The following is a 287187-nucleotide window of genomic DNA, read 5'->3' on the forward strand; positions in this document are numbered from 1 at the left end:
ATGTAATTTAATATACATCAGAATAACTTCAGAAGCAATTTCTACATTTGAAAGAACAAACATTATTTAAAACATGTATAAAAACCCATCAGAATTATTTCATGGAATAAATTAGGAAACATCTGCTATAATTTACACATTTTATTCTCCATAATTTTCATAGCCAGATGTGCAAGAGTGCTTACATCAGAAAACAAAGCAAACAGAAAAATCCTGAGATTTTCGGACAATTAGATAAAATTACAAACTGTTCATATTCTTTAACTTTTACATTCTTTACATACAATCACAAGTGATTTTTTTTTTCTGAAATGGATGCAAGGAAGATTGCTGAAGTGTTGTAAATGGGGACAATCTGTAATACAGATCAATAAGCAGCCCAGTTTTAATTAAAATGGCCAGCTGGTCCACTAGTCACTTATTACAGTCTCATTTTTTTTACAGTACTTGAAAACCTTTAAATCTCTTTTACTGCAGTCCTCTGGCATCTGTAATCTTCTTTTAAACTTACCCAAACCCAGCTGGAATATTAATTGACTCCTTTAAAATAATACATTTTAATGTATATACATTTTAATGTACAATGTGGGTGTATTTGATTCAATTGAATATATTTTGAGTTCCATTTTTCCCTTTTACAAAGTTATCATTCAGATATTTTTCATTCTCCCCAGCTCCACAAGAACACATTGTTTATATATCATTGGGTACAGCCTCTCATAGCAAAGCTATCTTGAAGTGCTATATAAATTAACAAACTAGTAATACTTAGCATTTATATTTATATAACACTTTATGAGCATTAATTAATCCTCACCACTCCCCTTTGAGGTAAGTAATTTTGCAGATGATGAAAAGAAGGCAAGGAGAAATTCAGGTGTCAGTTTTCAAGTGTCCACTAATTTTTGGGTCCCCAACTTGGGATCTGTTAGAGCTTGATTTTCAGAGCTGCTGCAGAGATTTAAGTCAACTGGAGTGTGGGTACTCAGCACCTTTGAAAATCACCCTGCGGGTGTTTCCAGTTGGGCATCCAAAGGCTGAGGGGCCTAAAATTTGTGGACCCTTCTGAAAATTTAGGCTTAAGGGACTTGTGCAGGTCACATGGAGTCAGTATCAGAGATGAGAACAGAACTCAGGTATTCCTATTTCCCAAGCCCATACTCTGTCCATTGGATCATCCACACTGCTGCTACAAAATTATAGCAGTGTAGCAGCTGTACACGTAAAGACGGCAGCATCTGTTCATCCAGTTGTAACTCACCCACAATCTTATACATCTTGAATATGGTTATTGAGAGAGGGACTCTTAGCTAGGACAGTGAGGTTATCCTACCCTTCCGGAAAGCACCTTAGTTCTATAATTTCCACCAGGAAGGTCACCAGAGGGGAGCAAAGGGACTGTATTTTAGCTTCTTACCTCTTCTAGTACAGCATCCTCCTACCACTGAGCTGCAGAGTTAGCAGTAGGTATCAGGTGAAGTCCTGGTGTGGGACTTGAACTCTCAATCCCCTAGCTCAGAAACCAAAGTAGCCAGATGGCCATATTGTCACATTTACACAGGGAAACAAAAGATAAGTCACATTTTGGGGCTTCTGACCCATGACATATTTCCCATTGAAACAGAGATACAACAAAAACAAAATGTGCTGTAACAGGCAAATCTTGCTTTTCCCAGGCAGGCACAGAGGACTCCAGAAGCAATAGAACTAGTGCAGTTCTGCTGCACAGGGACTAGATTTAAGGGCCAACATGTGTAGGACCTTTTTATATGTCCAGGACACGAGTAGTTCAGGGAAGGAGCAGCCGCAGGGCCAACACATCTGCTACTACAACGATCCATCAGCCACTGCCTCTTGTGGAATTGGGGGGGGGGTATAAGTGGGAAGGTCTAGAAAGGGCCATAATAGTGTTTTCCATTTGACTACCTGTCTTAACGCCCGGTGCAGAGGATTAATTTCCCTTCAGCAGCTGCAGAATCTCTTTGCACCAAGCCTACCTAGAAGGGGGAGAATATTAGCCCAAAATGCATTAAAAAGTATAGCATGGTGGTTTGACAGTAGGTATGATAAACTGATATTTCAGTATCACAAGACCAGATATCCATCTGGCAGCCTAATTAAAAAGGAATGGAGTGTAACAGTTTGCAAATGACATGTGGTGCAAAAAGCTGTGTTTGGAACTCCTAGGAGTGAAGGAATTTTTAAAATAAAGCTTTTGCTTAAAAACCCACCCAGTTGAAGTAGTTTGGGGACAGAGTTTCCAAATCGCTTGTGATAAAATTAATAGATGCTCTCTATAAAAATAGTCTGATGACATTATCATCTTCTGGGGTTACTTTGCTAAAGCTCAGTTAGGTGCAGATTTCGATGATTGCCTTTGCTGAGTTTATCAAGAAATGTAAGTGTGAAGAGGATGATTATTTATAGCTCAGTATTACAGTGCTCTCGGCAAGCCCAGAATTCAAGGAGGGACAGTTACTGTCACCATGACCCACCCATGCAAAATGTCCCCTTTACTTTATAAAGTCAAGGTTGTGAAATGGGCGGGGAAGTGGGTAAAAACAGGAAGTGAAAGGGAGTTCTGTGGAAAGTAGATGAGTGAGGTGGCATGAGATTCCGGCCAACTGTTTGTCGTATTGACAACCATATGACTGTATGGTAAGAACAAGGGTCTGAGAGGCAAGACACTTAAGTTCTAATTCTTGGCCCTGTCACTGTGTGACCTTGAGATAATCACTCAAATTCTACTTCATTTTGCCCATGAGTAATATGGAGGTAATATCTGTCTACCTCAAAGGAGTGAGTGAAGCTTTAATTAATGTTTCCAAACCTCCGATGAAAGGTTCTCTGTAAGTGAAAATATTAATTATCATCTATGTTATTGCCTACAGTTTCTACAGAGTTCTTAACTCTACTTTGTTTTAGTCTAGTCATGATAGTAGCAGAAACTCTCTGTAAATCAGAGGTGAGATTCTGTGCTGTACATAGGGGTACACCACAGAACTCATAGCCCATGGACCGGTGGGGGAAAGCCACCTTTGTGCCTTGCTATTCCAGATTGTTCCAGGGGTCAGAGTGATCTCTATTGTAACGCAGACAGCCTTGGGGGCTGGGCTGCCTATAGTACCTATGGACAGCACAGCCACCCAGAACCATAGCAACTGTGAAAAAACTGGGCAGGGGGTGGGGGGTTATAGGCGCTGTGTGGTGGAGCGGTGCCCCACCCCAGGCCAGAGTGACTTCACGGACAGCCAGCTAATCAGATAGGGCCTGCGGGGAGCCAATCAGGGCTGAGCAAGAGGCAGCCAAGCAGGGCCAGGCTAGGCCCTATATAAAGGCTGCCCAGGCAAGCAGCAGGTAGTCTCTACTAGGTCTTTAGAGGGTGAAGGTGCCTCTTTTGTGTGAGGAGACTAGCACCTGGGGAGAGTAGATGGGAACTCCAACCTGTTAGTTGCCAGGCTGCAGGCCCTGAGCAAAGGGCTTAGCTGGTGCAAAGGGGCTGCAGGGGGAATGGCCCAAGGAGAGAGATGGACAAAGGGAGAGAAGGAGGGTAGGCAGGAAGGCTGCTGCCAAAGGATCCCTGGTTTGGGACCCAGAGAAGCGGGTGGACCTAGGTTCCCCCCCTTGCACTTACACCTGGCTGTTAGGAGGTGCTGTTACAGACTGCACCAGACCCCTGCCAAAAGGGGTTAGATTTTGGGGTGTGGTTGGCCATTGTGGCTGGGGTGAAGGGGAAGAACTACTGATAACACCCCCCCTTCCCCCCCCCCCCCTGGAAAGGGGTGAGTGTGGACTAGGGGGCACTGCTGCAGAGCAGTGTCCTGAAGAGGACCCTGTGAGAAGGGAGCAATGCAGGTCCAGATGCTAACAGAGGGCAAGAGATGGATGGGACACCACCAGTGGATGATGCTCTACATGGACTGAGCTAATTCCAAGAATCCACAACAGGAGGTGCTGTGGTGGTGAGTCCCAACCCCATCACATGCCTATATAAGAAAAAGTCCCAAAAAACAGGACTGTACCTTTAAAAATAGGACATCTGGTCACCCCAGCTATGTGCTGCGGCCCAACCCTCATATACCTCTCCTATCCCCAGCACAGTCACCTACCACAGGCCTTTGTGGAGGGGGAGGGGAAGAGAGCCAGGGTTGGAAAACAGCCTGCTATTGTATTGATTAGTTTCTGTGCCAGGGGAATTTTCTCCAATTGGATCCAGGGCTTTCAGAATCCACTTTTTTGCTGCTCTGGGCATTTTACCCAGTGTACTTGTATCAGAGCAGCCGCTCTCACCCCGTGTCTTTAGTTAGCTTCTATTTTAAAGGAAAAATCCTTGTTTGTGTTTCTCCTGTAAATAATGTTCTAGTGGAAGCGTCTCTGTTATTTACAACTTGTGAGTCTGCACAGCTGTTTAAAGGAAAGAGGCTACTCCTGGCTGAAAAGATCTCCTTCCTTACCAATTGACTTAACATGCCTTGGGGGCAGAACAGAAGAGGTTGAGGGGCCTGTGGTTTGTTCCAGTAGAGGCACTGGCAGCAGCAAGCTGTGCCAAGAGCATTTGTCAGAATCAGACTCATCCTTGCAGAATGAGTCTGAGAATCGGAAAGCCCTTGAATATTCCCTCTGCTCTCCTCAACTCTGCAACTGAAAGGTTGTAATTGAACTAGCCTTCAAATAGTAGTATTATATGGGGATTTTAATTAAAATCTTGATGGAAGATTTAAATGGGATTGTCATTTGTAATAGTGGTGAATGATAGTTCCGTGCAAGCTAGAAATTGCAGAGGTAGAACTGAGCCAAATCTAATTTTTTTTTAGGAGCTAAAATACCACCCGAACAAGGAAAATTAGCAGGTGTAAAGACGCTTGCAGCTGTCAGTCCTCTAAGCAGGTTTGCAAAGACACCATGTAAAAATACTTTGTACATAACTTTCTTCCAACAAAGGCAACTACAATAGATGTTAGAATGAGTGAAAAGCCTTTTTGCCTTTCACCTTTGGTCCCATCCAGGCTTCAAACTCTGTTAACAGAGTTCATGATGCTCAGCTGATCCAATTACAAGAAACATGGCCAAGTTGTGTTCAAACACAGCAGCCTTTTTTTTCAAAAGGCAACTACCAGTCAAATGGATGCCTCTGGGCACACCTATTCTGCTGCTTGTGTTTGTGTGTGTTTCTGGAAAATCTGGGCAGCTATGGCATAATGCCTCAGCAGGGGATAAAGTGTTTTGAGGACATGAAAGCAGAGCAGCACCAGAAGCATGTGGGGTAACGCACTCTGGGAGGAAGGACTGGCCAAACTGGTTATACAGGGATGCAGTGGGGGTCCTACCATGTGGCAATTATAACCTTACAACTTGCTTTCAGAGGAAACCATGTGCCACCCAAACCATCTGACAAGGGTCAAATACACTTAGGTCCAGATTTTTAAAGGTATGCAGCTGCTGTGCTCAGCATTGCAATGCCTAAATCTCATTTTCAGAAGGGATTTAGGCACTTAGAAGCCAAAATTCCATTGACAGTAGATGGGAGTTAGATTAAGTGTCTAAATTACTGTTAAAAATGAGATTTAGGCTACTAATCAATTAGGCGTTGCAATGCTGAGTGAAGCAACATTTAAATTACTTTTAAAATCTGGGCCTTAGCTACCACAATTTATTAACTATGTTGTACATGGGCAGCAGCCGTACCTAGGGTCAACCAGATTACAAGGTTGGTGAAGAGATGTGGTGTAGACATAGCCTTTACAAGTCAGCTAAGCCCAAGTGCTCGCAGGTATTTAGTCACCTATCGCCCTTTTTTAAATCACTGGGAGTTAAGTGCCTAAATGTCTTTGAGGATCTGGGCCCTACAGCTTGATCCAAAGTCTAGCTACACAATAGCCTTTGGGTGGGTAGTTAACTGAAAAACGGTAGACTCCAGTAGAAAGTCACCACTCATACTTGACACTGGTCACTTGAATTTGGCAATGGAACTTGCTCAGAAAAAGTCTAAGGCTCATATTGAGTCAGAACTCAAACTTGCCCTTGAGGTGATTACATTCTAAGTCACAAAGACAATACATGGGACAAAAGGTGCAAAGACTTCATTGGTAAGGACAGCAATGAAGTAAGCTTTGCTGAGGAAGTGGGTTTTAAATCATGGTTGAAGGAGAGGGCTCCTGGTGTATGGGGAACAAGGGGCTGCTCCAAGGACTGAGGGGCAGTATGAAGGACAAGGCCTTAAACTATGAAAAATGGCATAATTCTACTAGAGTAAAAAGGACAAGAACTCTTAAGAAGCCTAGAGAATGAGGGAGGAAACACTAATAAATACATATTGTAAGTGGGGTGGAGCTGTGCTTGGAAGACAAGGATAAAGACATGAAAGATGCTACTGCTGAGAAGAGGGAAGCCAATGCAGCGGTCTGAGGAGGGGAAGTAATGTGGTAGTATGGAGAGAATGCTGTATTTGTGGGTAGTGACAACTTCTTCTGTCCCTCCACGCATGCCTATTGTAACAGCCCTTTTCTGTTCCAGCAATCTGGGACCAGCCAGCCCTGTTTTAGTATCAAAACCCAGCTGGGAAAGGGTCAGGTACAAAGGGCTGAGAGCACAGTACCATGCAGGAGGGAGATGGGCTCCTGCAGCAGACTCCAAAGGAGGGGGATTGATGGGAAGGGTATATCTTCCTATTAGTCCTAAGAGAGGCAAGAGGGAAAAGCCTCTGGGAGATGTAGCCCAGGATGGGCAGAGGAACTGCTTCGTTTTAATGTCTTGCCTGTTTTGTACTGGCGTTAATAAACGGTGCCCTGTGGGGAGGACCTGAAAGACTTGGATGTGGCACTGAGTTTTTCCCCTGAGCTGGTGATGCAGGCCACTGGCCTGCAAATCTTTAAGGGGCATGGAGTCTATCTTGAGTTATCTCCAGGATCCCTAGCATTTGAGTTCTACTGCTCTGTATTCTGCACATAAACATGTACCGTTAATCTGGCTTTCACATAATGTTAGGCAGGTATTTTAATTAAACAATTTTTTAACATAAGCCACAATGTAAATCCTGTCTGTTATATTGATGAATTCTAGTCAGATCCTGTCTCACATAGTAGAACACTCTTATAAAGAGACCATCATGTTGTTCTGATCCTTTCATAAGTAGACTCCAGAATAAACTAAAGCAAGTTGGGAAGTTTGCGTCTTGGATTAGCTGAAGCATGGCCATATTGGCCCTGGCAAACGGAAGCTGGATTGTGTCTCATGCTTAAGCATCCTTAAATTAGCAGGAGCCTGGCAAACATTTCAATATGAAGAAAGGTGCTGCTCTTTTCAATAGTATGGATATACTTATTTAACATCCTGGAAATGTGGAAGGACTAGGGTTCCCCAATCATCTCCTAATTGCAGAATAAGAACAGGGATCCTGGAGACCTTGATGGGACAGTGTACTTGTTTAGGGAAGGAGGCATCCCAAGACAAAGAGGTGACTGAAAAGATACAAGGATTCCCCACTTGGACTAAATCACACTGCTCTATGGTACCCTACCCAGGGATGGAGATGGCCCCTGCACATCACTTGAGTGCTCCATGCTTGGAGGCCCAGAGCTCCCTGCTGCAAAAGTAGTGAAGAAAGCCTGAAAGGAATTGTGCTTTCTGGGCACTGGGGGGATCACAGTGCAGGATGAATCTTGACACGCTTTCAAAAAGCTATACAAAGTACTCTTCCTGGCACGCAGGGGACATAGCCTGACCTAGAAATGGTGCCTCTGGGATCAGTCTGCACTGCAGGTTGTATTAGCCTCCCATCCTCCCTTGTTGATCAGAGCATGGAGGAACAGATTATGCCTGCCTGCTGTGCAGATGCACTGTGAACATATGAACGGCCACACTGGGTCAGATCAATGGTCCATCTAGCCCAGTATCCTGTCTTCCGATAGTGGCCGTACTGGATACTTCAGAGGGAATGAGCAGAACAGGGCAATTATTGAGTGAGCCATCTGCTGTCATCCAGTCCCAGCTTCTGGCAGTTGGAGGTTTAGAGACATCGAGAGTATGGGGCTGCATCCCTGCCCATTCTGGCTTAGAGCCACTGATGGACCTATCCTCCATGAACTTATCTAATTTTTTGAACCCAGTTATTCTTCTTGCCTTCACAACATCCCTTGGCAATGAATTCCACAGGATGACTGTGTTGTGTGACACAATACTTCCTTTTGTTTGGGTTTTTTTTTAAACCTGCTGCCTGTTAACTTCATTGGGTGACTCCGGTTCATCTTGCGTGAAAGGGAAACACTTCCCTATTAATTTTTTCTCCACACCATTCATAACTTCATAGGTCTCTCTCATATCCCTGCTTAACTGTCTTTTTTAGAAGCTGAAGAGTCCCAGCCTTTTTTATCTCTCCTCCGATGGAAGCTGTTCCAGACCCCAAATCACTTTTGTTACCCTCCTCCAATTCCAACATATCTTTTCTGAGATGTGGGTGACCAGAACTGCACACAGTATTCCAGGTGTGGGTGGACCATGGATTTATATAGCAGCATTGTGATATTTTTGGTCTTATTATCTATCCCTTTCCTAATGGTTCCTAACATTCTATTAACTTTTTAAACTGCAGCTGCACGATAAGCGGCTGTGGCTGTTATCCGAGAACTAACAACAATGACTGTTGGATCCTTTCTCTCTTCTAGTTCACCTGTGAAGAGCAGGCATCATTAGCCCCTAGACTACTTGGAACAAAGGGTCTCGATATTAGAAGGGTCAGTTGAACTGTTTGTCTTTCCAAGCTAGATAAATTGAATAGCAAGAAGTTTATTGTATAGGGGTCTTTCCTATGAGACTTTAAAAACCAAGTCCAGTCTATTTTCTATGGACATTAAAGATTTCATGGACACTTCCACAGAAAGCATTTTCCCTGGTGTCCTTGGACATAATTGCTCATCCTCTTTGCACTTCTGCCTGTCAGTTTCCACCCAAAAGAAGATGGTATTTCAGTAGTGAAGAATGCCATTACTGTATTCGGCATGAAAGGGCTAAATTCAGACTTGGTATAAGCGGGGGTAACTCCACAGAAGTCTGTGAAATTGCACCTATTTATCCCAGGTCAGAATTTGGCCCAAATATTCTATATAAATGTAAAATATTACAGTTGGATTGTTAATGACTTCACACATGATGGGAAGGTGAGCACTGATGTAGAAGTTATTTTATGGGAGAGATTTGAACTTTATTAATGTACATTCATTTGCCTTCTGCAGTAAAATAAACCTGAAAATGAAAATAAAAAATGGCTTGGACTACTTACAAGCAAAGGCAGTGATCTGATTCATAATAGAGTTCAGTTTTCACTCATAGATTAAAACTGAAATCACCTAAACAAATGACATGGCAAATAAGCAACATGGAATGTGAAAAACCTCTACTTGTCCTGTTGGTAAAGATGTCAGATCATCTGCAGCACAATAAAAACTAAGTGGTTTTTCTCCCCCTACCCTACCTTTTTTTTTTTTTTTTTGGCGGGGGGAATCAGGTGTGATTCAGTGCATATTCAGTCAGCCATTATGGAACTAACTTAGGCTAACAAGCTCTTTTACAGCACCCTGAGGTTGCCCTTTCATTCTTCATCATTTGTTGGTGTGGTTACTCGGTTCATAAGCAGCAGGGTGTGTTAAGTGGTAATATGACACACAAGAACAAGTAAAGTCCAGCAGACATTACATCATGATACTGTAAAGCTTTTCTGTTAACAGGTCTTGTTCTCTGTATCAGTTGCACCTATACCTGATACTTAGGGCTAATTTTTCTCTCATTCTGTTTTTACACCAATGTACCTCCATCAATGGAATTATTCCTGATTTACACTGGTTTGAGATCTGAATCAGTGACTACATCTCTGACTGTCCCATTTTGATAGTCATCATCAAGCTGTTTATCCTGTTAAAATCATTAAATTGGCAGCCTTGATGGGAGTATGGAGCTTCCCAATTCAAATTCATTCATACTGTAGCCATATTAATACTTCTCACAATTCCTCTCATGGGGAATCTGCACTGTTCTGTGATTTGCACAAGGTATACCGTGAGTTAGTGGCAGTGCAAAGAACAGAACCCACAAGTCCTGGCTTTCAGTCCTTTGTGCTAGCAATGGTATCACATTTCTGGCAGGAGCCAAGCAGTTTTGTACTGTGTTAGGCCCCAGTCTTGCAACTAGATCACTAGCATAGAGCCCCTGTTAATATAGTCACTTCCTAGAAAATATGAATCTCCTGTGTGGGTTTCTTCCACCTGGTGTACAGTGGCTTTCCAAATGACAACCTACAAGTAGCTGCACTTTAGCATTCTTTAGGCCCTAAAGGCTGAAAAGAAGAACAAATGCTCTTAGTAATCACATGAAATGCAGGTGTTCTGAGTTTCAGTTGAATATGACGCCCAATGAGAAGGTGCTTCATGCTGAAGAAGTAAGGCCGGCCAGGAGAGACTGAGACAGCTGACCAGGAAATGGACCCTGGCATCTCCATCAGAAGAAGTGGTTCTCCTGCAGCTTCCGTCCACAAACTTAGAGCCTTAAAGGGAAATCAGATGACTTCATTTCTTTCCTGAAGTATTCTGATGTCGCAGAAGAGGGGTCGCCCCCATGGAGGTCTCTGCTTCTCCAAAGCCCAAGCCACTTCTCCGATAGCTTGCTTATTATTGCACCTGCCTTGAAATGAACTGAATTTAAAATGTATCTAGTTTGGGTGGCTAGGTTCTTTGCTGAAGTGTTTTACAATTTCTTATTACCGTGTTCCTCTGTGTATGAGATACAACAGCCCTATGCCTCCAACATCCTCAATTCACTTGAGATTGGGGGCCCTGTTTTCTGAGCAGTAAAGGAATACCATTGCACAAAGACAAGCTATAGTGGAAGCTGGCATTTTTAACACAGATATCAATAACACCTGCAGTTTTAAAACAGACTTACAAGGATTATTCTGATTCTAAATTTTCCTCACTTGTCTCAGTCATTAGTTTGAATCCTTACGGACTACGCTGAGATGTAGCTATCTGGTAAGTTACACAAAGGATGTCTTAAGTAGAGCCCTACGGGGGTTTGGTTTTCCCTTTAAAATGCAAATAGCTGGTAGTTAATTCCCCATTTGGGATCTAACAGCTGAATTTAAAATATATTTCAGAAAGCCCTGTAGTGTGGATGAAGAAACATGGTTACATGAGTACAGATACTTCTAGTTAGTTATCTTTATTCAGCTGGATTTTAAGCACCTTCACCAACAGGTGGCAGTATATTGAAACACAGTTACTCATAACTCATTGCTTTAGTCCAAATTCTGCCCCAACATCCACCTTGGTGAAACCTCACCGACATGTAGACATACGCATGACGTCTGTATGAAGGTGAAATTTGACCCTGTTGTCTACTCTGTAAAAATTATACATCAGCACATTTAAATATATTAGTGCAATAATCTCCCTCTCACTAAAGACAGGTTTCAGAGTAACAGCCGTGTTAGTCTGTATTCGCAAAAAGAAAAGGAGTACTTGTGGCACCTTAGAGACTAACCAATTTATTTGAGCATAAGCTTTCGTGAGCTACAGCTCAAATAAATTGGTTAGTCTCTAAGGTGCCACAAGTATTCCTCTCATTAAAAGAAGTCATACTTAAATATTCTGCTTTTTTTGAGAACTTAAAAATTCAGCATGTATATCCTGAAAATAAGACCAGCTAACAGAGTTGTTTGCCTCCTTTACCTACTATACACACACTCAATCTCAGCTTCAAAGATGACAGGCTCTCCAAAACAGGTAACTATCCAACAATGAAGTGACAGTGAGATTTCCTTAATTTTTTCTGAAGGGAAATTTGCCATCTTATTCTTCCATTTCACTTTCAGTAATTGCCAGCTTTTCAAGTATAAAACATAAGAGAACTCAATAATAATAAGCCAGAAAACACTTATGCCCTTGAACCAGATTATGTTTAAAAAAAAATCTGCACCCTTGTAAAGACAATTTGGGTCCAGTTCTCTGCGTGCTAAATGACACTGTCTTCTACTGAAGTCATTGGGCCTTCAGAATGTTCACAGGATCGGTCTCTAAGTAGTTAAACTAGAGTCCTTGTATCTGCTATTTGTTCCATCTCCTGGAAAATATATTTGATTCTCACATTTTAATATAACCCCTTCCAAAAAGATACATTTGTACACATACAACAGTTTTAATCCCATTCATGCCTCCAAAAATGGATTTATTTGGCATAAGGTGAATGAAATTTTTTTCTAAAAAGGTATGACAAAGCTAAATGTCCATTGCAGTCTAATATTAACAAGCAATATCAAGTTACAAAAATATACAGTATTTGGATAGCCCCAAGATGGTACTTTATAGACAGGGCACAGAGCCTGAGCTGTGGCTGGAGAACATTTGCACAGCTCAGGAAGGACATCAGGCTGCTCTGTAGCATAAACCAGAGGAGTCTATAGGCTATTTTAATCATGGTGGCTGCTGCCAATGGGCCACTGTGGCAGCTGGGGGTTGCCAGGATGCCCTTGCCATGTCTCCTTTTCTGGCTATCCCCACACTGGCATCTTTGAGTGGTGGGTGGTAGTATAAGAGCTGCTGCAGTAACACTCCACCCAAGGATTCCACTGGACTGGAGGGTAGCAAGGGAAGCCAGTTTTAAGACTAACTTGTATAAGACACTGACTCAAAAACACCCTAAAGCAGGGCAGGATCTGGGCCAAAGTTGCCGCTCGTATCTAAGGCCCTCATCTGGCAATGGGTTCGGCGAGCATGGACCCTTGTGCACATGCAGGGCGCCGTTCACTTCAATGGACAAAAAGTTAAATCCCATAACAGATCCCTTGGCAGAGTCACAGACTAAATAATACCTGCAATCCCAAAACCTGAACAATTAGTTAATAGTGAAAGTATTCCCCAAAGAGGTACTTACATTCTATTTGTTTAGTATCTAAGCTATTGAGGTTCTCTTCTCTCTTTAGTGCTAGAGACTAGCTTGAATCAAAGCATTAAATCTTAAAAAAGCCCCAAATCTGAGGTATTTGAAATCCACACTTGGATCTAAAATTTATAGTTTGAGTGCATCTCTAGTTTCTATGTGTTTAACTCCCACTGACAATGAGCTGCAAGATCTTGCTCTCTTCCAGCCAATCCCCTCGTATCTGATTTTTGCAGTGAAGCCTGAAGTAGGTTTGTCTAATGCATCGAGCATCCCCTGTTCCCAGTCAGATTATTCCTGCCAGGAGTGGGAATAATTGACATGGAACACAGGCTGAATGGGTCTGAGTCAGGGCATACACATGCTAAGATCTGTGCATCCTGCCCTCCTAATTCTTGCTGAGGGCCTCCCAGAGCATCCTCTCTGCAGGTTTCTGGGGTTCCAGAACCAGGACATGACACTTGCACCTCTTCTGGCTGTGGCTTTTCAAGCATATGCTTACAGAGAAGGTTTCAGCTCATAATGGTGAATTTGAGAAGTCATAATAAGTAAGTAAATCCATTTATCCATTGGCTGAATATCAGTGACCTCAAAGCAGAATTTTTGGAAGCCTTCTTGATCCATCGCTAACTTCGAGCACTCAGTAGCTGCCTTCCCAGTGATCTGCCACAAACCATCCATCCATCTCCTCACAGGTTGTCCCTTGGCTATGTCTACACTAGCACTTTTGTCGGCATAACTTATATCGTTCAGGGGTGTGGAGAAAAAACCCACCCCCGAGGGAATAAGTTACACCGACAGAAGCGCTGGTGTGGACAACACTATGTCGGCAGGAGACAATCTCTTGCCAACACAGCTACCGCCACTTGTTGTGGGTGGTTTAATAATGTCGTCGTCTGCAAAGAATGGCTACGTGGGAGATCTTACAGCGGCGCAGCTGCATCACTACAGCTGTGCTGCTCTAAGCTCACTAGTGTAGACATGGCATAATGACCAAGTTAGTTTATTTTTTGTATAAACGGTTTCTCTTTCATTCAAGTTTGTTCCAGTCTGAAATTTCTTCTTTTAATACAGATGAAGAAATCAGACATGCACACTAAATTGTCCTATTTACTGTGTCTCAAATATTTGCCTATGGGTTTTCAATAATTATATGATTCACTGGTTGGTAATGCATAGTCACAGCACCTCACCTTCTGTGTGGTAGAGGGTTCTTTTATTGCAGATCAATCAAGCAGCCAGATGTTGAAAAATCTGATAAAAGAGCACGAAACTATAATAATTTCAAGGTGAATAAAGCCATTTAGTGTATGTTAAAGGAGTGCTGTAAAGTTGTTTAGGCCTAAATTATGCTGTTGATATGCTTTTACCATGGTGGAGTTTTTTTATTTCAATGAAAAGAGGATTTTGTTGAGGTATTAAATTTCCCTGCAGTGTATGCAAGCTAGACATGGTAGCACAAAGTGCCAGAGAATCGGAAAATTAACTAGAAACAAAACTCATGCTTATTTTTATTTTTCAAAGCTAAGTAAAATGTAAACATCAAAGAAAAACCCCAAAGGGTGAAAAGTAAATCAAATTCTTAAAAAAAATTTTTTTTTCAGTTTTAATAATCATGAATTATTAGTAACAATGGTAAAAGCATTTTAAATATATATATATATAGCCGAGTGAAAGTGGAACCTGGGCTCTAACCCACCCACCCCTGCCATGCCAGCTAGCCTGGATTGAAGGCACCACCAAACTCAAGTGAGAGGTTTGCGTATATAGATGGGAGGGATGCTTATGGGCAACATCCTGGCTAAGTTTGCATTGAAGACACATTCTCTGTGATATTTTCCAATATGATCCAATACAATGTGACCATCAGGCCCAATTTTAATTCTTGTGTAGGACGGAAGCTCAACATTTCTTGTTTAAATGGAATTAGAACCTAAAGAGTGCACTGCTTGCCATGTTACACAGTATATATAGGACTACAGGAAAATAGAAATTGTTTTTCAAAATCTGGCTAGGTAATACAGCTATTAAGACTATATTTTGTCTCCGCCTTTCAGATATATAACACTGTAGGTTGACAAACCAATAAGCCAAACAAACAAAAACACAGGGCCAGTTTGCCATGTTCCCTTCTCAGGAACAATTGTATACATCAAGCAAAGAATAAGAATTACCAAAACATTCTCTAGTTCAGGATTTCTACCCTAGACCTGCAGTCTTGGGTTCAAAGCCCATTTGCTCCTGGAGCAGCTTCTTTTATGGCACTATCCACAGAGCACCTGTCTTAGAATAATCTGTTACTAAATCCTCATTTGCCCCTAAACCCTGCCATAAGCTTTTTATTTTACAAGCTTTCCAAAGCAATGAATTGTATAGCTGCAGTGCAGAGACGATGCAGACAAATGAATCAGTCAGGGCCTTTTAAAAAGTAGATATCAGAATATTTTATGACTACTTATAATGCATTTCTTTTATTATTAGTTATGAAATATTTACCTTCCACCTGACAAGTCAGTGGCACAGAGAAATAAAAAAAAATCAATCAGCAAAATTGCAGACAGGCAGAGAAATGGCTTTTGTTTAGAATCTCCAGATTGCCTCATCCTTATTCCCAACCCAGGGACTGAACTGACATTACTAAATATAACATAATTCACTTCCCAAAAATTTCTTTAAGAGTTAATGGTGTGTGCCTCCTGTCCTTCCAAAACATTGAATACACCAATACTTAAACCACTGGAAACCAGGAAATACAGAGTCACGGTACACAACCCTAACTCTGTCCCTGCAGCTGGCGAGATCCACTGAGGGTATGTTTCAGTCAGGGCTGCCCTACAATAGGCAGAGACAAGTAAGTGTGCCATTTTATATGGAGTGTTGTGTCCCACAGAACTGTACTTTCTCATTCATCTGCATGCACCCCAAACTCTTGACCACAGGACTCCAAATGTCCAAAAAAACCCAGTCCTGCACCTGTTGTGGCATACCAATATTCAAGATAAATTCATTATACACATCAGATAGATTTTAAACACTTAAAAGAGCACATAGTATCAGGGGATGAATATTGGGAAGCGAAAGATCAAGTGACCCCAAATTTGCACCCCAAACTCAACACCAGCACCTGTTGCAACACACCAGTTTTCAAGATAACGTCCCAATGCATGTGGATTATAGAGCACTTTGAAATGCCAGATATTAAACCAGCAGCTTTGGGTTCAGGGCAAAACTTCCAGGAGCCATGCTGAATACAGGCAGAGAGCACCTAATCTGCCTGACACATATTCTCAGAAGCTACCTAGGAAAGGACTCAAGTTCATAGTATATAGGTGCTGCTTAGGTTCAATGGACACAGTATATCCCATACAGACACTCACTTACTCTGACATCAGGCTGCCTGCAAACCCTCTGACTTGCAAGAAAACCAGTAGGAGAACACTTCAATCTCTCTGGTCACTCAATAACAGACCTACAAGTGGCAATTCTTCAACAAAAAAACTTCAAAACCAGACTCCAACGTGAAGCTGCAGAACTGGAATTAATTTGCAAACTGGATACCATCAGATTAGGCCTGAATAGAGACTGGGAGTGGTTGGGTCATTACAAAACCTAAACTTAATTTCCCCAATACTAATTTCTCCCTACTGTTACTCACACCTTCTTGTCAACTGTCTGTAAGGGGCCATTCTCTTACCATTTCAAAAGTTATTTTTCCTCCCTTGCTATCCTGCTGTTAACTGATTTATCTTGTTAGACTGACCTCACACTTGGTAAAGCAACCCCCATCCTTTCATGTATTTATACCTGTGCCTGTATTTTCACTCCATACATCTGATGAAGTGGGTTCTAGCCCATGAAAGCTTGTGCCCAAATAAATTTGTTAGTCTCAAAGGTGCCACAAGGATTCCTCGTTGTTTTTGCTGATACAGACTAACACGGTTACCACTCTGAAACTTCTCTGGCCTGTTAACTTGACTCAAGACCCATAGTAGATCCAACTTTTAACCTGAATATTTTTTTTAATATTGGGTTCCAGATATTAGCTGAAATCCATCCCAAACAGGTGGCATAAGTTTGGGGAGGGTTAGAGCCATAGTTTAAGCTTCAGATGTGCACAAAAGAAGTTATAAGAACCATAAAATGTTGATGTCATATGATTTTAGGGGGAGTGCTATCTCTCAAGAACCCCTTGCTCAAATTACCTCAAATTAAGACCACTAACCCTACCCCAGATCTGCGTGAGGAACAGCAATTTTTAAAACAATCTGACTAGGCATGTGGATTTTAGAGCACTTAGAAAAACTGGTTGTTAAACAGTAAGTGACTCTTAACCTTGAATTCAGTGTTGCTATTGCCCAACTATACGTAAGAAAAGTCTAAGCAATACAGTATTAGGAATGTAATTAGGAACTTATTGGAGGATTAATTGTTATGCATGATCCAAAGTGTAAAGCATCTGGATTCATTTGACAGAAACTATAAAATGGGTTAGGGTGATGGTTCCTTCCAGTATGCCCAAAAATGTGAATCACCCTGTTACTCCCCCTGCTTCAGCGAGAGAGGACACTTTTTCTGGTGTGGGTGTCAAGCTCCCCGCCACCACCAGTCTATCTGTCAGCCACCCAGACAATCTTCTCGGATCTCTGCCAGCCCTTAGTTTACTTTACAGGGTAATAATAGGTGCAACCCAATCCCTGAGCCCCTCTGAAAGCTCCTGTAATTACCAGGTTTACTGTTCCTAAGAGAACAGTGTACACACAGCTTGACTGGTACAATTCAGAATCAGGTCCTTTATAACATAACAGCATAGAGATATATTTACAGTGAAACAATAATAAGTTTATGATCAAAGATTCAGCTATAAGAGATACTAAGGATAATGGAAACAGAAATGTCTACATAGAAAACAAAAAGTATAACATGCTCCTTAGAGTTTAAACTTAACTGTAACAGGCTACAATCCTTGTCTAAAGTAGTTTCTCACCTAAAACAATCTCCCAGTGTCCTCAATCTACATGCCCAGGAACTACCGTTCATGGATGCATAAAGTGCTGTCCTTTTTCCTCCCTCAGTGTTGGACAACAGGGTGCTTTCCCAATTCCCTGTCCTCCAGTTATAGTCTAATAAACCTCTGAAGTGCACCTCTAGACAAAGCTCTTTTCTTCACCCCTGCTGCTGTTCTCTTCCTGTTGACTTCCCATCTCCATGCATGTAAATGGGGTTCCAATGCTTAATCTACATATGAACCTAGGCAGATGTGAATCTACTTCCCTTTGTCTGGCAAAACCTGTTTGTCGACCCAGCTTTCAGTACATATACACAACTCCTTAAATTTCATCCATACATATATCTTGCAATGATTATGAGGCTCAATCTGACATAAGCTTTGATTAGATACCTTATGTGATTTTCTTTATGGATAGATACTATGAAAATGGTGTGGTAGATGTAGTGACTTTGTCAGGACTGTTAGGAGTTGCTGACATAGAGCAGTGAACCCTTTGCCAACTGGCACCAATAGGCCTTTGTGTTGTAGTTAGAGATAGGGCCAATCAGCTCCATTGAGATGTCAAAAATATTCATAAAATCCATGATGTATTCCATATTCCGTGCTGCAGGATACACAAGCACTTTCAGCTGGAACTGCAGCACATTGTTGGTTGTAAATTTGAACATCCGTGAACTACAAACTCAGGCTTGTATAAGCAAATCCTAATAAGAACAGCCATACTGGGTCAGACCAGTGGTCCAGCTAGCACAGTATCCTGTCTTCCGACAGTGGCCGGTGCGAGATGCTTTAGAGGGAATAAACAGAACAGGGCAATTATTGAGTGATCCATCCCCTGTCATCCAGTCCCAGCTTCTGGCAGTGAGAGGCTTACGGACACCCAGAGCATGGGATTGCGTTCCTGACCGTCTTGGCTAACAGCCATTGATGGACCTATCCTCCATGCACTTATGTAATAAATCCTGAATTGTTCCAGTGATTGCAAACTGGGATTACAAAAGTTCAAAACAACAATTTACAATTCCATAATTGTGGAGAAATGCTGAGCTCTAGCACACTTGAGGTTGCAAGAAGGGATAATTACTTGCATTCTAAATCTGCGTCCTTGAAGACAACATCTGACCTTAGGGTCTCCAGCCTCCAGTGCAAGACTGGCCTGAAAGATGGGCATGCGTACATCATATAGCGCTTGGATGCATCTGAGTGACATGAAATGAACTCTGATGACAACAGAATGTCCACATTTTCTAAAAATATAATTATTGATAAACTAATCCAAAAAGCAAAGAAAAACAGGGAAGGATGAGATCAGGAACCAGATTAACACATTTTAATCTTTAGTATAATTAGCTGCTAGGGTCTGAATTTGAAACGTTCCTCTGCCATCAAACATTGCTTCGAACAAGGGTCCACCAGCCCTGTCTATCCTGGGCTGCTCTTTGCATCTCCTCTGTGTTAAATCCCATACATTCTTCCTCTCCAAGTAGTGTTCGAAGGAGGGAGTCTTTCAGTCAGACACTTCTGCATGTTCTTCTGGTTGCACACCTGTCATGGCAGACACTTTTACTTCATTCTTAACACATGCCCCAAATATTCCCATCTTCTTTCCTGGACATCTTCAGAGACACGGGGTTGCTGAACTCAGATGGATCTTGGCATTTGTTATAAATTCATTCCATTTAATACCTACTATTTTTTTAAGGCATTTGCTTTTGAACACATTTCGGTGTCTGTCTGTACATAGGGTGGAATATATTCATTTCCCAGACTCAGTTTTGTTGCAAAATATCTCATTCCCTTAAACTACTCACCAAGATCAGATTCTCTTCTACTAAGACAAGTATCTTTTAGAGGATATATCCAAACACATTTAAGTGCAAAGAATAAATCAGTAAAAGTGTTTTGACAATAATCCATAAGGCGGCCTAAATCAGTAGGGCTCTGTGCGGATGCAGGTGTTTGCCGCTGTTGAGTTCATTGCAGGATCAGTTAATTCACACAGGAAGCTGCAGTCTGGATACTGTGAGATGTAGATGACATATGCAGTGCTGCCAACTTTTGCAATAATTAGTTTGTTTTCTTAAAACCCCAGCACCTAGGTTGAGAATCTCAGCTTTCATTTAAAAATAATACATTTCGAGCCCTCATCAATGTGGAGAAAATCATGAAAACTTGATCCCTAAAGCCTCAGAAGCCAAAAGGTAAATAAAGGGAACCCCATTTTTATTTTTTGTCTCATGATCTTTAAATCAACCTCATGATTTTTAGGGGCCTGACTCATGATGTTTGAATGCTTGGTGATGGCAGTAACACCCGTGGTCAAATTCTGAGATCTTTTACACGGACAATATCTTTTTTTGTTCAATATCTTCATAAATGATCTGGAGGATGGTGTGGATTGCACTCTTAGCAAATTTGTGGATGATACTAAACTGGGAGGAGTGGTAGATACGTTGGAGGGCAGAGATAGGATACAGAGGGACCTAGACAAATTGGAGGATTGGGCCAAAAGAAACCTGATGAGGTTCAATAAGGATAAGTGCAGGGTCCTGCACTTAGGACGGAAGAACCCAATGCACAGCTACAGACTAGGGACCGAATGGCTAGGCAGCAGTTCTGCGGAAAAGGACCTAGGGGTTACAGTGGACGAGAAGCTGGATATGAGTTAGCAGTGTGCCCTTGTTGTCAAGAAGGCCAATGGCATTTTGGGATGTATAAGCAGGGGCAAAGCGAGCAGATCGAGGGACGTGATCGTTCCCCTCTATTCGACATTGGTGAGGCCTCATCTGGAGTACTGTGTCCAGTTTTGGGCCCCACACTACAAGAAGGAGGTGGATAAATTGGAGAGAGTCCAGCGAAGGGCAACAAAAATGATTAGGGGTCTGGAACACATGACTTATGAGGAGAGGCTGAGGGAACTGGGATTGTTTAGTCTGCAGAAGAGAAGAATGAGGGGGGATTTGATAGCTGCTTTCAACTACCTGAGAGGTGGTTCCAAAGAGGATGGTTCTAGACTATTCTCAGTGGTAGAAGATGACAGGACAAGGAGTAATGGTCTCAAGTTGCAGTGGGGGAGGTTTAGGTTGGATATTAGGAAAAACTTTTTCACTAGGAGTGTGGTGAAACACTGGAATGCGTTACCTAGGGAGGTGGTAGAATCTTGAATTTGAGCAGGGGGTTGGACTAGATGACCTCCTGAGGTCCCTTCCAACCCTGATATTCTATGATTCTATGACAACCATTGCCTCAAAATGGGACTTTTGTGTGAATAAAGCCTTGTCTACAGTGTTTTTTTAGCCATCAATGTAGCTACTCTGGTTTACACTGGTCTGAAGCTGGGATATGTTGCAGCAGTACAAATTATATCTATACTAGGGGTTTGCACCAGTGCAAACGCACTGATACAACTATATTAAGGTCTGACCTGGTGAGGTGCCAAGCACCTGCAGCTCCCACTCAAGTTAATGGCCATTAAAGGTGCTATGCTTCTCAGAGGATCAGCTCCTTGGTGGCTAAAAACTAGAGCTGGCCAAAAAATTTCCACGGGAAATCATCAATTCTTGAAAAGAAGAGGAAAAGGAAAAAAAATTCTGAAGCACCACTCCAAAACAAAACATTTCACTTTGAATCAACATTTCAGTTTCCAATATAAAAATATTACATTTCAATTGAGAAATGTCATATTTTTCATTTCTGAATTGAAATTTTTCAGAACTTATCATTCTGCAAATTTTTTCAATATTTCTACTTGTTTGATTCAGGATGAAAACAAATGTCAAAATGTGGGAGTTTCCCCTACTGTTATTCTGGGAAGAACTTAAAAATTGACATTTCTCATTGACAAGACTGTTCACAATCATGGAAATATCAAAATAGTCAGAGGGACTTCTAAAAAGTTGGCAGAAAATTAATTTAACAGATATTCTTATAGAATAAATCTAAATACTACAATGATGGACACACTAAAAGTACTTCAATATAGTAAATATTTAACTAAGGTAGTATAATACTAAGGTTTTCCTTGTTAATTCAACTTGTTTATTTGTAACGTATTCAGAAACTTCAAAATGTTTCATTGCTGAGGTTTTGATTCACCCAGCCCTGTCTTTCTAATGGAGCTGAAAGTAACATGACTTTTATTTCCTTCGTCGTTTGTACACAACTGCTCTCACTGGGAACAATATTAATCTACTGCTTCTGCAGAACCAAGATCACAACAGATTTTTGTGGCTCCTACAAAGATAGCCGCTATCAACATTGAAGGAACGTAATCAGATCTGCTGATATAAAAATCGGCCAACAGGGTTCCAAACATTTTAAATAGAAGAGTTTCCTAGGCAAGGGACAACTATGCTCTAAACTGATAAATAATCCCAGACAAAAGAATTTAGTTAAATTGGAATTAAAGCTGAATTGTTCACTGTAGTTTTCTGGAAAAAGCTCCAGTTATTAAAAAATCTTGAAATACAAACGCCAATACTTGACTACTCTTTTATTCACCCTACCCTGTGTGCCCTCCATGTAATGTATTATTATTTAAATTGGGGTAGCACCCAGGAACCCCAATCATGGACTAGGACCCACTGTATTGGGCGCTGTACAGACTCTAAACAAAAAAATGGTCCCTGCCATGCAAGAGCTTACAATTTAAGATGGGCTCTATCAGAAGTATCAAAGCAAGATAACACACAAAACCCACTTGGCAATTTTGTCTGGTCCTGAGCCCCTGGCAGACTTTGTAAATGCCACCTTAGGCAGCAGGCTTTATAATTTTATATTGGAGCCACAGAAATATTGGCAGGCTAGTGGCAAGGCATTTTCCATGAGGGGATGCTTGACTGAACACATTCCTCCAGTTGGTGCACCAGAGCTTGGCTTTGTTAATGCAGACCTTTAGGGGAAACTGTAAAACTCACCTTTTTCCCTACACCTTTGATATATTGTTTATTAAGCATGCAATGGAGATTTTTGAAAGGATCATGTAGCCAGATCTGCAGTAGGCGTAAATCAGCATAGCTCCACTGAAGTGATTTACATGAGCTGAAGATCTGGCCCATTGCCTTAGAGTGTATTAATTTATGTCAGAGTTCTATACATTCTCATAGGGTGATGTGCTTGACTGGAATATTTTTTGTGAATGATCTGTCTGATGTTCTGAAGTGTGCTGATTATATGATGGTGTCTATAAGCGTGGAGTCTCCAAGCTTGTATTAGTTTGACACTGTCTAGAAATTAACATGCATTTTTTGCGTAAGTAATGTTGCAACTTTTGTACTGAAAATGGATCCCTTGAATGGGAACTGGACTTTCTTGCTCATTTCTTATTTTGACCTTTGCACACATTTTTGCAAATACTAGAGGGCAAAATTATGGCTTGTGTGGAGTACACCAGGTGAAGTGGCCATCAGCAGTAATAAAGATGGGAGTGGGGAACTGGCTTGCTCATCTGAAAACTGTCTAGATGTGCAGGTTTTTTTAAAAAAAGGTACAGGTCTTCTGTAAAACAAAGTGTAGAAGTTTTGTGGGCGTTAAGTGGACACTATTATATCACACATCTGCATAACTCTAAGTTTTCTATTAGAGAATGACAAATATGACTAACTTGGTTTGTGACGATGAGAGATTGAACTGGTTTGGAAAAAACGAAGAACCAATAAAGGAGAAAAGCTTTGTTTATTTGTATGGTCTTTTGATGCGATGATCCCCTTAATCTAAATTTATGATGGCTTCTTTCTAAATTATTAATCTTATACCAACACCTCCACTATATCTAGTATTCTACCCTTACGGTATAAAACAGTGCAGTGTATTCAAACAGTTCAGAGGTGGTCAGTCATATGTAAATAATTCAGATAGAGTTGAAATTTTCCAATCTTCCAATTATTTAGGTTATAGACAGACACAGAGGGGCAGCAGGGGAGTGACAAACTAGTGATGGAATATACAATCCGATTTATGGTTCAATTTGCAAACCCTGACTCATGTAAGTAATCATCATGCATATGAGTAGTCCCAGTGACGTCAATGAGGCTACTAATGTAAAGACTACTTACGTAACAAATCGCAAGGATTTACAAGATTAGATCAATGTTCTCCATACAGATTATATAATCTGTAACCCACAATACTTTACAGAATTAGACAGTATCACAAAAAAGAATCAAATACATAATAGCAAAGAAGGGAATTCAGAGATATAGGCAGGGGAGAATAGAGGTATCTTTAGCTTAGATTTGAAATGAGGTGAAGAGTTGATGAGCTGGAGGCATTAGGAAAAGGCTGCTCCAGATGGCTGGAGTTGCAGAGGAGAAGGTTCTTGTACTGACAGCGGCTTTGTGTGAGCGGTATGCCAAGAAGCAAGCGGGGTTCGGCCACACAAGTTTTGTGAAGTAGGCTGATACACGGCAATGGGCCAAAAAGAAGCCACAAGATCACTTTCTAACTGGATTTTGAAATGAAAAAGAAGAAAACAGAATTGCTAGGAGGATGTGGGTGTATTGTACATCTGAGAAGGCAGAGAGCACCACTCTCCAGGCATCTGAGAGACTTGCAGAGGCCACAGGGAAGGGAATTGCAATAGATCAGACAGGAGAAGATGAAGGAATGGATAAGAAATTCAGCTGAAGTACTATTGAGGCAGCAGTATACCAAGGTGATAATGCAGAGATGTGGGGAAAAGTTCAGGATCAAGGATTACACCAATATTCCACACAGTTAAGGAAAATGGGGAATTAATTAATGTAGTTTATTCTGGGTGCCTAGAAAAATACACTGGTTTGACAATGAAGGCCTTTCTTTCTGGGATCTGTGTGTGAACATGAGGACACTAGATAAATGGGCTCTCCATCAAAACACCAGAAACAAAAAGGATTAAAAGAAGGAAATGTAGGCTTTACCTCTGATTTCAAACACAAGAGTTGATGACTCATGGTTTTCTGCATTTGGCAGCCCATTATATCATATGATGTACTGTATGCTTAGGCCCAATAGTTCTCTTCCGCTAAAAAGGGAAGCAAATACCCATAAATAACCTTTGGATTGTGGCCAGTGCAGGAGGAAGGGAAAGAATGGAGCCAATGCTGCATATTCTTATGTGCCAAGTTATAACCCAAGACATGTCTGCATGAAAATATAACACAGTAGCATATGTGTATTTAAGTAACAACTTTCCTATTCTCCAGTTCAGAACACTAAAAAGGCACTATCAGGAACCATAGGCCTAAAATGCAGATTTGCTTAAAATATTTGTTTTCTTTACAAAACTAGTATGATTAAAATGTTTTCATGAAGTTAAAATAAAATGAAAAATGAACCTGTTTTTCTTTGTTCTTAAACATTCCCTTCCTGTGTTTGCCACTCAAACATTTCAGCATCATGTCAGTGTGAAAGTATGAAACTGACTATAATAATAATAATAATAATAATAAAGGAAAAAAAGATGACCTTTTTAATTGTCTAAGCAAGCACACAGTATAAGTGGAGAAAAGCAAAACAGACCAAATCTTGCTCCCTTTACTCATGCAAGTAATCCTACTGTCTTTAATTTTTAAAACTACTTTAGTTTGAATAATCTCAGGTGAAATTATTGACACAGGGTAGGCAATGTGCATATATGATTTTTAAATTGACAGTGTCCCTGTTGGTTTTAACTTTAAATAATCTAGTGAACATTCAACATTTGAGGAGACTACTTCAGTATATACCCATTAGCCCTTCCCGCATAGAAAAACTGAGTATCATACATCTTAAAAATAGAGGTTCTGGACTAGATCCACACCTGAAAATCAGTTCTATTGAGTCAATAATGCTACATCAATTTATGTCTGATGAGGATCCAGTCCTCTCTGTGCTCTCCTAAGATATTGCGTTTCTGTGGCACTTTTTGTAAGAGTAATGCTTTGCCTTTGCATCCTTAATCAAAATTTCCCCTTCCCCCACTGCCCTGCTCTGTCAGTTGGCTGCCATACTCCACTGAGGATATAACTGCTCACAAGGCGGCTGCATTTCAGTGGCGCTGTAAATATATCATTTGTAAAGCAATTTGGAAGATTATGAGAATGAAAGCTGCTAGGAAGTATTCTTTTTAAAAAAAGAACTTGCCAAATAAAAAACTTTCTGGGTGTGTGGTAAATAAACACTAAGATAATTAGCAAAAAGAGTATTTTTCTGTCCCATAACCAATACAAAGTCTTTTCCCCCCCTTAGAAAGAACAGTGGTAACCCCAAAAGAAACTGGAATATCAAATGGGTAGGTCAAGTTTCTGAACGATGTCAATTATTATCCTTGATTTCTTTTAGATGACATTTAAAACTCAAATTTCTTATATAACACATGAACAGAAAGTAGCAGTAAATGAGACAGACAATGCAGGAGTTTCCAGAGTATATCAGGGCATTATCTAATAGTCAGGTAGGATCACCCCCAATTGAATATGCATTTCCTTGTGTACTGAAGTTACCCCAATAACATTTTATAGTTTTCACTTTAGAATACCTATTCTAAGTGAGTCTATGAAGAAACAAACCAAACATTGCTGTTTCTTTTATAATTTGCAAATATCCTTTCCCAAAGACTCTTGAGAGAGTGCAGATAGTGGTAATGTTTTAAAAAACCCACCTTTTTCAGTCAGGCTAGACAAAACTCAGAGTAAAATGTGCATTAGATTAATAATTTTGTATTTAAATGTTTTTTTATAAACACCTGTGAAGCATTTTGTGTTTACATCTGTGCTAAAGATGCTATACAAAAATATAAAGTGTCAATGGACTAGGATCAATGTCCTTATTATACAACAGAAGCCAACTGACCAACCCCACAAAAAACAACAACAAAAAGAAAACCAACATTCTCAAACAAAAAGTGAGTTTAGGTTAGATTTTAAATTTATTTTTTCCCCTACAGAATAATACAGTGAAGATTAAAGGATCAATTACGTCATCTAGTTCCTCCCTCCATAAAGCATCCCTACAGCATGTGCACCAGTGCTTTATTATGTCTATAATATAATAATTCCTTACATTTATACAGCACCCTTCATCTCAAAGAGTCTAACAACCCATTACATATGATGCAGGCACAAGAATGCCTTTGACTCAAAAGTGCAGCCACCTCTCAATGGCAGGGGGCTGCACCCCAGTGCGCAGTGGGGAGGGTGGGGAAATGTAGACCAAGAGTACCAGGCAGAAGCCCCCTCTTACAAGAAATGTCCCATGGGCAGAGCAGATGGAGACACAGGATGGAAGGTCCCATCCCTGAAACGCGCGGACGCACACACAGCAAGTGATGCTGAACTCAGTTTACCTGGAGGATGAAGGGCTGGCTGAGTCCTGGAGTGGGGTGCCTAGAGAAGAGAGAATAGGCTGAGGGGCTGGGTGTCAGGACTCCTGGGTTCCATGCCCTGCTCTGTCACTGCCGAGCTAGCCAGCCCAACTCTCCCTCTACTCATCTATTTGCTCCCCTTACCCCTTGGGTCATTCCCCCCACCAGCAGGGGGCGCTGCTGGGCTTCGCTTCTCCCCATCTAGCCAACAGGGGGCACTGCTCTACTCCCCTCACCTCCTCCCACAGCAAGAGGGCGGAGCACCACGCTGAGAGGAACACTGTGATTGGCGAGCAGGCCCCCGGCGGAGCTGCGGTTGGATGAGAGCGGCGCTGTGATTGGTGGGTGGTGCTGGGGTGGGGTGGAAGCCCTGGCAAGGGTTCCCCCTTTCCTGTGGACTGGGGGGAGGGGGGGGGCTTTGCTTCACCTTCCCCCTGGGGACCCGGCCGCTTTGTGCTTTTTTGGGAGGGGGGTGCGTTTGCCCGGTCTCCCCGGGCTAGGGATTCCTGGCCAATCAGCATGCGGCACTGATAGCTGTTGCCAGGCAGATTATGGTAATGAGGTCCGGGCGGCCGCCCCCCCTCCTGGTCTGCAGCTACCATTGTGAGGTGAGGACAGGTGGGGGGGTTTGGGGCAGCGGCGGCGCCTGCGGCGGCGGCCGGGGCGCGGCATCCGCATGGGACCCCTTCAGGTAACGCGATGGGACGGTCCGGGAGGGGAGTCCGGCCCAGGGGCACTGCGGAGACATGCCAGGGATTTGGGCTTGTTGTTTTAGTCGCACCCAAGATGGCGCCGGAGCCGGCGGCTCCTTAGCGCTGGGGCTGGGACAAACCGTTCGCTCCCGCGGGTGGGGGGGAGTAGGGCGCTGTCATTTCCCCCCCACTTGCAGGAGAGGTACAGTCCGCTTCTTCCCCCCCTCCCCGATCGGGATCCCCCACCCGCCCCGGACAGGGGGGTAAGGGGCTGCCCCCACCCGACTTCCCCCCCTCCCGGATGGTACAGTCCGGACCCGGGCACCTCATTAACGGGGGGGGGTGGGTGTCGGAGCCATTTTACCCCCCCCCCCAACACGCTGGGCATTTTGCCCCTGTGTGGCCCGTTCATCTTCCCCTGCCCCCGTGGTTGGATCATTCCCCCTCCCCTCGGCTTCGGTCTTCTTCCTCTCCCAGCCCATGCGGCGCAACCTCTCTGCCTCTTCCCCCCTCCCAGTCCCAGAGTGGTTGGGGCTGAGTGACCGTTGGGTGCCAGGCCAGCCCTGGGGGCTGTTGCGCCTCACGCTTTGTCGAGGGGAGAGGAGTCTGTGCGGTGGAGAGGTCCTTGTTCTGATTGGCCAGAGGCTTCGCACCTCTGTCTCCCTTGGACCCTGGGGGGGAGGGGGGTCGCGCCCCCTCCTCTGATTGGCTGGTGCCGGGGGTGTCTTTGTGTGTATGTTGGGGAGACCGTTAGGCTCTAGGGCGGGGGAGAGGTTCTGCCCCCGACTCTGATTGGCTGGGGTGTGTCTTGTCCCCCTTCTCCGATTGGGGAGGGGAGGAGTGGGGGAGACCATGGGGCTGCAAGAGCCCAGTTCTATTGGTGGGGCTGTTTTTCTGCCCAGGCCGCCCCCCCCCCCCCCCGATTGGCTGTCAAGGGCGGGCTTGGCTGGTGCCCGCTCCTGGTGTGCTGGGGACTGAGGCCCACTGGGTTCCTCCCCACGCCCAGCAGGAGCCTGGAGGGTTGCCCGGCATGCAGGTTGAGGAAAGGAGCCGGGGCGTGGCAGGTATCTTGAGGGTGCTTGGGAGGTGCCAGTGCAGCACGCGGGGCCTCTCCCGATCGAAATGCGAATGAGCTGCCATGCAGCAACCTGTGCGGGACCCACATTTGACTTCGGGGGACAGGAACGTTTCAGGATTTTTCCATTTAAGCAATCGCTGTCCTCGAAATACTATGGCAGGGCTACCTTACCGTGACTACCGAGCCCAGCATTTTTGGCACTGTGCGTTTTTTTGTTGGGGGTGATCCTTCCTCCCTAGCTCATGGGACACGACTGTGGCCTTAAATCACCAGGGGGGCTGTTGAAATGGGACTGTATTGAGATACGCTGACAATTTGGGATCTCTGTCATAGAGCCAGCTTTTGTCTTCCAAATCTTTTGAGAAGTTTAAAACGGCATGATACTTTAATCTAGAGATTAAGCAAAAAGATAGAAACACTAGTAGAGGAAAGGAGAAAGAAATACAGAATTGGAGCAATTAGGAGATAAAACTTTGGGATGAGTGTGGTGAGCAAGAGGAGGAATACAACAAAATGACAGATGTAGGCTGGGGCGAACCCAAGTAGTATTGTAGTGTTGATACGTTTCTGTCACCTCCCTTTATGGAAATCTAAGAACGCTCTGTACCTGGATGTTCTGTACATGTCAGCGTGTGGCACATGTACTTTGATAAAGCCCCTTATTTTGCTTTTATCTTTTTCAGTTTCTGAGGCCTCTGGATTTTTTTTTTCATTAGGTAGCTTTATTTTACTACTGCACATATTGCTTACATAACACTGTAAGGGTATGTTGTAGTTTCCTGAACAATTTAACAGGCAAGGGCCCTGACTCAAATTGCTTGGAATCTAATAGGCTATGTCTACACTACAGCTTATGTCGGCAGAAGTTAAGTCACCGAGGGGTGTGAACCCCCTGAGCGATGTAAGTTACACCTACGTAAGCGCCAGTGTGGATAGCGCTGTGTTGTCAGGAGTGCTTCTCCTGCCCACGTGGCTTCTGCTGCTTGCTGAGGTGATTTAATTATGCCACCAGGAAAGCTCCTTTCTGTCGGCATAGAGCGTGTTCACCAGACGCACTGTTGAAGCACTGTACAGGTAGACATGCCCTAAGTCTAAGTAGTTTGATGTGTGGGAGATCAGTCTTAGTACCAGAAGGCAAAGCAGTATCTTAATAAGATTAGAGCAAGAAATCTTTGTGAAAGAAGGAAGTTTGAAGGAGACTGTACCAAATTTAGTGGGCAGCATAAAGACTAGAAGGCCAAGAATGGGAGAAAGACAAAGGGAGTAGTTAGAGGAGCTGATGTGTAGCAGCTAAGTTGACAAGAGGAGGTGGAGGATGAAATGAGGACACAGATTTAGGTAGGAGTTTGATGAAGTCATTGTAGTCCAGTCAAAAAGACTAGGACTGTTTCTTTGATAGACAGATCTGGGTGCAAATTACAGTCGGGAGTTTGTAAAAGGAATCATATTTCTCTTAGTAGAAGATTCCTGTTATAATTTGCAGCCCACGGTCAGTTGGTATGATTGCGTTCTGAGAAAATTCAAGCATCAGAATGTTACGCTGTCCTGGGATTCATTCAGAATGGTTGATTCCCTGTTATACTCCATGGTTAAAATAAATAGATTTTTAGCAGCTAAATCTAATAAACTGTGGGAAACGATTTAGGAACATCATAATGAGATTTTAGATCAGATAATATGATGATGGATGTGATATAAGAACCTAGATAGATCCATTCCACACAATTTGAGTAAAGATTTGTTTGTGTTTGGCCAAATTATTCTCTCTATTATATGGTTAAATAAATTGCAACCATTACTCCTGTCCTGGAAATAAATAGACTTTTGTGTCCTAGCTGTAAGTGTGATTTCCATCTCTATTCCACCAGTGAAATATAAATCTTGTGGTCCTACTTTACCTGATTACTAACATCCAACCAGAATGCACTAGAGCCAGAGTTCCTTGAAATAAATACGTTTTTGATGAATGAAAATTCAGAAAAAAGACAGCAGTCATGACTCAGTAGTCAGTGAGGTTAAACATATTGCACCTTCCAGCCTTCTTGCTGCCATGAGAGCAAATTCTTCCAAAGGTTCTCAGAAAATTTACTGACTTACCTCCCATGTGTGCTGGGATAATTAAGTTAAGTGTAGGATACAGCTTGTTACAGACACATGGGTTCCTACTTTTGAGCATAATAAACCATTTTGATATTAAAAGCTGGATGACAATTCACAGCATAATTTAGTATAAAACCCACCTTGCATGATGATCTTGCTGTCCTTGTATATGATTGATTAGTGGTGAAAGAGAGTATTCAATGCTCAGCACCAATAGCATTCAGCTAATAGCCGTTCCTGTTTTTGCTGTAAGGAACCTCAGCATGCAAACCTCTTCTGTAGCCTTGAGTAAATCAAAGCAACCCTTTTATGCAGCCAATATTGTAAACGGATTCTCATTTGAGATATTGCCATGGTTTTGTGATTCTCTGAGCTGAGAGGTGGACCATTACACTTGCATAGCTCCAGTCTTCTTCCATCTTTATCCTATCAGATCAGGGGCAACAAAGAATGTTTGGAAACCCCTTGATGTTGGTTTCTCTGTGGGATCTCCCTAGCTGGGTTCAGCGGGGGCACTGCTTTAACTCCAAGGGTCCTGCTGCAGAATCTGTCCTCTCCATTTATCAGAGTCTTCTGCATATTCTCACCATTGAGGAAAGGTGCCCTTTCCCCAACAGCAGGAATATAAAAGGGCAACACCCTTGAAATACATTATACTGTTAAGTATTTTGTATGTGTGTCCACTTCAGGAACCCCCATATCAAAAATCCCTATGGAAGAAGAACCAAAATATATTGAGCCCAGCTATTCCCAGGAGAAAAATGCTACCTCCAGCCACGGTTTCCAGCTGAGCGACTCTGATCTGAGAATGTCTACACTACAGCTTATGTTGGTATAACTTATGTCATTCAGGGGGGTAAATAAATCACCCCCCAAGCAACATAAGTTACACCAACATAAGCGCCAGTGTGGACAACACTGTCAGTGGGAGACCTGTGGGAGACCTTCTCCCACCGACATAGCTTCTGTTGCTCACGGGGGCTGGAGTAATTAAGTCGACAGGGGAGCTTAGTGTGGCGACAGAGAGCTTACAGGGGTGCTGCGCCACTGTAAATTCTCTAGTGTAGCCATGCCCTGAGTCTCCTCATAAGGAGATGAAAGAAATCACTCTCCTTCTTTGCTTCCCTGAAAAAAAGGTGGAGAAAGAATTACTGTGGTGGCCAGAAGATATTGGTATGGTGGAAGCTGTTAATGGATGCCATCAGGCAGGTCTTTGATCTATAGACCAGGGGTTCTGAACCTTTTTCTTGCAGAGGCCCCGCTCCCCCCAATATGCTATAAAAATGCCAGGGCCTGGCAGAGGGTGGGGGGGAGAGCGTGAGCCTCTGGGCCAGGGAGACCCTTGGGCATAGTTTTACTTCTATGCGGGGGGGCAAGGGCTGGCGAGGCTTGAGCCAAGTCCACACAGCAGGGTGTAGGGAGGGAGCGCCACCTCCATCCCTTGACTCACTCAGGAGACCACCCAGCCTATCTGGGCTGTACGGGGACGCAACCAAAAATATAACTCTGGGGGGGTGTCAGTTCAAAAAGTTTGAAAATAGCTCAGGGTGCAGGCAGAGGGTAGCTAGGGGCTGTGTGAAGTGAGGGGACTAGCTCAGGGTGCAGGGAGGGGGATAGCTAGGGGCTGTGTGCGGGCGGGGGGTAGCTCAGGGGGCAGCTTGGGCCTGTGTACGGGTCGGGGGGGCTCCCAGTGCGGCTCCCAGCTTCAGCGGGGAGGGGGCGCTGGGGTTCCCTGCTTCAGCCATCCACTGTTCCTGGCTTGGGGGGGGGCATCAGTTTCAGCCCTGCACCACTCCTGGGCTGGGAGGGGGAGGGGGTGCAGGCTTCAGCCCTGCGCCTCTCCTAGCTTCAGTGCTGGGGCTCGGGAAAATTGGGTTTCAGTAATGAGGCTCCACAGCCCCCCCTGAAAGGGCTCACAGACCACCAGTTGAGAACCGCTGCTATAGACAATCACAGACCTGGTTAAAGTCATGGGTGTGCTAAACATCCTTCTTTCTGGCTGGCTGGAAGGAGCAATTAAATGTTCCTTTATGAAGCGAGATAACTGAAAACTATAGAAGCTTCTGGCCAAGGCAGTGGGCTACATGACAAGGCTTGAGAAAAAACTAACCCTGGGAGAGTAAGAGGGTTTCCCTGGTACTGGTTGTAAATGCAGGGGCTAGAAGATTGTTTTGACAGGCTCTTTGTGAGAGGCAGAGAGCCAGCAGACAACCAGCAAAGCAGTCATGAGCATGACCCAGAAAAGGATCAGAGTGACAGCTCCTTGAGCACAGAACTGACTGGAGGAGCAGACTTGGAAATAGTGAGCAAGGAAACTGCCTGCTGTTTTTTTGTTTCTACTGTATTCAGGGATGCAAGACTTTGTGTATATTCTTTGTAAATAAATAGGATTGAACCAAAGAATGTAGCTGAGTGTTTCATCAGTTTCTCTGCCTAATGGAAACAACACTGCAAGGCCCTATGTATTGGCTAACCATCCAGACCAAACAAGCAACACTATCTGTGCCCCAAAAAATGTGAAGCGAATGTCCTGTGCTCAAACACCATAGCAATTATTGTAATGTAAGAACCTAAATAGAAGAGAAAAGAAATGGAATCATATGAGAGGAGGAGAGCCTCTCAAGAAAGCAGTTATATAGGCAGTGGACAAGGAGCAGATGTCTTTTCCCTCTAAGCAGATGGAAATATATATATCATTTCATAGAAATAAGCCCTACTTGTGGGGCTTCTCTGCCTCCATATTCATTGGACCAGAAAACAGGTACTTACCATAAGATGACCTCGGAACTGACTCAGAATCAACTTATTTCAGAGCACTTTGCTGTAACATGACCTCAGCATGATTCACCACCTTGCCTGCCTAAAGATCTGTGTCCCATGGGGAAGACTCCTCAACTTTGCAACTCTTGGGGCTTCTGCTTTGAACAGGTAGTAAGGAGTATGCAACAGAATCTCTTAGCACCCTCCCTCCCTTCAACCTCTTCATAATCAATTCTTCCTTCTTCTCAGTTTGTCCATTTTCCCCAAGAACTCCAGATTCAGGAAGTTAGTTCAGACTGGAGTAATAGAAGTTGTTCTAAGGAAAGAGAGGTACCAGGAAGTCAACTCTTCCTTCTTGGTTTTCAAACACTTTGGTGGAGATGGGAATTCTGGATTTATATTTCTTTCTCCAGAATTTCTGAGTCATCCCCAGTTCAATATCACTGTTCCCCAATCAATAATCTGCTTAGTTTACTGGACTGAGAAGCACAGGGTCAAAGCAGTTCATCCTAAATCGAATTGACCAGATCCACATCAGTGGATACCAGTCTTTTCAGCTGGGGAGACCATTCAAACAATCAGTTAATGCAGGGGCCAACTCTTGCAGCATCAGCTTTCCAGAACTAAGGTATGTCATTAGCTCTCATAAGGTAAAATTATCAGCATGTCTTCATTATAGCCAATACTATGACCATGGCCTACGCTTGCCAGCTAGGGGACACCAAACCTCATTCTTTGTACAAGAAAGTGATGTACTTTCTCAGGTATTCAGAGATAAATATAGCCTCTCTGAAAGTCTTTGATACTGAAAGGGAGCTCTTTGCCACTGTCTTCTAGCTCAGTCGGAAGTGAGTGGATTCATCATAATGGAGTTTTCAAACCTTCCTTCTCAAAAAGTTAGGAAACCCCAGTAATAACATCATGCAGGGAAAACCAGTGCTTTGGCTAGACCCGTAGTTCATGTATTTTCTGAGGCTGCCAGCAAGAATGCAAGCTGCAGTTTTGGTGATACGGATACTTGTCCACCGGAACTTGAACTGAGAATCCCATTAAAGCCAATAGCAAAACTCACATTGACTTTGGTGGGGCTGGATTTCACCTCCCATCCGCAACTCACTTCACAGTGATCTGATGATACAGGGGCTGATGTAGACTTCTGATTCAATGAGTACTGGAGGGTGGGGAACTGGGGGGGTAAGAGAGGGCTCAGGCCTTTGGGGTTGCTGTCTTCCCTGTGGAGATGGGGGGCTCTGCCCTGCGTGCAGCTGGGGGTCTGCTTCCAGTTCTATCTCTCCCTGAGCTCCAGACCCACTGCTGATGGGAGCGGTATCCCCGAATCTGCGCCTGCCGCCGAGCTCTTGCCCTGGCAGGTTGACTTGGGCCCAGCATGATGATGCCAGTGGTGGTGATAGTGGGATCTGGGACAAGCAAGTTGCTCCCTGCACTACCTATGGCAGGTGCCAAACCTGATTGGTGCTGAAACTGCATACGCCAGTTTGCAACTCCGTTCACTCAAATTTGGCCTGGTTGTCCCTCCATCAGACCAGGACAAACCGACCCTTCGTTGGAGGGGTGGCCAGGCTGAATTTGAGTGAATGGCATTGCAACCTGGCACAAGGGGTCACAGTGCCACTCTCTCAAATTTGGCCTGGCAGCGCCTGCATCGTGATGGGGGGACAGCTAGGCGAAGCTTGAGATGGGGGTCCTGTGCAAATGCACTGAGTGCATATTGGTTGGTCTGGGCCTGATTTCTGTGAGTGCAGTTGCACCCGTGGACTTCAACTAGAGCTGCCCTGAGGTGCTAATAAGTTAGTCGCTACTGTTGTAAACTGGATTCAAACTGGTGGTCTAGAAATGAAGAACATTGTTCTCTTCTGTCCGCATCTGAAGCCTTCCAAGTGTTTAAAAAGGTTTGTGTGTGTGTTTGTTTTTTAATTATTAATTTGGTTAAAGACATTTTGTGTTATGGAAGATATTTACCAAATAGAAACATCAGTTTTCATATAAATGACAGACATTGCTGCTGGAATTCACTCTGAGGTGGTTACACTGGTGTACAAAAGTAGAGGGTATTTATTATTCTGTATTTGTTATAAAGGTGCCACTGTCCCTGTGCAAATGACTTTCTTAGCTGAACGGTTATTTTCTGCAAGTAAAAGGTTAGACCCCTGTTATTCAGAGAATAAATTGAGACAAATTAAGAATTTTACGTTTGTAAAATTTAGTAACCAGTATACGAAACAGCTCCTGGCCCTGACACTGCAGTAACAGAAATACCAAGTGACAGATTATTTGTCATTCTCTAATTCAAAATCCATCATATCAGTAAATGGTTGAGCAGCTTTATTTTCTAGTGAACATTTCTCAGACTAAGGGCATGACTGAATCAATGTAAGTGCAGCTGCTTGTGCATCAGGAGCTCCTTAAAACTGTCTGCTTAGCGCAGGGTCTGTACAGGAGATACTGCCTGCTTTACTCTTTCTGTATTTTCTACACAGTGGACGCTGAGGGATCTTTGTTTATTGTATCAAAAAAAGGAACACTTTTTGGTTTCATTGTGATCCAGGATTTTCCGTCCAACCACTAAAAGTTCCCTTCATGCTAATATTTTTAGTCTTTCAAATGTGCTATCCTAAAATTCTTCCTTCTCTGCCTTTTACAATGTAAAGTAATATCAAATAAACAATTTAAGCCAGCAAATCTCAACCTTTTACCACTTGGAACCCAGAAACTAGCCATGGCATCTTGCTGTGACCAATCCAAGTGGGTTTTAGCCCACAAAATCTTATGCCCAAATAAATTTGTTAGTCTCTAAGGTGCCACAAGCATTCCTCCTTCTTTTTGTTGATACAGACTAACACAGCTACCACTCTGAAACCAAATCCTACAGTTTTTTGTGTACCTGTCCTTGGGTTCATGGCAAGAAACTATGACTGGTATATGGGTCCTGATGCAGGTGGGCTATTGCTGGGTAGTATGCAGTGGAACAAGTGCTTTATGATGAGGGTATTAATCGATGGGAACTGGGATTGTTTAGTCTGCAGAAGAGAAGAATGAGGGGGGATTTGATAGCTACTTTCAACTACTTGAGAGGTGGTTCCAGAGAGGATGGTTCTAGACTATTCTCAGTGGTAGAAGAGGACAGGACAAGGAGTAATGGTCTCAAGTTGCAGTGGGGGAGGTTTAGGTTGGATATTAGGAAAAACTTTTTCACCAAGAGGGTGGTGAAACACTGGAATGTGTTACCTAGGGAGGTGGTAGAATCTCCTTCCTTAGAAGTTTTTAAGGTCAGGCTTGACAAAGCCCTGGCTGGGATGATTTAATTGGGGATTGGTCCTGCTTTGAGCAGGGGGTTGGACTAGATGACCTCCTGAGGTCCCTTCCAACCCTGATATTCTATGATTCTGTGGTGTTGGGTGGTGGTATGGGTTGGGATGAGATTGAGGGTGTTTGGATGGGGAACTGACTAAGAAGTCTGGGTGAGGGTAGCTCATATGTTGGGGATAGCAGGGCCCATGACGGGGTTGATGTTGGGTGCAGAGTTGTGAATGAGGTGCGTCTGTCTATGCCCAGTGCTTAGCTCTGGGCCATGCCACTTCTGTTTCCCCCAGAGCTGCATGCTGTGAATGTGAGAGCTGAATACAAATTGGTTAGGGGATGGGGCAGAACGGGGAGGAGGTGGGGGCAGCCACAGAAGGTGAGGGGAGGAGGAAGGGGGAGGGAATTGCTCCTTCCCTTCCTTGTCCTTGCCCCTGCTAAGTCCAGTTAGCCCTAGTTTCTTTTTTCCATGTAATTGGTGAGTTTTAACCACCCTGTGGTGTGGGTCAAGCCCCTTCACTTGAGAATTCCTGAATTAAGCTCATTATTTTGTACATTTCCAGTTTTCCAAGTTGCTGCTGAGGTGCACACCTGCATTTTGTCTTGCCCCAATCTTCCCTCCAATTTTGGGGAATCTCAATGGAATAATATATTATTTTGTGTATGATTGTTTCAAAGAAGTTGAAGAATTAATAATAGCGTTGCAGTTACGGACAATATATGACAAGGGGAAGAAGTGAGACATGAGAAGGTATCAAAGGAATAAAGGCAGGTTTACACATGAGGCTTGGAAAGAGATGGAGAATTGTAGAGGCAGGAGACTGGAGCAACATTGAGATTTTGGAAAGGTCAAAGAGGAAGCAAGTGCTGGAAGAGAAGAGGGACAGAGTCTGTGAGGTTTGCAGGTGTCCCCAGAGGATTTTAACAAAAGTAGGGCAATTTTAAACTGTATCCTGAAATGAATGAGGAGCCAGTGGAATCGTCTGAGGAGTTTGCTGATGGGGTTGCACTTTATAGATTTGAGAAGACAGGCAGCTGCATTCTACATGTGCTGGCATCTGGAGGGCGGGACCTAATAAAGGGAAATGTGTGGGTTTCACCTCACACCATATCCTGCTGTGTTGTTTATGCTGCATTCTATTGGTATCCTGTTTCTTTCACACTCAAGCATGATGATATGATGTATTTCTACCCATTAGCATTGCAGCCCTTGTGACATCACCTGATTCCATACTGAGTGAGGCATGGCTGCTATTTTGAGGAGGAAAATGCTCTCTTCAGGGGTGCTGTAAATGGTTTAGCATATTGCACATTGGCATACTGCTTAACATGCTGCTTATGCTCTATATAGGTCTCAGGGATGCTATAGAAATGCAAGTAATTGAGTTACATCAGGTTCACACTGCATCTGCATGCATCCCTTCTGACTCAGCAAAATCTCCCATTGGCATATTTGCACGGATATTCCTGTATTCCTAAGGTGTCAAACTTCTACACGTGGTGTGGAAAAGCCCCCAAAATATTTGGAAAGAGAAATGTATACATGTAGAGAATGATCCATAGACAGGTAGCATGGATAGAAGAGAGTATTCCCTCATTATGCCAGATGTTTGGGTATCCCAGGCAAAGGACAAGGCCCATGCAAGTCACCTTCTAAAATATGCAGAAGCCCAAGAAAAGATCTTTCATCTATAATTTAATGGAGGCACCAGTCAGAATGATGGACTAACACAGATTCGACAAACTTTCCATATAATTAAAATTAATTGCGATCTTGTGCATAGGCTATATTTGAAGAAACGAGGTTGTAATTAAGCTAAATATTAATGAGAATTGTGTCTTGTTTTTATGGTTTTATAGCAGGGGTGGCCAAACTTATTGGCCCTCTGAGCCACATATGACAATCTTCAGAAGTTCGAGAGCCAGGGCACACCTGCCAGGAGCCGGGGGTTGGAGCTTTAGCCCCGCTCCTGCTGAAGCCCTGAGCCCTGGCAGGAGCGCCCCTCAGGGCTGAAGCCCCAAGACCCCCCTCCTCGCTGGGCAGAAGCCCCTACCACACCATGCTGCTGCAAGGCAGAGGTCCTGAGCTTCCCCCACCCAAGTCTGGTAGGTGGAGAATGGGGGGGGGGGCGGGATGGGGTGGGACTGGGGTGCTCTGTGTGCCACACTTTAATGGTAAAAGAGCCGCATGTGGCCCGCGAGCCACAGTTTGGCCACCCCTGTTATATAGGCTACAGACAGTAAAGTAAACAGTTCATGTAACCCTTAAGTTGGGCCATTGTGAAGTCACTGTCAACTCACTCAGTTACCACCCTTTCTCAACAGCTAATCTAAACGCAACATTTCTGTTGGGTGTAATGAGTCAGAGGGAGACTGGACACATGTCAAGAATTTTCCTTGGTAGATGACTTGACCCAACTGTCACTGCCTTTTAAAAGTTCCATAGCCACATGCCAGCTTGGGTATCTGTTACTCCACTGTGCACTGAGCCAGTACTGCTGGGAGAACTGAGAAAAGATCATAGGGGAGCCCTGAGGTGCAGAGACGTTAGCACTTATTTCTTATAGGTCAGAAAGCTGGAGTGGATCTTGAGGATGCATTTGGAGGGAAGAATAGCAACCTCCCAGATTAATTCAAGGAGAGTCACCTATGCATAAGGATCAGCAAGGAAACTTCTTTCAGCCTGTCCCCTTAGCGTCCTTCTATGAGCTCAGTTATAAAACTTATTCAGGTCTGGTCTGCACCTCAAACTTAAGTTGACCAAGGTACATTGCTCAGGGCTGTGAAAACTTGCATGCCCATGCAATTGCAATCTATAGTTAGGTTGACCTCACTCCCAGTGTAGACACAGCTAGGCTGACAGAAGGATTCTTCTGTTTACCTAGCTACCACCTCTCAGAAAGGTGGATTACCTACATCAATGGAAAAACCCCTTTTGTTGATGTAGGAAGTGTCTACACCATGGCGCTATAATGGCAAAGCTACAGCGCCGTAGCTGTGCTGCTGTAGTGTAGACACCCTCAGGTATTTACATTTCCTGGCATTCTCGCCTTCAATGTCTCAGGGTGGAAAGTGACTTCTAACTAAACCATTTTCAAACTTTCTGAAGTCGTGGACTCTTTTTCAAAGGCCTTGTCTCCACTAGAAGTCTTTTGCTCCAATTTAGCAGCACTGGCGCAAATGCACTGCAGTGGTTACAAAGAGACTTGCAAATTCACTTGTGCCTTGTTCCAGGGAAAAGTGTTTTGCTATATATTCTGATTATTACAATGGAAGGATAAAAAGACTGATGAAGAACCAATTTTTGATAGCCATGTATTGCAGCTATATAGCCATTCAAATCGAACAATAACTTACCAGATTTCTTTTTACACTAATTGAATCAAAGGCACGAACAAGTTCTGCAGATTCTCAAAAGAAGGTGGTTTTCAGAACCAACATGGTCTAGTAGTTACAACAAGTGACTGGGATCGAGTATTCCTGGATTCTATATGTGGCCTTGGACAAATCACTTACTTCTCTGCCTCAGTTCAGCTATGGTGTAAGCAAAATTTCTTCATCTGTAAGCAGTGAAATCTTCACTGTTCTCTGAACAGAATCTAAATACATCAGGCCAGATCTTCAGCCACCGTATAACAGCATAGCTCCATTGAACTGGAGCTATAATGGAACTATGCCAGTCGATAGAAGCTGAGTCTTTCACCCACTGAATGTAGAACAAACTTCCTCTCTTCCTGAGATTTGGTTTTATCAGTAACTCAGAGCCACAGCAAAAATTTAAACTACACTCTATGCTTTCTCCCTAAGCTTGGTTGTTCCTGGTGTTTTCCTGCTGTGATTATATTGTAAAGTTCAGTTTGGGGCCAAAGACTCATCCCAACCTCCCTTATATTCAACATAGAAGAGCTATTCCTACCGCCATGAGCCAGCAGGAATGAATCAGCATCTGCCTTCAAGATTCCAACACCTGTTTAAAGGGGGAATCAGTCAAAAAACTCTGCCACCCTGTTACACCATCTGTTAATTGGTTATATTCATGCCTTCCACTTAATTCAATGCTTGGTTTACTTGATCAGATTCTTAGTAACCAAATCTCTCTCTGTCTCTGTCTCTCTCGTGTATGGGTGTAAATAGAATAAATAAACCAAACAATAAAACTTCAGCATTTATTTTGATCCATTTTGATTGTTTTAGGCAGGTAGTTATTGGATAATTGATTAAAATACTGGGTATGCAATTAATTAATTCAGTTAATACTGATGGCCAAAAACTTAGAATAAATTGATAGAAAAGGAGCGCAAGAAAGATTGTTATGATATTAAGATAAATTCAGCTAAACGCTGTCTTGTTCAGACTTTGTTATTAATATTATGAACACTGTCATGCGCTACACAATCCATTATATACACCCTGGTGATCATAGGGCTAAGAAAATCAGTGAATTATTTCAGTTAAAGGAAGGATTTGATAAGAATAAGAAGAAAGTCTTATAATACTTACCTACATTACAAAGCACTTTGAGGTGTTTGGATGAAAGATGCTATAGAAGGTCAAAATACTATGTATTATTATTTATTATAGTAAACTCTTTCTTTAACACCTTATAATGTAGCCTCTTGGACAGCAGTGTTAGATGATTCTCAGCACTGACCATTGTTCAATGCAGCTAATAGTGTTTTTTTCTTACTAGTAAGATCCCTGGCTAAAGCGTCACTCATTGATTTGGCATTGCATTTTTTCTTACCTCTTCAGCTCTTTGCCCAGATTTTAGGGTTATATTTTAGGATATATATACCATCACTCATGAATGTAACATTTCTGTTTTCTTTTCCCCAGAGTCTAACGGCATGAGTGTTTATGAAGTCAGATGACATATCCTACTTTCTTCCGTCACCCCTTGGGTTGAGCAAAACATGCATGCGATGTGTTTCTTAGCATGAGGGAGTCAGTGGGAGGCTGTTACCAGTGATGATAGCATGACATACTGTCTAATAAAGCACAAAAGCTTCTTTCCTCCGTTTGTTGTTTTTCAGTGTGGCGATGGTGTTAATGTTTCCATCACTCCATGGAGTGACATTATAGTAAAGCTTTCCTGAATTATTGCTTTGTGCATTGTAGGGAAGGCCTGTGTAAGATGTATGTGCTCAGGTCCTGCAAGGCTCCTTCATTGTTTGTGAGATTAACAGAAGGCAGAAAATGCCTGCTTTTTTTTCCCTTTTCTTTTTCTAGCTTGTCTGTGACAAACCGAATGTCAGAATTTATGGGAATGAATTATGACTATAATAATTTGCCTTTAAAATGTAAATCAAGGATAGCATCAGTGAGGGACTGTCAAGGTTCCTTCTCCACTCTGAACTCTAGGGTACAGATGTGGGGACCTGCATGAAAGACCCCCTAAGCTTATTCTTACCAGCTTAGGTTAAAAACTTCCCCAAGGTACAAACTTTGCCTCGTCCTTGAACCGTATGCTGCCACCACAAAGTGTTTTAAACAAAGAACAGGGAAAGAGCCCACTTGGAGATGTCTTCCCCCAAAATATCCCCCCAAGCCCTACACCCTGGGGAAGGCTTGTTAAGAATCCTCACCAATTTGTACAGGTGAACACAGACCCAAGCCCTTGGATCTTAAGAACAATGAAAAATCAATCGGGTTCTTAAAAGAAGAATTTTAATTAAAGAAAAGGTAAAAGAATCACCTCTGTAAAATCAGGATGGTAAATACAGGGTAATCAGATTCAAAACACAAAGAATCCCTCTAGGCAAAACCTTAAGTTACAAAAAGACACAAAAACAGGAATATACATTCCATCCAGCACAGCTTATTTTACCAGCCATTAAACAAAAGGAAATCTAACGCATTTCTAGCTGGATTACTTACTAACTTAACAGGAGTTGTAAGTCTGCATTCCTGATCTGTTCCCACAAAAGCATCACACAGACAGACCAACCCTTTATTCCCCCCCCCCACCCTCCAGATTTGAAAGGATCTTGTCCTCTCATTGGTCATTTTGGGTCAGGTGCCAGCTAGGTTACCTTAGCTTCTTAACCCTTTTCCGTTGAAAGGATTTTGCCTCTGGCCAGGAGGGATTTTATAGCACTGTATACAGAAAGGTGGTTACCCTTCCCTTTATATTTATGACAGGGACCTTCTGCTTTCTTCCTGTTGCACAGGCAGGTGCTGGCATCAGATCAACCCAACTAGACAGCCAGTATAAAATAAAGTTAATTGGACTTGCTGAAAAATCAAATGGGCTCAGCCTCATGCTAATTCCTCAGTCTATGATTTAATATGACATTGGAGACGAAGGACTGGGAAGGTGCTAAAGGACTGACTAAACCAATCAGCAGAGCTGTAAATTACACTTCTGAGATTCCCAATGGCAGCTTGAGAGGCTCCGATAAAATCGCAAGGGGTGAATAAAACCGAGCATGGAAGCAATTTGTCAGGATTTCCAGGCTTACATCGATTAGAATTTAAGCTTCATTGTTCTTCTCTTTCTCTGTTTAAAAAAAATGTCTAGTTTAATAGTATGTGAAATGCCAGCTGGGATTGCAGACCTGTGCACGTGGAGAGTTGCCTCTAAACGCAGGATCGGTTGCACTAAAAATTAAACAAATACATTGAGAAAACAGTGGCTGCCTCTGAACATAATGATTATTTTTGTGAAGGACTGAGGTTCAATTCCCAGCACTGTCTCTTGATCCGTAGGCCATTAGAGGCTGCGAAAGTTGTAGACGGAACACCTTGTTGCCAGGAAGAAACAAACCCCTTCTGACCAGTGCAGGAGCAGTAGTGATGGGATTCAAAGGGAATCCAGTCTAACCCTAAGCTGATGGATGGTCTCTGTAATGTGATGACCTTGAGGGAAGGGAAATGGATCTTTTTTAAACTCCTCTCTCTGCTCTGCAATGATTATCACATTCAGTGCTGCGGGATGGGAGGGTTGCTCCATAAATATCTGTTTCTCCCAGGCCTCCTCAGAAGCTCTGCTGTGTGCAGTTGTTGGCCTGTTTCCTCATCTACTGTAGATAGAAAATACTGTGCAGCAGGATTTGGGAAAGAGAACTGAGAAAAAATATGTTCATAAAATTAAGACTTCTTCTGTCATAGAAGCACATCCCTGCATGTGGTAGATAGTAACACCTTTCAGCTGCCTTTCTGTTACAGTTGAAATTGATTGCAATGTACTCGGCTGTTTAATATCTTGAGTCTCTTTTTTCTCGTTATAGCCATGTTACAGAAGATCACCTTGTCTTGTGTGAGTAGAGACATAGCGAACAGATGAATCTATTCAGCCAAACACTGCTCCTGTAATTAGCTGTCACCATGGAGCACCACAGCAGGGACGAGATGGACTCAAAAGAGGAAAGTCCACAGGTGTGGTCTGAATCTACTGAGCAGGAACAGAATACTGCTCAGGTGACTAGTGGCTCCTAGAAATTTCTCTAATTATTTCTTAGAGTGAGGGATTGAGTTGGGCTTGCTTGCAGCAGGTCAACAAGCTCGTACGTTTTTTCCGGAGCCTGCCATCTTGTGCTCCAGAAGCTAAGCTTGAAAAGAAATTGAAGCCTAGCCCCTATGTTTGCAAAGTAAAGCTTTAGCAATTGAACTGAGTGTAAGCCAATGCTGTGAAGTCTGTCTGAGTTTGCAGACAGCCTGAAACAATAGCTCTGAGAGATATTAACTATCTCTATTCATTTTGAGGGGTGTGATCTCTGGAGCCTACCAATGGTCATTTAAATGTCAACATTGTTCACAATTTCACTGCTAGTATAAGCACACAGGGCAGGGGGACGACAATCATAAGAAGCTTTGCGCAATCTGCTGGTAGAGGCATCAGAAGTGGACATAGCTGGGCTTGGAAGCATGGGTGGAAGCTTGGAAAAGAACCACAATTTCTTTCTTTCTAATTGGACCTCTGGTTAAAGTTTTGTGGTAGTGCAGGAGGGGGTGATGCCAAAAGGAAATATGTAATTTCCAGTGACCGCTACAGCCAAATCCTTCTTTTATGTGTAAGGATTCATTAAATTAGTCCAACTGATGTCAGTAGGATTAGTCACATGACTAAGACAAGACCATAATACATATGTAGTAGATTCCTACTGCCATTTTTTCGTTGTAAGCATAACAGAAAGTCACATCACACATCCTCTTTTCTTTAATTTTCTAGCACCAATGTGGATCAGTTCAAAGCATCACTGTCAAGAGTAATATCGTATATACAGATTTTTTTTAAACCATGGTTATTATTGGGCCTTAGATTTATAAAAATCTCATTTACTTTACATTGCTTCTGTTTCACTCTTTGCATTCCACTCAGTTTGGACAGCAAAACTGAGATTGATTAGTTTCACATTAGTTTCAAATCAGTTTCATGTTTACTTCTCAAATATTAGTAAGATACTATTGCTCAGAGCCTCAGCAGCGCAAAGGAATGCTTTAAAATATACATTAAAAACAATTATTCAATTTTTGTTGAGCTAAATTTGCACAGGATTGTGAGTAAGGCCTTGGAATCCTGGCTGTCCCAATAACTTGCTCTCTGGACTTCGCAAGAAACTGCATTTCTCTGTACCTCAGCTCCTCCAGCTGTAAAATAGAAATAACAATACTTACTACCTCTGGCTACTGCAAAGGGGTGTTGTGAGGGTTCATTAGTATTTTCACAGCATCCTGGAAATGAAAGGCTCTGTATGCATACTATGTATTAGTCTCATCATTGTTATTAGTTTTGAAATGGCATTTTATTTTACAAGATCTACAGTAGTGCCTAAACTAAGATGCTTATGTTTTTTCTTAGAAAAAATATCCCAAAAGATCAAGCAAAATCAATTATTTTATAACAAGTTTTATTAAAATAAGATGAATTTTATTTCAAACTCTGTGAAAGTGCAGTACCTGCGTATACTCTGGCTAAGATACTTTGGAAATGGAGACCTAAAGTTAGGTTCCTCACTCCATGTTCAGGTATCTAAATAAATGGCCCAGTTTTCAAAAATGCTGAGCACTTCAGCTCAAAGTTGTCAAGAAGAGAACACTTGCCTACTGGCAACAAGAATGAGAACAGCTCATTTCAGACAGGCCACCGTGGACAACAATTTCCAGTCACTAACTGGGTAGATATGAACTGCTGGCCTGGAGGTGCAGTCTCTATATCCCATTAGCAGCTTTAGGAGCTATCAAATAGTTTTTTGCGATTATATTTTTTTCCCATTCAAATAGCTTTATGCATGTACATCTTACAGGGAAACAGTCCCACATATCACATTCCAATATCACAGATATAGTAGTATCATTTGCAGCAGCATTAGTAAGTTAATGAACTATTTTAGCTGTTCAAATAAGAACTAAATAATTACCATCCAAATACAAAACTGAGTGAATGAAATAATATAAATCCACAAGATTGTATTAAAATAAATTGAAAAAGTATATAAACAATTAAGAAGGCTTGTCCTGTATCATATCTACTTCTTTTTGCAAAAAGCAGAAGGGAGAAGAATGATCCAAGAACTAAGTGTTAGGGATGGCTGTGTATAAATATTTATGTCTCTAGTTAAAATGCAGAGTAAAAAGGAAAAGTTGTAGTGACTTTTATGTCCAGGTTTCTACCTCACTGGCATTTAGATTAGGCTTCTCAGTTCAAATTATACAATGATTTTTGTGTTATGTCCATAACAATTGGCTATGTAGAATGGACTCAGGAGGCCTTTACATGATGAATTTGGCTATTCTGAGTGTGTTTGTGGACACTTTCACAGAGACATTTATTTAAGGATATCATCTTCATTTCTTCTCCAGGTGCACTTTGTCCCTGAAGGTGGAACAGTGGCACAAATTGTGTACAGTGATGATCAGGACCGTCCCCCGCAGCAGGTGGTCTACACAGCAGATGGCACCTCTTACACCTCAGTGGACACCTCGGAGCACACGTTGGTTTACATCCATCCTGTGGAGGCTTCGCAGGCACGTGTAGTTCCACATCCGTCCCCTTTCTGCCCCCTGTGGGCTGTACAGAGTAATAATTTAATTCAGGATTAAAGCCAGCTACCTGCAAAGTTATGTGGTTTGTATTAATGGCCATCAGCTGTGCATAGCCACCTCTCTCTAACCATTGGTGAAGAGGGAGTATGTACTGTTCATTCCAGTCAACTCTGCATATGTGGTAATCAAGGGATGTCGGGGCTATTAACCACAACGTACTGGCTATTGCACTTCAGTTAGACTGGACTGTAATTAAATCAAAGGTGTTTTTAATCGCTGTAGAAATTCTGCCTGCACTATATATGTATAAAATGCTAAAAGCTGTAGGCTGTGAATACTTAGGAGAGGGAAGAGGTGCTGCTTAATCCATGCTTTTCTTGGAAACAGTCTCCTTATTTTGCACAGCACAGTTCTGGTAATTAATAATAATAGAGTCTGCACTTGCACAGCACTTCTTGTCATAGGATCTGAAAGCATTGGCTCTAACCCAGTAATACTTATTTAGGCAAAAGAATTGATTTCAGAGGCCTGATTTTTGTCCTGCATAATTATTAGATTAAATAAATATCTAATAACTGCTGTTCCTGATAGTATATATTTTATGTGATATATATATATGTATGTATCTAAATCTCCATGTGTATATATAATATATTTAAAGGGAGAGAGTCCTTGTCAAGAGCATTTAATCCCTTTGCTGCTATGGCAGCATTCATATTAGCATTGTAAAGGAACTGTATTTGGTATATGGGGCAACACCAGAGTTGCCTTTTTCCCCATTTTCCACCTATGTCATACAGCTCTGAGCTAGTATATACAGAGTTTCTCATACTATGGTGCATATGCTGCCAGCAGTCTTCAAGTCCCATCCAGTTTGAGAACAAAGTAGTGAGGGACTGAGGTGTTGAGAGGAGATGGCTCACGAGTGGAAATTGCCTAGAAAGATACTAATCATGGACCTCAAAAGGCCCTCAGACTTAGATGCTGTAGTTTGTAAATAAGTCAGTAACTTAAATTTGAGCACAGTGCATTATAAAGCACGGGTTGAGTTTTTACAGTATTGTGTTTATTCAACCTGCAGCCAGGCCCCTTCAAGCTGTGATATTTTTAAATCTCAGAAGCCAAGCAGAGTTGACCTTGGTCAGTACTTAGTTTTCCTAGGGTTTTCTCTTCCCAGATGCTGTGAGAAGCAGTGATCGTGGTTCACTAGGTAACACTCCTTCTAGTTATCAAAACAATGCTGGAGGTGTCATTTCTCACATGAGACTAAAACCCAACTTCCTGACCACTTGTCGCCATTAAAGATTGTTTAAATATAGGAGCTATTTGATACATCTTCTCCCACACTTGCGGAATGATGGAATTAGTAGTCTCCAACTTCTTTGATCCTGGCTCAATTCCATTTTACCTCTCTAAATCCCCCTGTAATTTCAGTTGAATCCAATATGTCTAAATTCTTGCCCTAAATTGTTCTGTAGTGTTGCTGTGTACTGTTAAACAGCTGTTGTATTTCATCCTAGAGGTTGTTACCCTTTAGCAATGGAGAAAAATATTATTCCATATATACGATCAGTAAAGTCTGTAAACACCTGTTGGGTATCTGAATGAAAGGTGCTATATTAATGTAAAATTATTATCCTTTTATGGAGCTGCCACTAGTCTATATGGAGGCCACTAGTTTCAGTTTAATTTCTACATACATAGGGTTACTGGTATAAATTGAATACAGCTGCCACAGTAATATGCACTTTAGAACTTCAATAAAATAAATAATTCTTACATAGGTTGCATCTTAACAGGACAGTAATTCTCCTTGTGTGATTTGGTAGTAAATTGAGGCCTGATAGATAAGCCTTTTTTGCTTTGTTTAGACTCTGTTTACAGACCCGTCCCAAGTGGCTTATGTCCAGCAGGATGCCACAACACAGCAGGTGAGAAGCACTTTTTTCTATTGGATCCTGAATACTACAGTTTGGGAATTCTCAGGGAATACAAAGGGGCACTGTGTATTCTACTGTGGATTGTCTATTAGACTGTGGTACTTTGAGTTATGTCCAAAACAAATCGTGTTCTCTTTCAGTCATTCAGTACCAGCTTCTTGGTGATCACGAGCAACCAACCTTACAATAACAAGCCAGTGCTATCTTGACCAATGTGTGTGTAAATGAGTAGAAAAATTGTAGCAGAATTCAATTTTAAGCTTTAAAGGAGTTATATTACTACTACTCTGATTTGTTTCTCCTTAATATTATGAAAAATCCCTCGACAGTGTCCCTTTAAATGGGAGAATCGATCTGTGTGATTTTTTTTGTTTTGTTTTGTTACTTCTTTTGGTTTTTAGTTTAGTCACAGGTAGCCAGGGCTTCTAAGTTTCCTCATACAGGGTCTGATCCAAAGACCATTGAAGTCAATGGAGTCTTTCTACTGATGTCAGTGGACTATGGATCCAGTTCTTAATTTGCCAAACATTTCTCAGGTATTTCTTAGGAAAATAATTGTAAGGGCTAAATAGTTAAATTACTTGGTCCATGTCTGATATGTGTATTCCAGGCTTTCTGCTTGATGTGCTCACCAGTTTGAAATTGACTGGGAGCAGCATGAAATTGAGAACTGTGATTGTGAAGGCTGGATGATGTAAGATTTTTTTTCTGGGTGGGTGGGGGGGGATTGTTTTTCATTGTACCTAATATGTATCTAGGGACTGGATAGTTCAAGGAAATGGTAATAAGATATGGATACTTTCACTTCTAAGTTATTGGTTCAAAGTCAGCCCTAGTCATTACTGATTTAAAAATCATTACCATTTGATAGCTGTTTCGTGACCTATATGAAGTGAAATGGTAGATCTCAATCAGTTCCACAGTATAAAAGCTACCACTACAATTGATTCTATCCTGCAACCTTGTTGACAGTCTCAGCAGAGACTCGAAGGAATGAACGGAGACAGAGAACAAGGTCCTTTCTCACTGCTAGAAGGAGACCCTCCAAATCAGGGTTGAGGCACATTGGTAGAATGTGAAGAAAGCTTTCAGTGCTGTTGTCTGTGCTCTACCTATTCTGTGAATAGAGGATTGCAGTCCATAGTTGCCAGTCTGGCATTTTTTATTAGATTGGATTCACATTTAAAAATAACAAACAACTCCCACCCTTATTATTGTCTGTTTAATCTGTGTTTTTTCAGCAGGCTTTTAGCTGTAAATGTATGATCAAACTTAAAATCAGAAACCTTATGTACACAATGCAAGTTATACACTTAAAACACAGCAAAGATACTGGCTCCCATCCCCACACATACGGTATCTCCTGATAATGACAGGATATGCCACGTGAGTACTAAGCACTTTATCTCTATATCCCCAACCCTCCCACCAAGTTCCCGCCCCTACACCAACATCTTTTAATATCATAATTTTCCCAGGATAGGACTTCCATGTTTTTTGTGAACCATTATCATATCATTAGAGCAGCTGCTGCTTCTGCGAGTGTTATACATACACATTTCCTGTGCGAAATCTGAACTAATCATAGCAGTTAAAATGATAGTGAAGGCTCCTCCTGTCTTTCAAAAGAACTTGGTATGAAAGGGCCATTCCAAGGTTTTTTTTTAAAAGTAATGTTGATTCCTTACAATGCGTGTAATGGAGATGAGAGTAACAATGTGTTTGAAGTGTGATATATATGGAGGTGCTAATATGATATATGCACAGACACAAGCTTTGTGTGAATGCCTCATTGCTGGCAGGTCTGGAGGCATGTCACTGAATAATGATGCCTATTGCATTGCCATTTGGCATCAGGAAATGTCAATACCCGACAGTTAATTTCAGCTGTCTTCTTGGCTGAATCCTGGTCATTTTCACACTGTTCTCTGCAGCCCTAATTTGAAAGCAATTTTATAAATTCGACCAATTAAAACAACAACAAACTCAAAGGAACTAGGAACTTGAGTATCCATGTATTTTGCGGGGGGGGGGGGGTTGTTTTTTTTTTTGTCTGTTCCCTGAGAGAATACTTTTTAGCCTTTTGGGGAATTGCACTAATTTACAGCTCTCTAAAGCTGGTCTACACTAAGTGGGGGGAGATCGATCTAAGTTATGCAACTTCAGCTACGTGAATAACGTAGCTGAAGTCGACGAACTTGGACCTACTCACCGCAGTGTCTTCACTGCGTTGAGTTGACAGCTGATGCTCCCCGTCAACTCTGCCTGCACCTCTCGCTCCGGTGAAGTACCGGAGTTGACGGGAGAGTGCACAGCGGTTGATTTATTCCATCTAGACTAGATGCGATAAATCGACCCAGCTGGATCGATCGCTGCCTGTCGATCCTGCGTGTAATGTAGACAAGCCCTAATATACTAGCCAATGCATCCATTCTGTTGTGCCCACTCTAGCCCATAGGGAAGCCTGGGCTGTTCTAATATTATCTCTTTTAGAGCAGAACTAGAATTAGAAAACATATACCACCTCCATGTATATATCTATAAGAGGGACTTTCTCCCTCTCTGCTCTTGACTGCACACCTTTAGTCTGGTTTTTGATCATCATTTAGTTCTCTCAAGGCCTCTCTATAGATGGACAAGGGTTTGTGTCTCAGTTGAAAGACTGCTTATATAATTATATACAACACTAGCTCCAGTGCAGTGTTAATGGTTAAGAATCGTGAAAGTTCAGACAGAACAGTGATGAAGATCATGTAAAATACCTGCACAGATAAGTAGAAAGCAGCACTCAGAAGTCAGGAAAGGTCATTCCTGTAATGTTAATTCAACAGTTTTACACAGCTAAATTGTTCTATGGGAGAGGAAAATTAATACACTCAATAATACTGTAAATTAAGATGTGCGTTACTATAACAAGGAAAAAAGAATAGAAAAATACTATACTATACTATAAAAATACGTGCCATGTGGCCAACTAAGGGGGGCAGTAGATAATGCTAACTTCTGGAATCCCGAGTTTTGAGGGCTTCATCTCTCAACTTAATCTCATTATTACTAGTTTCTTTAACGTATCGTCCCTTGGCTTGTTAAAGGAAAAGAAACAGAATAGAAATTAGGGAGCTATCGTCTTTGTTCCAAGGGAAAGGAAAAGGGAGGGAAAAGTGTGTATATGGGAAGAACAAAAGAAAAAATAAAGTCCCTGGTGCACTAGTTCTAGCAGGAACCAGCTAGCTAAAGGGCATTTAAGCACTCTTGCAGCTAGCGTGGTTTTAATCCCAGACTGGAAAGGACCTTACATTAAAGCTGAAAGCTGGAGATGGACTATTCCGAAGCTGCAAAATTCAGATCTGGATTCAAAACCCTTTCCCTCAAATTCAGGAATGCTTGGGTCCAGGTGCTTTGTTCAGGCCCATCATCGCCACCAAAACCACCTTTAGAACTCTGCATTTTTTTCATCTTGTGAAGAGCTCCAAGAAGCTTTGTACGCAGGGCACTGCCCATATGTAAGTGACTGATGGAAATGCTGCAGTGCTAAAATGAGTGCCTATGATTTTAGGTAACTGTGCTCTTGCCTGCTGCTGCTCAGAGCATGAATTCCACCAACCTCTCCGTGCTCGGCAACGTTGCCGAATCCCCGCAGCAAATGGCTCTGGAGCAGGGTCCACAAGCAGACAGAGTAAGTTGCCAGGACCCCATTTCTTTTAAATGTAAAGGTACTCTGATTTCACTGCTCCATGGAAACAGATGATTAAATATGTCCTGATGCAGGAAGCGATGCAAAAAGAGTTTTAGTGAAGGCTTCTACAGCATTCCACTGTCTTGTCATGCAATGTGGGACTTTTTTGAAGGGGTGGGGGATATTTGTTTAATGTATAGTGAAACATGTTCTAGGGACTGTTCTATCTGAAGCAATCACTTTAAAGCAGTGGTTCTCAAACTGTGGGTCGGGACCCCAAAGTGGGTCTGGACCCCCTTTGAATGGGGTCACCAGGGCTGGGTTAAACTTTGGCTGAAGCCCAAGCCCCACTGCTCAGGGTTGAAGCCAAAGCCTGAGGGCTTCAGCCCTGGGCGGCAGGACTCAGACTGCAGGCCCCCTGCCTGGGACTGAAGCCCTTGAGCTTCAGCTTCGGCCCCCCTGCCCGGAGCGGTGGGACTCGGGCAGGCTTAGGCTTCAGTCCCACTTCCTGGGGTCAGGAAGTAATTTTTGTTGTCAGAAGTGGGTTGCGTTGCAATAAAGTTTGAGAACCCCTGCTTTAAAGTATTCTCCAAAGGCTTTGAGGAAACGAACAGGTGAAGAATAGATTGTCAATAATCTTGTTTTCTTGCCTTTGTGATAGAGGTGATGATCTAATTGTGAGCTTTGATCCCCTCTGGATAGGAGAGCCATCTAACTCTGTGTTGTGAATTCTTTCCTCAGGCATCATTACCAGTGCATAACCAGGTATTACCTCCTATGGAGGCAGTGGATAGTTCTAATCCTTTAGCACCTCTCCAGAACCCAATGGGGAGGATGGAAACGAAAGAGGAAGATGATGACGATGACGAGGATGATGAAGATGAAGACGAAGACGGGGAAGACACTGACTTGGATGAATGGGACCCAGATCCACCTCGACCCTTTGACCCCCATGATCTGTGTAAGCGTAAAAGGAAGCATTTAGTTTATTGCCCTCTTCCCCCAAAGGTAGTTGGTTCTTTTCTCTTTCCTCCTTCTCTGTGGCTGTTGTTTTAAAAAGAGGCAGCTAACTTTATAACCCATTATAGTGGTTCCAATCCTTCTGGCAAAAATTCAAATAGGAATCTTACCTTTCTCAACCATTTCGTAAGTGGAGTCGAAAACCATGCAGGGCTTTAGAGGTCATAGCCAACACCTCAGATTGCACCTAGAAGCATATATACTCACACCAGCCTATCTGACTTTGATGGTGGGCAGCTGCATTCTCCATGAGCTGGGGCCTCTGAGAAGCTTTCAAGGAGTGAGTGCACTGTTTGCTTATAAGTAAAACGGGAGGCTTCTCTTCTATGTTTCACTTTAAGATGACAACCTTCTTAAAGCATAAAGAGACCATTGGCCTGAGTGCTGTGGTACCTGCATCAGTTTCTGGCAAATATTCAGGTCAGAGGCGGTTAAAGGGAGATCATATCTTATGTGTAAGGGCCTTTCTTTATGCCAGTGCATGGGAATTCATGTCAGTTATTGATTTCCTCTCTGACTGTGTTGCAGGGTGTGAAGAGTGTAATAACTCACATCCCTCGGTGTGTCCGAAACATGGACCCTTGCACCCAATCCCAAACCGGCCAGTGCTGACCAGAGCAAGAGCCAGCCTCCCCCTGGTGCTCTATATAGACAGGTTCCTGGGGGGAGTGTTCTCCAAAAGACGCATTCCCAAACGCACACAGTTTGGCCCCGTGGAGGGACCTCTGGTCAGACAAACTGAACTGAAAGACTGCTACATCCATTTAAAGGTAACACTCTGAGTGTGTGTGTGTGTGTGTGTGAGAGAGAGAGAGAGAAAGAGAGAGAGAGAGACCTTACACCTACTTGTTTTTCGTGCCCTAGAATCTGTTGTTCTGACTTTATCAGAGGTGTTCTCCTGACACCTTCAGCTTACTGCAATGCAACTGTTCCCAACCATGTGCAGCCAGAGAGCTACGTAGTCATCCAAGGTAGTTGCAGGGAGCCACAAAATAGTCAAGGTCCACATCCTGATTCTATTGTGCTGTGACACACATGATTCACTGTTAGTAGACTGAAAGAAGAGTGTCAACACAAATGTTGCAACTCCGTCTCAGGACATTTTGCAGCCATTGCTTTGTGGCATGCTGTGACTTCAGTTGGCAAAATTTCTTCTTTCTGCCTCTTCCTCCTCTGACTTCTAGACAGAAGGGGGATTTTCTCCCTTTTTCAAGTCTGTTTGGATAAAAGAGGAGGGATTTGAATGGCTCTGATCTATTTGCTCACTGATTTGGATGCAGGGAGTACTCCTGTATTCAGTGGAGGTGAGGCCACAAAGAGCTTTGAGACTCTGTAGAGGCACCGACTGACGACCACTAGTCCATATAACCTAATACATTAGGTCTTTACCATCTCCAGCTTCCATGGCCCATTTGCAGAGGTACATCAGGTATAGATGAATGAATATACTTCTTTCACTCACCATCTGAGGAAGGGACCACTGTCTTTGCATGTCCCTTATAATCATGGATCCCATCTGTGTCTATTTTTAAGCCCCTTCCTAAGTTCCATCTGTTGCCGGAGTCCTGTAGGAAAAGTGAAAATCTCAGCTCTGGCTGCATTACCTTCCTCATGGAGAAGCTGTTGTTGTCAGAACAGATTTTTAAAGGCTCAGGTTCCTTTGTTTTATGTGACCACTGTGGAATGTCGACTACTCTGTGTATTTTGGTTTTTGCCTTAGGTGTCTCTTGAGAAAGGTGACAGAAAAGACAGGGATTTACAAGAGGATCTGTGGTTTGAGCTGTCCAGTGAGGCGCTTTGTAATTGGATGATGTTTGTGCGTCCAGCCCAGAACCACCTGGAGCAGAACCTGGTGGCATACCAGTATGGCCACCATATTTATTATACAACAATTAAGAATGTGGAGCCCAAACAGGAACTGAAGGTAAGAGACTTCAGTGCTCACCCATCATGATTCCCCTTCATAGTGGGAAAGAATGTAAACTGAATTGTAGAAAATAACCCAAATACCCAATGCAGTTAAAATCCCACCTATGCTACAAATTGAAACCCTGTTATCCCTGGACTTGGTTGTTACTTTAGTGTAGACAAAGCCTTAAGCATGAGCATTTATTGCTCACGAGAGCTTATGCTCAAATAAATTTGTTAGTCTCTAAGGTGCCACAAGTACTCCTTTTCTTTTTGTGAAGTCAGGAGAAAGACTGTCATTAATTTCAATGGGTTTTGGATCAGACCCTAAGTGAGGAAGCTTAAAATAAAAGTATACAAATGATCTCTCTCTCTCATAGTGTACTCCTAGCAGCCATCTTGACTTGTACTCCTCTGATTATAACCTAACTAGTACTGCAGCAGCTTTATGCTCTGTTTTCCTCTTCCCCTTCGTCCCACCCGCACATGAACATCATTGGCTGCTGGTGTACTAGTGCTCTGTAAACTAATGAGGTCTCTTACTTCACTCAACTTTCCTGTGACTTTTTAAACTTACACTCCGCACATGGAATCTAATTTTTAGGTTTCTGGTTAAGAACATGTTGAAGTTACTTTTTGTCCCAGACTGAAAACATTTTAATTCAATTGAGCTTAGTGCGGGATGGTTGGGAGAGGCTGCTTTAATTTCAGACATCTATTCTGAGAACTAATTAGAAGGCTGATTGCTGCTGTCAGGAATTTTCTTGCTTTTGTCTGTGTCCTTCTCCCCCCCGCACCCCCCAATCGCCTGCCTTGTCTACACACAGAAGTTTCAATAGTTTAACATAAATCTGTTTTAAAACCAAGTACTGAAATCAGTGCAAAACCCTGTGTAGAGACACTTTTATTTTGATGTAAGAGTGACATTTTTTGTTTTAAATCTGTTCCAAATCATTTTAAGCTGAATCAATATAAGCCTGGTTTATATCAGTTTAAGAGTGTCAATGTGGCCTTTTGTTCCCGTTTAACTGAGGCTACCTCTACACTAGAAACTTCATAGCGCTGCCGCGGGAGCGCTTTGAAGTATGAGTGTGGTCACACGCAAGTGCTGGGAGAGAGCTCTCCCAGTGCTCCTGGTAATCCACCGTCACCAGGGGAATAGCTCCGAGCACTGGGATTTTTCACACCCCTGAGCCAGCAAGTGAGAGCACTATAAAATGTAAGTGTAGACAAGCCCCAAATCAATGTGAAATCACACTGTGGATAAACCAGTGCAGATCTGCGTGTTGACAAGCCCTTAATTGTGTTTCATGGTTTAGTTGTGCCATTTGGGGGTAAAAATCAGGCTGATAACAGAGAGTTAAAACATCTCCATAGTATATTTTCCTTTCCCCAATTAGGCATTCATGAAACAGTAAGTTGGGTGTAAGAATGGAGCCAGGAGGGTCGTTAAAACTGTTAGTTTCCCTTTTCCAGAAATATTTGTCCTCTCAGTGAGGTGCCTGGGAAATAACAAATACCTGCTCATGACTCCAACAAGAGCGTCATTTAGGCTTGGCTTCTGCTATAGAAATGTACTCGGTCCTCCCAGAAGTGAAATACACAAACGTGTCCCAAGTCTTTCACTCTAAAGGCTTTGTCTACACTACAGCTTATGTTGCAGAACTTATGTCACTGAGGGGTGTGAATAACCACCCCCACCCCCTGCCCGAGAGACATAAGTTACACCGACATAAGCACCAGTATGGACAGCGCTATGTCGGCGGGAGAGCTTCTCCCACCAACATAGCTACCGCCGCTCATTGGGGGTGGATTAATTATGTCGATGGGAGAGCTCTCTCCCGTCAGCATAGAGCGGCTACACCAGAGATCTTACAGTGGCGCAGCTGCATCGGTACAGCTGCGCTGCTGTAAGCTCTCTAGTGTAGACATAGCCTAAAATCCTGTTTATGGCTCATCTAAACAAGCCATTTGTAAATTCAGTCTTTTTAATGAGATGAGTTGGTAACCTCTGAATCCTGACCTTGACCCTGCCTCTACTGAAATCCTTATCCAAGCTGTAGTAATTTTCTGTCTTTCTTAGGGCTCTTCCCTCTTCATTAGGCTTCCTAAATCCCTATTCTCTAAATTACAGGGAGTCCACGTTTTTCTTTAGGAAGCAGGAGCATGATGCTCCAATCCATTATTACCTTAGACACATTTTAAATGAATCTCTGCATGCCATGCTGCATATTGTCTGTAAAGAGAAAAGCGACCATCTCTTCTGGAAGAATCCCTGCTAAATATTTATTCCATCTTTTAAGTTTAAGATTAACTTCATTTCCTTTCCAAGTAGTGGTTACCATGTGTGAGATGAAGATTCGTATTAGGAAACGGTACCTGAAAATTAAATGGATACACTTTGTGAGCAATGCTGTTTTATTCCTCAGCGGGGGCACAATGAACTCAGCAGGCTTTATCGAGGGTGAGAGGAGAAATACAAGTTATTGGGTCAGATGAGAGGACTAAATGCAGTGCTTAAGAAAGCCTCCAATGATTTCCCCTCACTTCGGGGTTCATCTAAGAAAATGCCTTTTTGCCTTGTGTGTCTGCTCCAGGTGTGGTATGCAGCCTCCTATGCAGAGTTTGTGAACCAGAAGATCCATGACATATCCGAGGAGGAAAGGAAAGGTAGTTGGTTCTTTTCTCTTTCCTCCTTCTCTGTGGCCTTTGTTTTAAAAAGAGGCAGCTAACTTTATAACCCATTATAGTGGTCCCAATCCTTCAGGCAAAAATTCAAATAGGAATCTTACCTATGCCAGAGCTCCAGTATGGGGCCCTCTGTTTGCTGTTATACATGCTGAAATCAGGATAATTCAGCCTCATGCTTAAGGGCTTCAGATTATTACCAGAGGGTGGGCAAGGAATTTCCCCCCATGTATATGGGTATATTACTGGGGGTTGCTTTTCTCTGAAATGTCAGGTCACTGATGGCGGTGGAGTCCTGTACTCGAAGTACCAATGGTATGATATATCTGTGTTGCAGTTGTTTTTCTGGGAAGTTTTGTTGGACAGTGTAAAATACAACAAAACCTAACCTAAACTAAGGAGAACATCCTCAGTAGGCAACCTCCTGTCTTAAATAACTGCTTCAGAGTCTCAAGGAGGTTTAACCACATCTCCAAAGGAATTGATTTTTGCTGGTCCAATAAGCCAAGCTTAAGTTTCTGGGTATGTTGGACTGTATTTTTGTAATTATTTATTTGAAAGACTTATCTGTTATTTAGAAATGCAACTTAATATAGGGAGTTTGTTAGGAGAGCAGTGTAAATATTTAATCTGTCTCTGGCCTTCAATATAAATGTTCCTCAATCCCATTCACTACCCTCTGCATTTTTCTGCAATCAGCTGATGTCAGCCTGTAGATCAGGGGTGCTGAGAGAGAAGCTTGCAAGCCACATAGAGCTATATGGTAGAGTGATTGCAAGACACAATCTTCAGTATGGAAATGTGTCCCACAGAGACTACTGGGGACAAAAGGGCTTGGAGAAAACTTGGGACATTTAACTGTTGATGAGTGAGATGCTGTCATTGATATTTCCAACTTAATATAGTTCTCCGAGACCAAGAGAAGAACTGGCCATGTTATGAATGCAATCGTCGCTTCATGAGCTCAGAACAGCTCCAACAGCACCTCAACTCCCATGATGAGAAGCTGGACTTCTTTAGCAGGTATTTGATTTTGCAGAAACTGAGTTTCCCAACTCCCAGCACTTTACGTCCTGTATATTGATAGCACTAATGATAGGTCAATCTCAAAAGATCTGGCTTTATTATCAATTATATAGCACTGTAGATATACGAGGTGTTTTACAGAACTGGTAAAAGAAAGGGCCTCTGACGCCCAGGAATTTACAGTCCCACGCAGACAAACATGGGACAATGGTTCAGGCAAAAGAATATAGGGAGATATCACTGGGGAAGTGATTGGCATAGGTGGCTTTGTATAAGAAGTGATGTGAAGGAAGGGAAGGGCACTTATTATGTGGGAAGTAGGGGTACAATCCTGTCCTATTGAAGTCAGTGCAAGTTTTGCCGTTAACCTCAACAGGGCCAGGATTTCAGCCGTTTGGATGCTTATTGAAATTACCCTGACCTCTTGAGTCTACAGAATTGGGCTAGAAATCTCAAGAGAACCAACTTTCTAATGATATTTCTGGTGCATCAGCTCCCTGTTGGGTCAGAAATCGAAAGTACAGAAATGTCCAAAAATTACAAGTGAGAAAGATATCCACAAACATTTTAAACCTCGAAAGGTTTGAATCTAGAAATGGATGGCAGGTCAGCAGGAGAGAGGGAAAATATCTCTTATTTTTTCCGAACCTGATTGCCTGTCTCTCATTAGCAAGTGGGTGCTAAAACATCCATGTAAAAAATGGACCCCCTCCGATTGCTGTCTGATATCAGTAGAGCAGCGTCTTTCTTGGGACAGATGTTATGCTTTCAGGTTTTAATGTTTTCCACGATGCCTAGAGGGCTGCTACTGGCTGTCACTGTAGAGGACTTGATAAGAGCTAGTAGCTCCGCTGCTTGTCCCTACAGTCCCACATCAAGTGACATATGTTTGTTTGGCATGGGGTTTTATTTCCGTTAGAGGGGTGGTAGAAATATGCACCAACCAGAGACCCAGTTTTTGCTCCCAAGGTTTCTTCACATTTTATAATATACTGGAGGCCATTATTACTGAACCGTCTGGGTAGTTCAGGGGCGATTGCTTAGAAAAGGTGCAGGAAAAGAGTGGAATCCAAATCCATGTCCTCTTTCTCTAACTCGGAGCGCTGTGTGTTCTGCAGAGCAAGAGGCAGAGGTCGCGGGCGAGGAAAGCGGAGGTTTGGGCCAGGCAGACGGCCAGGGCGCCCGCCGAAATTCATGCGCTTGGAAGTAACCAGTGAAAATGGGGAAAAGTGTGAAGAAGGAACACAGGTATATTTGGGGGAGCGGGGGAGAAAAATGTCATCTACGATGTAATCTCTTGATTTATGCCTGTGTTACTGAGGGCAGAATTCAGCCACTAGTTTTTATTGTTCTTGCAGTGGCACCTCAGCCTGGGGAAAGCACAGTAATTTATTTCTAACTTGCATTTCTACAGCACTTTTTATCCCAAAGCAATTCACCCCTTACTGGAAAACAGCTATGGGATGGAACCTGGCAGCTGTTTAACAATACAACAGTAGTGACAGCATTACACAGCTGTGTAGGGTGGACAGTGGAAAAGGTCAGCTCCAGTTGAAACTGCAGGGGGAATTTAGGTCAGCAGTGGCATTTGTCTGGGACACTAGGGCCAGGTCTACACGAGAAACTTGCTATATAATAATGTTGGTTAGGGGTGTGATTCTTTACAATATTTTTGTACCAGCCAAAAGCCTTAGATCCAGTTATACCAGCATAAAAGGTCCTTTTTCTGGTACAGGTTATTTCATTTGGGGAACTGATATAAGCTATCCCTGCAAAAAACCCTCTCTTTTGCCAGGAAAAGGTGCACCTCATCTGGGAGGTGGGGAGTGTTGCTGGTATAGCTATGCCAGCAAACTCTTTCTAGTGCACATCAGGCCTAGAGTTAATGCCCTTTCTTTTACGAAAAGTGTCAAAAGTGATCAATGGTTCAGTTTTCTGTCTCAGATGAAAACCGACATCTGGAGCAATGATCTGCCCTTTGGCGTGATGCTGGGGCATTGGTTCAGTACTGACTCAGAGGGAAGATTGCATACATTGCATACAAATGACTCTATTGCATCTTTTAAAGCCACACTTAGGAAGAGGCAGGTCTACCTAATTGGGGACTCCCTAACTACGAAGAACAGATAGGCATGTCACCAGAGCTGATCTGGAGAACAGAAGGGAGCTAAGACATGGGATGTGAACCTGAGGCTGAAGAGGATCCTAATGAAAGCAGGAAAGAATCCACTGATTGTCATTCATGTGGGAACAAATGATACTGCTAGATTCTCACTGGGATGTGTTAAGGAAGACTATGCCAGGCTGGAGAAGATGCTTAAAGAAATGGAGGCTCAGGTGATCTTTAGTGGGATTCTACCTATCCCTAGAGGAGGAGAGCAAAGGCTCGACAAGATTAAGATGACCAACAGATGGCTCAGGCAATGGTGCTATAAAGGGGGCTTTGGGATGTTCGTCCACTGGGAGGCATTCTCAAACAGAGGACTGTTCTCATGGGATGAACTCTATCTGAAGAAAACAAGGAAGAAAGAAGTGGACAGCTGAGCATTGAGGATAGGGTAGAGACTAAAGATAATCTAGGCATGGGCCCACACCTAAATGGATACTTTGCCTCAGTTTTTAATAAGGGTAATGAGGAGCTTGTGGGTAGTGGCAGGGTGGCTAGTGGGAGCAAGGATATGGAAGTCGAAACGACCACATCAGAAATGGAAGCCACACTCAAGAATTTAGTGGGACCAAATCCGGGTCCCAGATAATCTCCATCCAAGAACATTTAAGGAACTGGCATACGAAATGGCAAACCCAATAGTAAGGATTTTTAATGAATCCATAATCTCAGGGGTTGTACTCTATGGCTGGAGAACTGCAAATAAAGTATCTATATTTACGAAAGGAAAAAAAAAGTGATCTGGGAAACTACAGGCCTGTTTGTTTGAGCCCCGTGGCATGCCAGATGTTAGAACATATTGTGAAAGATAGAGTCATTAAAGGTAGCAGTAAATGGCAATTGGGATAAAGTACATCTTCGCTTTTAAAAAGGTAGATTGTGCTAGACCAACCTGATCTTTTTCTCTGAGAAGAGAACTGATTTTCTAGACAAAGGAAATGCAGATCCAATCTGCCTGGATTTCAGTAAAGCATTTAGTACAGTTCCACAGTGGAAACTATTAGTTAAATTGGAGAAGATGGGGATTAATATGAGAATGGAAAGGTTAGTAAGGAACTGGTTAAAGGGGAGTCTACAATGGGTCATACTGAAAGATGAACTGTCAGCCTGGATGGAGGTTATTAGTGGAGTTCCTCAGGGATCGGTTTTGGGACCAATCTTATTTAATGTTTTCATTAGTGACCTTGGCACAGAAAGCAGGAGTCTGCTTATAAAATTTGTGGATGACACAAAGTAGGGAGGTATTGCCAATGCGGAGGAGGACCGGAATATCATACAAGAAGATTTGGATGACCTTGAAAAATGGAATAATAGACATGGGATGAAATTTAATAAGTCAAAGTGAAAGGTCATGAGTTTATGGAATAACAACAAGAATTTTTGCTATAAGCTGGGAATTTACCAGTTGGAAGCGGCAGAGGAGAAAAAAGATCAGGGTATATTAGTCAATCACAAGACGACTATGAGCTGTCAAAGTGCTGTAGCCATGAAAAAGGCTAATGCAATCCTAGGATGCATGAGGCGAGGTATTTCCATTAGAGACAGGAAAGTGTTATTACCATTATACAAGGCACTGTTGAGACTGGAATACTGTGTGCAGTTCTGGTCTCCCGTATTTAAGAAAGATGAATTCAAATTGGAACAGGTACAGAGAAGGGCTACTGGAAGATGATCAGAAAAATGGAGAACCTGCCTTACAGGAGAAGACGTAAGGAGCTTGGCTTGTTTAGCCTAACGAAGTGAAGGCTGAGGGGAGAGATGACTGCTCTCTATAAATACATCAGAGGGATAAACACCAGGGAGGGAAAGTAGTTATTTAAGTTAAAGGTCAGCGTTGGCACAAGAACAAATGGGTATAAACTGGCCATCAGCAAGTTTAGGTTTGAAATTAAGCAAAGGTTTCTGACCCTCAGCGGAATGAAATTTTGGAAGAGCCTTCAAAGGGGAGAGGCAAAAAACTTAACTTTTGTCAGACCGAGTGTGATAAATTCATGGAGGGAATGGTACGATGAGGTTGCCTACAATGGCGTATGGCCAATCCACGGGCGCTATTAGCTATTAGAGTAGAACCCTCTTTGTCCGACCCTCCATTATCCAGCTCTCCGTATTAACCGAACAACCAGCGCACACAGGTCCAGAAGCGGGCGATCTCTCCTGTGGCCACAAGATGGCACTGCAGCCTTGCAGTTTCCCTTTATCCAGATTATCTGAATTTTTGATTATCCGATCTGGCCCTAGTTCCAGTTAGATCGGATAAACGGGATTCTGTTGTATCTCCAACAGCTGGACATGGGACACTAGAAAAGGAGGGCTCTGAGTTACTACAGAGAATTCTTCCCCAGGTGTCTGGCTGGTGGGTCTTGCCCACATGCTCTAGGTCTAACTGATCACAGTATTTGGGGTTGGAAAGAAATTTTCCCCTCGGTCAGATTGGCAGAGACCCTGGGGGCTTTTTGCTTTCCTCTGCAGCATGAGGCACGGGTCACTTGCTGTTTTGCAGTAGAATACATGGTGGACGCTCTGTAACCTGAAGTCTTTAAATCATGATTTGAGGACTTCAGTAGCTCAGCTAGAGGTTATGGGCCTATTGCAGGAGTCACTGGGTGAGGTTCTGTCGCCTGCGATACTCAGGAGGGAAAATTAGATGATCATGATGGTCCCTTCTCGCCTTAAAGTAAATGAGTCTAAGTCTCCCATCCAAGTACTGATCTGGCACAACCCTGCTTGTCGTAGCAGACAAGGCTCAAGGTGGTATGGCCACAGATAAATATCAGTAAGTAGGTCCAAAGGGTAGAAATGCTACTACACTCTACAACTGGCACCCTGTGAACACTGCGCCATGTCAACTCTGAGTGCCATAGGAGCCTGCTGTGTACAGCACTGCTAGGGAGGAGAGGTGGACGTGGTGTAGTACAGCATCTTATATAGGAGGCTCTCAAACTCTGCAGCCACTATAGCTGTGGTAGAGTTGGAGAGTTGCCATGACACTGAGGAGTACAGTGAAAGAGACCTGATGCCCTCCTGACTCACATTGACTCAGCTCAGTGCTGCGTGTTATCCATTGCTTAAACGAATTGTCTTGCCCAGCCTTTCATAGATTTTAAAGTCAGAAAGGACAATCGTCATCATCTAGTCTGACCTCCTGCGCAGAACTTCAACCAGGAATTCCTCATCAAGTTCAGCAATTTGTGGGAATATATCAACCAAACCAGGATTTGAATCTTGGATCCTCAGATTAAAAGTCTCCCCTGACTGAGCATTCAGGGCTTGTAACTGGATGCATACCTCCTTGCAGTGCTCTCTTTCTCCTCCCCCTACTGCTGAGCTTTGCGAGGACACCTCTTGAGCTTAGATGCCCTTGGCTCCCCATTTCATGGCTTTCATCTTACTCAAATTTCTTTAGTTGTTTTGTAAGCAGTTAGTATAACAATTAATTATTTTTCTAAAGCTATTGGAATCTTCCATCCCAGAATATTTATTGAAATTTGTCAGGGAAGAGAATGTGGGGTTTAGGGCATTCTGCTTCTCATTCCCAACATCCCCTCCTCTTCTGAACTGGTTCTGAGAAACAGAAAAGCAGCTCTGCTGTGTAACAAATGTAAACTCAACACACAGTTTGGTTTTGCTGCTGCCTGGAGAGGTGGAGACTGAGAGTCAGAGATGAAAATAAACAGGACACAATTTTATGTCCTAGTGTCTTACGCCTAGCTTCACCACTCCTATTCGTTTGCTGGATAGGGCAAACTGTGCACATGACAACATGATAATATTTCAATTCACTTGACAATTAACTTGCACAAGAGAGAGACCTTCTGTATTTCCCCTGAGGCCTCATCTACACTAGGACTTTTCCTTAAAATTTCCCACTATGGCTAACAGGTTCATCTCCCTTGGTGATAGGAATGGTAGGGCACTAATGTAGCTAGGCCCCCTTTGGTTTAACCCCTGTGTCATGAGCAGGCTTGGATAACATGATGGTTAGAACACGGGCTTCCACCAGCAGCACCAGCTACACCACTGCTCCCAATGTTGCTACCACTGGTGGAGCTAAGCTGCTGTTAGCAATGGGAAATTTTAGCGGAAAAAGGCTCGTACAGACCAGTGTAATGAGTGTGATCATTTTACAATATGCAGAAATCCAACCACCTGTCAATTGAGTATTATTAGAGCCTTTCTCGCTGGGTGAGGGAAATAATCACTGGCTGTGATTTGCAATTTCAGGACTTGCTGGATTTTTCCAGCAAGGGGCAGTTTGATGAGGCTGGACAGGCTACACTGAATGGGCTGGAACAGCAGGAGCAGACCCCAGTGCCACCAGAGACGCAGTCGGCACTGGGTCAGCAGCCAGAAGGCCATCCACTGCAACTCCAGCAGCAGCATGATGAGAGCCCAGTGCCTACGCAGAGCACCATGACAGCAGATGATATGCGGCGAGCAAAGCGTATTCGGGTAAGTGAAGATGATGGTGGCTCATGCCCCCTTCCGCCCTCTGACTTTGTTTTAGCCAGTGGAAGGCTTGGTTAGCCAGTTAGGCAACAGCTGGTCTTTTTCTCCAGTGTGGTGTCCGTCTTCAAATCCCAAACACAGCGTCTCAAGCTCAGAAAACTCCCTCACTCAGAAAGTAAGACAAACCTAATACAAAGAGTTAGTGTGTCATGAGATGCTAGTGAGATTTGGTCACCAGTTGGAGCTGGTTCAATTCCAGCACAGTAATTCTTTCATAGAAACATAGTCCATCCAAGTTGGCAGGCAGGAGCGCTCTGAACAGCCGGCCGAATCATAGTGGTGTGGCATGGACTAATGGCCTGTTCAGAGCACCATCTGCGTGTCTCGCAGATGTGTTGGCTTTAGAAGTCATTGCCAAAGAAGCATTGTGTCCATTCATTCCTATGATGATGAAGATGAAGATTTTTAATTATAAAATTATTTCTTGGAGTAGGAAACCTCCTCCTTTTATGAGGGTAAAAGCTATGCTGAGAACTTTACATACCAACCGCAAACACTTTGAACCTGTGCTTTGTGGCAGCTGAGAGAGCTGCTTTTTCCACCATGTGTGGGAGGGAAATGATTCAGGCAAATAATCCTCCAAGCAATGTAATTGTGAGATTGGTTTATGTAGCTTAAAATCTTTTTTTCCCCTCCTCCTCCATGTGTAAAATTTTGATTACAGAAGGAAACAGCTGCAAACAAGTTGAGACTTCATTTTTAGGGGATGAGCGAAATAGAGAGAGAGGATTAAAAAAGGAGACAATGCATGATTCTTATAGGGGGACACTGAGCCAGATTTTACTCTCTGTACACCAATGTATATGTGACTGCATTGATGGTGTTACTTAACAGATACAGTGACTTAACTAAGAGTAGAATTTGGCCGAGTCACACTAAAAATGCATGTGTGTGAAACTTATAAAATGCTTGGCATCTAGGAGTCACTGTTCTGTGAAGTGGTCTTTCTTTCGATCTTCCTCTCTGTTGAAAACACTAGACTTGAAATGATGTGTTTATGTAAGGCACCAGACAGCTGTAACCCAAGAACACTGGGAACATGGCTGGTAGGAGCAGACAGTGGTGGTCAAACTATTATAGAGTAAGGAGCCAGCTGCTGAAGCTCTGACAATAAATAGGATTGGACCAGTTCCCAAGTGGGTCTTGATTCATTTTGCATAAGATACAGTAGTACAACTTCTGTCCTAAAAGGTACAGCTGTGGGTGTGATGGGGAGAGGTGGTTTCATTGGATTTCTTTAATTACTGGATTTAACGAGGTCTGAAGGTCTCACTCTTGGTTTGGAGGTAACGGGGAAGAGATGGAGTTGGTTTGTCTCATGCATTAGCCTGTTTCCTGGAAACTTGAGTTTGGGTCACAAGTGAGATGAGTGTGGTGGTTATTTATTCCTCAGTGACATGTTTGTATCACAGATCTCCTCCCTCAGCTCCCCTTTCAGATTGGCACATTTGGCAACCCTTGATTAGCAGAGCCCTAGAGATGTATGGTTCCTAAAAGCAGAGGTTCTTCAACTCAAAGGGCATTGGAAGGGATGTGGGCATTGCATGTGGGATGGTTGCATAGAGGCTGCCTAGGTTATGTTAGACTGTGAGCAGTTCTGTCATTCAACCTTGGATTTTAACCATGAAAATTCACACCATACTGTGACAGTTTGTCAGAACTTACTCTTCCAATGTGTGCGTGCAATTCACTGCACCCTGTTATCACAGCGTGTGGCTAGGAAATGTCATAAACCAGCAAAGGGAAGCCAAAGTTATGGTTTCAAATATGTAAAATGTCATTTATTTTTAAAGAACGGGTACAAAATTTGTGGCTACCCACTGGGACCTGGACCTAGGTAGCTGTAAGTCACGCTGATTACTTAGATAGTATTTCTTACTCAACAGCAATAACTTGGCGCTTGTCTTGACCTGACAGTTGAGAAACTGTATAAGAGACATGAAAGTAATTTTATTTTTATAAATCAAGCTTTGCGAACCTCTTCTACCTTTCTAAGAAAGGAATAAAGCATGAGGTGATGGTAGGACTGCCCCTCTTCAGGCAAACAATTCCAGTCAAAGATTTAAAAGAAATAATTATCATGAAGAGGCCTTGTGTGATTTTTTCCAAGCCTTTATTAGGCACAAAACTCAGTTTTACTATGTCTCCTTCTGTTGCACTCTGAAATTAAACATAAAACAGTATCCTGGAGCATGAGTAATATTAAAAAAATAATAAAGCTTTTACATATGTTGAGACATTTGCATCCTAGATGTAATTGAAGGCGCCTTGTTCAGTGAATTGACATTCTTTAGAAATGACACACGATTCTTTTATATCTGCAACAAAGGGGAGCAATATTCTTGTATTTTAAATAACAAAAAATGACTTCTGCATTACAATACACAGTAATAATAAACTAGCTCTTAATGGATATTCACACTTGTACCATTGCATTAGCGTTTATATCATCCTGTAGGATGCAGTCTCTTGAGAAAAACATAGTAACATAAACCTATGCATCTGCAAGGCTGGCAATGGGTCCAGAAGAGAGCACTATGCATGTAGGGCTTGATCCAGCCCCCACATTAGTCAATGGAAAGATTTCCATTGGCTTCAATGGTTGCTGGATCAGGTCCACACTGAAGGAAGTACATAGATTTGTCTGTCTGTCCTCTCTTGGATTTCTTATTTACAGCTCTGGCATTGATTTGCCTTTGCAATTCTAGAACCTGTTGCCTGAAGTAGACATGTGGAAGGACATCACCTTTTTGAATGTATTCCATGAAGTAAATAATTCTCTTGAGACATTTTCTGTTTCATTTACTTGTGCAACATCACATGGCAAAGATACAAAGCTGTCATAACACAGTGTTACAACAATCAATATAAATATAAGGCTTGCATTTGGAAAGCACCTGTCAAAATCAGGACCATCCTGCATGTTTTGGGAAGGTACAAATCTACTTACCAAGAAGGCTACAATTTTTAGGCTATAAGTCAGAGGGAATGGCTTAATGGTTTAAATTTCTAGTTTGAAACACTGAGATTCACTGGAACTGTAGGTTCAAATCCTGGTAGGGTCAACACATGCCTTCTTCTGTAGAGTTCATGGAGTTTACTCTGTGGGAGACTTGAGATCAGAGCTTAAACACTGAGGTCCTGCCTTGTTTTGTGTGGACACTAAAGATCCTGTGGGACACTTTTTGTAAGAGTAGGGTGTGACAGCCTGACAATATCCTGGACAAACCTTATAGAATTAAGATAAACTTTATTGAATGAATTTAAACCTTATTGAATTAGGTTTAATACCTTTGGGGTCCATTGTATTAAAAATGTGTTACTGTGGAATCACATATAACTCCTCGAGGAGGAAGGGGATGCAAATGTAATTCCTCCGCTTATCAGCTCTTTGAAGCTCCCCCCTGGAAAGGTTCAGATATACTAGTTCAAATTGGATTCTTCAGGGACCAACAGACAAAGAAACAACTTTTGGATAATTAGCCTGGTTTTACACAGGCCCAGGGCTTTCTTCCTGATACCATAACTAGACAGGACCCCTGGCCCATGGCGGGTCCCAATCCTCAGGGAAGGGCTGGAAGAACTGGACCTAATGAGACGCCATAACACTGGGTGCTTGTTCTGAGATGAAGCTGTGATGAACTTGAAACCTTGGTGGGGTGCTGAAGGACTGCTCCTGCCGGAGCCCATTTTAGAGTTGGGGTGATCTCTGATAGCCTGTTAGCATGTGCATAGGTTCTTTTATTGTTTGTAATGTGTTTTGTCTGTAGTGCTAGTACCTAAAGAATAAAAGAGGCTTGCATAAAAAGAGCTTTGTGGTAACTATACCTGTGGGCAGTCACACTGTTAGCCATCTCTGAAGAGAAAGCCAGCAGGCCAGCTTGAGCAGCCTGTCTCTGCTGGGAATAACATGGTGAAGGCAGGGAACTGTTCAGCCTGGAAATAGCCCTCTCAGAAGGACATGAGATGCACATCTCCCTTCAAGAGAGGTGATGCCCAGGGGAGCCAGTGGGTGCTCTTGCTGAAACATAGGGGGAGAATACAGGTGCAGTTGCCCTGAACTGTGACATGGGGGATTACATCATTGTCCTTGGCCAAAATAAATGTTTCCTGCCCACTGTTGTGCACCATCCAATGTGTTCGTTAGTTGCCACTCTCTGGATGCATTTCAGAAATGGCTGTACTTACCGAGGCTTGGTCCTGAAAGTTGCTCCGTGTGGATGATGCCCTGCACTCATGCAGAACAGCTTGCAGGACAGAGGTGCAGTTTGTAAAGCACAATGGGATCCTTCAGGCGGAAAGGCACAATAGAAATGTAAGACATTATTAAATTCTGACGAGTATCGACCAGTAGGACAGCACTTAAATAAATCACTACCCGTTACTTCCCAGCAATCTGATCCTGGCATCCATAACCTCTTTATCTTCCCATAGCTACCACCTCTTGCCAGGCACATTTCATTCTCACTGAGACTCTGCAGGGTTCATTAATTTATATAATTTATATAAATTATAAATTTAATTTTAATTTAATTTATAAATTATAAATTTAATTTATAAATTTATAATTTATATTCATATAATTTTTAATAAACACAATATCTGACAAAACATGAAAGGCAGAAAGACACTGTGTCTTAAAGGTTATCTGTGATTTTCATCTTCACCCTTTAACTCCTTCTAGGCAGTTATTAACGGAAGGGCAAATCCTGAACTCCCTGCCTAGTCCTTACTGAGGCAAAACTCTCATTGGGAGTTTTGCCTGAGTGAAGACTGAGCTAGGACTTCCAGATCTGTCCCTGACTGATAATGACCCACAGGAGACTGCCGAAGTCAAGTCTTCTGTTTTACGGTCCATTTCGTAACATAAATATTTTTCTCTCCCCCAATGCTGCCTGCTCAGTTGGAGCTGCAGGTAGGTTTGGTTTTTATCCTGTGTCTAACCTAATGGAACGAAACAAAATTGCCTTCCATGTCGTTTTGTGCAACCTCTGCTTAATGTCTCCAGATGGAATCTGCGTTGTTGATGGTCTTGTGTTTGTTCTTTTGTATACAGATCATGCACAAAACTGGGTATCATCCCAATAACTATTGTTTGCATAGTTTCTCTTAGTCCCCTTCAGACTGATCCACTGCAAGGACTTAATAATAATTAGCTCTTTAAAAGATGTTTAAATGGATCATCCAAAACTTTAAGCTGGGTATTTAATGGGCTGTTCCTTTGTGGCCTCAGAACCTGATTCAAGTCTGTCTGGTGCACCTCTGTGTACCTGATTTTGGTAGTTTATGTTAGTCTTCGGTGGCTTTAGTAGTCTGGCAGAGTGTGCACCATAACAATATATTTTAAACCTTTCTGTCTAGTGCTTTTAACAGTTCCCACTTAGGAAATACCTAATATGGAGTTGCATGCAATTTGAAAGAAACATTTTCAAGTACCTTGGGTCCCAAATTTTACCCGCCTTAAAACTTCCTTAAATTTGGTGTTCAGTCATATAGATTCATCTAAATATCTAGTTTTCTAGTGATTTAGCATTTCTTGTAATGACTATTAACAGGTATTGTGGTGATAAGCTCCATAGTAATGCCTCTAAATAAATAGCTTTTAAAAAGGCATCACTTGGTTGTTGATAAATATATTTCAACAACTACTCCCAAACCTTCATTGTTGAAACTTTTGGGGGTAAAATCCTGGACCTATTCAAGTCAAATGGGAGTTTTCTCATTGATTTCAATAGAGCCAAGATTTCACCCTGGGTTCTTTAGCAATAGTTAAAGAGACACAGGTCAACATAAAACTAATTTATAAAAAAAAAATCCCTTATCTATGTTACTAATAACAACTACAGATATTACAACCTTGAGAATTTAAAAAATCAGGTATACTTTTACTGTTTGCTGTTTACTTACTTTGAATGTAAATGCAAAATATTATGTATTTATTTATATTTTAAAATATGCTTATCAAATATCTTTAAGCATACTTATAGAAATAACACATTCATTAAATAACAAAATAACATACAAAAATTGTGCACATCACTCAGTTTTGGCTGAGACTAGTCTGGTCAATATTACTTAAGTTTCCAGTCAGTTTCACTTTCTGGTTCTCATGGCACTAGCACCTTAGGGAAGTGTTTGTGTTTATAACATAGTGAAAGGGGAAAGTTTAAATTCAAAACTAAATGGAAAACAAACAAGCAGTCCCCTCTCCACCCCCAATGAACCACAAAACCACCACCACCAACTAGAGAAACATATGTACTGATAATAGGTTTTGTAAATCCCCTTACCTTTTTCAAAACCTAAAGTGTGGGTTTTTAACTAGTTGACAATAGTTCTTTAATTAACAAACTATCTCCAGAGCAGATCTGGCATCGTCATGATATAATTGTACATACAGAGTAGTATACAGGAAGTGCCATGCAGGATCAGTCCCAGGGTCCAGCCTGTCCAATATTCTGTCTCAAATACAATATGAGTACCAGAAGTAGGTGTAAAAATCCCACAGATGTGTGGCAATCTGCTCCCCCCACATTAGGTCTCATCCTGATTTCTAATAATTAAAGATTGGCTTACACCCAGCTCCATTAAACCATACGAAAAGGAAACGGGATGGATCATGGAATTGGTAGCTGGGAATCAGAACCTTTCCCCCTTCTTGGTCATCTATTCCAAATCTGATGACCTTCTTGGTCATCAAACCTGATCAGAAGAAACTGGAGAAGGGACTTGTTGCCATCTTATACATGTTTTTTGGCCTGCATGAAATGGGTCTCGGTCCAGTTCCCAGTGAACAGGTGTTTACATCATTATTGGCCCACATTGATCGCCTCTGCTAGGACATTCATGAATATAAGGGCAGCAAAATCTGAATCAAGATGCAGTGGGCTGCTCTGAGAGTGGAATTTTGCTCTGAAATTAAAGCCAAGCCTGACTGCTTTTCTAAAAGACTTTGTTCATTTCAGTTCTCAGTCACATCTTACATATTACCCCATCAAGGAAGAGCCTCATTGGCAGTGGGTGAGGAATCTGAATGATGTAGCTATCTATAAAATAAAATCCAACAAAATACGTTACTTCCCCCACCTTGTAGCTGTCTATGGTTTTCTTTAACTGAGGGTAGATCTTTTGTAACACTTGCGTACAACCATGTAGAGTGTGACTTCATTGTTTCAAATTCTGCAGTTCATTACACTTAGAGGTGAAAAAGGGAAAGGACAGAAGTGATAAGAAAAGAAATACGATTTTTAAACTTCTAAGAGATAAACAGAGGAGAGTATAAAAGTATGCAAAAGCCTGTTTATAGAGCCTCCTCTGGGGTAATGAGCATAGAGTCTTTGACATCAATGGAGCTTTGGCAGTTTATTCTGGATGAGGATCTGGCCTCTGTTTTGCCATTCTGATAAAGTATTTGGGTTAAATACATTAAGAAACAGTATTGGAGGAGATAGAAATTTGAATTGCATCTGTCTAGACTATTTGACTTCCTGGTAAATCCCTGTAACTAGCAGAAAATTATGCATTTTTTATTTCAAAGCACAAGTAAATTGTTATACAAACAATAGAAACATGTAAACCCAAGATTATGGGACAAATTGAATCACTGTGTAAGTGCACATAGGGAGTTACACCGGCTTACTCTAGGACTGAATTTGGCCCAGTGTTTCTTAAGAGAAATGGTTTTAGTTGTTAGAAGTGGGGACGGTGAGTCAGCACTTCTGGGTTCTGTTTCTGCCTCTGTGTGACTTTGGGCAAATCACCTCACTTTCCTTTCCCTCGGTTCCTCCATCTGTAAAGGGGAGATAACAACACCTCCCAGGGACACTGTGAGGTGTAATTTCTCATATTTGCAAAGTGCCTTGAGATCCTTGGCTAAAAAGGGGAACAAAGAAGACCCGGGGAATTACAGACCAGTCAGTTTAACTTTGATACCTGGAAAGATACTGGAACAAATTAGTAAACAATCAGTGTCTAACCACCTGGAAGTTAAGAGGATTATAAGGAAGAGCCGGCTTGGATTTGTCAAGATCAAATTCCAAACCAACCTAAGTTCCTTCTTTGACAGGGTTACTGGCCAAGTGGAAGCAGTGATATATCTTGATTTTAGTAAGGCTTTTGACACAGTTGCACAGAACGTTCTCATAAGCAAACGAGGGAAATGTGGTCTATATGAAATTACTAGAAGGTGGGTGCACAAGTGGTTGAAAGATCATACTCAAAGAGTAGTTATCAACGGTTCGCTGACAAACTGAGAGGGTGTGTCCAATTTGGTCCCTCAGAGGTCAGTCCTGGGTCTGGTACTGTTTAATATTTTCAGGAATGACTTGGATAAAGGAGTTGAGAGTGTCTTATAAAATTTGCGTATGACACCAAGCTGGGAGGGGTTACAAGCACTTTGGAGGACAGGATCAGAATTCAAAATGACCTTGACAAATTGCAGAATTGATCAACGAGATGAAATTCAGTAAAAACAAGTGCAAAGTACTTCACTTAGAAAGGAAAAATCAAATGCATAATGACAAAATGGGGGGAAACTGGCTAGGTGGTTGTACTGCTGCATCTGGGGGTTATGGTGGGTCACCAATTGAATATGAATTAACAATGTGATGCAGTTGCGAAAAAGGCTATTATCATTCTGGGGTGTGTTTTTTATGAGTGTTGCATGTAAGGCACTGAAGGTAATTGCCCTGCTGTACTCAGCACTGGTGAGGCCTCCCCTGGGAGTATTGTGTCCAGCTCTGGGTGCAACACTAGGAAAGATGTGGACAAATTGGAGAGAGTCCAGAGGAGAGCAACAAAAATGATAAAAAGCTTTAGAAAACCTGACCTCTGAGGAAAGTTAAAAAAAAAAGGGGGCGTGTTTAGTCTTGAGAAAAGAAGACTGAGGGGGGACCTTGTAACAGTCTTCAAATATGTTAAGGGCTGTTATAAAGAGAACGGTGATCACTTGTTCTCCATGCCCACTGAAGGTAGGACAAGAGGTAATGGGCTTAATCTGCAGCGAGGAAGATTTAGGTTAGATATTAGGAAAAACTTTCAAACTAGAAGGGTAGTTAAGCTCTGGAATAGGCTTCCAAAGGAGGTTGTGGAATCCCTATCACTGGAGGATTTTAAGGACAGTTTGGACAAACAGCTGTCAGAGATGGTCTAGGTTTACTTGGTCCTGCCTCAGTGTAGGGGGCTGGACTTGATGACTTCTTGAGGTCCCTTCCAGCCCCCTATGTCAATGATTCTATGAAAAGTGCTATAGGAATTTGAGGTATTATTGTGTCTTAAAATAAAGACCAACCACTCTAAAATTTGACTCAGTAACAGAGCAACATGCCTCCAGTATAAGAGTGACTCCCAACTCCAGTGAAGTCCATTATAAGGCACTCAGGATTTCAGCTAAATTAATCACTGGTGTCGCTGAACATTCCAAATCATCTGATTGTGACTAGAAATTTTCCTTATGCCATGGGATGGTGTCTGAGATTACCTGGGAAAAGGGAAATGTGTGTGTGTGTATGTATGTATATATATATATATATAGTGTTTTTTAGTTTTCTATAAACAGTTGCTCTTATGTTTCTCTTTTACTGGAAAGAGTGCATGGTTTCCTCCTTTTACAGTTTAGACAGTGGAGAGAACCATTCAGATTCTCTTCATGTGTTTGTAGCCCAGTACTCCAGAATAACTGCCGAGGTGTCTTCTAATTCTGACAGAGCAGCTTTGAACCCTGCTTCATCAGTATCTGCTTTTGACACTGACTCAAGAGTAGCAGCGCATGCCAGCCAAGAAGTCCCATAAAGAAAGGAGAGTGGAGATGGTTTTAACCAGGGAATTTTGTTCTTTAAGACTCTGTTTACTTTAAAGCATGCTAATAACAACAAGCATGTTCAAACACAGTAACTAGCAGCATTCTAGCCGTGTTTCCCTGACTAGCATGGATGTGGATTAAAAAAAAAAATTAGAGAAGCTGAGTGGAAAGGAGACAACAGTAAACACTGGACGGGAGATCCTGTCTTGAAGGAGTGTAAAAATTCCTTAGATGTCAATAGCACAGCGAGAGAAATGGCAGAATCACCAGGCCATTTCAGTCTTCTGCACTGTAATATGAGATTTCATATTTGTCAGTGTAGTCTGCTTCCATATGCACTGCCAGCCAGCATAAAAAGTTCCTGGCCACTACTGAAATGCAGGCCCACTGGGCAACCAACTATTTCCACAGGTTGCAAGTCCGGCTGTGACTGCTCCTACAGCAGCCAGAGCAGAGATCAGGAGCTGAGCAGGGCTTTGCTGGATTTGTCTAATCTAGCAGGCAGGAGAAGGAAAGAAACAGCAGTTGTTAAATGTTATAGGAAAACTAGATCAAAGGAAAACAGACACTGAAAGAGGGGGCGAGAGAAAGAGAAGAAAAGATATACGATAGAAAGAGAGAATGAAAGAAAGAAAAATGGAATGAAGGAAAAGGGAAAGAGAAGGAAGAACAATAGCAGGAGATACGTTAGAAAGTTAATTTAAAAATATGTATTTAATGGAGTTTAATGTCTAAACATTGTAATGAATAAAAATGCAATTAATGCTTGATTAGATATAATCAAATACCTTTGATTGGCCCACAAAATTCTACCAGAACTCTGTATGTGTTTCTCTGTGAGTGTGTTCACTTCTCTACTTCACTCACAAACACACACACACAGTGTGCGTTTAAGGGTAGAATTGTGTGGGTTCCTCACAAGATATTACGTGTTGCTCTTGAAGCTGCCTATCTGGCCCTGCTGTAATGTTTTTGAAACTCCCATTCCTCTTTGTTAATAATACTGAGCAGGTTTAGGTTAGCACAGAGATCCACTTGATCCAGCATTATTAGTTTGGGGCCATGCTAAACCACTGCTGCAGATCTCTCTGATGCTCCGTGGTACAGAAACTGACCCCCCCCAAAAGGCTGCAGATTCCCAGAGGCTCTGCTAACGGACAATGCGTATGAGTAATTGGGAGATGCCTCGATGTGGTGGCTCATCTACAAATATAAATACACAGAGCCTCGTCCTGAGAGATCAGTTGCAGGTGCCCAACACCTCTCAGGCTCAAGCCCACCCTGGAGAGGAAAGAGTAAGTTTATGTTACAGAAAAATTGTGTGTCAAAATGTGTTTAGAGCAGGGCATGGGGACTCAGGACTCCTGAGTTCTGTTCCTGGCTCTGCTACTGTCTCACTGTGTGACCTTAGGCAAGTCTCGGAATCACTCTCTGCCTCAGTTTCTCCATCTGTAGAATGGAGATAATACATTTCTACCTCAAAAGGGGTCTTTTGAGATTTAACTGCTCAACATCTTGGCTCACTTAAATTTGACAATACTTGTATGTAAAGTCTGTATGTGATAATAAACACTGATGTTCTTTCTTGGGTGTGTCTTTCAGAATGCAGCTCTTCAGCATCTATTCATCCGAAAGTCGTTCCGTCCCTTCAAATGCCTGCAGTGTGGGAAGGCGTTCCGGGAGAAGGACAAGCTGGATCAGCACCTGCGATTTCATGGGCGGGAGGGGAACTGCCCTCTGACCTGCGACATTTGCAATAAGGGTTTTATCAACAGCAGCGCTCTGGAGAGTCACATGAAGTTCCACTTGGACCAGAAAACATATTCCTGTATTTTCTGTCCTGAATCTTTTGACCGCTTGGACCTGCTTAAAGATCACGTGGCAATCCATGTCAATGATGGCTATTTCACCTGCCCTACCTGTAAAAAGCGCTTTCCCGATTTTATCCAGGTGAGTGCCATGCTGACCACAAGCAATGGCTTCCAGACCTTGGGCACGTGTAATGCTTCTCAGTACTGATTCCATTCAGGCCAGCTTATGCTGTAAGTCTGTATGCTCTTACAAGCTAAGCAGGATCAGTTTGTGGATGGGAAAACTGACAGCATTGCAGGAAGTGGTAACGTTCATTTTGTAGATGGCACTTTTCCCTCTCAGTCAGTAGTGACCCAATACCCCAGCATGGTGTAGTGGTGTTGGTGCAGTCTTTTGGACAACGTGAAACAGAATTCTTGATCGCACATGGTTGTTTGAGATGCATGGCACAACAGGTTCTTCCCTCTTGCTGGATGCAGCAGACATCAGAATGTACACTTGTCCCTGTCAAGGTTCCTTCCCCACTCTGAACGCTAGGGTACAGATGTGGGGACCTGCATGAAAACCTCCTAAGCTTACTTTTACCAGCTTAGGTTAAAACTTCCCCAAGGTACAAACTATTTTGCCCTTTGCCCTTGGACTTTCGCTGCCACCACCAAACGTCTAACACCGGTTACTGGGAAAGAGTTCGTTTGGAAACGTCTTTCCCCCCAAAATCCTCCCAAACCTTACCCTCCTTTTTCTGCGGAAGGTTTGATAAAAATCCTCACCAATTTGTATAGGTGACCACAGACCCAAACCCTTGGATCTTAAGAACAATGAAAAAGCATTCAGTTTCTTAAAAGAAGAATTTTAATAGAAGAAAAGTAAACAGAATCAGGTCTGTAAAATCAGGATGGTAAATACCTTACAGGGTAATTAGATTCAAAACATAGAGAATCCCTCTAGGCAAAACCTTAAGTTACAAAAAGACACAAAAACAGGAATATCCATTCCATTCAGCACATCTTATTTTCTCAGCCATTTAAAGAAATCATAATCTAACACATATCTAGCTAGATTACTTACTAAGTTCTAAGACTCCATTCCTGTTCTGTCCCCGGCAAAAAGCATCCCCCAGACAGACCCAGACCCTTTGTTTCTCCCCCCCTCCAGCTTTGAAAGTATCTTGTCTCCTCATTGGTCATTGTGGTCAGGTGCCAGTGAGGTTATCCTAGCTTCTTAACCCTTTACAGGTGAAAGGGTTTTTCCTCTGGCCAGGAGGGATTTTAAAGGTGTTTACCCTTCCCTTTATATTTATGACAGTCCCTAACTGCTGAACTTGTATATTAAAATGCATTATACGTTTAAAATCCCATGGCCTTTTTTGCAAGAGTAATGCTGTTGAGTCCGGGGCAGTAATTCCAGAGCATTTCAGTATGTTCTGCTTCCCTAACTTCCTCCTGTCGGTTCAGTTGAGTATATTCCTCTTCAATTCCACGTTCCATGCAAGAAGTAGCTGCGTTTGAGTGGTGGGTGATGTAACCCCTTTGTGCAATTTGTGGAGTCCTTCAAGATGAAAGACATTATAGAAATTTTAAAGTACTGTTTTCTTGCTTGGTGAGAAAAACGTAAACCTACCTTACATACATTCATTACACTTAACATGAATAAAGAAGATGACATATATCTCACAAAGGTACCATGACCTGAGACTAAACACGGAAATCCAGTTTCAAGTCAAGTGATAAATCCAGGAACTGATAGGCATTATCCAAAAGTTCAAAGAAGAAAAGATGGTGTGGGGGGGTTATTATTACAACCCTCCATCCCCAAAATAATCCAGCCTCTGTTAACATGGAGCAGAAAGAAAATAACAAACTAGTTACCTAAGCTATGACCATCTCCCCCATCAATTTTCCAGTTAAACTGATCTAGTAAGAGAAAGGTTACCAAATTCTTTCCACTTTTTCACATGCTGTTGTATGAATAATTAAGTCCAGTCACTCTGGGAATTAATAATCAGAAATCATGGTCTACTTCCCTGAGTAATTATTGTTGAGCAGATATAGAGACCAAGTGGCTCCATGGTGCAGGAGGAAAATAAGGATTGCATCAAAGATCCTGTTTTCTTCATGCTGGGATTTGGAATTCCAAGCCTTACTAGCTGTTTTATTACAGATCTTGCTGTGCACCTGACCAGGCAAAGGACATTCCTAAAACATGCAAAGGAAACTGCACGCCGGAAGGTGTTCAAAATGAATTGCTCCCTATGTCCCATGCGTACTGTAACCGCCACCTAATTCTTTCTGATCAAAAGGAATTAATCTGTGCTCTCAGATTTCCTTCAAATGAAAGAAATAGAGGGAATGAGCATCAGCTGACTGTGTAACTCGAAGATGTTGGTCTGGTAAAAGTTGCCACTACGTCAGCCATCCTTTTTTATCGTCTTTAGAATACCCAGTCATGCAGTTGCAGGTGCCTTCGAGAATCATTCCTCGGGAGATCAGAGTGTCCATGCAGATCTGTAACAAAGATTATGAGGATTCATTCATTATGCTGTTAGCATCTGTTAAGCTAATATCAGGACCCCAAGTATTCTGGTAAACCACTGAAGAATTGAGGTTTCCCTAGGACAGACTAGAGAACTCTTAAACACTCTTTTGGCCCATCTCTACATCTCCCAGGTGTGCAAGAGAATAGGATTCCAAAGCACCACTAGGGAACTGCTTTGTCTAACGTTTTCTTGGAAACTGTTATTCAAGGCTGTTCAGTTTCTTGTGCTGATGGATTCTATCCAAAGAACAGAGCTTCAGCAGTAACCAAGTCTCCCCCTTGCGTTGCTAAGAGCTGCTGCGACGGTTCCGTGGTCTGTTTGCTCCACATCTTGAGTGCCCTGAGTTTTCTCTGTGGTCTTCACTGCCAGGTGAAGAAGCACGTGCGCAGCTTCCATTCGGAGAAGATTTACCAGTGTACGGAATGCGACAAGGCTTTCTGCCGCCCCGACAAGCTGCGGCTCCACATGCTGCGACACTCGGACCGCAAGGACTTCCTGTGCTCCACCTGTGGCAAGCAGTTCAAGGTAACGTATCTACTAGGCTGTGGTGTTCCCAAAGCGATACCGGGACAGCTTTTTCTCCCTCCTTTGTCAGCAAGATTGTCTTCCCAGAAACGGAAGCAATCAGCACCTGTAGACATGCTAGGTTTGCATGCAGATTGCATGCGCCAATCTATGCAGTGTACGTGCTGCAGCATACATTTTTGAATTACTCTCTCTGGCCTGAGCAAACTATTGAGCTCTTGCTTGTAATCAGCTTGTTAACACCAACGGGCAGGTCCATCCTCCTTCCATCCACTTGTAGAGTCACTTTGTTGCACAGCGTTGGTGCAAAATGCCACCAACATTGTGCTTCCCATTACTTGGTTTCGGAAATCTTTTTTATTGGAAATCCATTTACACCAATGGACTAATATTCCACACAAGCCACAAGAAATAAGTTATAATAAGTGGCAATGGATATCTGATCTTAAAATTAGAACTCTAAGTATAGAACAGATGGAATTAAACTGATGGAGAGATTTTTAAAGGGACAGTATGAAACTGAACTGGACCAAAGGGGAGCAGAAATCTAATAAACACGTGTGAGAGTTTTCTGGTAAGATCCAAACTACAATAATGTTGTGAGTTTGGTCACCACTGCATAAAACTATAAGTTGCTTCAGCCTCTGAAAGGTTAAGAAGTGTAGCAAAATGTGATCATAGCATCAAACTAGAAGGACAAATAAAACAATGGCATTCATGCTGCCTAGGGAAAGGGTTATTTTAGAGGAAAAGTGACGGAAATGCTCTGTTTATGAGAGGAAGTATTGTGTAATGGGCTGTGCCCAAGAGTCGAGACTCCAGGCTTCCATTACCAACTGTGATCTTGGTTTATTGTGTGGCTTTGGGCAGGTCACTTTAATCTCTCTAGGCCTCAGTTTCCCCATCTGTAAAATGGGTGTAATAGTATAGAGCCTATGATACCTCAGAAGCATAACAATGCCTGTAAAGCATTTTGAGATGACAGCTGCTGCAAAAGTGCAAAATATTACAACATTGTTATTATTATAAAGCCTTTCACAGCATGGATAACATCAGCCCTAGTAGCTATTGTTACCATTATGCAGAGTGCAGGACAGAGGTGCATAAATGGAAAGGGTTGGGTGGAAAAAATGTACAACAACAGTGGGCCACCTAGTGAGATCATTTTTAAGTAGGACTCCCACTGAAGTCAGGAAGATAACTAGAAATGGATACATGTGCATCTTTGCATTGAACAGAGCAAACTGCAGCTGCCCTCTGTATTTTCCCCTTATGTTTTGCATGTGTTTGTGAAAAGTCCCATAATTCAGCCCTGAGACCTCTACCCAGATATAGCCAGTGGAGGTACAAGCCTCGTCTCTGCCTTTGAGGAGCTATTTCTAGGGGGGGGAGGGGGGAACTTGGCCTCTACAGCTTAGTCAGCAGTTGGGCTCTGTCATCAAGGGTTACATTTCGTGCCAACTTGTAGTCATGGGAACCCTTTGCCACTGGGAACTGGACTGAGACCCACCAGCTCATCTCTCAGAGACCAGTGAATTAGCGTTAGCCAGGTAACAGCTTTCAGTGCCTGCCAACCATAAACTTAGAAATGAAAGGTTCTGTAGCTTCTTATTGATCCAGTTCTCCAGTCAGCTTCTTTCATAATGAAGTGCAGCCCACAGAAGCAAAAGTTCCCAGCATGCCATGCTCCATCCATATCTTAGCTGCCTGCTCCATTATTGGAGATGACAGTTCCAAGAATGGACCTCTCTGTGGTATGCATTTTGTCCACCCCTTTAACAAACAAATGCTGTAAAATTGATTTTTCTTCCTCTCTGACTGTTGTCCTAAACAGAGGAAAGACAAGCTCCGAGAGCACATGCAAAGGATGCATAATCCAGAAAGAGAAGCTAAGAAAGCTGATCGAATCAGCCGCTCCAAAACCTTCAAGCCTCGGATAGCTTCCACTGACTACGAGAGCTTCATGTTCAAGTGCCGACTGTGCATGATGGGCTTCCGGAGGAGAGGCATGTTGGTTAGTGTCCTGATGCTCTTGAGATCTCTGCCAGTGAACTTTTGTTGATTAAGCATGATTTACTACATAAGATAGCTTTTGTATTTAGCTTTAGTGAATAGTAAACAAATGCCTGCAAATTTCAGGTGATTAGAACAGAGGAATGTTGAGAAAGAACTGCAGGAATTGTAGTTCTTCCAAAGGGTCCTCTTTTTGTTTCTTTCCTTTTTTCTTTTTCTTTTTTTTTTTTTGGCCTGTCCCCATGGTGTATAAGCATTGTGATGTATAATACATCCATCATCCTGCTGTCTGGGCACCAAGTTTGAGATCAGTAATACAATTGCATGGTCCAGATGGGACAGGGAGGCTCCACCGCTCAGTTTCCAGATGTTCCTTTATTATTTACTAGGAAGTTTGTTTTGTTCCTCTGTCCCCATTACTATTTCTCTCTCTTTTCTCTTTTTTATCTCCTTCCTGTGTGGGACCTCACCAGCCTTTGTCACTGAGGGAAAGCTTGTGCAAACACATCTGTATTGTACGCCACATTGGCTCAGGGTGGTTGCGATCTCTGCTAATAAAGAGTTACATAGCCAGGGGGCTTCTGGTGATAAAACCTTGCTCCCAGCCCTGGAGAGTTTGACCCTCTTTTCCTCTTATGTGGATCAGGCATGCACATTCTAGTATCTGCCCCACAAGAAATAAAATGCCTCTTCGGGAAACCGTCCCTGTGAGATTAGTGGGGAAGGATGCTCAGTGCATTGGGAACCTTGTTACACACACAAACTGTACTGCTGCCTGGAGCCAGCAAATTCTGGAGCAATGCGAAAAATCAGTCTGAATCAGACACCTCCCACCCCCCTGGATTTTCCATGGCACTGGCTCAAACAAAATTAAACTAGCGTGTATCAGGAACGTTCACCAAAGGAAATTCATGTGAGTACATTTTTGCTTTTTCCAACAGCAAGTCTTTCAGCTCAACAAACTGGAAGTGGGATGCAGGGTGACTAGGTTCACCTTCAGCAACTGACCACAAATGGACGTGAAGCCCAATGCCCTCAGGTGGGCATGGCGTGGCTGGTTAGCAATGTTTTGGTGGGGCAGTGCGCTGGGGAATCCATACTCCCCGTGACCAAGAGAAGAGTCCATTGTTTAGCTTCCAGCTGTAACGTATTTTCTTCTTCTGATTTGCTTCTTTCTCTCAGGTGAATCATTTATCAAAGAGACATCCAGACATGAAAATAGAGGAGGTGCCAGAGCTAACATTGCCCATCATCAAACCCAACAGAGATTACTTCTGCCAGTACTGTGATAAGGTATGTGAGGAAGTCACCAATGAGAGCACAACCCTCTACCTTCTTGCAACCAATTTGTGTGTATGAACACGTGGCAGGACTTGTGATTTTCTTGAGATAATACCTGGCTGAGCTGGCCAGCAGCATTCGTACCAGCTCTGTCCATGCAGAAATGCATTGAAGCTAGGGCAACTAAATGCAAACCAGATATTTCAGTTCAGTTTTTCTCCACTTTGTTTTGGAGCCTGTTCTAAGGACTCCGTGTCTGATCTCGGTGTTGAAGATTGCCAGTCCAATTAGGGGGTTGCGAACTTCGTAGCGTCTGTAGGCTCAGCTTTTTTGCACACACCACGAGCTCCTTGCAGTGTCGGAGCCCATGTGGCTAAAGGTCTGGTTTTCAGAGGTGCCGCGAACCCCCCGTTGCTTTTGACTTCAGCGGGAGCTGTGGGTGCTCAGCACTTGTAAAAGGGAGTTAGGCACCTATTTATCTTGAAGGATCTGGCCTTTTATTGTGAGCTATCCACTTCTCAGCCACATTCCAGTGATTCCCAGTGTTCTGTAGCCTGCAGCTTCTTCTCCTTTGCCTTTGGTGGGCGCCTCTGCTTTCCCTGAGTACGACCTGCTCATTGGCCTCTCTCCCTGACACGGACTTTTATTTATTCTGGAAAAGTTGCCTTCATAATGTGGTTCACTGATGCCTCCTATCTGTGGTTGAGAAGAGCATCCCGCTCCTTGCTGACGGTTTCTTTAGTTTTGTTTAGCTTGCTTCTTTTTTTAACATTAGTATACAGGGTTACTTTGCTGTTTTTCTCTAACTGGAGCTCCTAAGATGTGTCTAAAGAAACTAGACTTAAAACAGACTTGCTGATCTCTTGTAGTTATTAAAGACCCAGTGATGCTTGAGCAAGAGTAGAGATGTTAATCCTAGTAGCCTAGGCAAATTCCAGTTCAGGTGATTACATTCTGCCTCCCATTGTCAGTTGAATAGGGTTTTCCTTCTCAATTCCTGACCTAAGTAGTTGTGTAGCGCTGGGTTTCTGTGCAGCGTCGAGCAGTTATTACATTCCATCTTGGAGATACTTGTCTCACCGGCTGGTAAAGTGATACGTGTGTGTGTGAGACAGAGAGAAACAACGATTATATAAAATTGTTCTACAAATCCCTCTTAAAAGAGGCATGTGAATTTTCTGGGTGGAGACACACAAACTCTATCTGTTTTGGGCACTGCCATTGGTGTTATGCTGCTCTCATTCCAAATTTTTGACCCACAGGTGTACAAGAGTGCCAGCAAACGCAAAGCCCATATTCTGAAGAACCATCCCGGTGCTGAGCTACCTCCGAGTATCCGGAAACTGCGCCCAGCAGGACCGGGAGAGCCAGACCCCATGCTGAGTACTCACACCCAGCTCACGGGCACTATAGCCACTCCCCCAGTCTGTTGTCCTCACTGTTCCAAACAGTACAGCAGTAAGGTACTGTGAGTGTCTCCTTGCCTCAGAACAGAGCCCCTCCCTTGTGACGTTGTTCCACCACAGATCTTGCATTGGTCAATCCAGGGGTTCAGCCCTTTCATCATGAATCAGACAGCTGATTTCAAGCTAACTGAGTGCTAACAATGTGAACACTGTTTATTTGATTTACAAAGAAAGGAAGTGTGAAGTGGTTAGATTAGGGAACTGGTTGTCAGGATTCCTAGGTTCTATTCCAAGCTCTGCCATTGATTTGCTGTGTGATGTTGGATAAATTGCTTTATCTGCCTGGGTGTCAGGGCTTGTCTATATGTGGAAATTGACCAGAATAGCTATTGTGGAATAAGCTCTTAACAGAATACCTTCCCATGTAGACACTTCTATTACAGAATAAAATTGTTTACACAGAGTGTTATTCCAGATAGCTATAGCACTTTACATTCAGACCCTACCATATTCCGGAAAAACATCCCTTAGCCAAAGGAGATAATATTTACGCCCCTCCTGGGTACATGAGTTTAAAAGAGTGTTTTTTTTTCCTTTTCCAGGGTTGAGTCCTGATGAATTCCTGGTTTTCTAGGAGTGGGCCTCGCATGGTACACGCAGAGCTTTCGCTCACAGTATTTCCTGCTTTTTAAACACTGGCAGCCAGGTTTTCCAAAGTGGCCTCTCATTTTGCACGCCTCCATTTTGGGATGGTCACTTGCGACATCTTGGGCCTGACTTTCAGAGGTGCTGAGCATTCACAGCTCCACTTGAAGACAACGGTTGTTGCAGGTGCTCAGCACCTGTTAAAATCAGGCACAGCGTGTCCCAGGTTGAACACCCAAACTCTGAGGCACCCAGAATCAGGGCCACTTTTGCGAACGTTGTTTGTGGGTTTTTCAAAACTGTCCCCTTAGGTTTCTTTTGATGGGTCTTTTTTTATGAGATGGGTAGTACAGAGAGGAAGGAAGGAGTCAGAGACAGAAGAGACTTTCTGCTCTCTTCTGAACAAGTACTCAAAACATTGACGGTGTGGGGGAGATTGGGGCCATGGAGTTTGAGAGGCAAAAGCTCATCATCAGGCAAGTCTAATTCATATGAACTCCATGGTCTTTGTGTTTTCTCACTGGTGACCAGAGCATCGCATGGTCTGAGGAATCTCGCTGGCCATCTCCCTAACCCTCTTCTCTGCACCCCTCCACAGACCAAGATGGTACAACACATTCGCAAGAAGCACCCTGAGTTTGCTCAGCTCCCTAACACGATACACACGCCCTTGGCAGCAGCCGTCATCAGTTCCACCCCTGCCGTTTTAACCACTGACAGCACTACTGGAGAGACCGTTGTGGTAAGAATGCAAAGGATGGTAAATCAGGCCAGCTGAGTGAAACAGTCAGATATCCTAGATTATAATGATTATTAGCATTTGCTTGGCTCCCATCACTTTGGTATTACAAGGCTTATGTTGAGACATTCCCATAGATCACTTCTGTATATGAATCTATGCAATTTACTGTTGTTCCTCCCTGTTTAAAGATCTAAAGATTTGCCCACTAGCCTTACCCCACCCTCTCCTGTCCTCACTACTCATATGTTATGGACTCCAGATGGTATTTTCAAAAACACCTAAGTGATTTAGGGCACAAGTTCCAGTAATAGTCGATGGAACTTGTGCTCCTAAATCACTTTAGCGCTTTGGAAAATCTCCTGTTCCATCCTAATGGCCGAGGACTGGACTATACTCCCTTTAGAGCTAATCAAAGCCACCCCTTAATCATTTGGGTGGGGTGTTATTTGAGTGATCTCAGCTCCCTCCATCACCACTGGTGAAGCATGCTGCCTTCACAACACTCCCAGCAGCCAAGTCAGCGAATGGCAGAGACCAGAAAATTGTTCTGGTCTCCCCTGAATGGCAAAGGACCAACCACCTGCAAAATTTAAAAAAAATGTCATCCACACTTTAAACTTTATTTCAAGACTGTTCACTGAAACTGTAAATAACAGTGACCAGTGTGTGCTTGAGAGAGGGCAAACTCGTCCATAATTACTATTATTATTTATATTACCATAGCACCAGTGGCAGACCAGAACCCTATTGTGCTCGGCACTGTACTAGCAGAAAATGTTCCTGATGCTTCTGGCTTGGTACATCAGATTAGCCAAGTGTTAATTGTTTCTTCAGGTTTAGTAAATACAATAGCACAGAGCAGCACTGCTTCACTTAGGTAGGTAGGATAGCTGGAATATATTTGCAGAAATGATTAGTCAACCTGGAAACACAGACCAGGCTCCTGGAAGGACAACATTTCTGCTTCTATAAAGAATAATTCAGAGCTTGTGGATCCAATTTTTTGTTTATTATTTGTTCATTCTATTATGATGACACCTAAGAATACCAAACAGGATCTGGGCCTGTTCTGCTTAATGGCTGTATAAACACAGAGCAAAGAGCAGGTTTCAGCTTCATTACAATATCACATTCTAGTGTCTGGGCACTTAAATCTGCATTAAGATGTGTAAATTGTGCATTTATGTGCCTAACTGCCACTTTAAGTGCCCTTATGCTAGAATAGGACTTTCTCGATCGGGCTTTTGATGCATGCGTTTGCTCCAATACTTGAATAAAAATGCTACAATTGCAAGGAGCAGAACTTCCTCTTTATTTTTGTGTAACCTTAAAATACTATTGTAGAAATCATTTTCTGGTTGACAGGGCTGGTGCAAGCAGAGAAAAACAAACAGCCACTTTGCATCCTGCTCTTTGGGGAAATATGAATCTCAGGCAAGATCTGTAACTCATAAAGCTGCCTTATCTGCTTCTTCAGCAGCTGGAACAGATGGGGAATAAACTCATCTCTGGCTGCCTAGGACCCTCTCTTGCTTCGCAGTCCTGTAGATCATAAGGATGGCACTTACCATTCAGTTCAGTTATACCAACAGGAAGGTTTTCAGAATGTTCCAAAGACGAACGGTTACATTTCCCAGCTGCGAATCCAGATCTCTTTTGGCTTGTGAATGAAGATAGTAACAGTGTGATGTTGGCATGTGGGGTTTCTCTGCACATGGCTGAGTGAGGCTAAGGCTGAATTAAGCGGGGCGCTGAGGATCACCAACATAGGTTCTGTAGCTGGGAACGGATGGAACTAAGTTTGGAACCCACTAGCATAGGTAGCAAGAGTCAGTGTATAGTAACTCCTCACTTAATGTTGTAGTTATGTTATATATATATATACACACACACAGTATAAGTTTTAAACAAACAATTTAATACCGGTACACAGTGATGATGGTTGTGAAGCTTGGTTGAGGTGGTGAAGTCAGAGGGTGGGATGTTTCCCAGGGAATGCCTTACTGCTAAATGATGAACTAGCACTCGGCTGAGCCCTCAAGGGTTAACCCATTGTTGTTACTGTAGCCTCACACTCTACAAGGCAGCATGAGTGGAGGCAGGGGAGACAGCACGGCAGAGAGAGACCAAGACACACACCCTGTGTGTGAGAGAATTGCTCCTTTAAGTAAGCTTACCCCACTCTTAAATACACTGCCTTAATCAGCAAGCTGAGACAGCAGCTGCTGCCAGGAAGCTCCCTCCATCCTGAGCCCCGTCGTGTGTCCCACCTGCTCTATGGAAGATGGGGTAAGCGGGGTGCAGGAACAGGGGGGAGGGGGACAGCTGAGGCCCCCCCCCACACACACACACACATACACACAGCAAGCAGGAGGCTCTGGAGAGATGCTCCAAGGCAGAGGGCAGGAGCAGCACATGGCAGTGGGGGGAGGGACAGCTGAACTGCCGGCAATCGTAGCCTGCTGGGCGGCTGCTGCACAGGGAGCTTAGGGGGGCAGGGAGCTGATACGGGGGCTGCCGGTCCACCCTGGTTCCAAGCCCCCACAACCATAAGGGACCACTGGGATCATCTAGTCTGACCTCTGACGGGAGGTCTGGATTCGCAGCTGGGAAATGTAACCGTTCGTCTTTGGAACATTCAGTGGTCCCTTATGGCCTTAGACTCTACAAACGTATGAACTGTTCTCTCACAATTATTTGCCAGCATGACACACCCATTGCAGCCCCATTACAAGATGTGATTATTTTGTGGTTGTCTGAAATGTCAGTCTTTGGGAAGGTGGCCCACAGCAATTAAAAGCTGAGTACAGCTGTATTGAGTAACAGGAGAGTAAATCTTAACCTGGGAGAGTGTGATGTTCCTTCCTGTATGCCTTGTCCCCTGCCAGTGATAAGGAAAGAGAGTGAGCATGAAAATATGGGTCCCCCACGATGTAGAACAGAGCACTCCCACTGGCCTGATTGCTGACAGAATCTCATTAAGCGGAGCTCCATACACAGTAAGCTCTTCTAAATTACTGACCAGGCTTCAGTGGTTTAGGCTAGGTTAAGTACAAACGTGCAAAGTGTTCAGCCCAAGAGATAACATTGCACGATGCACTGTGCCTCTCTTCCTCAGACAACAGATCTGCTGACGCAAGCAATGACAGAACTGTCCCAGACCCTGACGACAGACTATCGAACCCCACAGGGAGATTATCAGCGAATCCAGTACATCCCTGTGTCACAATCCACAGCTGGCCTGCAGCAGCCCCAGCACATACAGCTGCAGGTTGTGCAAGTGGCCCAGGTAGGTAATCGACTGAGGATGTATCTTAGATCTCTCCCCGAGCCTGAGTGACGCCACGGTTTTGAAGACTTTAAACAAAATGTTATGATGGTGAAAGGTTTTGGGGAGGTCTCACCTAGAGACTGAAGCTCAAGCTAAATTTCCGGTGCTGCTCCAGGGGCTGCCCCTCGGGAATTGACAAAGTGAGTCAGAGGGTGACCCACTTCTGCACTTGGGAGGAGCAGTTTGAACTTCTTCTTTCTCCCGGAGACCTGGAGCCAAAATCTGAAAGCTTGGCAAGTGTTTGCTTTCTCCATGTATTAACTCTTAGGGTGTTCGGAATCCTCTGTGACATTCAGTAACCCCCGTAAAAATAAATAGAGAGGGTAACTGGATTAATGAAGCTGGGGAAATGGATTTCAGGCAGCTTTGCACAACCAGATCAGCTCCTTTACATCCTTCAGCCTCTGATTGCTTGGGTGGATCTGAAAGTGTCAAACAGCTTATATTTGAGCCTGAAATGGGGAGCTGTTTCCTGTCCTTTTGTTGCTCATTTTTAGCAATGCTGCACCCCTTGTTAACGATGGCCTAAATACTGGCACCGTTTGACATGAATTTATGAAGTTTTAATGATTTAGCTGCTGAGATTCTGGTGCCTGCAGCTTTGCATTGATTTTAACAAGGTGTGATGTCTCTAATTAAATTACTATAATTAAGTAGAAGTTGGTGCCTCTAAGGGTCTTTAATAGGTAAGACACTGGAAATTTCACTTTTCTTTCCCCTAACATAGATCTGTATCTAATCAGAGCATGGATATGCAGTTCTGGAATGTATGAACACATACATTTACAGAGAGGAAGGATGGTCCAGTAGTTAGGGCACTAGTCTAGGACTTGGGAGTTCAAGTCCCTGATCTGCCACGGATTCCTGTGTAATTTTGGGCAGATCACTTACTCCTGGTCTACACTACAGAGCTAGGTCGACGTAAGGCAGCTTATGTCGACCTAACTCTGTAAGCATCTACCCTAAAACGTAGCTCCCACCAATGTAACTCGCGCACTACACCGCCCGGATGGGTAACTCCACCTCCGCGAGAGGTTTCACGCTTAGGTTGATGTAGTTAGATCGACACAGTGTCAGTGTAGACACGGCATTGCTTACACTGTCTGGCGCTGCCTGTCAGAAGCCGTCCCACAATGCCCACACTGACAGCTAGATCTGTGCAAGTGCTCCTGGTGAGGGTGTGCACCGCCAGCATAAGGAGCGTAGTGTAGACATGCAAAAGCGATTGAATTACTGTGGTGGCTGTCCGTCGACCTAACTTGGGGCGACTTAATTTTGAAATATTGACTTGCCCTTAGTCTGTCTGTGCCTGGGATCCCCATCTGTACAGTGGATTCTCTACCTCACAGGGGTGCTGTGAGAATAAATACATTAAAGATCGTGAGGCACTCAGATGCTATGGTAATTGGCACCATATAACTGGATAGATTTAATAATTGGAGAACTGTCTCTTTGCGCCACTAAATTTATCATTTACCTTCCATTATGACTCAAATTTTTAGCCCTGTTTACAAGTTAGCAACAACCCTGTTGTAACGCAGGCTACTGATCAATCCAAGTGTTGCTTATTGTTTAATATTTGTATTATGATAGTGCCCAACATTAGGATCATGGCCCCATTGCTCTGGGTACTATGCAAACAGAAAGGTGGACACAGTCCCTGCCCCAGAGAGTTTACAGTCCACAACTCTGCTTTGATTTTCCCAGGCTACCTCACCTCACCAGTCCCAGCATTCCACGGTGGACGTTGGACAGCTGCATGACCCCCAGACGTACACCCAGCACGCCATCCAGGTGCAGCATATCCAGGTCACAGAGCCAGCCCCAGCAACGCAGTCGTCATCACAGGTATCCCACGCTCTCCATGCAAAGAGCATTCTTCGTGCCAGGATGCTCAAGCTGGAGTTTTATACAGCCCTATGCACCTGATGCTCTGTCCGTAGGACTCCCCTTGAAATCCTTAAGAGTACTGCACATGGAGCCATTGCAACATTAGGATCTTGATATTATTTAATAGTTCCCAGATATTCCCATTTATCGCAGCATATGCAAGGTAGGGGTGTAAAGACACTTAGGTGGACATATTTATGACTCCATATGGTTAAAGGGATGAAAGAAGTTCACAGATCTGCGAATACTGGCCATCCTCAAGGGAGCTCAGGGGAAGATGTGCATTTTAGAGAGACGTTATGGACTCGGCATGAAGCTAGCAAATCCTGAGTTCTAATCCTGGTCTGCCATTAACCAGCTCTCTGTGCCTCAGTTTTCCCATCCGTATAATAGGGCTAATGATACTTAGAGTGCATATTTGAAAATATAAAGTGCCCACGTACAATGGTGGTGGGTATTTTAGAAATGCAGAGATAGCTTATGAGAGATATGGATAATGATTTATTAATTTATTTAGATTGTTTAAATGGACAGTTTCTTTTTAAAAATGCAAGTCTCTTCCTGTATGTACAAGATTAACACAGTATTTAAACAAAAGCATTTACACGCTGGCTTGGTGCCAATAAAGGATTCTCAGGAGTCTCCCAGTCATCTGTCCTAAAACCCTATTTGACTTCATCTCTCCCTCGGAAAAGCTTGAGGTAAAATATAGGCCTTGCAGTCATCAAATCAGGCTGTGGCAGACACAGGAGTGAGGTAAACTCCAAGGCCCTTCACTGAAAATGCTCTGCCAGCAGCCCTCTCTTATGTAAGCCAGGGGATCATGTAGAGAAACAGCCTTGAAGGTAGGTACAGCCCCCACATTACTCTCTGGCTACTTGTTTTAAAGCAGTGATGACTAATGGCAGAGGTATTCCCAGGCAGTTAATTCCCAGGCTCTGAGACCAATAATGAATTATTTCTGTTACACACTGAAACTATCTGAAGAAGGATTAAAGCCCTTTTCCTAAGCATCAGAAAGTTCAAAATTCAACTCTTGTTGCCCCAGAGAGTGTTCAGTTTGTAGTACTGGTCTTTTCTGAGCAGTTAAAAGACTTGTACTGTTTCTGGTTCTGATCCCGGCTCCCTGCCCCAGACTTGCTGCGTGACGTTGGGCAAATCACATCTCTCTACCTCCGTTTACCTATCTCGGAACTGGGTCTAATAGTACTGACTGAGCACACAAAGAGGTTGTGAGGCTCTTTGAGTGGAAGGTGCTATAGAAGATCAAAGCACTGTTATTATTACAGTATCAGAGGGGTCGCCGTGTTAGTCTGGATCTGTAAAAGCGGCAAAGAGTCCTGTGGCACCTTACAGACTAACAGATGTATTGGAGCATGAGCTTTCGTGGGTGACTCTTTGCCTATTATTATTACAGTGACCAGTGGTAGAGCAGGACTTAATTGTAAACATGCAACGAAGTTTATAGTTGTCCACAGAACAGGTGCAGCGTGGGTGGCAGCAGCGGAAGATGTTCCCATACTGTTCTGCCACCCTTGCCCTGGTATGAAAGAGACCTGAGGATGAGAAAGGAGTTCATGCTCCACGCGCATTCATTCAGAGTTCGGCCTCTTCTGAGATTGCCGGTTGTGGGAGTGGTTGTGATACGGACATTTTTTCAACTAGGAATGACTCAGGGAACCCACTGATTCCTGTGCCAAAAGACAGCTGCAAATGTGCAATAACTATTGATCGCTGCTGACCTGGGCTGAGGCTTGCATTGTCAACTAAAGGATTAGTCCGATAGTATCCTAATACTAAGAGGAATATACCTCCAGCAGTACAAATGCGTGTAAGCCTTACCGTGCTGGCAGATAAATAATTATGTCTGTTTTCATGGTGTTGTTCTAGGTGGGAGCTCAGCCATTGAGTCCCTCATCACAACAGTCTCAGCAGGAACTCAGCCCCTCCCAAATGCAAACAACCACATCAGCACCAAGCCAAACTCTCCAGCAACAGCAAGGATCCTCGGTCCAGCACACGTATCTACCCAGCACATGGAACTCGTTTCGTAGCTACCGTAAGTATCAGAAATGCGAGGAGGTCAGCAATCACACTAACTCCTTTTGGGACTGGATTCAAGTCTCTTAGGCCCTTTTCCTCCATTTCCCCAGATGTAAAATGGGAAGTGTAATACTTCCCTACTTCACAGGGGATTGGGAGGATTCATTAGTTAATGTTCATTAAACTCTTTGAAGAGGAACAGGGCTATATAAATACAAACTATTATTATTGGACTTTCCCCTTTCCAGGCTGGAGTCACACCCTTATGCTTTAAGTGGTCTGTTTTAGCAGGCTGGCTTCTCTTTTCCAAGGGGAGTGCATTTGGCACGAATAAGTCTGACTTGGAGAATGGATTGTTTAAATTCAGAGGAAAGCCCGAACGCATTCCGAAAAGGCTCATTTAGGAGAGGGTGACACAAAATGGACTTTTCACACCTGATGTCAAGTACCTTCCTGTGCAACTCTGGCCAGCAACCCCCTATGAATCCTGGAACAACACATCCTTGAGGAATACTTCCATATGTGGCAACGATGGGATATGATGGCTATGAACTAAAGGCCAGATCCCGAGATGATGTCAGTTGGTGTAGCTCCACTGAAGTCAATAGGGCTATGCAGATTTTCACCACCTGAGGATCCGGCCCTAAGTGTCTGATTCTTTCTTCCACGGGAGCTCAAATTTTGCCCAGATGAAGGCTGTGTTGAGAACTCACCAGAAGCCCAACACTTAAATTGCATGATCCGGCATCAGTTGCTGCCTAATCTTGCAGCCCTTGGAGACTGGGTGCCAGCATGAAACTTCCATCTTGATTTAAGCAGCCGCACTGCACTTCATGCTGAAACTTGTACTCTTGGCCAGTCAGCCTTACCTCTGCGTTAAAATGGGGATAGTCTCAGGCCCTATTGTAGCACTCCCAGGCTTTATTTGACCCTCAGGCCACCCTTATTATTGTCTTCCATACTAACCTCTGAGAGTGTTTTAAGTATAATTCTTCATTCTCTTTTCTAGCATCTGAAATTCAGATGATGGCCATCCCACAGGGTCAGTATGTGATCGCAGAGACCTCTGTAGGCACTCCTGTCACCACAGTGAACACAGGGCAAGTAAAAGCAGTCACCCAGGTAAGCAGAAGGATGGCAGTCTTTGTTCTGGGAGGATGAATTAGACATAAAGCGCTCGGTCTGAACACATTAAAGAAACACCAAAAGAAATGTCAGGGGGGCCCAAAGTAGGAAACATGGTGGTGTCATACCAAGGGTACATGTAAAGGTGTTTTCTGAAGTTAGGAGCTAATGTGCCTTACAACTGATAAAAACTGAATGTGTGTGTGTGTGTGTGTGTGTGTGTGTGTGTAAGTGACAGAGAGATAGAATTGTATAATCTAAAAGGTCACAGGCCTTCTGCAACACTTGTACCAAGTACCATATTGGGGCAGTGTCCGTAGCTACGCTTGCAACCCTTAGTTACCTTACATGCTGGGACTCAGGAGGCCCAAAGCTGAGGAGCAGTGTGGCATTGTTCTTTAGGATCCAGGAGGCAAGAAATGATCTATTTGGTGGGAAAGTGTCAGTCATCTACTTCAAGGGAAACATAGTTAATTATTTATGTCGTACCACAATCCCTATGAGGTGGGGTGGCAAGGTGATCTGCCCCTTTAAGGGGTTGCAGAGCTAGGGAGCAGCAAGCCCTGGCCTAAGGAGAAGCCCAGCAGGTAGGAGCTGGGAATCAAAGCCAATCATTAGCTGCTGCTTAGTTGGATATGCTGATCACCCTGCTACACACAAGTGAAAATGAAGAACCCTGTACCAATGCATTTACAGTCTGATGCCACCGTGTGGCAGACATTTACTCGTATGAGTGGCTTTACATGAGCAAATAGTTTCATTTAGCTCATCAAACTGAGTCCAGGACTATTCCCTTGCATTAATGATTGCAGGATCAGGGCCCAAATTAGTAGTATTGATTAGTTAAAATACTTCAGATAAGTAAATATTTATTAAAGCTGGCTACAGATAGAAATGAATTTTCAAAACAGTTTTAGAAACTTTTAAACTCTTTGCATAACTGAATGGTATGAATGGACTCAGTGAAAGCTGCCATGATACTCATATTGTCTAGCAGGAGATCCAACATACTGATATAGAATACAGAAAATACAGCTCCCACTGGAATGTATGGCAAAATAGGAGACTTTCAGAGTTATTGTAAAGTGAGTTAGTTATTTAAATTTTTTGCATGGGTGGGTTAACTATACAGTTGGTTTTAGCCAATGTTAAATTAACCCCTTTTTTTATAGTAGTTAAATGAGCCGTACAACTTTGAAAGTATCCTGTTTGTGTTTTTTTTCTGTCAACGTTTAAATGCAATACAGTTTAGTTTTATAATCGCCCATTCATATAGAAAATATCCCCCAGTGCTGAGACAGAAAAGTTGTAATAAGAAGGTGTGAGAGAAAGATGGCTATTCAGCGGGTCTGAAACACAACCATAACTTGTGCTTCTACTCTCTGTGCAGACCCATTATGTGATATCTGAAGGTCAACCCGATCTGGATGTAAAACAGAACTCTTCACTCTCCAGTGGGGTGCAGGTGGGTGTGTCTCAGCCATCAGCACACTGTGACCCCTTGGAATCACAACCAACCAATCAACAGCAAACCACGCAGTACATCATCACTACAACCACCGACGGGAATGGGGGCAGTGAAGTGCACATCACTAAACCAAGAACTTTCTCCGCAGAGCACGAATGAAGAAATCCCATTGTGTCACCTGACTTTAAGGACAATCTCTCCCCCATAACATCTGGGTGTCCTGGAGCTCATTATGTTTTAAAGTATTCATTCACATAACTTCAGCTAGAATCTTGGCGCTCTTGTTGATGCTTTATAAGGGGGTTTAAGTCACAGCAACAACTAAAAAATACCCTCAAAACCCTTTGGGAATATGCAAATCTTTAAGGAAAAGGAAAAAGTGAGAAGCGGAAACTGCTTGCCCAGAACTTTGCTTTTTGGCATGTCTGAGGACCCTTATTTTCCCTTTGTGGAAGTATCATAGTATACAACATTTATTATAAAGATGGGAGAAAATACTTGCCAAACAATTAGCTAACGGCAGATTATGCCCCATGTACATTTCTACCATCTACAGGTAAACAAAAAGACATCATATAAACTGCCTGTGGTATTCGCTGTATGTCAGAACTGCTCTCTGTGTCTTTATTTTTAAATGGCCAAGGAAGAAGGGAACATACCAGCTAGATAAAGAGCAGACCGCCTGGAAAGAAGCAGCAAATCGGTGACTCCTTGTGTGTGCGTGAGTGTGAGAGAGACAGATGTAACAATGAAGCTGTGAAACTGTGCACAAGCAGTCAATTAAATTATTATTTTAGCAACCTTTTAGAACTGTTTACATGTTCTCTGCGCTGCCCTGCCAAGAAGTTCTGGGGAGAATGAAAGATGCAGTCTTGAAACCTCAATGTTTGGAATTGAAATCCTAATAGCACATGACGGTAACACGGAGCCTATACTGTGTTTCCCCTGCACTCACAGGGAACTCTTCTTTTCCCTTGTAAACCAATAAAAGGCTCAGTAATGCTTAAACCTGAATAGTAGCTCTGTGCTGTGACCCCTAATGAGAATGGGGGGAGGGAGTTTAAAGAAATTGATTTTTTTTAAAAAAAAACCTTTTCTTTGGTAGTTTTAAAGTAAAAAGGCACTCCGAACTCTGTGCCTTACAATTGCTGTTTGAAACTCACTTTAACCTGCAATGTCAAAAGAGAACCTTTGTAACCTACTCCCTGTGTACACACTTTTTGCAAATGTGGTATACTTATCTCTAGGGCTGCCTCAAAATTTAATTTCTTTTCCCCATGAAGGTTGAATGGAAAGTTGGTTGCGCTGATTTTCCACGTACCTTGTGCTGCAATTCGTATGGACTGTTTCATAAAATGACCAGCCTTGGACTCAGGAAACATAAAAAAAGAATGCTAGTGGACCACTATTATAGGACAATGAAAGCCATCTCAAAGGATTGCTTGATCCGGCAGACCTGGTCTTTTATAGAGCTTGTGTTATGGTTTGGGACCAGGAGAAAGGGAAGCTGTGTCTTTAAAGCAGTTTATTTTTTCTTACATTGCTCCCCTTTAAGGGTCTGTTTGTTTGTTTTTAAACTAAGGGGAAGGGGTAATTTTTACTCTGGTACTGAGGAGAATATCACCACAGCTCCACTGATTCTTGATGGGAGATACTAAATATGCCTAAATCTCTAGTGACTCTACTTGAAAAGCTACCCCAAAGTGTCAGTGTCTAATAGGATACATTGTAAACTTTGGTCTTAATGGCCTTTTGTGACATAATAATTAACAGATGAGATCTCTATTTTGAATAACTTTTCTTTCGTGCTGCACTGAAGATCCCTGGCTTATACACGTGTCCCCATTGGTTTTGGTGGGGCTACTTGTGAGTGAGTAGGAGTTGCAGTAGCAGGCCCGATGATGCCAAACCTTAAACTGAAATCACAATTTAAAACCGTAACTGGACAACTACTTGATGGCGAAGCCTGGTGACACATATTGCTGTGATAAATAACATATCCGTTCATATGGAGTGGAAATAATGACCGTGCACGATGAGGTAAACCCTGTTTAAATATTGGCCAGCTCAGCATTGTTTTAGGGTAGTTTTGAAGTGATTGGCCAAAGTGTAGACTAAATTTGTACCTGGGATCTTCCTGCTTTGACTGTTCCGAAATGCTGGGGCATTAACAAGTGAGGGGCTTGGGTCCTGATCCAAAGCCCATTGAAGTGAATGAGCATCTTTCCATTGACTTCATTGGGCTTTGGATCAGGCCCTTTCTTTGCAGAGGTGCTGAACAACGGTCATCCTTATTGATTTCAACTGGAGTTGTACGTGCTGAGCACTTCTGAAAATCAGGCCTTTGGTATGTTGTTTGTGTCGGAGAAAAGAAGGAACCTAACTGCCCTGACTTTGCCTCACAGCTTCTTATTCAAAAAAGGGGGGCTTTTCTTAGATTGCCAGACGATCTACTGACTAAAAATGAAGGTATACACATTCCTCTACACAATTCTACAAATTTAAAATCAGATATGTGGTACTACAGATAATGAGAAGTAGGAGATCTGAAAATGTCACATGGTAAATAGTTACCGTTTTACAGGAGTCTTTTAAAGTCTTTCAAGGTCCAGTTTCCAGATATGAAGAATAAGCCTTTAAAGCATTGCAAATGTAGGCTTTAAAAAGTAATGTTTTCTTCAACTCTGTTTAGAAAACATTGCTAAATGGGGACACTTGTTCTTGTACCAGTTATTTCAAGTTGAAAACAAGCCAGTTGTTATGGAATGCAGTTTGAAAATGGCCTTTTTGAACTTGTATCTTGTTTATCAAGGATTTTTGTCCTGTGTCTCACAGAGGCACCACGTACAAAACCACCAGCCAGAAACCAAAGTGGTGGTTCACTTTGTGTCCCAAATTAATGGATGGATGAGAATACATTACAGTATATACAAAGAGAGACATAATCTTCCCTGGGAATTAAGCATCATGCATATTCATTCCAAGGTAATGAATTATAATGATTACACAGATTTGGGGAGAGAACAGAAATTTGGTAGTGAAAAATAGTCCTACAGTTGGGTCTGTAGTGCAGGGCCCCTCTTAAAAAAGAAAATCTGTTTCTATGGCTGTGTGCAGACAACATATGAATTTCTTTTCTTTTGCTGGAGCCAGCCCAAAGATCTCTGTCTCCTAAATAATGTCCCATCAGAGCTTAATTCTGGAGTACCCTTCATTGTCACTGAGAGCTAAAGGCTGCCCTAAGAATTACATGCTGGGTGCTCCCTTTGGCTTCCATTGGGGCCCCCTGCTCATGCTGCATCTGAGCGCAGAAGTTGGCCCTGACTCTGTACTCTCCAAAAGAATCTTACTTGCTTCTTTCCAAGAACTATTAAAAAACCTGGAACTAAATCTGGATGTTTCGTGGGACACTGAAGCTGACATACTAGTTGCATCATTCTGACCCTGTTCTGTTATTTAAATGTGTCTGTTTATTGTACATTCAGTGACCGTTATAGTGTTAATAGGATTGTGATTTCTGGCAGGTGTAAAAACAAAATTAATAAATTTTTCTTCTTTTTTAAATACTGAACATGATTTGTGCATTCATGATGATTGCAGCAGCAGCTGTTGTAGTCAAATATGATTCAGCTTACACCAGTAAGTTACTTGTCTTAAGCTTCCAGGTCCCCTAACTTCCAAGGTGCTGCATAATTTTACCCCTCCATACTTCTGCCCTTGGGACTTTTTGTATTACCCTCCACTTTGCCATATACTGATCATATAATTCTCCAATAAACACCTTCTCATCTTCTTCCATGCTGCCTGCTCTGCATGGAATGTCTACCCTAAGTTCACATGCAAGGCCACTGTCTTTGCCTTGATCAAATCCTTCCTCAGGACCCAATTTACCATCATGCTAGCAGCGTAATTTGGGATTCTTTATTCTATAGATAGTCACTGTGTCATTACATTTTTGGCCGCATCCTGATCATACACCTAGACCATGCCTACACTACAGACGTTATATAGCGGCGCAGCTGCACCGCTGTAAGATCTCCCGTGTAGCCGCTCTATGCGGATGGGAGAGAGCTCTCCCATTGATGTAATTAAACCACCCCCAACAAGCAGTAATAGCCATAGCATAGTGTGGTGGCTACCGGAAATCAGTAGAGGAGCCGTTCAAATCCATCCTATGTCGCTAGTGGCTGATGCCATGTGATGATTGTTTGGTGGCCTCTGTGAATATGGGTGTCAGTCCAGTTCTTCATGACAGATGTCTCCAACACATGGGGGAAAAAACATATCCAACCCTCGTTGGCAGTCTCAGCAGTATGAATGGAATGGGCCATGGAGACACCGACCCACTCCTCCTCAGATCCCTCTAAGTTAGGGTTCAAGCACATTGACCACACAGTGTGGAAAAGCTTGTACAGCTGCTACCTAAGTTGCATCTGTGCTGTGGAGAATCTGAAGACATGAGGTTCCTGCACTGTCAATCTGGCACCTTTTCACCAAAACTAAATTAAGTGATAGGAAAGAAAATAAGTTACTTTGTTTTTTCTTGCTCCACAGCCTGGCAGGGGCTGTGAGCACTACATACTCCTCATCAGCAGCCCTGCCAGCAAGGATGGGGCAGATTCTGAAGGTACAATTGGGCCTTTGGGACTGGAGAGATGGTAGCTATGATACAGGGTATGATGAGTGGGGATGGGGACCGGGAAAGAGGTCCTCATGGTTCTGTAAGAGATGCTGGAGATGGGAATACTAGCCTCTTGATATCTTTTCTGCAGAAGGATGTACAGATCCAATGATGAAATTGTTAATGTAGTCCTTCAGAAATATAATAGAAAGGACTTCATATCTGAAAAATCAGAGGGGCTTTCATCCCATCACTGCTGTGAATGTATGAACTGGCCATGCAAACAGTGGTTAATTCTAAGGAGAGAGAAGTGTTACTTAGTGATTTAGCATCACATCAGCACCACATGACTTACCTCCATGTATTCTTGATGCAGTTCCATTTTGACATTTTAGGCAATGATCTTTCAGAACAGTATTTGAGGAACAGAGCTGGCTGCATGAGAAATGCAGACCCAGGGTCGAGGAGGACAAGAGGAGCAGGGGAGAAGAAGGGTCTTGGGGGACTCAGAGGACTGAGCAGTGAGGAAGGGAAATAAAATGAAAACTTGCGCACTGTAAAAAGTGGTCTGATTGTGTGTTTTAATGATGGGAGCTAGTAAAGAACTTCCCCTAAGGTCATGCTATTGCATAATTGTCTACTATAGAGACAATTCCTTCCTCCAAAGCACTTGGCAACAGACATTGTAAGTAAGGCTACACATCTGTCATGGATTCTGTGATTTTATGAAACCTCTGTGATTTCTTGAAAATTCCAGTGATTCAGCCCTGGGTGGCAGGGATCGGGCTTCGGCTTCAATAAATCCATGATTTACTGTTTATTGTCGGCATCCCGTCTCTGACGTTTGATAATAATACCAGTGCCAAAATCATAGCCTTAATTATAAAAGAAAGGATACTGGATTAAATGGATCTGAGCTAGTGTGGCAACTCCTCTGTTCTTAAAGGGTGTAAGTGGGAACTAAGGTGGGGAAAAGGGAATGAAATGGATTCCAGAAGAGAAGATTGAGGGACCACCTACATAACTGTTTTCTATTTGCATTTGCAGCCAAACTGATTCCCCACAAAGACCTGCGCTCATTAAAGAGCCTCATATGTGGTTTTAAAGCCAGGTTTAACCTGGTCTGGCAGCTGTCCAGACAGCTCAACCACAGCATGTGATAAACCAGTTTGGGCTGCAGAAACGCATCAAGCATGTTTAGAGACCTTGGAACTAGCAGGTGCAAAGTCACCCCTACAAGGAGAATACTGAGAAAAGCTCAGAAGCTATCAGACCCCCACATACACATATCTATCCGCCCCCCTCCACACCCATGCCCCTCCCCTCACACGTCTATCCGCCCCCCTCCACACCAGTGCCCCTCCCCTCACACGTCTATCCGCCCCCCTCCACACCAGTGCCCCTCCCCCCACGTCTATCCACCACACACACACCAGTGCCCCTCCCCCAACGTCTATCCACCACACACACACCAGTGCCCCTCCCCCCCACGTCTATCCGCCCCCCTCCACACCAGTGCCCCTCCCCCCGTGTATCCGCCCCCTCCACACCAGTGCCCCTCCCCCATGTATCCGCCCCCTCCACACCAGTGCCCCGCCCCGCGTCTATCCGCCCCCTCCACACCAGTGCCCCTCCCCCGTGTATCCGCCCCCTCCACACCAGTGTCCCGCCCCCATCTATCCGCCCCCTCCACACCAGTGCCCCTCCCCCATCTATCCGCCCCCTCCACACCAGTGCCCCTCCCCCCGTGTATCTGCCCCTCCACACCAGTGCCCCTCCCCCCCACGTCTATCCGCCCCCCCACACCAGTGCCCCTCCCCCCACGTCTATCCGCCCCCCCCACACCAGTGCCCCTCCCCCCCACGTCTATCCGCCCCCCCACACCAGTGCCCCTCCCCCCACGTCTATCCGCCCCCCCCACCAGTGCCCCTCCCCCCACGTCTATCCGCCCCCCCCACCAGTGCCCCGCCCCCCGTGTATCCGCCCCCCCACGTCGATCTGCCCCTCCACACCAGTGCCCCTCCCCCTCACCTTGGCACCCGCAGCTGCACCCCCCTGGGCACCCACTTCCTCACAACAAACCTTGCTCCCTATTTTTTCCGGTACCGCCCCCCGCGCTGCGCTAACCCCACCCACCCAGAGCCACGCCCACTACGTGACATCACGCCTGCGTGAGAGGCTGCCGTGCAGACTTTCGACGCTGAGGCCGCCGGGAAGGGCAGGTGCGCATGCGTAAGAAGGGTCCGCCAGGCTGAGCTGGGGGCTCCGCCTTCTGGGCACCGTGCTCGCGCTCTGGGGAGAGGGCGCGCGCGCCTCTGCCCCTCCCCCCCCCCCGTGACCCCGCGAACTCCCTGGCTGCTGCGCCCGCCCCTCCCTCCCTCCCGAAATCTGGGAGCTGGGTGAGCCGCGTGCGGCCTGGAGCCGGCTGCGCGGGACAGGTGAGGGGGGCTCCTGGGGGCAAGGGCCTTCGGGGGCCTCCTGGGGGTGGGGTACGGGGGGACAGGGGCCTGCGGGGTGGTGGTGAAGGGGGGACAGGAGACGGCGGGGGGAGCTGGGTGGCCCATGGGGCTCCTGGGGGGTGGGGGAGCTGGGTGGCCCATGGGGCTCCTGGGGGGTGGGGGAGCTGGGTGGCCCATGGGGCTCCTGGGGGGTGGGGGAGCTGGGTGGCCCATGGAGCTCCTGGGGGGTGGGGGAGCTGGGTGGCCCATGGGGCGGGGTGGTTGGGTTCCCAGGGATGAGCTACTAGCATGTTGTGAGGGTTCCTGGGGGGCAGGGTGATCTGTGGAGAGAGTGGGGCTTTTTGTTGGGGGTGCTTGGCAACGTCCTCCAAGCCACTGTTTGTGACCCGGGTAACCGTATTCCTTTCTAGCGGCTTCTGATCCCTTGAGTGGACGTGTGTTCTCAGCCAGGCTAGTTTTTCCTCCATCCTGTGCACTTACTGTTTGTTTGTTTGTAGTGTTGCTGCTGACTTTGGTTATCAATATTTGTTGTTAGCAGAAAAAGCATTGAATTATTTTGGGGGATGAGCACTCCCTGAAGAAATACCTAGCCATTGCAATCAGATCTATCTATGTCCATCCTTCTTTCCCAGGGCTCTTTGGAAGGGATGGTTAGAGGGTGATGATGAGTGCCATTTGAGGAGTTTGTTTTGTTATGTGATATGTTAGCACGGGGGTGGGCAAACTTTTTGGCCCAAAGGCCACATCTGGGAATAGAAATTGTATAGCAGGCCATGAAGGCTCAAAAATTGGCGTTGGGGTGCAGGAGGGGGTGAGGGCTCTGGTGTGGGGCCAAAAATGAGGAGTTTAGGGTGCGGGAGGGGGAGTGGGATGTGGGGTGGGGCTTGGGATGAGGGGCTTGGGGTGCAGGAGGGTGCTCCGGGCTGGGATCAAGGGGTTTGGAGGATGGGAGGGGGATCAGGGAAGGGGGTTGAGGCTTGGGGCAAGGCTCAGGGGTGCAGGCTCCGGGCGGCGCTTATCTCAAGTGGCTCCCGGAAGCAGCAGCATGTCGCTTCTCTGGCTCCTATTGGGAGGCGCAGCCAGGTGGCTCTGCATGCTGCCCTGTCCGCAGGCGCTGCCCCTGCAGCTCCCATTGGAGCGCCGGAGGGGACCATTGGAGCGTGTAGGAGCCGGAGTGGGGCCATGCTGCAGCTTCCGGGAGCTGCGTGGATCGGCCCCCAACCCTGCTCTCCTGCTGAAGCACCAGAGCCAGGCCATGCCACGGCTCCCGTGTGGAGTGGCTCCAGACCCTTCGCCCTGGCTGGAGCGCCGGAGCAAGGCAAGCCCCAGACCCCACTCCCCAGCGGGAGCTCGAGGGCCGGCTTAAAATGGCTAGCAGGCCGTAGATTGCCCACCCCTGTTAGTGGGTGTATGTTGTTATAGCCTCTGTGGTTTGCGTTTGAGCATTTGTCTTGTTTTCATTTTATCAATGGTTGGTGTTATATTTTGTAAGTGCTTTGAGCCTGATATAGGCCGCAAGATCTAAATAAATTTGGAAAGCCCTTTTAAAAATAAATGAGGGTGATCTGGAAGAATTAGGTAACTCTGTGTCTTATAGTAGCTGGTGTAGAGTATCATGATTGTAATATTTTTAATAGGGAATGGTAGGTCAGGCATTGAATTTGCTGTGTAAATGGTCTTTTGGGCAGTGGGAGCAAGGACTGCTGAGACTTATTCCTGACTGCCACTGGCTCTTAAGAAAGTCCCTTAATCTCTGTGCCTCAGTTTCTCCCTGTATAGTAGAACTAGTATGACTTCCCATACCTCACAAAGCTTATAGAGTATATTTTGTAAGCCCCATTGAAATGCTAGTTGACCATGTTGGATTATAATTGTCTTTATTGGCAGTGTAGTTGTCTGTTGCTCCAATTTATGATGAATTCACATGGTTTAACCAGATTATTTATGAAGCTAAAAGTCCTAGAACTTGCGTTTTAATTTTAAAAAAGTAAACGTATTCCCATTTTTCTACTCTTATTGATTAAAGTTCAATCTCTTGTTTATTCACAGATCAGGTACATTTGAGATGACTTCAGTTCACATACTTTAATCCGGCTTCTCTAATGTTCTTAATCCTTGGCTAGAGTGTCCACACTTTCTGCAGGCAAGAGGTAATTCCTCCTCTGAGCCAATTTAGTTCTGAAAAGGAACTCATCCCCTGTGATATATTGAATCAAACTGCACTATGGCTTGGAATAGAAATGAGATTTCAAAATTAATTACGTTCAGTGTTCCAGTGGCTGAACATGAATCGGGATTCACATGTAGGGCAAACAAATGAATGGCTTAATGTTTGCTGTTTGGACAAGCCTGATGCTGCTGAGTAGTTGGCCCTTTGTAGATGGTGTATTGAAGTCACAACCACAGAAGCAAAGTCTGGAATTCTTTCATGTCTACATCATCTTATTGTGGCATATTTTGCATGGTGGCAGAGAGCTCAAGAGTGGAGGCATGAGAGTAATGTTTAACTCACTTGTAAGAAAGCTTCAGGCTGCTATGGAAAATAAAGGGAAAATATTTACAGATCTCGCATCTGGTCAGAGCCTTGAAGTATCTTTGCAGACCTGTAGCCTGAGGTCTGGTTTGCTCAGCAGGCAACACCCTCTAATTCCAGTAGCTCTTACTTCATCATTCTTTTTACACTTGTCATCTATCCCCATGTCTTGGCTTTTTCTATTTCTTGTAGTTTGCATTACTCTACTTATAGGTTTCACCCTCTTCAGAATCTTGGGTTGTGAGGCTTCTGAGCATAACCATAAACCATGTTGTAAGAGAGAATTTAATGTAAAAGTGATTTAAATTTAGGCCTCCAAATTAGTTTGTATATAAAAACACTTTTTTTATGTGGATTTAAACATTCCTCAACAGTGTTTCATCCCAAATATTGCAGCAATGATGTAGTGCATAAGACTCAAAGTGAAGCTGACCAGGCCAGTCTTTATTATTAAAGTTCAGTGACAGGCAAAATATAAATTGCATATATAGTGAAAAGTAAATTATTAGTGTTGTAAGTGGAACCGGTAAGAAAAATGTAAAACTATGGCTATTAATCAGCTAATGTCCATTTCTGTTTCCCTAGTGGTGTTTATATATACTCTGTGTATGTTTGTGTGCTGGCATGTCACCTGAAAGAGTGATAGTCCCGAGTACGTCTATCAGATCTGCATTGTCTATTTCACTATTTAGTAAATTCACATGGCAGTTACACAATTCTGTGGAACTTGAATGGATTCTGTTAAAATAATTTCTTCATCAAACCTTCTAAAAAACTGACCCCTTCAGTTGTATCTGAGAATTTTGGACTTTGTTGTTGGCAAGTTTATGCCAGTAGATGATAGTTTCTTTTGTTCAGGGACTGAGAGTACAGTGCAGAATGGATTCTCTGGACCACATGCTGACAGACCCATTGGAGCTGGGACCATGCGGGGAGGGAAATGGCACACGGATCATGGAGGACTGCATGCTGGGAACAACAAGAGTTAGCCTGCCAGAGGACCTCTTAGAGGATGTAAGTAATAATAAGAGCACTTTCCATTTCCAGAGTGTTTGTCAAACCTAACTACTTACTCACCTCGCAAGGAGGTTGTGGATATTATTCTCACTGTTTCACAGAGGAAAGTCAGAGCAGTTGTGAGGTGGGGGAAAAGAGGGGTAACATCCCCAGGTGTCCCAGGCCCTGCTGAAAAAAGGTGGGTTTTGAAATCAACTTGACTCAGTCTGGTTAGTTTAACACAATTGGAACTCCCCCTTCCCCTGACACCTGTATAGAGACATTTTAACAGCTCGTGGTTGACAGCTTGTTGTCTTGTAGCCTGGGCTCCTTCCTAGATTACAACATAGCTAGCTAAACATGATTTTAAAGGTGCTGAGTGGTGTTTCAAGTCATGTTAGCCAAATCTATTTTAAAAGCCCCCTTTTTTCCTAGTCTGTTCTTTATCTAGTAAACGTAGTGACTCTCACTGTCTTCTCAGATCTAATATTAAAACATCTTTCTGTTACTTTTATACCTCCTGATCTCTCTCTCCATCTGTTATGGGTCCTCATGACTGGAATCCTTTAATACGTTTGCCTTTCAGTGTTTTACACTACCGCTTTCCACAGTCTGCACCAGACAGTGTCTTGTGACTTATATTTAACTCTGGAAACCCTTGAGGGATAAAGATTTGTTAAAGATGCTGAAAGGTATTTTGCTTCGTTCTTGTCTTTGTCTCCTTTCAGCCTGAGATCTTTTTTGAAGTTGTCAGCCTGTCTACGTGGCAGGAGGTGCTGACAGACTCACAGCGAGACCACCTAAAAAAGTTCTTGCCCCATTTCCCGGAAAACAACACTGAGCACCAGAACAAGCTCATCCCAGCGCTGTTTAGCGGAGAGAACTTCCGCTTTGGAAACCCACTGCACATTGCCCAGAAACTCTTCCGAGGTCAGTGTCAGCTCATTCTGCTTTTAATTTTTTTTTATTGAATGTATATCTGGTGAAAGGTGCCAGGTTGATCGAGAAGGAGACTGGAGCTCTGTTTATTCATGGGCTTGGTACAACACAGACCTGTTTGCTGAGACTGTCAACAAGGCATCAACTAGTGCCTTTTTTGTGATGTGTACACTGTCTGCTGAGACCTCCAGACTTATTTCTCAGAGGCCACTGTAATGTGACAAGAACTCTTGGTCATCTGACCTAGAACAGCAAAGCTCCAGATCTTGTCACACCTCTGAGAAATGTAATCTCTTTGATATTATACTTGATTTTTCAACAGGTCGTGGCTGGTGTAGCAGCTGGATTATTTATGTAGAGAAAATAAACTGAAAACTTTTAAAAAAGGTTTCCTTTCAGCTTGTAGCTAAGGGAAGTCAAAACAGTTTTTATTCTTTTCTACAGATGGGCACTTTAATCCTGAAGTTGTGAAATACCGACAGCTCTGTTTCAAGTCCCAATACAAACGCTACCTGAACTCCCAGCAGCAGTACTTCTACCGACTGCTCAAGCAGATCCTTGCTTCCCGCAACGTAAGTTCTTGCAAGGTGCAGTGAGTTACCTGATGCATTACATGAAAAACATGGTTTAAGTTTGTCTGTTGAAGGATTTGGTGGTGGTCATGTAGCCACTATTCCCTGCTGGAATGTTTTATTAAATACTGCAGTTGTTTTGATTTGAGGCTTGGTTGGTCCTTAAATGTAAAGTTGCTGAAAGGATTCTGGATGCTCACGCAGATATTTGACAAGTATCTATCTTACCCTGAACCTGCACAGATGCCGTACTCTTCTATGCAGCACCCCCCCCCTTTTTTTCCTTCCCCCATGAGAACCTCATTGTTTTATAAATGTATAGATTCCACGGTCAGAAGGGACCATAGTGATCATCTAGTCTGATCTCCTATAAAACACAGGCCATAGAACTATCCCCAAAATAATACCTAGGGCAGAACTTTTGGAAAACATCCAGTCTTGATTTTAAAATTGCCGGTGATGCAGCATGACCCTTGGTAGATTCTTCAAGAAGTATGTCAGGGTTCCTTCCCCACTCTGAACTCTAGGGTACAGATGTGGGGACCCTCATGAAAGATCCCCTAGGCTTATTCTTGTCAGCTTAGGTTAAAAACTTCCCCAAGGTACAAACTTTGCCTTGTCCTTCAACTGTATGCTGCCACCACCAAGCGTTTTAAACGAAACAGGGAAAGAGACCACTTGGAGATGTCTTCCCCCAAAATATCCCCCCAAGCCCTACACACCCCCTTTCCTCGGGAGGCTTGAGAATAATATCCTAACCAATTGGTTACAAAATCATCAAAGACCCAAACCCCTGGATCTTGGAACAATGGAAAAATCAGTCAGATTCTTAAAAGAAGGATTTTATTTAAAAAAAAAAGAGAGAGAGAGAAAGGGGAAAAAAAGGTAAAAATCATCTCTGTAAAATCAGGATGGAAAATACTTTACAGGGTATTCAGATTCAAAACACAGAGGATCCCCATCCGGGCAAAACCTTAAGTTTACAGAAAACAGGAATAAACCTCCCTCTTAACACAGGGAAAATTCACATAAAACGAAATATAAACTAATCCGTCTTGCCTGTCTTACCTATACTGGTTGCAATATTGGAGACTTGGATTAGGATGGGTTGGAGAAGATGGATTTCTGTCTGGCCTCTCTCAGTCCCAAGAGAGAACAACCAAGTAAACAAAGAGCACAAACAAAAGCGTTTCCCCACCCAAGATTTGAAAGTATCTTGTCCCCTTATTGGTCCTTTGGGTCAGGTGCCAGCCTGGTTAGCTGAGCTTCTTAACCCTTTACAGGTAACAGGATGTTGCCTCTGGCCAGGAGGGATTTTATAGCACTGTATACAGAAAGGTAGTTACCCTTCCCTTTATACTTATGAGAAGATAGTTACCCACAGGTATACATTTTCAGCTTATTTCCAGTCTGAACTGGTTTAGGTTCAACCTCCAGCCAGTTATACCTTCTCTGTTAGACTGAAGAGCCCATTGTTAAATATTTGTTCCCCATGCAGATATGTATAGAGTGTAATCAAGTCACCCTTTAACCTTCCCTTTGTTAAACTGAACAGATTGAGCTTTGAGTCTGTCACTAGAGAGAGGTTTTCTAATCCTTTAATTGTTCTCTTGAGTCTTCTCTGAACCTTCTCCAATTTATCAACCTCCTTCTTGGATTATGGGCCCCAGAACTGGACCTAGTATTCCAGCAGCAGTTGCACCAAGGCCAAATATAGAGACCAATTATATTTAGCTCTCAGCCTTTCTCCCTCACCCCCTTCCATCCCAGCAAAATAAATACTGTCATTTTATGGGCTGGCAAAGTGAGGGTCAAGTGACTTCCCCCAACATCATGTTGTTCAGTGTCAACGTTGGGAATAGAACCAGAAAGTTCGACTCCCTGGGCTAGTCCATTCCCAATGCTGTCTTCTTGTCACCTGTGATAGCAAACCGCAAGTACTGACTCCAACTTTTTTCTCTAACCATTAGTCTGCATTCCATTTTCGTTAGGGCATTGGTATCTTGGCTTCTAAATGTATCTGACTGGGAGTGCAGTCAAGTATTGTTTGAGGTTATTTTTTAATATGACAGTGTTTTCATTAAGTTGTTAATAGTCATGAAAAAATACTACTGTATTAAACATTAGATACAGTTTCTCTTCAGATTGTATAAATCTTTCGCCTTGTATTAAAGCTGGTTGCATGTGTTGTTTGAAGGCTAATTGGACAGTTTTTCTCCTGCTGAGATTGAGTTCAGTGTCCAGTTTCTTTTGTAAGTGGTCACAAAAACCTAAGCTTATCCACTTGGATGTTACTGATGCCATACCCTTTAGCAGGGGAAACCCAGAACCCGAACTTGAGTCTCTTGGTAGATAAGGAAAGAGGAACTATCTTCCAAATAAACCATTTATTTGTACCAACATCGCCACTTCTGCTGTCAGTCAGTAGTCTCACCTTTCTTAGGCAGTCCTTAATTAAGTACATGACTCCTGGATCTTTAATCTGAGGATCTCAAAGCATTTTACAGACACCAATTAAACTTCACTATCTCTTGAAGAAGCAGTCCTTGGAAGCTGCAGTTTGAGTGAAACTAGACAGTGCAGTGGAGGTACTGAAGTAAGGAGTAGGGAGAGTTTCTGGCTGCTGGTAGGTAGAGCAGGTCTGGACTCATGGAAGGGCCACTCCTACCCCCCTCTACTGGGAAGATCGCTCAGTCTGTGCTCCTGAAGCATCTTGCCTGTCCCTCAGGCCAGGAATCAGAGAGAAGAGATGTCACAACAGCAATGTAGGCTGGAGGCATATGATTACTGGGCTCCATGCCATGATGGTGGCTTCTGGCTAAGGTTAGATAGTCAGGGGGACTGAATTGTTCTACCTGTTGAGTGGGACGGGAGCTCTTACACTGGGGATGGGAATGAGAGCTGGGAGGTGGGGTTTGCATGTGGATCAAATATCTCTTCTTTGTTATCCTAAGGGTTAAACTACTTTTTTCTTTTGAAGTGCTAAACTTCATGGGGTGCAAACCTCTTCAAGTGCTCTTCCGAACAATGAAAAGCCTGTACTTGACAAAATGGATCATATAGAATGAGAATAAGGGATAATGAGAATGGAAAGTGATGCAGGAATACCATCAGTTATTAGACTTCCCCTTTATTAAGTACTGGCATACTTTCTGGGATTCCCTACATACTAAATACTAGAATGCTGTTAGTTAGCTTATAAAGAACTGGGTAGGTAATACCAGCAACCGTGTAATGATGGTATATGTTATAATTTTTTTAACTAATTAAATTGACCTGTAGGTGGGTATAAGTTACTCATTCCCCTCAAAGCTGGACTCTGCATCCCAGAGTCTTCCCTCTGTTGTAGATGTCTGTCTCTTTACTACAGCACCTGCTGGATCTGGCTAGGAAAGGTGGCCCTGATCTGACCCTTAAGAAAAAATATCCATCCCCTCCATGTGGCCCAGAAGAACGGGATAGACGGACACATCAGCGCTACCTGAAGGTTCTGAGGGAGGTGAAGGAGGAATGTGGAGACACCACTTTATCCTCTGATGAAGAAGGTAATGTAGCCAGTGTGTTCCAGGAATAGCATGAGAGAGAGAGGGGTGTGGGCTGCTCTGAAAAGCTCTCTGCAGATACTGGCACAGTTGAAAGCCTTCTTTGGCCTTGATGCCAGAACTGGACATTGGAAAAGTCACTATTTCCTAGGAATTTTACTTTTTATTGGAGAATAATAAATCCTTCCTCAACACGTTTCTGACATAAACTTGCCTTACACGGGGCAATGGATGGCTCAGGGAACTGATGGATAACTGATAATACAGACTTCCAACTCTGGGTTCCTGGTTCCAGGGGTGCCCAAGGTGGTAGTAATGAATGGTGTACCACCTTCTGACAGACTTTATGCTTAGGTGGGGGTTGAGAGTCAGGTTCCTAGTGGATAGGCGTGCACATCACGGAAACAATCACCTTTATTTACTTTTAAAGTTCATATGTTTTCTTTCCCTGACAGTCTTCTGTGTTTGTGCAGGTTGGGAAACGGGTGGACCATGGTTCTCCTGCTTGTACTGGGGTGCATACTCAGACTGTTTGTTTTCTGGGGGAATCAATAACACCTTATTTTTTTTCAGAGTTTTACAAAATTTTAGTAGTAATGCCTCGCAATATTGCTGTTAAAGAGATAAGAAAGGGAAATTGAAATATTCATGCAAAGATGAAGTGACTTGGCCAAAACCATGCACCGCATCCGTGTCGGTGTTGGGATTAGCCCGGAGACTCAACTACCAGACTATTAAAACACTGTTCCTCTAATTCAGGTCTGCTTTTAATGGCTGTTTAAATAACCAGTCCAGTTGGTGAAAGGGAAGCTGCCAGGGAAGTGAGGGGATGTGGAGAGTGTCTCTTTGACAGGAAGGTAGCTGTTGGATTCATGTTTCATTGGCTTGGCTCCTTTGAACCCTGGGGATAGAGTTAATTGGCTATTTGGGCAGCATTCCCTGTCAGGGGAAAAAATTAACTTTACAGCTTTTTGTTTTCTCAGATCTAAGTTCCTGGCTTCCAAATTCTCCAGCACATTGCCCGAGTCCAGCTCTTCCCCTGAGAGTGATTCCCACATTGTCAACTCTGGATATGAAAACAGCAGGTGAGAATTGAGCGAAGGCACAAGTGAAGTAGTCAGAAGGTGCTTGGAACTACTTAGGCCATGTCTACTCTACCATGTGTGTAGGCAAAACTTATGTCGCTCAAGGGTGTGAAACATGCTCCCCTCCACGCCTTCCCCCGAGTGACACACACTCTCCCGTCGTCATAAAGCGGCGACACTAGATCTTACAGCGGTGCAGCTTCATCGGTACAGCTGTGCTGTTGTATGCTCTCTAGTATAGACATAGCTTTATTCAGAAAGTGTGATTCCGTCAAGTACTGAAAGTTAATGACATCATGGACATGATCTTTTGTAATGCTTCACTTTATTCTTGATCCGTGAGGTCTCTAGATATACTCCTTCCGGTTTGTTTCAAGGCTGAATTTCTGTTGAGGCAAGCTAGTATTTTAACACACAGCCTTGCTTCCTCTCTGTTGCTGTGATGTGTATGTTCATCATTGTTCACTCTCTAATGGATAAAGCAGCACCCCATAATGCAAGTTGAATGGTATTGTATATCAAGGGAGCTAATCCTAGGGCTGTCTAGTCAAATCTGCACACTATTCTTACACACTACTCCCAAGAAAACCACCAAGAAAAGCTGGATAAGAAAGTGTTGTGGTGGCTTTTCATGACCTGCTCTAGTTGGGTCACAGGCTGAATTTCAAGCTGTCAAGTTGCACTTAGCTATTAAAACTTGAAGATTGTTGAAGGCGGGGATGGATAAGGAAAAGGTATGTTAAATTACTGTAATAACAGACTGACAAGGAATTCTGGTAATAGTTTTTCTTGGATTTATTTCATTACAGATAAACTTGATTTTGGGGAGAATGACCTGAAGATGATGCTGAAGAAGCATCATGAGAAACGGAAACGTCAGCCTGTAAGACACCTAGGAGACACGGGGCTGGGAATTACCTCTGTTTGTTTTTTAGCTTGTCTGTCAGCTGTAAGGTATAGTGCAGTTACGGCTGGTAAATTTATTGTAATTTCTTATGGGCCCTTCTCATACAGCCCCTCTACTTTCCATCTGTCATATGTCTTCCTCCCCCGCCCCCCACAATGAGAAGTTTTTATCTCTTTCAGCCCTTCAAAGTCAAAACGGCTATGGGAGACCCAAGTTGGCTTCTATTCTTCCTCATGCATCCTCAGCAAAATTGTCAGCTAGGTTGTGGCTTTGGAATCTTTGAGGATGGAAGAGGTAGAATTCATCTTGGTTTCCAAATCCCAGAATGTTGGGGAGTTATGGCTTTGCAGGCATGGTCCCTGGAAGTGCCAGCATTGAGATGCCAGGAGTTAAATGTTTGAGTTTTAAACTGCAGTTTAATTTGGGATCCCTGGGAGAGAATACATCTGGACTCATGAGGGCTTTGTCACTTGTCAAAGCATAACCAGTTTAACCTTTATCATGCTCTACAGTTAAGTCTACATAGATATGTACCTTTTGTCTTTTATTCTGACATCTACAGAGGTCTCCTAGAACTCACCAGTGATGTGTTATGGGGAGATTAAATGTTTGTGGACTGTATGCCATGCTTTGTATGAACTATATCATAATTATATGTCGGGGTGAATGTGGAGGTTCCAGGGGGATGCTCTGAGGTACAGAGTGCCACAAGGGCTAAGTAGTTTCCTAGGTTCACCTTCAGTAAGTTGAGTTTCTGTAGGCAATCCACAGATACATTCTAGGTCTTTGCCATGGCCTCTTCGTTATTTTAACACACTGCCCTTTTTCTCCTGTGCCTCTTTCCCCTATCCCTCTTTGTCCTGTGTAGGACCACCCTGACCTAGTGACAGGGGACCTGACTCTTGATGACATCATGACCCGTGTGAATGCTGGCCGGAAGGGCTCCTTGGCAGGTCAGTGTTGTCATGGCAATGTGCCCCTTTGGCTTTCTGTTGCTGCAGCTCTCCAGAGGGAAGTAGAGTGGTTGTCCATCAACTTACAGTACAGTTTGTCTGTTAGCAATAAACAGCTCAAAATATTAACAAAAAGAAACATAGCTATAGATTTGGGTCTGGAAAAAATTTCCTTCATGAAAATAACCCTAATTTAATGATTACTTGGTAGGCTAGTGGATATAAATGTAGACGCAGGAGATTATGTGCACAAGAAAAGCTGAGGATAAATGCAATCTGTGGCATGTTAGATATCTAGGTAAATATGCCAGTCCTCCCAATCTCTGATGTCACCTATTTTTTTAAACACCCCTTTCCCCCAGCTAAAGAGTTTCTCTAGTCAAGACCAGTACATTGAGGAAGAGGAGGGGATTTCCCGCAGAATCTCCCTACAAATAATGCAGAAGATTGAATAAGTGCCCTGTGGCACTAACTGCTTATTTTGCAGCAGTTTTGGGCGAGTTGCTGTTGTATGGGGATATGTGTAATGTTATACAAACACCTATAAAGATATAAAAATAGTCACTCCAAAAAGTTAATCCATATTCCAGTGGAATAATTTGGTGGTAGCATACATTTCCAAATACATAATTGAGTATCTAGTTCATTTCTGATCCCTACTGTTATAAACTGAAGTGTTTCACTGAGATTTGTTCTGTCTCCTCTTATCCAAAGCCTTGTTTGACCTTGCCATCCTGAAGAAGAAGGTGAAAGAAAAGGAAGAAAAGAAGAAAAAAAAGTTGAAGGTGATTAAATCTGAGGTGGAAGATTTGGCCGACTCGTTTAGCAATGCTGATGGAATCCCACCAATACCACAGGACCCATCCCCCATTGCTCTGTCAGCTGTTAAAGAAGAGTAAGTGGCTTCCAAAAAGTGAATAGAGGGGTGAGTGTGATAGAGAGAGAGTGAGAGACAGGCTATAGCTATACTATAAGCGAAGGACATGATTCCCAGCTCACAAACACACACTCACATTATCTCGCTGAGAGCTAGCGTGGGTATCAATAGTAGTGTAGCCACGATGGCAAGAGCAGTGGAAGCAGTGGCATGGCTAAGCCGTGTTGAGTATGCTGGTAAAATGTTTTTAAACCCAAATTATTTAATATTTTGTGTTTTTGTGTTTTTTGTTTTTTCTTCATTCAAAGACCTCTTGAAGAGATCAAGCCATGTCTTGGAGTAAATGAAATCTCTTCCAGCTTCTTCTCTCTTCTTCTGGAGATCCTCCTTCTAGAAGGACCTGCTAGTCTCTCTGTGGTAAGGATCTACTAATTTATAGGTCTTGTAGAAGTCTTTGTATACTCAGCAAAATTGTGGAATTTTGTGCTAGTTAAACATGTCAGTGATTCTGCTGAATCAAGTGAACAAGCCTTTAGATACCCTTCTTGGTTTTAAACGTGTGTTTCATAAACGCTGGGAAAGTGAACTTTTGCACCATTCATAATAAATTTGAAGCCATCTGACTGTAGAACTTGTCTCTCCCTTTCTTCCTGTTCATATATTAACGGTAGATGAGGGGGGAGCAACTTGTTTTTCACATGTGCAGCCTTCATTCACATTGGTGCAAGAGCTTTCTCCTCTGCAGCTTCTTTTGTCTGACATATCCTTTTCCTATGTGTGTCTCTTCACAATTTAGCTGGTGTCAAGGTTCCTTCCCCACTCTGAACCCTAGGGTACAGATGTGGGGACCTGCATGAAAACCTCCTAAGCTTACTTTTACCAGCTTAGGTTAAAACTTCCCCAAGGTACAAACTATTTTACCCTTGGACTTCCACTGCCACCACCAAACTTTTATCTGGATTCCTGAAAAAACATAGTTTGGACATGTCTTTCCCCCCAAAATCCTCCCAACCCTTGCACCCCACTTCCTGGGGAAGGTTTGGTAAAAATCCTCACCAATTTGCATAGGTGACCACAGACCCAAACCCTTGGATCTTAGAAAAATGAAAAAGCATTCAGTTTTCTTACAAGAAGACTTTTAATAATAGTAAAAAGGAATCGCCTCTGTAAAATCAGGATGGTAGATACCTTACAGGGTAATTAGATTCAAAACATAGACTCTCCCTCTAGGCAAAACCTTAAGTTACAAAAAAGACACACAGACAGGAATATTCATTCTATTCAGCACAGCTATTTTCTCAGCCATTTAAAGAAATCATAATCTAACACATACCTAGCTAGATTACTTACTAAGTTCTAAGACTCCATTCCTGTTCTGTCCCCAGCAAAAGCATCACACAGACAGACACAGAGCCTTTGTTTTTCTCCCTCCTCCCAGCTTTTGAAAGTATCTTGTTTCCTCACTGGTCATTTTGGTCAGGTGCCAGCGAGGTTACCTTTAGCTTCTTAATCCTTTACAGGTGAGAGGATTTTTCCTCTGGCCAGGAGGGATTTTAAAGGGGTTTACCCTTCCCTTTATATTTATGACAGGTGGTCACATCTTTTTCTTTTTTGATTGCCCTTTCTTTCTCTCTGCTGTATATTCTATTATCTTACATATTAAACCTTTAGCGCTTGTATGAAAGACACTATAAATGCATCTTGTTTTCTTTTTCAGCTTGAGGATAAAGTTCTGGATTGGCAGTCTTCCCCTGCGAGCACTCTGAATAGCTGGTTCTCCTTTGCCCCTAACTGGTCAGAACTGGTTTTGCCTGCTCTGCAATATCTGACAGGTGACAGCAGAGGTAAAAATCTCATACTCAAATGCCAGTACAAACAACATTACTATTTTGAATCTGTGCTGGTCTGTATTTTAACCCCAGTCAGCAATTAATTCACAAAAGCACTGAGTCATTGCCAGTGTTGCTTGCACATCTGATAGGGGTTCTGCAGCATGGTTGAGTGGTGTTGCAGTTGTTTTGTATCCTGTTACCACAGTGCCTGGGGTCCAGCTTGGTTCCTGATCTCTGTATAAACTTTGTATGTTGAGCTGAGTGCTGGTGAAAGGTGCCTGAAAGAGCCCAGGGAACTGAAGTTCTCTGATTATCCACAGAACAGGTACGACCTGGGTAGTGGCGGTGCAGGCTTCTTCCATTAAGACTCCAACGCTCGGGGCACAAAGAGAGTTCAGTCTCCATCGCCCATTTGGACCCTGGCTCCTTAGCTGAGGCTTCCAAAAGGGGAGCAGGTATCATCATTTGTGAGAATAGTCTTTGCAATGTGGATTCTTCACTGGGAACTGGACTGATGTTTCCCAAATTCATTTCATGTTGGCCAAAAAGCAGCCATCATATGGTCACTTCTGGTCTCTTTCATTCTGAACAGGATTCAAACTGGCAACCTATAAGTGAAAGGCTCGGTATTCTGTTCTGATCTATTGAGGTTTCCACTGCCATTCTGACCTGCTAAAATACCCTTCATCAACTCCATATTTAGAGATGTAGTGACTTAATCTGTTAGAGTGCTTTATTTTTCATCATGAGACTAACTGCAGCGTGAAAGACAGTAGTAAAAGTTTGCGTGTGCGCCTTTGTAAGACATCCGTGGAACATGGGCATGAAACGCCTTTGTCTTTTCCATTGCAGATGTTCCTTCCAGCTTTTCTCCCTTTGTTGAATTCAAGGAAAAAACTCAGCAGTGGAAATTGCTTGGTAGGTAACTTGTTTCATACCATGTTTTCTAAATAGTTAAGATCAGATGTTTTCTCCAGGTGTTTCCTTCCCAGTTTGCTGCAGCTTGGAGAAATGAGAAGAGCAGCTATTTCAGTAGTCGGCTACTCTCTCTACTGTTAGCTATGGCAAGGTATCTCTACCCTGCAAGACTTACAAGAGGGAAGTCTTGTTTGTGCCATCAGTAAAGTCTCAATGATACACACGGGACAGCTATGTAGAGTAAGTGGCCAGAGGGGATGGAGCATCTTTCTTTGTGTTGCTGACCTTCACTTCCATCCTTCAAGCGTGACCAAAACATTTTTCATGTTTGCACTTCTATAGTGCCTTCCTCCCAAAGATCTCAACGTATTCTGTAGACGTTAATTATGCTCCGCAGACCTCTGTGAGGCAGGTCTGTGTTCTTACAGATGGGGGAACTGAGGCATAGCTTGATAGATGCTTACCCAGGGTGTCAATAAGTAAATGGCAGAGCCAGGAAGAGGGTCCAGATCTCTCGACTTCTAGTTCTGTGCTCTAGCTACCAGGCAAAACTTCCTGTCCTTAACCACAGTGATTCTTGCTCATATTCACAGGCTTAAACCGATTGTGAGCTTTGGACTCAGGAAGGTACTCCTGCACTCACTTGAGAATTTTGGCATGGGAATTTTCTGTTCAGGGATTGGGGTACTGGGGTTCACTTTTCTGGAGTTCACTTGGAGCACTGAGTGAGGATCATCTGTCAGTATCAGATGCACTTATCCCACACAATCTTTCCTGCCATTGCTGAAGTTTGGGGAGTTGGAGCTTGACTGTTGTCTTCCTTCCCTATACTGCTGTACCCACCTATGGGATACCTAGGGCTTCCTGAACAGTCTGTGTGTATTTAACTCTGGCATTATCATGGTATGTATGGAGAGTGACTTATCTGTAAGTGGAAGTTGCTCTGGAGCTGAATGAATGCAGAGTGGGGGGAGGTGGTGGGAACCGATCAGGATGTACAGGTAGGAGTGTGCTGGCTCCATAAAGAATAAAGAACTTCTCTGAACCATTTTTTTCTTCTTGGACTTCTTGTACCAGGCTCTTCCCAAGACCACGAGAAGGAACTGGTAGCACTCTTCCAGCTCTGGCTGGAGACCAAAGACCAGACTTTTTTCAAGGTGAGGCAGTCTCTCCTTTCGTAGCACGGTTACCTGCAGCATTGTAGCACAGGTACGAGCAGATACCACAGGCTGACATTTCTCTTTGTTTCTTGACAGGAAAATGAAGACAGCTCAGACGCCACCACACCGATTCCCCGGGTGTAAGTATTGGGCAATGAGAGAGCCTGAAAGTCCAGGCCTGTGATGCCTACTAAAGCTGTGGGGTTCAGTCACCAGGCCTCTGGGCCTGAACCCCTGCTTCTGGAGCAGCCATCACCACATGCTATCCTTTCTCTTGGTAAAGCTTCTGTAAGGGCCACTTACTCAAAATCTTTGCTGATGACTCTAATAATGACGTAAACAAACCTTTATCAGTAAGTCTTGCAGAGCCAGTACAGCACCAGGAGCATGAGCTGGATTCTGTGCTCCTTTGTGCATTTCTGACCATAGAATCTTCACTATGGACCACAGCTCGGTTTCCAGATCTCAGGTGTAGTTTGTTGTCCTGGCCAAATTCCTACTCTGGCAATTTAGTCTCTTCCTCCTTAAATTGCCCCTACCATTTAAGTTAGATGGGGAATTCTGCTTTGCTTCCTGTCGTAGATTCTGTCTCGTCTGACTGTGCTTTGTTAGACAGACGCTACATTCCGTTCTAGCCGTAGCAGCGTTTTGATGGTCCCTGTATTACAGACCATGTGCATTTCCGTAGCACCTTTTCCCTCTTTGTCTCGGAGCTCTTTGTATTTTAAGAAATCTACCTCGCAGGGAGGTTGTGAGCCATGTACAAATACTGTCGCGTAAATGGGGGTGCAGAGAGGTGAAGTGACCTTTCCCTCAGTCCAGATAGGATTTCACTGGCAGAGCTGGGGATAGGACCCAAGTCTCCTGGCTCCCAGAATCCTGCTCTAGCCTTTAAATGATGCTGCTTTTCCATGGATACAATCTGGAGAATGCTTTGAGATCCTTAAAGATGAAAGGCTCTGTATTAATGTAGATTGATTCAGAATCTATTCCTCCTGTCCGAGACACATTTGCAGGTAGGCTGTGTGTGGCTAGTCCTGCTTGATATCCTTTGGACCTGCAGTTTGACTGCAGTCACTGAGGGCTGACACTAATCTTTGTTTCAGAAGGACTGACTACGTGGTCCGTCCCAGCACGGGGGAGGAGAAGCGCGTTTTCCAGGAGCAGGTAAGGGGAGAATCCATTTTTTGTTTCAACATGCATGTGCTTAAAAGTCAGCTGGCAAGTAGGATAATTTAGAACAGGAGTCAAATATCTTCTGCAAACCACTTACAGTGAAAACGAGAACCATTGTAATAAATCTGTGCTGCCTTCACGCCTGCTGGCTTAAAGCATGTTTCATTGAGAGTAGAGCCCAGCACTTTCAGTTCTACATACACTAGTGCTTCCCACGTGGGATAAAGGAGAGAATCTATTCAAATCAGTAATATTAAGGCTTGCATCCATGTTGCAGCTTCCTGCCTCTTGAGCATTACCTAATCAATACTCTTGAACAGGTGTGATTCTGTCCACCTGCAGGGCATGGATCATGGTTGCCCACACCAGGAAGTATTCAGTGTAGAAGATGTTGTTGGTTTCAATGTATCTTACAGGCTGGCAGTCCATGTAAGGGCCTGTGAACGAGGAGAATTTCTCTTCACCTCTTCCATATGTACGCTTCATATTTATTTTGCGTTCAGCAGTGTGACCTGTATGCAGCAGGTCTATGAAAGGGGTGGACTGAGTCCTTTGCTTTCCACTTATGGTATGGTGGGGTATACATTTGCATGAGAATCCTCGCCACCTGGATGTACTATGGTTTCTGTCACCTGTACTGACTCCATTCACTAAACAGGAAATAAACTGGTGGAATTCACCTTTCATGTTTGGAATCTCTCTAAATGATTTGACACTTGTGATAGTTGCTTAATTTCTGCCACACTTCACATTCCTCTTCTTCTCTCCCCCCCCCCCCCCCGCCCCCTTGACTCTAACGGGTGGTTAGATTAGCCAATTCAAACACAATACATTTCATTTGTATTAAAAATAATCCTTTGTATAAGAGATGTTATATTAAATTAGAACCCAAGGGCACCAGTTGGCAGATGCTTCAGGGAGAGGCTTCAAACCCACTATTGCACTTCATAGTGCATGGTATTGAATCACGGGAGCTATTCCTTTGTGACCTGACTGGTACTGCCTCACACCCTGAAGCATGATAGTCATTTCACTCAAGTTATAGTGCAGATGCTCTGCTCTCTAGATACACGGCTAATCATCAAATGTGCTAAGACCTTTTCCTTCACCATATACCTCCTGCTGAGCTGTGTTCTCTCCCATCTCCCCACATCCAGGAGCGCTACCGTTACAGCCAGCCCCACAGGGCCTTCACCTTCCGCATGCATGGCTTTGAGTCAGTGGTTGGTCCCGTGAAGGGGGTGTTTGACAAGGAGACCTCGCTGAACAAAGCTCGGGAGCATTCTCTCCTGCGATCCGACAGGCCGGCATATGTCACCATCTTGTCTCTTGGTAAGGTGGCAGTGTCCTCTGCAATACAAGCTTTTTTTAAATCTTTCCTACCAACTTGCCTCACTCGGGGCTTTATACAGCGAAATCTTAGCAGGAGGAGGGGGGAATTGGGTGACCTATGCAACGGTAAAAAAAAAAACATTTCAAATGAGGAGCTGATAAGGAGCTGGAGAGATTCAGGGAGGCTGTTCCAGATGTCAGGAACAGCAGAAGAGAAGATTTTTTTTTTTTTTCATTTGAGAGAGACAGAGGAAATGGGGAGGAAAGCAGAGAAGGAGAGATGAGGTCCTTGAGGCTGGTTGGAGCAAACCATGGACAGTTTGGAAATCGGGAGAGGTATTTTGGGCTGGATCCTGATATAAAGGGACCCCAGGGGAATTGTTGGGCGGTGTGGAGTGAGAAGGTGGGTCTCGGCATTCTGCACATGCTGGACTCAGGCATTACAGAAGGGGGGCTGCAGTAGCCGAAGTGAGAGAAGTTGATGGAAAGATGTAGAGTGGGGGTGAATCGAGCTTCGTTCTAGAAAGCTGGCTCTTGTCTTACGCTCCCATGGATAACATTTTTGACAGTGTTTCTGTTCTGCATGTTTATGCCTCACGAAGAAAGGGATATGGATCTGTTACAGATCAGCCCTTAGTTTTGGAAAGAGCCTCTTAGGAACTACTAGCCATGGGGATTTAACTCATGCCTGAATGCGCTATGGTACTGCCTCTTCACGACGCGGAGTGTTAAGTCTTCTGGCAGAAGGCCCGAAGGCTTAGTCCACAGTACAGGCAGAGATAGCCATGACTCAGAGCTGCCCCTTCCCTGTAACTACAGTTTGAAGACAGTCTTTAGCAGTTGCAGGTTTCTATTGCTGAAACAACCTCTGCTGATTTACGAGGGAAGTTTCAACCAGGCGCAAATGTTAGTGCAGAAGGTATTTTGCTTTAAACCATTATAGAAGAGTACATGCAGATTAGGTACAGCCCTTGGGCTCTGACCTAGTTGCCAGATTGGTCCTCTGTATTGCAAAGTTTGGATGCTGAAGTTGAGTGGCAGAGCCAGAATTTGCACCCCTGAGTTAGTCCCTCCAGCGCACAGACCCCCAGGGGTTGAAGATGCTGTATATTGCACTGGAGCTGCCCTTTGCCATCTATGCCAGTCTCAGTATAGTGGATTCTGGGAAGGTATCCGTGGGAGGCTCTCCTCAGTCAAAGGAAAGAGCCCATGATGGGGAGCCTGTGAATGAGATAGAGAAACAAAACAGGAAAATATAAATAGAAGGGCTTGAAGACAGCTGCCTAGATTTGCAGCTGGAGCCCTGACTAAGCCTTGTTTTCCTGTCATCTCAGTTCGCGATGCTGCGGCCCGCCTTCCGAATGGAGAGGGTACACGTGCTGAAATCTGTGAGCTGCTTAAAGATTCCCAGTTCCTGGCTCCTGATGTCACCAGTGCCCAAGTAAGTTGGATGACAAAAGCCCATATAGGGATAGTTGCCATTTCTAAGCCCCAGAAACCACCATCCCCTCCTAAAAAATACATTGAGGAAGATAGGCACTATTTGGTGACTGACGTAAGGCCCAGTACCTTGTGGCTCATGGAGGTGGAAATGGGAGCTGTATACATTTTATTGGGCTACTACAGCACCCACGCACCCTCTGAGCTTTTGATGGCTAAAAGACAGCTAGCATGTCAAATGTGGCCCACAGAGTTCATACTGCTCTCATCTTTGCTACAGAGCTGAAGGTCTCTTGATCTGGGTAGACAAACAGCAGCATAGGCTGGAACCCGTATTCTCCAAAGGCTGCACCTCCTTGCTCAAATGAGGTTCGCTAATAGTCGCTTCCATTTTTATGCCAAATAGGTTCAGCCTTTAAATTCCTGGCCATTTGCGAACATGACCATTGGTTGGGTAAAGTTTGGGCACATTTAGTTTACTGAGAGTTCTGTTTTTCAGGTTAATACAGTTGTGAGCGGTGCCCTGGACCGGCTACACTATGAGAAAGATCCCTGTGTGAAATACGATATCGGACGCAAACTGTGGATATACCTGCACCGGGACAGGAGTGAAGAGGAGTTTGGTAGGTGCTTGCTGTAGGGAGCCATATAGCATTTGGAGTGGACTTGTTTGTGATACTTTAAAATCTCCAGATGAATAATTGCAAGGGTTGGTGTGAGGTTAAAGATGTCCTGGCTTATTAATACAGCAGTAGAGAAGCAGTGGCTCTGAAAATGATTTGTGGGTTGTGGTGGATAATCAGCTGAACATGAGCTTCCCAGTGTCATGTCCCAGCCAAAAGAGCTAATGGGATCCTGGGGTGCATAAACAGGGGAATCGCAAGTAGGAGCAGAGAGGTTATTTTACCTCTGTATTGGTCACTGGTGTGACCGCTTCTGGAATACTGTGGCCAGTTCTGGTATCTGCAATTCAAAAAGGATGTTGATGATTTGGAGAGGGTTCAAAGGAGAGCCATGAGAATGATTTAAAGGGTTAGAAAATATGTCTGATGAGAAGTCTCAAGAAGCTCAATCTGTTTAACTTAACAAAGCAAAGGAATAAAAATTTAATAATAGGCTCTTCTATCTAGCAAAGAAAGGTATAAGGCAAACCAACGGCTGATAGTTGAAGCTCGACAAATTCAGACTGGAAATATGGCACAGATTTTTAACAATGGAATAATTAGAACATTTTACCCAGGGTCGTGGTGGATTCTCCATCCCTGACAATTTTTAAATCAAAGATCAGATGTTTTTCTAAAAGATCGGCTCCAGGTATTATTTTGGGACCGTTCTATGGCCTGTGTTATACAAGAGGTCAGACTAGTTGATCACCGTGATCCCTTCTGGCCTTGGAATCTGTGAAATACCTCTTCTATTATTAGAAATTAGAAAATGCTAAAAATCTTATTTTCATCTTTCCTGCTGTTGCTCATCTTGTGTAACGAAATGAGTATAGTCTGTTTCACTTCCCTTTCTAGTCACTTTCTGGTCTTTGACACCACTCCATTTGCTGTTGAGCACTGATCAACAGAATAATATATTAAGTTGTAAGACTTGAATGTTTGTCCAGAAAAGGGATGATCCATGTGCAAGAAAAGTGTACAGGTGTACATACAGCTGTGGTAGATGCATGTGCAATTGTCTGTGTGTTTGTGCACATTTTTTTCACATGGATTTCCATCATCTTGGCCAAACTTCCAGGTCATTAGTCCGATTTATTTTTTGTTGATTGGCAACTGACAGCTTTTGATGTGGTGTCTCTCAAGACGAATCTAAAGTTGGTGAATAGCCATTCAAGTATGCTATTTCAGCTTTTCTTTATCCGGGGATTGTCCCCCAATTGTTCCTGTCTGCAGAACGGATTCACCAAGCTCAAGCTGCTGCAGCAAAGGCCAAGAAAGCCCTCCAGCAGAAACCGAAACCTCCAGCCAAGACAGTAAGTTGCTTTGTGCAAGTGTGTGGCACGAAGAATACAAGGGATAGGATGGCTTTGTGACACCGAACTTTTCAGCTTGAGGCTATTGGTTCAAGTTCAGTTCTTGTTCATGGGGCTTCAAATCATTACCATCTGTTTGGAGTTACATTCACACAGACACAGAATGAATTGGTGAGTCTCAGTCCAGTTCCCAGTGGACAATTGTCCATGCTACAAAATCCACACCACAGTTGGCACTAATAGTCATCGGTGGTGGTGGTGGGCTCAGCAGAGAGGCCAATGAAATGGAATTATGCATCCTTCCCTAGGTTGAGGCTCATTGGCAGGATGGTGTGTGTGTGTAACGCTTGTCCTGCCATTACCCATGCTGTACTTAAGCTATGGTTAAATAGAGGACGTCGTTCTCTAGGGCTGTCACTCCAGCATTTATTTATTAGCACTAAATTAATTTTTGAGCAAAATAATTTCTAGTTAGCAAACTAGCCAGTTGGCAGCAGGAGATATGAGATTTTCAGGTCTGTCTGACATAGTGGAAATAGAAGACCTAAGAAATCTACATACATCCACCACTACTGAAATGCAGTCATCCCTGAAAGCACCAGCAGCCAAACATCTGCAGTCACCCTGTGCCACATTGGGAAGGGAGGAGAATCATTAGCCTCTAACCTCAAGGTTCTGCTTTTATGGAAGGTGCTTTAAGGGCTCATTTACGTCTGCACAAAGAAGCGTACCTCCATTTTTAAGGGCTCACCCACAATATCCCTGCGCAATGAACTACTGCGCTTGTTTCCACAGGGACCCTCACTCCAGTTGTACTTTTGTTGCAGAAGTCTAGTAGCAAGGAGAGTTCAGTGAAAGTGTTCCCCAGCAGCACTTCAGAGCCAAGCCAGCTGAGCCTCAGTGACTCCAGCATGCCACCAACCCCTGTGACTCCAGTGACGCCCACCACACCGGCATTGCCAGCGACACCCATTTCACCTCCTCCAGTTTCTGTGGTTAGCAAGACTGTTCCAAGTGTTGGACCGGAGCCAGCTAAGCCAAGCCAAAGGTAATGCTTCCCTTGCGCTCCTTTGTGTTCCAGTGTTAGCAGAGAACAAGTTCAATGCATGAACTGTGGGCACTGTTGTTCTCTCTTGTCTTTCTTTATAGCTTCATTAACCCACTGACTTTCCATTTCTCCATAGCGTTCTCTTGGTGTCATCTCCTCCCATGCCCCAGCTTGGGACGCTGCTCTCCACAGGTCAGAGTGCACAGACGCAGGCTGGGCCACAGCCGCCTCCAACCAGGGTGGTAAGCCATACCGCCGCCTCCTCAGGACTCCCGCAGGTCCGTGTGGTCACTGCGCAGTCCAGCCTCCCACCTGTGTCTCAGCAAACCCCAGTGGTAACACAGCAGCAGCAACCTGCGTCAGTGCCTCAGATCCGTGCGACAGCCACACAAACAAAAGTACCACCTCAGGTGAGAATAGCCATGTAGAAATGGTGAGCCAGCTCTCGAATACTTTTCACTCTGATAGATCCCATAGCACTCTGGAGATGATACATACGAATCACTCACGGGCTGGTAACATATGGGTCAGGGCAGGGAGAAGGGTCCCAGGTCTCTTGGACAGTGTGCCGGCAAGTGGCAGAAGGGCACAATGGGGAAGTGAATATCTTGCCCGTGACCATGCGTCTTTTGCTTTCACTTTTTACGTTAGGCTGTTATGACCGTACCAGTGAAAGCCCAAACCAGCCCAGTGCAGGTGCAACGGCCAGGTGCATCTGTGACAGGGCAGGCAGGTATCGCTGTGACAGCACTCTCTGCGGCATCCAGCCCCACTGCAAAGCCAGCAACCAGCTCTCCAGGCAGCTCTGCACCAACCTCCTCCTCTTCCGCTACTGTCATCCAGAACGTAGCTGGCCAGAATATCCTTAAGCAGGTGAGAGGCACAAATGGGGAGCTGGACTGTGACTCACTCTTCTGTTCCTTTTAGCTAAACAGAGGGCTTAGGTATCCAGATGTAAAAGGCTAGTGGAAAACTACAGCAAGTCCATTACCGCTGGAAGGTTTTGTTGCCTGTGCAGGTTCAAGCAGTTGAAGGCTTGCTGTGTTTGGACCATGTTTTCAAATTCCAGTGTATGCACTTGGTCACACTGCAAGTGTAGATGTGGGGTATGCGTGTGTGGAACATGCAGACGCCAAATGGACGTTTTTGACCCCTTTGGTAACCAGACGGATAGGCTTGGATGTTTCTTCCTGAGCTTGACTGAAAGGGAACTAGTATCTATCGTCTCTCAATCTCTTGTATGGCATGTGAGGGGAGGAAAGAGGTGCCAGCTAATGAGTCTTCGACACCATTTCCAGCAGCACAGTGCTCTCTAGAACCTTTGTTGGAGAATTGGTTCAATTCTGATGGGGGAAGAGGGAAAACAAGCAGCATCTGCTGAGTAATATCCGCCTGTTGGGAAGTTTTGTTTGTGTCCGGCTGCGTCTCGGGCCATTTCTTCACTGGATATAACAGGATTGTACCTCTTTTTGGTTTTCCAGGTGGCTATTACAGGGCAACTTGGCATGAAGACCCAGGCTGGAAGTGGTATCCCACTCACAGCTGCTAACTTCCGGATCCAAGGCAAGGACGTGCTGCGCCTGCCTCCCTCTTCCATCACCACGGATGCCAAGGGACAGACTGTGCTGCGCATCACCCCAGACATGATGGCCACCCTTGCCAAGTCCCAAGTCACCACAGTCAAATTGACTCAGGACCTCTTCACAGCAGCCGCCGGAAGCAGCACTAGTGGGAAGGGCATCTCTGCAACGTTGCATGTGACATCCAATCCTGTCCAGTCTGCTGATTCCCCAGCCAAGACTAGCACAGCCACTTCTGCTTCTCCCAGCCCTGCTGGCACCACAGTGGTTAAAGTGACACCTGACTTAAAGACTGCGGAGTCGACCAGTTCAGCGTTCAGACTGATGCCCGCTCTGGGCATGACTATGGCAGATCAGAAGGGCAAAGCCATTACTACAGTGGCATCCACTGAGGCTAAGCCAGCTGCCACCATAAGAATTGTGCAAGGACTGGGGGTTATGCCACCGAAAGCAGGGCAGACTATTACTATGGCCACTCATACCAAGCAAGTGCCCTCTTCCTCTTCAGTGAGCATACCTGGCACAGTTCATACCTCAGCTGTTTCTTTACCAACCATGAGTGCTGCGGTGTCCAAGGCAGTTGCTGTGGCCTCCGGGGCAGCTGGCACTCCAATAACCATAGGAACAGGAGCCACTGCTGTGCGGCAGGTACCAGTGAGCACCACAGTCGTATCCACATCCCAGGCAGTAAGTAGCTCATGCTGTCCCTTGTGGTTGGGGTGAGAGGGGATAGTCTCATTCCCTCTTTCTGCTGAAACATCCCAGATCCCTCTTAATTAGGGCACTAGCTGAACTTAAAGCATAGAGCATTTAAGGACTAACCAGCTCATAAGAGTTACACAGTGACTGCTAAGAAGCATTGTGCCAGGAAGTGGGATGGCTTCTGGCCACTAGGTGGCAGGTTCAGTTAGGTCATTTGCCCCTGCTGCTGGTTCCCAACTCTCCCCTCAGGCCAGGAGCCTGCAGGTTAGAATTGGGTGAGAAGCAGGAAGGCGCCGCCTTTTGGTAAGTGTGTGGGTTAGGAGTAAGATTTAGAGGGGTGGGAGGGGTCTTACCCATCCCAGTCCCATACCAGTGGTCAGAAGGTTGGCAGAGCTCCTGTGTCAAGGAGAGTGGCGAAGGGGAGGGAGATGGGAGCTGAATTTACTTTCCTCCTCCCATTTCAACAAAGAACTGATTTAAAGATAGGGTCTCACAGGTCTACCCTACCTGGGAGCTCAACTGTAGAAAAGTGGATACAAGTTTATAAAGCGTGCCAGTCATCAGTAACCAATGTTGATGGGAAAAGGTACAAAAGGGAGTTAAGAGATTAAGGATGAATCTGCTAAACTAGTTCTAATGATAACCCATCTCTGGCTGCAGTTTATAGTCGCTTTTTTTCCCACCCCACCCTGTCCCAGATAGGCCTCCTTAGTCTGGACAAAATCCAGAGCCAAGGTGGGCTGCAGGGAGAAGACTTGATGCTGATTTTTCCAAACTGTCAGCACGTTATTCCAACTTGATTCTCAGCCCCAGCAAAATATCCTCACCAAGATGGCAAGCAAGGCCCCATGTACTCTGCAAGCTGGGTGGAAATTATGTGGCAAGATCCCTGGATTCTGCAGTCCACCAGGGCAGCAGGCTGGAGATGCTGTGTCAGCTTTGGATAAACTGAAAAATTTGAAGTTTTCACTGAAATCAATACGAAAAGGAATAATCCAGTCACTGCAGTTTTCCATCCTGTTTAATTTAATATTCAATTCAGTATTATTTTATGCTGCCCAACAAAGTTGATTTTTTAATATGCTAAAGAATTTTATATAAAAGTTTGAAAACTATTATTGAAGCTGTTGCAGAAGCTGAAGGTTGGGAAGCTGGGTAAGGTAGGGTACGGATGGGGTTGTGGGCATCAGAGGCAGTATGAGAGGCAGTTGGTGTGACAGTCCCTGTTACCTGGATGTTAAAATGATCAGCAGTGAAATAATAAGTAGATTTGACAATAACATTTCCACCTTTAAATTCAACATCAATACTTTACTGAGGTGAATGGGGGCAGTTTGGAGCTCTCAGATCCCATTGCTCAGGCTCTCAGCAGACTCCGGCAGACGTAACTCCATTGGTGTATTCTTGGTTCATGTTTGGAAAGCTTTCTTTGCAACCATGAAGGCTAGAAACCTTTTTTGTTGCGAAGCATCAGAGGGGTCGCCGTGTTAGTCTGGATCTGTAAAAGCGGCAGAGTCCTGTGGCACCCTTATAGACTAACAGACCTATTGGAGCATGAGCTTTTGTGGGTGAATCCCCACTTCGTCAGATGCATTTTTTGTTGTTGTTTGTTTTTTAATGGAGGCTTATAGTATAAAATGTGATTGTGCAGCTAATACTATGGCTGCAGAACCTTGAAATATGCTTGGTCTTGGCTAAAAGCTGCCTTCAAAACGCTGTTGGAGAGGGTCTTCCTTCTCATGTTACGGTAAGTTTTCTTTGTGACAAGTTTGTCCCTACTGCAATAGTGGCCTAAAATCCTCTATCTTGTCACTTAGCCACACAAGCCTCTTTTGCGCCTAATAACGTTCTCTGGAACATGTACCTGCTGGAATGGCATCCGCTTTGGAATTTCTTGAGATGCTGCCTGTGTGGAGCTGGGAGTTCAGGAAAAGTTGACGCCAGCCCTTTTTGAGTTGTAATGCCCAAAGATAAGCACCTGAAACAATATCTCTGTAAAGGCAGCTAAATAAGTGGTCTGATGACAACTTCAGGCTCCCAAATGTTAACCAAACAACCCTTCCCTGAGAAATGCTGCTGTGGAGACATAAGGGTGAGCAAGCTGTGAGGTGGGGTGGGTAGGGTGCATTTTAAAGAGCCAGAAACGAGAGACAGATTTCATGATCAAAGCTGAGAACTGCTGTTACTTTCTACACCAGGACTGCAAGTGGCACCTGTATGTTGCCAGGCTCTTCACTGAACTCCCAATATTGTCTAATATTCTTCCACTTCCCTAGGGTAAACTGCCAGCTCGAATCACGGTGCCGCTGTCAGTGATCAGCCAGCCGGTGAAAGGCAAGAATGTGGTGACAGCCCCCATCATCAAAGGCAACCTCGGGGCCAAGTGAGTAATGTGCAACCTTCAGTGAGCAGCATCTCCGTTTGTTGGATCTCTCCTTCTCGCATAGAGAGCAGTTGGGTTCATGGAGATCTAGAAATAGAGGCTGGACATGCCACAATCATAGGAAATTTGAGGGGATATGCCCATCTTGCATGATCTGAACATGATTCCTGCTCAGTGCTTCAGAGGAAGGCACTTCCAGATAATTCCTCCAAGGCCATGGTGGGCAACCTGCGGCCCAGGAGGGTAATCTGATTGTGGGCTGCAAGACATTTTGTTGACCTTGACCGTCTGCAGGCACCGCCCCGCAAAGCTCTCTGGCCACGGTTCGCCATTCCCGGACAATGGGATCTGCGGAAAGCAGCAGGCTGCAGAGACATGCTGGTCGCCACTTCCCGCAGCTCCCGTTGGCCAGGAACAGCGAACCGCAGCCACTGGGAGCTGTGTGGGGCCCTGCCTGTGGACGGACAACGTCAGTAAAATGTCTCATGGCCTGCAATCCGAATACCCTGATGGGCCGCAGGTTGCCCACCACAGCTCCAAGGTCTTTGTCCTGGAGGAGAATTTGTTCCCTATTCTGAACTTAGCTATCAGCTCAGCTCTGCGCACATGAGCGAGAATCACCCTGATGAAGTATCTAATCCTATTCATAATCTGAGGCCCAGTCAACATGAGAGAAACTAGGTCACAAGTGTAACTGCATCAACATAGATCCCATCAGCATGCAAGTAATGGTCCATTTTCATTTCTAGATTCCTTGTCACGTTACTCTAGCCAGCACATGCAGGGCAGGAAATTCCACATGCTGATTGCATTCTGCATTATCTAGGAGGGTGTTTCATTACCCACCATCTGGTTAGACTAACCCACGGACAAGAAGCAGGGGTGACCCTCAGAGCTGCTGGTGTTGCAGTCAGATGACTAGCATGCCGTTCCTTCTGCCATGCAGCATGGTCAATGTTAGCATAGCTGATTTGTTCTAACCTCTGTCAATACAGTCAAATGACAAACTTAAAACCAGTGCTAAATGAGTCCGTGGCTTTCATCTCTTCGCAGCTGAAGAGCAGTTTAGTCACAGAAACACATATACTTTCTTACAAAATCAGCAGTTACTGCGTTTAGCTAAGTACAGGTACGCTACAACAGAACCATATTATCATTTGCATTTCCGGCTACTTTTGAAAATAACCAGAATTTGGTAGTTACTCTTAAATGCCAGGGTGGTCCCACTGTCTCGCTCAGAGCTAAGTCGGGAGCTGCATGCAGGGCTATATGGGGAGTCCTAGGTTGTGTCACTGAGTCCACTTGATTCAGCCCTCTGCATCACTATTGACTTCACAATTGGTTTCTGTCTTTAGCATCAGTGGACTGGGTCGGAATATCATCCTGACTACCATGCCAGCTGGGACAAAACTGATTGCTGGGAATAAACCAGTGAGCTTCCTGACAGCTCAACAGCTACAACAGTTGCAGCAACAAGGCCAGGCCACGCAGGTAAGAACTGTAGGTCTGCCCTTCCGGTCTTCACTGCAGTAACATCTCCCTAAAGGTCTTGCCCTTGAAGAGACAAGGTTCCATGGACGTTGGTACCCAATCTGCAAATGTATGTCGTTGGTGTTTGCATTGAGCATATTTAGTTCATCGCCCCACTTCTATTTATATAGCATCTGGATTTATGTTTTAAATTTTAACGAAATGGGCTGCTGGATAGTAAGGATGAAGAAAAAGAACGATATTAATGTCAGCCAGCTTTTCTCCCTCTGCGGTGGCTTAGGGCTAAAAAGATTGTATCTTACACTTTTGCTCTTCTCTAGCACCTTCCAGCCAGAGATCTGCAGCTTGAACTCCCTCTGTCTCCTAGGGCAAATCACATCAGTCTTTGTGCATCAGTTTCCCATCCATAAATTCAGTATGATGATACTGACTGGGAAGTGGCAGGGTACTTCGAGAGCCTATGATATGCGGCCTGTAGAAGTCCCAAGTATCCAACAGATCAAATGTCTTTGTTCTGAAAATCTGAAAGCTGCTGAGATTTGGGATTTTATTCAAACTGGTGATGAATCCTTTTTCGCTAGAATCTCTCTTACCCTGCCACCCGTCCCTTCTCCACTGCACCGTCCCAGACCACCGCTGGATGCTTTGAACTTGCTGATGACAAACTGTGCAGTCAGTGGCTTTCAGTATTGTTCGTATGGGTGACTTTTGGACTAACTTTAATGCTGGCTGAGACTGAATCAGGTGAAGTCTTTGCCCTGAATTAATGCTGGCCCACTGGGATTGATGCTGTGCATGCAGTGTGATATCCTATTGTGCTCTGGTGTGAATTAAATGCTCTTTCATTTCAAACAGGTGCGAATTCAAACAGTATCGGCCTCCCATCTCCAGCAGGGAACAGTGTCGGGCTCTACCAAAGCAGTCTCTACTGTTGTTGTGACAACAGCACCATCTCCGAAACAGACACAGGATCAACAGTGACCATCAGCTGTGAAAAGGAATCACTTTCCAAGAGCTTCCCTGGCCGCCTTATCCTCCCCCTATCCATCACCAGTAAGGGCTTCTTAGGTGCCAACACAGACCATCCAGAGATTGGACTGGAGCCCCACCTGTGCCAAAAGCAAAACATGGCTTGCCTGGAAGCAGAATTGTGGTATCCACTGGAAACCTCAGTACAGCAACACAAGACTCTGTACTTAAGAATCTAAACATCTCAGTCCAGAGTTGTAAAATCCAGCTCTAAGCAGTGACTAATTGGAGATTTTACTATGCGTCTTTATTCCCTTCTCATTCTAATTGCCCCTTTTGCAAATGGCAGTGTCCTTTGCTGTCATTGCATTATGTTCTGGGTTAGCTTCAGGCAGTCAGCCTGGGTTCTTCCTTTACCAGTGAAACTTGCTGCTAGGGGAAGAGGGATTCGGTGACTCTCTGAAGTCATGGACAAGCTTCATTCTTGGTCTTGAAGTCCAGCTGTCAGTTCCCTTTATATTCTGTAGAGGTGGCTGTAGTTGGTGGCTGATTTTATTGTTGCGCCTTAACCTGTATGTAATACAAATTCTATATATTTATTTATTTTATAACTTTTTAAGACCTCTGCTTTCACTTCCCAACTACCACCACCATCTCGGATTTCTGGAGAAACTTTCCCTTTGTTATCCTTGCAAAGGCCAGATAGAAGAGTCCTGTCCCATAGCATGCCTGATGAAGAAAACCTCTGCTGTAAAATAGCTAATAACTATTGGTGGGAGGAAATCTGCATGTCTGAGAGTCTGGCTGTGAATGAGCTCAGAGCAAGGACACAGGAAGAAAAGACTGCCAGGGAATTTCCCTTTTTACATTTCCCAGTGACTGAATCATCAGCCAGAGAAGACGACGGCCTGTTTAAAAGGAAAAGAGAACAAGCCTTCAGTTTTGTCCACGCCGCATTCACTCTGACTCAAGCAGGAGAAGTGTTTTACTTTTAACCTACGTTGATGCTGGCCTGGCCTTATTTGGTTTTTATCTGTCTCCGAGTTTTCTTGATATACAATTTGTTGGGATTGTGCATGTTACAGATCAGGAGATGAACTGACTTCTGCTCCGAACTCTGACATCACTGGAATGCTTTCTCTGAATGAGTCTAGAAGAAGTGTCCGGGTACGAAAAAAATCACAATGCAGAAAGCAGTTTTATTTACAACCCATGCTCCAGAGATCTAACTACCCTCCCACTTAAATCCAACCTGCCATCTCCCTTCAATTCTAGACAGACCATTTCATTTTGGCAAGGAAAGAGTTCTGTCCTACTGTTGTGAAATGCAGTGTGATCATCTGATCTGTTAAGGGCTAATAGACACTGTTCGTCTACATTTATAAGAAGGTTTCTTTAACGTTGTTCCTCTTGTTTTTTTAATACACTGTTTTTGCCTTTCATTGATACCATCATTGAAGTAGTCTATTTAAAAAGGAAAGCCCTGCTATTCACCATCTTCCAATGTTTAGCTGAATTGTTGAGGCTCAATTCTGCTTGAAAGCCTCAGTTGTAGCTAGCCGTTGCTGGCTCAGGTACTGTTGTTCCAGGCACCATGAGGCTTTTGATCAAATTTAGATTGAGACCTTGTATGTCATGCACTCTTTTTTAAAAACGATAGCCAACCCACTTGGGAAAATCAGATAAAAAAAATATATCAGGAGGCAGATGGCAGCTGCATTTGAGCAGAGCTAGGTACCTAAATGCAGCATTTGAAAATATTCTCTTGAATCATTGTTTTCTTGCAATTAACAAGATCCGGAAAGATAAAGCTGCCTTTCCGCCCCCTTCCCCATATCAGTCACTTCCTGCATCTTTGTCCCTTTTCCTTCAAGATGGAGAACAGGAAGTCTTCTGGTTTTGAAGCTGAAATCTTTAACCCGAGTTGAGCTCAGTCAGGTAACCGAAGCTAGTCAAATATAGAGCTCAACTGAAGTGCTATCCACAATACACCTGAATTGTTTTATATAAAAATCCTATCCCAAATCAGGGTAATCCCCATTTGCTAGTCATATTTAACAGTTATGTCTCAGGCCTTGGAGACGTGCAGAATGTCTTTTTTACAGTGTACAGCCCTGCGGCTTTCGTGTAGCCTGTTACTGGTAATTAGATGTGGTTTGTAACTCTGGAACTCATGGCATTACACAGGGGGGAAAAAGCTGTACCCTAGCATCAAACCAGATGCATTATTGTGGTGGGAGATACCCTCCGTTGTGCAGAAGGTGGGGTTTATTCAGCGCCAGCCAGGTTCTATTAAACTCCACCCTCTGGAACCCATTATTTTTGATGGTTTTGAGCTTGTTTTCCTTTGACCAGCTGGTGCCACAGATAAGTTATTTATCATCTGTGTTGTGGTAGCACCTAGAACCTACATGTGAAGGATCGGGGCCCTGTTGCTTTGGGCACTGTGTACACACAGTGGAAAGATGTCCCCTCCCCCAAAGAGTTTACAGTCAGTTTAAAACTGAGTCCTCCACTCAAGAGACTTGGGGTATCCATGCAGCATTCATCGGCTCTACCCGCCCAGGGAGAGTTTGAAAGCCATTTTCACCAAACCAAGTTCTCCAACAATTTTTTTTGTTTTTTCGCCAAACCATTCTAGCAGTTTAGACAAATGTTCTGTTTTCCTCTGCTATTTCTAGGTTTAGCACAATTCACTTTTTAAAAAATAATTTCAATGGATAATTCAACCTTTATCTTTAAGCATTTTTTTCGATTTTTATCATTTTAAATTTTCATAGTTATGGGAAATCTTGGGGGGATTGGACAATATTTTAATGACCGTAGATGTTGATATTCAAAAGTTCAACGCTTTATAACCAATAGAACACCAATTGTCAATATGTCAAAATGTACAAAGTAAATAACCTTAAATCAAACTTCAATACGTTCTCAAGCAGCACTTTTCTTTCTTTTCTGTCTGCTTTGGTTCTTATCAGTGGAAATTTTTTTTTTGTCGTGTGTGTGTATGTACCGTGAAGTTAGAGAGACAAGATGGGTGAGATTTGGACCGACTTCTGTTGATGAGAGAGACCATCTTTCGTGCTTACATAGAACTCTTGTTCAGGTCTGGGAAACGAACTCCGTGTTACAAGGCGGAATAGAATAGATTGCATAGCATAGGTAGTTAACTCCTATTTCAAGGGACTATTCAAGGTGAAGTGGCCTGTTAACATTTTTTCCAGTCATAGAAGGGAGGTGGAGGGGCGGGGCAGGAGAGAGAGAGATGGGTTACAGATTGTTGTAATAAGCCATAAATCCAGTGTCTCTGTTCAGTCCATGTTTTTTAGTTTCGAGCAAAGTTATTAATTTAAGCTCCCAGGCTCATCTTTTGTAGGAGCTGTGCCAGGTTTCCTTTGAGGATGAGGACTGAGAGGTCAAATATAAAGCCATTGCTTTGTGAAAAGTGTTCACCCACAGATGATGTGGTGTTTGTCTTTTATCCTTCTTCGGTGTGAGCTCTTTGAGAGCGTAGTGACAGTCTCGTTTCACCCACATAGTTGTTGTTGGGGCATTTCGTGTACTGGATGAGGTACACCACATGTGATAGGCGGATGTAGAACCCATGGATCTTGAAAGTTGTGTTTTGGGGGGTGTTGATTATCATAGTAGTGGAGATACATCTATAGGTTTTGCACCTGTTGTTCTGGCAGGGTCTGGTGCCGCTTTGAATTGGGGTGTCCTGGTCTGTGGGGAGCTTGCTTCTGATGATGAGCTTGAGGGGTTGTTTGAAGGCCTGAAGAGGGGATTCAGAAAAGACTTCTTTCAGAATGTGGTCCCCATCGAAGGTGGGTTGTAATTGTTTGATGATTTCCAGTGTGGGGTGGTAGGTGACAATTAGGAGTGTGCGTCAAAGGGGGTTTTATTTCTGTATTGAAGCAGATTCTCCTGGGGTATTTGGGTGGCCTGTTCCATGATACAGTGTACTTCTCTGGTGGAGTGTCCTTGATTGGTGAAGGCATTTTTAAGTGTGTTATGGTACATATCTCAGACTTCCTTGTTGGAGTATATTCTTTGGTAGCTGAGTGCCTGGTTTCTTGGTGTTTTTGGGGTGCTTACTGGATCTGTGAAGGTAGATGTGGTGATCCATAGTTTTCTTGCTTATAGTTGTTTGTGGGGTTCCATTGCTGAAGCTGATTGTGGTTTCCAGGAAGTTGATACTCATGTGGGATTGTGGGTTTATGGTTTGTTCCGACAATCCTTCCACTTAAACCCCTCACCTCTATTCTTTTGTTTTGTTTTCTTCCTTTCCTCCCTGTGACTGGAGAGGTGTTAACAGGCCACTTCACCTTGAATGGTCCCTTGAATTATGACTGTCTTTTCCACCTTCTATTTAGCTGTGACACTGAGTACCTTTCCCAGATCTGAGGACGAGTTCTGTGTAGCTTGAAAGCTTGTCTCTCTCACCAACAGAAGTTGATCCAAACAAAGCTATTACCTCCCTCACCTTGTCTTGCTACCGTCCTGGACCGGCATGGCTACAACACTGAAAACAGTGAAATTGATATTTACTAACCATCTACTCCTTTCAAGCCTACCCTATTTCCTGCACTGAGGATAAGAGAGGGGATACCCCTTCCCAGAGAGCTTTTGTAGAAGTCTGATGCTTTACTCTTAGGTTTGCTCTGAAGAGGTCTTTCCTACCAGGCAATGTTCCATGTTTTTTCACTGTTTGCTGGAAATGCTGGGGTCATCTATAGCATTTGGTTAAAACTGGACCTTTGTACTTCGCTCTAGCTGAGGCACTTTTGTTTCTCTGCAGTTAAGAACTTGGGTCTCTAATTCACTTGCACCTTGTCACAGATACAGTCAGGCTCTCCCTGCTAGCAGCCCAGCAGATTGCTGTGAAGGGAATCCCTGGGCGCCGACTATGTCTGCTACCCCTTCACGGAAATGGCGCCCCTCCGCCCACCTGCTGTAGGCCCCTAGGACCAGTACTGATCCCTGGAATACCCCAGTAGATTAAACGCACCCTCTCTGTGTTCTACCTGACAAGGCGAGCCTTCTGGTTTACCTTTCCAATGGGTCCAGGGGAGTTGTGACACACAACACATACCAACTTTGCATAGTACTCAAACACTGTGGTGCTCTTTAATAGTCTGAGAAATACACAGAGTACAGCTCATATAGAAAGCAACAAACATGCTGAATGCAAGCCACTCGCTAGCTCACCTTTGCGCGGTGTCCATCTATGTTAAGGAAAGTAGGCAGGGACCCCTGCTTCATCAGGCTCTCCATGCTGGGTTGCTTCTCCCTCCTCTTTCGCTGGAGGAAAAAGTCCCCCAGAGTAGAGCAGCTCCTGCCCTTTTATAACTTTCAGCCCCCCCTTTGTCAACCTAGCCATATCACGCAGGGCCGTGAAACATCCACACCCCCAGTGCAGACAGTATTAGGTTGATGAAAGAATTCTTCCATCGACCTGGTCCCGCTAGGATTACCTGTCTCTTGGCGTAGGTAGCGTCTACAGTGAAGCACAGTTGCAGTGTACCACTGTAGCGTTTCAAGTGTAGACCAGCCCTCAGGTGATCGGATCCCTGCCAGTGACTTCATTGCCCATGTGACCATCTCCCTGAGTTCAGATTAAAGAAACTAGTTTGCTCTGGGCAGCAGCCATCTCCGTATCATTTAGATGGAGGATTGTCAATGTTTAATGACTCTTATCAGGCCTTTGCCACTACACGTTGGAATTTCAGAACAACAGGAAGGCAAGGGCACAACAGAGAAGACAACGACTAGCCCCACATTCGAAATGGAGTTTGCAGCTTGGTAAAGATACAGAGTTCGTAATCTGACAATGGATTCATAAAGTGTACAGGCAAATCCCCCCCAAATCCTCACACACCTCTAGCTCTAAATGTTATGTGCCATTTAGGGACAAATTCCTCTGAAATTTTTGAAGAAGCGAAGTACAGTGCAATATTAAAATGATTAAATTAGCTTATACCAGCCAAGAAACTGCTCTTGGCCCTTCTTAGTGCAAAGCCAGTGCTAAACTAGTGTTCAATCGCTAACTCCACCCCCAACCCCCACCAAAAGGGGTAGAACTTTGAGATCCCTGCTCCTTATGGGCTCGTTAAATGGCAAGAGTTCTTCATTCTTCCACTGTTGCTGCTGAGCTGTTGGCTGAACATGAGCAGCCCTCCCGGGGTTACTGTTGCTCTGAAGCTCCTTCTGCTAGAATTTGAGGTTTTTGGCCTGAGGTGCAGGAGGTGCATAGACCCTTTGTCTGGAAAAGCTACACCTGGAGTTAAAAAGAAGGAATGTATTATACGAGTGCCTTAATTCCTCTTCCCTCCACCAATGGGATAGACCCATTTCTCATCAAGAGAGTAACTTCTAGCCACCACTCACAAAGGACTAAGGGCCCTGGTCTCTGATACAGAGTTGGGTTGATGCAAGACAGCTTGCATCGACGTAACTAGGGAAGCAGCTACACTTAAATTTTGCTCCTGCCTGTGTAACTGCCCAGCTCCGCCAATTTATTAACTCCACCTCCGTGAGCGGTGTAAAGTCGGTGCAGTTTGGTCGACACAGAGTCAACGTAGATGCTGCGTTGCGTTTGTCGACTGTTACTGGCCTTCAGGAGCCTTCCTGTGATACCCCCCTGCTGACAGTACAATCAATATAAGCACTCCTTGTGAGGAAGCACACCGCTGACACAAGGAGCAAAGTGTAGACATGTACAAGCGATGTAGTTGCTGCGGGGGCTGTATGCCGACATAAGTTAGGTCAACTTAATTTTGTAGTGTAGACATGGCCTTAGTACACTTCCCCTACCCCCCCCCACACATCCATAAAATATTAACAGCTGTAAGGAGAAGCAAAGTCTGTCTCTTTTTTTAACAACTGGTGGGTGGGTGTATACTTAAAAATAAAAAAATTTAAAAAAATGAAGCCAGTCTGTTCTGTAACTGTACAGGGTACCCTGACAGCTAGAAACTCGCCCTGGAGATACTCCTAGGGGCGTTCTTAATTAAAATGACTTTCCAGACCATGATTTAAATGTTAGGAGCCACTTTTTCATCTTCAGCATGCTTTACAATAATTTGACTCCTTTTTAAAAAGAGGGAAACTGAGGCACGTAGCTGCGACATGGCCAAAGTAGCGGAAAGTGTCCATGGCAGATCCAGACTTAGTACTTGTGACTCCAGTCCTGTACCTGGTGCCTATTTTCAATACTTAGACATCTTTCTGTCAAGTATTATTTACATAGCTCTAGAACTGAATGCCTGCGCTCCTGCCTTAAATACCTTAAAGGCACAAATGATACACTCCAGAGCACCAGGCATCGTTATGTGGGAAGGGAGAATGTGCTGCTGTTTCTGTTTAATGGAAAGGGTGTCTCTCTTAGCAGGGGGGTGTTTTTATACTTGTGGTTCAATTCTAATACATACATACTAAAAAGAAGCAGAGGGTAGGAATGGAATGATGATGATGAGCAAAATTCTCAAAGTGCTTAAGACCCCCCACTGAAAGTCACTGTGCCTAAGTCCCTTTATATTCTGCTGAAAGAGAAGTGAATAACAGCTAGAGTATGTTCATTTGCATTTAGAGTAGTGGCTAGAGTATAGCTGGATGAATAATTCATTTTTCAGTTCACTTGGCTGTTCTGATGGGGGGGAAGGGAGGGCCTGATTGAACTGAATTTGAAGACGGGAGAAAATGTTGCTGAACTGAAAAAATCTGTTTGGGGGTGAATGAAGCATGTTGTTAACAAATGTTTTTGTGCCTTCTTAAATGACCATGTTCACAAAACAACCAGAAGAGGAAGAGGTGGTGATGCCTTTCCTCCGTTTTGTGAATGGCATCTAAGCCGGGGGTGGGAAGACGGGGATCTTGTGAATTTGGGTCAGTCGGTATTGCACTTTTTTTTCCAGCAAATAAAGTGTGTGAAATTTTTTGGCCCAGCTGTAATTTAGAGCACCTGACCAACATCACATCCCCTTTGTGCTAGGTGCTGTATATACATAACAAGAGACAGTCCCTGCCCTGGAGAGCTTACAATCTGAATAGACAGTGGTGGAAAGGAAATATTGTTATCCTCATTTTTACAGCTGATTAACCGAGGCACAAGAAAGGTTAAGAGACTTGTCTAGAATCACAGAGCAATGTTTGGGAGGAGCTAGGACCCAGATCGCCGAATTCCCTGTCCATTTTTCCTCTCATTAGTTTGTCATGGTGGGGCGGGGGGAGTCGGATATTGTTTGGTTTTTTTCTCCATTGGTCCATGATGTTTCTGGGAGGCCTCGGGATAGGAGCCCTCCTGCAGGGTGAGTGTGGGATGGGCTCACTCTCCAACCTTCCTCAGGGTCTCCCAGCCTTCGGGGGTAGACCCAGTCCTCCCCCAAGGGCCTTCCATCCCCAAGGGGCAAGACCCAACACCACCACTCTGACATGCCCCCCTGGTGACTTTAACATTTCTTCCTAAACCTGTGACTTTTAATAAATGTAGCGCTCTGTGATTTTTGTTAAAAAACACCGTGACAAATCTGCAGCCCATGTTGTTTGGGGGGCAGGAAAATCCTCCTGGCTTCTAGGAAGGAAGAGACTCTAGCGTGGAGTCAACATTTTCCATGTTATCCGTTTGCAGTAGGAGGGGAGTATAGGAACTCATGTCGAACGTCGAACTCCCAATTTTTCCCTGTCTGCCATATTTCTTCCGTCTCTCAATGCAACTGTAACAGATTAATATTGATACAGGCATAGTTAACAAGCTATGAGACAGCCTCCCACCTTCAGGAAATGAATCAAGTGAGAGAACTAAGATTTATATGACTTTTGCATAATTTTTAATCTTCAGGGTTAAATTTTAACGAGGTCCTGTTGCATGATGAGAGGCAACCCTTCACAAACAGGTCCTAAATTGACGATCCAAATCATGAGCCATTCGTTTAACCCCAGCAGTGCTGAGTATACCACGTATTGGATAGCCAAGTAGCCATGTTTTCTTCAGGGTACCCTAGGCTCATCTTGCCTGTCTGCAACATGTAACTCAATAGACTGGATATTCCATACCAAACTGTATCTGGAGTGAATTTACATTTTGGCAGCAGTGAAGCAGTTAAATGTCCCCTCTGGTTGCTGCTCTAGCGTTTAAATAAGTTCAGAAGGGGAGAATGTTCAGTGTGTTCTATTTTGGATTGAGCATCTAAAGTTGCTACGTTAGGGGCTTGTTTGCCCAGGGAGTAAGTCCACATAACCACCATTGACATCAATGGCTAGGCAGTGCTGGAACTGCTGCTTATTACACCAGTCAGAATCCTCTCACTCTCCCATCTGTTGTCTCTCATCAGATACGAAGATGATAAACTCTGTGGGGCGGAGGTCATCTTTTTGTTAGGAATGTGCACAAGGGGGAACCCTGATCCCTCACTGGGGGCCTCTTGGTGCTACCACAGTACAAATAACGGGAGTTCTTTGCCCACTGTATATAAGCAGATCTGTTATCTGTTGTGTGTCACTGACACAAACCAGGGCTCATGACGGTCATATCTGCACAGACCATTCTCCCACTGCCCGGCCCCACTACGTACCAGTACACGATCAAGTAGTTGATGATAAAGAGGAGGAGAGCACCTAGATAGTGCCAGCTGAAGCACATGGTGAGGAACATGATGTTTCCATGATCAGTCTGGTCCCAGCCTGGCCCGCCCCATGGTGGGTACAGCACAAACCCGATCTAGTTAGAATAAGTGGTGATATGATGAGCAGGCCAGCTCCTCCAACACCCCATCCTCTCCTTTATTACACGGCTTCAGTATCGAATATGGATGCACTGAGCAAAGGCTCCCCATTGCGCTCTAGTGTCTGCCTAGGAGATTGCACTCCTTTTATACCAGTGCCTTCCTGCAGCTTTGCACACCAGTTTGACCTGCTGATTATGCTGTTCTAACATGCTGTCTTGGGACTGCCATAGGAGACCATCCAGACACTTCAAGGAATGCAGAATTTGCTTAGTGACCAACTACAATGAGCGTATTGCACTGGGTCCTTGTGTGCATCCAGATGAAATTTCCAGTGTGTTTTTAATCTGCAAAGCCTGATATGCTTTGGGTCCTGGCTATGGAGACAGCTCATCTATCTGGGGTACTAACATTAGTATAGTAATGGGGAAACTATCCAGTTTTTCTTTATCTTCATAACACCCCTGTGAGATAGGGAGGTATTAATATCCCCATTTTACAGATGGGGAGTTGAGGCACAGAGACACTAAGTGATTTGCCCAAGGTCACGCAGGCAGTCTGTGGCAGAGCAGGAGATTGAGTCCAGGTCTCCCAAATCCAAGGCTAGCACTTTAACCACTAGCCTATCCTATTTTCCTGATGCACCATCCTGTCAGCTGAGATCATCTGAGGTGCTTGTCCTGATTGTCCTTACCTTTGAGTTTAGTCAGAAGGGGGCAGGACTTAGGTCCTACCCTCTGGAATTTGCTCTCCCTGCTTGTCTGACAGAGCCCAAGGCTGCTGACCTCGAGGGCACAGTGCAAGACTTGCCTGGCTTCTAGATGAGTCCTGATTCTATTACATTGTGAATGCTATAATGTGCAACAAAATGACCAACATTCCCAGACTGAGCCGCTCTTACAAATGTTGTGTGTTTGTTTTTTTCTACAAAATCAGAGGTAAAGTTTTCAGAACCAGTGTGTACAGTTATAACCTGGAGGGAGAACTGGTGTAACCCGGAGAGGAGCTGTAGCTGTGCTGGTCCCAGGATATTGGAGAGGCAAGGCGGGTGAGGTAATATGTTTTTATTGGACCACCTTCTAAGCTGGTGACAGAGACGAGCTTTTGAGCTTACACGTCAGATCTTGATCTGAAGAAGAGTTCTGTGTCAACTGAGGAACTTGTCTCTCACTAACCGAAGCTGATCCAATAAAACACATTACCTCATCTCTCTAATAACCTGGAGAGAGAACTTAGTAAATAACACATCATGGCTAAAATGAATTTAAGTCCAAGTCTGACAGTTGTTGATCATGATGGTCCCTTTTGAGTCTGAGTGTTTTACCCCTTTTTTGCTCTCTACTATAGAGTCAGTCAGGCTGAAAGTACAGGATAACAATTACTAACCTGCAAGAACCAGGATCCTTGGAGAAGGAACATGGTCGTCCTTAAGAGCTCCAGGACTGGGTTATCTCGCATGAACACTTCCAGAAGGGAGCAGAAGGCACCACCAAATATGGCAACGAGCATCAGTGAGTGGATGTGCTGATCCAGCGCGAGGCGGTGATGGGCATGAAAATAAAAGAGAAAACCTGCCAAAATTCAAACCAAATTGTGCTAATACTGCTTAAATGGTTAGTGAAGAACTGGATGCCAAGAGCCAACCAGTGACCCTGGAGCCTAGGTTGCGGTTGATGAGACAGATATTTTCCCTACCTTGTGCACATGTAACTGCTATGTATTTGGATAGGATAGTGCAGTTCACAGGGAGGACCTATTGTTCTGAATGGAGATGTTGCCACTTAAAAACTCGAGGCAAGCAAGTAAAGAGAAAATGTCTGGGAAAAGCCAGGTCCTATTGTCCAAATGACTACGAGGCAAACAGTCTGTCCCCAGTTGTCTAGGCAAGTCACTGATAAGTGACTGTTGGTAAGTCAGGTTTTTGAAGTACCCTTCTTCCTCTAAATAACTGATGGTTCTGAATCCCATTGTTTTGGAACAGAGCTTTGTGTCTTTTTCTTCCAGTGCTGATGCCTGAGTTTCTGCCCATTCTTTGAAAATATGTTTTCTTTCTTTTTCTTTTGACAATGAAACTCCGCCCATGTGCCCAGATGTTTTCCAAGTTTCTCTCTTAGCCATTGATTTGAAATGAGCCAAGAGCCTCTACTGAAATGAAAGTCTCAAGTGAATAATTTACAGATGACAAGGATTTTTATAATTGTTTAAGCCACATAGGCCTGGTCTACACTTAACATTTAGATCGACCGAGCTATATCGCTCAGGGATGTGAAAAAATTCACACCCCTGAGCACCATAGTTAAGCCAATCTAATCCCCAGTGTAGATGTGGCTAGGTCGATGAAAGAATTCTTCCATCGACCTAGCTGCTGCTACGCGGGGGGTGGATTACCAACATAGACAGAAAAACCCCTTCTGTCGATGTAAGGAGCATCTATGCTACAGCAGCATAGCTGCAATCGTGCCCCTATAGTGCTTGTAGTGTAGACATAGCCATAGTGTTGCCGATGGATCTGAAGAGTTAACAGGATTTTTGAAACCTATAAGACAGAGATCCCCAAACTGTGGGTCGCACGCTCCTGAGGGAGGCACAGAGGAACGTTTGGAGGGCGCGGCGGGGCCTGAGCCAGCCCCCACAGGGGGTGGGGAGGGAGCACCGCCCTGTTCCGCTCCCAGCTCTGCTCCAGCCCTGGCTGCTGCTCTGCACCTGGCCCTGGTCCCAACCCCCGGCTGCGGCCCTGGCCTTGGCCCCCTTACTCCTGTCTGCGTCCACTCCAGGCCCTGACTTGGCGGGTGGGGGAGGGGGCACAGACGGGTAAGAGGGGGCATGACCCTAAAAAGTTTGGGGACCACTGCTATTAGAGCTTCTGACTCATCTGTTTCCTAGGCTGCTGTAGCCTTTTGTCAGTAGTACTGTTGCTACTAACCTTCAACACACAGCGCCTGGGAGAGCATGAAGCGATCCAGCCCTGGGGGCAGCCCAAGCGGGAGGGGGATGAGAATATCCACTAGGCCAGCGAGGCCATAAGTGAAGTACATGGTTCCATGTGTCCAAGTCAGCAGGTCCACCCACTTGTGATCCTGGGTGTAGAGATGCAAATGGGGGCCCTCAGGAATAAACTGTCCAGCAAGAATCCCTATCCAACAGGAAAAGGGCCAGTGTGAAGGGAGAACAGGATCCAAGTCACTGAGAAAGCTATTAGCATTTAGCCACCTTTCTACTCTAGGTTTGGCACATAGGCGAGTAAAGGATCAGAATCCAGGCATTGTGCAAGGATCCCCTTGCCCCAGCCTTCCAGCTCTGCCTGTTCCACCCCTTGCCCCGTCATAGTACAGGGAGGCAGGTGCAGCTGCGACAGAGGTAAGTATTCAACCTAGACGTGACATGGAGTCAGCACTACTGCCAGGCATAGTGAGACCTCTTGTCTTAAGTCTGCAAATGATTTACAGTGCATCTGCCTTCTTTTAGCTTCAGAAAGATCTATTACTATTCAAAAACCCAACATGGCCTAACTATGAACTTTAACTGGAAGACAGGGCAGGCTATTGGAGCCTGCTGAGCAGATCCTGCCTGCTTTCCCATTGTCTATAGGTAGGGCCCTACCAAATTCACGGTCCATTTTGGTCAGTTCTGAAGTAAGGGTGGCAATACTGTGACCCCCCTAAAATACCCTTGCAACCCCCCTGCAACTCCCTTTTGGGTCAGGGCCCTCAATTTGAGAAATGCTGGTCTCCCCCCGTGAAATCTGTATAGTATAGGGTAAGAGCATACAAAAGGCCAGATTTCACAGGGGAGACTAAATTTCATGGTCAGTGACGCGGTTTTCATGGCTGTGAATTTATTCGGGCGCTATCTATAGGAGGAAACTTATTTGGTGCTCATTATTCTGATCGACAAGTGTGGGCGCTGACACGTCAGGCAGCTGGGGGAACGATGCACTGCTACTAGCTGAAAGGAAGGTAATGAGCTCCAGTCCTTACCCACTAGAGCAATGATAACTTTGCCCAGCCCTTCCAGGAGCTCCAGATACTGGTACCACTTATTTTTGCTGATGTTTTCATTCTTCCTCTGCATGAGATACTTGATGGGGTGTTTCACAGACCACAGGACCCCAACGGTCAGGAAGTAACACCCCGGCAGGGCATGACCTTCAAAGTTTTTCATCCCTGAGAGCCATGAAAAGAGAAAGCAATCAGTGTTCATGCTGGAAAGCAAATGAGGTGTTTTTTGATGCTCTTAATTACACAGATAACTGTGATTTGTATTGTATTACAATTATAAATTGCTCATTTGTAACTGGCCAGCAAAATGAGCAATTCTTCCCAGCCTATTCATAAAGGGGTGATTGTTTTTCAAAAGTCCTGAGCACCTACAAGTCCTATTGATTACTTCTACCCACCCAGGTTTGAAAATTTGACCTGAATAATCAGGATTTTTTGTGTAGGGGTAAGACTAATTCCCACCTCAATGTTTTCCTCTTTTTCTGAGATCCTAGCCAGGTGCCAGCCAACACAATCCTAGAGAGTAAAACGTCATTGGCTTTAGAAAAGATTATGTTTAAAATAGTTTTATGGGGACTTTGGCTCTGAAGCCAGAATGGGTTATGGCTTTGCAGGTGGCAATTATTTCATGAGAAAGAGGCTGTTATGATGGCTTTTTTCCATGCATGTTTCCAGGACTGATGTTTTTCTAATGACGTGGAAGAGCCGGTGAATAATGAGGTGACAACTTGTATTATTATTATTTAAATATTCTAGCCAGTGTAGGTGGGACTGTGTACGGTTAAGGTTGGTCGAACACTTCCTATTTATAAGACCCTGTTTTCAGTTGCTTATAACTTTGCCAGTCTTTAATAGTTTGAGCTGAAATTTGCCATGCTAGGTGTCTACCTCAGGCTGAATTTTTGGGGGAAATTTCAGGTAAAACAGCTGGGTCATTTTTGAGAACGAGATTAGGAAGAAACGCATTTTGCCCATTTAAAAAAAAAAATCTTACCACTGTTTTGTTGAGAAGCTGTAGTTCCCCTGTGATTTGGAGCAAGGACTTGAAATTTAGTGGGGGGAGCTGTGGGTGGTGGCTGTGGTGCCAGGGATATGCCTTTGGGCAAACCTGTGAAAATGCATCCAAATTAGCTCAAGTTAGAAGTCTCTGGAAAATCTCTGTTCACACACATGCAGCAGAGACTTGTTAGAGTCTAGCAACTAAACTCTCCAAAGGTTTTGTCTACACAGAGCGCACACCATCCTGTCACAGCTCATAGTGCTGAGTAGACTACGTGCCATCCCCAAAGAGCCACTGAGCAAGCGTTGTCCTTGGGGCAGCCAGCTCTGGGCTGGACTTTCCCTGCAACTGCTCTTCTGTCTCCAGGGGCTGCTGTGGTACCAGGTACCAGAACTGAGAGCTTGGTGTCTTTTTAGCTAGGTGAGGAGGAGGAGGAGGGAAAATTTGGCGATATTGTAAATCAGGAGTTTCTTGCCTAGGCAAGAAGAACAATAGACTTATCTGACCATCTTAGTTTCTGTTCTTGGAGAACTGAACCTCTCACTCATCTGTAGTTCCTCAGACAAAGCATCCTACACAATGTCAATTGTTTTCTAGGATATGTCTACATATTTCCCCACAGCAGAGAGTCTTAGAGCCCATATCTACAGGCTTGGGCTTGAGCTATGGCACTAAAAATAGCCGTGTAGACATTTGTGTTCGGGCTCTGAAGCCTGGGACAGAGGGTGGGTTTCAGATCCCCAGTTCCAGCCCAAATCTGAACATCTACATTGCTTTTTATAGTGCCATAGCATGAGCCCTTGTAGACCTGGCCTCAGAGACTCGATGCTGCAGGGGTTTTTTTATCATATAGACATATCCTTGTTGTAGTCTTCCTAGGTGACATTCAGGACTAGGTCGGTGGACCGTATTTTGGAGTAAACAGATGAGGATAGTTTCTCTGATTTTTTGAGGCCAGGAAGAATTAATTATTATTAACCATTGCAGGCCTATTTGTCACCTGTACCTCTCCCATTCCATTGGGAGGAAACCAATGAAGAGTTTACCAAGTATTTTTACAAAGCAAAACCCAGACAGAGAGCGAGCGCATGCAAGTCACCCTGGAACAGCCAAAGTCTGCTGGCTACAGCACTCACCTGGCATGGTGGAAACTCTGGTGCAAGTCTCTGGTCTGCATCAGGCAGCACAGAGACTTGAAGCTGCGTCTCCCACAGCTCGGGTGAGTGTCCACCCCTGCAAGCTATTGATGGGTGCGCATGTCCTAGCTCAAGGAATTGGTGTTTTCCATTGAAAAACCACGATCGAAAAATGCCCGATCCACTCTAATAATAATACCTCGGAGCAGTAAAAAAAAAAACCAAACCCAAAAGCTTTTCTGAACGCATTAGTTTTCCAACTAGCAGTTGTGAGCCTTATAATCATTTCAAAACAACCCAGTCATGACGGTTTAGCCTTGCTCTTGTGATAACCACCTTAAACTCGGACGATTACTGTTTTGCAATGATGCGTATTATTTAGCAGAGATGATTATAGCAGCTTTCCTGAAGTCTGTAAGATCAGAACCAAAGTGCCCATATCAGAAGGAAAGTGGGACCTGTGATGCTTCAGAGATTGTTCTTGTCTGATGTAATGAACCTGCACCAGATCTTTAAAGGCTGGGTCCTTGTTTGTAATTTATTAAGTGCAGTGTTTAAAAATATAAAAATCCCTCTCTCATGGGTTCTTCATCTGCTCACTCCTGTGATCTCTGCACTGGTATTCCTGTGGCTAACCTCCTTGGTCTCTGACTCAGAATTTAACCCATTAAAAAGCTTTTGTATTGCAAGGGCTTTGTACAGTATTCTACCTATTCACCTCCCCACCCCCAGCTCTTTCCTAGGGTTTCATTCAACGAGGTGGAAGTGTCAGATTCTTTTAACTAACTTTATAACTTCAGTGATATTTCTCTTTCCTTTATTTACTGCTTGTAAACCTGATGCAGAAGGAGGCTTAAAGTCATTTTTCCTGGAGATGGGGGAGTTTGATGGATCCAAAATATTGGTCATACTCTCCGTGTCTTCCGCCACCACATAGATGAACTCTCTATTCCCATCCTCAACACTATACATTTTGCTTAGGGGCTTGAGGGAGAACCCCCCCTCCCCCAAGAGACTTTGGGGAGGTGAGGAGAAGGCATGTAACTGCAGGAATTGCCATGCCCTCGGACTCACTCCCAGGGCCTTTTCCCTCCCCAAGGACCTGCACTCCACTTCCTACCAGTGAAGTCTGGATAATGGACCGCCCAAAGCTCTGTGGTGTCCCCACTGTGACCATCTCTTTGGCATCCAGATGATGCTGCCCCCTCTGATCCATCCTCAGTTTCCAGTCTGAGTGGCCCAGCCCCACATAAGTACCTCAGTTGATAGTTACAGTCCCCATTGTGGGATGAGGAGGAGGAATTTACCTGTGCTGCCCACGCCGCTCTGCTCACGGTCTGTCCCCCTGGCTGCAGAGAGCAGGGTGCATCTGCCCTCCTTGATCTCAGGATGCTGTATGAGCTACGGCAGGCTCGGGGTTGTTCCCCTGGTGATAGGGTGGAGAATAGACAGGAGCAGCCATGTGGATGAACATTCCAAAGATCAAAATCTCTGGGTGTTCCCTTCTTTTGCAACATTTAATCCATATAATTGCTGAATCTTCTATAATCTCTTTCCCCACATTCATGGCCTTTGTATTACTGAGATTTCCCAACGTTGCTTTCTCTCTCTAATTTAAATGTCATTTGAATGTTATAATTTTTTTAATTAACCTCTTGCCCTAATTTTTCTTTGCGGCATAAAGGAAAAGTGGGGGAACACGTACGGCTTCTTGTTGTTTTTTAACCTTAGAAATACCAGGAATGGCTTTGGTGGAGAATCTCTGGAAGGTTTCGGGTGTTTGTTTGATTGAGTGGGCAGGGGGACTGAATCTTTAACAAATGTTAATAACTGAAATTTAAAGAAGGGATGACCACTTATTTTTGGTGACTCTTTTTCTTGCAAGGATCAAGGTGAGGAGAGAGTTTAAACAGAAACTGCTTGGGTAATGGGCAAATGTTGTAAGAAAGCATAGAAGAGAATGTGAGGGTTGAGTATAATGTATTGCCTAGTTTGAAAGAGTTTTTAAAGCAAGACCTTTAAAGCAAAGACATAACTATCCATGTGTTGGAAACCAGCAATCAAAAGCTAAGTTCTTTGATCAGCCCCATGATGTGGCATCCATGCTAGCCCTGTACAAAGTGTCCTCATTTTATGGTGGACTGGGGCAAGATGTCCCCTTTGCTGGCCCTAGTTAGTGTTCCTGGCCCCTCATCCTGACCCTCCTGTCCCCTACCCGAGCATGCTGCTCCACTACCCAAGCAGCTCACATCTCTCAGTCGCTGCTTGGATTATCACTCTGCTGATCAACAGTCGGAGAGACAACGAGGAGTCTGGTGGCACCTTAAAACTAACAGATTTATTTGGGCATAAGCTTTCGTGGGTGTAAAACCCTACTTCTTCTTCAGATGCATTTTTTTACCCACAAAAGCTTATGCACAAATAAATCTGTTAATCTTTAAGGTGCCATTGGACTCCTCGTTGTTTTTGTGGATACAGACTAATATGGCTACCCCTCTGATACCAGTCATAGAGAGCAGACATCCTTCATGGATTGCAAATTCTATTGTCTGGATTACCCAGTTATTTTTTCATAGAAGTTGAAAGGACTTATGAAGAGTCCCTCACTGAGGGACGTATGTTTGGGCATGTCTTCACTGAACCGTTAACCTGAGTTCTTTCCCAGGTTTTAGCCCAACCCCCCCTTTACCATCCACACAGAAAAACCACCCACCCAAGTTTGGAGGTGCTTTAAACACAGGCTAGTTTACTTGGCTGGGGATACTGAATGAGGGAGGCAACCTAGTGACAGAGGATGTGGAAAAAGCTAATGTACTCAATGCTTTTTTTGCCTCTGTCTTCACGAACAAGGTCAGCTCCCAGACTACTGCACTAGGCAGCACAGCATGGGGAGGAGGTGACCAGCCCTCTGTGGAGAAAGAAGTGGTTTGGGACTATTCAGAAAAGCTGGTCGAGCACAAATCCATGGGGCCGGATGCGCTGCATCCAAGAGTGCTAAAGGAGTTGGCGGATGTGATTGCAGAGCCATTGGCCATTATCTTTGAAAACTCATGGCGATTGGGGGAAGTCCCGGACGACTGGAAAAAGGCTAATGTAGTGCCCATCTTTAAAAAAGGGAAGAAGGAGGATCCTGGGAACTACAGGCCAGTCAGCCTCGCCTCAGTCCCTGGAAAAATCATGGAGCAGGTCCTCAAGGAATCAATTCTGAAGCACTTAGACGAGAGGAAAGTGATCAGGAACAGTCAGCATGGATTCACCAAGGGTAAGTCATGCCTAACTAATGTAATTGCCTTCTATGACGAGATAACTGGCTCTGTGGATGAGGGGAAAGCAGTGGACGTGTTGTTCCTTGACTTTAGCAAAGCTTTTGACACAGTCTCCCACAGTATTCTTGCCAGCAAGTTAAAGTAGTATGGGCTGGATGAATGAACTATAAGGTGGATAGAAAGTTGGCTAGATTGTCGGGCTCAACGGGTAGTGATCAATGGCTCCATGTCTAGTTGGCAGCCGGTATCAAGTGGAGTGCCCCAAGGGTCGGTCCTCGGGCCGGTTTTGTTCAATATCTTCATAAATGATCTGGAGGATGGTGTGGATTGCACCCTCAGCAAGTTTGCAGATGAGACTAAACTGGGAGGAGAGGTAGATATGCTGGAGGGTAGGGATAGGATACAGAGGGCCCTAGACAAATGAGAGGATTGGGCCAAAAGAAATCTGATGATGTTCAAGTGCAGAGTCCTGCACTTAGGACGGAAGAATCCCATGCATCGCTACAGACTAGGGACCGAATGGTTCGGCAGCAGTTCTGCAGAAAAGGACCAAGGGGTTACAGTGGACGAGAAGCTGGATATGAGTCAAGTGTGCCCTTGTTGCCAAGAAGGCCAATGGCATTTTGGGATGTATAAGTAGGGGCACTGCCAGCAGATCGAGGGACGTGATCGTTCCCCTCTATTCAACATTGGTGAGGCCTTGTCTGGAGTACTGTGTCCAGTTTTGGGCCCCACACTACAAGAAGGATGTGGAAAAATTGGAAAGAGTCCAGCGGAGGGCAACAAAAATGATTAGGTGACTGGAATACATGACTTATGAGGAGAGGCTGAGGGAACTGGGATTGTTCAGTCTGCAGAAGAGAAGAATGAGGGGGGATTTGATAGCTGCTTTCATCTACCTGAAAGGGGGTTCCAAAGAGGATGGATCTAGACTGTTCTCAGTGGTAGCTGATGACAGAACAAGGAGTAATGGTCTCAAGTTGCAGTGGGGGAGGTTTAGGTTGGATATTAGGAAAAACTTTTTCACTAGGAGGGTAGTGAAACACTGAAATGCATTACATAGAGAGGTGGTGGAATCTCCTTCCTTAGATATTTTTAAGGTCAGGCTTGACAAAGCCATGGCTGGGATGATTTAGTTGGGGATTGGCCCTGCTTTGAGCAGGGGGTTGGACTGGATGACCTCCTGAGGTCCCTTCCAACCCTGATATTCTATGATTCAGGTTAGAACCTGGGGGGTCCCACTTCCCTGCAGGCTGGAACCTGCCCACTTTGCAGTGAGGACCCAAGCAAAATCACGCACGTGCTAATAGTTCTCAGTGCCCCTCCCAGAAGGCAGACACGGTTTCCTATGACTGACACACATGATGTGGCAAAAATTGTAGAGCGTCTCAGCACAAAGAACAATGGGCTACACCCCCACCCACACACGGGCAAGTGCAGACACAGTAACAGGGGTAGGGCTTTGCTGTGTAACCTTCATACCCAGGCTAGTCTAACTTGGGTACTGCAAATCACCCAGGTTAACTGTGCAGTGAAGACATACCCTCTGCACATATGAAGGCCTATCATTCCACTTTCCATCCAGGAAGGCTGTAGTGTCCAGGAGGAGACAAGAAATACAGCCTGAGGAGATCCTGAGACATGGGAAAATGAAGCCGTCTTAGTGGCTTAGAGGGAGGCACAAGGAGTTCCCATCCTTACCCACGAATTCACAGAGCAATTTGACCACACCTTTGTGGAGGTAATGGAAGCTAGAACAGGTTTGTGCGATGGCAGGACCTCGGCATCTGCAAGAGTTATTTTCAGGAGTGCTTCAGAGATCACCTGAACCCAGCCGAGAGGAAAAGACTGCCCAGAAGGGCAAAGTCTCCAGATATAGACACCAGCGTGGACCCAATTCACCAGAGCACCTAAAAAAGACACAAGGCGTCAATGATCCTTAACCAAATGCACATTCACTGTGCAGAACCCTGGCCAACTCTGGCTTGGTAAGCACAGTTCCTATGGCTTGGTTTGACTTGTGCTATTTACCTATCAGGTAAGTAGCCAGTGAGCTGTTACTCTGCGTGATGTCCAGCTTCTGCCACCCAGAAACCTGCACAGGTTAGAAATAGAGAGATGAGCACATGGGATGAGGTTTAATCCTACCCTTGCCCAATAGATGTTTGTGGGGGGAGCCACATCTCTGGCTGCACGCAGTAACTGGAGGTGCTGCAGCAGGTTGGTGAGAACAGTCAGCCAGCATGACATAACTACGGCGTCGTTCTCCCCTGCATGCTCCGAGGCCAACTCTTATTACATGCATTTGGCAAAGTCTCAACACAATATTATGACTAAGGAAGAGTGTGGGTTTAGACTCTCTTGTGCCTGGTGGCACAAGAGGTAAGCTAGTTTTCTCACTGCTGTCTACCCAGAGCAACAGTTTGACTCCATTGTAAATTGTCTCCATGAGGGCAACGTCCTTTTAGATCATCCTGTGATAGGTCAATCTTTGTCCTCCATGCTGTCTTTCTCTCTAGGTGGGATCCAATTTAAGATTGACTTTGTGCTTCTTCCATGGGATAGCCCATAGTTAAACCACTACACCTGTCTCTGTCTGATGCAATCTGCTCACCTGCGTGACGCAACAATTCCACACTGTTTGACCAATCTCCCCAATTAAATCCCAAGATAATTTGTACGCAGTGCTGGTGGACTGCATTCAATCTTCTGTTGTGCACTTACACCATCTGCCACATAACTGAGGTGTACAATAGCACTGGGAGAAGAACAGTGCTAAACAATCTCACTTTAGTGTGCAGGTGTATCTTCTTACTCTTCCAAATGTTTGAAACATGGAAGAAAGATCCACTGACTTTGGCCATTCTTGCCTTCAGTTCTTTAGCGATCTGGCCATTTGAAGATACTGTGCTTCCAACGTAGATGAAGTCATCAACTCTTCTGTACTCTTCTCCATCAATCCCACATGCAACCGTATTGACAGCATTCTCTCTCTGACACACAGTCCATTTTGGCCTCTTCTGTTTTTATGCTCCTGAAGAGTCTTTTCATTCCATCCAAGTTGGTATCCAATATGACCCTCTCATCTGCAAACTCTAAATCTCGCAGCTTATTTCTTGCCCAGACGTGGCCAGTGTCCTCGGCAGCAACCATCGCTCTTCGCAGCACAAAGTCTGTGAAAATGCAGCAAAGCAGTGGAGATTACATGCACCCTTACCTTAAGTCAGTAACAACCTTAAACCATTCCGTGTCTCCCCTCTCTATCCTGATGCACATGCAGACTCGCCAAACAAAGCTTTTTATTAAATTAATAACCTTTGCTGGAATTCCATAGTGTCTCAGAATCTTCCAGAGGGTTTATCAGTAAACTCTAAAAAATGCTGATAAAAACCATCATCTGCTGGTATTCTAAGCCTTTCTCATTAAGTCTTGGTAAAGGTGAAAGTCTGGTCTGAACATGACCTGCCAGGTTGAAATCCAGCCTGTTCTTCTCTGAGTACTTTGTCAAAAGCTGTTTTCATCCTATTCAAAATTATCAGGCAAAACACTTTTCCGGGTACAGATAAGAGTGTCACCCCTCTGTAGTTATCACAAGCAAGCTGGTCCCCTTTTTAGAGGTTTTGCGGATAACATCTCTTCAAGCTTTAGGACAGACCTCCTTTTGCCCATTCTGTACAGCTTGCATATGTAATTCACAATCCCTTCCTCCTCAGCTTCAAACCTTTCAGCATCTGTCCCAGGGGTGGGCAAACTTTTTGGCCCAAGGGCCACATCTGGGTATGGAAATTGTATGGCAGGCCATGAATGCTCACAAAATTGGGGGTTGGGGTAGAGGAGGGGGTGAGGGCTCGGGCTGGGGGTGTGGGCTCTGGGGTGGGTCCAGAAATGAGGAGTTCAGGATGCGGGAGGGTGCTCTGGGCTGGGGCATGGGGTTCGGGTGCAGGGGGGAGGGATCTGGTTGGGGGTGCAGGCTCTCGGGTAGGGCTGAGGATGAGGGGTTGGGGGTGCAGGAGGATGCTTCGGGTTGGGATGGAGAGTGGGAGAGGGATCAGGGTTGTTGCAGGGGGTTGGGGCACAGAAGCGGGTGAGAGGTGCAGGCTCTGGGGGGCACTTACCTCAAGCAGCTCCCAGAAGCAGTGGCATGTCCCCCCTCCAGCTCCTATGTGGAGGCACAGCCAGGCGGTTCTGCGTGCCGCCCTGTCCACAGGCGCCACCCCTGCAGCTCCCATTGGCCGTGGTTCCTGCTCAATGGGAGCTGTGGGGGCGGTGGCAGCTTGCGGAGCCCTGTGGCTGCCCCAATGCTTAGGAGCAGGAGAGGGGACATGCTGCTGCTTTTGGAAGCTGCCTGGAGCGGGACAAGCCCCCAACCCTGCTCCCTGGCGGGAGCTCGAGAGCTGGATTAAAATGTCTGGAAGGCCGGGTGCGGCCCCCGGGCTGTAGTTTCCCCACCTCTGATCTATCCTATCACAGCCTCGTGCTTTACCACTCTGTAGCTGGTTTATACCCTTAGTTACGTCTTCAAAGTTGATTACTTCTAGTGATGTAGGTAAATCCACTGTTTCTTCACATCTCTCAATGTGTGTTAGTGGTTCTGGCTGGTTCATAGCCTGGAAATGTTCCACCCAATGGGCTCTCTAACCACAGAGGAAGGACAAGGTTGTACCATTTCCAGGCTTTCACAGCAGTGTGAGAATTGTGAGGTCAGTTATTTAGGACTACAAAAGGATTTTTAGAATCCTGTCTGGTACACCACCTCAGCTTCTTTTGCTTTATTTTTCAATGCTTTCTTTTCTGTCTGATCCTTGTCTCTGTTCACGTATGGTTGCCACAGAATAGCTCTTTTTCTGCTGTCTTATTCCTGTTGAATTCTCTTCTTCTTTAATTTTTTTCTCTCTTTAACAAGCCCCCATGTGTTTGGCTGGAGCCATTTTTCTTTCTTACGCCAGGTCTACGCTACAAACTTATATTGGTATAACTCTGTCACTCGGGATATGAAAAATCCACACCTGTGAGCGATGGAGATATACCGACCTTACCCCCAGTGTAGACAGCATTATGTCAATGGGAGAGCTTCTCCTGTCAACGTAACTACCAGCACTCAAGGAAGTGAATTAACTACGCTGATGGAGAAGCTCTCCCATCGGTGTAGTAACGTCTTCACTAAAGCGCTACGGTGGGGCAGCTGCAGTGCAGTATGTGAAGACAAGCCCATAGGGCATGGCTACACTTGCAAATGTAGAGCACTGGGAGTTAAACCAGCCTTCAGAGACAGCAGCAGGGAAAACGCTGCCGTGTGTTTACACGGTCAGCTTCAAGCACACTGGCATGGCCACATTAGCAGCTCTTGCAACGCCACAAAGAGCAGTGCATTGTGGTAGCTATCCCAGTGTGCAAGTGGTTGCAATGCGCTTTTCAAAGGCGGGATGGAGGTGGAATGTGACAGGGAGTGTGTTGTGTGTATGTGGGGGGAGAGAGGGGAGGTTTTGGGGGGGGCTGAAAGCGTGTCAGCATGCTGTCTTGTAAGTTCAGACAGCAGCAGAACACCCCCCCCACACACACACACACACTCACAACAGCAGCATTCCACACTAATGGCTTGCTTTGTCCCAGAGCAGATAAGCATGCCGGCTGTCAGAAATGGAGCTTTGAAAGGGGATATCCACATTCCTGTAGCAGAGTTCAAAACAATGAGAAGAGTGGCCACTTGATTGCAGGGGATTATGGGACGTTCCGGAGGCCAATCACAGCGCAGTAATGCAACACCTCATTCACACTGATGCCCGGGCATTTCAGCCAAGGTGCAGCAAGCTTTATGCTTCTCGTGGAGGTGGATTACGAGGAGCACTCCAGCTGCAGAGTCCAGACACTCGACGTGCCTTGCCGACGTGCCTTGCCAGTGCAGACACATCGGAGTTAGGGAGTTTCCCGCAGCAGCGACCCTCCTAGCACTGGAGGATTCTCCCCTCACCCAGCTGTGGTTTGGCCTGGTGGAAATGGATCCCTGACTGGTTGATGTGACTCCAGGCAATGGGCGATTGCTCGCGCAACCCGGCGCCTGGCACGGCTTTTCAGGAAGAGCCCTCTCTGGAAAGGGCTAACAGAGAAAAGTCTCCCAAGGTAAGCTGGGAGTCTGGCTAGTTTTTTTCTGCCAGAGCTGGATTCATGGCCAGGGCTCGTTGGGAACAGGTTGAGCCTGTTGCAGGGAGCCTGCTGCAGGGAACCTTGCTCCCACTGCTGTTCTTGTTGGCACACAGCGCACACTGGTTATACCTCTCCTGTTAGTCCACAGCAATGAAATTATGGTTCCCTCCTGAACAGGGGCACTAAGAGGGGCTAAGACCCGCTGCACGCTCTCTCCCTGTAGCGCATGTATGCACAGCAGCCATAAATTACCCTTTACTGTTTGTAAATCCCTGTGAGCGACTCGGATCCAGGGATGGTTTTATTGGCTATGGTGCAATGAACTTTGGTTCAGAAACTGCTGATGGGTTTATAGAGATATGTAAATCCCACTGCCCATGCACAGACAAGTAACAGACAGGAGCTGGGAGCGACTGAGAGCAGGCAAGACTCAAACATACAACAGTAAAACAAGTCTGTACGCAAGAAAAGGCTCGAGGAAGAGGGATCAGGTGGCTTCACGGGGATTTTCAGATCACATCTTCGCAGTATATTTGCATTCCACTATCCCAGCAACTGGAGGCTGCTGCTAGTTTTCCAAGCATCCAGCCAGCTGCTGCTCCCTGGGGCGGTTTTGTCTTTGCATCTCTCGCTATGGCAGAGTTACTCTTCACATCTCAAAGATATGGCTTGTAACAAGAAGGATTTCTACAGGTATGTTAGCAACAAGAAGAAGGTCAGGGAAAGTGTGGGACCCTTAATGAAGGGGGGAGGCAACCTAGTGACAGATGATGTGGGAAAAAGCTGAAGTACTCGATGCTTTTTTTTGCCTCGGTCTTCACAGACAAGGTCAGCTCCCAGACTGCTGCACTGGGCAGCACAATATGGAGAGGAGGTGAGCAGCGCTCCGTGGTGAAAGAACAGGTTAAGGACTATTTAGAAAAGCTGGACATGCACAAGTCCCTGGGTCCAGATCTAAGGCATCCGAGGGTGCTGAGGGAGTTGACTGATGTGATTGCAGAGCCATTGGCCATTATCTTTGAAAATGCGCGGCGATCGGGGGAGGTCCCGGACGATTGGAAAAAGGCAAATACAGTGCCCGTATTTTAAAAAGGGAAGAAAGAGAACCCAGGGAACTACAGACCCGTCAGCCTCCCCTCAGTCCCTGGAAAAATCATGGAGCAGGTCCCCAAGGAATCAATTCTGAAGCACTTGAAGGAGAGGAAGGTGATCAGGAACAGTCAACATGGATTCACCAAGGGCAAGTCATGCCTGACCAATCTGATTGCCTTCTATGATGAGATAACTAGCTCTGTGGATATGGGGAAATCAGTGGACATGATATATCTTGACTTTAGCAAAGCTTTTGATACAGTCTCCCACAATATCCTTGCCAGCAAGTTAAAAAAGTATGGATTGGATGAATGGACTGTAAGGTAGATAGAAAGCTGGCTAGATTGTCGGGCTCAACAGGTAGTTATCAACGGCTCGATGTGTAGTTGGCAGCCGGTATCAAGCGGAGTGCCCAAGGGGTCGATCCTTGGGTCGGTTTTGTTCAACATCTTTACTAACGATCTCGATGATGGGCTGGATTGCACCCTCAGCAAGCTCGCATGTCCCACTTTTCCAGTTCCTTGTGTCTGCTGCAGGGCTGTCCTCACTGAATTAAATCCTGGTTTAATTACTAAACCATTCAACAAACCAGAAGGAAAGACTGGCTGCTTCCCCCATGTCCCCTCTGCTGCTGAACAATCTTATCTCTAGCTTTATGGGCCAAGAGAAATCTCTCTCGCTCGCTCTTAGGCTCCCCTTTCTAGCCCTGTCACTGACATTTCTTCCTTTAACTCCATTTTCCTTTCCTTTCCCCTTCATGGACCTAAGCCAGAATCCCAGATCCAGATCCCTCCAAGCATAGAGTGACCGTACGTCTCATTTTGGCCAGGACCGTACCCTTTTTAAGCCTTGTCCTGGCTGTCCCAACTTTTTTGGCAAAAACGGGCATTTGTCCCGTTGGCTCTTGATCAGTTGATAAGAGCAAATGGGAGAAATGCCTACTTTTTTTTTTTTAAGAAAAGTGGGGTGCGAAGGAACATGGGGCGGGGTGAGCGGCGATGCCAGCCCCAGCCTTTGGAAAATATGGTCACTCTATCTCATATTTGCATCACTGCTTGCCCAAGCCCTGCCTGCCCACCCCACGCCCCTGCGGGGATGGGGGCTAGGACAAGCAACTCAGGCCAGCCCCATGTGGGTAGGGGAGCTTGGGCCAGCTGGGGGAGGGCTCGGGCCAGCCCCGCACAGTGTCCAATTTTCCCTTTGGTGAAAAATGGTCACCCTATCCAAGCGTGAAGGAAGTTCCCGATCTAGAAGTCAAGGTTTCAACTCCACATCGTTCCTTCAGACTTTCAGGTCCTCTTATCGTCTCTCCCCTCCTATTGCAGCTGTTCCACAGCTCATCTGATACACATTGCTCATACTCCTTCACCCCATCCCAGCACAAATACCCTGACTTCCTGACTGAAGCATTCCTCTGCCAATCAAGCTGGTGCAGGGGGCAGGACATTCTCTCACAGACCCCAGCTCACTTTCCCTTGTGAAAGGTGACAAGTCAAGGGAATAAAATTGGACTCTGCCTTTTTCCTCTTTGTGCTGAGCCATGCAGAAGTCTTCAATCCCTCCCCCCACCTTTTATTAACCTTAGAAATATCAGGAATGTCAAATCTGGCCTCCCTTAGTGCTTCTGGTAGCCCCACTGGAGGTCTCAGAAACATGGAGTGTGAGGTTTCTTGTCCTTTAATCAAAGGGTAAGGGAGTCTGTTGACTCTTTAACACCGATATTCTCTCCCAAGTGTTTCTCAAGAGTCTGAGTTAAATACCTTGTTAAAATCCGTGTCTGACTAAAGATTTCTCATTCAGATTTAAATGCATGAGGTGAATCTGGCCTCCACTGAAGTCAATAGAGTGAGGATTTCACCCATAGTACTTTTAATGCCATAATCCTTTTCATTCTCCAGTCATCCATGGAGTCTTTCGAGGAAAATTGGACAGAGGAGATCTAGTTTCCAGTGCAAAAGCACCAGCAAGAAAAACCCAGCCATGTGTTAGGCCCTTGCTGTATCTCATAAAGAAGCAAAAAAGAGCTCCCACTTCCACGTTGGCAGGTCTCGTTCCAGCTCCTCTGCTGTGTCATTTTAGAGCTGCCATCGACACGTACTTTGTACTGCTGTCTTCCTGGAGAAATGCCCTCTCCTTCCCAACTGCTGCTGCTGGCTCCTCTTCTACCGAACATCTGTATTTGGAGCCAAACCCCAATGTCTTCACTTAGTTGTTAGGCAAAAGTCCCAAGTAAGTCCCATTTCTCTTCCCAAATCACTGGTATTTCCATGGCTGAGAAAGCAGATCCTCTTTCCTCTTCATCAGAGGGCCACCAATCACAGAATGATGTGAGTTTCATTATTGCCCTCTGGAGGATGGAATAAGACGGGTTCAGCTTCATCTCCTTCCTCCTCTACTGCTAACGGCAGTTGTCAATTATTAGCTCTATTGGTGTGTGCTTTTAAAGCAGGAAGAGGCTGTCAGCAAGAGGTTTTGAATCTCTACAGAGGAGAGTGGTCGTCATGAAGCTGTAGCTAGTCGTGGATTTGTTTCAATACTTTACCCTTTGCAAATGTGACTGAATTTACCCTCGTTCCCTTCCTGAGAAGTATGTGATCTCAGAGAGGGACCGTGGCTCAAAGAGGTGAAATGACTTACCCAAAGCTACAGAGGATCAGTGGCTGAGCCAGAAACCCCCTCCTGGCCCCCCAAAACTCCTGACTTCCCATTCTGTGCCACAAACACCAGATCAAATGCTTTTGTAGGGTGATATTAAGTTCCAAACACCAATTCAGCAGCAGCTTTCACTTTAATTGTACTTAGCGCTTCTAGATGGCTTTCACTGAGAGCTCTCAAGAACTTTACAGCTGCATGTTTTTGTTTCATCCACCTGTTGCTTTTTATCATTAACATACACTGTAAATGCTTTAGCACAGGGACTTCTTTTTTAGTGTGTTGGTACAGCTCCCCGCATAATGGACAACCTGAGAGCTCTTGGCATTGTGTCATGACAAATGGGAAACAGAAAGACAAGTTGATTTACCCAAAGTCACCCAGCAGGTCCATGACAGAGCTGGGAATGGAAAGGAGTCCTATGCCCAGATCCTCAAAAGTATTTAGGCACCTGATTTCCATTGAAATCAGTGGGAGGAAGGCGCCTTTTAGAATCTGGGCCCTAGTCACTAGCATCCCCAACAGCTTCAGCAACAGCCCTCAGGATGTTTATAGAGAAGCATGGGCGGGAAGGACCCTGTCCGTAAAACAGCTGCAGGAGCCTTACAGTTGTCCACCCAGATCCTGGATCACTTCCCTGGTGTGATGCAGACTATTACAGTAGATGTAACTATAGGTAGCATTTATGGATATCGTTGCCCGGAGCACTTCCTGTTGCTCAGCACTAAATTGGATTGCCAGATCCTTCTCCCATGTGCTCATTACTGGGAGGGAGGTTCAAGCACTAGCCTATCTAGTCTGGAAATCCTCTTCTGGGCACCCAGCTTTCCCAGCAATGTGTGTGCTAGTTCTGTTGTTTGATCTACTTTACTCTGCTTGCTGCTTCTTGGAGGGCCCGGCTGTGCCTAGCTCTGGGGTGAGCTCACAGTGAGGGAGCAGGCACAGGAGGGGACTCTCGCATTAGCAATGCTTGTAGGAAGCATATAAAGAAGTTCCAATAAAGGGAAAGAGTGTGTGGGGGCGGGGGAGGGCAGGGGGCGGGGGATGTAATGCAACCTGTGGAAAGGGATAGCAGATGCCACTGCTGTGTGCGATCCCTGGACCATTGGGCCTCCCTGAGGTGGTGTACTTCTGGGAGCTGCTGCAAGGGTAGTTCTGTTCTAGTCCGGTTCTTACAGCCCTCATCAATGTAGTACAAACTCACTGAACATTAAATCCCACCAAATGAGGGTAAATCCATCCTCCTCATCATATCCACACATTATACTCCACACCTGAACATAGCCATTACATGAACAACATAACCCCATATCTCAATGTCTGTACTTTGACCCGTTAAACTTTTACCCCCAGTCGGGGAGATTGCAGATTATGTATTCCTTACGCCACCTGTTCCTAAACCGAATTTCGCACCCCTTGGTAATCTGTACCTTATTCCCTGATAACCATCAACTTCTGTGCTTAAACTCTGTACCGTTTTCTTTTTACTTCAACATCATCTTAATAAAATTATTAAATCTGAGCCCCTGGCTGAAGTGCATTTGCATCTTCCCCCAGTGATCCCTTCTTTCTCTCTCTCTCTGCCCAGGGAGAAACCATGTGGGGATGATTAATTCTGTTTTACACAAGTGATATGTAAACTCACCTGGACACCCTGCTACCATGAAAACAATTGGAGGAGCCGCTGCTTGACCACCCCCAGTGAACACATCTTAAAGGTGTTAAAAACTGTCAGAGGTAGGTGCTAACATGTTTTAAACCACACTTGATTAAAGTATAATAGCCAGCGTGAGGTGGTGTTTTTTTATTAACAAAATACCATTTTTCCCCCTAAGCTAGACAAGGCCGAAGTCATTAGATCCTGGTTTGCAGTTTCTCAAAGTTACTGGCTCCTGGGTTGACCATTTAAACCTGGACATGGGTTAGCAAAAATGGGACCACCGTGGAGAACTAGAAATTCATAAACGCGGTCACCCACTGCAATTCAGCCAGCTCTCTGACTGGCGCTGCTCAGACAGGGCCGTTCCACTCGCTGCATTTTGCCAGCTCTCGCCAAGGTCTTGCTTTCCAAAATATCATTTGCAGCCAGGCTTTGCAGGACTGGGAGAACGATGAAAAGAAAATCTAAAGGTGCCATACCTTCCCTGACCTGAGTAAGCTGTCTGGTCTGCTGCTGTGAATCGTGACCATCTTAACCCACTCTTTTCACTCAGCTTTGGATTTTCTTTAAATGTTATGGAAACCCATCAACCCAGATCCCCACCCACTGCTGGACTTTCGAGTCTGCTCCTCCATTAATACCATGTGTGGCATGTTCCTCTCCACACTTTTTTTTTTTTTTTAAACTCTTTAGTTACTTAGGAAGTTGTAAGAGGTTTACAAATGCTTGCTCTGTAAATAGAGGCAAACCAATAATCATTACCACAGCGAGCTTTTGTTTAGAGAAATATTATACAGTAATAGGGCTATCACATCTCTCTATTGAACTGGGTGTTACCATATCACAGAGTTACCATCTTTACAGTACCCAGGACATGCTGTTGCTAGTGATTTTATTAAATTGAGTGAAACCCCTGATTCCATGTATTTAACAAACTAGGCATTTCTATTAAATGTTGTTCAAAAATTTGGACAGGCGTGCTCGTTTGTTTGCAGGCAAATATACGTTGAATATTGAATAAATGGTAACCAAATATGTAAGTATCTACCTGTTCCCTATTTATAATTGGTGCGTTAATTTTTCCATAACAACCACCTCTCGTATTTTTTGTACCATTCCTGTAAAGTTGGACTATTTTTCTTGTTCCATTGAGAAGCCATCAGTATCCTTTCACCTACTAGCAGGCAAGATATTTATTCTTCATTTCCTTTTAGTGTGACCATTTCTGCCCAAAAGCTCCCAGATGATTACCCAAGGATCCTTTGGTAACAAATATCCAACCATTTGTGATATTTGGTTAAGAACTGCATCCCAGTACTCTCTGCTGACTAGACATGTCCAGCATCAATGTGTAAAATCTCTTCTTTCACCACAGTTATTCAATCTTTTATTTATACATCCAATCTATGTGTATTACTACTTAACCTGACAGGTGTGCGGTACCATTGAAACAGTAGTGTAAAGAAATTTCCTTTTCTTGTACTACACGCAGAGGTTTTTCCAGATCAAACCCCATTCCTCTGACACAACTGGTCTATCCAGATCCTTTTCCCAGAGCGTCCACACATTTTTTTTCTATCAAATGTCCCTCAGGAATACAGTGACTGTCACTTTGTCTCAAAGAAAAAAATTCCAACTGATTTCAACTTTATGCAGAGGATATTTGCCTGCTGCAGTACCACATCGATCCACTAGATGGATGATTGCCTCGGAGATATCTCAACAGGCTTGAGAAATGGACTACTGTACCCCTATTCATAGTCCTACTTGTACTGCTTGTATTTTGCATCCCAATTTAACTCCTCCCATCAAAATACTTCCAACGCAAATTGTCTGTCGTGGACCAACAAAGTGAACTGATTTATGACACTTGCAAAAGCCTGAGATCCTGCCTTTAAACAGGTTTCAGAGTAACAGCCGTGTTAGTCTGTATTTGCAAAAAGAAAAGGAGGACTTGTGGCACCTTAGAGACTAACCCATTTATTTGAGCATAAGCTTTCGTGATCTACAGCTCACTTCATCGGATGCATACTGTGGAAAGTACAGAAGATGTTTTTATACATACAAACCATGAAAACATGGGTGTTTACCACTACAAAAGGTTCTCTCTCCCCCCACCCCACTCTCCTGCTGGTAATAGCTTATCTAAAGTGATCACTCTCCTTACAATGTGTATGATAATCAAGGTGGGCCATTTCCAGCACAAATCCAGGGTTTAACAAGAACTTCTGAGGAAGGGGGGGGGGGGGGGCGGGGGCGGAAAAAACAAGGGGAAATAGGTTACCTTGCAGAAAAACTTCAAAACCAGACTCCAGCGAGAGACTGTTGAATTGGAATTCATTTGCAAATTGGATACAATTAACTTAGGCTTGAATGGAGACTGGGAGTGGCTAAGTCATTATGCAAGGTAACCTATTTCCCCTTGTTTTTTCCGCCCCCCCCCCCCCCCCCCCGTTCCTCAGAAGTTCTTGTTAAACCCTGGATTTGTGCTGGAAATGGCCCACCTTGATTATCATACACATTGTAAGGAGAGTGATCACTTTAGATAAGCTATTACCAGCAGGAGAGTGGGATGGGGGGAGAGAGAACCTTTTGTAGTTGTAAACACCCATGTTTTCATGGTTTGTATGTATAAAAACATCTTCTGTATTTTCCACAGTATGCATCCGATGAAGTGAACTGGAGCTCACGAAAGCTTATGCTCAAATAAATTGGTTAGTTTCTAAGGTGCCACAAGTACTCCTTTACTTTTTGCCTTTAAACAATCCACCCCAGAGCTCTTCTGTGTGAGTGAGATTTTGTTGCAGACAATTGCAAGGCAACTGAAAGTCAGTTAAGGCCATTGGCTTGCAACAAACCAGCAAAAAGCGAGCAATGCCAATGTGTGCACTTCACTTGCAATCAAGTCAAGGCATCTAGATACCTGGTTCTAGTTTATCATAAAGACAGGACCTTAACTGTGTCTGTCACGGTTGGGCATGCCTGACCCTTTAGCCTGGTTTCAGAACACACAACGCATTGGGAACCATGGCACCAAGTCATTTGACTCGGTTGCAGTTAAAAGGCAGTTGGCAAGTGCTACCTTTCCTAATTCACAGCCTACTGCAGAGGTTTTGCCTTTAAAGCCATGATCATAGAAATGCAGGGTTGGAAGGGACCTCAAGAGGTCCTCTAGTCCAGCCAACCATGCTGAGGCAGGATTCAGCAGGTAAACCTAGCCCATCCCTGACAGGTGTTTGTCTAACCTGTTCTTAAAAACCTCCGGTGATGCAGATTCCACAGCCTCCCTAGATAGCCTGTTCCAGGGCTTAACAAGTCTTATAATTAGAAAGTTTTCCTAATATCTAATTTAAATCTCCCCTGCTGCAAACTAAGCCCATTACTTCTTGTGCTACCCTTGGTGGACATGGAAAACAATCAATCACCATCCTCTTTAACACACCTTTTGTGAAGACTGTTCTCGTATGCCCCCTCAGCCTTCTCTTCTGAAGACTAAACATGCCCAGTTCTGTCAATCTTTCTTCACAGGCCATGTTTTCTAAATGTTTTATTTTTATTGCTCTCCTATGGACTCTCTCCAATTTGTCCATGTGCAGTGCCCGAAATGGGAAACAGTACTCCAGCTGAGGCCTCACCAGTGCTGAAAGGGCAGAACAATTATGTCCCACGTCATACATACGGCACTCCTGTAAATACGCCCTAGACTTTTGCCGCAGCATCTCACTATTGACTCATAGTCAATGTGCAGTCTACTATGATCTCCAGATCCTTGCCGGCAGCACTGCTGCCTAACCAGTTTTTCCCCCTTTTTGTAGTTGTGCATCTGATTTTCCCTTCCTGAATGTAGTACTTAGCTCTTGTCTTTATTAACTTTCATTTTATTGATTTCAGACCAATTTTTCAGTTTATCGAGATCACTTTTTGAATTCTAATCTAGTTGTCCAAAGTGCTTGCAGTCCCTCTCCCAGCTTGGTGTTAGCCGCAAATTTTACACACGTATCTTTTACTTCTTCATCCAAGTTGTTAAAGAAATTATTGAATAGTACCAGACCCAGAACAGATGCCTGCAGGAGTCCACTCGATATGTCCTCCCAGTCTGAAAGCAAAACAATCAGCAATTCTATGTAAAAGAAAAATTGGCAAAACCATACTTATGCCAGCAAGATCGTGGTCTAAGTGTTACCTTGTCTATTCTTACTCATTATCCATAATAACAACTTATTAAAAATATAACTATCAAAGTTCTTAATGTACCTTTAACAATTCTTCATTGTATATTTTGCTCTTGTGAATCAGTATATGTCATTACCTACTACCCTTTAGTCTGTTAGAAGTGGGGGGGGATTATGGAAAACATGGTGCTTTACTGTCAGCATTCCAGATCTTCTTTAAACATGGGTTTTTCATTCAAAGTCCAGTTTTGTTTGTGAATTACCATAATTCCCCCCCCACACACACACTTCATTAGAAATTTTCCTGTGAATGTATTTTGAGGGGGTGGCTCAGTTTTAGGACTTTGATATTTAGTTGTTTTTAATGGTATCCCAACAGGTCTTTCTGAAAGAAGGAATCCAATTTCAAGGTTCTTACAGGGGTTGTAGCTGGTATCAGGAGATGAGCTGCCATTCAGGGAACCGTGAGAGGTCATCTAGTCCCGCCCCCTGCACTCAAGGCAAGACTAAGTATTATCTGTACCATCCCTGACAAGTGTTTGTCTAACCTGCTCTTAAAAACCGCCAATGTTGCAGATTCTACAGCCTCCCTAGGCAGTTTATTCCAGTGCTTAACTACCCTCACAGGAAGTTTTTCCTAATGTCCAACCTAAATGCAAACCCATTGCTTCTTGTCCTGTCCTCAGAGGTTAATGAGAACAATTTGGTACACCGCAATTATTGAACAGCTTTCTAAGAGTATTGACGTATGTCAGCTCATGCCCCCCAGGCAGTGCAAGGGCACTTGTGTTATGACTGCTTTAGTCCTGAGCTACTCAACCATAGATCCCTGGATTACCTGTTCCCTGCTCTTACCCCACTAGACCAGGCTTCTTCTATGCTTCACACTCTCCTGGGCATAGCATATTTAGCTGAGAGACTAGAGTGGTTCTGAATGACATTTTCCGCTCATTGGCTTTTGCTGTGTCTCCTCCTAGTGAATCAGCTTTTTATTTACTCTTTGAAACATGAGGTAACCGGACACCACGTACATTTCATTTCTCTCCTGATCCCACCTTTATCACCATGCGAGTAGCTGGATGAGATTTAGGTCTGTTCTCGGAAATGAATGTGGACATAGATGGATTGGTTTCTGTATGACTGCCTCGCAGAAGTGTGTGTGGGAGGAATGGGTGTTAGCGACTGCTGCTGGAGGTTGGATTTAGGACCTGTCCCTGAGAGCAGAGCACTTAGAGTTTATTGGCTTCCAGTAAAGGAAGCACCTTAGCTTTGAAACAGTTTGAACTCAGCCCTTCCCTAGCCGGGGAGCGTGAATGCTCATAGATTTAGTTCAGGGTGGACTATTGTGATTATCTAGTCTGACCTCCGGTACAGTGCAGCCCACAGAACCTCCCCCCACCCACTCCTGTACTAGACCCCTAACCTCTGCCTGAGTCACTGACGTCCTCCAGTCACGATTTAAAGACTTCAGATGCAGAGAATTGAAATTATTGCTGTTGTGGTATGCTATGGCGTGAGAAGTACCAGGAACTTGGCAGTTAGCCGACACCTAGAAGTCACTGTAAGCACGCTCCCAGTCCAACAGCAATGGAATGGCTAGCCCCCCTGAACACAGCACATTGGCCTACTGTCTTAGTGCTTTAGCTCATCATGAATGGATATCCTTCCTATCGGATAAATGCTGTACAGGGCAGATAGTGTATCAAGCCTCACCTCCATCGGCTTCTTTAACCTGTAATGGATAACTCCTGGAACAGTTACGGCATGATTGCTGTTTCATGCCAAAATACATTCACTGTTAAAGATATGGACCCTCCCTGAGATCAGTTTCAACCCTGGTGTAGTTCCACCCAGGATGAATTTGGCCCGTAATGTTTAAATGGCGTATGAAGAACACAGTCACACTCTTCCTAAAGGAGTGACTGTGTCTGAGTAAAAAGAACAGGAGTACTAGTGGCACCTTAGAGACGAACCAATTCATTTGAACATAAGCTTTCGTGAGCTACAGCTCACTTCATCGGATGCATTCAGCGGAAAATACAGTGAGGAGATTTATATACACACAGAACATGAAAAAATGGGGGTGTGTGATAATACCCATTTTTTCATGTTCTGTGTGTGTATAAATCTCCTCACTGTATTTTCCGCTGAATGCATCCGATGAAGTGAGCTGTAGCTCACGGAAGCTTATGTTCAAATGAATTGGTTAGTCTCTAAGGTGCCCCTCGTACTCCTTTTCTTTTTGCAAATACAGACTAACATGGCTGCTACTCTGAAATGTGTCTGAGTAGTTAAGCAGCAAGAGCTATGAGTCAGAACTCCTGAGTTACTAATCTCTCTGCTCCAATTTCTGCATCCGTTAAAATGGGGCTCTTCATACTTCCTTCTCTCACAGGGGGACTAGAAGATTTAATTGATTACAACTTGGATTAGTGCTTTGAGATCTTTGTACTTCTAGGTCCCTTTCCCCCAAAGAGTTGTTACTACATTTATTAGAGTCATGGAGTTTAAGGTCAGAAGTCTGACCTCCGTGTATCACAGGCCAGCAGCCGCACAGTAAACCCAACAACCGAAATGTGAGCAAATATTACAGGCCCCAGGCAACGAGAGAGTTCTGTGCCACAGGCAGAGAAGAGAAGGGACTGAGGTGCACTGGTGCCCAAGGCCCTGGCAAGGAATTGATTTAAGTGAGCTGTACCCAGATGATTCTGGTAAGTGACCCACACCCATGTGCTGCAGAGGAAGGTGGAAAAACAAAACACAACCCAAAGTCCCTATCATTCTGCCTGGGGAAAATTTCTTCTGACCCTACACAGGGAGATGAGTTTAAGCCTGAGCTTGTGCGTAGGAACCAGCCAGCCAAGCATCCGAGAGAGAGAATATTCTTTGCCACCTCCGAACACTGGCTCTCCCGCTCCAGTTTCCCTTCTCCAGCCGTAGCCATCCCTGATGGTTCAAAGGAAGGAGTCATACAAAATCATTGGGGGAAGGGGGGGGAAAACAGGGGGCATCCCTTTCTGACCCTTTCACATGATCATTTATTTTGTTCTCTCTCCCCTGATTTTTATCTAACAGTGTTTAAGTGACTTATGTTCATGATGTATCAAAACCCAATAAAAATATAACCTCTGTGAAAAAAGAAAGCTTTGGGAGAATATATCCATCCTGTATATAACTGCATACCATTGAAAACGTGCCGAGCAGATTGTCCGCTCAGTGGGGCAGAGACCATCTTTTTATTCTGTGTTCGTACAGTGCCTAGCACCAGGGGGTTGTGGGCCATGCCTCGGGTTCCTGAGTGCTACTGCACCATGAAGAATAAATCAATAATACCATTATTGCAGTGAAACAGAACTAAGGCCAGCTCTCTGCCCCCAAACTGTAGAATTGAAAGGCTGTAATTAGCTTGGGGCCCCTGCCTTCTCTGTCTCTTTAGTTCCTTTGCATTGTCACATTTTTCCCCCCAGACACTTCAGATTGCTGCCTCGTATGCAAAAAGCTGCTGAGCACAGCAGGTGAAAGCATTAGCCTGTAAGCAGTAGGAACCTGATTCACCAAAGTGCTGAACACTCCCAACTCCAGGTGACGTCAGCAGGAGCTGCGGGTGTTCGGAAACAGTAAATCAGGATGGCAGCGTACAAATCCTGTCTTCAGCCCCAGCGCGGAGTTCCTTCCACTCCCAGCAAAGGCACTTAGCTCGATGACACAATGGGTGTTGAGGAGGGACTGGAGAGGGAAGAGAGGGCAGTGGATCAGTTCAGGGAGGGTGCTGCATGGCTCAGAAATGCCCTTCCGCCTGCCCACCAGTGTAACACAGAAACTGCTCTCTGGCCGGCAGCCCCCGAGGCTCCCAAGGCAGGGAGTCTGGTAGAAACACAGCCAGCTATTGCACAACACAGCTGGCTCTCGTCCAGTCAGTCCTCTATGATACTGCATAGGCCACCTGTAGGCCCTACCTGCTCCTGAGACCAGCCAGCTATCAGTTTCAGGTTTCGAAGGTTAGTCTTTATCTAAGGATACTTCCTGGTTAAGTGATTGGGATGGTAGGAGCTTGTGAGAGAGCAGAAGAAGGGGGGTGGGGAGGGAGTTAAGGTTTCTACATGAAGGAGAAGGAGCTGTCAGTGTACATTGTGGTTTATATGTACACAAAGAGCAAATCATAGGAGCAGATCTTCCACACCTGGGCTGCAGGAATGGGCTGCAGGAATGACCCATGGCAGATTTGCAATCAGGATGATATAGTTTAGACTAAGGAAAACAATAGAGAGAGTGAGCACAGGATATGACAGGTTTCAGATAACAGCCATGTTAGTCTGTATTCGCAAAAAGAAAAGGAGTACTTGTGGCACCTTAGAGACTAACCAATTTATTTGAGCATAAGCTTTCGTGAGCTACAGCTCGCTTCATCGGATGCTGTAGCTCACGAAAGCTTATGCTCAAATAAATTGGTTAGTCTCTAAGGTGCCCCAAGTCCTCCTTTTCTTTTCACAGGATATGAGTGTGTCTCCTCTGTCACAGGCTGTCCCAGCCACAAGTGTGAGAACACAATGGCAGCTTCTGCTGTGCACTGGCAGAGTTTTTAGGAATATAAAAGGACAGTGCATGGCAGATCCCACTTTCCCAGCTACATCCACCCCACCCTGTAAGGATGAATTAAGGCTGGATCCTTGAGGGAGAGACCAACTGGTGTGAAAGGGACCCAGGTCAGCAGTGAGGAACACAGGGCCAGGCTATAAGGGGTGTGGCAAGCATATTAGAAATTCATGTGGATCACACCCAAGTCTGGAAAATGGAATTGAGGCGAGGTCAGAGTGTTTTGCTGGTGTAGCTATACCCGCATACCAGGCCAGCACACACCAGCAGAGTGGGTGCAGCTTATACCGACAAGACTGTGCTTTTGCCAGTAGCATCACTTATTCCAGCCTCCCTGAGCAAAACAGTCTGTACCTGTCAACGTTACAGTTTTGTCAGAATAACTTCATCTGCACTCGCGGCTTCGGCCAGCACAGTTATATATCGATCACAGAGCGGACCTCCTCTCATCTCTGACCAGCGCAGCTATGCTGCCAAAAGCTTTTGGAGAGTAGACATGGCCTAAGGAGGAAAGAGCTGGGTTGGAAGAGACCCTGTGAATGGCAGGAGAGGAAGATCAAAGAGTTGGGGGAGAGGAGCTGGGCAGAAGCTGAAAAGTTGAGATGAATCCATGTTTCATTTATTTTTAATCCACCCCTGAGCCTGGAAGATTAAAAATTAGGGAGTTCAGGGATTTGGCCCCTTCTACATACCTCATCCCTAAAGAAATAGCCGTGGAGGAGAATGTGGGTGGATAGAGTTTCAATATAAAGAGGCCCCACCCACAATTTTCAAATCTGCCTCCAGCTCAGTTTCCCCAAAGTTTGGACGGTTTGGATCTGAGGTTTTGTTGTGGATTCATCTCACAGTCTAGCGATAGATCCAGTCAATCCCACTGCAGCCACATCTGTTGTTAACCTTAACATCTGATGGTATGGGCACCACATGCTATGCTGAAGGCATTTGTCTGCGTCCTGAAACTGTTACCAAGTAAATGCCTTCCCTTGATTCATCAGAGCTTAGCTGCCCTCAAAAGTGGTGCTGCTTTAACTAGTCGGGTATTACTAGAATGGCACAACCTCCCTATTGTGGATGCAGTGATATCAGTATAAAGCTGATTTATGCTGGGCATAGGTATTCACATACACGAAGGGGACTAGGCTATACTGGTCTAAGACTCCTTTATACCAGTATAACTGGCCACGCTAGGGGGTGTACCAGGATAACTAGTCTGGTAAAAAAAGTCACTTCTAACAACAAATAGTTATGCTGGTACAAAAATGGTGTGTAGACCGAACCACGGTGACCAAACACATAGGGGCACCCAGGCATTAGAATCCTTGGTGCAATCTGCAACCCTACTCAAAGCAGTGAGAAGATGGGACCTGGTGTTTGCTGACATAGACTCCCCGCTGGGAAGTCCTTTGTTCACTCCCTGTTGCTTCCCAGCTCTATTCTAGTGGCTCACATTGTCAATTTCACCTTAGCAGCCTATTCAGAAAGGTTTGATTGCTCTGTGCCTGCATGAAATTAGTGCATTTCCCCAGCACAACCTCTCCCCTGAGAAGTAGGGCTTCATTGTTACCGTTTGGCTTCAGTATGTGAGAGAGAGAGAGTGTGTGTGTGTGTGGTGAGGGGGGGCTCAATTGAGAGGAATCCACTGTAACTCTAATTGTTGTAGCTCACGAAAGCTTATGCTCAAATAAATTTGTTAGTCTCTAAGGTACCACACGTACTCCTTTTCTAATTGCTGCGTATCCCCCGCAAATATCCACTCCCAGCTAGTGCCTGGGGGTGTCACCCCACATGCCCAGTGCCTTGGGGTATCCCCAAAATTTGATAAGGTTTTGGGGAAGGTTATTCTGGTGGGAATAAAGGGGGCTTTTCTGCTGCTTTGATTTACCAGCTGGCTGGTTCCTTTATGTATACATGTTTATTTCTATGGGGGGGAGGGGGCTCCTCGTGTTACTGTAAATCTAATTAATTTTTGGGTCGCCCAGAGCTTTTCTAATTGTTAAAATATATGAAATGCCCGCTCCCCACCAGTGTGTGTGGGCACCCCTGTATCTGGGTGCCTCACAGGGACAGAGGACTGGAACCACCAGGGTTTTTTTTTTTTTTTTGCAAGTGAATAGAGCTGCTGAATGAGCCTTTTGCAGGGACAGGATCTTTCACCTGCCAGAAGGAAGAAGAGAGAGAGAGAGAGGAGGGGCTCAGGCGAGGTAATCTCATGTGATCACACACAGAGAGAGAAACAGCCACACCTTGAAACTACCTGAGCTCCGGGAGAAGGGGAGGAAAACTCCAGATAAACAACACAGGGAGGAGAAAAGAGCAAGGGAAGGGGACCAAAGTGCGGGACCCAAGTGGGAGGGTAAGCTAGGGAGCAAGGAAGTATTGTACTCCGAGACCTTGCAGTTCCCACAGCTGGCTTCACCCGGTCTGTGAGTTTCAGCTGAAACTGATCAGCCATGGACTCAGGTTTTTGAGCTACTCAGCGACCAGGAAGGACTTTGCACACCGTAGCAGGACCAACTACTCTGTGCGCTGGGATTGAAAACGTTGAATTGTTTGGGGTGCAAACTCCACATCCCCATTCTCCCAAACCTCCAAAAAAAAAAGGGAGGGGGGAAGGAAAACATGAACTATCGGCCTTCGGAAGAAAGAAAAATGAATGATTATCAGCTTTCCCCAGGAAGGAAACTGAAAACCTCGGATTCAGGGCTGAAGTACAACAATAGAAAAGAGGTGAGCTGCATTTGGGGGGGGCTGTTTTCTAACCCTTCCCCTCTCCTGTTTGAGGAGTGAGGTGGCTTTCTCCAGGGAGGGGAAGGCCAGTTCTAAGGGCGCTTGCTTGCAAGATGCAGATTTCAGGGCGTTTTCTAAAATAAAAACGAGTTCTAAGTATTCCCTAGTGCTGGCATGAAGGCTTGTGGAGTGACCTGGAGCGTTCTGCTTTCTTGGCTTGTGGGATAGATAAGCAGCAGCTCTTGTACAGCAAATCACACGTAGTGGGGAGGGAGGCTGGAACTGGTTGCTGCTTTAGCTCAGGGTGTCTTCGATGACAGGGTTTGGGCTGGTCTGATGAGTCCTTGCAGGGCTTTTCATATGAGAAATGCTGTCTGTCAGTTTTCACAGCAACAAGACTGTTGGATAGGCCTTTCGTCCCACTTCACCTTAGCTGGAGGTGACTTACAGGAATGCTCTTGTTCAGACTCTTTCATGCAAACTGGAACCTGTTTTGAATCTGCTTTGGTGAAACCAGCGGACAGCCTTGTATGGACCATCTTAAATAGACTTAAACCCCAGGTTGTTTTGATTTTTAGCTTAATGCAGGCTGTGGCTGTGTTACAAGCTATACTGTGCCAGCTTTGAATCAGTTTGAATGCAAGTAATTGAGTTCAATACAGGGGTAATTGGGTGAAATGCTGTGGTTTGAGTTATACAGGTCAGACTAGATGACCTAATAATAGTTCATTCTCACCTTAAAATCCATTACTCAAAAAACCAATTTAGTTAAACAGGTGCAAAACATAATTTCAGTACTCTTAACTCAAGTTTGAACCAGGCTAATACTGTTTTAGGTTAAAACGAGTACAGATATTTTCAATAGCTATAAATGCAATTTAAGTGTGTTAAGAGTCCACACTGTTTTGCACTGGATTTAACTCAAATAGTTCAACATCACCCCTGTATGTGATCCAGAGCAAGTTACTTGTGCAGCCCAGGCCTTACCTCAATTAAGGGGCCTGTTTTGTTGCTTATTGGTTGTGTGGATTATTGCCCTTGCCTTGTGAGAGGGCCAGGCTAACCTGGCCTTGTCTCTTAACTCCAAGGCCTTGGTTTGGAATTTCCTGCTAAGGTGTTGAACGTTCTGGTGAGGCCTTATCACTTGAAGGGTAAGGTCATGTCAGAGAGGATATTTTCTGAGGGTGGATTTGGGCTACTGGTGCTCACCCAGAAGTGTGTGCATCTCTTGCAGTCTCTGCTTATTTTAAAACCTGGCGTTTAGAAAATTGTATTTTTATATTAAAACAAAGTGCAAGTGACTTCCCAGATTGTTTCTAGTCTCTTAGTTGTTGATCTTTGATCTGTGGGTTCCTCCTAGAGTGATTGTTAGCTGGCAATGGTGAAGAATTGCTGAGTCACTTTCTTCTTGCCCTGAATGAAGAATTTAGTTATTCAAGGCAAATGGCCCCATCTGGTCTCAGGCTGTGAGAATGTCTTTGATGTAGAGTTAACTCTGCATCAATCTACACTCAAGTTACTCCTCTCCAGTAAGCCTAGCTTGTAGCCATGCTACAAAACAACCCTCAAGTGCTGTCTCCACACAGGTCACGGCTGTGGTGTGAGGAGGAATGATAGGAAGGCATTGGAGGACTAGTGGTGCTATCCTGCATTCTGGTTGTCTTAGCAGCTGATTAATTGTGCTCCCAGTCTGAACGTCCTTCCAGGCCAGCCAGCTCGAGTTAGCACCACTGTCACTGAGTGAAGGGGTTTTGCTGTGGATGGGATTCTAGGAGCAACCTGGGAGCTAACTTTGCAGAGAAGATGAGCCCTGTCTTCACTGCAGAGTTTCTACCTATTATCTTTCCCCTGCCCTGTCCTGCCTAATGGCTTGTTACAGATTTAAAGAATCAGTAATTGTATCTGCATCTATGCAGGCCCGAGCAGATCAGCTGCTCTGTAAAGACCTTTATTGTTTCATGTTCTGTGGTGCCGAGAGCTTTCATTAAGCAGAAAACTGAGAGGTTCTCAGATTTGGAGTCACATTCTGTTCTGTGTCCGCCTCAGAGCCCCGCAGGAGTCCCTGAGGCGAATGAGAGCAGAACATAGGCCCCTTAGAAATACCATTGGTGGAGAATCCATAATGCAGCCAAGCAGAGAAGAGACGGCAAGGCCTGATTGCTTTAACCTTTCCACGCTTCATGTGCAGCTTGTTCAGAGGTAATCAGTGTAGCAGCTGAGGAGCTGGTTCTGGCTAGCAACTTCAATTACAATTCCTCCTTGGGGTGACAAGGAAAGACTGCGTGGATCCGCAAAGCTTTGTGGCCATGCCACTTGTGTGAGCTGTATAGTTAGTCCATCCTGGAGCTGAGTGAACTCTTCCCAGGAATAATCCTACCTGATTAATTCAGCCTTTATCTTCTCTTCATGGGTTAGCAGCAAGCAGGTGGTCAGTAGAACAATTCCAACTACTTCACTCAAATGAATATTATTTAGCCTTTGGGCTGTTTGGTGACCACCTCACTGCAGCTCTCAGTGGTGTCTGATTGCAGCTGTTTCTTGCTCCTTCAGTGTGTGATTTCCCCACAGGGCTTGTTAAGGCTACTGTTGCTGACAACATGCAGCAGAACTGGTGTGCAAATAAGCGCTATTTTGCTGCCGTTGTAGCCAAGGAGGACAAATTATATTCAGGACTAGTTCAGTAACCATGGTTGAATCTGCTCTGAGCAGGACGATAGACCAAAGATGGCCAGTCAAATGCACAGACTTACAGACTTTAAGGCAAGACGGGACCATCATGAACATCTAGTCTGACCTCCTGCTCATTGCAGGCCACAGAGCCTTACCCACCCACTCCTGCAATAGACCTCTGACCTGTGGCTGAGTTACTGAAGTCCTCAAATCATGGTTTCAATAATTCAAGTTACAGAGAATCCACCATTTACACTTGCAGTAAACTAGTGACCCCATGCTGCAGAGGAAGGCGAACCCCCCCCCCCCACCTGGAGTCTCTGCCAATGTGACCAGGGGGAAATTCCTTCCTGATCCCAAATATGGTGATCAGAACTCATGAGCCAAACTATTTGAGACCTTTGCACTGCAAATGAAATTTGCTCTGTTTGTGGTGGGAAATGACTTGGCAGTGTTAAAGTGAATACATGGGTTGTATTGGACCAAATTTTCACAAATTAGTATTCACCCAGATCTGGGAAACATATTATTTCCATCCATTGGAGGGTTATAGAGACGTATATTCACTGGCCTTTTCATTGAAGCCTTCTCCATAATATCAGACCAAAAAAATCAAGCAGAGACAAGTAGCTAATATGAAGACAACAGGATGGTTCCACCTACACACACACTTCCTCCTCTACCAGGCCTAGGTGCTGGTATGTAGGTGGGGGAAAGTTTGTGACTGAAAGAAGGTGCGTGTTTGCTAATGGTGTTGACTGGTAGCAGTCCTAGGAGTTTTATGCTGCATTTCCAAGGTGAAGGGTCCGTGGTCTGTTCAGAACGGGGATTAGGCGATAATGAAGGAACAAACTGTAGATCTTTTAGGGTAGGACTAGTTTTAGTTAACAAAACTCCCCGCTGTTTGACTCCTGCCTTAGATTGCAAGGCTCAAATTTGTCAAAGACGACTCTGAAAAAGCACATGGGAGCGATACAAGGAGGATGCTTAAAATGCAAAGAGGCAAAAGGGGCCTTTTTCATCCAGGAAACTCCAAACCATGAGTCCTTTCAGTGCTAGCCTGACAAAAACGGTGTCCCTGCCAGCCTTTGGCAACAGAAAAAAATGTTTTTCCAACAGGAGTAGCTGGTTTTAATGTTGCCAATCCTAACTGCTCAGGAATCGCAAAAAGAAAAGGAGGACTTGTGGCACCTTAGGGACTAACCAATTTATTTGAGCATAAGCTTCTGTGAGCTACAGCTCACTTCATCGGATGCATACTGTGGAAAGGATCTTCTACACTTTCCACAGTATGCATCCGATGAAGTGAGCTGTAGCTCACGAAAGCTTATGCTCAAATAAATTGGTTAGTCTCTAAGGTGCCACAAGTACTCCTTTTCTTTTTGCGAATACAGACTAACACGGCTGTTACTCTGAAACCTGCTCAGGAATCATGACCCCTGCTCCCCGTCATATCACTGGCATAAAAACCATGAAAGGGCAAATAAACTTTTTTTTAGGGGGGAGGATATTTGCCCTCTGGGTTTTTATTGAACCTTTAAGGGTGTACTTTCAAGCTCTGTCCACAACCAGCAGGTCTTGGAAGTTGGATTGTTTTAACTAGGTTGTTTGAATCACAGAATCATAGAAATGTTGGGCTGGCAGGGACCTTGAGAGGCGGGACCAAGTAAACCTAGACCGGCCCTGACAGGTGTTCGTCCAACCTGTTCTTAGACACCTCCCATGACGGGGATTCCAAAGCCTCCTTTGGAAGCCTGTTCCAGAGGTTAACTACCTTCTAGATAGAAAGCTTTTCCTAATATCTAATTTAAAGCTCTGTTGTTGCAGATTAAGCCCCTTATTTTGTGTCCTACTTTCATTAGACATGCAGAAAATTTGCTCATGGTACTCTTTATAACAGCCCTTAACGTATTTGAAGACTATTAGGTGCCCTTTCAGTCTTCTGTTCTCAAGATTAAACATGTCCAGTTTTTTAACCTTTTCTCATAGGTCAGGTTTTCTAAATCTTTGATCATTTTTGTTGCTCTCCTCTGGACTCTCCAATTTGTCCACATCTTTACTAGTGTGGCACCCAGAGCTGGACACAGTACTCCGCTGAGGCCTCAGCAGCACTGAGTAAAGTGGGGGCAGTTACCTCCTGTGTCTTATATACAATGCTCCTATTAATACACCCCAGAATATTAGCTTTTTTTTTTTTTTTTTTTTTGGCCACTGCATTACATTCTTGGCTCATACTCGGTTTGTGATCCACTATAAACCACAGGTCCTTTTCAGCAGTACGACCACCTATTCCCCATTTTGTAGCTGTGCATTCGATATTTTGTTTTCTTCCTAAATGTAGTACTCATCACTTGTCTTGACTGAATTTCGTCGTGTTGATTTCAGACCAATTCTCCAATTTGCCAAGGTCATTTTGAATTCTAATCCAGTCCTCCACAGTGCTTGCAACTAGACTTTTGGTGCCATCTGCAGATTTTCTATAGCCTACTCTCCGCTCCATTATGCAAGCCACTAATACGAATGTTGAGTACTACCAGACCCAGGGAAGACTTCTGCAGGACTTCAGGAGATACACCCTCACTGTTTGTCAGTAAGCCATTGATAACAACTCTAGTTGCGCACCCATCTGATTTAATCAAGACCACATTTCCCTAGTGTGCTTATGAGAAGAATGTTCTGTGGGGCTGTGTCAAAAACTTTACTAAAATCAAGTTATATCTAGTCCTGGGGGAAGGAGGTGCAGAATTCATACCTTCAGCAGATTTCTTGGCTCCCTGCAGAAAAATGGGGGAGCCAAGAAATCTGTGGGAAACACCCCCATTCCCTGGCAGCCTGGTGCGGAGGGGAGGAAGGAGACTGGGCGTGTGTATGGGTCTCTGGAGACAGGGTAAGAAGCTGGGGCTGGGTGCCTGCCTGCCTTGCGAAGGAATGAGACAGACTCTCTCTGTCCCTGTCCCTGCATCCCAGCCTTGGAGGTGCAGGGCTGTGTGAAGCAGGCTCTGTCCCTGAGGCAGAGCAGAAATGTAGCAACTAAGCAGGCAGGCTGCTAATGTTCCCATTGTCGGTGAATTGTTCCCATTCTTAGTCAATTAAGGCTCCTTTACCTTGCCAGAGCCTTATTGTAAATGACAGTAATGGAATTCTCAGCCAGGAAGGTCTATGTGCTTTCTCCCTTTTTCTTTTTCCCCCCCTGTGCCACTGTGGACTAGTTACCTCCTGAGGTCTCTTCCAACCCTAATCTTCTATGAGTCTATGAATAGGGTTAGATTACAGCTCAAGATCTATTTTTACTTACCCATTTAAAAAAAAATGCAGGACAATGATTAGCAAAACTGTACGGCTTTCATGTGTGCAAGTTGGAGCCATTTAAAGCGACAGTCTACTTTACAGCTCACCAACCACCAAAGTAAAAGTCATGCAATTTTAAATGAAAATCCAGGATTATAACTGGAATGCAGGATATTGGTTACCAAGTATTTGTAACGTAACTTCCATGTGTTTAGGAAATGCTGAACAGTTGTTGTGATTCCCCCCCTCCCCCTCCGCCCCATATGGTAGTTTAAATAAATTAGCAAAATAAGTGAAACTGGTGTGATTATAGTGCACTATTTTGACAAAAAAAAATGCAGAATTTTGGGGTTTTTGGCGCAGAATTCCCTCAGGAGTATATATCACAGCTAGTGCTTCCCCCTATTCACTAGACCAGTAACCCTGGCAAAGAAGGAAACGGGGTTGGTTTGGTGTGATTTGTTCTTGACAAATCTGTACTGGCTATTAATCATAACCCTATTACCCTCTAGGTCATTGGTCCCCAAACTTTTTTGTCCGCGCCTCCCCCTACCTGGTCCGTGTTCGGCCAGGAGACAGTGGCAGAGGCCAGGTTAGGACCTGCAGCTGGTGCTGGGAGCGGGGCTGGAGTGGAGTTGGGGGTAGAGTGGGGCAGGGTGATGCTCCCTGCTGACCCCCCATGGGGGTTGGCCTGGGCCAGGCACCCTGTGCCCCCCCGAACGTTCCTCCGTGCCCCCATAGAGGTCTGTGCCATAGTTGAGGGACCACTGCTCTAGGTGCTTACAAATTGATTTCTAGCTTCTTCCAGTATCTTTCTAGGTTCCAGAAGTTATGGCTGGCTGGTTTATGATTCTCTGTATATTATTATTCTCTGTAATTATAATTATAATCCCCCCCCCCCGCCCATTTAAGGGTAGAGCTGAGAGTATCAATGACTAATGACTAGCCTCCAGGGACTGGTTTTCCTTTTTTTTATTTTTATTTTGTTTGCCAAATATCTCAGGAATTGGCAACAAATCTATTCCACTCTGTCATAGGCCTTAGCCTGCGACAAATAATAATGGAGTTTCTTCTTTAGCTCACATGTAGGTTTCAGAGCAGCAGCAGAGTTTTAGGTGGGACCAGATTTCTTGCACTAGTTAAGTGTAAATCCCTGCCAGCTGGTGTGGATGGTAAAATGATAGAATTTCCATCTACTTTCTCTGGGTTAGTGTCTGATGCAAAGTGCTTGCATCGGTCTTCTGCTGTTTGTATTAATGGGCCTGAACTGGAACCTAGATTCCCCACCCCTTAAAAACAAATCAAAACAAAACAAAACCCCCTCTGGTAAAGTCTGACTCTGACCTTCATTACTCAGGGAGACCATTGCTAGGTATTGAATTCCTGACTCTCTTCTGTTTGGCTGTACGGTGATCTGAACACCTAGACAGGAGAGGGCTGCCATTTACATTTATTGTCATTTATTGCTAGTTAAATAGCATCAGGTGACTAATGGAGGGATATCATGAACATATTCTATCTTGGGGGGTGGGAGGGGAACCAAGATTTAGATTTATGCTTAATTAAGAACCCAGAGAGGATGCTCGGTGCAGTCTGAATCATGAAGCTGCCTGTGCCCACAAGGAGCTTACAGTAGACAGACCAATCAGCCACGTGGCATGCTGGGTGCCTTTGAGGAATGGCGACATCATCAAAGCAGGTGCATCAGACTTGATCCTGCCTACACACCCCAAACTCCCACTGAAGTCAATGGGAGCGTGGCATGCAAGATCAAGTCTTAACTATCCGGCTTTAAGTGAAACTCCCTATTGATTTCAATGTGGGATTCTGCTTGAAACTCATTGAGGGAGACAGTCCCTTGTGGGGGGCTTTTTTTTTTCTTTGACATCTTTACCTCTCTACAGCTGTATTGGAGAACAGCTTTTTTTAAAAGGGTGCACACAAATGTCAAGGCATGCTTCCTTTCTCACAAATAGAGGTGTAAATTGGCGTTTAAAATCCATTGAGATGAATGGCGTTTCACTGGTCTGAGTGAGATCAAAATCAGGACCATAATGTAACTTTTTATTCCAAAGAATTCTGAAGTCTTATGTAAAGTTCTATCCATGTGTCTGATGCAGCCACTTCTGGGGTGCAGGGCACCAGCCAGCTGGCATGCAGCACACTGCCCAAAGGCAGCTGGGTTGGTAACCCTGGCCTGGGGCACTGGACCAAATCTTCAATGTCTATGCAGAGCAGAATGGGCCTTGGCTTTCAAGTTTCCTCTATGAGAATCCTCCACAGTAAACATAATGGGATTCAGTTTCTCATCTAACTCAGAAAGGCAACAAGATGAGTTGGCTTAGTGGGGAATTGAACTTGTGGCTCTAAAGACTCAAGGCAGCTTCAAACCAGAGGTGTGGCACACTCAGCCCTCTTTACCAGATTTATGCTGAACTGATTCCCACAGGTCTTTCCCTCCTTTATCAGGAAGGACACTTGTGTTGGCAGGAAGCTCTGTCTCTCACTTCCTGCAGTTTATTCCTTCCTTAGGTTAATCTCCATTTTATAATCTAACTGTCCTTAACAAGGAACTGGGGAGGAAGAGAAATGCGGAGACTGACAGGGTTTCTCTGCTGCCCTAAGGTTGTTTAGTTGTAGGCGTCCTATTTTCAAATGTGTTCGTTCTTATCAAAAGCCTATTCCAGCCTTGCATGAAAAGGATAACCTCTTGTTATATACTTTGATAATGGTACGAGCAGAGTTTACAAAGGATCTGGATGCAACACTGTTATCCAACTGAATTGTTTAAACAATTCTGACCCTGTGCTTCGTGCTGCCCAACTAACAGCGCTTAGGTTTGGTCTCTGTAAAAGGAAAGTGACTCCATCTCACTCCCATAGCTGTACATTACAGCCAATATGTGAACACTTGCTCTCATTTGAAATGTAGCGTGAAATCTCGTGTGAAACACAGACCATTTTAACATGTAAATTTTTGTTGGCTTTTGGATTGTTTAGATTTCTTTGTCAGATGCACCACGTGCTGGCTCTCGTGATTTTTATCATAAGTCTCGCGATATATAGTGCATATCTTAAAGCCCCAGCTCCTGGAGCCATGTGGTTGCCTGAGAATCTTAGTTCTTAAAATCATTATCCTCATCATCATAATTAATAAAGCTAAGTGACTAGTCTGCATAGTTCCAGAGAAAAGCTTGAAAATGTGTCCTCAAGGGCTCAAAACCCAGTGGGCAACTAACCCCCTAACAAGTATTGGTGTGTGTGTGTGTTATTAAATGTCATGATTTTGGGGTACCATGATTTTATCTTTTTTTTTTTTTTTTTGGTTTTGATTTTTTAATTTTTTTTTGTGGGCTTGGCTATTGGTGTTTAAGCAGAACTTTCTGTTGATTTCAATGGAGAAGTCTGAAAACTTGCTGCGGGATGCAGTCCCATGTGATTTTTAATCATTATTGCTGTAACATCTTACAGTATTAAAACAAATCATATTTTCATGTTTTTCTGGTTTCAACTGTAATGCGACATGATTAGGTTCTTGTGTTGGGACAAGGGAAATAGATACGTCAGTTTCACTTTAGCAGTTAGTTACTGACTAGTCATTTTGCTTCCAGGCTCTGCGATGCGGCACCGTGATGGATCTGAATGGGTTGCAGGGGAATATTTAGGATGGGATATTTCCAAGTAATCAAAGAGATTGGGCTGCCCAATTCCCATTCAAATTAATATGAATAGTTTCAAGTGAAAATCACGTCCTTACTGGGCAAAAATACCCTGTTTCCATTAGAATCACTGAATGTATGTGGGAAAACTTAGAGATAAAAAGGCGTCTACTACTGTAAAGGTTTTTATGGAAAGCTTGTTACTGCAAATTTTGACCTGAGTGTCTAAAGTCTCATTCCTGCTAAAATCCAGGAGAGTTTTTTGCCATTGACTTCACTGGGAGCAGCATCAGCCATTTGTGTCTCAAACACAGAGTTGGACGTAATTTGTCTGGATGCAAGTCTTTCTTGAAATAGTCTCTCTTGAGCATATGTTTGTGAATGGGGAATTAAAGTGCGATCTATTTGTTTAGTGGCTTGGAGCATCCCAAACCTGTCTGGTTTGGAAGGCTGAGTTGAATGATGTGGTGCTATTTTTGCCCCTTCTGGCACTTACCCCCGGTCGGGTTTGTATTACAAACTTCTGTCAGACATAGCTGTGTTGGCCAGGGGTGTGATGAGGTGCAATCCCTGACCGACGTAGCTGTACCAGCAAAAGCCCTCCGTGTGGACACAGTTGTACTGGCAAAGCTGTGCGGTTTTGCTGATAGAAGCTGCATCCCCACTAGGAGTGCTTTGTCGGCGTAGGATAGCTGTGCTGACAAGACCTTGCAAGTGTAGACCTGGCCCCAGGCTGCATATTTGGCATTTATTTGACTTATTAAACATCAGCCTTGGCAGATGAGACCTGGGGTGGGCAGGTCTTTGGATTCACAGGCTGGGACCTGGAGTCTTGAATTGAAAGACTTCTTTACAGATAGAAAAGGAGTACTTGTGGCACCTTAGAGGCTAACCAATTTATTTGAGCATTTTTTTTATGCAGTTGATAGATTTCCACTCCATACGGCTAAATGCAGTGCCTTTCATAATGACAGATTTCAGAGTAGCAGCCATGTTAGTCTGTATTGGCAAAAAGAAAAGGAGGACTTGTGGCACCTTAGAGTCTCTAAGGTGCCACAAGTCCTCCTTTTCTTTTTGAGAATACAGACTAACACAGCTGCTACTCTGAAACCTTATTTACAGATGACGGCAAAAAACATTGCTGAACAGAACGGCCCTGAATCATGGTCAGATGCCCGCTCCTGTCCAGCTGCCCTGCTTGGTCAGATGAGACCTGCCTTTTCCTACAGCTCTCAGCCAGCCCTCTGAGTTCTGCCTCCTTGACATGTGCTGGGCTCTCTTCTTGTCCAGGGACTCTTGCTTTAGGGTTTCTCTCAATACGTGCCTCGCTAGCAGTTTGAGATGTTTGCAGGTCTGTACAGAGACCAGAAGAGATGGTAGCGAGACCTTGGAAAGGACGGACCCCTGTCCCGAAGTGATGGCTTGGCTGGGTCGTATCAGGTTGAGTCTCGTGTGTGCCTAGCGTTTCCGGTTTTTGTCCTGCTTATCCCAGAACATTGCGGTGGTGATGAAGAGATGGGACTCAAGTGTAGTACCCGCAAAGGGGGAGATATGCTGGATGCCACAGCTGACCATGGGTGTGCGAGGCAAACCCGCAGCCCAGTCAGGGCTGCTCCCTCAGCTGCCCATCCAGCAGAGCTGCGGTGAGTGACTGCAACAACCCGATTGCGCTCGCTCACCCTTCCCACAGAGCCTGCAGTGACTCAGTCTTTGGTCACAGGCAGCAGCCTGTCCCAGAGTAGAGCCTGGGTCAAATGACCTGCTCCCCCAACCCCCATGCCCCGGGTATTTCTCCAACCCCGCCAGAGCTGCAGATCAGTCTGTGCAACAGCACCACCCGACCAGGAACCCTCCTGCAAGCCTCGCGGTGTGTCAGGCTTTCGAGACTCCGAGCCTGCTCTCAATCCTGTTCCTGCTCCAGCCTTGCCTCTACTTCCTGACCTTCCTCACACTCAGACTACCCGGCTTTGACCTTTGGCCTGGACCTGGATCCCAGCTAGGGTACTGATTCTGGCTTTTCTGTGGCCTCTGACCTCCGTTCTGACCCCTGGATCTCAATTCCAGCACCACCCTGGGCCGGTCCCATCCCTATGTCCCGCTTCGATCTCTGCTCCAACTAGTAGGCCTGACGACTGCAAGGCAGAGCCTGACAGAGTGCCGCTGAACACTATCTGCAGGTAAAACCAAATACTGAATTGCATTTAGCATTGGTTCAGAAACTAAGGTTAAAACAAACTTTTGAAAAGCTTGTGTGGAACAGCGAGGCCATGCTGTAGCCCCATCCTTCCCCATCCCACTGGCACTGCCTGGTCACGTCCTGTCTCAGGCAGGCCGTGAGCTAGACTGCAAGCTCTTTCGGGTAGACTGTTGGAAAGGGTCCTGTTCATCTCTGGGCATTGCATTAATAATGGACAAAGGTGATGCTGCGGTTCCTGACCCCTGGGCCATGCTGTCCTGCAGTTGAACTGATTTTCCAGTATCACCTTCCTTTCATCTCCTTTTGCTCGTTCTTCCTGATCTATTGCCCTGCCGTCTTCTCAGTTGGAGCTGCCAAGCAAGCCAGAGCCTGCAGCCTGGATCAGAGCCGCTGGCTCCAAATGCACCAGGGTTTTGGAAAGGTCACAGGTAACCTTTCTCCTGGTAAATCCTGATCCTCATGGGAAAGTGGAACCCCTCCTGGAACTCAGGAATTGGCAGCATGGGGAGGGGAGGTATTGGGTGACACCGCAGACTGATGCCAGCAGCATAGAGCCCCGAAACAGCTTGCTCCCTTTTGAGAGTGTTCGTTGGTTCAGCTGGAGGATAGGTCTCCGGAGGTACAGTGAGGTGTGGGCTGATGGTGAAGGTGAAGTATCCAGCACTGGGACTGTGCCTTCTGCTCTGCCCAGTCCCTCACCACAGATGTGTCTTGTCCTGAGGCCCAACTCTGCACACTCAGGCCCTGTCTTTCGCCAGTGTGGATCTCATGCCTGTGCCCGGAAACTGTCCTCTGGCCACCGTGCCTCTCCTGGGACCCCACCAGCCACGTAGCTGGACCTTGATCTCTGCCTCATGTCAGAGCTAGGATGGGAGGGTGCCAGCAGCTCTGTGGGGCTGGGCATGTGGCTTGAAAATTCCAAGTTTGGCTCCGGCTTGGGTGGGGTGGAGGGAACTTTTTTTTGTTTAAATAAAAATCCTTCTTATGTTCATGTTGTGAGAAGAGCTGGGGGCGGTGTGGAGAGCCAAGATGTGTCCTCCCCCCCCCCACCTTCCCCCAAAGTGCGGAGTGAGCGGGTGTCAGAAGCAGAGCCAGTAGCAGCCTGGGTGGAGCCCGGTATCACATGTGCTGGGTAGATGGATAGCTTATTGCTTCTGTAGCGTTTATTCTTGTTGTCACTGTGTCGCATGGCCTGACCGTTCAGAACTGTACGGTGACAGCAGGCTAGGACTCTCTGATCCTCCCTCTCCACAAACAAAGCCCTCTACCCACCTCAGCGAAGGAGACTCACCATTAGCTGCTAGCAGTATAGGGCTAATGGCACACAGCTGAGCACTTTTAATCCCATCCAGCAGAGGGCAGTGGTATGTACACACACAAACTAGCCAGTTCATTCCCAGACCTTGAGTGGGAGTGGCTGTGTTTAAATCCCATGTGCTGTTAGGTCAGGCATCTCTCAAATTGGAGCGGCTTGATCTTCTGAACAGCACAGCACCTGAAGGTAGTGATGCTGAGCAGTGGCAGCTTGCTCCATGAGCAGGGTGCTGCGCTGCATGCCCACCCATGAGTGGTCTGCCAGCTAGAGAAGCCGATGCCTCTGAACATGAACTCCTGAGTCACCATAGCGATACAGCGTCACGTTCCAAACACAACCTGGCTCTCTGAGCGGTGGATCCCATCGGCTCCTCTCTGCCGGCTGGGGCGTCTGCTTTTCAGTACTGTAAAACCTTCCTAGTTCAAGGACCTGACCCCTCTCCCTGCTGCCCATGCATGCTCTGGACTTGGTGCTGGCAGTGTGAGTCATTGCTTTCCCTGAAATTCTGTTTTTTCTGGACAGATCACGATTCCTGTCTAAAAATATCTTGAACAGCTGGATCTCAGAGGCGGGAGATTTCAGAGTAGCAGCGGTGTTAGTCTGTATCCTCAAAAAGAACAGGAGGACTTGTGGCACCTTAGAGACTAACAACATTTATTACAGCATAAACTTTCGTGGGCTACAGCCGACTTCATCGGATGCGTAGAATGGAACATAGAGTAAGATATATTTGTGGGGGCTTTTTTTGGACTAACTTGCTTTGGTCTTGTTGACGTTAGTTGTGTGTGGCCTCTTCCTTCCCGTTGAGTCACCGGGGCTGCTAAGGAGGAGAAATTGTAGTTTTCTGCCTCTGCCAAAAGGGCTGAAGTGCTGCGTGTGGGTTAAAATGACAGATGGCCTTGTGTCTCGAGAGTGGTGTGAAGGGAGAATAGGGCTCGGTGCCACTCCAGGCTACCCAATGATTGACATGGCTCCCCACCAATGACCCTACAGCTGGATTTGTTGGCATCTAGCAGAATGTTTTTATCCTGTCGTTAAAAGCTGAGTCGTGGGAGTCGAGCAATGAATCGGGTCAAATGAAACCAGCCCACAGATTACGCAATAGCTAGGGAGGACTTGTGATCGGATGGGCGGAGAGCTATGAAGCAAAGACTGGAACAGGAGATCTGCTTCCAGCGTCTGAGAACTGAATGTATTTGGTGAATGATTTTAGGCCCCCAGTTTTACTTAGTAAAGTTGAATCTTCTGGGTTTTTCATTGATCATTGCATGGGAACGTAGCAGCTGGTGAAAGGTGCCACATTAGCAGCCCTGGAGACTGAAGGCTCTTATTGTTGAACCACAGAGCACCTACGGCATGAGGAGTGGCAATGCAAACTGCTCCCCCTGCCCCTTACTGTTATGTCCTCTCCCTGGGCTGTGTGTGAGACACGCCAGGAATGCCAATGGAACCTGGCTCCCTGCATGCCACAGGAGAACGTGCCACTGGGCCACCTGCAGTCTTGCTCCTTTAACCACCTGCCCCGTGGGAAGGGAAGGTTTTTTTTTTTTGTTTGTTTTTTGTTTGTTTTTTTACAGCAACTCAGGGCTGGTCTACATTACACAGTTCGGTCGACAAAAGGCAGTTTATGTTGACCTAATTATGTCAGTGTCCACCCTACAGCCTTCCTCCCGCCGATCTAAGTTCCCTAATATACTGGCATCATAACTCCACCTCCACGAGAGGCTTATGTCAGTCTAGTTAGGGCAATGCAGTGTCTGTGTAGACACTGCTTCCCTCCTGTCGGCTGTCTTGTCAATTTCACAGCTCAGGCAGCTAGAGCCTAGCTGCCCCCTGCCCCTCCGGGGAGCTGAGTGGCTGGACCCTGTTCCCAGCTGGGGTGAGATGCCCCCTGAGTGGGGGCTTTCCCCACTCCGAGTGGGTTCGGGGGAGTCCACCGGGAGCCTATGAGACAGCCAGAGCGGTGATCTCGGGATGGTTAGTTTAAAATAAGACTCTTGGGGTTATACTGGAGCTGGAAGGGAGGGGACCTCAGGAGGGTCATGGCTGGATTTGGAAAAGCATCCAGATGACCTCATTCTATTCTGAACCTCTTGGTCAGCACAACTGGGCTGGAAGCCTCATGGGAAGGAGGTTTCCCCGGGGGATGGTGAGCATATTTGGGAGTGTGGCAAGGACAGCATTGCCATCTCAAAGCAGTCACAGCACATGAATCCAATTCCAAACACGCATGAGATTGGCTCAAAGAAGATGAGATTTTTGCTTTTAAATGCTACACTGGAGGCTTTTTATTTTCTTTCTGGTTCCTGAGTCTTCAGCGTTTGCATTTTCAAGCTTTTCTCTGTAACCATGAAGCTAGTCTGTTACTTATTCCTTTATTTCAAATGAAAGCTGAGATTCTGAGGGGATAACGTGACTTCAGAGCCAGGGTTTTAAGAAAAGCAACTGCTATAATGAATGATAAAATCAGGAGGGCTGGTAATTCTGTGAAAATGACCTAGATGGAGGTATTTTAAGGCTTCTGGTTATGGCCAGTTATTGATACTGAGGAGAAATGTGTTAGAACCTCCAAGAAGTTTTGGGTTCCAATTGGTTTCTGTTGGTCCATCCTGATCAATGTGCACAATAAATTGGTCCATTTGTGCAATATTTCGGTTTTGTGGCAATCAGTCTGTCCTTTCTTCTGTTGCACCCAGCCTCATGGGAATTACATGCTGTCTAGGTAAACTAGGTCCATATGGTGTGGGCCATCCTGGACTTCATGGTGGTTCTGCTCTTCTCCCTCTTTTGGTGGACAAGCCATCTGATTATGAAGTCACAGCTGTACATGGTGGTTTACAAATGCTCCTCAGAGTCAGCTGATGGAGAGAAAGCCAAGGGTGCTAGAAGCCATCTTAATAGAGCCGACTCTCAGGGCTTTATGGTAACGATGTGCCTCTGAGTCTTGGACTAATTCATTCAGCCAGTAACTAAGAGAAGTCTTGAAAGAGCTGTTGAGAACACTGTGTTCTTTTAGTACCCAGGGTCTTTCAATGACCACCTTAATAATTACTTACAAAGGGTTACATTTACATAGGGTTTAGCAAATTGTCAGTAGAATGTGTTCTCTGTCCTGGACAGTTTGGGATAAAAGGCCTGAAGCCATGGCTTGGGAAAGAGAGGGTTTGGAGAGGTTATTGGGGAAGAGGGCAAGGTAGGAAGTATTTCTGGAATTATGGGAGTGTTAGGGGAGAGGGCTGGGCTCAGCAGCAGACAGGAAGTGGGAGACTATTCTAAACTTGGGGGGTGGGAAATAAGGGAAGGTGCAAAGTTGAGAATAAGTGACAAGTGGTGCAGAGCTTTGCAAGCACTAGGGCAAATAGCCAGGGAGAGCAGATACATGGATAGGGTAGGAGGTGGCTGAGTAGGGCCTCACCCTCAGGGGTCCTTGGATTTGTTGTGGGAAGCCCAGAAGGAGCCTTGAGTAGAGGTGACATGGCCAGGGTGAAGGGGATGGGAAGGTGAGTTGGGCAGCAGTTAGGGACAGGCTGGAGTAGGCTGCAGTGCTCGAGGGGAGAGGTGGCCCAGACTTGCTCATTACTTGGCGCATTTCAAGCTGAAGGGTCCCAGAGTGCTTCACAAATTGCACCCCTTCAGCACAGAAATGCAGCCACCTCTGGATAAGAAGTGGGGCAGCTGGCTTGCTATGGGGGAGCAGAAACTTGGCCAACGAACTGGGGCTCCCAACCCCTGCTCTCATGAGAAGTGCCCCGGGGTTTTTAAAATCCCTTCCTAGCAGGTAGGTGTTGGTGGTGTCAAAGAGGCTCAGAAAGGCATGGTGAACTCTACGAAGCAGGATGAAGGGCTGTGTTAGCTCAGGTGGGATTTGAACCCCTTTTAGTAGGGTGTGTCTAGACTGCAGGGCTGATGGTTAGAACTCTGCCACGCCCTCCAGATGGTGCATAAAACAGGAAATGCAGTAAGTGTAAAATGAGACCTCCTTGCGTCAATGGCTGAGCATACGGAGTGCGTGCAACCACAGTTCATCCCAAGGCTGGCGAGAAACAGAAGCAACAGCAGAATATATCACGTTTGCTCCTTCCTCTTTGCCCATCCTTCCGTGATCTTGGAAGGAAGTGCACAGACTGTTGCTGGGTCCCTCCCTGGCCTGGCTGAGTTGGCTCCTTGCAGGTACGTGGGTGGGGTGAGGCGAGCTGGGGGCAGAGGTTGCGAGAAAGTGAAGCTCCGTGTGTGTCACTGAAACCCTCCCGGTATGTGGCACTGAGTTCATCGGCACCTCCCTGCAGCCTCTGGGTTTCTGTCTATTCATGCTGCAGCTGAGTCAGGCCCCTTTCTACTCCTTGACCCTGCTCTGGTGTGCATTTGTGTGGCGTTCCCTCAGTAACTGTGAAAACCACAAATGATTCAATGGGTGCTCTGAGCCATGGGGGGGGGGGGTGTGCTGCTCTTAGCACTCAAACGCTCAGACGTAGACTGGCAAACTTCTCAGCTTGACTCTTGGTGTCCTGTTCTTGGGCAGGATGCCCCCATATGAACATCCCACAGTCAAGTGTCAGAAACAGTGATGTCTAATGGTTAGAGCGAGGAGACCTGGGCTCAACTCCCAGCCTTGCCACTGCCTGACAAGTCGCTTTGCCCCTCGGTGCCTCAGTTTCCCCAGCTATGGGAGGTGAATACTTGCTTACCCTTGTACTTAAGGGTGCAAGCAAATTTTGCGACTACTAGTACTCTTCTACTGTTCTATATCTGCTGTTATACAGCCCTCATCACCCTGATATCCTAGGACCTTCCAGCTGTGAGTAACTAAAATCTGTTGTGTGCTCTGTTGCCTCTCTCATCCTCTCCCCAGGGGGATAATTGTACGCTGTGGAGTGTTTTGTTTAGGCTTTGTTTGTGTCCATGCCGCTCTGCGTTTGTTGGAGGCGGCAGGTCAAAGTAGTGTGCCTGGAACTTGAAGCAGGAGGCGGTGTGAGGTTTGGGATGGTCCTTAGTGCCCGTGGGAGTTTGTTCCACAGTCTAAGCCAAGCCCCTGAGAAAGCCCTGCCTCCTGCACGGGCTGGTGGTGATTTATGGCAAGGCTGGAAGCTGGAGTGGAGACAGGACCAGGGAGCTCTGACCTCCCGCTACCCTGCGAATTATGGTGCAGCCTGCTGGTGTAGACAGAGCCCGAGCTCCATGTGGTGCCCACATCCCGATGGAGTATCTTTGTCCACCGTGTTTCTGTGCTCTCTAGATCTGCGTGCTCCTTCATGCTCTTCCAGTATCCCACCTGGGAGTTTTAGGCTACTGAAATTTATGGCATGAGCTTCTCTCTGAACCTAGAACATTTTGCATGTCCGTAGACTCTTTCCACCAAGCAGTTCAAAGCACTTTACAAACCTCTCTCTCTAAACCTCACAAGGCTCTTGTGATGATCCCATTTCCGGGTGAGTTTAAGTAACTTTCCAAAGTCACTAAGCAAGCTGGAGATGGAACCCAGGAATCCTGCATCCTAGTTCCCTGTGATAACCACTAGTTCCACTTCCTTCCAGCCCCTTCTGAGTACTTTAGCGGTCACACGCTGCATGCATCACACCTTCTACATCTCACTGATCTCCTCTCTTTAAGTAGTCACAGCTCCTGCCTGATGTGTTCACACACTTGGTCTGTTTTCACTTTTGATTTCCTTTAACTGGCATTGGATTGATTTGCCTTTTGTGAATTCAGGAGCTGCTTGATTTTGGGTTGCAGAAGCATGTTGCAAAACTTTCCTGGGAACAGGGAAGTCAAGTTATTTATAGTTTGGTGTGTGTTGCAATACTCAGCTGGCTGCGTGTGGTGCACACATGTTGCAGAATTGTTTTGGGTAACTTCCTGTTTGTCTTCAAGCTGATGAAACTAAATTCTTATAAGGTTATAACTCAGTGATTTGCATAGGTGCACCAGGGCCCTCTGGTAGGTGGAATGTTGATCTGCTCAGTCTTCTGGCAGAGCTGATCTCATTGGGTAGGCCTGTACGTTGGGACCCAGTCGTTTGTGTGTGTGTTCGTTAGCCAACTGCGGTGTCTGGGATTCAAGGACCACTTCAATGTTGCCCTACTGTTCTAGCGAGTTTCTCTGCGATGATGTGTTGAATTATTGCACGGGGGGGTTATTTAATGCTCCTCAGGGGTGACACCGGATCCCATTACTATGGCGAGATGGAGGCTCTTGGGGAGAAGGTGCCGAGTGCAGGTTACCAGCACTGATGACAAGCTCTGGGTGGGATGGGGGCTGAGCTGGGAGAGGGGGGTTATTTTAACCCTGATCAGTGGCGAGAGAGGACTTCCAATGACTGCTCTGGCATCGCCCAAGGGTCATTATTAAAAAGAGAAGGGGATGAGTGGTAACACCCTGTTACATAGAGAGGTCCAATTATTAGATTATGGCATATTATTTCTCTAGACAGAAGCTCGCTGTTGTAATGATTATTGTATTGTCTGATCTTTATGTGGCTAGAATTGTCAATGCGTTAAAACTTCCTAAATAAAGACATTGATTAATAAATCAATCAATCAGAGAATGGGATCTTTGTGCTTCACGTTCATGGAAGCTGTGAGGGGAACCAGGACTAGAACCCACATCTCTCCAAGTTCCAGTCCTGTTCCTCTGCTCCGAAAAGCCCTGGCACCAGGGCGTAGTATGCCTGTAGCAATGAGCTTTCTAACCCTGTGTCCCCTACTCTCCTTCCTAGGACATGAATGGCCTGGAGGAGGGGGTGGAGTTCCTCCCCACCATGAATGCCAAGAAGGTGGAGAAGCGCGGCCCGAAGCGATGGGTGGTGGTGACTGCTGTGCTGATCGTCGTCCTGCTCGTCTCCCTCCTTGTCGGCCTCCTGGTGTGGCACTTCAAATGTGAGTGAGGCGCTTTCCCACCCGGACGTTGTAGCTGGGGGGGCTTGCCCATGGCGCCTGATTTCCCCCCCCCCCCCCCAGATCAGAGGCCTTTAATTCCCACAAATGAGCTGCCCGCAGATGAACGATGCTGCTTTTTGGGTTCACGGGCCCCATTGTATTGTCCTCTGCACAAACACCAAAGTAAGATTCAGTCCCTGCTCTGCAGAGCTTTCAGTCGAAGTGCCACGTAAAAGCTGGCGGCCGCCTCTCTGCTTAGTGTGGCTTATGTGGCTCAATTGCACTACCTTGGGGGGCAGCTGCAGCAGCCCATCCTGTCTGGGGTGCCCCCCTTGGTGACCGACTCCTGAGGTGCTGTGGGTGAAAGTGGGGTGGCCATTGCGGGGGCCTCTGGCATTTGAGCATCCCAGTCCCTCCTGTTCCCTGCCTGTGGCACACTGCAGTTGAGTCTCCTCTGGGCTGGAAGACTTTGTCTGATTTTGGTGGCAGCTGGTGGCAATTAGCCTGAGGTCAGACTAGATGATCTGGTGGTTCCTTCTGGCCTTAAATTCCATAGCTCTATATGTGGTGGTGTAACCCACGCACCTCCTGGGTGTGGTGTTCTTTCCCATCTCGTGGCATCAAGACCACTTAAAGAGAGAGCGTTAATGAGTCTGCTCTTACAACTGTGGCTAAGAGCCAGCTGGCTTTTAGCTCATGCGGTAGAGGCTCATGCACTAAGCTCCAGAGGTCCCACGCTCAGTCCTGCTCGCTGACGACCGGGGTCTGTCTGTGTTTTCCAGTGGTTAGAGTAGGAGGCCAGGACCCCTGAGTTCCCTGTCTTGCTCAAGGTTTCTCGCTCTGATAGCTGCACTGAAATCCTTTTCTCTTTCTGCGATGGTGTTTTCCAGACCGGAGAGCCCCTGTCCAGAAGGTTTACAATGGCCACCTAGTGATTCAGAATTTGAACTTCATTGATGCCTACGAGAACTCCAGCACCACCGAGTTTGCCATGCTCTCCAAGAAGGTGAAGCAGATGGTAAGGGACTTGCTGACCCCTCCCCACGTGGGGCTTCCCCAGAGGGAGCTCTTAGCTCAGCCGTCTTCCCACCCCAGAGCTTGTCATGGGTGGTGGGATCTTGCACGCAGCACTGCAGTTCATTTGGCCCTTTCTTGCCCTGATTCCTCCCCCTGGCTGCAGTAAAGGCCTTCTATATGTCCACCTGAGCTCACTGGGCCGAGCTCAGTGCTGTGGAAAGGGTCGCGGATCCAGCTGTGTAGGCATTTATAGGATGCCAACACCCCTTCCTCTACCTCCAATCGCTGAAGGATCTGAGCCCCTCACGAATGATGCTGACGTTGTCCTCCCATGACTTTGTAGGTGTCTAAATATGGATTCGGGAGCCTGTCTTATGTTCCCAGGCTCGCAAACTTTGGCTGTGATGTTAGTTTTTTTTAACCTGACTCTGTTCTTTTAACATCCAGACCTGCTGGGAGTTGAATTGCTCCTGATTTTAAGTTCTTTTCTGTATATATAATGTGTTTCTCTTTACTGTTGTGTTGTTTTTTTTTTTTTTTTTTAGATCAAGGGGATCTATAAAAATAATCAAGACATTGGCCCTTATCACAAGGAGACAGTAATAACTGCATTCAGGTGGGTGCTGCCTCCCTACAGTTGCATCCTGAGCCCGTATGTGGGGGCAGGGAGCTGGTACATCCCGGAAATTACAGGGAGGTAAAAACTCACCTTCCCTGGGTTACCATGGGACAGACCCACCTCACTGCAGCAATTTTCCCCCGTGCACAGAGAGCAGCTGTGAGCTCCCCAGTCGGGCTCCCTTTAATTTGGATTAAGAGAGTAAGAATGACCTCACCGGGACTTGAGCCCAGTGCAATGAGTCGTCTTTGTAACACGCTGCTTCTGAATGGGAGCACCCAATGGCAGCCCCCAGGGAACGGAACTGTGTGGCACCAGGCGAAATTAAGTGACATTGGTCTGTGATGGGCCTAGTCGTGGTATTAAGGGATAGACTCTCTATGAGTGACTCAGTCTGGCAGGGCCCTTCCCTGAACAGAGCTCCTGACAAGGCCATATTCAGCCTTTTTGTTTAGCTCACCTTCTGCCCCAAGAGCCTCAGAACCAGGCTGAGCCAGGCGGTTTCAGGTGAGAGCAGTGTGCCCTCATTCCCTGCAGCCTCCACTGCTTCTGGGCCTTGACTTCAGAGTGGAATGGGTGCAGAGGAGGACATCTAGGATGATCCGAGGAATAGAGAACCTACCTTGTGAGAAGAGACTCAAAGAGCTTGGCTTGTTTAGCCTAGCCAAAAGAAAGCTGAGGGGAGGATATGCATGCTCTCTGTAAATACCAGGGAGGGAGAGGAGTTATTTAAGTTAAGTGCCAATGTGGACACAAGAACAAACACATATAAACTGGCCATCAACAAGTTTAGGCTTGCAATTAGATGAAGGTTTCTAACCATCAGCGGAGAGAAGTTCTGGAGCAGCCTCCCAAGGGGAGCAGTGTAGGCAAAAAAACAAACTGGCTTCAAGACTGAGCTTGATAAGTTTATGGAGGGGATGGGATGATGGGACTGCCTACGATGGTGGGTAGCCGATCTGCGATTGCTACCAGCAAATATCTTCAGTAGCCGGTGATGGGACACTATATGGGAAGGCTCTGAGTTACTACAGAGAGTTCTTTCCCAGGTGTCTGGCTGGTGGCTCTCGCCCACATGCTCAGTATCTAACTGATCGCTGTATTTGGGGTCAGGAAGGAATTTTCCTGTGGGTCAGATTTGCAGAGACCCTGGGGCTTTTTGTCCTTCCTCTGCAGCGTGGGGCATGGGTCCCTTGCTTGTTTAAACTAGTGTAAATGGTGGATTCTCTGTAACTTCAGTAACTCAGTCAGAGGTTAGGGGTCTATTAAGGAGTGGGTGGGGGAGGTTCTGTGGCCTGTGATGTGCAGGAGGGTCAGACTAGATGATCATGATGATCCCTGCTGACCTTAAAGTCTGAGAGTCTGAGTCCCCGGATCCTGTCTCCTCCTCCTCCTCCCCCCAGTGTTTGCACACTGTCGGTAACTTGGCTCCCTTTTCCCCTGCAGCGAAGGCAGCATCATTGCCTATTATTGGTCGGAGTTCATTGTCCCAGCATACAGGGCCAAGGCTCTCGACAAGGCCATGGCTGACGAGCAGAGTCTGATCCAAATGGTGAAGTACAAGTCACGGAACCCTGTGTTGCAAGTCAATTCGATTGTTGCTTTCCGTGAGTCCTGGCTCCGTTCCCCTTCTCTTCTTCCTTGTTGGGCTCTGGGTCAGGTGGGAGGGAACTGCCTGATGCCCCTGGTGATTCCTGGGGAGGCGGAATAGACCTGTGCTTGGAGGCCTGCGAGCTGTCCTATTAGCTTTGCCACTAGCTGGCTGGGTGTGGGTAGGTCTCTTAATGGCTCCATGCCTCAGTTTCCCTGTCTGTACAGTAGGGACGATGTTTGCTTGCTTTGCCCGGGCTGTGACGGTTAATGACGGGGAATGGCATGAGAGTCCTTGGAGGGAAGGCTCTACAGAAGGGCAAAGTGCTAATTTGACAAGCACTGGATGCCTGGGAGAGCTGATGTGCTCTATGGATGGTGTAGGGGAAGCAGCAGTCGCAGCGCTAAGGGACTCTTTGGGGCGGGGCCTACCTAGGGAGTGGGATTTTATTTTTTTGGCTTGAGGGAGCTCATGCCCCCTCTGAGGGCGATGGGGCTGGGGAGAAAGGAGGATTCCGCAACCCCGGTGGGGAATCCCAGCTGGAAGCAGGTGGTGCTCATGGGGAAACCCAGGGTTCTCCCTCCTGCTTCTGGAGAGAGCCGGAGTCCTCCCTCTGGGATGAGATCATAAGAGAACTTTGTACTGGGACTCGTTCGCTTGGATTCTGAAGCCTCCAGACCTGAGCCCTCTCCCCTGTCATCCAAGGCACCCAAGCCAGAGCTCTGCTTATTCTGGGGGCAGAGGACCAGCTTCCCCGGCTCTCACTGTCAGGGAAGATGCTCTTTCCCCTGTCGAACGCAGGCTGGCTGGGTGCTCCCTGCCTAGCATCTGAGCAGTGAACTTGTTACTAATGAAATGTGTTTTTCTCTCGTAGCTGCTGATCCCAGTATAATCCAATCATCACGAGGCAGTAAGTGTAACTCTTACTGTTCTTGCCAGCAAATATTTCCCCTGAATTGGAGGGTGGGACCGATTCCTCTTTTCCACTAGGAGCCCCCTGGGTTGGGCTGTAGGAAACTGTTGTATTTGCTGGGAGGGTTTTCATTCGCGGCCAGGAGAAGCCTCGGGATGCCTGTGATTCCGAATACGTGACCCCTCACTGGGCCTGACCTCGGGATCCTCCAGTAGGATCAGGTGGGCCTATCCCAAGTGGCAGGTTTTTCCATAGATAGTGCAACTTTCCTTTTTAGCTAAAGGAAAACAATAACAAGAAAGAACAAAGGTCAGGTCTCCCTGAGAGAGCACAGAGCCTGCGTTTCCTCTGTAACAGTCAGCAGAGAGACTAAGGACTAAATCCCCTGTTGGACTCTGCAGGCAGGGAGAGTTTTGAGAAATTTAAAGCAGCACTCAGAAAACCAAGTCATCGGAGCTTCCTGGCCTCTTAGCCCACACCTTGGGATTACTGGGGGCCAGATACAGTGGTGGTGTTGGGCCTCGGTGCTTCTCATCTCTTGTGATTTAAACCAAGAACTACCTGTTTGCGACATCTATCTGCTTTCCCTTCTGTGATGCCTTTACTGACATCCGGACCATCTCCCCTGTCCCCCTGCCCTCCTCTCCGCAGGTAGCTGCAATTTTGCCCTTCACGCCAAGGAAGGTGAGATCACCAGCTTCGCTACCCCGGGCTTTCCCAACAGCCCGTACCCGAACAATGCTCGTTGCACATGGGTCCTGAGGGCCGACGTCAACTCCATCATCAGCCTGACCTTCAAGACATTCGACGTGGAGCTCTGCAGCGAAGGGAGCGACGTCATCAGGGTCTACAACTCCCTGAGCCCCATGGAACCCGACGAACTTGTGACGTGAGTGACTTTTCTGGGCTACCTCCTTCTGTGGGGAGATATGGGGGCGGGGAAAGAACGCGGAGCCCGTTCTGAACGGTGTCAAATGCCAAGGAGTGAGAGGAGCTGTCTTGGGCAGAGCAAGGGGTATAGTTAGGAGTAATGGATTATGCTGAGCCACAGGAATCTTGTGCTGAATAACAAGGGAATTGTCCGACAGCCAGAGCTGCTAGACTGTGGAATTAGCCTCCGAAGGAAAGTGAGTGGGATGCAAGTCCTTTAGGGCAGGGACTATCTTCCTGTGTGTCTGTGTGGCATCCAGCACGATGGGGCTGCTGTCACAATAGAAGTAATCTGATAAATCAGTGGGGTGATGCTGAACTCAAGACTTAACCGGCTGTTGGGGTCGGACCAAATGCTAACTGAACAGAGCAAGAATGAATAAATGCAAGACCAGCATGAGAGCAGCAGGGGGTGTGAGCAGAGGGATTGCAAGGAGGAAACCAAGATGGGGAGAGAGCTCTTGAATAAATAGGTCATTTGAAGCCTCCTTCCTGGGAGGATTAAGATGATTAATATATAATTAATAATTCACTTATTATGTTGTGGTGGCACTTAGGCGCCCTGGTCATGGCCGGCACTGTACGAACACAGAACAATGATGGTCCCAAGCTGATAGAAATATTTCTTTTTAATGCATATTCCAGTGGAAGCAGTTTGTTTTTTCGCCTGCCGAGCTTTCTCATTGCAGAGTTAGCCAACGTGAATATTATCGCCATAAGCCTCTGCAGGTGAAGCTGCCCTCATTGATTTGTTTTTGTCCACGAGGAGGGTAATACAATGAATGGACAGTTGTTGTGATTCTTTTGTAAATCCATTTTAATAACCGTAACGTGTTGGCAGCCCAGGCAAAGAAATATTCACTTAAAACAGCTCTCGAGATACGGCGCCAACTGTGAAAAAGTTGAACCGAAAGAAAAATCACTTCCTCGACTGACTTAGATTGTGAGTTTCTCAGGACAGGGGCTTTCGTTTTGTTTGTACAGCACCTGACACAGTGGGGTCCTGGCCTGTGATTTGGGTCTCCGGGCTGCTGCTATACACACAAAATCTATGCAGTGTTGGTATAGCCTTGTTGGTCCCAGGGTATTCGAGAGACAAGGTGGTGGAGGTAATAGCTTTTGTCGGTCCAACTTTGGTTGGTGGGAGAGACAAGCTTTCAGGCTCCCATGGATGACTTCTTCACTGCTGGGAAACCTGCTCCGAGTGTCATGCGCATCCTAGATGCCAAGCTGCCTGTTTCTGACCTCATACAATCCCTCTGGCAACGACAGTTGCTCACAAAAGAGAGTCTTGCATTTCTTGTCATGCAGTTTAGCAACCAGGAGGAAGAGCCCTCTTGCAGCCCCCAGTAACAGGGTCCCATAGCTCAGCATGGCCGAGTGGACTGGGACTCAAGAGACCTGAGTTCTGTTCCTAGCTCTGCTACTGGCCAGCTAGGTGACCTTGGGCAAGTCACTCCCCCTCGCCCCTGCTCCGTGCCTCAGTTTCCCCAGCTGTAAAGTGGGGATTATGATCCGGCCCTCCTTCGTAAAGCACTGTGAGGTCTAATGCAAACTGGATATTATTACATGAGTGAGCTGATAGTGTCCCTTTAGATCTGGGATTGTTTTTTCTGGGCGGGGTCGGGACTCTGTTCGTGGTGGGGAAGGGGAATGCCGAGCAGTGAAGAGGGCTTAACGCAGCGACTGAGCCCCTGTCTCTGCTCCATTCCATTGTGTGGCGCTCTCTGTGCTTTCCTCCTCCCAGTCTGTGTGGCATTTACCCTCCGTCCTACAACCTGACCTTCCTGTCCTCCCAGAACGTCATGCTGGTGACGCTGATCACCAACGCTGAGGGGCGGAACCCTGGCTTCAAGGCGGAGTTCTTCCAGCTCCCGAAGGCTAAAAGTAAGTTAGGGGGCTCGGGAAAGCCTCTCTCTTGTGGAGGTGGGGGAAGGGAGAAGCCAGGTGCTTGTGGTGATGATGCCAATTGCACAGGAGCCCCTTAGAATCAGGTCTCTTCCTGGCTCTCAGAAGCTCTTTTCTTACCCACAATGCTCTTGTCTTCTTTAATGCTGCCCCCTAAGGAGAAGGGGGAAGGAATTATGTTGGATTAGCTGGGAAGACCATGTAATTGGTCTCCTGGGTTCTATCCATACCTTGGAGTGGAGCCGGTATCTCCAGAGATTGGCTTAACCTCATTAAAGGCTGCTCTGCCTGTGTCTGTTTCTGCCTCGGGTAATAGCCGATCGCTGCTTTTGGAAGCCCTGGCCTCTTGATTTCCTTTTCCTGCTTGTCTTCTAGCCTGCAGCAAGACTTTGAAAGGCGAAAGTGGAACCTTCACCACCCCTTTCTACCCGGCCCACTATCCGCCCGACATGGATTGTGTCTGGAACATAGAGGTGAGAGCACAGGACGGACCCTTCTGCCTAGTGTGGATTGGTAGAAGCGGGAGGTGGAGGCAGCCTTTTGGGGTCAGCTTAGCCCATTGTTAAAGTCATGGCAGTGAGTTCGGCAGGTGATTGCCAAGGCCAAGAGATGAACAGGATTCCCACAAGGAATGGGGGTGAGGATAGTTTTTTTTTTTTTTTTAGGTGCCTAGCTCCCGTTGACTTTCATCCCCCTCAGTGTTGTATGTGAATAATAGCATCAGCTATGGCTTTACACAGGGCATAAGGGACCTCGGGGAACAATCCAGCCTCTGATTGATGGGGTAGGAAGAAACTTTTGCCGTGGGCAGGTTATTCCACTGGAGTTGGTTCTTGCACTCTCCTCAGAAGTGTCTGCTACTGGCCACCATGGGGGATGGGATGCTGGAGATGATGGGCCCTGGCTTGTCTGGATTTGTCCATTTCTGTGTTGGTTTCTCCCCTCTGTCAACATCCCCTACCTTGCTTTGTTCAGTCCTTGTTCTGAATGACTCCAGGGGTGTCATGCGGCTTTTCCCTGACCATTCACATCTTTCCTCTGAAACTGATCAGGTCAGCTGGGCGATGGGTAACTCCTGTAGCAACACCTGGCTCGATGCGGCTAGGACTGAAGCTACGGCTTGCCTGGTAATCCATGGGAGCTGTTCAGAGTAAACTACAGGTGGTAGATTTTCTGACTGGCCTGGTCTCTGTTGTGAATCAGGTTTGAAAAAGCTCTGCATAAATACCTGAAACACCCATCCCTTTTCTGATCGCCAAAGGAGGAAGGAAGAGAAACCAGTTCCCCCCTCTCACTCCCTTCCCACTGACTCTGACTCTTGTCTCGCCCCTCTCAGGTCCCCTCTACAAAGAACGTGAAGGTGCATTTCAACGTGTTCTACGTATTGGAACCTGGCACCCCGGTCAGTTCCTGCCCCAAGGATTATGTGGAGATCAGCAATACAAAGTAAGTACTGGGCAATGTGACGTGACTCAGAGACACAAGCTGGGGACAGCCAGTGAAACAAATGGTGGCGAATTAAACTGATCAAAGGAAATACTTTCACACAACATGTCATTAGGCTGTGGAACTCACTGCCACAGGATCGTTGAGGCCAAGAATTTTGCAAGATTCCAAATGGGTTTGGGCATTTATATCGTTTACAAGAATCCCCAGAGCGGCTATAGCAAATGCTAACAGATTCTGGAAGGGATATAAAACCTCATGTTTCAGGGTTTAAGCCAATAACTATTGAGGATTAGCATGAGATCTTCGTGGGGGCAGGTTATCTCTCACTTTCCTCTGAAGCACCTGGCACTGGCTGCTGTCAGATGGGATACTGGACTGGATGGACCAGGTGTCTGATCCAGTCTGGCAGTTCCTATGTCCCGTGGAGAATGGTGGGATTACACTATTGTTGCTGTGAGCATCTGGCTCGTTGCCCATCACTGGGGATCGCTGCATAGTGGCTATAGCTGGGGGTTACTCTACTTGGATTTCAACATCAGATGCTGTCTACAAAGCTAACCGCTGTCAGATGCCGGTTAGGAATCCAGACAGGACTGTTTCTCTTTCTGTTCGCACCGAGCAGCCCTGTGCTTTCAACCTCAGTAAACGTCCTAAAAGAGAAGCACAGAAGTCAAGTGGAGAAGGGGAGTGGTTGGCGTGTGAGTCATCTGAAACGAATATGCCATGGCAGACTCGTAGAAATTTAAAGGTGCAGTGTGCAGAAAGCAAGATCAGCGATGTACACTACAAGGACAACTTGGTTACGTTCGTTTTCCATTAATTTGTCAATGGAATTGAAAGCAACACCTGCTTGCTGCTTTGAAGTGTAACAACTCCTGCAAAAATAATTAATGATTTAAAAAGTTTTAATAGAAATGAGCTATCTTGTTGAGTGCTTGGGTCAGTTCTCTAGGGCTAACCACCCTTTCAGAAATGTGGGGGAGATCAGAATCTAAATCCGGACCCAAATTTCACAGCTAGCCCTTGGTAGCATTTGTATTGTGGTAGGACTGAGGAGTCCCAGCCAGGGACTAGGACCCCATTGTGTGTACAGTGCCTGGCACGCAGAACAAAGAGACTGTCTCTGACCCAAGGGCCTTACAATCTGAGTATAAAACAAGAGACAACAGGTGGATCCAGGCAGCCAAGGAAGCAAAGTGACCTTGCTGGTCAGCGTGAGGGGCAGCACACCAGCTACTAACACTTATCAAGATTTTCTGCAGGCCCTTATATTTCGCATGGGCCATATCAAACAGCCTCCCCATACCACCGATCCAAGCACCCCAATTGAAATCCAGGTCTCAACTCTGCAGCTCTGCAGTTTGGGGCAAGGCATCTAAATCTGGCACCTGGCATGGAGCACCCCGCTAATCCATGCTGGGGTCCGCCCTTTTTTAGAGTGAATGGGAGTGAGAAGACCCTGCTGATGTCCTAGGCCAATGGACGTGTGAGAGACACGGAGAGGAAATTGCCTTTTTCTACTGGTGGGGGAGGGACCGTCTCTTCCGTACAGTAACAGTTCCTAAATCTGTGCTGTCCTCTTTCCAGGTACTGTGGAGAGCGCTCCCAGTTTGTGGTGGCAAGTAATAACAACAAAATCACGGTCCGGTTCCATTCAGACCAGTCGTACACAGACACTGGCTTCTCAGCAAAGTTCCTGTCTTACGATTCCAGTGACCGTAAGTTGAAACCCAGATGCTGTGAACTTTCAGGGGACCTGGTTTATTTTCTTAGCTGCTGAGGAAGGAGGGATGCAGCTGGGTTATTGGTCTGCCCTTTGACCTCTGTAGGATTTGGGTCATAAGTGAAATGAGTTATGGTGACAGATGTGCATAGCCCAGGTAGGCCATCACATCTTGGGGAGGACACCTGCTTGTGGACTTGGCTTATTGCTGTAGTTGGGTAGCATGCATTCATTGTTGACTGATAAAATCCTGGGAATTCAGTATATATCTATTTGCATATCCCTTTTTTTCCTAGTGCAATTTTGAGGCAAGCGTAGGCTATTGTTAAAGATGGGCCAGAACTTTGAATTGGATCACCCCAAATGCTGGGCAAGTACTGAGCCAAATCTGAATTTTGTCACTGAAAATGGGCCAAAGGAAATCCTAGCTCGAATTTAATGAGACCACCCCAGGTTGCAAGACCTTAGGCATCGAGGGTATTTGAGTGAAAAGAGTAACTCCTCTTCATTGGGAGTAAGTAGCAGATTGTTGTAGTCACTGGACCCAGCACTCGAGGGAGACATAGAATCATAGAAGTGTAGGACTGGAAAGGACCTCGAGAGGTCTTCTGGTCCAGTCCTCTTCACTCACTGAGTCCACGAGGTACAGATACACTTGTGCTTTGGCGAAGTCTGGATCAGGATCCAGTCTGTCATTCGAACCTTGTCTCTCATGTTTGTTCTCACATAATGTCTCATTTTGGCTTCTTCATGCCAAGTGTCCAGTGGATGGAAACAGACGTGGTGAGATGCAAGCACAGGTTAGACTATCCAACCAGGGTCTAGGAACATCCCAGTGCGGGAAGCAGCTGGTTCTCCCTGGAAAATCCACTCCACTCGCAGAAGAGCATTCACCCACACTGGTCCAGATGATGTGTCCTCAGTGCTGCATGTGTTTTCAGAGAAATGGACACGCCAAAAACTGAATGCAAGAGGAGCTGATGGTTATTGGCCAGGCTAATGCATGTTGCACCTTTCTCTTTCTCCCTTGTTGCTTGCAGCCTGTCCTGGCAAGTTCACCTGCAACACTGGCCGCTGCATTGATAAAGTCATGCGCTGTGACGGCTGGGTGGACTGCACGGATGCCAGCGACGAGCGCTCCTGCAGTAAGTCCTTCCTTTGGAGTCTCTTTGCAGGGCCATGCTATGGGATTGAGAGGTCTCTGCCGAATGCCAGCAAGTGGGAGGGAACTCCTGGCTTGCTCAGGGATCCCCTAAGTGGACAGGTTGGGTTAATGCCTCAGCGCTGGGGGCTGAAGGCAGTTCTTGGTAGTCCAGCAGCAGGGCTGGAGGTTAGCCAGACTGGGGTGTCTTGGAACCAGTGCATCCTAAGCCACAAGAATGACCCCTTAGGGAGAGAGATCTCGGTGGGGAAAGTCCTTTCTTCATTGCTGGGCCCAGCAATCCCCTCCAGCAGCTTGCAGAGCTGCTGTCTTGCTGGAGATGAATTTAGACATGGGTTACAAGTCCAACGCTGTCTCGGTGGCTCTGGCAACCAGCTGCATGACCTGTGGGGTGCACCACGAACAGATCCTACCAGGCTGCCGAGCTTTTGGGTGATGGCTATACTGCAGCTCTACCCAGGCTGCTTCAGCTCTGTACATGCGTAGCAACTGACGCAAAGGCGTCGGGGCTGCTGCTGTTCCTGTCATTCACCAGGAGTGAAAATGGACCTTGGTGCTGTAATCCATGGAGCAGCGGCCTTCATCCCAGCACCCAGCTGACTGAGTTGATCTGAACCCCTTGAACACAGGGGACATGGTGTGTGTGTGTGTGTGTGTGTGTCTCTCCCCAAAGATCAGGTCTTCTGGCGCTGTGGCTTTTTGTTTGAGACCTGAATCTGACTGTGAGTCAGACTGGTCTTCCCCTTTTCACGGAGGAACGTCAAAGCCTGCTGGCTTGGGGATCTCCCCAGTCCAACTAGGATTAAGCTTCCAGTGGAAACCGCTTCCTCCCCCAACCTTCAGACCGGTGTAGATAAGCAACAATCAGTGGCTTGATCAGTCTGGAATCCCTTTATAGTTCGGGAGCCTTCATTCTTATTGTTGTTAATCTCCCTGCAAAGAGCCAATGCCAGGTGACTTTCACTCACTAACCTTCCTCCGACCACTGCCTGTTGGGAGATTGTTTCTGCTGTTTAATCCTTGTTGATGCTGCTTTGTGGTCCCAACCACCTGGCATACCTGCATGCATTTCATTCCCTGTCATGCTCAGGGCACTGCTGTGCTGTTTATAGCTCCTTCCTGGGCAGAGCATGGGGGTGTGTGTGTGTGTATGTGGATTCATTTTTATCTCTTGGATTAATATACAATCCCACAGATAATGTCATTAGCCATGGCCTAGAGTCCATGAGAGGAGAATGGAGCCTCTGGCTCAGGTCTCGTTGTACTAAATGACAGGACTCAACTCCCTTGGGATGCAAGTGGTGTGCTCCCGGCCTGTGGGTGCTTGCTGCCCCCCGGGGCGATGAGTGGGTGCTTGGGTGTGTACTCAATCCTAGGCTCTTTTCGAGTGAAAAATCTGTTCTCCAGTTCTTCTTTGCTCCCTTATCCTAGAAACGCATCGGGCTCTGTCTGTGCTACTGAGTTTGACCAGTTAGTGACACAGTCAGCTCAAAACACGTTTACTGCCCTGTCCATTGGCAGCTGAGTCTTGTCTAGCTTGGAACATGATTGACTTTTTGTAATGGGTTTGGCTGGTGTTACTTCCTCCTGACTCTTCCAGTGCATCCCAGAGTGCATTGCTCTGTGTGCTTCTGGTATCAGTCTGTGAACACGTTTGCTGGGCACTCAGTTCCCTGCTGAGGCATGATGGGGTGGCTGCCCAGCTTTTCCCAGAATGCACTGGGGCAAACGCTTAAGCAGTATGGCTGGTGGGGATGCCCAAACTGCCTGGAAAAAGCATGGTGCCACTCAGCCATGCTTGTCGTAACCCGCTCAGATTAAGATGTTGCAAACTGGCTACCAAAATATGTCTGTGCCTGTTGCCAGGCCCCCAGGCATTTGCGGGGCACCGATCCCCGGTGGTATCTGGGCACCATGTGTGTGTGAGGCTGATGCCAAGTGCTGAACTGGCCAGTGACTGGCAAGCTGGAATGGCCAGTTGTTGCAGAAGGTTCCTTCTCATCCAAATGCTCAGCCTCAGATGTTGAGTCAGACTTGCTCTGAGGGACTAAACATCTGTCCCCATTTGATGTTAGAGTGGCTCCCATTTCTCCTCCTTAAGGGTGCATTTGAAAGGTTCTTTGTGGCTTTGAAGATCCTCCTTGGTGTCCCCAAGGCTCTCCCAGTACAGTCAGTCGTTCTGGCTCTTCTGTTTCTCAGGAAGGGGCCCAGCCTGGGAGACTGCTGAGCACATTCAGCTCCCAGGGGTGGAGATGCAGGAAGGACTCCGCCCAGGGCCTTGTCCAAAGTGTATTCTGTGCATGTCTCCAAGGTAGAGGGACCTGCTGAAAAGTCACTGTCTGAAACCCCTCACCAGCTTGTAGTTGTGTATCGTACAGGTGAGCGATGGCATCGGTGCATCATCTAACGTCTCCCCTTCCTTCCCCAGATTGCACCACGGAGCAGTTCAGGTGTAATAACGGCTGGTGCAAGCCACGCTTCTGGCTCTGCGACGGTGTGAATGATTGCGGGGACAACAGCGATGAACTGCAGTGCAGTAAGTGACTCGACCATTGCTTCATCCCACACTGAGACCTGGCCATTAAGTCACAGTGTTGAAGGCCAGAAGACGCCACCAGAACATCTGGGCTGACCTCCTGTATGGTCCAGGCCACTAACACCCCCACCCACGAAATCAACAACCACCATTAGACCAAAGTATTACAGCCCTCAGGAGAATAAACTAATGTGTGCTGCAGACAAAGAACAGGAGGGACCGAGACCTGACAATGTGTGAAAAACACTGGTGGGAAGTGTGCTAGAACTGGTGAAGTGAGAGCTAGATCTGACTCTAGCTGCAATTGCGGTGACTCTGTGTTTAGTTTGAACAGGTTTTAACAAAGAGAGGGAGGATCAGCTTTGCCTGCTAAATAAATAAATTAAATAAAAATTAGAGTAACTGGAGCTAGATTAATATTTTCGCTTTTCCCACAGAAAAGCAAGAGTTTTATAATTTATTTAGATTAAAAAAAAATTTCCTATCCCATGTTCTGGGGGCCCTAACATAATGAATCCATGCAATAAATACAATTAAACTAAGTGCCAGCTGTATTAAAATCAGTTCTGCAGGAACTCTGCTGCCAGCTAGCTACTAACCTTCTGTGTGATCTAGGAAGTGCACCCTCACCCAGACCCTTTCAAAGCAGGTGTCTTTTGTAGAGCACCTGGAAAGTTGCCAAATTCAGGCTGTTTGGGACAAAGTGGGGGTAATATAAGGGGCTGGGTAAGGAATAACTAGTCTTGGAAGGGTTGGATTTTTGTAAATGTCAATTTCATCGTACACCCAAACCTGAGGAACAAAGCTGTAACTTTCTGAATCTCAAAGTCTGACGTTCAATAATTCTTGCCTGACCCCAGCCCCAGTTTCCAGCCACTGAACATTTTAAATCAATAAAAATTGGGTAGATTTTGCACACCTGTGCAAGTTTAACTTGATAAATAGCTCAACAAAAAGCTTAAGAATAAACCTCAATATTACCCATGGAAATGGTAAATCAATAAAAATGGGAATTCTGCCAAGCCTAGGAATAACATAAATGTTTTGTGGAAAAGGGGAGAAAGAAAAGAGCAGATTCCTAGGAGGAGATGGAGAAAGAAACAGAAGGGAAATAGAACATGAGTGTGGGGTTAAAGAGGCATTAGTCTAAGCCAGAGAACCACAGGTTCTGCCTGCGTCCTGCAGCCTCACTAAGGAATCTCCTTTATATCCCTGAAAGCACAGTCTGTCTCCTCCCTCGGGCGGGTTGCTGAAAACCGGGTGTATGGCACTTCATGCCCTTTTTGCTGTTCTGAGCAGCGGCTGCTTCCTCTCTCTCCCAGAATGCCCAGATAAGCACTTCAAGTGCAGCAACGGGAAATGCATCCCTGAAACCCAGAAATGTGACAGCAAGGACGACTGTGGGGACGGGAGTGACGAGGGCACCTGCAGCAAAGGTGAGACCGGGCTGGGGAGGAGAGTCTCGAAATGGGCACGCTTGTTAGCGAGACCCGCGTGAGCCTCCTGCAGGTCCCCAGCAAGGGGCCACGAGCAGGGCTTCCGTTTGCGGGAAATCTGTGGGATCATGACAACGTGCCAAGAGGGGGATCTCAAAGCCACGACATGGGTGCGATTCCCGTTGGAGCTGCATGTCACTGGTGCCGCATGTACCAGCAAAACCAAGTAGCTGAAACACCAAGGGGTTCATATGGTCCCCACACCCTTCTCCTGGGAAGGAGCCTAAAGGGCTGTCCCAGACAACATTCCTCCTGGTCTCAGCGTCCTCCCCATGAGCTAGTGTCTGGGGGGTTCCCCAGCACGGGGCCATCTGGGGCTAATGCTTCTCCCTTCGGCCTGCCAGTAGTGAAGTCCGTCTCCTGCAAGGATTACACCTACAAATGCCACAACAGCTTGTGCGTGAGCAAGACCAACCCGGAGTGCGATGGGACGAAAGACTGTGATGATAACTCGGACGAGGAGAGCTGTGGTGGGTGATGCTCCTTCTCAGTGCTGGTGTGGTGGCTGGCACTCCCCTGGGTCAGGGCTTAGATCCTGAGACCTCTTAATTAATTGTTTTATGGAGTTGGAAAGGGAGGTTGCGGGGCGGGATAGTTTAGGCTCCTGAATGGACATGTGCTTTTTGGAATGGATTTTTGCTAGGGAATAGCCAGACTGTCATCAAGAAGTTGAGGTGATGGTTTGCTTTTTGTTTTTAAATTAAAAAGTTTACATAGGACCTACACAAACGCTTTTATTCACACACTGCTGACTCTGCCACTACAGTTCGCAAACTCTCTTCCCACTGCAGTGATAACTCTAATATCAGTTGCCAAAGCAAGGCAGCAACAACACCGTTAAATAGATTCCCCAAGGATAGAGAGGGTGTCTGACGAGATTGACAGCAGGTAACTAACAGGAGTGGTCTCTTTTCTCCGGTCTTTCCCTCACTGTCCCATCTCAGACTGTGGGATCCGCTCTTACAGCAAGCAGACCCGGATCGTCGGCGGGCAGGACTCGGAAGTGGGCGAGTGGCCGTGGCAGGTCAGCCTGCACGTGAAAAGCCAAGGGCATGTCTGTGGGGCCTCGCTGATATCGGACAAGTGGCTGGTGTCAGCAGCACACTGCTTCCAAGACGAGTCGCAGATCAGGTTGGTGCGTGCAGTGGGATTGGGTCTCTGCTGCTCTCTAGGGTTGGGCAGGCTTGGTGCCATGTCAGACATGCGCATGGAGGATAGGAATTGCTATAGTAGATCAGACCAATGGGCTCTCTGGCCTAGTATCCTTCCCCCAATGGAGGCCAGTACCAGCTGCTTCAGAGGAAGGCATAACCAACACATGCGTAGGCTGCCCCCTGCCCATAAGGGAATAACCGAGAATGTTCTCTCCAAAGGGGAGTTTACTCTGATGCATAGGGGGTGCTGCTTTCCCTCCCAACAATTCAATGGACGCTTTGAATCCTGTATTGGGCCTGGTCCAAGTAATGAGTCCAACCCCACTGTTAGCAGATGGCAACCTCTATCGACTGGGGATGATGGGTGTGCTGCCACGGGTCATGCTCGTTGGATGGGATCTCGACTCCTCTCCAGCATCCTGTTGTGGCTAGTAGTTCTTGGCAAGCAGTAGCTCTGCCATTGGACTGCTGGGGGAACCTGCCATGCTTAGAAAAAACGGAAGGGTGTGAGTTTATCACCACCTCGCCGGTCACAGCTGTTTAAACTGCATCTCGGGATCACCTTCCAGGTGGTTTGCAGTAGGTGCTCTGGTGGCCTGGGAAGCAGCAACTCAAAGATGATCTAGTCCTGCCAAACGACTGGGAGTCAGGACACCAGGGGTCTATTTCCAGCTCTGCACCTGATTCTGACTGTGGGTGGGACCCTTAATTTCTCTGTGCCCATCTGTGAAATGGGGATAATACCCACCCTTGTGAAGAGCTGTGTGAGGTTTTTGGATGAGATGCCATGAAAGCGTATGGTAGCGGCATTGTGCCGTGCGTATTCCGGTAGGGGGCTTTGCAGGGAAGCTCCATGTTCCACCCAATAGCTCAACAGCCACAATGGAGCTCTGAGGGACTCCTGGGTGCCCTGTGGAGCTGGTCAGAAAATGGGCACTCTTTTTTTTTCTGCCCCCCCCCCAATGGAGAAGTTCAATTTCGGTGAAAAAATCAAAATGGGAAGTGATGCTTCATAGGAGTTGTAGACTGGCTTCCTTATGCTCCTATTCCATCTAGGCTGGGGTCCCTGGTAAGTCTACATCTCTCATTCTGCATCCCTCATAATGGGGGCAGGTCATTGCATCATGGGAATCCGTGACTGTAGTGCATCATGGGAGATGTAGTCTTTCTGGGGAGCCCAAACCATAGAATAGAATGAGGGTATGAGGTACCTGAACTACCGCTCCCATGAGGTGTCGTGACAGGATAGCCCAAAGAGTCCTAATTCAGTTTTCAGGCACTTATTTGTTTGACCAGAAACCAGACGTTTCCGTGGAAAGCAAATGCTATTTTATGGAAACGTGATTAGTTGAAAACCCAATTTTCTGTTCCTTTTTAAAAAAAAAAAAAAAAAATTTTTTTTGATGGAAAACTTTTACCCAGTCCGATCCCGGCCCTAGACCCGTCTCTGGTTTTGCCCCGCGTCACCCTGTGGCATGTCTCTGTGCAGGTACTCGGACCCCACGCAGTGGACGGCCTTTCTCGGGCTTCACGACCAGAGTGACCGGACTAACGAGAAGGTGCAAGAGCGAAGCATCAAGCGCATCATCGCCAACCCCAGATTCAGTGACTTCACCTATGACTACGACATCGCTGTGCTGGAGCTGCAGAGTCCCGTCAACTTCACCACCACCGTCCGGCCCATCTGCCTGCCCGATGCCACCCATGACTTCCCTGCTGGCAAGGAAATCTGGGTGACCGGGTGGGGGGCCACCTCGGAAGGAGGTGAGGGGGTCACCTGGGAAGGGGTGAGGGACGTGGGGCTGGATGCCTGTATTTGCTCTGGGTGCACCGGATGCCACTTGGCTGATCAGCGCGTAGCTCGAGTGGGGAGGGGGAGAACCTACAGGTCTTGGTAGATCCTCACCTCATTGGAAACTCATTTAACCCACAAGCCGCCACTGGGGGGGCCCTGTGCCGAGAATGAAGGCATGTTTCCAGCAGCTGAGAGAGAGGGTGTTTTGGGACTGTCTGGAGTGAGTCCTGAGTCTGCTGCCAGACTTCCCCCTCAGCCCGTGCCACACATGCTGCCCCCAGCCGTTGTAGCTGGTTTTGGATCCTCTTGCTGGGAGGAAGTGGGCTCCAGTCAGGAGCCTGCGATGCAGCGGTGGGGAGAGGTCAGGGCGTGGCTGGCAGTCAGTGGTGGGATTCAGAGTAACAGCCATGTTAGTCTGTATTCGCAAAAAGAAAAGGAGTACTTGTGGCACCTTAGAGACTAACCAATTTATTTGAGCATGAGCTTTCGTGAGCTACAGCTCACTTCATCGGATGCATACTGTGGAAACTGCAGAAGACATTATATACAGAGACCATGAAACAATACCTCCTCCCACCCCACTCTCCTGCTGGTAATAGCTTATCTAAAGTGATCATCAAGTTGGGCCATTTCCAGCACAAATCCAGGTTTTCTCACCCTCCGCCCCCCCCCCCCCCACCACACACACAAACTCACTCTCCTGCTGGTAATAGCCCATCCAAAGTGACCACTCTCTTCCCAATGTGTATGATAATCAAGGTGGGCCATTTCCTGCACAAATCCAGGTTCTCTCACCCCCTCACCCCCCTCCAAAAACCACACACACAAACTCACTCTCCTGCTGGTAATAGCTCATCCAAAGTGACCACTCTCCCTACAATGTGCATGATAATCAAGGTGGGCCATTTCCAGCACAAATCTAGGCTTTCTCCCCCCCCCCCCCCCACACACACACACATAAACTCACTCTCCTGCTGGTGGGATTGAATCTGACGGGAAGGGAGGTGTCTCTGGGGCACAGCTGGGTTCTGATGGCTGGAATTGGGGATGGGAGGCGGGGGCCTCACTTTGGGGGAAGGCGTGAAGGGAGCATGTTGGTGAGGAGAGCACTTGTCCGCTCGTAACCCTCAGGGCGCTGAGGATTAGGAGTTGGGGCATGTGCTCTCCACCCCAGACGCTTTAGGCAGGGAGGGGACTCCCATCTTTAATGCAGCTCTCCCCTCTGGTCCTTGTAGGTATTGGTGCCAGCATCCTGCAGAAGGCGGCGATTCGGGTGATTAACCAGACCATGTGCAACACGCTACTGTCTGGCCAGATAACGTCGCACATGATTTGTGTGGGCATCCTGACCGGGGGTATTGATGCCTGCCAGGTAGGAGCCTCTGGGTTTGGAAGGGATTTAACCAAATTGTGCTGAAACCCTGGGAAGTGGGGGTAGCCCTTTCTTAGCAAGCTGGGTCCAGCTCGGCGGCTTACTTCCTATCTCTGTCAGCCCTTGTGTATTCTGGATACATAGGCAGTCTCTCTCCGAGGGGAGATTTTATTTCCTTACTGTTAATCAATGGGAATCGCTGATGTTCTTCTGTAACACCCCGTCCTTTGGCGGGGAGGTGTGTGCGGGAGGTGCTCTTTGGCTCTGGATCCAGATTTCAAAACATGGGTCACCGCCATTTGCTTGTCAGTTCTCATCCATCCCTGGCTCACTGGTGCTGGGAAGCTGTTGCTAGCTGATAGCCGTTTGCCTGATTCCTCTGGCCTACCTGCCCGGAGCCGTGGTCTGCTGCAGAGAGGCCAAGGACTCAATGAGCCCTGAGGCTGGACTCTCCTGCCTCAGCCAAGGAGCCAAGATCAGGGCTGAGAAGGCGCTCAGTGCTGCTGCCTGCATAACAGGTTGCTAAGACGGTTCTATTCACCAGCGTGAAATTCGCTGGAAGACGGGATTCCCGTTCCCCAAATACCATCAAGGTCACCAAGGGAGGGGAGAAGCTGAAAGAGGAAGTTAATGCAAACATCAAGGAGCTTCAGAGACTCCTGCGAGGTCTTTTTAGGTGAAAAAAATAAACCACCTAGAAAATTCCCATGTGAAAATTTCATTAACTTACAGTGACGGTTGATCACCCTCATACCTCCAACCCCACCTCTAAACACACTCGTGTGCAAATGACCAGTGGACGTAACTTCTAGAAACATTCCACGTCCCTTACGAATTCCTTCATTTGGTTAATCACTGTATGTGGGCACAGGCAGATGCTTTAAATGGAGGAAGAGCCTGAGGTGGGAGGGGATTAGCCTGTTTTTTCACCTGTGGTTCCGTTTCCGTGCAGGGGGACTCAGGCGGGCCGTTGGTTAGCGTGGAGAGCAACAACAGGCTGTTTCTGGCCGGTGTGGTCAGCTGGGGAGACGGCTGCGCCCGGCGGAACAAGCCGGGAGTCTACACTCGGGTCTCCAAGCTGCGGGACTGGATCAAGCAGCACACCAGTCTCTAGGAGGGCTCCAGCGAGGGGCTCTTGATCCGGATGGACACACAGGGTGGGCGGCGCCTCTCACGTTCTGCTCTGGGTCTCTTTCAAGCCGGTGGTTGAAGACACTCCCAGCTGATGTGAAGGGAATCGTGTGTGTGTGTGTGTGTGTGTGTGTGTGTGTGTTGTTTCCTCCCCTCCCCCATGGGACTGGACCAGTGGGACGCCTGGCCTGTTCGAGGGCATGGGGGTGAGAAGTGGGCAGCTTGGATCCTTCCCCGTATTCCCTCCCCCGCTCCTTCAGGGAGCTGCCCCTAATGTGAACTTAACCCCTACCTCTGGTGAGCAGGAACCTACAAAGGCAGAGCATAGGAATCCTCCTCCCATCTCACCTCAGCATGAACTGTGATGGGCGGGCGCACGTTCTGGAGGGAGTGGGGAGAACCCCCTGCTCATCCTAGTCCAAAGGGACAGGGTTGCAGCAGCCCCGGGGGGTGCTGCACAAAGGACACGCTTGTCCGTATTTAAAGTGGGGCTGTGTAAGTGTGTATGTGTTTGTTTTTCCCCAGAACTGCCCAGTGTTTGGCAGGTGAAGGCAGAGCTGTTTTTTGATGAATGACGAGGGGTAGTTATTAACCCTCCGAGGGACTGCCCATTCAACCCCCCGCTCTGGTCCTAGCAACCGTCTAGTTCCCATTCAGATGGGCTTTTAAATACCCATTTTATTAACCGTTTTTTTTATTCTTGTTTTCGGAGCAGGTTTAATTGTTGAGGATCTCCAGTTGCCCCCGATAGTGCTGCACGGGGCAGGTTAGCAGTCTGTATTGGTTGCCTACCGTTGAATGACCCCCAAAAAACTCCTCTCCTTGACTCCAGTAAAACACTTAAATGAGAGGTTGAATATCAAGAGGTAAAATCTCCTCTGATCTGTCAATGATGGAAAACCAGGCTCTGTTGGACCCACTCCCTTCTCCTGCCCTGAGCTGCTGCACTCTGCCTCCGGCCTGGCGGTGGTTCTGGGACGGGACAGCTCGTCCTGCTCTTAGATCCTTTCCTTATGTCAGTGCAACGAATGCCAGGCTCTGCATGGCAGGGAAGGCTCACTGCTGCCCACTGCAGGGGAGTGATGGAGGTGATAGTGCTGTTTCAAATGAATCTTTCCTCACAAGAGTGGTTTTGATCTGCTTGTTTTGGAGCAAAGCGGAGGTGGTTGGCGACACCCTGCTTGGATCCTGAGAGCTGAGTCAGGGAGGAGATGACTGGGAAATCCCCCTGGTGCAAGACAGCTATTCTCACGCGCAGGGCGGTTGAGATGGCACGTGGCAGTCAGCTCGGCCTACCCAGGGCGCTGTTTGTGCTGGGGTGGCTGCCGTTCAGTCAGTCCGTCTGTTCTCACTGGACCGTTACTGAGTGCCAGCAGCTGACCCTGCTTGCTGAGAGCTAGGTTTGTGTACCATGCACACTAGGGGATCTAGCATGTCAGGGATGGATCTACAGAGCCTGCATCTCCTTTTGAGGTGGGTTGTGCCTAAGTTTAACACAGAGGTTTGGCCCACCGGTCTCAACACACTGCTCAGATCCACTACCTTCTGGGACTTGTAGTCCCTCTGCAAGGTTCGTCACGCAAACCCACAAGGAAATGCATCTAGCCTCTGTTGAGGGGCCTCTGGGGGTCACATTGCAGAATTCCAGATGGGCCAGTCGCTATTGAGTTGCGGGCTGAACTTTGCTCCCCCCTTGTCTGCCTGCTTTTCACAAGAATGGTTTAAATGTAGCCACTGGAGAGCCTGTGCGTGTGTATGATATATGTGTGTGTGTGTGTGTGTGTGTACGCATTACCTATCTTCTGACCTGTTTACGGGTCAGATTGGCATTGCCACAATGTGCCTTAACTGTAAGAAGGGAAGTGTGACCTCGTTAGCTGTCTGTGAAACCCCACCGCCCGTCTGTGGGACGCTAGCGCCTCAGTCCTTTAGCTGGTTCTTTAGTCCTTGCGGGAGGCTGAAGCCTTAGGTGCCATGTGAGACTGTGGAGATGAAGGGTCACACGGTGGTTGCTCTTCAGGGTACCCCAAAGTAGGCCCCCAGGCAGTGCATTGAGATCCTGAGCACAGGGCCGACCCCGTAGTCCTTATATGGACCAGTGGGAATATTGGGAATGATAATGGCTGCAGCGTCAGACCCAGACTCTGTAATGCCTTTGAGCAGGACGTAGGCAGGGTATGGACTGGGAGCCCCAGTAGGAGACTTCTGGCTGCTTGGGAACATGACTGCAAGCCCTGCTCTGTGTGTATGTGTAGTGGTGATGTGATAGAAGTTATTTTGTGATTGGCTAGCGTTGCTATCGGGACAAGGTGGGAGTAGGGACTTGTAGGTACCGGTGAGTGGTTCCTCCATGAATCTCTGGTACTTCCCTTTTCTTGCCAGTGCTGGGCCCTGATTCTGGAATCACTGGCACCCTGCTCGTTGCAGGATCAGGCAGCAATCTGCCAGGACAGGGGAGCTGATAAACGTTTAAAATCATTTGCTCGTTTGAACAGCTTGCCGCAGCCCTAAAGAGAGTGTTGCCGTTTTAGGAAATGTCTCTGCCTGCCCCTGGTCCCTGGCACAAGCCAGGCTGGGTTAAGAGGCGGCGCTTGATGGCTTTTTAATCTATGTTTTTTTAAAAAGGAATGTTGCAAAATGATTTCAAATGTGCTGATTTTGATCCGGTTTTCTTCTGTATATATTGCTCCCTACGGTAGTATTGTACATATTTTGGAGTGATGAAAGCAGGCCTTTCCTGCTCAGTTTAACCTCCTTCTGCACCTCTTTGTTGTAAAGTCACTTTTTTGTAAAGATCTGAATGAAATGGAGAGGCTTGGAGAAAATCTGTATTAAACTGGGGATTTTTTATTACTCTGAACATTTCATTCTTTATTGCTGTACCGAGAGGTCTTGGAGCACTTCGTAAACCTCGCTGAACTGATCTCAAGGCCCTCTGTGAGGGACGGATTGTTGTGCCTATTTCACAGCTGGGGAAACTGAGGCACAGAAAGGTGACTTGACCCAAGTTGCAGTGGTGGCGGTCTCGGTTGGATATTAGGAAACACTATTTCACTAGGAGGGTGGTGAAGCACTGGAATGGGTTACCTAGGGAGGTGGTGGAATCTCCATCCTTAGAGGTTTTTAAGGCCCGGCTTGACAAAGCCCTGGCTAGGATGATTTAGTTGGTGTTGGTCCTGCCTTGTGGGGGATTGGACTAGATGACCTCTTGAGGTCTCTTCCAACCCTAATCTTCTATGATTCTGTGATTCAAAGATTGTGCAGGAAATGGGTGGCAGAATATCAGACAAGATCTGGTAACCTAATATTGACGAGGGTCTAGAGAGGAAGCATGGCCCAGTGGTTAGGGCGCTGACCGGAGACCTGGGTTGAAGTCCCTGCTCTGCCACAAATTTCGTATGTGAAGTCACTTAATCACTCTGTGCCTCAGTTTCCCATCAGTAAAATGGGGTTGTCGCCCTGTCCTATCTCACAGAGTGTTGCGAGGGTCACTCCGTTACAGATCATGCGGCGCTCGGATACTCTGGGGCGGGGGGCTAGGTACATATGTCAGATAGATGCTTGGTGTAGGGAGCTGCGCAGCTGGAGAGAGAGGCTTGCGGAGAGCTCCAGAGGACGCCAATAGCCAGCCAACCTTGTTGCAGCAGCCCCTTGGGCTGAACCTCGGAAGGAAGCCGACTGCAGTGGTGACAGCTGAGCCACAGCAGGGTGAGTAACCCTACGAATCTCTATCTGGTGTCGGCCCCTGGCGGCCTCTGCTCTCCGTGCAGTGCAGCGGGATGGCGATTTGTACTTATGCTCTCAGGAAGCGGGGTTTTCACTTTCCCAAATCTGCCCGTCACAACCCCGCGGCTTGTCCTCCACCTCGCTACACGCTGCTCCCTGGGAGCTGCCTACATGGCAGCGGCAGCTTTGTGAGATCCCTGCTCAAGGCACACCTCTGATCCTGGGCCTGGGGAGAGGAAGGAGGGTTAGCTAGTGACCTCGTGGGCTGTAGGAGCATCCTGAGCAGAGCTGGCCCCAAGTCACAGAGTTAAGCCGGAAATTCAAACATTGACATTGGGGCTGCTCAGACCTGGGCTTCGGCCCATTGTGGGGATGGCACCAGCCATAAAACTTGACTCCAGACCGGGCCTCGCCCAAGCTCAGGGCCACCGGATCCCGGGATTCGGCTGGCTGCCTAGTGTGCTCTGTGGAGCACGTACCTGTTAGCCCTGTGATCACCATCCCTTCCCATGCCGGAAGGCGGGATGCTCTGTAGGAAAGAGCCTTAGCTTGCTGCACATGACATGGGCCTTGCCAAAGGCTGGCTCGGTCACCAATGGCAGCGTAAGGAATGCAGCAGGAAGGGCTTGGCGATGTGAACTGGCTGTTTGAAGGGGATGCCTGGAATTCTGCACTCATGGGCACGGAATGGGCTGGTGCAGAAAAAGGACCTCCTAGAAGGGCCTTGATTTGTGACGGGAGCAAATTGGATGCAGGTTGTCAGGGCAGTGCCACTTGCTTCCCGTGCACCAGGCCTATCCTATACCCTAACACCAACCTCCTCCCTCCCTGCAGGACTTGACCTGTCTGGATCCTCGCTTGCTCCCAGGTTGGGACCACGGGGCTGCTTGTCAGACTCTCAGCTCAGGTAAATGGAACCAACGTCCTATCTCCTGAGGGGGCTCAGGCCCGGAGGCTCCCTCCTGGTTGGAATGTGTATGGCTCGCTCCAAAGGGCGGGCAAAGAAAGAGGAGGCTGGATCCCTACGTGGCGGTGGAGGGCATTTTTGGCATTCCAGTAACCTCCACAGGCCCCAGCCCAGGTCAGGGCTCCATTGTGCTTGATGCTGTACAAGCCCAGTGAGAGAGAGACTCTGCCCCAGGTAGCATCCCATCCACATAGACGAGGCAGAGGGTGGGAAACGGGGCACAGGCAGGGGAAGAGACAGAGGTGGAAATAGAACCAAGGTTTCCTGATTCTAGTGCCAGTGCTCCATCCACTAGACCACGCTCTCTCCTGTCCTCAGTCTGAATGGATCTTCCTCAGCTGTACTCGCCCTGCAGTTCGGTTTCTGGGGCTCTTTGGGCCCGGGGTGGGGAGGCATGTGGTTTTATGTTGCTCCCCCTCCTAGCTAGTGCTTCCTGTGGGTTTCCATGGTGGGCCCTCCCAATTATCCAATTGTGGGGCCTTCATTGCTCGCCAGCCAGGACGGAGTGTGGGGGGAAAGGAATGCCTCCTTTGTCAGCAGCGCTCTCTGTGGAGGTGATGCACATGTGAAGAAGGGAGGATGGAGTGTCTCGGGGCTTGTCTGTGATCAGAAGTTACTCCAGAACGAGGTAGGGTGGGAATTTAGAGTGCTGTAGCTATTCTGGAGTAAGATGTTCCACATGGAGAGCTATTCCAGAATAGCAATAGTAGAATCCTTATTCTGGAATAACTATGCTGGCCAATTTCCCCTTAGAGACAAGCCCTTAGAGTTTTCCAGCCATCTGGCTATTCTGGTTCAGGGTTGCAATCACACTTGTTTCAGAGTAACAGCCATGTTAGTCTGTATTCGCAAAAAGAAAAGGAGTACTTGTGGCACCTTAGAGACTAACCAATTTATTTGAGCATAAGCTTTCGTGAGCTACAGCTCACTTCATCGGATACATACTTTCCCCAATCCATAAGCTTTGCTGTAATGAAGTACTGTGACCATTAGGTGGCAGTGCGACCCACAGCCCATTTAGGATGGATTATACTGTAGCTCAAAACTCTCTGTGGTAGTTGGGATGGGAAAGGCCGACTAGACCCAGTCTGTCCCCTCTGCAAGGGCAGAACGTGGTCCACAAACAGAAGGCTCATTGTTCTATTTGGGAAGAGCAGGCCTAGGGCAGAAGACTGAGGGGCATTGCCCAAGATGTGGAGGGGTGCTGGAACAGGAAGCAGGGGGGCAGTGGCAGAACTGGCGGGGGCAAGGGTGGAATAGCGGTGGGGGGGCAGCAGCTCAGGACTGGGGTCTGGGCAGAGCTGTGGGTATGAGGGGAGGCTGCAGACTGGAAGAGGGGATCAGGATTGAAGGGCATAGAGCTTTCACTGGCTTTGGAAGCCTTCATGCTCTCCAAATCGCCGCCCTGGCTTTCCCACAAATCCCTCCAGTGCCTCGTTTTGGAGGCTTCGCTTGCTGTTCCCCAAGTTCATTTGCATGCATCTTCGGCCTTAGGAAGAAGCCACGTCCCCGGCGCCCTGGAATTGGTGGCTGGCGGTTGCTGCGCAGCCTGGAACTCCAGCTAGGAATCTGCAGAGGAGGCTCTGGGGTGTGCCCTGCAGGGAGGAGACTTCCCAGCTGGAATGAGTAAAACTCCCTGGAGAGCTGACGTAGCCTCTGAGTTGGGGATAGGGAGAGGCAGGCGTGTGCTATATACAGGTAAGCAGCATGCAGTGCAATGGCCCCAGGGGATGGGGGAGGATTATTGTGCCAGGGGATCTGGCTAGGGTAATCACAGAAGAGTGGGCAACAGCATTATGGGAGGGATCCAGGAGGCCCTTACGATGGGGTGTATGAACCCTATGCTGCAACAGAGGTTAATGGACAGAGCAGCTACTTCCCTGCCTGCGGCTAATTAATGGACTAGCAACAGCTGGCATCAAAGGCTGCAGCTCAGGCAGACAAAGGCGGGTGCCAGAGAGGCTGGGGACTACTACAAGGAAGCTCATTGGCAGCCTGGCAAGGAATGACCCAAGGAAGAGACCCAGAAACCACCTGGGGAGCTGGGTGAGATTGCTTTCCTTCCCCCCACGAGGCAGGGGAAGCACCTTCCAAGGCCCTTGGAAAGGTCAGGGTCCAGCTACTGAAGAGTAGCAGATATAGGGCGCAAGAGAATGCGATGTTAACCGCCCAGTATATTGTGCAATAGTCCTTAAATGGGGGGGTACCGAGCCCCCTCTGGGGCATCTGCTGTACTAGCATTGCAGAGGCATGTAGAGAAGCCTCATTCAGGGGTGGCTGCAATGTTGGGGCACATCTGGGTGCAGGGACTAAGTTAGGAACCTAAATACCTTTTGAGGATCTGTGTCTCAGTGTTGTCCCCACCCACCCTGAAATTCCCAGGACAGGCTTGCAGGGCAGTTCTGGGCTAAAAGGAAGCTGGTGTCCTGAATTTCCCTAGGGTCTGGCAGTTGCCCTTCTGTGAAATTAACTATTCCCATTTGACTCTCTGTTGCCCAGAAATACATCCTAACCGGTAATAAAACATCCCCTATAAAAAACTGCTCCTATCAGCAGCCTGCCAAAGTCCACCATGCTTGGGAGATGCAATTGATACCGTGCAGGGTGGAGGCTCTGTATCTCTGGCAGCTTCCTGCTCTCCTTCCTCTTTCTGAACTTTGTCTCCCCATGGATATTTCATTCCTCAGTTTATTTCCCTTGTTTACTGTCCCATCAAGGCACTTGAATGAACAATGGTAACTGACCTCATGCATGGTCTGGTAGGTGGAGCGGGAGGCTGGCAATCCAGAGACCTGGTCCTGTTCCTCGCCTCTACTGCTGACTCACTGGGTGACCTTGAGCAAGCTACTTCCCCTCTCTGTGAAATGAGGCAAGTGCCTCTCGAATGCTTCAGGCATGAAGGGCTTTGGGGTCTGAGGATGGGAGGCTCTGTAGCCACACAAAGCCTTTAGTTAGTGAGTACATTGGCTGGCCTAGTGGGTAGGGCACTGAACAGGACTGGAGACCTAGATTCGGCCCCAGCCTCTCTGTTTGATCATGGGTGAGTCACTTAACGTCCCCTGGCCCTCCGTGCCCCAGCAGTGAAACGGGGATTAAACTTCCTTGCCTTCCTGGGTGTAGTGAGGATAAAACCTATTCTGATTATCTTGTGCTCTGATCTTACGGTGATGAGGGCCTGGGGACCCATTTCTCTCTCTCCATCTCTTCCAAAACTGGAGCGGCGCAGAAACTTGAGCTTTTGACCAATCAGTTTTGCAAAAAACGCTTGCGGTGTTCTCAGCCAGCCTAGAGAGAACAGTCAAAAGTCAAATTTTCAATCTGTTCTACCCCAAATCTCCTATCTGTAAAATGGGGATGGGGTGGTGTTTAGGAGTGTGGGAGTGGGAATCAGCTGTTTAAGAAATCCCTGGACCTCACTCCCCTTGTAGCTTCCTTGCTTGGCCAAGGTGGTGGAAATTGATGTTAGTTCCTGGTAGCAGCCTTCTCCAGTGCAGGGCAGAGGTGCCTGCAGACTCCTGTCCAGCGGTAGCGGGCACACCGTAGAATTACTGGAAGTGAATGTCCTGCACTCCCCTGCAAGCTGGCCAGCGTTTCATCTTTGTACCTTGTTGACATGATCTATGAGGTGGTACGCAGTGTCTGTCTGGCTGGAGGCAGTACCACTAGCTTGTCATGGATATATTAAAGCAGGATCTTTGGCATCTAGGCTGAGTGGACAGAGGGGCCCTAGCACGGCCGTGACTCAGTGGGGAGCAGCAGGAGGGGAATATTTTTTTCTGCCCTCAGGCAGAAGGGAAGAGAGGGGTGGGTGGAAGTGTGTGTGTGTGTGTGTGTGTGTGTGTTGGGGGAGGGTGTTGAAGTTATAAGGGGTTGGGACTAGGGTGACCGGATAGAAAGTGAAAAATCGGGGTGGGGGGTAATAGGCGCCTATATAAGAAAAAGCCCCAAATATCGGGACTGTCCCTATAAAATCAGGACATCTGGCCACCCTAGTGTAATTCAGTCTTGTTTCAAATGTAGGGTTAATGTCTGCACAAGGCTGGGCTCGCTGTATGACCCATGTTCTCCTGAGCGTGGCTATGGTATTGGCCGGAGCATGTGCTCAGATGGGTTGGTTGGCACAAACGCTGCTCTGAGGCTGCCTTGCATTTAAAGGGGCACAAGCTGCAGCGATCAGATCCAGGTCCGAACCTCTTTGATGTGCAGGGCCGTTTGGTCCAGGGGATGTGGGTCACCCGATGAGAGGGGTCCTCTGCACAATTCAGATCTGAATTGGGGTTGGCCCAGCTCAGAGAGGGGGCCCAGCTGAGCAGTGCAGCTCTGGAGCTAGTCTCCGAAGCGTGGGCTGGGGGAGAGGGAGGAGGGATTGGCTTTGCAGCGTGTAGTTGCCAATACATAGTCATTGCAGATGCATCTCGGCATGCTTTTCACAGGCCATGGCACGGGCTGTCTTTGTGGTTTTCAGTCCCTTCCAGTCTGTCGTCCTTTCCCTCGCCCGCTGAGTTAACATGGTTGTACCCACTGCCCCTTGGTTGGTGAGATTTTTCTCTTGTGATGCTGCTGTCCCCTCTCAGCTCAGAGACTAGTGACTTGCCTCTGGTGTAATGGCCCCAGGGTGATGGTTGCGTGTGGCTTGCGGATAGTGCCAAGGTCAGTGGAGCAGGCTAGCTGCAATAACTCAAATGCCAGCTTCCCACCCCCACCACGTTCACTATTTACCTAACCACCCGCTAGCTGCACCGTCCCGCTCTGGAAAAACCCAGAGCTCTCTGATCATTTCACTAGCTCTGGCAGCAAACAGAAGCTGCAGAGGAGAACAGGGCTCAGCAATCCAAACTGATCCCCTCCCCCGTGGGCTAATCCCTGGATCAGACTGGGGTAGGATCCTGATGCTTGTGTGAGTTTTGCTGCTTGAGGTGAGTCCTGGAGCCTGCAGCTGTACAGCGTCACTCCTGCAGCCCTTGGGAGATCCTCTTGCTTTTTTCCCCTCCCTCCATCTCTCAAGCATGAAAAAAGAACTAGCTCTGGTTTTAGAGTTTGGTGCATCTAGTCACCAGGGCCCATGCCACCCTCTGCTGGACATTCTGCAGTGGTAAATCATTCCCTAAACTATTAGGGCTCGAGTGGCATAGCCACTGCGGGCAAGGGGAATTCTTTAAGCATCTGCAGACATTAGTAAGTGTATCCTGTGCATGAGACATGGGTGTGTAATACACCCGCCACCCATGGCTTGCTATGGAGGTCCAGTAGCCAAGTATTCATTTAGCTTATTCTTTGGAAGGGACCAGGACTTCGAAGAGTTTAATTTGTGCTCTGCAATGAATGAAGAGGTGGCCAGAACCCATGGAATATTCAGCTGTTGTTCCCACAGAGAAATTGCCCGTGTAGCTCCTGTGGAATAAGCTGTTATGCAAAAGCAACTCTGAATAGCTCCCCCCGTGCACGCTTATTCCAGAATAAGAGCATCTACACAGGCAGCTACTGCAGAACAGTGTATTCCATTCTGTTTCCCCATGTAGACAAACCCCTGAAGGATAAACGTTCGATAGAATCTGGTGTGTAGGTGGAGATGCCCCTTGTGTGTAATTGTTCAGGCTTCTGGTACAATTCTCTGCTCTGGGCACAGGGCAGACAGGCTAATGTACAGCAGCCGTTTATCCCTTAACTGCTGGTGGCAGCGGGAGTGCTGTAATAACGGGGTCTTTGCCTTGTGAGTTCAACTGTAAAGAGCTGGGTAGAGTGTCACAATAGCCTAAATCAATCAATGGGATGGGAGAAGGTGTAAAAGGGAAGGTCGACTAAAACAGGCCAGCTGCTATAGGTTACGTTATGCCTGGTAAACAAGGGAAGTGCAGGACTGGAACTCACTGACCCAAAAGTGGTGTGATGGGAATTAGGCCTAATTAGTGGACAAAAGAATGAGGGGATGGGCTATTCCACCCATCACTTAGTCAGCCAAGACCTGTATATATTTTGCAACACAGCTGTAAGCCTGTGACCAGAAAGGCAGCTGAATGCAGTGCCCTAAACAGCCCAACGCTGGTACAAGTTTGCCAGGTCTTGGAGAAGACAGTGTGTGCTGGGCCTCTTTTTCCTGCAGTGAGGTGCTGAACTCTGCTACCAGCACCCTGGACTCTGAAGAATTTTAGATCTAAACTTGTTTGCAGTGTTGATCCCAGGATATCACAGAGACAAGGTAGGGGAAGTAATAGCTTTTACTGGACCAGCTTCTGTGGGGAAAGAGACAAGCTTTTGAGCTGCCTGGAGAAGAGCTCTGTGGTGCTGGAAAGCTCGTCTCTTTCACCAACAGAAGTTGGTCTAATACAAGCTATTACCCCACCTGCTTTGTCTCTCTCTGACCCAGACTTAGCTGAAATCTACTGAGTGGGTAGAGGAGGTTTGGGCCAGGAGGAATTGCATTATCTTTTTTTGAGGAGAGAAGAACTCTAGAAAGAGATACTTGAGCCTTTCCTCTCTTATCTTCACAGTGACGTCGATTCCAGCCATCGTCATCAACATCTGCGTGGCTCTGTCACCTGGACCTGGACTCAGCACCATTGAGGAAGATACGCACCAAGTCTCCTTGCTGAGTAAGTTAACCAGCATTCAATCACCTCTGGGTATAGGCAGCAACAGAACCGGTGACCACGTGAGATTGTGAGCCTTTTGCCTCTGACTGGTTCAAGTCCAGCCCATGTTGGAAGGGATGCAAAGTGGCTACCAGCTGATGGTTGTTGGCTAGCCTACAAAAAGTGAGTTGGAGGGTTTACAATTACAGATTCCACTGGGAAATGGCTTGACTAAACAAGTGTTTGTGAGAGAAATTCCCTGTGTCAAAACGGGGGGGTGGGGGGGAGGGAATCAGTTTGAGTTTATTTTTTGATAACCTGACATTTAAAAAGCATGTCGTACCCTGCTCTAATCAACTCCATGACCATGGGGAATGAAATTTTTCACTCCCAGCAGAAAAGGGAGCTCAAGCCAGGTCATGCTGGTGGCCTAGAGCTTCTAATGCTGCACAGCCCTGCAGTATCTGTCTGTCTGTTTCTTTTTAGGGCTGTCTGTCTGGTACTTTTCACCAGCATTAACCTATTTTGAATAGTTTTAAACACACAGGAGAGATATCACATACTAAAAACTAGAGACAGTGCCCTTTAGTATCAGAAGCATTTATTTACATTTTTGTAAACTCTTAAACAGTGGAATAAGCTGTTTACAGGTGAGCCCCCTCCTTTAAACAGTACACATTAAATGGCAAGCACATTAAAAGCCCAGGTATACAGGCACAGTGTAAAATCCATTCTCCTATTCTTTGTCTCTGCTCCCTGTGCTTCTGAACTCTCCCTCAGCTCTTGTGAAGGGCAAGGTGCGGTGTTGAACAGACAAAGTGAAATCTACTCCAAAGAATTTGAAGTAGTTCAAGGTTCCCTCCCTCTCTGCCTTTGAGCTCCCCTATCAATTTCTGGGCTTTCATAAAAGATCCCTTCCCAATCTTTTGCTTTGGTGGGGGTGGGCAAAAGGCCACAAGGAGCAGCAACTATGAAACTGATCATACAAAGTGGCGGTGTCACAGCCAAAGTAAAGCAGACGTGTTTTTAGCCCGATCGGTTACAGTTATAACAAGAGTTGATACAAAACTTTAAGTGATTATATTGATTAGCCCTGACAGTAATCATCTGAAAAAAAAAAAGGAGGACGTGTGGCACCTTAGAGACTAACCCATTTATTTGAGCATAAGCTTTCGTGAGTTACAGCTCACTTCATCGGATGCATCAGCTGCTACTCTGAAACCAGTAATCATCTACAGTCCTCTCCTGGAGCTAGTGGGGAAATGGCAGTGGTCTCAGAGACCAGGCACTTAGTAACCTCTTTAAAATAAGAAGCACACAGCTTGCTAGGACAGGTGCTAGCTAGGGCCAGTGAAGGCTGTGTTGTGGGGAGACTGGGGATGAATGTGGCCACCAGGGATCATTGCTGGAGCCAAGACTTATCTTTCTGTATAAGCCTGGAAGAATTTGAGCGGAGGAGAATGGAAGAGCCTTACTCTAGCTCCTGTGTGGGAGCAGAATGAGGTCCCTTCCTTGCTCTTGGGCAGGGTGGTGCCGGCCTGAGCCAGGAAAGGGGTGGGGGTATGGAGGTGGGCTAGACAGAAAATTGGGCTGTGCCCCTGGCTCTCTAGGGCCCCGCCCCATGTCCTCCTAAATTCTGGCCCCACCTCCTCCCAGGCCCTGCCCAGGCTGTAACTGCTCCTCAGCTCCCTGCTGCCCTTCAACTGCTTGTAGCCAGTAACAGCCACCAGGCAGGGGGACCTGGCTCTGGGGCCAAGAGCCCGGAGCAGCAACCACGGGGGGCAGGGCCCAGGAACGTGGGCCAGAACGGGCAGCCCCGGACCCTCCACCTGCCCTGGACAGTGTGCCCTGATGGGCGAGGACACAGGGACAGGAGCTGCTCTCTGGCCCCCCCGCCACTGCGGGTGGTGGCGCTGCCTTCAGAGCTGGGCGCCCAGCCACTGCTCTTTCCGCTCTGTCTTCAGCCCTGGGTGGCTGACTAGCAGCGGCTGCTGTGGGGGGGCTGATCACCCCTGCAAGCTCCCCCCATGCCCAATGCAGCCCCTGCTCCCAGGTGGTGCTTTATTAAAGAACGTTGGCATTAGCAGCAAGTCTATCTGTGGGGCCTGGAAAGATTTCAGTGCCTTTTTCTTGATTTCTTCCCAGCCTAGTGAGAAAGGAGTTAGTGCCATGAGAATTATACCCATGGGTTGCGGTGAAGGCTGAGACAAGGATTCCCAATTCAATTTCTGCAGCTGTCAGCTTGACGATGATCTTGGGGGCATAAAATCTGCAAACACACTTACGGCAGCACCAGCTGCAGAGGAAACTTACTGGCTACCAGCAGAGTAAGGAAGAGCGAGAACCCAAACAGAGCAGAATTCAAACACAAATTTTTGCAATTGTGGTTTCATCTCCCCAAGCCTCGGGGGGGGGGGGGGGGCAGCACCATGGCCTCAGCCTAAATTGTAGAAGGGAAACTGGGTTGGTTGTGCTGCTTTGATCAGCTCAGCTCTCTGGATCATAAAGAATATGGTCGCACCAATGCATGCCAACCCGACCACCACAGCGAGGATGTTGATGGTTCTTGCGGTGTCCGAGGCAGCCTTTGCTCCTGCGATATCTCTGCGTGCTAGACACTCCTCCACCTGGGGACAGAGGCATGGGCTAATTAGTGATGACATTTTGTAAACTGCTTTCAATCCCCAGTGTTTACAGGTCTTGTACCTAATGAACTGGCTTCCCCTACAACAGGTAAAATACGAGATCTGTTTGACAGGCAGGTAAAAGAGAAACCAGACCAGATTCTGCTCGGTTATAAATCTAAAGTCGCTCCACTGATTTCACTGGAGTTACTCTGGCTTTACACCAACAAAAATGAGAGCAGAATCTGGACCATCAAAGCTAAGGTCAGTTTTCAGGCACTCAACTTGTAACCCCCTTTGGCTTCAGAGGTGCTGAGTTCCTAGGAGAGCTGTTGGGTGCTCTCTGCACCCCTAAAACGAGTCTGTAGGTATCGCGCTGGGCAGACAATCCGTGGCTGTTCCTGAACATTTAGGCTTGACTGACTTGTCCAAGGCCATGCAGCAGTCTGCTGCACTCATGCCTGGAGACAGGGGTGCTTCATGGTTCGGTAGGTCAGCTTTCCCTCCTGGGGCAAGATGATCCAAGTATCAGAGTCGGGGGGGGGGGGGGGGAAGGAATTTAGATTAAATCTCTTCCCTTTAACTCATTTGTGTTGCAACTAGATTCTATCAGGGGATCAAAAGTCTCAGCTTCTCAAAGATACTGAGATCATCTAGCTTAGTGGTTCTCAACCAGGGTACGTGTAACCCTGGGGGGGTACGCTGAGGTCTTCCAGGGGTACAGCAACCCATCTAGATATTTGCCTAGTTTTACACTGACAATCGAAGTCAGTGCAAACTAAAATTTCATACAGACAATGACTTGTTTATACTGCACACAAATGTAAGTACAATATTTATATACACTGATTTATTTTATAATTATGTGGTAAAAATGAGAGGAAGCAATCTGTCAGTACCAGTGTGCGGGGACACTTTTGTATTCTGATGTCTGATTTTGTAAGCAAGTAGTTTAAGGGAGGTGAAACTTGGGGGTATGCAAGATAAATCAGACTCCTGAAAGGGGTACAGTAGTCTGGAAAGGGTGAGAGCCACTGCTCTAGCTCTTGGTGGTATGACCCACTCCCACAATGATGTGGGGAAGGGAAACTTGGTACTGTTCCTTACTTCTAACAGAGGAATAACATCCCCCCACTCTGTCTAGAAAGCTATTTGCAACAGAGTTTTGTTGAAATAAGCCAGCAGTGACCAGAGTCACCAGTACAGCCAGGTTGAGCAACAACCTTGATGAATGAACCATCTAACTGAAAGAAGTCTCTTATCTGGTCTACGTCATCCTCCTGTACATTGGTTACCTGACTGTTTCCCTGCATACATTTTAATATTTTTAGTGCTGGTGAGAAGGGTTTGCCGGCCCAGGAAGCAGCTGTGCAAGACTCCCCCAACTCTAGTCAGTCAACATGTTTCACCTTTGGAGTGACCCGCCCCCTCCTGGAGGTGAGTTGTTTTTCCTTCAAAGCATTCTAACACACAGTGGAACGAATGAAACTTGTTCAGACCTGCTGAAGTTTCCATGAAACTCTCCTTCAGCCAGTCACACCCCAATCCAGCAAAGCACAGGAGCGTCACTGAAGTCCCATGGGCTTCCACAAGGAGTATATACTCGTGTTTAAGTGCTCTTCTGGATTAGGGTCTTAGAACTTGTCTACATTCGTGTCGAAGCCACCAGGGCAACTAATGCAAACCCCTAGCATACACGTGCTGCACCAATGCAGTTCACTCTTGTTTCATACCACGCAGTGTGTTGACACTAGTTTACATTTGTACAGCTGAGACCTTCATAGACCTGGCCAAGGTCCGGAACATCACAAGCAGGGTAGTGAGCTATAGTGGCCAACAAATGAGAATTTTTTTAAAAATTAACCTTTTTTTAAAGGGTCTCCTTGCATTTAATACACAAACTAAAATGCCCCAGTGTCTATTTAGCGATTCTGTATTTTAAGCCCTGTTGCTTCCTGGTTTTGAAAGCTTTATGGGTTAGGCAGAAGCCACTGAACTCAGCGTGGGTTTAGAAAGTTTTTGCTGCTTACAGCAGAGCTGACATCCACTCTGAGCTGGGAGGAGAACAGGAAAAGCTGTTGAGAAAAACTGCCCAAAGCAGTGAATCCCAAGGAAGGGGCTGGCTGAGATGATGCTTTTAATCTGATTTTAAAATCAGTTTTCCTTCCTATTCCCCATTCCTCCATTCACAGGTCCCAGTTAGCCAGCTCCTGCCAGATTCCCCACCCCCAGCCACACAAGCTGCCTGCCCATAAGCGCATGGGGTCAGAAACAGCAACATCAAATCAGATTTTTTTCGGACTCAAGCATGTGGAGTGACTGGACTGTACAAGGCATCAGAATGGGATAAAGGCCTGGCCTTCCCCTCTAGGCCCTTGCTTCAAATCTAGTCTAGGTTAGGATCAACTACGTATGGTTACTTTGGCTGTGAACAGTCTGCGCTTGAAACCAGGAAGGTTTTGAAACAGAGGGACTATGAAGTTCAGCTCTGGATCTGAACATCCCCAGGGTTTGGATTGATCTAGCTTTCCTTTTGTCGTCCAGCTGCCCCTTTTAAATGGCCACTGCCTTAAAATCTAACATCAGAGACTCCTGGGTGGGAGCCAGAGCAGAGTGTAACTACTAATGCATCCCATCAGCAGCTATCTGAGTATCACAATATTACTGCAACAGGATTCCCACCATGAAGCCCTGGGTAATAACCTGGCAGCTGCCGGGCTGACTTTGCCTTACATGAGTGGCGCTACTCCAAGGAGGTGCAGACCATGGAAACGACACCTCCCCATAGGCACTAGGGAACGTCCCCAACGGCATGAGCAGGCTTTCCCCAGCATCATCACCATGTAGCCCTCTGATGGGCACCTCTTTATTTAAGGGGTCAGCAGAGGGCAAGGGGCTCTCCTGCCATGCATGGGAGTGCTGTTCATGCTGGCATATCGAATGTAAAATAGTAAATTAGGGTGGATCCCCAGTCATCTTTATTTTAGAGGGGACGCATTGGGTCCAGCATCCTACTAAAATGATAGGAAGATACAAGAGTTGAATTCAACTGCTGTATGAGAGAGGGGTTATTTTGACATTGCTTTGCTTTTACAACTTTCTCCCCTGATTGTGGGTCATACATGGCAATGGGGGGGGGGGAGGGGAGGAGGAGTGTTGAGTTGTCTCTTGTCTAAATTAGACTTGTAAATGTTTCTTATTCTGGACACTAGGGCTCCAGGAATGCACCAAGAAAAGTCACATGCATCAGTGGGCGTACTTGGAGCCTGTCTGAAACAAGGCTATACCTAGACTTCGCCACTACTCTGGGTAAGGAAATACAGGGCACGATATTCAAGGCTGTATGGCAACCTGCTCATGCCCAAGGAGAAGCTTAAGAGATTTCTCACAGCCACATCCCTTACGAAGAGAACAGATTGAAGCATCATCATCTTTGGTGCCCCTATACTAACTACAGGGTGGAATAGGAGCATCTAACACCTTGACTCCTTCATTGGGGCTGAGCAAGTTCCTGACAGCCACCCAACCCACTTCCACATGAACATGACCATCTTGAGCTAAGTGAGGAGTTGAACATGAGTTCAAGACGGGGGGTATTACTTGCACTGAGGTGATAGTAATGATTTAAGAATCCTATTAGTCGCTGCTGCCATTGTCTTGATTCTTAATGTTACCCTCTCACTGTACAGTTAAATCAGAGTTGAAAACCAGGGGCTGTGTGAAAGTATGGCTCTAAAGGGTTTCATATTGCTTAGTTCAGGGCAAGATGACTATACCTGTAAAACAAGGTTTTAAAGTCTATTTACTTTGCAGCCCTGCTGTAGGAAGTCTTCACTCTTAGTAATCTGTGTGTGTGGTGTTGATGGGAGACTTACTGTCTTCACGTAATCCCTAAGCAAATGAAGTACATAGGTCATGAGCTGAGCGACTAACTTAACCAGCTGCGACTGTCAGTGTGCTGCACTCCTTGCTGTTCTGCTCATGTCAGCGTAGGTGCCTCAGGGTTTCAAGTGTAGACAGGGCTGCGCAGCCCGTCAGTGGGACAAGAAGCCAGAGGGGCTAAGTTCTGAGTCTCACTCCCCAAATTAGCCACCTCCACCACAAGACTAGTTAATGGGGGGGGGGGGGGGGGAGGTTTCAGATCAGGCAGATTGGAAAATTCACACAAGTACACCTTAAATTTGAGAAAATTTTTTTTTTTTTTGTTGCTATGGGAGCTGAAAGCCTAATAAAGCTTTGTCTAGAGGCACCATTGTGTCAGTCAGATGAAATACAAAAAATGTATCCATCTGCTTTTTAAAAGGGCACTGTTAAAGATCAGTGTGCCCAGGAGAGATTTCAGCCTTTATGTTGTCCTGGTAAAGTGGTGTGAACAGTCAGTCATCTATGTAGCTACTCCAATATGAGAGAGAGAAAAGACAGGCCACTTAAAGTTTTACTAGGCCCAGCTTGGCTCTTTGTTAGGAGGAACTGTACCTTCATTATTACTTGAATCCTTCCTCCTTTTGTGAATGTGTAGCTAGTTACTTGAATGAATTAAGCTGGCACAATTGCTTTGTTGTTAAACCTAGAATAAATGCCCTTTCAGTATCCAGTCATGGTTGTGTTACACTTCTGCAAAGGGATTGAGTGATGTGCTAAACCCAGAACTAAAACTTCCCCAAATCCTGGGATAGGTTAGATCTGAACTTTCCAGCTTCTGCCTCTCTAGAAACCCCCTAAGATGACTGACTCACCTGTTGCTTGTGCAATGGTTAAAAATGTAGAGGGGGTAGACTTTGTCCAAAGATCTTTCAGAGTAGATAGAGCAATGGTCCAGTTGAGGAAACCCTACCTCTAGAGTAGCCAACTCAGCCGTATTAAACAGGTGGGAGAATTGCCTGCCTTGCTCCCCAACAGACTGTGCACAGCCTTGCATGTTCAAATCCCAGCAGATAAAGGGGTAGGGGGGAGACTTCTCTCCCGCTCCCTTGGGTGATCCACCTCAAAGCATGAGATCTGAATGTTTGTGTCAAAGTCATCACTCAGCCCTTGAAAATGTCCAGCCACAGAACTAAGCTGAATCAGTGAAAATGGTGTGCCCACTTTTGTGTTACAGTGAGTTAAACTTGGAAGGAGGATTAGATTTGTAACCAGTAAAAGGTGATTTCTCTGTTCAAACACAGGGGGGAAACAAATTTCCATTGATAATTGGAATTTACAGCTAGTCTAAGTGAGAAATGCTGCTTGAGAACTTGCGTTTGTATATTTGGACATGTGATGTTCAGTTTGTGTTTCTGAATCAACACCTACTGTCATCTGCCTCCATCCTCAAATGCCTGCACTTGTGAAAATTTAAACATCAGGGGAGGGGTGGAAATCCTTAATCCATAATTTTGGGCAACAGCGACCAACAAACTGGTATATGTCAAAATTATTTTTTTTAAAAGTAGTATCAAGTTCAGCCAAGTCTGTAGATCAGAGGTGGGCCACCTCCAGCCCGCAGGACCATCCTGCCCAGCTCAGGAGCTCCTGGCCAGGGAGGCTTCCCCCCCAGCCCCTTCCCTGCTGTCTCCCCGCCAGCGCTCTGGCCTGCTGCTCTGAGCAGCATGATAAGGGGTCAGGGGACAAGGAGCAGGGGGGGTTGAATGGGTCAGGGGTTCTGAGGGGGGCAGGGTCCAGGCTGTTTGGGGAGGCACAGCCTTCCCTACCCGGTCCTCCATAAAGTTTTGCAACCCTGATGTGGCCCTCAGGCCAAAAAGTTTGCCCACCCCTGCTGTAGACAGAACATAAGTTGATACCACGCCATGCCCTCGAACTGGTTTTTTAAGGACATTAAAGGCTGTCTGCCTTTTATACTCCCTGGGGCTGTGAGAACTTAGCCATTCAGTTTCTCCTTCAAGATAAAGGTTTAGATGAGGTCTGAGAAGCAAGGATAAACCAAGTGCTAAGATATACTACTTGGTATGCTAAAGCAGACCTTGGTGCAATATGCTGCATAAATGTAATGGGCCATCAGATTGAGTAGATTAGAAGAAAGCCACCCATAAATTGTAGAGCACCAGGTTAATTATGATTGCTGCTGTGTTCCATCTAACAGCTCTAGCATGTGCCACAAGTACTCCTTTTCCTTCAGAGAGAATTTCATTTCAGCAGCCTGGAATTTCCAGACCCTAGTAGCTGGGGAACTAAGCCTGTCACCAGCAGTTTTGGGGGGAGGGGTGGTCCATGTCAATTCTCAGGTGAGAAGCCCCTGACAAGTCACTGCTGGGAGAGCGGATGGAGCTGGGATTTCTCCAAGGCTGCTCTTCCAGGACCTTTGTTCGGGGGTTCCCTTGTTTCATATAATTCTCCACCTAGTAGGGCGCTTCAGATTTCAAACCCCCTAAGCGGCTCTGGCAGCTAGAAGGGAAGGGGAGCAATCTCTTCCTCCTCCACTCCCACAGCAGGGTGTCTTGGGTGGCTGAGGAAGGAAGGGGTGCTATTCTACCTTTTCTCCAGCCTCCTGGCTGCTGCACTGGGTGCGCTTGCATAGCTCCACCCCTCCCTCAGCTTTCTAGCTCTTGAGCAGGGTGTGTCTGCTATTCTATCCCTCCTGCAGTCTCCCCTTTTGGGCCCTCCTGCCTAAATTGATGCTTGTCACTTTCACCCTGACCACAGGCTTCTAAACAGCAGAGGTGAAAACTGACAAGAAGTGGGTTAGTTTTCACTATGGGCAGCTTGAGAGAACTCTGAGCTGCAGACTCAGGATGACAATACTGCATTGGTTCACACACACCATTACCAATCAGAAAGCTTCCTGAACAGCAAGAAGGGACAGATTTTCTGGGTTTTTTTTAAAGCTTAGATTCTGCAGAAACTGATAGCCCTTGCCCTCTGATTTTTCAAACCCAGCTAAACAGGTAAAAAGAACCCGCCTAATGCAAGTGTTGATGGAGAGGTAAGTGGTGGATTAACAGAACAAGCACTACACCAAGAGCAAGACTAAAATGTGTTGCATTCAAAAATCAGCAGCAAAAGTTGAACTCACTGGGCCAAATTATGCCTGGGTGAATTTGGCCCATTTGTTCCAGTAAGTGAGAAATCTGACTGATTGCACAAATGCATTCTGGGTGTGTTGTGGAGTTGCTCTATCATTCAGAGACAGATCTTTAAAACTAGTGGATTACAGGCTTTTCCAGTAAAACATCCCCTATTCTAAAGCTTTGCACTTTTCATGCTTCCATCTCCAAGTGTGGTACTCCGGCAGGTAAAGCAGCGTTGTCCCCACTTTACAGATGACAAAACCAAGGCCAAACACAAACTGAGGTACTGCTGCTGATTCTGCCACTAGGTGTCCTGATTCTCAGCCCAATACCTTCTCTGGTGCACCATGTGCCTAGTCATGCAAGGAAATGCTACAGCACAATCATTATTGAAAACTAAACTAGCATTGATTTATGTCCATGAAAATCAAGTCACACAAGGCTTCCAATCTCTCTGCTTGTTCCCAACAGGGCTGACCACCTGTAACTCCTACTGAAGTCAGGGGGAGATGTTGGTATTCAGCACTGCTCTAGATCAACCCCAGAAACATCACTGCAGAAGATAATAGTAGATGTAATAAACACAGGGAAGTAATTCATTGCCATTAAGATAAATCCAAGATACAGGTAATCAAACAGATGGGGAAAAGCAATTGAGCAGATGGCTTAAATACAGAGCAGAATAGGGAAAGATGTAAGCAGCAGCTTTGTGTGGTTTCCTTAAGCACAGAATCAGAGCAAGATGCATGAAAAGGGAAAACTAAGGTAAATAAGGAGTCTATAATTAAGTGTCCGTACAACAGTGCTAGCAAGTTCTCAAGCTCAGTGACTGTCACGGATTATTAGTTTCACAGTAATAAACTGGGCTGAGACATGAAATTGCTGCCTGTTGCCAGGGTCTCAAAGTGCTCAAGTCAAAGTCACTGCGACTTGGAGGTGCTCAGCAGGATCAGAGCCTAGATATGAAACCCAGGATGGACAGAGGAGAGGTCTGTAATGAAGGGGTCATCCTCAATTGAAACTGATCTTTGTTTTGTGCACCACGCCCACGAGGTTCTTCACTATTGTAAAAAGATGCCCTGCAGCTGCATGTTTGGTGTACGCAATAGGGATACAACTATATGTCCTTTAAAGAGCTCCCATTAACCTTATGGTCAATGACATTGAACAAGCTGCATTAGGGTGAAGATTTTCCAGTGCCTTAGGGCACTGCTCAAACACCAAACCCCACAGGAGTTGGCTGAAATGGATACCATTACTCAGTGCAGATTTGCTCTTTGGGGTGAGGAGCTTACTGATTGTTTCCTGTCCCATTAGGGGGTCTCTGTGAGGGCCAGCCATTCAGGGGCATATGAAGGGATATTCAAGCCCTTACCTTCCTCTGAGGCCAAATCTACTGTCTTTGCTCATCTAAGGACTTGTGTAGCGCACCCCAGTATCTGACAGGAGGTAGGGAAGTATTTGCAGTTTACAGGTGGGGAAGTGAAGGACAGATCTGTTAAGTGCTAGATTCACAAAGGGACTTAAAACCCAACATTTAGGCCCCTCTGACACACACAAAATCTCTGCTCAGCTGCTGCTTACTCCTCTAGGAGCCTAGCGTCCCCTGTGTTTCCACTGGTAGGCATGAGGACGCTCAGGAGCTGCTTCGAGCCCTTGCTCATGCCTAAGCCCTGAAGGGATTCTCAAGCAAAGCATTCCCCTAGCGATCTCACCTGGGTGGGTGAGCTGAGCATACCCACACAAAAAGACAGCCGGGGCAAGCAGGGTAGGAATTTTGGAGGCAGATGTGCATCCCTGTAATACCCAAGTGCCCCAATCACCAAGCTACTGTCTCGCTCACTGAATACAAAGTGAAACAGTGTCAACCACAGAGATTGAGACACCCACCCCCACAATACCCAACAGCTGGGTGGGATGGGTATTTTCCTGGGAGGTGTGAGACCTAGGTTCAAGTTTCTGCTCCAGATAAGGTAGATCTCGGATTTGAAAACAGGACTCCCACATCCCAGGGGAGTGCTCTGCCCCGGGCTATTGGCTGTATTGGGGTCCTCCCCCCATCCCCTGGAAAAATGGATGACCTGGTTGAGAAAGCTAATTCCAGGAGAGAGTTCATGGCTGAGAATCCCCATGGAGGTTAGACACCTCCCTCTAGCCTGTTGTCAGGTACCTAGAGGCCCAGATCCATGGGAGTTAGGCACCTAAGACCCTCTGTGGATTGGACCCTAAGCCCCACTCCTTTCCTCTGCATTTCACTCCTGGCTGGCTTAGGCAGCTCCCTGTTCAGAGTGCTGGCTTTTGAGAATCCCTCTCTTAGGGGCCTAACTCTCCCCTACAATGCATGTGAAGCCTGGGCGCCTAATTGGGGGCTCTGAATTCCACTGGGTGGCAGGATACCTTTTTTAATCTAGTCCCTAGCGACTTGCCTGAGGTGACCCAGGGAGTCTGTGGCAGAACCAGAACTGAACCCAGATCTCCTGAGTCCCAGCCCAGTGCCTTAACAAAGCCATGCTTCCTCATCTGAAGCCCTTGGGGGTTACATTTGTAAGACGCTGTGTAAAACTGATCACTGTGCTGCTTGGCAACAGTTTTATATTTTGTTCGGATCAGTCCACATTTGCCCATTTCATCCCTGACCACTTCCAGACAGTCTAGATCACGAGTCAGACAGGAGACCAACAGCAGATTCCACCAGGTACGTGGTGGAAGAGGAGGAGAGGGCGCTGGGTCTGTGTTTGGCGAGATGAGATCCTCAATTCAGCCAGTTGCTCAAGGGATTGATTGTCTAGGCAAATCTCTCACTAAGTCATTACAGAGCCTCCACCTCTGAGAACATCACTGATAACAATCTTTGCCATTCTCTAGCACCTTCCTTCCAAGCTTCTCTGAGCGCTGTACCCTCAACAGTGACTTTAACCCCTACGGAATGTCACGAGGTTAGGAAGGGAGCAATGCTTTACACAGTGGCAAGTTATAGCCCAGAGTGGTGAAATAACTGGCCTGAAATCTTCCCTCTCCCACCAACAGAAGTTGGTCCAATAAATGATATTACGTCACCTGCGGTCTCTAATTTGCGCAAGATTATATTGTCTGAACATCATCCTGGAGGGAGTCCAGTCTTAGCTCTGAAAACTAGGGCCTCTCTGGCATAAGCGTTATGACTTGACTTAAGACCATGAGCTGTGTGGAAATGGGAGTTTCTCCTCTCCCCCCTCCCCCCGAAAATAAAACCATAGCAATGAGTTATACAGATTCCTTCCTGCTACCCTGCCCTGTTTCCTGTGTAGAAATCACAGAATTACCGGCACGGGTGGGCAAGGTCTCCGCTCCATGACTTGGAGCCTTTCATTAACTTGTTTGTACATTGTGAGAAAAGAGGTCTGGCTGAGTGCTCGGCTGCTGCTGGCATTTGCTATTGTGACACTGGGGAGAGTTTGATTTGGCAGAGGAGTCCTGATTTTGGGGCCAAAGGCACGTCTTTAACGGTTTACGGCGCCTGGAAATAAACAGGGCCTGGGCAATACTCGCTCAGTTTAAAACCAAACTGCTGCAGGAAGTTTATGCAGAGGTCTTGCCTCCCCACCCCCATTCCTAGCACACATTCAGCTTATCACAGGTGCCAGCCCACCGAGGTAGGCAGGCTGCCATTTTACACACTGCTTCACCTAGCTCAGTGGTGCTCAACCAGGGGTATGCAGGGGTCTTCCAGGGAGCACATCCACTCAGCTCAAGATCTGCCTTGTTTTACAACGAGCTACATAAAAACCACTAGCGAAGTCAGTACAAACTAACATTTCCTACAGACAATGACTTGTTTATACTGCTCTAGGTATGGAGTGCTGACCTGTGAGTACAATATTTACATTCCAATTGATTTGATAAATGATTAAAATGAGAGAGTCAATGGTTCAGTGACAGTGGGCTGGGATGGTTTTGTATTCTGTAGGTCCGATTTTGTAAGCAAGTAGTTTAAGTGAGGTGAAACATGGGGTATGCAAATGTGACGTGGCCAGAATGCATTAAGCACCCTGCAGGATAAATAACCCAAACTCAACCTCTAGGGACATGTTATTAGATGCTTGTGTTTTTGTGTGGTTATATTTATATATATTTATATTTATTTATATTGTTTGAGGTTGACAGTGTAACCAAACGGTTACTGTCTATGCTGAATTCTGTTAATCCAGAGATCAAAAGGAGATCTTAACATTTAAATGAACTGTAAATATAGTGATATCACTGTATTGATCTCTCTTTGAAATGTAAAGCAATCACCTGTGAATGGTGGAAAACAGGCAAATGCCTTGTTAGTTAATTACCAGTGATGCTTAGGAAATAAGTCCACTTCAAAGTCTTGATGATTGCCTATTGTTGGTCTAAGAACTCTGTGCTGTCAAGGGAAGGCCTGAACTGTATTAAGGTGTCTTGGGTCCCGATCCTTTTTATCTCAGATCTGCTTGATGCTTTATGCAGGGGAAGCTTGAGTCCTAAGACTGAGATCTCTGGTCCCACCTGGATCAGCGCAAATATGAACATTGGACTATAACCTCTGGACCAACTCTGAAAGGACTTTTTGAAACTACAAAGCTCACCATCTCTACTATAAAACTGATCTCAGAATGGTGCTCATGTCTGTATGTATACTGATCTTTTAACCAATACTCACTTTTTAAAAAAATAAATAAATTCTAGTTTAATTACTAAGAATTGGCGGTAAGCGTGACTCGGGTAAAATCTGGAATATTCATTAACCTGGGAGGTAATGTGTCCGATCCTTTGGGATTGGTAGAACTTTTTTATATGATGAATAAGATTTTCAGTAATCCTCATCATATTTGACTTGGGTGTTGGCCTGAGGCTGGGTTGCTTTAAGGGAACTGTGTTTTGGCTTCTGGGTAACCAGAAGCTGTTTTGAGGCTAGTTTAGTGGATTTAAGTACAGGAATGACCACCAGCTTTGGGGATTGTCTGCCCCATTCTTTGCAGTTCACCCTAGTTAAGGAACTTCAGTGTGGCTCCCTGGGACCCCAGTCACAGCAAGACAAAATTCCGACTCCTGAAAGGGGTACAGTAGACCGGAAAGGTTGAAAGCCACTGACCTAAATTATAAGCTTTTGGGGCCTGGGACTCCCCCCCGGGTCTGTCCAGCGCCAAGCACAATGGGGCCCTGGTTCATGACTAGGTCTGTTAGGCACTACCCTAATACAAACAATTATTAATAATTAGACTCGAGCCAGCTCAGTTGACACAGTGCTTAAAACAGCAGCAACCCTTCTATACTAGGGTTCCCTGAGTCAATAACAATGGTGCAGATTCTTCAGTGTTATTAATGTCAGGTAATTTTGGCCAGATTTTCTGAGAGAGAAAGAAGCTAGAACAGTGACTGAGCCCATCCGGGTTGCATGATTCAGTAGGTCCTGGAGTGATAGAAACTGCAGCTGGAGGAGAGAGAACTTCTCCTGCAGGGGGTGGAAGTGGAGCCCCAAAGGGCTTGTTGACCAGGAGCTGCAGCGCCAGCATAGGGAGAAAAAAAACAATGAATGGGGAGCATCGGGGCCCGCACCATGGAAGCACAGTGCCAACACAACAGCAGTGCCAGTGCGAATGGGACCTTATTGCAACAGAGGAGCCAGAGACCTAGTGAACATAATGGCCAGACTGGGTCAGACCAAAGGTCCATCCAACCCAGTGGCCAATGCCAGGTGCCCCAGAGGGAATGAACAGACCAGGTCATCATCAAGTGATCCATCCCCTGTCACCCACTCCCAGCTTCTGGCAAACAGAGACTAGGGACACCATCCCTGCCCATCCTGGCTAGCCATTGATGGATGTATCCTCCATGAACTTATCTAGTTCTTTTTTAAACCCCGTGAAGGCCAAAACTATAACAACATCCTCTGGCAAGGAGTTCCACAAATTGTGCGTTGTGTGGAAAAAACACTTCCTTTTGTTTGTTTTAAACCTGCTGCCTATTCATTTCATTTGGTGACCCCTAGTTCTTGTGTCATGAGACGGAGTAAACACCACATTTACTTTCTCCACACCATCTTGATTTTATAGACCTCTATCATATCCCCTCCTCAGTCATCTCTATTCCAAGTTGAAAAGTCCCAGTCTTATTAATCTCTCCTCATATGAAAGCTGTCCACACCCCTAATCACTTTTGTTGCCTTTTTCTGTACCTTTTCCCACATATCTTTTTTGAGATGGGGTGACCCCATCAGCATGCAGTATTCAAGATGTGGGCATACCATGGATTTATATAGAGGCAATATGATATTTTCTATCTTATCTATCCCTTTCTTAATGATTCCCAACATTGTTTGCTTTTTTGTCTGGCACTGCACATTGAATGGATGTTTTCAGAGAACTCTCCACAATGACTCCAAGATCTCTTTCTTGAGTGGTAACAGCTAATTTAGATCCCATCATTTTATATGTAGAGTTGGGATTATGTTTTCCAATGTGCATTACTTCGCATTTATCAACATTGAATTTCATCTGCCATTTTGTTGCCCAGTCACCCAGTTTTGTGAGATCCCTTTGTAACTCTTCACAGTCTGCTTTGCACTTAACTATCTTGAGTAGTTTTGTATCATCTGCAAATTTTACCACCTCACTGTTTACCCCTTTTCCCAAATCATTTATGACTATGTTGAATAGGACTGGGCCCAGTACAGACCCCTGGGGGACACCACTATTTTTCTCTCTGCAATCTAAAAACTGACTATTTATTCCTACTCTTTGTTTCCTATCTTTTAGCCAGTTACCGATCCATGAGAGGACCTTCCCTTTTATCCCATGACAGCTTACTTTGCTTAAGAGCCTTTGGTGAGGGACCTCGTCAAAGGCTTTCTGAAAAATCTAAATACACTATATCACCCTTGTCTACGTGCTTGTTGACCCCCTCAAAGAATTCTAGTAGATTGGTAAGGCATGATTTCCCTTTACAAAAACCGTGCTGACTCTTCCACAACACATTGTGTTCATCTATGTACCTGACAATTCTTTACTATAATTTCAACCAGTTTGCTGGTACTGATGTTAGGCTTACTAGCCTGTAATTGCCAGGATCACCTCTAGAGCCCTTTTTAAAAATTGGCGATCCGGTAAGTGGAGATAGAAAACAGCATGCTGACTCCACATGGAGAACAGATGCTGACTTGTTGCCCCAGTTTAAGAATGGGAATACTGATGGCTCTCACCCCCTTCGATGCCGTGAAAGCAGCTCCCTCTGTGGACAATCTGCCCTGAGCACAGAATAGCTGCTGCTCTCTGCACGCAGAAAATGAACACAGGCGTTTAAAAGGGCTACACAGAGAAAACAAAAAGCATCACAGGTTCACATCTACCCACACCACAGAGGAAAGGGGATACAAAGTGAAGTCCCATGACTATGCTCTATGTTCTCCTACACTAAAGTGGGATCCTAAAGCGGCTCATATGTTCTGATAGCATCTTCCAGGATTCAAAGGGGTTTCTTCGGAAATTGTTAATGATATACATTATTCCATTTACATGTAAAAGACAGGGAAAAGGCCTTCTCATCATGGGATGTATCAGAGCACTGTGCTGAGCGCCAGGCTGTCGGGTTTCCCCCTGCGGATCGGCTTTGTCACTCCCTTATTGGAGGTAAAAAGCCATAGCAGCCTACAGCCAAATGGCCAGGCCAGTCTCGGAGGATTATGATCAATTTAAAGTGGCCTTGATCCTTAAATTTGAACTGACTCCCCAAGTTGATCAGAAAAGATCTTGGGGGGGTGGACTAGAAGGTGGTAGCGACTCAGCTGCGACATTACCTCTGCAAATGGGGCAAAGGCAGGGGGAGGCTCTCCCTGAGGGGAGCAGTATGAAATGGTCAGGTTGGAACAGGTTTAGGATCTGTCCCCCCCACAATCTTACAAGGTGGGTAGGGCGAGGAAGCCAAAAGACCTCTGTGCCACAGGCTGACGAGTATGTGGATACCAGGCCTGGTCCTTAAAGGAAGCCCAAAGGGGGACTGGTCCAAGCATGGGACCTAGGAGGGGGGAAATAGGCAGGTGCAGCTCAGCGAGGAGAAATGGATAATCCTAAAAAGGGCAAAGGGAGCAGCCCCAAGATGACTCACAAAGAGTTAAAAGCCCTCCAGTCTCTGGGAACAGGCCACAAGTGAGCAAGCTGCCCAGGTTTCAGGTGCCAGGGGACTGGCCGTGCTGCACGGCTGGTTAACATACGGCCCGTCCAGCTGGAGAGCCAGCCTGAGTGGCAAAGATCTGGCATTAACTAGGGTATTTAGCCTTGAGAGGGAAGGGAGTTCCACATCCTGTACTTCGGGCATATGGCTGAATTTACTCGGCTATCTGTACACAAGTTCTCTTCCTCACGGGAACAGAAAAACCCGATCCCCAATGCAAGTTAAGGGGCAGACATTTTAGGGGTGGGAGGACACTGGCCTAGCCCATACCCTAGTAAGGCCCCAGGGGGTGAAATCACATCAAGTGCTGGAAGGGAGATGGACGTGGGTGAAAGCTCCCAAAGGTAGAACCATTTGCAGAGCCCTTAGCCCAGACCCCAGTAAAGATTGCTCAGGACTATCTGGGGCCATTGCAATTGAGATTTCATAAAGAAGTGATGTGGCAAGCTTGGGGCAGAGCCCAGCCCTGCTGGCTGCTGCCTGGGCAAACAGAAGGCTTTGTTAGCCCACAGGAGCTGGGAGGAAGGTGGGAGCATCTCCTCCTCATTGTAAAGAGCAGGTCAGCTCAGAACACTTGCACAATGCTAGGAAATGGGAGAAACGTGTCAGAGCGGGAAAGGGGAAAGACTTCTGCACAGGGCTCCACAATCTGCATCAGCCAAATTGGCTCTGATGCACAAGGTCAGAGACAGTGGCCCAGGGCCAAGGGATTACGCAACCAGGGATTGCACCAGAGGACACAGAGTCCTGCCCCATAAGGGGATGGGCACAGAGAGGACTCTGGCTCTGGAGTACTGAATCATAGGATTGCTACCCAGGAAGGAAAAGGTTTTCTCATATGAAAAACACAACCCAGGGGTGAGGACGGATATCCTGAGAAGGCATACTAAGAATTGGAGGGGGGGATATGGCTCGTTCCCATCCCTGATTTTGGGTAACCAGAGCCCAGATGGCAGAGTCAGGAATGAGGGATCTCATTCACAAAGAATACAAAATTTGCTCACACACAGAAGTTACTCATAAAATGTCTCTGTCAAGACATGCTCCAGCTGGTCTCTACGCAGCACAGTCTCAATGGAGGGGGAGCTGCCGTAGAGAGATCTGCACAGAGCAACTCACATGTTCTATAACGGTAACGTCCTGCAGCCTTTTCCAATGTGCACCTGCGAGGCCACCTTACATACCCTGGGACTGCTCATCTAAGAAAGCCTGAGGCATTTCAGCATCAGATTTCCCACCCCTCCTCCACGTCTCCGCTCAAGGTGCAATATTTGAACCTTCCCTCAGTTTTTTGGCACTCGGGGGGTTATAAAACCATCCATCTGTCAGAATACGCAATTATTTCACCACACTCGGTTTCACCAAAACGAACAGCCTCGTTCAGAGATTCCCAGACGAGGCCCAAAAAGAAAACATGCAGAAGAGTCGCAACAAGAGAGAAATTTCAGAGACCGTAAAAAATACAAAGTGAGTCACTGAGACCGAGGCCACATTCACACTACAAACTTTCGTTGAGGCAAGTTACATGGGTATCAAGGCCAGGCAGTCAGTGGGGCGTGTGCATAGTCAACTCCTTGCACTCTGCAGGAGGGCCTGTGTTGATGTACAGGGCTTAAAGGGTTTCAGGCAGCTTGGTGCCCCCCAGCCATGGAGTTTTGGCGGGGGACTGCATCCCCCAACTCCCCTTGGCCCTCCAGCCGCAAGAGTATTATAAATACACAGTTTCCCCCTCACTCCCAGTTCTGAGGAAGAATTCACAAACTCAGAGCCCTCTCCCCCACCCACTGAAGATGCAGGCCAGCTGTGGGGCATGGAAGGGTAATTATTACAGTCTGCGCACCGTGGTGGGAGGCGGCAAAGTTTGCTTGGAAGAAAACACCAATTTAAAAAAAAACAAAAACAAAAACCAAAACCCCATGCACTGAACTACAACGTCCCCTGGGCCTTTAGAAAGGCGCACGCTGCCTTTGCACACACAGACACACGAGTCAAGGGAGACGAAAACAAAGGGGAGGCCTTGCCCCGAGAGCCCAAAGGCAGCGAGGGACGCTGCAGTGTCTGCAGCGCCAGCAGGCAGAAAGGGAACCGGTGGAGGGGAAGGGAGGGCTCCAAGCCCAGGGCTGCTTGCTCCGGTCCCTGTCTGACCCCCCCCCCCCAGCCTTTGGGCGCTCCCCAGAGCGGAGCCCGCGGCAAGTGTCCCTGGGGAGCGGGGCTGACCCCCCGGAGGAGGGGGGCTTACCTGTCCCGAGTAGTAGACCGCCACCAGCCCCAGGGGCAGGCAGCAGCACAGGATGTTGCAGATGGCCCAGTACTTGTAGGAGGGCACGGAGTCGAGGTCGGGGAGCTGCAGGCGGGCGTAGGGCGCCGTGCTGGCGGGGGGGTCCATGGCTGGCTCGGCGGAGAGGAGGCGCGGAGCAGCCGGCGCAGGGGAGGCGGGGAAGGTGCCCGGCGGAGGGAAGCAGCCCAGGCACCTCGACCCCGGCCCGCCCCGGGGTTTTCCCACGAGGCGGGCCTGGGCCGGCAGCCCGGCTCGCTGCCCCGCAAACCCGCGCGCGGGGGCTGGGCGCTGCCTCGCCGGAGCCTCCCGCGGCGCCCCGCCTGCTTCCAGCCAGCGCAGCACCCCCCACCCCCGGCAGGCAAGCAAAAAATCCGGGCTGAAGCGGGCAAGGCGTGGGAGGGAGCGGTAGGGGCCGGGAGCTCGGGGCTGCGCTGGAAAGCCTTGGGGCCGGCTCGCTCATCCGGCACAGCCGCAAGAAGCGGCTCCTTACGGGAAGGACCGAGGGGAAAAACCCTTAAAGGGCAAGGCTGCCCCACAGACGGAACTGTCCTGAAGCGCCTGGCCGTGCAGCCGCTGCGGGGCTTAGCCGGCTTGTGCAGGCCCGCACCCCGCTCGCTTGCACCGAGTGCACGGCCAGCGGGCGCCTTGCGAGATGAGCGGCAGCGCCGGTCGATGTCAGCCATGCGGGGTCTACACGGCCACTGCCTCGCCCTAACTACACCGCCCGGGGCAGGCTCAGGTGCCTGACCTGTTTCTTGTGAGAGGGTTGGATCCTTGGCTCATGCCCCACAGAGGAGACTGGGGAGAGACAAGGGCCTCCTTGCGTAACCTTGAGCCTTGTGGTTAGGGCCTCACCTGTGATGCCGGGGACCGTGTATCAATTTCAACTTGGAAAAGCAAAGACTCAGGGGGGGATGTGATGGAGTGGAGCAAGTGAATAAGGACGTGTTATTTACCCCTTCACCTAACCCAAGACTCCGGGGTGACCCGATGAAATTAACAGGCAGCTGCTTTCAAAGCACTACTTCACACACAGCACGCTGTCTCCGTGTAGGACTTGTTGCCCGTTGACGTTGTGAAGGCCAACGCTATACGTGGGTTCAAAAAAGCATTAGCAAGGTTGTGGAGGCTGGGTCCATCAATGGCTATTAGCCAAGGTGGGCAGCGATGCAGCCCCATGACCTGGGAGACCCAAACCCTCTGACTGCCAGATGCTGGGCGTGGACAACAGAGGACGGATCCCTTGATATTTGCCTCCTTCTGTTCACTGCCTTTGAAATGTCTGGCATTGGCCACTGTCGGAAGACAGGCTACGGGGCGAGCTGGATCGGTGGTCTGACCGTTCTTAGGTCCATAACCCCTCTGCCTGGTGAGGAGAAGGGATTTGAAGGGGGCTCACCTACCGCCCAGGTGGTATAGTGTTTGGGGTGCCTGACTTCTTGCCTGTTGAAGCTGTTCCACTTTAGTTAAATGCGCTCTGGGCCAGCCTCATAGCTACCCTCACTCTCTAGTCCAGTGGTTAGGATACTCGCCTGGGTTGTAGGAAATCCTGGTTCAAATCCCCCAGCTGCCCGTTCAGCAGGGATTTGCACAGGGATTTCCTGCCTCCTAGGTGACCGTCCTTTGGGTGGGCCATCCTTGTCCGAAGCCCCTCTCTTTCTCAAGAGGCCGTTGTCTTCTTGGGACGGAGAGGGGATTCGGACAGGGATCGCTTGCCAGTGACTCTCCCCAGGAGGTGGCAGCCCCCAGTTCACACCCCTCAAAAGAGCAGGGGAGTGCCCTGGGGTCTGCCACAACCTGGGCGTGTATCCTGATCAGGGTGGACAAGAGTGAGAGGGGGGTTTTACTGTTTAGGGGCATTCTCCTCTTTACTAAAAAGAGCAAGAGGCCCTGTGCCAGGCCTCTTGCTCAGCTAGGAGGACTTTCCTCTCACCTGCCAGAGGCCCTCCTGTCTCACTGAGCAGGATTTGAACCAGGGTCACCCACAATCCAAGCAAGCACCCTAACCCCCATACCATAGAGGGACTTAAGAGCTTAGCTTGCTCCAGTTAATATATAGTTAAAGTGGAAAGCTTGAGAGGTAAGAGATTAAGGCACCACTCCCTTCTCACCCAACCCAAGGGGGCTTTGAACCAGGAACACTCATATGCCAAGCAAGCACCCTAACCCTCATACCATAGAGGGACTTAAGAGCTTAGCTTGCTCCGGTTAATATATAAAGTGGAAGGCTTAAGAGGTAAGAGATTAAGGCACCACTCCCTTCTCACCTAACCAGGCTTTGAACTGGGAGCACTCATATGCCAAGCAAGCACCCTAACCCCCATACCATAGAGGGCTTGGAGAGCTTCTTTTGCTCCAGTTAATATGTAGTTAAAGTGAAACGCCTGCAAGGTAAGAGATCAAGCTGTCAATGCCTTTTCAAGAAACAGAAAGGGGATTTGAACCCACAGTTTACTGCTTCTGGGGCAAGTAGCCAAACCACAGGACTACAGAGGGAACCACAGAAATCTGCTGCCCCAGTTCTCATGTAATATTTACTGAAAGTGACCTACCTTCAACAGAAAAGACTAGAAACAGAAAAGATGTGTAGAGCCCCCACATCCAACTACCTCCTAGCCCAGCACTTAGGCCTTTCACTTGAGAGATACCATCAAAGTTCAGATCCCTTCTTTTCAAGAAGAAATGGGATTTGAACCCCATTCTCCCACATCATAGGTCATGACCCAACCCGCTAAACTACACCCAGCTGTTTACTATGCCTTTTGCCCAACGAATATGTAATGAAAGTGACCCTCCTTCAACGGAAAAGACAGAGGGAGCCATCAGCTCAGAATACCTCAGCACTTAGAACATTCACTTAAGAGGCAAGAGATTTGGGTTGAACTCCCTTCTCATTAAGAAGAAAAGGGATTTCAACCAGACCCACTGGAAACCTGGGCACGTACCCAAAACCCTGGACGACAGAGGGGTCTTCATGTTCTTTGTTGCCCAATTACTATTTGATGAAAGTGGAACAGCTTCAAGAATATATGAAGAGCAACCAACGTCCAAATATCCCTGTGGCACTCACTTGATACGATAAACAGCCCTATTCAAATCCCTTCTCATGGGCTAGAATGGAAGAACTGACCCAGAGTCTACCACAGCCCCCATACATTATCTAACCACTAGGCTAATAGGTATGCATGAGGCCTCTTCTCAGGACACACAGATCCTCTTCAAATCCCTTTTCCGCCCCAGTAAGGGAGACGAAACTGACCAAGGCTGTCCCATACCCTCAGTGAGTAGCCTAACCCTGGATCTGAATGTGATAATGGAGGCTGTTTGCTCCCCAACCTCCTTGTGTGGCGTTATGCATGCAGTGTAGCTGTGTCGGTCCCAGGATATCAGAGAGGCAAGGTAGGTGAGGTACCATCTTTTACTGGACCAACTTCTGTTGGTGAGAGAGAGAAGCTTTCGAGCTACACACAATTCTTCTTCTGGTCTGGGAAAGGTCCCTTAGAAGATGTGCTAACTATTAAACCATTTGTTCCATCTCGCATTTAGCTGTGCCATTTGGGATAGCGTCGTGGGGCAGTGACCCCACTCCTGGGAAAAAAGGGTAGGCTGATTGGGGAAGCAGGCACAGCTGTGGCCTGACTGGGTGTGGCCACAGCTGGCCTGGATATAAGGGCTCAGGGAGGCAGTAGGTTAGTCTTACTCCAGCTGGGGAGTGAGAAGGACTTAGCTGCCTGGGAGAAAAGGCTTCCTGAAGCAAAGCAGTGCTGGGAAAAGGCAAGAGGAGCTGGGGAGCTCCAGCCTGGTAACTCCCCAGGCTGAGGCCTTGTTTAAGGCCCAAGAAGGTACTGGGGCTGCAGAAGTGCAGCCTGGGAATAGGTAGAAGCAGCTGGTCCAACCCCCTTGCCAATGGTGAGTGGCTATTACAGACTGCAGTTTGCCCCAGTGAGAGGGGGCTAGATGATGACTGGCAGCACCCACTGAGACAAGGTGGGTATAGGGGATTAGGGGTTTCCCCTGGGAGGGGAGACCTAGTGTGTGGGGGCACTGCAGTGGGCAGAACCCCAGAGTAAGGGGCCCTGGGTCTGGGAGGGACATGGGGCCTGAGGCAGGTGAGACACTGGCCAGCAGGGGGCGTTCTGAGGCTGGAGATTGAGCTAATTCCCAGACTAACCAGCAGGAGGCGCTGGTGAGCGAGCTGCTACATGTCATGGTGAGTGCCCTATCTGTTACAGGTACCTTCCCCAGTAAAAATATTTAAGGCTAAACTGATACTTTATTTATTATTATTATTATTTATAATAACACCTAGGAGCCCAAGTCATGGCCCAGGACCCATTGTGTTAGCTGCCATACAAACACTGAATAAAATGACAGCTCTTCTCTTCTCTCCCCTCCCCCCCGCCCAAAGAGCTTATAGTCTAAGCTTAAGACAAGAAAGAACAGATGGGGGGGGGGGGGGAGAGAGAGAGACATTCATCAGCATGATGGGCAGTGGACTCCACTCACCAGCAGCCAAACCATGGTCAGTTTTACGTAAGCCTTGTGGCAGAGATCTTTGCCAGATCTGTTTTATTTTTTTGTAATTTAAAACCCAACGCACCAGCTGCGTAAGTACCAGGGAAATAAGAAAACCACCTGGTCAAAGCCCATTTCATACTGACTAACCTCCTCCTGGGGGAGGAGACGATAACCTGCTTGTGGTCTCCCCTGCTACATGCAGAGGGACAACGGATGTCATCAAATTGGTGACTGAATGTCCCAAAAAGGCCTTCCAATCATTAGCCGAGCAATAGCAAAAATGGTCCCTTCCCAGTCAAACTGGATGCCGGCCCCTCACTATGTATAATGCAGTTACCCATTATGGGTTTATCCAGCGCAAAATGCAACTACCTCCTGAAGATCCTATAAACAGACCCTTGTCCTTTTCTCTTGCTCCAAAGCCGGGATAATTTAGTTGCTGACCTTCCAATTCTATGAAGTGGTTTGTGGCCACCCTTGTCTTCGGCAACAAACTTAGCATTTATGTAGTGCTTTCCATTTGGGGATTTCCAAATACTTTACATAGCTGAGCAGGGATATTACTAGCCTCATTGACAGGAGGACAATTAATGCACATGCATTAATGAACGGGGATCTCCTAGTCCTGTGCCTAATGCCACTAGACCACATTGCCCCTCAGCTCTGAGCAGCAGCTTGTGAAAATTGCAGGTGTTCTAAATATAAAGGGAAGGGTAACAACCTTTATGTATGCAGTAATATAAAATCCCTGTTGGCCAGAGGTACAGAATCCCCTTACCTGTAAGGGGTTAATCAGCTCAATTAACCTAGTTGGCACCTGACCAGAAGGACCAATGGGGAAAAGATATTTTCAAATCTGGGGAGACAGGGGAAGGCTTTGTTTTTGTGCTCTGTGTGGTCTCTCAGACAGAGACCAAGCAAGTAATCCAGCTCCTACTGAAATGATGCATCTAATATTAGAGAAATAGTAAGTAATAGCAAGGAATGCATTAGATTCTTTTGTTTTAGCTTGTGAATTTTCCCTCTGCTAAATGAGGTTTAGCTCTGTGGGTTTTTTTGTAACTTTGAAGTTTTACCTAGGGGGGAATCCTCTGTTAAGTCTTATTACCCTGTAAAATTACCTTCCATCCAGATTTTAGAGGTGCTGCTTTTACTTTTTTTCTTTATAATAAAGTTCTGTTTTTAAGAATCTGAGGGGGTTTTAGTGTCCTAAAAACCCAAGAGTCTGGTCTGTGCTCACCTTGTTTACCTATCTGGTTGGTAGATAATTCTCAAGCCTCCCCAGGAAAGCGGCTGAAGGGGTTTGGGGAAATATTTTGGGGGAACAGGAACTCCAAGTGGTCCTCTTCCTGAATCTCTGTCTAACTCACTTGGTGGTGGCAGCAGTACTCATCCAAGGACAAGGAAGTATTTGTGCCTTGGGGAAGCTTTTAACCTAAGCTGGTAGAAATAAGCTTGGGGGTCTTTCATGCCGGTCCCCAGTCTATACCCTAGAGTTCAGAATGGGTAAGGAACCGTGATAGCAGGTCCCCACATACAATACTCTACCTTCATCGGTGCACAACACCTCACACGATCATGGATACCTCCAGGTAAAAGATGAGGACACTTGCAATCAGTTCCATTTTTGACAACCGTTGAGATCCTGCCCTGTGGCCAAAGCATCTCTCATTTAGGCAGAGCTGAGGAAGCACTGCTTTAAAATGGAAACCTCAGTGGCAACTGACCTGCATTCAGTCCTTTCAGACAGGGCTGCAATGTATCCTTTCAATAATATTGACAAAGCATAAGGGCTGGAGACAGGGCTCCAAGGAGGCAATGGCCCTTTGCTTTGTAAAGCCTGAAGTTCAGGTCTTGAACGTGGCTGGGAGATTGTGGGCTGCGGCCCAGCCGAAACCTAGGCCCTGCCCTGGGTGCTGCGTGCCAGGCCTCAACCACCACTAGCTGCCGAACCCGCAGCAGCAGCTCCTCTTGATGTCAGGGGCTGGCTAGGTCGGGGCAGTGGGATCAACCAAGGGAGGGTAAGATAGGGAGGGAAGCAGGGGCTCTGGTAGACTCAGGCTGGTGGGATGGGAGGTGTCAAATATGAAAACATGTTCATCTGCCATTGGAAACAGTATGATTGTTACTTCAAACACTGTCCTGGTTTAATACCTTAAAAACAAAGAAATTTCTCCCTTGTTACTTTTATTACATGTGACCTTCCTTTCTTCCTTCTCTTCCCCCCCCCCCCCCCAAAAAAAAACAAACAAACAAACCAACCCCACAATCACTTGAGTGTGCTATAAAACCATGACACATTTATGAGCAGGATCCATTGGGTTCTTAATCTTTGGTTTTACATCTATGACAAAATGGTGACTCTGACAGGTTTCCAGAATGCTCTCTACCATTTCTGATTTTCACAGGACTGCCGTGCATCCTGGTGGGGGTGGGAGGAGGAGATGAATGAATAATTAAATAAATTAGTGAAAGGGGGGAATGGGGAGACAACTAGTCCACTGGCTATTTATGCAGCGCTCTCTACAAGGCACTCACATCCGCCTCTCGACATAAAACCCTCGGTAGATCATAAAAGAGACAAGAAATCCTAGATTGAGGGCTGGATTGTAAGAGTCCCATGTTTCCTGATGGGGAAACCGAGGCAAATCTTTTAACAGCTCAATGCCTCAAAGTTGTGTTTCTAGAATGAATGGAAGAGCTAGGAACAGAAGGCAAGGGTTTTAAACTAACTCCCCTTTACCTGCTCGAATGTCTAGATCACACTCAAGAGCAAGAGAGAGGTTATCAATTTCATCAATTCAATTCAGTCTCTCCCAATATAATGCCATGGGCTCAGAGACACGTGCCATATTGATGAAATGGAATTGGTTTCTTTTGTGCGCAATCACAGATTTCCCACCTACGTGCTCCTATTAACCACCTCTGATTTGTCCCGCCACAGCACTGAAACATGACCAGTTCTTGGTGTGAACGCAAATGACATATTTAATACCCTTCTGATGAGCTGCTGTAATCCCTCCAGAAAAAGCCAGTTCTCTGAAGTGTCCTGATGGATGGACACACACAAATATTTGTAAACTAGCAATTCTATAGCAGTTTGCAAGGGTGCAACATAACCAAAACAACCCTAGGTGTGGGAGAAACATGCCCTAATCTAATTTGGAATCTCTAGATCCTCCTACTTCAATTCTCTCGTTCCCCTTTGTAGTACATTCACAGGAATCTTTTCAGCCAATGAATGTGTTCTCTCTCGCTGCGTATGTTAATGGGAGTTGCTGTAGGAATGGTTTTCGAGAATTTTTCTACAATCTGTCTATGTAATGCAGTTTTATTGTATGTTGGTGATCTTGTGTCAGTCTATTAAGATACATGAAATGATAAAAATAAGAATACACCCCAGTGTTCAAAGGTGATTCCAAGCAAATCCTCTCTAGAAAAATGCTTATTTGTCTAGGTCATTATATATTTAAAGGTCTGCCCTGTGCCCATCATAGGGTTGCCAACTTTCCAATCGCATAAAACGGAACACCCTAGCCCTGCCCGTCCCCCCAGGCCCCACCACTGCTCACTACATTCCCCCTACCATGGTGGCTCGCTCTTGCTCATTTTCGCTGGGCTGAGGCAGGGGGTTGTGCAGGAGGGATTTGTGGGGCTGGGGTTTGGGGTGCAGTAGGGGGATCCAGGCTGGGGCGTGGGGCTGAGGGATTCAGAGTGTGGGAGGGGACTGTGGGTTGTGGCAGGGGGTTGGGGTTCAGGAGTGGTATAGGCTCTGGGGTGGGGCTGGAGATGAGGGGCTGGGGGTGCAGGAGGGAGCTCCAGGTTGTGTGTGGGGGGGCTCAGGGCTGGGGCAGGGCGTTGAGGCTCAGGTTTGGGCTAACCTTGGGCGGCTCCCAGTCAGTGGCGCAGCAGGGCTAAGGCAGGTTCCCTCCCTGTCCTGGTACCGTGCTGCTCCTCGGAAGCAGCTAGCAGGTCTGGCTCCTGGGCAGGGGGAGGCTCTGTGCACTGCTCTTGCCCGCAGGCACCCTTCCCAGCCCATAGGAGTGCGGAGCCGGTGCCTGGGCCGAGGGCAGTCTACGTGGCCCCCTCCAGCCCAGGAGCCGGCCCTGCTGGCCGCTTCCGGGGTGCTGCACGGTGCCAGGACAGGTAGAAACTAACCTGCCTTGGTCCCCCAGCACCACTGACAAGACTTTTAACGGCCCAATCGGCGGCGCCGACCACAGCTGCCAGGGTCCCTTTTCAAGGGGGAGTTCCGGACACCTGGTCACCCTAGCCCATCACCTTGCCACTATACGTTCCTAAACATTTCATCCATGATCCTGCAAGCACTTATGACCATGAGTATCTTTATTACTGAGAGGACTGGACTACTCACAATAGCAAGGTTAAGCACATGCATGATAGCAGAATCCGGGCTTATATGACAGTAGCACGGAGAGGCCTCACATTGTGCTAAGCATTGTACAAAAGAGGATAAAGTCCCTCCCCCAAACAGTTCACAGTCTATGAACTATCGGGTAAATAAACATCTCCACGATGAGTCTTCTGAAGTCTCTCAGGGGTGAGCTGACAATAGTGGACCTAATTTATTTACTCAGTAAGCCCAAACAGTGCCCCTGAAATCTATCGGAGTAATCGCAGGAGTAAGCACTACTTAATGTAAGTCAGAACGGGGCCCAGTCTCTGCACTGTAGTTCATTCCAAAGGCAAAGATGCTACAGACAAATCATTACTTGCTACACACTAAGGCCTGATCCCACAAACACTTACATATGTGGTTAACTTTACTACAGCGAGCAGTGCCAGAGATTTCAATGAACTCCTCGCTCGTTTCACGTATTTTAACGTGCTAAACTGGTCATGTCTCTGTCGCCTTGTCTACAGTGGAGTTTTAGAGTGTGTTAGTTAGCATGGGTGAGCCGATGTGTTCTAAAAAACAATACGCCTTTAAAACCCTAATCCCAGCTCTAAGGTAGCCAGCAAGCAACTGAGGAGAGTTAGTTAAGATGTGAATCTAGAAAAACAACGAGGAGTCCGGTGGCACCTTAAAGACTAACAGATTTATTTGGGCATAAGCTTTCATGGGTAAAAAAAACCCACTTCTTCAGATGTGAATCTAGGGGGTTTCTTCCCGATTGGAACACTGGTGGTTTGCTTTGCAACTCAGCTTTCCTTTCTCACCCGAACCCACTGTGCTTCTAAGAAAGGGAAAGGTCCCCCCAGCTCTGCTGCCCCCTCCCACCTCCTCGCTTTTCTGGCGACAGAGAAATAGGTCAGCTCAGAAAACGTTAAGACCTGATTTTGATCTTCCCCACAACAGCGAGGTGAGAATGACTCCAACGAAGTTCCCCACACGCAGGTGAATGGAAAAGCAAGCTCTTTAGCTCTTATATGCCAGCTCTGCGCCAGTCTAGACCTACATTCACTTCCTCCACACGCAGACCTGCTGTCATTTCACTCTTACTGTGGTGAGTGAGTGATTTATGCTGCAGTTATAGATGTTACTCTGATAGGGCGGGAGCATCCTCCCCTCCTGTGGGCCAGATGAAGCCAACCTGAGGCAGCAAGGGATGTGACCTTTGAATTGGGAGAAGCCCAAGGGTGCAAAAGAAAATTTGGATATACCATTATGGATCTCTGGGCCTTTATATGGCTAGGCAGCCCCTGCCACCAATCCCTGAGGTCATCGCTTCCTAGAGTGAAATAAAAGTTAGACACATGAAACTCCCGGAGGCCAAGGAAAAGAGGGACTGAAACCATTTCCCTTGCACCACCTTGTGGCACACATGAGAATGGCAAATTGCTACATTTAGATGATCAGCGGCAGCTTTTACACAGCTTTCCGCAATTGCTCTCACATTGTCAGGACTCTCTCTGACTTCACTGTGAATCATTGGTGTTGTAAAACAATCACTGGGAGTTAGAAGGGCTGTGAGGATATAGAGGGTACTGAACAGCATTACAACCATCATTAAAGGTGCAGTTGAAAGGATGTAGAGAGAGGTCTGTCGACCATGGACCACTTGCTGAGCAGAGAAGCCCGGTGATGCTCAGCACCCTGCACTGGCTTCCTGGTTCATTTCCTGTGCCTATTCAAGCACCTATCCTAACTGTGGAGGTCCAGCAGATGGGTCATGACCCACCAAGACAGCTGTGAGTATCATGTATGCAGTGGTGGTGTAGCCGTGTGGGTCCCAGGATATTACAGTGATAAGGTGAGTGAAGTAATAGCTTGTATTGGACCAATTTCTGTTGGTGGGAGAGACAAGCTTTCGAGCATACACAGAACTCTTCTTCAGGTCATGAGCATAACTAGTAACAGCTCTCAAGACAAGGACATAGTTTCTGGTTGCGTGAACCCTGCATAAAAAAGAAAAATAATTCTGGGATTGGACATCTGACCTAGCTGGAGAAGGCTGTACACTCAGCTGGATGGCATTTCTGCAGCTGTCTGTCTAGTGTGAGAACGTTGAATTCCACATCCAATCAAGTCCAAAATTTCAGGGAGCATTGCAGGCATCAGTGGCCAGATCCCTACTGATTTGGGGGTGGGGGGTGGAAAAAACTGACAGGGAGAGTTCCTGCCATCTGTTTAAGAGGGGGATGGAAGGTGGCTCAAGGGGCTTGTGAAGTGAAATTGAGGATTCAAAGAGCCCCTGGTGTGTGCCATAAGCTCTGCCTACAGAAGCAGTTAAGTGTGAGACCCCCTAGTCATACAGACCACTACCCCAGACACCACTAATTGGCCTCCCCACTTGGCTGAGAGGCCAAGCACTGAGTGGGCCATGGAGACTGATCTCCACCTCTTGGACGAAGGGGGATTTGTCCTGCATGTGTAGCTGGGGGGGCCAGGGACATCGGTGGGACATGCTGGGGGAGGAAGCTTGCCCTGCTTCCTGTCTACACTAGCAACACGCAGATACTTTGCTAGTAGAGGTGAGCCTGAGCGGCAGTTTGCCCTGGGAGCTGTATCCCTCCGGGATGCCAGGACCAGGTGCAATTGATCAGGAGCTCGCTCTAGGAATAGGCTTCAGCCATGAAGTTCGGCTCCGGAATCCAACTACCCCAGAGTTTGGGGCTGCTGGGATTGGATCTGGGCTCTTCTCTATTCTGTTTGAAACTAGGCAGATTTTTGTCTTCAATGCACAGACTGGGGTACAGGGGCTAGACCTGAAGGCGAAGGCTCAGCATACAATCAGAAGAGAGAAAGCACCAGGATGCCCCCTTTATCCATATCACAGGATGGGTTTGCTCTGATAATTCAGTAATGCAGGTCTCAGCTCTTGAGGGTGGGATACTGATCCTGGACTTTTACACTGGCTTGCGCTGTCTAAACCAGCGGAAGGAAAGGCTGAGCTAAGCACGCTCGGCCTCCCCCGGATGAGCCCAAAACCCCAAAGTACTATTGCTTTGCCAGCAGATGTCACTATCGAACAACTCAGCAAGTGGCTGCAGTGCAGCTGCCCTGCCACAATGCAGAGGTGGATCCAGATGTCCAGCAGCAGAAGAGAGAGCGTTCACTTGGAATGGGTCCCTTAGGGGCTCAGTTTCCTCCATCTGTAAATGAAGATTGTTTTTTAACCTTCGCAGGGGGAATTGTGAAGCTCAGTTACTGCAATATAGGAAGTATTTTGAGATGCTTGGGTGAAAAGGGCTTGATGTTATCATTGGTGGTGTCAGGGAACGTGCAACTGTGGGTTAAAGGCACTTGAGGTACATTAACTGAGCTCCGTAATACTCAGCCTGAGGGGTAAAGGTTTATTATTGCACCTACCATACAGATGGGGAAATAGAGGCACAGAGACACAGTAACTTTCCATGAGTTCACACAGCAAGTCAGCGGTGGGATTAGAACCCAGGAGCCCTGTCTCCCAGGCCCTCCCATTCCCACCTTCTGTCCCAAGTCCACACTCCTGTATATATCACGTGAGAAAAAGGACTGGAAGGCAGGAATGGAATAGGGAGTTTGCCTCAGGGCAGTAGGTAGCCAGGGCTAGAAGAGAACTCCTGGGAGCCCCAGGGGACTCTTCCATGCAGTTGGGGTGCAAAGGCAGGAGGCAGCAGAAATGAGGTTTCTATTGAATGAGGTTTTAAAAACTGCACACCAGGGCCCTCTAGCACTTCAAAGCTGTAGCAGGGACCAAACGCTGATCCTCTTACTCCAGAATTACAGGCCTGGGTCAACCTCTTGCCCCAGCCTCCGCCCAATTTACTCCACTGATCCAAACACACTGAATGCTCAGGAGCTGGAATTGGGATTTGATGTTCACAGCTCCGGCATGGCTCAATTTGACAGAAGAACAGATTCTCTCCAGGGAAACGGATTTTATTCTGCCTATTACACGATGCTGCCTGTTTTTCTAGGAAGAAAGGATGAGCTTGAAGTTAAGATCCTGGGTTGGGACTCAGGAGACACTGAATTAATTACTTGCTGTGTCACAGACTCCCTGTGTGACCTTGGTCAAGTCACTTCGTTGGGCCTAAGTCAGTGGAAAGACTCCCATTGATTTCAATGGGCATTGGCTCATGCTTTAATCGCTCGGTGTCTCAGTTTCCCCAGCTGTAAAATAGCATGTCATGTCCCTATCTCACTGGGGTGTGGCAAGGATAAATCCATCAATCTATGTGGAATATTCAATGCTTATGGGGCCTTATAAGTACATAGATGTTACAATAAGGGAAAGTGTTTAAATCAATTTACCAGGCTCTTGTGTTTGTACATTACTATGGCTGTTCTGTACCTAATGATCACAGACTTCCATAGAACAGCCTGGAGCCCTTTGGTTTAAGAGTCCTGCTTCTTTGTTGCTTTTTTAATTCCACCTTCCGAATTGCACAAAGTAGTTTTCATTTTTTTTAAAGGAGTCCTGGACAATGGGAGTTTGCATTAAGAAAAATTAACCCTTGACATTTGGTTGCTATCTAGTAGGCAACCATCCCCTCTCCTCCCAGTACTGTATGGAATAACAGTCTGGCATGCAACAAGGGCTGCTAAGAAACTGGACTTCATTTGCTGGCTCCAGTCATATGACTGGAATGACAAAGGTTTTTGGGACTCAGTCCCATGTCAGGTCAGTGGCTATGGTTATATAAGCAAAATCAACAGGGAAGACAAGATGATCTTCTGGTTGCAGCAGTGGGCTAGGGTTTAGAGATCTGGGTCTGGGCTCTGTCACAGACAGTGCATCCTTTGTCATGTCACTTACTCTCTCTGTGCTTCAGTTTCCCCCACTGTGAAATGAGGGCAATAATACTTCCTTCCTCCCACCCTTTACATATCTTGTCTCTAGACTGTAAGCTCTCAGGGGGCAGAGACTGTCTGTCATTATGTATATATACAACTCCTAGCATGATGGGCCTCCCCTGATCTTGGCTGGAACTATTTAATATAAATAAAAACCACAACACAGGAGTTATCGAAATACAAATGAATCATAACAAAGAGAGAGTCAGCTATGGATTTAATATTTTGACGTAGCTTAATGGTGACACCTAAGGGCCTGATTGTGCTACCCCTCCTTACTCTGAGAGCTCCCTTTCCCCACAAGTCACCCCCTCGAATCAGAGCTCTCCCCGTATCCTGGCTCATGATTATCAGTCTGATCATTCCAAATGCCAGCAGCTCAGCCTTCGAGCCCAGAGTCAAACAAGCATTATTCAGGCGTGTTACTGCCTGGATCTCTGTAATCCCCAGTCTGCTCTCTCTCTTTTTCAGGCTGCCTTGCTGTAGTGGCCAGAATGAAACCTGCAGCGGGGCTGATGACTATGAATGTGCTATTTGACTATTATGATTGATGATAAAATTACAAAGGGCCCGATCCTGACTACAAGGCAGAGCTCAAGCTCTTTGGGTTCCCTAGCTGTGCATTCCCATCTCTTGGCTTGTCTGGATTTCTTTTAAATTCAGCCTTGACTGAATATCTTGGGTTTATAGTGCTTGTTTTGGGACGAATTACAGCATTCTTGTAATGTTTTCTACCCTTCGGTTACTGATACGGCCTCACGATCTTAATTCCAGTTTAACATAATTTAGCGTCCTGGAGTATGTGAGAGTATCTAGCTAATCTCTCTCTAGCTGTGTTTACATCTTATCCATTGACACTTGATGATCTCTTTTCTTCCTTGTACAAGAGTGTCACTCTTGTGCATGCGTGCGCGTGCACACACACACACACACACACACACACACACACACAACTTCTGAAACTTTGTGTCCACTTCTTATGACCCCGATCTTCTAGTGAACATCTCCTTTCCCAACCACCCACTCCTGATCCTGCATCCTTCCCGTGGCATTTCTCGTGGTCTGTTGTATGAAGCAGTCACATTTGGACAGGATCAAGGAGAGAAGATGGAAATAAACTTACTTTAATGCACCCACGTGGGCTGGTTGGTTCTGTCTTCCCATTACTCCCACCACCACTTTGCATCTAGGCTCCTGCTGAGCACAAGACACTGCATTCACTAGCACCGAACCTTCCCTATCGTTTGCACTTTTCTGTGTTCTGAATTCACTTTGCTTCTCTCCCCTCTGTATGTTAGTTATTCCTCCAGTTTTGTTGTCATCCACAAATCTGATCCTGCATTTACACCACACAAAAAGAAACAGGCAGAAAGCCATGGAGCAGGGCTTCATGGTGCAGCAGGGGTTTGGGTTTTCATTAGCCTCTGGGAATCCATCAGTGGTCCTAGTCTGAGCTAGAACTATTAGGAAGCCTCATGCCTGGGGATCTGGAGAGGCGCTTTTCCAATAGGACAGAAGCTGCTCCATGGACCACCTGGAAGTGCCGTGTGGGCTCTAGTACAATAGCCACCAGACTGATCTTTACTGTCGGACTCTCCAAGTGAATCATGAAAAATTCTTACTCAATCCAGTCCCGTAAAATTAAGGTGCTGAGCTGAGCCTCTGGGCTAATCAATGTGACAGCATCAGGACAGCCTCATTCACCAGTGACTAGGAGGAACACAAACCAAGCTGGGTATCTACAGTAGACTCTGGGGGCTAATTTTCTCAGTTACACAGGTGAAAATCAGGGTTAACCACACTGAAGACAGTGACACTAAACCGGTGTCAAATGGTGTAAGTAAGAGAAGGGTCAGGCCTTGGGTATATAACCCAAGTGTATAGATCCTGAATGGCAGAGGGTCATATTCTGTCATCGCTCACACCTGGGTAGTTCCAAAGCAAGTCAGTGGAGTATGAAACAGCAGCCCATTGGTGCCATCTGGCAACAGGTTCACTGCTCTGTAACAGCAACTCCTGACAAACTCATGTCACCTAGCCTGTCACCATCATGGCATTTATCCATCAATGATGTCATGTAAGAGCCTCAGTGAAAGCCGGGATCATTAATATCATTATGAAATGTATGTCCAGTTATTATGTAAAACATTCTATCTGTAGAATGAAAATATGTTTCTCAAGTCTGAATCAAGTCAGGGTTGGCAAACAGGTCTCTGCGAGGTATGGGATGGATAGTCACCTGTCTGTCTTGGTTCACACAAAATTGAGCATTGTAAGCGAACACACTGCAAGCTCCATTTACATCTGAAGTCAGCAGCGGGATGGGAAGTCAACAGAGAGGCAAGACACTGGAGAATAAATCCCGAAGGGGGCGGGGGTCCTCTTAACTCTGGGGACAATGACTTTGGGGAATATGAGAGGAAGGCAAAAAGATACCCCTTTATCCTACGCCTGCGGAAGTAATTGAGTAGTGCGATTACACTCATGAAAACAGGCTCCCACCCAGCCTGGGTTGGAAATACTGCAAGACAAGTTTGGTGAGTTTAGACTGCTTTGGACAGGAGGTTAAGCCGAACCGCTGGAAAGCGTGTTAGGATTTTGTTTTATATGTAACTTTGATGTTTCTATCATTCATCCTTACTCCCTATCTTTCCAATCTTAATCTTTGATGACAAACTGATGGGTGTTTTCCATGTAAACAGATCTCAGTGCTGTGATGCTGAGCTGATCAAACACGCTAGCACATTCACCGGTCCCTTGGGGATAGCAAACCTGGTATTTCTGTGAGTAGCCAGTGACAGGGGCTGGATATCCCAGGGTCTCAGGGCCTGGGGTGCACCATTGTTAACCTGCAAGGCAAAGTTCGGGCTGGTGTAGCCCAGAGGAGATTGACATGCTGGTGCTAACAGGGAGCTGACAACCGATTAAGAACCAGCAAGTTTCTCTCTCTCTTGCTGGAGGCAGAGGTGTAACAAGTGACTCACAGCTCTGGGAACAAGAAAGCGTCACATGGAGTTACTTCCGATTTACATCAGTGTAACAGAGATCAGAATCTGGCCCAGAGCCTGTGACATAACTAGAAGTCAAGCTGCTCTCAGTTTTACTCCTCGTAAAGACTAAGCCATTCCAGTGGTTCAGTAGTTACTCCAGATTAACATGGGTGTCAGAGAGCAGACCTGGACCGGCGATCAGTACAGTACTGCTCCTGAGAACAGCCCTATGGCTTCTTCGGAAGTTTTCAGCCCCATCCTAAGGCTTGGGGACTCTGGTCCCTGGGTGTGTGCACTCATACTCTCTCCCTCTCTAATCAGAGGTGATGGCTGAATGGGTGAGAAACCTCTGGGACGTTGGCTACGTACGTGACTTCCCTGGGCCCCTGCACTTCCCATCAGGGCTGTGCAGTGCCACCCACAGCAGTGACTGTTCCCCTTAGCCCCTTCGCAGGCTGAGCTGCTGTTAAACCTCTGAGCGAGCGGATTAGGGGAGTCACTCAGGGTCTGTCACACAAATCTTCGGGCTGGGAGTGTGTCACATAACTAGCAGAAGCCAAATGCTCTTTGAACCTACCAAGCAGGATCAGTTCATAACTATCACCGTTCAGACCGATTTGAGCCAGTAAGGGGCTCATTGCAGTGAGTATGATAGGAAATATTTAGTGTATATTATTCTCACAGCAAAATGACTCACCAAGTATTATTATTTTAATCAACTACAATTGGTTAATTACATAGTAAAAGCATCCTGATTGGTTAATAATTAAGTCACACACGTGTTGCAAAGACACATTAAAGAGCCACATGCGGCTTGCGAGCCACTGTCTGAGCATCTCTGCCCTCAGCATCTGCCCCGGTCACGGGATACAGGATTAGATGAACCATGGGTCTCTCCCAAGATCATAAATCCTATCTCTGAACCACTCCGTTTCAATGGGTAGCTAGATCCAGTCTTTCCATAAACATCACTCGTGTTCCAAGCATGTGCTTTCTCTCTCCTTCGCCCAGTCAGAACAAGCCCAGGAGATCTGGGGTCTTCTCCATCCTCCTGTCCCCCCACCCATCCATCCTCACAGTCACTTGAAGTTAAGGCAGATCTTATGATTGGCAATGAGGAATCAAACTAATCCCAGATCAAGTTAAACTACCAAGATGACACTGACGCAATTAAATTTAGACAAATCCAATTACAATCCAGAGCCTTTAATTGGCTCGGAGTAATGGAGACCTTGCCACAACAAGCAGAGATTACCAGGGTAGCTGGGCTGATCCAGACAGACCCTTGCTCGAGGGCCCTTGTCTCTTGGGAAGGGCACAGCCCTGGTCAGCCTTGCACTGCAGGTTGGAAAGAGAGAAGACAAGACTCAGGCCTTATCTACATTCAAATTTGCACTGGTTTAGCTAAACTAGGTTTACTTAACGTGGTGTAAGCTTCCATGTGGACACTCTTATTTAGGTTTAAGAGTAGCTGGTTTAGTTTAAACTTGTTCGTAACTGACTTAAATGAAGCCAAACTGCAAGGGCCCAGGTGGCCTTTGGCAACAGTTTAACTAAAGCAATTTTAAAACCACACCTTAAGTTAAACGGGTCCAGACTTTAGACCTCCCTACCTGGGGAATCCTTCCAGCTTCTTCTGTCCTTGCGGCTGTGAACACAGAGGGATTGTACTACAAGAAATGTTGCATCAGTTTAATTTAAGGAGTGATTTTAAACTGTCCTTCCACTGAAATACAACTGTTCACACACATGGGTTTGCACTGGTGCAACTAAACTGGTGCAAATCTGTGTGTAGACATGGCCTGAATTAGAATCCTGGAAAACTCTTAAATTCAGTGATTGGGTTGACTGCTTGCCAAGGGGCTATTTCCCAACACCCTAGTCTCCCATCCCCCAGTATCTGTCTCAAAGGGTCTGTCTGCACTGCAATAAAACATACGCAGCTGGCCCACGTTAGCTGACTTAGGCTCCCGGGTCTTGGGCTGTGAAGCTATAAAATGGCAGGGTAGACGTCCGAGCTCTGGGACCCCGCAATGGGCGAGGGTCTCAGAGCCCGGACGTCTACCCTGCCATTTTATAGCGCCGTGAGCCCGAGTCAGCTTAGTGTGCAGTGTAGACATACCCCAGGTGGCCTCAATTTCCACTGAAGTATTGAACGGTTCAGCTCCTCCCTATAAGCACTCAGATGGTATGGTGATGGGCATGCTTTCCCAGCCTGTTCTGCGAACACCCTGTAGAGTCCAAATTCATCCCCGTCCTAGGGTTTGGCTTTACTAACAAAGTAATGAACGACAAAAAATTCAGCACAAATCTTCTCCCCGGCTTTGGCTGCTTCTTTGGTTCCCCCTTCACGGCTGCTCAGCCCATACTCTAGGTCCTCTCTCACCTTCCTTGTATCCCAGTGAGGCAGTGAGTCAGTGGAGCCCAGTTAACCCTTTCTTGGGATGTTTCAGGCAAATAAATCATACCAACTGTTAAATCGAATATACTAGTTAAAAGATGGGTAAAAATCTCAAAAACACCTACATAACTAAAGGTACTTTTGAATTTTTACTCACCCTCCCTAGAAACAAAACAACAAGCAGCAGGCCAGGACAAATCATCGTGGAGTACCCGAGTTCATGTGGACCTGACTGCTTTGCTTAGTAAACTCCTTGCTGACAAAGCCCAGTTAAAAACACATGGGTGCTTGAGGAGGCCAATTTAATTCCTGGATGCGTCAAATCAGAAACCACCGGGTGATCCTTGAACAGCTGACGCTGTTTCTTAAGAAGTACGCTGGGAGGTGGGGAGAAGAACGGAAGGACAATACTTTTCATCCATCACTGCAGACTGGATCTAAGCTAGCCGACTATCATCTGTCCTGAATTAATTTTGGGAGAGGAATATCTTAAAAGCCTTTTTGGCTCTGACATCACATTCCTTCCTTCCTTCTCCAATGTGTCCTTTATGCCCTGAACGTAAACGTGACGCAGCCAGGGTCCTATCACCCAAGATGTGCAGTGGGAGACATGCAGCGGAAAGGAACATTCTGCCCGTTCTCGCTACGAATGGATCTTAATGGAACCTTTGATTTAAAAGTTCCTTCCTTCCATTTTTTGTGGGTTTATAACGTCACCCGATTTATAATGGGGCTATTGTGATTCTTGAGTAACATGGTTTGATAGGCAGGGAAGGTTAGTGGAGTAGAAAGCTCTTTCTTCACTCTTGGCACTGCTAGGTATGTGTGTTTATTGTGTCTGTAATGCAAGATGAGCATGGACTGGAATGTATTTTTGAGGGCTAGCGTTTGGCAAAATCGAGCTCTGAAGAGTGGTTGGGAGATGGGCCGAAAACATTAGTAGATGAAAGGGTTGGATATTGGACATACTCAGTATGCTGAAATCACCTGGGTCTGTTTGGTAAATGGCCTAGTTTTTTTTTGCCTGATCCAAGGGGCCAATGATCTCTTCAAAATATACGTCATGAGCTTGCATGGATAGGAACTAATGTTATACCTTACTAGAAAGCTGGGAAGATTAACTTGTTGATGATGTCTAGGAGTTTTTTCCCCTAACACTGGTGGTGTGTAAGAAATCCAACTCTCGATGACATTGTTTCAATGACAAGGTCTAGGTTGGATATTAGGAAACACTATTTCACAAGGAGGGTGGTGAAGCCCTGGAATGGGTTACCTAGGAAGGTGGTGGAATCTCCATCCTTAGAGGTTTTTAAGGCCCGGCTTGACAAAGCCCTGGCTGGGATGATTTAGTTGGTGTTGGGCCTGCTTTGAGCAGGGGGTTGGACTAGATGACCTCCTGAGGTCTCTTAAAACCCCAGTCTTCTATGATTCTATGACAGTCTTGGTTTCTTCCTCTTATTTCACTTCCAACCCGATTTTCATGCTCTCTGACTTCTCAAGGACTGTTATGAGACAGTACCAACACGGAATGCCGTCCAAGAGCTTGGAATCCCACTTTTCAAGTGACATATGTCATTCAACTCTGCCTTTAGGGACTTATCAAAATATTGGCTGCCAACACCATGCTAGAATTGAAATGAGGGAGAAAGCCACACTGACCAGCATGGCCTAGTTTTAAAGCCATGGGGTCATCTCTCTCATTTTAACACCACTGCCTTTGTTACTACTGAACATGAAGCATGGAAGTAGTGTCAGAAGTGTCCCACACGGAAGGAGATTGCTGGGAGAGGGAATCCAAGCTGAGGCGCAAAGTTCACGAGGTCAAGAGATCTCTTGAGCTCTGCTCTGACAATGAGAGGCCTGGCATGGCACATCAGCCCTCTGTGAGCCATTGGTGTCCACTGAACAGTGCTGGCAGCTCACGTGCCTATGGGCTGCTTGGTGAAGTGGGAAGAGGGACCAACGAGCGGGACTTTCAAAGGAGGATCTAGCTTCATTCTTCTCTTCTCAAGTTCTCATTACCCCATTCAGACCCTTTGCTGTTGCCCCCTCTCAGATCGCATTCGCTGACCCCATTAGACACCACAGGGCCACCTTTAGCTTGCCAATCCCCAACAGGGCAGATATTTTGGCAGCAGCATCTGAGGAGTTCCTCGGGGGCACTTTGAGGTTTAGTTACCTGACTCACTCGATCCTAGCCATAGACGTGCCAACGTCTACAAGGAAGACATTTCAAATGTCTGAATGGGCTCAGAATTAAACAAGATGACATCCCCTGAGCCTGTATAGCCCCAAATTCACGTAAGGGGTTTGCCCTGTGAACAAGAATGCTTACGCTAAATGGAGTTCCAGAAATGGCTCCTCTCTTCTCCCCTGCTCCATAAGTGTCATTCCCCACCTTCTCATGAGATGGGCCAATGGCAAGGTTGGAGAGGAAGGATGGTTTTGAGATTATGGCACCGGATTGGAACCCAGGGGAGCAGGGTTCAGTTCCTGGCTCTGCCAGAGACAGGTTACTTCACCCTTGTCTCTCTCTAGTCTGTGTTTGTAACATAGAGATATTTCCTCTCTCACCCCTTGTCCGCTTTGCCTATTTAGATTATAAACTCTGCACAGCAGGGACTGTCTCTTACCATACAGCGCCTAGCACAATGGGGCCCTGATCTCAGCTGGGACCTCTGGGCACTGTTGTAATAGAAATAATAATGGCAACACTTTTCTGTGTGTCATCATCCCCCTTTATTAAGAGCCACAGTCTAGACCCAGGATGTGAGATCTTCAAGACCCCTGTGACTAGTCAGAGCAGCCAGCCAGGTTCAGAGCAAGTTATTTATGCCACACACCAAATCCCCCATTCTCCTGTCTTACATGAGAGCAGAGAAAACTTTCCCATCACGTGCTTTATTCCCTGCTGCTGCTGCTGGCGTGTTTCTGCCTAACTACGTGCAAGCTATTAGAGAGAGAGAGAGGTAGCAGTGCCAAGAATGGGATTTCAGCAAGAGACAAACATTAAATCAAAGATTAGCCCTGTCTTTGGGGAGCCAGGAGATTACAGGTGGGGGTCTGTGCCTGTATGTGTGTCAAACAAACAGGTCCTGTGTATTATTGTAAGCTACTTCTGATGTGGCAGACTTATTCTTCCCCTCCCCATACCCTTCACAAAGTTGACTGCTGGATCGCTTTCCTCTTTGAGAGCCCACGGGGAGGGCTGATCAGGAACTACAGAAGAATCCCAAATAACAAGCCAACCTATCAGTCTTCAGAGCTAGGAACAGAAGGACCCAAGTCAAGAACAGATGACTTGCCAAACTGGAGAAGACGGACCTTCTAGCTGTCCGGAAAATGTAACTGCTCGCTTAGCCTCGCAGAGCACCAGTGGAGGAGGGAGATGTTTTCTGGACTCCTCCCCAGCTGGTGATTGGCTAATGCCCGCAAAGCATAAAAGCCTTGCAATATTTACCTTCGTTAGTGTCACTGTCGCTACTGCTTTCTTACCCTTGCTAATGTCCAATCCTAGTATGAAATTTACTAAGCTGTTTGGTTTCTTCAAGAGAATACGAAAATATTGTCCTTGTGGATGTCACATGAGCCATTCAAACAGCTCAATGGGAAGCAAGAAACCCCTTGGTCATTGCTGGATTATTCAAGCGCAAGCCTGTGAGCCACAAGAGACAGGTCATGTGGCTGGCTCTTCAGAACCAGCCTGAAAAAGAGCAGCATATTATGGCTGGACATCCAACCTACTTCTCCTACATGGCAATGCAATTAACTAACCCCAAAGGAAACCAGGGCAGCCCCAACCAAGCTCCCAGTCTGAGGAGCAGACAGTCAAACTGGACAATGTGGAGTCCTAACGACTAAGCATCCGGGCTTCAGAGCAGAACCAGACAGACAACGGCTAAGTTCACAACTACCCCAAAACTCAGTCTGACGTACACACCTTCTCTCAGACCCACTCACATCTTCTCTACTTATATGTGGAAAAAGGAAGATGTTAAAAATCATATTTACTTCATCTCCCTCTAGATGTCTCTCTTTGCCATGCTAAAAAGGGCTCCTGGCTATCCTGCCTGCTGAGAAACATCTGGGATGGTTGAGATGGTGAAGAGAGGGGCACCTAAAGGGCAGGTGTCCATCCTGCAATCCACGTCCCTTCCTCTCTCGAAGCCAAGGGGGTGGTGGCAGCCAATATGTGAGACAGCACCTGGAGAGCACAGAGGAAGTATGAGAAACTCTACAGGGAAACAAATGTACTCAACACTGTGTGTTGAAGGGACATGTGCAGTTCACAGCAGCTGGGAGACATTGTCAGGTAAATAAATAGACCTCTCAGAGGGAAAGGGGATGGAAATAGAACTGAATCAGTCTGGAAAGTTCCTTCATTCTGTTTAGCTCCAGGTTCAAGCCTGACAGCATTTATAATGACTGACTTGCTCCTGCTAGAGATGATCCTGGATCTAAACAGCCCTGAACTAGAGAGGGAAGAGGGTAGATTCAGATGTGGAACCTGAATCAGGATCTGAATTTGGCAGAAATAAAACTCTGACCCAAACATGGCCAAATTTGGGTGGGGGAGAATCCCTATCTGGATCTGAATATTTGGGTCTCAGATCCTTCTCTATTTTCCACAGTCGCTGCTGGCGCTGTTCTCAGGGCCTTGGTGTCTTTATGTATTGGGGTGTTTCCCATCTTCTTTGCTCTGAAGCTGCTGTTTCTCTCAAGGAGTCTCAGAGACTTTAAGGTCAGAAGGGACCATCATGATCATCTAGTCTGACCTCCTGCTCATTGCAGGCCATAGAACCTCACCCACCTGTAATAGACTTTTAACCTCTGGCTGAGTTACTGAAGTCCTCAAATTATGGTTTAAAGAGTTCAAGTTACAGAGAATCCACCATTTACACTAGTTTAAACCTGCAAGTGACCCGTGCCTCACGCTGCAGAGGAAGGCGAACCCCTACCCCGGGTCTCTGCCAATCTGACCGAGGGGAAAATTCCTTTCCAACCCCAAATATGACAATCAGTTAGACCCTGAGCATGTGGGAAAGACCCACCAGCCAGACACCTGGGAAAGAATCCTTCGTAGTAACTCAGAGCCTCCCCATCTAGTGTCCCATCACCAGCCATTGGAGATATTTGCTACAAGCAGTTGCAGATCGGCTACACGCCATCGTAGGCAATCCCATCATCCCATCCCGTCCACAAACGTAACAATTGCTGTAGACCCTGATTCCAGTTAGAGGTCAGTGAAGGTAGCTAGCCACTGACTCTTGGCCAAATCTCCTTAACTCAGCTGTGGGTCAACTGCAAAGCATTGTATCTAACCTCCCAAGACATCCTTACTTTGTCATCTTCCAAACCAGACTAATTTCCATCAGCCAGGAAGCAGAATCCTGGCTTATCCAATGGCAGTACGATGATGTAATTGTTCAGATACCTGTACTGTAGCTATTCTAAAACCCCCTTGAAGGACCCCTGAGGAAAGCACTGTCTGTGACAGCTGGAATTCAATGATCTCAATGATCTCTTTGAGTGGTGGGTGACCTCTGTTCTGGGGTGGGTTTGCAGGAGCCTCACACCCAAAGGCATGGAAACAGAACTAGTCTTTTGTCCCTCCAGGCAGATGGTCCTTAGTCAGGACAAAGGCACACTTGGTGGGGTTGTGTGTGAAGCTTGCCCTGTCACTGCCATGTCTGTTTTTGCTCTGTGGATAGACAAGGCAGCCCCGTCTGTGGGGCTGTCAGTTTGGCACTTCTCACCACCACTCAGCTTAGTCTAAAGTAAAAAAGAAACTGCAAAGGGTCTGCTGAGGCCACGCTCCGGGCTGGCCATTTGCCCACTTGCGTCGGCCTAAATAAATCAGCAGCAATGTAAGCACAGTGTTCGGTCCGCTTTGTATGTCAAGCCGTTAGGGGTGAGTGGTTGCTGTGCTCATGGCTGGAGACGTTTAACAGTAACACTGAGAATGGGGGAGGCAAGAGGCTTATGTAACCCGAGGGCAACAGAGGAAGTAACTGGGAGGCGAAGCAGAGACTCAGACCTGTCCACACACAAAATATACAAGGGGGACTGATGTTCAGCTCTTATTGTATCGGTCGCTTTAGAAACGGTGAAAAAAGTAAAGAGATCAAGGATCCCAAAGCAATCATCGGTGCGGCCTCTAACCCCAAAAAGCCCACTCAGGCAAAAGGGTCAGGGAACGGGGAGCTGACAGCATTTCACACTGCTGGGAGGTGGAGGAAACCCTAACGAGATCTGCAGACGGTAGCTGGAAATAGCTGCATCCCTTAGAGGTGAGTGAGAACACTGGGAGCAGGACCCCAAGCAACCATGCCCAGACCAAGAACAACCCCCAAACAGATTGTGAGTGATTGTGAAACTGCACAGGGCCCTCTGGAGAAATTACACATGATGAATCAAACCGAGGAAAATATCCCACGTGTACATGGTTACGTGGAAAAGATTTTCACATGACTTGGAAGGGCCAGACAAAATGACCATGCGGGCTTCCCTTTCAGAGTAAATCTAGGTATATTTCTGAGTTCCCCTGTTCTGGCCAAGATGGACAATTATGTTCCATGTCCCCAACCCCCGCCCCCTGCAGTTTTAATTGGATACAGGATTCTTCTCCACTTTGTGTCCTAAACCCTGACATAGCAACAGTTACTTTGTTCCACTCTGGAGGTGGCTGCATTTCACTGGCAGGGGTGCTGGAACAATTTGTATAATGAGGGGTGCTGAGAGCCATTGAACCAAACTGTAAACCCTGGATAGAATGGGAACCACTTCAAGCCAGGGGGTTCAGCAGCACCCCCCCCCCATACCCCTAGTTCCAGCACCTATGTTCACTGGTGCTCCCTGCATTTTAAGGACCAAATCCTAAGGGGATCCTAAGTGCCTGTGGATCCAGCTGGAGTCTGTGGGTATGGCAGGTGCTAAGTGCGTCTCAGGGTTTGGCCTGAAGTGTGTAGAGAGCTTTGGAAGCTTTCAGAGGAAAAGTGCTCCATTAACGCACAGAATATTTGCCCTGTGCAACCAGTGAAGGCTTCATGCTCGCCAGTGGCTCCAGTAGAGAGATAGAAACACACTGGGAGGAGAGGGAAGCTGCCGCGTGAGGGCACCAGACTTGTTGAAAGAAACATTTCTCCATATACTGGCATTAGTGTGATGGATAAATGCCATCCCCATGCGCTGCCTAGTCCAAAGCCTTGGCCATAACTAGCGCACACACAGCAGGTACTCAAGGAGTGACTCAGTTTGCTCAAAAAGTGGCATGGTGCCAGCTGCCCTTCTGCTTGGCTGATTCTGACTCTCATGCTTGGCTGGCCTTTGTGCCAACACTTGTCAGCTTTGATGCCCATCTCCCTTCCCATTCTTGGCTGGCCCTGGCTCTCCTCATACAGAAGCTGTTCCATACTCCTAATCATTTTTGTTGCCCTTTTCTGAACCTTTTCCAATTCCAATATATCTTTTTTGAGATGGGGCGACCACATCTGCACGCAGTATTCAAGGCGTGGGCGTACCATGGATTTATATAGAGGCAACATGGTATTTTCTGTCTTATCTATCCCTTTCTTAATGATTCCCAGCATTCTGTTTGCTTTTTTGACTGCCACTGCATACTCAGTGGATGTTTTCAGAGAACTATCCTCAGTGATTCCAAGATCTCTTTCTTGAGTGGTAACAGCTAATTTTATATGTATAGCTGGGATTATGTTTTCCAATGTGCATTACTTTGCATTTATCAACATTGAATTTCATCTCCCATTTTGTTGCACAGTCACCCAGTTTTGTGAGATCCTTTTGTAGCTCTTCGCAGTCTGCCTGGGACTTCACTGTCTTGAGTAGTTTTGTATCATCATCTGCAAATTTTGCCACCTGACTGTTTAACCCTTTTTCCGGATCTTGTATGAATATGTTGAATTGGACCAGTCCCAGTACAGACCCCTGGGGGACACCACTATTTACCGCTCTCCATTCTGAAAACAGACCATTTATTCCTACCCTTGTTTCCTATCTTTTAACCAGTTACCCATCCATGAGAGGACCTTCCCTCTTATCCCATGACAGCTTACTTTGCTTAAAAGCCTTTGGTGAGGGACCATGAAGCTTTTGCCATCTGTTGGCTGCAACCAGAAGTGGGGTGTCATCCCTCTCATATGCCCGCACACTGTGGGGCTAACAAGGACATTCAATTTCTAGCCAGGAGAGGGCAGGCCAGGGTAAGCTCCAAACCTTAGCTATTCAGAACTTCATGGCCAGAACGGGGATAGAACTCAGGTCCTCCTGCTCCAAAAGCGCAGGCCCTAGCATGTGAGCTAAAGGAGAACCACACTGCAGTCGGTTTCTCATCCTACCTGTTCCACAGCCCCTAGAGAGCAATATTCTCTCCCATACAGCTCGGCTTTTACACCACCCTTTTGTATCAGGCCCTACGTGTGCTTCAGCACTAACCTACCTCCTTCCCTGTATTTCACTTATGAGCTTGGATTAAGCAAGGGGACCATGCACAAGCCCATTTATTTCTGTGCATGCCTCACTTGGAGAGCAGCAGCCCAGATGTTGCTTCCTCTCTCCTCCCAGTTCATTCTGGGGACATTACAAGGCAGTAGAATCTCTGTCTGGAGTTAGCGTCGCTGATCTAACTGTTCTTTGGGAAACACGGGTCCATCAAGGAGCACATCCATGAGAGGAGAATTACTGTAATGTGTCTGTTGGCCACTTCACTTGAAGTGATCCATTTCCAAAACACATTTCCCCGCTCGCTGATGGGGAGATGCGGGAAGAAGCCACCTTAGCAGCCAAGACATAAGTGGACAGTCTCCATAACATCCCTCAAAAACAATTATCTCAACCTGCCAGGCAGATTCATTATTTCACACTCAGGCTCTTATCTTATCGCGGCTGACAGCTCAGTGTAAACGCTGCATACTCCAGCCCCATTTGGCTTTCCTGCTGGGTGATATTCTCCCAAGTATCACTGAGTTACAGCTCCTCAGAGGTGGAGTGGCAGGCATCGCCACCCCTCTAAGCCTTCTCTCTGCTCTGATCCTCAATGTAATGCAACAATGGGTTCCATCAGTTCTCTCACTGGTTGCTTTGGGAGACTTGGGGAGACTCAGGCTCAGAGTACCAGGCCTGTGTCACACCTTAAACTGATTTGGTGGCATCTGCTTGGTCCCTGGAGGATGCATGTCTAAATAAACACATCCCCACTCTTTGGCACAAGTGGCAGACTTGGCTCAGGAGAAACCCAGGACTGGACTAGCAAGAGATGCTGCAGCTGAGGTCACTGGCAGAGCTGTGCATTTCTAGTCCAGATAGCCAGAATCTGATTGGGGAGAAGGTAGGGCTCACAACTCCAATATGGGATTTCCTAACTACTGTTATTGCTGAAAAATAATAGGTGAGCAAATGTACCTGAGCAAATGAACCAGCTCAGGTTTGCATCTAGCTCCCTGATACTCAAACAGGCTTAAGATAGAGACAGTATTTTTTATTCCTAGGACAGTCATAAGGCAGTGTAAATGAGAATGCCATATATCTAGAGTACCTGTCACCCAGGAAGAACTCAAGATGCTTTTGCAAACCCTGAGCCAAATCCTGCAGCCCTCATAGAGCCAAAACCTTCATTTGGTAAGAACTGGGGGCAAGATTCTCCCCTCCTTATTCACAGCGCATCGAGCCTTACTCTGTAAACCCCCACTGAGATCAACGAGACGTAAGATGCTACATAACACAAGTAAGGAAAGCAGAAGCAGGCCTCGAGTGAGGACACCGGGATAGGAGATTGTCTACCAGCGTAGGTCACAATTCATCCTCATTTGCTCCTTGCCCCAGGTTAGGGGTGGCCTATACCAGCAGATTTTTATTGCACCCAGCAATGGCTGATCTGTGCTGGCCACCGAGAGTGGAGCAAAGGCTCAGCCTACACCCAGCTCTCTCTCACCCATGTGTTCTGGACAAGGAGTAAGGAAGCAGGCAGCCCTGAATTCAAGGTCTGAGCAGGAAATGTTGGATTGGAAGCAGAGGGGGTGGCTCTTATTCCCGTTTACGTTTTCACATGGGCATCATAGTACAAATCATGATCAAGAGGGAGTGAGGGCGGCTGGTTCTGACCCTTGAGTTTAATGGGACCATTTGCCAAGTCAGGTGCTAAGAGCTACAGAACCTGGCCCATCATTTATAAAATGCCAGCTCCTTGCAGAGGTGCTGGGAGGGTGGCAGCTGAATGAGGGTTCCCAGTAAGTGAGGACAAAAATGCAATCAAACCATTAGCAATCCGACCCTGCGAGAGTGGCTGTGGTGTGATTGGGCCAGGCTGCTTTCTGGTTAGCAGCTGTAATTCTACGACTTTTTTTTTTTGTGTGTGGACAGAATTCCAATCTCAGAAGTTTCATGAAGGATGAGGGGGAGCCTGGGCTTAGCATAGGGTGACCAGATGTCCCGATTTTATAGGGACAGTCCCGATTTTGGGGTCTTTTTCTTATATAGGCTCCTATTAACCCCCACCCCCTGTCCCGATTTTTCACATTTGCTGTCTGGTCACCCTAGCTTGGCAGAACACCCAGGGCCCGGGCAGCACGGAGCTGCTATTAGAAGCAGCTATGCTTCCCAGGATCAGACTCATAACTTCCAGCTGACTTCAGCTTCAGTGTAGGAGTTTTACAACTTTTCATTTTCTCTTATGCAACGGATTTTTCCCTGGCCTCCTGCCAACCCAGAACGTTAAGAGCCCAGCATTCTCAGAGCGCAGGAGATGGGGTTACTCTGCCTTTGTCGAGCACAGAGACTCCTCCCATGTATTCCTGCATGCACGGCCCCTGCATTTCCCGGCTCTTCTCTTCTCACTGACAGGTGGGAACACTAGATGCTAGAAGCCTTGATGTCAGCAGCCCGGATTGTTTTCTAATCCTGGAAGGAGTGAGAAGGCCTGAATTCCCCCACCCCCGAAAGTCATACTTGAACTGTGAAAGGGGAAGGTTTGGTTAGGGGAAGTCTTGCTGATGGTATGTCTGGCTGTGTTGAGCACACGCCAAGGAAGGCGTGGACACTGTCATACTAGCGGGCATGTTTAGAAGCAGTTGATGGGCCTCTTACTAGTCAAAGATAGAAGGCCACTTATTTATATTGATACTTTCACGAGATCGGGATCCCTTTATGAGCTCAGTGCAGAAGGTCAGTATTTTTTCTCGACGCACACATACCCCCATTTCAGCTCCATCTCGGCCGTGCAACAATGCCTGTCTGAACTATAAATCAATCGTGGGAATTGGGTCAGTTATTTGTCCTTCAGCAGCAGGGGTGGCCAACCTGAGTCTGAGAAGGAGCCAGAATTTACCAATGTACATTGCCAAAGAGCTACAGTAATACGTCAGCTCCCCCCGTGCTCCCAGCACCTCCCACCCACCAGCAGCCCTGCCAATCAGCGCCTCCCCTTCCCTCCCCATCAGCTGTTCCATGGCGTGCAGGAGACTCTGGGGGAGAGGGGGAGGAGCGAGGGCATGGCAGGCTCTGGGGAGGGGCCGGGAAGGGGTGGAGTGGGGGCAGGGCCTGTGGCAGAGTCGGGGGTTGAGTAGTGAGCACCCCCCGGCACACTGGAAAGTTGGCGCCTGTAGCTCCAGCCCCGGAGTCGGTGCCTAGACAAGGAGCCGCATATTAACCTCTGAAGAGCCACATGTGGCTCCGGAGCCCCAGGTTCGCCGCCCCTGTTCTGCGGCGTCAGTGCTCTTCAAGCCCTTTACAAACATTTGTTAAGCACCCTGGCACCCCTGTGAGGAAGGTATTATTATATCCTCTGTCAGCAGTACTCCACTCAAAGAACTAGACAGCTAATCGGGCAGTGGTGTCCCTTTAAGGACTTCTGCACCTTGATTGTGTCACTGCAAAACCGCATCATGCCATGTTGACACAAGGCCCTGCATGCACAATGTCAGGACACATTTCCACGGTTATGTACTCTCTGCCTGCACTCGGTTGCTTAGAGGCAAGGGAAAAGCAATTCTCATACCTTCCATCTCCTCTCTTACTGGTTGCTTGGAAGGATGGCCAGGCATTGAACCCATTCTGATTCAGCACTTTGCTGCTCTTTGCTCTGCCTCGTGTGCCTTAGGCAAAACGAGAAGAGCTCTGAGCAGCCTGGGGGAGTGTATGAGACGCACACGTGGTGCCCCCAGCCCTGTGTGTGAGGTAATACTGATGTACTCAGATGGGGAAACAAAGAAAGAGGCAGTGACTTGCCCAAACGTGAGGCCAAGCCAGGTCTAGAACCCAAGCACCCAGTTCTATGCACAGACACCACAATTTTCAGGGCAGCCTCGCACTGCAGATTAATGAGCACGGGTGTTTACGTTCGTGACTGTCCGAGTTGCATGTTTGTAGGGTCTCCCTTTTCTCCATTTCAGAGATCATAGAATCATAGAATATCAGGGTTGGAAGGGACCTCAGGAGGTCATCTAGTCCAACCCCCTGCTCAAAGCAGGACCAATCCCCAATTTTTTTTTGCCCCAGATCCCTAAATGGCCCCCTCAAGGATTGAACTCACAACCCTGGGTTTATGGTTGGTTTATAAATAGTTATCAACTGTGGGCCTGGCAAACTCACCATGGGACCTGACAGCTGAACTGGGCTCTTTTCACCTCATGCATCAGCATTATTAATAAACACCTCTGTGGCCACTGCTATACCCCAGGGATATCTGTCTCCAGTGGGTTTGTAAACAAGATGGTAGATGATGCCCAGGGAGTAGATTCCAGCTCACTCTCAGAGGTAGCTAGAGGAAGAAGTGAAGCTTTTTGTCGCTGACATCAGCTAAAGACAGACAGAGGAGGAACAGACCTTAGATGAACATAATAGTCTCTTCTGGCCTTAAAACCGATGAATCTTTTGTGCAAGGTCGTACCATTTGTCACAGCAGAGCTGTCCGGTAAAGGTTCACTGGCATGGGTAAAGCCTTTCACATCTGCCGGGCTTACAGTAAGAGAGAAGACAACATGCACAATGTCCAAGGGTTGCCTCGGAGACAGCAATAAGCAACGTGCTGCCAGATGACTGAGTCTCATATTGCAGCCAGCTCCTGCTAAAAATGTGATCTCAATTGTGTGCACACCATTATCGGACATTCCTGCAGGAAAGTCTGACTCTGATTCACCCAGCCGTGGTTCTGCTTTATGAAGCTGTTTAGTCATGTTCATTGGCTTTGTCTCCCAACACCTGGGCTGCGATTCCCTGCCCCAACAAACTCGCTCGTTCACTCATCCCGTCCCACACCAGTTACAGTAAGACTGAGGACCATGCAAGTGAGGGATGGAAAAGACCTGCTAGAACATCTGCTCCACCCCAGGTGGTGAATGCAAGATTGTTCCCTACGTTTTATTCCCCAGTCTGACTTAGAGGTTCCACCACTCACCTTGGCAGACCATTCCGTAGTTGCACAAAACTGACCATTAGGAAACATGCCCTGACATTCTGCCTGATTCCATCCCATTACTCCTGATTCCGTCCTCTTGTCCTGGCCTAAGCAATTTCTCACCCTTCTTGGCATTTGGCTCTTGGAAATACTTAAATGGGTCTCCTGTTTCATCCTTTGTCCAGCCAAGCTATACGTATTATCACTAAGGCTAAGATTTTGTCATGGATATTTTTAGTAAAAGTCATGGACAGGGCATGGGCAATAATGAAAATTTCATGGAAGCCCATGACCTGTCCCTGAATTTTACTAAAAATATCCCTGACAAAATGGGGACTAAGTCTGGGCAGCTGCGTGTGGGCTGGGAGCTACAGGGGCCCCCACCACCCGTGTGGGCTCGAAGCTCCAGGGTCCCGCTCCGCTGGTGGCTCTGAGCTGCGGCGGTCCCCCCTGCCACCCACGGCAGCCTGGAGCTGTGGAGATTCCTCCTGCCACCAACAGCCACCAGGAGCTCTGCAGTTCCCCCATCGCCTGGGGCGGCCAGGAGCAGTGGGGGTCCGCCCTGCCGCTAGGGCGGCCGGAAGCTGCAAGGGTTCCCCCTGCCACCCATGGCAGCAGGGAGCTATGGGGGTCCCCATGCCACCCACAGCGCCCTGGAGCTGCGGGGGTTCCCCCTGCCACCAGCAGCCACCATGAGTTCTGGGGTTCCCCCCGTCGCCCAGGGCAGCCAGGGAGAGCAGGGGGTCCCCCCTGCCACCTGTGGGACCACCCGGGGCAGCCACCCGGGGGCCACCCGGGGCAGCAGGGGTATCTTGCAGCTCCCAGCTGGTGCTGGCTGAAGTCACGGAGGTCTTTGGAAGTCACGGATTCTGTGACTTCCATGACTAAATCACAGCCTTAATTATTACTAGCTTTCACTGTTTTCACTTACTCTTCCACTGGCTCCTCTTTGGCCAAATTGTGCTACATTTCTTAGAATTACACTACCGTTTTTCGTTACACAAATAAAACAAAGCAAATGTTGAAAAGAATTAATTATAGAATCACAGAACCACAGGGTGAGGAGGGACCGCAAGGGTCATCTAGTCTAACCCCCTGCCAAGATGCAGGATTTGTGGTCTACTCTAAATCATCCAAGGCAGAGGGCTCTCCAGAATGAGTACAAGATTAGGTCCTGGGAAGCGGCTTTACCCTGTAGTGACTGATCCATTTAGCAGGTTGTGTTTTACACTAAAGTAGATAGAGTCACCCTGTCAGGTAAGTGGCAAGGGCAGCACAGACAGGATTAACTCCCCCTCCCCCAAACAGAAAAATCAATAGCTTCTCAAGTAATACAGGAAGAAGAAGAAGCGGGAAAGGAAACACCTACTTCCTGATGGGGATGTTTAAGCAGAGGCAAAGCCTAAATAAAACAGCTGTCAAACTGGATCAGACCAACGGTCCATCTCATTCAATATTCTGACCTCAACAGTGGCCAACAGCAGATACTTCAGGGGAATGTGGAAGAAATCCTGCAAAAGTCCGTGATGGAATAACCGGCTCACAGAGAAATTTTCTTCCTGATCTTCAGCAATTAGAAATTGGCTTATGTCCTGAAGTGGGTGGCCTTCCAAACCTCAGGATTTTTAAGCCCTAACTGCAACAAATGTGGATATTCTTGTTATCCATATATAGTGATCAATCCTTCATTGAACCCTGCTAGTCTTGGCCCCAGTGATATCTTACAGCATCAAGATCCGCAGGTTAAGTGTGCTTTGTGTGAAAACACTGGGATTGACTGAAAGGGGCGGAGGTGGCAGCTACCAGGTAGCTGAAATCGTAAGGCCCAGCTACCTAGGAGCAATGGCCGAGAGTTCACCTCTGTTACCCAGAGGAGACAGACTAGGTTACGGAAAGGCTCTGAGACAGCCTCAGGGACAGGGGTAGAACTGCAAGTGCTCCCAGGTATTCAGAAGACCGTAACGTTCTCTACCGTTCTATCAGTTTAATTAATAAGCATCCTGCCTGTTTATAATTTACTGCCAACTCGTTCAAGTAATCACTCATCAGCCAACCCCAGCTGCTCAGCTAAGGGACGGGACAGCTACACTACTTCTGCTCTGGCTGGCCCTATTTCATGGATAAAAGTTTTGACTCTGTCACGCTACTGCCTTTTAGCAACATTACATTCAAATCATCAGCAACAAGACAGCATAGAACAGACTTGTACCTGGGCAAACGGGGTGCAACACTTGGTGCGGTTTCCACTGGACCGGAGGGGATGAATAAGAAGTCAGAAAATATCATACTGCCAATCTAGAATTCCATGGTACGCCCACACCTTGGATATTGCTTGCAGTTCTGGTCGCCTCATCTCAAAAAAGTTATTTTAGACTTGGAAAAGGTACAGAGAAGGGCAACAAAAATGATTAAGGGTAAGGAACAGCTTCCATATGAGGAGAGATTACAAAGACTCAGCTTGGAAAGAGATGACTAATAGAGGATGAGATAGAGGTCTGTAAAATCATGACTAGTGTGGAGCAAGTGAATAAGGAAGTGTTATTTACTTTTTTACATAACAGAAGTTGAAATGAAATTAATAGGTAGCAGGTTGAAAACAAACAATGAAATTAATAGGTAGCAGGTTGAAAACAAACAAAAGGAAGTATTTCTTCACACAAAGCATAGACAACCTGGGGAACATGTTGCCAGGGTGGTTGTGAAGGCCAAAACCATAACAGGGTTCAAAAAAGAACGAGACAAGTTGCTGGAGGATAGGTCCATCAATGGCTATTAGCCAACATAGTCAGGGACACAGCCCCATGCTCTGGGTGTCCCCAGCTTCTGACTGCCAGAAGCTGGGAGTAGGCGAAGGGGGATGGATCACTCGATGATTGCCTGCTCTGTTCATTCCTACGGAAGCGCCTGGCACTGGTCACTGTCAGAAGACAGGATACTGGGCTAGATGGACCATTGGTCTGACCTGGTATGGCTGTTCTTATGTTCACTTGACTGGCATGAAAAGGGTAAATCACAAATGTAAGATTGACACCTAGAGAGTAAGATGATAGAAGGTCTCACGTAACTAATTCTCAACAAAATTCTATATTTTGTATTCCTCGCCGTTCCAGGAGATGGAGTTAAGAAATGGAACGGTTAGGTTGAACATTAGGAAAAACTTTCCTAATGGTGAGAGGTCTGCCAGGCTGTGGAACAGTCCCCAAAGGGAAATGATGGAAGCCCCATTGCTTAAATCACTGAAAACTGGACAAAATACAGGAAAATATAGTGTAGGGAACAAATCTGCCCCAGGAGGAGGTGGATGAACCAGATGACCTCATAGATCTTTTCCATCTCTAATTTCTGTGATTCTAGGAATTCCCAAAGGGAAGAAAAAGGTGGTTTACAGACCATGAACAGCTGAGAGCAGAAATCTCAGACAGCTTAGTGGGTACTATGACCAGTGGTGTCTGGGGCAGCCCACACTGGAAATGCCAAGGTCAGGGCAGGCTGCAAAAGGGAGAGTAGATACTCCCAAGACTGGTGGGTAACACTGAAGTTAAACTCCTCAACCAGTCACAAACTGTGATTCTGATCCCCCACACTGGTTACCAAGAAGCAAAAAAGAAATCACACAGCCCCCACTTTATTTTGTTCCAGCTCTCCGGTTCCCAATCAGCACCTAGGTCCAGTACAGTGAGAAGTTATTTAAAAAACTCTGCTCACATATTCAAAATGTTCTTCTGACCCCAAAAGGTCAGCCACATTACCAGGTCAGTATAGGTCTGGCTCTTACCCAAAATACCATGCTGCCAGCCAATCCTTTAGTATCTAAAACTAAAGGTTTATTATAAAGAAAGAAGAAAAAACAAGAAGAGAGATGTTAAATGGTAAAACAGTCACACACATAACAAAGACTTCAAAGTCCACATATCAGGTTCCTAGCAGTAGTGGTGAGTTTGCTGGTTTAAAAGTCCCTCTGGATCACATCCACAGCTTGGATGGGTCACTCAGTCCTTTATTCAGAGCTCCTGTTTGTATCTAAGTTCCTCCAGAGGTAAGAAACAGGATTGAAGACAAAATGGAGAAGATGCAGCTGCCTTTTATAGTCTTTTGCCATGTGGCCTGTGCTTCCTTTGTTTCCAACACAAACTGCCCAGCACATGGCTTGGAGGCCTTAGAATTCTGTCCATAGGCATGCCCCTGCGTGCTTTGCTGAGTCACAAAGTGTATCTGCCTTCTCTCAGTGGGTCAATTGTATAGCTGTTGGTCCTTAATGGCTAGGCAGTGCTAATGCCAAACTCTCTGGGGGTGTCACCCAGAAGCATAGGCCAAATTTGAAATACAGACATACATACATATCTATAACCCAAAATACAAAGGTGATACACATATAAATGAGATGATCATATCTGGCAAATTATAACATTTTTTCAGATATCTTACACGGCATATCTGGCATAACGCATAGCAATTTTACAGTATTGATATTCATATCCACAAGTGTCCCCCAGATTCCATACAGCATCACCAGTACTGTAATGTTGGATGGGTTGGGAGGAGTTGTAACAATGACAAGGTGATCACGCTTTGCTGTACTTCCAGCATATTTCAAATTCTCGCCCAACATTTCAAAGCACTTTACAGAAACCAGCCAATCCCAAGTGAAACTGCACCAGTGAGCTATTGCATAAGGCTTGATGTGCCCTCACTGGGTGCTGAGAAACCGTGGACAAGAACGAGAAGAAAGAGTTATTCAGCCAGCCATCCTCTACCCCCAGTTAACTGGCAGCTGCCACACAGGGTACTCACACACACACACAAAAAAGGCCCTTAGAGCTAGGCTGTCAAACACAGCCCATCAAGGAGAACAACAACATAGCACACAGGTGGGACAGAGTCTTGTGTATAGGCAAGTGGGATCAATCATCAGAAGACACTGGTCCACAGGCAACTGGTGTTCACTGCAGACTTCTTCAGTCCCACCGGTGAAGCATCTTTCAGGCTTACAGAAGGGATTGCTTCCAGGTGCAGTCCAGGCAAGGTGTTCAAGCGTTTTCAGAGGATTTTTTTGACTAAATGCAAAAGCTAAGTACCTCACCTGGATGCTTCATTTCCATCTGTGTCCAGTTTTTTGGTTTAAATTCCACTATGATCTGATTTGTGGATAGCATCTTGGTTGGAAACGTAGCAAACACCCAAGGAAGGATATATATATAAAAAAAAAAAGGCCTTGGAGAGATCAGAGCAGTGGGAACTGGTGGAGGTTAGGGGAGAGTCATAAATCATCATGGGTAACAAAGAAAACAACAGGGAGATGTACTCAATTAGCTGCACTGGCTTGTTAAAGGGAGTTTACTTTCATGTGTCTCTAACACTGTCCTCATAGGGCATGTTCATACACCCAAGAACCGTAGTTGCCACGGAGAGGGTGTACAACACCTAGAGGCACCGTCCGAGACCAGGCAGAAAAGGATGGGGAAAGGAAGCATTATCCCCATTTCCCATATGGGAAACTGAGCCACAGAAAGACGACATGACTTGACATTCAGCATGGCTTACGCCACGCAAACATCTTTGACCATGTGCCACGGACAACTCCCTAGGCAAGATTCTGTTACTGTTGGATACCAGGACCAAAGCCTCTATCATAAGTGAAAACAGACACTTGTCAGAAGAACTGTAAGTGTTAAGCAACCCCACAGCTCTTCTGACAGGGTATAGCAGATCCCAAATCTACAAGAGAGATGTCCACTGTCCTGGCTTGTCACAAGTCCATCATTTTGCTGGCTTTTAACTTGTAACTTCCATGGGCACAAATATCCACAGTGGTAACCTATTTCACTCCTTGAATCTACAATTAATAAAGGATATTTCAACATAATACTAACTTATTTCCTGTGACATCCACATGTTATCACTGAGGCCATCAGTTTAGCAGAATCTGAGAAAGGATTGGACATGAGAACATCCCCAGCTACCTTAGCTAGCATAACAATTTTTAAAGAAAATATCCTTATGCTCTAGGGAATGAGGCAACCATTCATTGCTGGGGGTCAGGAAGAAACTTCCCTGAGGGACAGGTTATTCCATAATTGTACATTATGGGGTTCCTTGCACTTTCCTCTGGAATAC

The 287187-nt window shown here is 46.1% G+C and overlaps 5 protein-coding genes across 9 annotated transcripts; 3 read left to right on the forward strand and 2 right to left on the reverse strand.

The window, feature by feature from the left end:
• Positions 1-27735: 27735 nt before the first annotated feature.
• Positions 27736-100251, forward strand: PRDM10 (PR/SET domain 10). Of its 3 annotated transcripts, none has more exons than XM_074936624.1 (23): positions 27736-27856; positions 44426-44615; positions 46998-47162; positions 49052-49111; positions 52677-52796; positions 53538-53757; positions 54345-54586; positions 55537-55740; positions 58322-58394; positions 59318-59435; positions 60557-60686; positions 65827-66054; positions 77513-77860; positions 80628-80783; positions 82618-82797; positions 83979-84089; positions 85340-85540; positions 86727-86870; positions 89989-90159; positions 91909-92049; positions 93982-94150; positions 95144-95256; positions 96650-100251. In XM_074936624.1, the coding sequence occupies exons 2-23, from the start codon at positions 44523-44525 to the stop codon at positions 96884-96886; spliced, it is 3624 nt and encodes a 1207-aa protein (XP_074792725.1). In that variant the 5' UTR covers positions 27736-27856; positions 44426-44522; the 3' UTR covers positions 96887-100251. The 3 variants fall into 3 exon arrangements, with proteins under 3 accessions (XP_074792725.1, XP_074792728.1, XP_074792726.1); XM_074936627.1 differs by having other exon boundaries at positions 44426-44573; XM_074936625.1 differs by lacking the exon at positions 27736-27856 and adding an exon at positions 27924-27939.
• A 3465-nt stretch (positions 100252-103716) lies between these two features.
• On the forward strand, positions 103717-137166 carry NFRKB (nuclear factor related to kappaB binding protein). Its single transcript, XM_074936640.1, has 27 exons — positions 103717-103786; positions 105857-105957; positions 107199-107354; positions 108065-108266; positions 108720-108847; positions 112218-112392; positions 113373-113474; positions 114284-114357; positions 115250-115334; positions 116049-116229; positions 116520-116628; positions 117929-118055; positions 118896-118961; positions 120039-120118; positions 120218-120261; positions 121228-121288; positions 122455-122629; positions 123964-124070; positions 124569-124692; positions 125968-126047; positions 126875-127095; positions 127232-127505; positions 127747-127968; positions 128577-129362; positions 131654-131760; positions 133116-133251; positions 134107-137166. The coding sequence occupies exons 3-27, from the start codon at positions 107220-107222 to the stop codon at positions 134230-134232; spliced, it is 3927 nt and encodes a 1308-aa protein (XP_074792741.1). The 5' UTR covers positions 103717-103786; positions 105857-105957; positions 107199-107219; the 3' UTR covers positions 134233-137166.
• Positions 137167-142792: 5626 nt separating this feature from the next.
• On the reverse strand, positions 142793-148103 carry LOC141975945 (transmembrane protein 45B-like). Its single transcript, XM_074936641.1, has 5 exons — positions 147920-148103; positions 146866-147075; positions 145329-145513; positions 143793-143938; positions 142793-142934 (listed from the first exon to the last, which is right to left on the reverse strand). The coding sequence occupies exons 1-5, from the start codon at positions 148101-148103 to the stop codon at positions 142793-142795; spliced, it is 867 nt and encodes a 288-aa protein (XP_074792742.1).
• Positions 148104-175844: 27741 nt separating this feature from the next.
• ST14 (ST14 transmembrane serine protease matriptase) lies at positions 175845-220047 on the forward strand. Of its 3 annotated transcripts, none has more exons than XM_074936733.1 (19): positions 175845-176379; positions 196220-196379; positions 197270-197397; positions 197942-198012; positions 199462-199622; positions 200481-200516; positions 201171-201408; positions 203197-203336; positions 203733-203830; positions 204694-204803; positions 206394-206524; positions 207570-207674; positions 210120-210227; positions 211550-211663; positions 212071-212193; positions 212668-212854; positions 214367-214641; positions 215908-216044; positions 216997-220047. In XM_074936733.1, the coding sequence occupies exons 1-19, from the start codon at positions 176272-176274 to the stop codon at positions 217156-217158; spliced, it is 2592 nt and encodes an 863-aa protein (XP_074792834.1). In that variant the 5' UTR covers positions 175845-176271; the 3' UTR covers positions 217159-220047. The 3 variants fall into 3 exon arrangements, with proteins under 3 accessions (XP_074792834.1, XP_074792833.1, XP_074792835.1); XM_074936732.1 differs by having other exon boundaries at positions 175848-176379; positions 212068-212193; positions 216997-220043; XM_074936734.1 differs by lacking the exon at positions 175845-176379 and adding an exon at positions 190200-190226 and having other exon boundaries at positions 212068-212193; positions 216997-220043.
• Positions 220048-229514: 9467 nt separating this feature from the next.
• LOC141975860 (uncharacterized) lies at positions 229515-249198 on the reverse strand. The gene is made up of 3 exons (XM_074936525.1): positions 249056-249198; positions 248477-248891; positions 229515-231064 (listed from the first exon to the last, which is right to left on the reverse strand). Exons 1-3 carry the CDS (start codon positions 249196-249198, stop codon positions 230873-230875), a joined length of 750 nt encoding a protein of 249 aa, XP_074792626.1. The 3' UTR covers positions 229515-230872.
• Between the last annotated feature and the right edge of the window lie 37989 nt (positions 249199-287187).

This window comes from Natator depressus, chromosome 22 (assembly GCF_965152275.1).
Source record: "Natator depressus isolate rNatDep1 chromosome 22, rNatDep2.hap1, whole genome shotgun sequence".
Lineage (NCBI taxonomy): Eukaryota > Metazoa > Chordata > Testudines > Cheloniidae > Natator > Natator depressus.

What these genes read in the sequence shown, in the direction of transcription:
- PRDM10 (XM_074936624.1), top strand. Translation starts at nt 44,523, where the DNA reads ATGGAGCACCACAGCAGGGACGAGATGGACTCAAAAGAGGAAAGTCCA. An exon ending in AAGCTGGACTTCTTTAGCAG is followed by an intron (nt 59,436 to 60,556) that starts GTATTTGATTTT and finishes TGTGTTCTGCAG; the next exon opens with AGCAAGAGGCAGAGGTCGCG. An exon ending in GGCGAGCAAAGCGTATTCGG is followed by an intron (nt 66,055 to 77,512) that starts GTAAGTGAAGAT and finishes TGTGTCTTTCAG; the next exon opens with AATGCAGCTCTTCAGCATCT.
- NFRKB (XM_074936640.1), top strand. Translation starts at nt 107,220, where the DNA reads ATGGATTCTCTGGACCACATGCTGACAGACCCATTGGAGCTGGGACCA. An exon ending in ACCACACCGATTCCCCGGGT is followed by an intron (nt 120,262 to 121,227) that starts GTAAGTATTGGG and finishes TCTTTGTTTCAG; the next exon opens with AAGGACTGACTACGTGGTCC. An exon ending in AACAAGGCCAGGCCACGCAG is followed by an intron (nt 133,252 to 134,106) that starts GTAAGAACTGTA and finishes CATTTCAAACAG; the next exon opens with GTGCGAATTCAAACAGTATC.
- LOC141975945 (XM_074936641.1), bottom strand. Translation starts at nt 148,103, where the DNA reads ATGAAAAACTTTGAAGGTCATGCCCTGCCGGGGTGTTACTTCCTGACC. An exon ending in AGTTATCATTGCTCTAGTGG is followed by an intron (nt 147,076 to 147,919) that starts GTAAGGACTGGA and finishes CCTGTTGGATAG; the next exon opens with GGATTCTTGCTGGACAGTTT. An exon ending in AACTACTTGATCGTGTACTG is followed by an intron (nt 142,935 to 143,792) that starts GTACGTAGTGGG and finishes AATCTGTTACAG; the next exon opens with TTGCATTGAGAGACGGAAGA.
- ST14 (XM_074936732.1), top strand. Translation starts at nt 176,272, where the DNA reads ATGAACTATCGGCCTTCGGAAGAAAGAAAAATGAATGATTATCAGCTT. An exon ending in ACAGTAATAACTGCATTCAG is followed by an intron (nt 198,013 to 199,461) that starts GTGGGTGCTGCC and finishes TTTCCCCTGCAG; the next exon opens with CGAAGGCAGCATCATTGCCT. An exon ending in GTGGAGATCAGCAATACAAA is followed by an intron (nt 204,804 to 206,393) that starts GTAAGTACTGGG and finishes TCCTCTTTCCAG; the next exon opens with GTACTGTGGAGAGCGCTCCC.
- LOC141975860 (XM_074936525.1), bottom strand. Translation starts at nt 249,198, where the DNA reads ATGGCTGACATCGACCGGCGCTGCCGCTCATCTCGCAAGGCGCCCGCT. An exon ending in AGGCGCTTCAGGACAGTTCC is followed by an intron (nt 248,892 to 249,055) that starts GTCTGTGGGGCA and finishes TGCCCGCTTCAG; the next exon opens with CCCGGATTTTTTGCTTGCCT. An exon ending in CGGTCTACTACTCGGGACAG is followed by an intron (nt 231,065 to 248,476) that starts GTAAGCCCCCCT and finishes CTCTGTCCCCAG; the next exon opens with GTGGAGGAGTGTCTAGCACG.